At 40.0% G+C, this 246,505-nt stretch overlaps 13 protein-coding genes across 22 annotated transcripts in view; 9 read left to right on the plus strand and 4 right to left on the minus strand.

Moving 5' to 3' along the window:
- The window catches only part of LOC117815543 (inter-alpha-trypsin inhibitor heavy chain H3-like), an 11,692-nt gene extending 6,318 nt beyond the window's left edge, over positions 1–5,374 (plus strand). The window contains exons 15-20 of the mRNA XM_034687311.1: positions 377–430; positions 2,144–2,338; positions 2,665–2,833; positions 4,448–4,596; positions 4,789–4,873; positions 5,123–5,374. Coding sequence (XP_034543202.1) covers positions 377–430; positions 2,144–2,338; positions 2,665–2,833; positions 4,448–4,596; positions 4,789–4,873; positions 5,123–5,237 — 767 coding nt within the window. The 3' untranslated portion in view covers positions 5,238–5,374. The remainder of the gene's footprint in view (positions 1–376; positions 431–2,143; positions 2,339–2,664; positions 2,834–4,447; positions 4,597–4,788; positions 4,874–5,122) is intronic.
- A 2,207-nt stretch (positions 5,375–7,581) lies between these two features.
- Positions 7,582–16,221, plus strand: il17rc (interleukin 17 receptor C). The gene is made up of 15 exons (XM_034689119.1): positions 7,582–7,670; positions 7,803–8,109; positions 8,431–8,668; positions 10,971–11,074; positions 11,173–11,284; positions 11,395–11,436; positions 11,525–11,643; positions 13,066–13,122; positions 13,271–13,346; positions 13,434–13,651; positions 14,073–14,126; positions 14,230–14,281; positions 14,404–14,499; positions 14,826–14,864; positions 14,949–16,221. The coding sequence occupies exons 2-15, from the start codon at positions 8,002–8,004 to the stop codon at positions 15,500–15,502; spliced, it is 1,869 nt and encodes a 622-aa protein (XP_034545010.1). The 5' UTR covers positions 7,582–7,670; positions 7,803–8,001; the 3' UTR covers positions 15,503–16,221.
- A 949-nt stretch (positions 16,222–17,170) lies between these two features.
- LOC117816765 (protein disulfide isomerase Creld1) lies at positions 17,171–22,084 on the plus strand. 4 transcript variants are annotated; one of them, XM_034689109.1, is made up of 6 exons: positions 17,176–17,418; positions 19,630–19,843; positions 19,952–20,035; positions 20,210–20,305; positions 20,392–20,532; positions 20,981–22,084. In XM_034689109.1, the coding sequence occupies exons 2-6, from the start codon at positions 19,840–19,842 to the stop codon at positions 21,199–21,201; spliced, it is 546 nt and encodes a 181-aa protein (XP_034545000.1). In that variant the 5' UTR covers positions 17,176–17,418; positions 19,630–19,839; the 3' UTR covers positions 21,202–22,084. The 4 variants fall into 4 exon arrangements, with proteins under 4 accessions (XP_034544994.1, XP_034545000.1, XP_034544979.1 ...); XM_034689088.1 differs by having other exon boundaries at positions 17,177–17,418; positions 19,630–19,847; positions 20,981–22,083; XM_034689094.1 differs by lacking the exon at positions 17,176–17,418 and adding an exon at positions 18,812–18,918 and having other exon boundaries at positions 19,630–19,847; positions 20,981–22,083.
- A 276-nt stretch (positions 22,085–22,360) lies between these two features.
- erc2 (ELKS/RAB6-interacting/CAST family member 2) lies at positions 22,361–64,074 on the minus strand. Its single transcript, XM_034705039.1, has 17 exons — positions 63,400–64,074; positions 51,192–51,626; positions 50,840–50,914; positions 48,113–48,268; positions 46,980–47,147; positions 46,291–46,458; positions 45,105–45,242; positions 41,985–42,125; positions 41,686–41,826; positions 37,935–38,137; positions 32,809–32,932; positions 31,133–31,293; positions 30,042–30,189; positions 27,224–27,925; positions 26,579–26,646; positions 26,305–26,482; positions 22,361–26,199 (listed from the first exon to the last, which is right to left on the minus strand). Exons 1-15 carry the CDS (start codon positions 64,072–64,074, stop codon positions 26,620–26,622), a joined length of 3,462 nt encoding a protein of 1,153 aa, XP_034560930.1. The 3' UTR covers positions 22,361–26,199; positions 26,305–26,482; positions 26,579–26,619.
- A 16,430-nt stretch (positions 64,075–80,504) lies between these two features.
- bsnb (bassoon (presynaptic cytomatrix protein) b) lies at positions 80,505–159,771 on the minus strand. Its single transcript, XM_034699622.1, is given in 36 exon segments — positions 80,505–83,790; positions 84,827–84,960; positions 85,803–85,906; positions 86,088–86,142; positions 86,349–86,498; positions 86,598–86,712; positions 87,869–88,587; positions 88,590–88,700; positions 89,065–89,638; positions 89,640–89,933; positions 89,935–91,155; positions 92,636–95,431; positions 95,433–97,685; positions 97,687–97,836; positions 97,838–97,903; positions 97,905–97,942; positions 97,945–98,056; positions 98,058–98,132; positions 98,134–98,202; positions 98,205–98,281; positions 98,284–98,331; positions 98,334–98,604; positions 98,606–98,814; positions 98,817–98,886; positions 98,889–98,942; positions 100,349–100,384; positions 100,386–100,427; positions 100,429–100,508; positions 100,511–100,556; positions 100,558–100,655; positions 100,658–101,021; positions 101,023–101,064; positions 101,066–101,158; positions 130,281–131,177; positions 152,102–152,492; positions 159,453–159,771. Coding segments are annotated over 33 exon segments (11,781 nt in total). The 5' UTR covers positions 159,632–159,771; the 3' UTR covers positions 80,505–83,790; positions 84,827–84,960; positions 85,803–85,906; positions 86,088–86,101.
- A 2,770-nt stretch (positions 159,772–162,541) lies between these two features.
- bap1 (BRCA1 associated protein-1 (ubiquitin carboxy-terminal hydrolase)) lies at positions 162,542–172,611 on the minus strand. 3 transcript variants are annotated; one of them, XM_034693550.1, is made up of 17 exons: positions 172,367–172,611; positions 172,049–172,078; positions 171,897–171,951; positions 171,609–171,741; positions 170,659–170,778; positions 170,058–170,119; positions 169,760–169,902; positions 169,243–169,321; positions 169,022–169,145; positions 168,653–168,794; positions 168,354–168,532; positions 166,710–166,834; positions 166,136–166,599; positions 165,692–165,939; positions 165,410–165,502; positions 165,246–165,318; positions 162,542–163,530 (listed from the first exon to the last, which is right to left on the minus strand). In XM_034693550.1, exons 1-17 carry the CDS (start codon positions 172,401–172,403, stop codon positions 163,397–163,399), a joined length of 2,241 nt encoding a protein of 746 aa, XP_034549441.1. In that variant the 5' UTR covers positions 172,404–172,611; the 3' UTR covers positions 162,542–163,396. The 3 variants fall into 3 exon arrangements, with proteins under 3 accessions (XP_034549441.1, XP_034549432.1, XP_034549448.1); XM_034693541.1 differs by having other exon boundaries at positions 165,692–165,942; XM_034693557.1 differs by having other exon boundaries at positions 165,692–165,861; positions 172,367–172,608.
- A 2,576-nt stretch (positions 172,612–175,187) lies between these two features.
- On the plus strand, positions 175,188–187,508 carry rad54l2 (RAD54 like 2). Its single transcript, XM_034693569.1, has 22 exons — positions 175,188–175,345; positions 176,953–177,155; positions 177,398–177,695; positions 177,787–177,923; positions 178,004–178,144; positions 178,236–178,468; positions 178,561–178,743; positions 178,836–178,969; positions 179,055–179,251; positions 179,362–179,704; positions 179,787–179,964; positions 180,112–180,342; positions 180,512–180,630; positions 180,999–181,117; positions 181,544–181,643; positions 181,725–181,930; positions 182,089–182,258; positions 182,377–182,573; positions 182,848–183,032; positions 183,150–183,239; positions 183,328–183,420; positions 183,785–187,508. The coding sequence occupies exons 2-22, from the start codon at positions 177,005–177,007 to the stop codon at positions 184,804–184,806; spliced, it is 4,527 nt and encodes a 1,508-aa protein (XP_034549460.1). The 5' UTR covers positions 175,188–175,345; positions 176,953–177,004; the 3' UTR covers positions 184,807–187,508.
- LOC117819986 (cytochrome b561 domain-containing protein 2) lies at positions 187,503–190,059 on the minus strand. Its single transcript, XM_034693583.1, has 3 exons — positions 189,693–190,059; positions 189,561–189,598; positions 187,503–189,345 (listed from the first exon to the last, which is right to left on the minus strand). Exons 1-3 carry the CDS (start codon positions 189,823–189,825, stop codon positions 188,842–188,844), a joined length of 675 nt encoding a protein of 224 aa, XP_034549474.1. The 5' UTR covers positions 189,826–190,059; the 3' UTR covers positions 187,503–188,841.
- Positions 190,060–197,382: 7,323 nt separating this feature from the next.
- Positions 197,383–203,788, plus strand: rassf1 (Ras association domain family member 1). The gene is made up of 7 exons (XM_034688532.1): positions 197,383–197,581; positions 198,898–199,423; positions 200,499–200,623; positions 201,917–202,021; positions 202,165–202,453; positions 202,875–202,990; positions 203,081–203,788. The coding sequence occupies exons 2-7, from the start codon at positions 199,105–199,107 to the stop codon at positions 203,228–203,230; spliced, it is 1,104 nt and encodes a 367-aa protein (XP_034544423.1). The 5' UTR covers positions 197,383–197,581; positions 198,898–199,104; the 3' UTR covers positions 203,231–203,788.
- Positions 203,789–205,770: 1,982 nt separating this feature from the next.
- Positions 205,771–209,885, plus strand: tusc2b (tumor suppressor 2, mitochondrial calcium regulator b). 3 transcript variants are annotated; one of them, XM_034680624.1, is made up of 4 exons: positions 205,771–205,882; positions 206,868–207,115; positions 208,604–208,724; positions 208,811–209,885. In XM_034680624.1, exons 2-4 carry the CDS (start codon positions 206,967–206,969, stop codon positions 208,874–208,876), a joined length of 336 nt encoding a protein of 111 aa, XP_034536515.1. In that variant the 5' UTR covers positions 205,771–205,882; positions 206,868–206,966; the 3' UTR covers positions 208,877–209,885. The 3 variants fall into 3 exon arrangements, with proteins under 3 accessions (XP_034536515.1, XP_034536506.1, XP_034536498.1); XM_034680615.1 differs by having other exon boundaries at positions 205,838–206,028; XM_034680607.1 differs by having other exon boundaries at positions 205,838–206,013.
- A 4,378-nt stretch (positions 209,886–214,263) lies between these two features.
- Positions 214,264–222,051, plus strand: hyal2b (hyaluronidase 2b). Its single transcript, XM_034680634.1, has 5 exons — positions 214,264–214,352; positions 214,610–214,682; positions 216,086–217,062; positions 217,438–217,527; positions 217,624–222,051. The coding sequence occupies exons 3-5, from the start codon at positions 216,112–216,114 to the stop codon at positions 218,008–218,010; spliced, it is 1,428 nt and encodes a 475-aa protein (XP_034536525.1). The 5' UTR covers positions 214,264–214,352; positions 214,610–214,682; positions 216,086–216,111; the 3' UTR covers positions 218,011–222,051.
- A 414-nt stretch (positions 222,052–222,465) lies between these two features.
- Positions 222,466–226,325, plus strand: abhd14a (abhydrolase domain containing 14A). 2 transcript variants are annotated; one of them, XM_034689360.1, is made up of 6 exons: positions 222,701–222,836; positions 222,957–223,159; positions 223,294–223,575; positions 223,797–223,912; positions 224,291–224,526; positions 225,364–226,325. In XM_034689360.1, exons 3-6 carry the CDS (start codon positions 223,313–223,315, stop codon positions 225,544–225,546), a joined length of 798 nt encoding a protein of 265 aa, XP_034545251.1. In that variant the 5' UTR covers positions 222,701–222,836; positions 222,957–223,159; positions 223,294–223,312; the 3' UTR covers positions 225,547–226,325. The 2 variants fall into 2 exon arrangements, with proteins under 2 accessions (XP_034545261.1, XP_034545251.1); XM_034689370.1 differs by lacking the exon at positions 222,957–223,159 and having other exon boundaries at positions 222,466–222,836.
- On the plus strand, positions 222,731–237,622 carry LOC117816941 (aminoacylase-1A-like). Of its 2 annotated transcripts, XM_034689351.1 has the most exons (17): positions 222,731–222,836; positions 228,319–228,377; positions 228,468–228,552; positions 228,811–228,957; positions 229,549–229,613; positions 229,715–229,819; positions 229,914–230,008; positions 230,200–230,276; positions 232,170–232,259; positions 234,591–234,647; positions 234,758–234,831; positions 234,941–234,990; positions 235,883–236,027; positions 236,180–236,248; positions 236,339–236,418; positions 236,813–236,873; positions 237,013–237,622. In XM_034689351.1, the coding sequence occupies exons 4-17, from the start codon at positions 228,831–228,833 to the stop codon at positions 237,175–237,177; spliced, it is 1,260 nt and encodes a 419-aa protein (XP_034545242.1). In that variant the 5' UTR covers positions 222,731–222,836; positions 228,319–228,377; positions 228,468–228,552; positions 228,811–228,830; the 3' UTR covers positions 237,178–237,622. The 2 variants fall into 2 exon arrangements, with proteins under 2 accessions (XP_034545242.1, XP_034545233.1); XM_034689342.1 differs by lacking the exon at positions 228,468–228,552.
- The last annotated feature ends 8,883 nt before the right edge of the window (positions 237,623–246,505 follow it).

Here is a 246,505-nt window from a genome sequence, read left to right on the forward strand (position 1 = left end):
TGCAATGATACATAGAGAGGATATCACATAGCAAGGTAAATTTCTTCAGACCTGTGCCATGATACAGCTCTGCTTTGGTTTTAGTCCTCTTTGACCCCCTTTGAAGACAGGCTAACATTCTACTCATATTTTCTACATACTGTATATCCAACATTGTCTTGCTGTCATCATCCACTGCATCATCTTTTGAGATTATGCTCTTGTAACGACTTTCATCTTGCTCCACTTTATAAACTTGTCTTAAGGGGTGCTGTTGGCCAAGCAGTTTTTTATATATAATATATATATACAGTTTCAACTATGCTTGCTAATCATTTAGGCTACTCTACATAATACACAAAAAATGTAATTCTCAAATGTTCATTTCCTTTTCCAGATCTATTGTCATCAATGTCTTATGACCTAATGGAAGCTGAGCATCCTACCTACGGTAATTTTTGTTCTGTAGCAGTTTTTATCTGTTTTTCTACTTTTTTTATTATGTTAGCAAATGTACCTGATTAACTAAAAGGGACCCATGCATCACATAGCTCTACAAAGGCTAGAGATGTGTCTTCATCCGTTGTTTCAATGATAATGATGAATGCTAATGAAGATAAATGTTCTGCATCTTTTAACACAGAGTGAAAAGCAACAATAAAAGGTGCGTTAGTCAAATAACTCCATGGGGATGGTTTACTTTTTTTTTTGGCATGAAATAACATAAAAACAAAGTTTGTAAAGTTAAATAATTACCCTTTGATTTCCTGTTTCATGAGTAACTACCACTTCATTAAAAAATTTACCTGAATTTCCACAGAAAACTCTTGGTTTCCTCTGTGCTCCTCGCCCAAGACTTTAAACAAAATAAATTAGGTATTTACATTTGAAATTATTTTAACTCAGAGACAAACTTACAAGGCAAAAAGCTCTGTAGCAGTTTAGGACTTTGTAAATAACTACAAAGAAATTGTCGATCTTTATACTGATGGTCTTTTTTCTTTTTGTAAGTTATTAAGAGGCATTCAATTTCACCATTGTCTGTTCTATAACTAGCTTAAAAGTCCTCACAGGACCTTTAGCCACGATTTCGAGTTGAAATTTGGCTAATAAAGATAACAATACAGTGCCTTATTGGCTGAATGTAGTTACCCAGAAAGTTCTGAGATATTATCAAGAGAGAACATTTCCCCACAGAAGAAGAAAAAGAAGACTGCAAAGGCACTGACACTCAGGCCAGGCCACTGCCTGTTTATGAAGGCAGAACAACCCCTTGAAGCTGACATAGATTGATCTGTAATTGAACATTATTCTTAATAATTCTCTGTGGCTAATGGCGATGAGCGGTGAAATCATAGACTGTATACAAAGAGAAGGCACAACAACTCCTCAAAAGTGAATCTAAAACTTTTTGAGCTTTCCCTTATTACTGGCTGCAGTATAAGTTATAAAGCTCACTTCATGCCTGTTAACAAACGAAACAATGGTCAAACAAAATTCTAAAGTACACGAAAAATAAATTTAATTTAATCTGCTTTTTGCCAACTTAGTTCTTATCATGTGGATTTATGTACAAGTGATCATTTTTTAGGGAAACATTATCTTTAACTAGTTATTTCATGCTAAAAAAGGAGGGGATGTGGTATCATAATTTACAAAGACAGACTCCTGTGTTCCTTACTGGATTAGCAGAGTACAGGAGGAACTGTGGGAGAAAACGTTACATCACTATCACACGAGTCATTGAACTTCCCATAGCTACGGGCCAAACAATATTCTACTTTGGTTAACAAATAGGGAAAAAAAATATCAAAAATATGTCTATGTTCCAAAATACTGGAAGGGTAGTGTGTGCTGTTAGTGAGATATTTTTGCCTGAGTCAATAAAATAAAGTAAAACGTAAATAAATTGTAATATTCCTAGAACCTCTTTTACATTGGGACATATTAGTACATTTGCTTCATTCTTCACATCAATCTCACACAAGCAAAACATTTCTCAGTGCTTATGCCACAAAAGATGTTTGTGTTTTATGATCACAGTCAGATGAAGATCCATGTTTGTTTAGTTAGTATTAAGAATGCACGTTAAATGTGTTAAACATTTCTGTCAGCATAAGAGTTTCCTTCAGCTGTGTGACTCTGTTTCTCTCTGTATCTCTAGAAGATGGGGTTAGTTGGTTCAGACCTTCCGCTGTCCCTGCCTCTCCTCGACGTGTTGGCTCAACCCAACTCTTCATCCCCTCTCCGGTACTTCATATCCACACGTTTTTGCTTAAAACAGGAGACCAGTCTCTCCCACTGTGTTTTAATGTCTTCGGAGATGTCCGCCTTCAACTTCTTAACCATCCCAACCAAGGTCAGTAATGTGTGTCATCATTATTAACTCTTAAAAACTAGCAAAGTTGATTATTTCACCCTTTGTTTTAATTTAGCCTAATCAAATAAATGTGTTCCTCACCTTCTCCTCAGGTTCTTTGTGTTGGTTAATTGTAATAAAAACATTAGTGATAAAACATGTATTAGACACAATGCATCACTGTAAATAGAGCTAAAGAAGCAGCATTGTTCAATTCAGCCTGTTCCATTATCTCATCTCATCACAGCAGCATTCATTTAACCGTCAGTTTCACCACTACTTCTTTCAAGTTTAATGATGAGTTGCACTGTTCTTTTTTGTTCTAGGGCTGTCTGTGAATGGTGAGTTTGAACTAGCATCACATCAAGGCTTCAAAAAGATTGTCATCCACACAGCTCAACAGCACTTTGAGGTTGACACCCAGGGAATCACAGTACGAGATGGCCAGAACGTGTTGATCTACACTAGAGCGGACGAACACATTGTCGGTGCAAGGTGATTTTGAATATCTATGGAGAGAATTATGCAGTGGTGGACAAAGTACACAGCCTCATTACTTAAGTCAAAGTATTGATACTCCAGGTCAAATATTACTCCAATACCACCGAAAGTTGCTCTGTCAAATTATTACTTGAGTTAAAGTACTGAAGTACTTACTTTTAAAAATACTTCAGTATTCAAAGTACTTTTTGAAATATCTCAAAAAGTTGTATTTAAACAATACATAAATGCAGTCAAGAATACATAGGAGTACATTATGTTACATTGTGTTAATCTAGAAACCACTACTTGAAATCTCTAAAAACTATACCGTGGAATACAAACAACAACTGAGTTACTACAAGCACAGACAACTTAGTTTGAAATGTTCATCTGGAATTAAACAAATGTTACGTAGCTCAACACACTTTCTCAGGTTGGACAGTGAATTTTTGTATGTTTGAGCAGAGTGGGAAACAGGGAGAACATTTCACACGATACGTATCATTCTTCATTTCAAAAACCTCTAACACGGGCTGAAGATATGGACATGGGTGCTCAGGTGGAGAATTATAGCCATCATTACCACCTCTACATGAACTGCCTGATCTGAGTGAAATCTGCTCTGTGTTTGCTCCACTCTCAACTGTGGAGACGCACGATATACAGGTACGACTAAACCACTGAGACAAACAGAACTATACAGACACATTTTACTGTCTTAGGGATCAGATTTCAGAAAAGAGAAGGAAATTCATGAGCTGACTTCAAAGCAAAAGTAGTGAGTAACTAGAGCATTGATAGAAATGTAGTGGAGTATAAAGTACAATAATTGTCTTCTAAATGTAGTGGAGTAAAAGTAATAAGTATCCCCAAAAAATAATACTCAAGTACAGATACTCAAAATATGTACTTAAGTACAGTACTCAAGCACATTTACTCTGCTACTGTCCACCACTGGAATTACGCCTTGATGAATCAGATTCTCTGACATGTAGAGATGATTTGTGGTTGTTTTTTCTGTGTGTAGATCCAAGTTGTCATGCCTGACCTTATCACACCAAAGCGGATCTTAAAAGAATACATACACATTATTGGGAAACCTGCTTGATCGCTCTTACCCTGTGTGAGATTGGGGATCACTTCAATACCATGTTATTGTGCTCAATACAAACCCACCATCACTCCTGGTTAAATAGTTATTTATTGTTTAGACCATACACTGTATTAAAAATGGACATAATCACAGTGATGTCACCAATCGGTCCAATGACTGCAAAAATGAAGGATCAAGTCTGGCATGTGGCTAAATTCCCGCCTCAACTCCACCTTAATACCTGTGGTTAGGTCTACCGAAAGTTAGGTTTAGTCAGCTTTATCAACATGGCGTACTGGCAATAGGCCTCACACCCTCCCTCAGAAACCTACCGGTGACATTATTGAGGTTAGGTCCATGCACTACTGTACACAGTCTACAGGTTTACTGGGGATATGTTCTGGCTTTTGGTGGCAGCCTCAAGTGGACACTTAAAGAACGGTAGATTTTTGCACTTGTAAATGACCTTTCAGGTCTGGTGGGCCTTTGGATGAGTCCAAAAGAAATGTATGATGATATGTTTTCTTTTCTAGTGTGACGGTGATCAGGAGGAGCAAAGAAATCGACATTGTAGGAGTAGACACTCGCATTGTCATTCTGATACATGAAAAAGGCAACCGTCAGTTCCTCTGGCCTGTTTTAAGACAACAGCCGGCGAACACCAGCATCACAGGGATTTTAGGTGGGCAGATTTTTGGCAGGTCTTGTGATGATTCATGTAAAATTCTTAACTAAAAACAGAAATATATTAATAATAATAATAACTTGTTTTATCTAGCACTTTTCAAATAGAAGTAACCATTTGCTTATTGTCCCTTTAAGAACCTGCTTCTATTTTCTTATTGTTCTTTTTGTTCATCTATTTGATGATCAGCTCTGAAGCCAGCAGTTTATGAGGAGGTGCAGCAAACCCCAAAAACAAGAATCAGGTTCGAAAACAAGGAAATTGATGTCACAAGGTAGGTTGTCCTGCATTCTTTTTTTAAAAAGTTATATTCTTGGGCATCTTTGCCAGCATTTGATGCAGAAAATGGCTGAGTCAAACCTGCAACCACTGCAACAACCACTTTAGCCTATGTACCTTGGGTGTGCACCCAAACCACTTGGCCAACGAAAGAAGAAAGAGAGAAAGATAGAAAGATTTAAAAAGGCTTTGATAATTATTACTTTTTTACATAAATATAAGATCTTATATGCTTCATCTGCAGACACAGCGTTGTTGACTACAGTATCCCTTCTCAACCATCTTTGGATTGCTGGCTCGTGCCTGCGGAGTCCATCCTGCAGAGACCCATAGATGAGTTCATCGTTCCACAACTTTAACTGGGAAAGATGTTGAATCACTTCCTAGAATTCTATTTAACACAACATGTTGGAGTGTGATTCACTGTGGAAAAATGCTTTTCACATGAAGCTTATCCCAGATGTTTTGTTCTATCATTTGAACTTGAAAAATAAATATTTACCTAAAGGACTTGTCAGGTGTTGTCAAGTTAGTGTGTCTAGTGATTTTCAGTTAGGATTTATGTTGGTATTTGTTTTATACCGATTCACCTAACTAACAAAATGGCCTGAAGTCATTGGTTAAAGTAACTTAAGCATCCAATTTAATTGCCTTTCCTAAGGGAATTATTATTTTGCCATCACTTTTTCTGATACCGTGATTTATAGACTAAAAGTAAACTTTAGAAAGCCTGCTGGATGATCAGCAAGCAACACAGTTAGGCACCCGACACTTTATTGCAGATGAGTATTTGGAGCCTGCAAATATAGAGCTTTCTACAACACTTACTGCCACAGTTTACATTCATTATGTAGGGGCCATAATGTTGATTTTCTATGTTATTCGTTAACCATGATTATTTCCTTTTTTTATTGCTTACTTTATTTCCGGTTTGGGGTTCATGGGTGTGGTTTACCTTTTATCTACCTGTTCAGTTGGGGGTGGGGCACACACATAGAGGGTGAGTGGGGGTTGAGTATTTTTTGTTGACCGCCATCGCCACCGCCACCGCCACCGTCATCGTCATTTTCATTGTTTGTTTCGAACCTTTTTGATATTGATTTATTTTGAGTGTTTGATAATAAATAGTAAACATACTTTGAACTTTGATTTTGATTTAATGGCAAGACGCGTCGCAAGCACAACCCCATTTAGTCTCTGCGGCACCTTACAAACTGAGCCGCTTCACATTATCCTGAAGTATTTTATCAGCATAGACTCCAGTGTAAAGAGTGATTCAGGCCCAGAGATTAAAAAAAAAAAAGTTTTACCTTATGTGCTTCTGTCTAGCCATGTGCTGCAAAAAACTAAAATCCTTCTGAGTGCATTTGTCTCATTACCAGTCAAAATCTTTCATTACACCAAAAATCAGCCACACTGATCTTTCAAGTACACGCAAATCTTATTTCACAAATTAGAACTGAAGAAGCCTATTGGACCAAGGATGGACATCTTCAGGAACTTCAATCAAGTCTGGTTGATTGTTGGATCAAGATTCAGACCTGGATGACCAGGAACTTGATTGTAATAAGTAAAAATAGCTGCAAGTGCAGCTTCTTTTAATATATACATTTCTTGAAACTAGATGTAATAGTTTACTAGTTACTCAAATGAATTGCAACATAACATATACATTTAGTTTACAGACAATAAGTTAGAATTGCATTTGATAAAGTATATTGAAAAGTAAAAAAATCCTGACAATATAAATTCAGCACTTTAACTAAAATATCAAGAACCTATTTATTGCGAGCTTGATATTTTGTGTTTAAAGGAAGCAACAGACCCACCTAGCTTAGGGCAAATAATCAATTCTCCTGTGAACCTGTGAAAAAAGCTGAATCAGCAGCTTCAACATAATTACTTGGTATGCCAACTACCCCTGCCATTGGTTTCAGACATTAAAATACATATATAGAAATAGTCCATCTTCTTGTTAATCATCTTGTTTTCTTTTTTAGGTCATAAAAGGTCATCAATGTTTATTCAATTATGTTGTTAAATTCAGTCAGCGTGACTGTATAAATCATTAAATTGAGGACTTTGCTTAAGGAGAAATTGTTGTTTTCACCTGCAGCCCTGCAGCTCGGACACACTGATTAACAGAGCACACAACAGGTGGTTGTTTATTTTGCTTTACAGTAGATAGTGACAGGCACACAGGGCTTGTGTTTGGCTCTGCATTATGTGGTCAAACCAGTCCAGCTGCTGTGTGAGCCATGTGTTGCTGTGTTGCCAAAGATTATCCTTTTTCATGGCATTGCATCATAAATCATGTTCAAAGGTGCATGTGAATCTTTACTAGAAACCTGTTTGTCAGGGCACAGTTTCCCAAGACTTGAAAAAAGACGTATATCTTTTTCAAATCCACATAACAAGTCAAGAAGTGAACAAATTCCCTGATCTGCTGTAAATTGTTTAGTGTGTCTCTAAAGCTTTGCGTATAAAGCTACTTTGATTCAGGGTCTGGGTGGAGTCTTTTCTGATTTAAAGCACTTAGCTTTGGACTTTAACCAGACTTGGTCATAGTGGTTAGACTGTAATAAGGAATTTAGAACAGGAAGGGTTCACTTAGAGAGACGGAGAGAGACAGAGAGAGACGGGGGGAGGGAGAAAGAAAAGGGAGGGATCTATTCCTCCGATTTTCCAGTAAGACAAACAACGCTCACTTTGACAAGGTGTGCTGCTGAACAATCTGTGTCAAGAAAAGAAACACCACAGAGGGATTTACTTACACCAGAAAACTACACACAGTAAGTAGCCAACAAAATATTTCTGTGGTGTAATTTGGTACCATTTCTAATGTCATGTTAATAAGATATTTTATTTTATTTTGTTGCAGTGTCATTTACACTACTTCTTTCTTATCTCTTTTCCTCCTCCAGCCATAACTAAAGGAAAATGACACACAGAAAGACTCTGACTGTTTATCACCTCCTTCTGTGCTGATCCAGCCGGGATTTCATAAAGTCGATGTCTAACCAAAAGTCAAGATGGCGAAGAAAAGACACCCGGCTTATTTAACTTATTCCCCATAAGATATATTTGGAGAATATCAACTGTCTCTAAGTGTCCTCAGACGAAATGGTTCTTCATGGAGGATCCCTTTGGTGCCTTTTATTGACTCTACACATGTCAGCCTGTGATTTGAAAACTCCTGGATATGACAGCCAAGAAGTTGTTTGCTCTCAGGTACTGGAGGCTTCACTGCCAGCTCCAGTACAGTGCAGAAAGCTTACATTGTATATTACAGATTATACTTTAAATTTCCTCTTTGTGCCTGCTCCTCTGTTTTAATTTAACTTATCATAGATGAGGTGCTTTATTCTAAGACATTTTATTCAAAGCTAACAAAGCTTTATCAACAACTGCTAACTCTTCAGGATATAGAGTGGCTGCATCCCAGTGTTGGCAAATATTTGCCCTCCAGATGTACTGAGGGATAACATCTGAATGACTTACAAATTGAGTACATAATTCCCACTCATCTATCTCAAATGTTTTCTCTTTCAGGGTCTCTCTAACTGCACCATGGAGGATGAGTTGCTTCTTAGTTTAAAAGAAAATGACTCTGCACATGTCTTAAACCTGACACCATATTTCAAGCTCTGCTGCAAAGACAGAGCACCATGTAGGTTATGTCTGGTGATAGACGCAGAGATAACCATCCATGCGGGAAAGGACCTGGAGGATGAAGGCCACTTTGGAGCCGATGAGGAGGATTATCGGGGAGAGACAAGGAATCAAAAAGGTACAAGTTAAAGATGCATGTAGCCTTTTGACTGTATGTAAAGATAGACAACACTTATCACCATTTTTTGTGACTTTCACAAAAGTAAAGCCAAAGTCCCTCCACTGGCACTGATGTCCTTTACTGATGATATTTTTAGAGTCATAGTCTGCACGTTACAGATTAGCTGGTGGAGCTGGATAATGACGTACCATTTGCATGTTCAACTTAATGTGTAACTTAACACCACACCACTCTTTTTTTTTTACCTGAAAACATATTTATATAGGAATTTAGTAGTGCTGTTAATCAATGTGGATCTTGATACCAGCAGTTGAGCATAACGTATTAAAATTCATCAAATTGTGTTGAAAATGTGTGTGACGACTGCCATCTGCAGGTTGAAACCTAACAACTGCAATGGAGTTTTTCTAATGGCTGGCCGTAAGTGGTGACGTATTTGGTACGTGCGTTCGTCATCGGAGTCTATAAAAACACATCATCCGGCTCAGTAAACTAAGAGGAGTGAAGTGGACCAGGAGAGCCTCACAGCCTGATATTGATTCTGACTTTAGTACGTAGTACCCGTATTGTATCCAGTATGGTTCAGCTGTGTTATTTCTCCGGCTGCTATAGCACTTTATCTCTGTGCAAGTCTCTGGAAGCAGCTCTCTCCCTCTCTGGTTCTTAAAATAGTCTGTGTCGCTCCAAAAATAGCTTGGTGGACGTACGTAGCAGGAGAGCGAGCCGCGGTTATCATTAGCGGACAGGCTAACTGCGGCTAGCATTAACGCGCTAGTCACTTCACTCCCCCTCTGCTACAAGCACGTTCCCTAACCTGAAGCTAATGCTCCCGGTTCACTGGCTGCTGAAGACGCTGATCCACTCTGTGTATGCCGGCTGATGCGGTTTAGTCATGAAAAACTCAATGTTCCTTTTATTAGTCCACAAACACTTGCTATCTGACAAGTTCAATGTGGTAATACAATGATCACAACAACAACAACAGCCCTGAGACAGTTCAGACATAACAACAGATAGCGATATTTCCCCATTAATGAACTTTCTCTATTGATTTGTCTGTGGACTGAAGAGATTGACTCAGAGTTATATCAAACGTAAAAAAAAATGTATGGCTCTGGGAAACATTCTGGGCTTGAGCTCTTAACTCCACTCTGCGGATATCTGTGTGTCACTGTATGATGATGCTGCTGATAGTAAGACATGAGGGAGTGAGTGGGCGTTGCTTCAACCCCTCTCTGACGTTCTGAAGGCATTTTTTGGAATTCCCGGATAGATGCAATTCCGTGAAACTCCGGGGTTTAGTTACCCTTTAATGATAGCAGCAAAGATCCATCAGGCTGACACAGTCCACAGTCTACCAGCTTCTTGAGTCAGACTGAAGATAACACTCTGTTACAGAAAGCTAAATGATCAATTTCTATATACTTCCTATATAGACCTCTACCCCATGTTTAGCATCAACTAACTAATTAAAATGAATAATCTGAGAAAAAATATTATATTGACATAAATCAGTATGATGAAAGTTAAATATAACAACAGAGACAATGTTTGAGAACAATCTCTTTGGCATATATTTTGACTCTGGTATGTGACACATTATGTATCTGTTACTATGAAGGAGGTGGACTTAGTGATGTTTACTGCAGCCAGTCAAGAGGGGGAGATCTTATTACTGTATTTTGGCTTCACTTTTGGGGGAGCTGTCATGTTGTTCACCTTTATATACAGACTGTGATGAAGCCAACACATATTACCTAATCTTATTGATAGCCTTTACGTTGCTACAGACAAAAGTATAGCTAGTACACCAAGTACTAAAAGTATACCACTGGCATTTAAATATTGATTTAAAACCAACATGCAGAGTCAAAGTAAAGTTAAATGAAACGTAATCCGTACTTTTTGAAGCAACCAAGTGTTGACAGTCATCCACTGAGAGGCGCGTTTGAGGTGCTGCCAAATATTTTCTAAAGGAATGAATGATGAGTTGTGAAAGACCAATTTGTAACTTGCTAAACTTTGTCATTTTGTGTTTGAATCAAGATGAGTAAGTTAAAATAAGTTGTAGTAGCAACCTATGGTATGCTTTAAAAATAAAGTGGCATTGCAATACATGCCCATATTGTTGGCTCTCTTGGTGAATCATATCTCAGTTCAAGGCTAAAACATTAGAAGCACTACTGTGCCTTCTCATTTTTGATTTTGAAGATTTATTCAGACAGAGCAACTTTTCTGTTGCTGTTTGAATGAACTCTAAGCCTCACCTTTCTTTTCTCTGCTGTCTGTGTTGCAACAGCGTCAGTGACTGTGTGCTACAACACAGCACATACCATGCCCACCTGCAAGAGGGTGGAGTTTACGGTGAATCATGCAGCTCTTACGCAGCAAAACCAGGCAAAGGTAATGTCCTGACTCCATATTCTGCAATACTTAAAAGTGTGGGGTTACACTTTACTCACCTTGTCTGAACTCTGCGTGTTTGTGTGCTTGATGTTTAGGTTTCTATGGTGATCCCTGAGCCGGCTTGGGTGTCCTTCAGCAGTCAAGTGTTCATTTATTCTGTTAAACCATCACAAAGAAAAAATATTGTTGCTCCCTCATTAGATGAAGGTAAAGTATTGTCTTTCAAACTTAAAACAGTGACAATAAATCCTATTATTGGTACCAGGCTGCTGCATGTGTGGCAGCAGTGTTTGACAGAAACTGTGCTGTGTCTCCAGTTTGCTCCCAGAAGCTGCATGAACGTGTTGAGGAGTGTCAAGGTGAATAATCCCTCCTTACTTCTGGTATTTACCTCATGGTTTACCTTCTACCATTTCAGAGATACATTATTTCTGTCCCTTCTTTCAGTACCAACACTCCTCAGTGTAATTGACAAAGAGAAGAATCAAGTGGATCTGAAGTTTGTCGGCAGAAATAAGAGCCTGCCCTCTGTATGCATACAGTATGAGCAGAATGGGAGATGTCAGGTCAGTGCTTGTATCTGTGCCTATTTTGAAAGCAGTCATAGTTTGTTTTTCTGATATTGTTCTTTAGTTGTTGATTTTTTTTTGTACAAGAAAAAAAAAATTCATATGCCTTACTTAAGGAAAAGTATCAATACAGAAATATTGGAAGGCTATAGGCTAATGTTACTCACCATCTCCATCTAATTCAACATCAGCAGAAGAGTAAGTGCACTCAGCAACAAACTGGCTCAACAACTGGTTTAGTTCCAGGATTTATCTCCAGCTCGGTGCACCAGAGGAATTTGTCCTTCTTATCACTGGAACCTCCGCTTTTGCCAATCTAGTCTCTGACCTTTACACACTGCTGTCAGAGTTTATTGACCCTCGCATGACAATGCTTGGTAGAGTGATGAAAGGCGCTCTCGCTCTAACACTGACATAAGTCTCTTAACTTCTGTATTCTGTGGGTGATGTCCAACATTTGACAAACGCTTATCTGCCAAAGTGTCAGTAGGCATTTGACTTCCTCACTTCTCCAAGTCAATCTGCTACTCATTTTGTTGGTAGGCTAACTAGCTAACACGAGTTGGCTTTCCATAATGCAAGGTGCAGCCAGTACACATGACGTTTGTTTACCTATGCAGTGGGAAAAGGACAACCAAGTGATGGTGCATGCTTTGGCCCATTTAAAATATTGCAGTGTGAACACAAAAAAAACAAGAGAAAAATATAACAATGTATCATTTATCATGTGGAAAGGTAAAGCAATTGAGCTTAACACCCCAAATCATACAGATTAGCTGTTTAAAAAAAATATTGACATAAGAATGTGTAAACCAATTTATTGTGTCAGCCATTAAAGGTTGGCCTAATTTGAAACAGCATTAAAGCTAGGGGTTGGTAGTCACGGAAAACTAGCATGAATTTGAATGTAGCATTTCCTCAGGATTCTGTCTAAAGTACTGTAGAGCATGGTTTTTATATTTATTAATTTTACAGAGTAATGCACATTAATCAAACAATCTGCACAAACATAACGCTCTAGCAATGAGTATGAGGGGTCACTTACTCTGCACTAATGTTAATATGACATTGCTTTTTACTACCACATTGGTATCTTATTGGTATTTGCTGTGTCATTGGTATGCCACAGTAATGCCACATGTTTTATATATTTTGACAGTGTGCATGTTATTGTATATTGGTATGACAAATGAATGAATGTTTTGATTGTGAGCAGCACTGCACTTTGTCCATGACAAATTTTCCCCGGGGACAATAAAGTTTATATTATCTTAAAATATGACTTCACATATTCAATGTTAATTTGTCAGAATTAGCAAATGAACTTGTGTTTAGAACTTGCATAAATGTACTAAGTTATTTCCACCTCTAGTTCCTCCCTGTCATTAAAGCCATTTTGTGTTTAATGTTAATTTGCAGAGCTGGAACAGGCAGACCATCCCTCTGTATTCAGTAACCCCCTGCACGTGTTTCCAGGTACTGAAGCATCATTGCTTTACGTGTGACTCATGGCTAACATAATAACACTGATGTGTCTCACTTATCGGTCTGATTGTATATATGTGTGTGTGTGTGTGTGTGTGTGTGTGTGTGTGTGTGTGTGTGTGTGTGTGTGTTTTTTTAGGTATGGGATGAGGATACCCAAATGTCTCGTCGTTCTCTGAGTTGCCCTTTCAGTAACACAAGTAAAAAGTCTGGAGGTCTGTTTGATGACATTTTTTAAACTTCCTGTCTGGTCTCTGTTGGTCTGCCATCAGTAAGCTGATTTTCCTGTTTGTCCATTCCAGATTTATTCCACAGGAATATGTGGAACAATGTTTCAGTGTCTGTAGGTCAGGGTCAGATGAACAACCACCATCCAATGCTATCATGGAACGTGTCTGCCCCCTGCAGGCTGGAGGGGGAAGTGTGGCCATGTCACAGAGAGATCAACTGTAAGGAGGTAAAGGGCTTCAGACAACAGCTGGCAAATGGAGAATGGAGACAAAACAGCAAGGGACTGTGGGTAAGAAAACTGTTATATTGATGTTTTTAAACTTTTTAACCTTAAAGCTCAGCTTTCAGCCCGCTTTATTGATTTAAAATTGAAAATAAATCTCTATTTGCCACATTGTCTAATACTAAATACAGTATTACATGTTGGCTTGTTTTAGCTTTGAAACTTCAAAATGCTGAATTAATATCAGTATTTTTTGGATGTACAAATAAACCAAACAAAGTATTGTAGATTGCTCCTTCCAAACTGTATGTATATTTCCCCATATTCACACCAACACATTTAGTATTACTATAAAATATCTCATCTCCACTAATTCATATAAAACGTCTGTTCCTGGCTACACAACATGATGTTTTTTGATGGGCCAACAGGCCTATTGGTGAGGTTTATCACATTAATAAAGATTTATCATTTTGTCCTCTTTCAGAAGAAAATTGGGTTTTTTCAAGACATCAATCTTCAGCGCTCACCATGTGTGATGGTAATATTATAATCATGAATTAATTAGTATTATTGTCCTCTTTTCATATGCAAACATAGTTACTGAAGTAAAATAACTTACTTGTGCTTGTCTGTGTGTACAGGTGAAAGTGAGGGGAATGGGACATGACCTGGGTCCATTCTGTTTTAATAACAGTGAGTCAGCACAAATGGACAGTTGATGATTTGGGTCAAACTGATCTTGGTTGACAATTTTTATAAAAATGCATCCCCAACAGAGCTTGTCTTGAATTGTGTTTTTTTTTTTTTGCTTGCAGCTGACAGGTGGCGCTGGAGTCTTCTAGTTGTTGGGTTTATGCTGCTAGTTTGCTTGACCACCATGATATCCTATTTCCTTCGGAGCTTTGTAAAGAGTAAGTTTAACTTTTTTCCCTCTATGCATTAAGTATGTTTTATATGCAAGAGAAGCAAGAGAAGAAAATGGCAGTGTCATTTTGGTTATTCTGGAATTCGCATGCCATGAAGAAGTATGCTTTGTCCAATCTGAATCAAATGCCCTTAGGCACTTTCCACAAAGGCCCCTTTTATTCTCGTCAAAGTCCAAATCAGAACTAAAAAATGTTTGCACCCATCGTAATAATAATTCACCAACATGCTGAAAATAATTGACTATTTTCATCACTTGAAATGTCTGTAGACAATTTTTCTGACCCTATCTTTTTTATACTGACTGTTATAGAATGCGTCGGGAGCTTGCATCGTGCTGGATTTGTCAAAGGTGGGTGCTTTAATATTTGAAACAAACAAATCTGCTGAAAGTGGCCGACCAGTACTTCAGTCTTGTTGTTTATTCTCTCTACAGTTGGCAGACTGTGTCATGTGGTGTTGCTGAGCCCCCCAGATGCAGATGCTGGTGTGTCTGAATCAGTGTGTCAGCTAGGGTCCCTGCTCTCCAACTATGGCTTTAGTGTGTCGGTGGACCAGTGGAGCAGGAAGGAGCAGTGCACCCTGGGACCTCTGCCATGGCTGCACTCCCAGCTACTGGAACTGAAGAGCCAGGGCGGCCGAGTCGTGCTCGTCTTAACACGGAGAGCTTTGGAGAGAGCAGAGGAATGGACCCAGTGGTACAAAGGAGATATTAAGACAAAGGGGGAAGAAAATGGTCTTCCCAAGATATGGTCTCCTTACTCGGATGTGTTCACGGCTTCTCTCTGCCTCATCCAGGCAGACAAAGAGCAGGGCAGAGCAGGAGAGCGTTTTCTTCTGGTTAAATTTGACTCCCATCCAAGCAGTGACAGGAGTCTACCAGAGCTCTTTCAGGGTCTACCCTTGTTCCATCTTCCTTCAAAGACCAAGACTCTCCTGTCTGAGCTCACTGTTGGGGGCGCAAGGAAGGTATCATGTAGATGGACGTAGCCATGGTGGAGAGCAAAGACTAAAGAGGGACCACACCAGCATGAGATATCTCACTGTGAATATTTTGGAATTAGGAAAAACTTGAAAGAGGCAAAATAAATGTCATGCTGGACATATTATTGCTCTAATCACATGAAGGAGACTTTCATCGTATTTCTGGTTGACCACATATGACCACACCAATAAGACTGCATTGCATCAATCATTGGTGTTGTTATAGCTAAGAAATGGTGAAAAAAAACTAGAACCACAGGAACTTCAGCTCCAACATGATTATTGTTTGAAGAAGTTAAAAAAATGAGTTTAAAAAACCAAGGGATTCATTGAGAGAATAAGGTTTATTCATGCATTATCACCTGAATGGATGAACTTATGTGTTTTCATTACCTATAAAGGGCTCATTATTTTGACAGAAGAAGCAAGCCTTGGAGCCTGCCTTTTGCACAGTTTCTACAATAACCCAGGAGGAACACACCAAACACTGTTTACAGAGAAGGCTTTTCTTTGTAACATTTTCTGCTACTGTTGTTCTTCATACTTTGCACTTTTTGTAAAATTTCTGGGCAATGTAGTTTGTAGCTATCACAACCTCAAATAATAGCATGTACAGTAACAGTTGGGACTGTTTTGGAGCCATGAAGATGACATGTTAGTGCACCACGGGCAGCAGAATGTTGTTTGTAAGAATGACTCAAAATAAACTACAGTGAATTTACTTATTGCGCTGGGGGCAATGATGAGGGGTAAATTCGGCCTTTGGTACATCCACAATTATAAGTATGTTTTTGTATTTTATCAGATTTCTTGTCTTTAAAAATATTTTCCATTAACAACTGTCTCAAATGTTTAGCTAAAAAATCTCACTGACTCATTATATTCATGTAGAACAGGCATGTCCAAAGTAGGGCCCAGGGCCATTTATTTATGGCCCCAAGCTTCCATCTTAAAACAGGTTATTTATAGCAAAGAAATTAATCACATTCTGAATCATCAGCACTGGGAAGACTGCAAGACAGCAATAAAGAAGAAACACAAGAACTCTGTAAGTTGACAGGTTCTCAAATGAATGTTTTTATCATGATGTGAAAATGTTCTTGATGAACACTAAAAGTTCAGAAGACACAAAAGAGGACACAAGACAAGGTCAAAATTAAGAAATTGTGCAGAAAAGGCAAAATTTGGTGCATAAAATTTGTTCAAAACAAATGATTTTGTTCTAAAAATGTTGTCTGCTGGTCAGAAAAGTCTTAAAAACAACATGAATAAGAAGTGTGATGAAATCCAGATTGTGATCCTGTCATGGGCAAATAATGAGGCAATATTTTTCCCACATTGCCCGACCCTAATGAAAAACATTTTCCTCCAGAAGAATATAAAGTTTGCCAGTGTTTCTGTGGCTTGTGGAGAACCGATGACTACCTAGTAACTGGTTTATTATGGGGAAAAAAATGTTCTGAAATAGAGTTCATACATGACTTTTACGATTACTAAGTCTCAGTAGGAGCCACTGGCCCTGAGGTAATCTGACAGCATCAAATGTGGCCCTCTTTGAAAAAAGTTTGGACACCCCTGATGTAGAATATGACTCTCAGCTGCCGTGTCTATAAATACATTAGTTTATTTTTGGCCGTCTCGGATTGTGATTGGCTAGTTCCCGTGGCGCACGGTGCATCTTATTGGTGCAAAGTAGTGTCAGTTCAAAGATACAGAGAGGTGCTTGTAAGTTATCTCATCAGGTGCCGGAGGGGCGGCCGCTTGAATATCTGTCGTGTAACGCCCGCTGGGGATGTATGGTTAACCATGGGTGAAGAAGTAATGTGACAAGTGGTCCAAGAAGACCGTCTCGTTGATTTCCACTTCATTTAATCTTCACTAATGACGATACAGCTCAAACTGAGTCGACGCAGCGAAAGAAGGTATGCCAGCATAAACCGCTTAACTCATCATTTACAATTTCTCAGTGTGCAATGGGAACTAGAAAAATGTGTTCCAGATTTACGCATGGAGCCTAAACTATGACATTAATTACAAAATGATGCAAAAAAGTTGATACAAGATAAAATAACGTTCATACTGTGACTGTGACCATAAACAGCAGGCAACAATACAATGATTTGCTTTAATAATAAAGGGTAACTAAAACCAGTGGCGTACTCAGGTTGTTAGAAGAACAGGGGTGAAAAAAAGGGCACCTCCTTTCAAACAAGTGGTACTCACAATTTAGGGTGAACTTAAATGTATTGAGACCAGGGGTGCATCTCGCTCGGCTGGAAGTGAAGCTTCCACCAAAGCGTCTGCCCCCTGGTGGCTGGCTGCAGTATAGGTCAAAAACTCAGTCTCCCCCATTCATTTGAATGGGGCTGCAGTCAAACTTAAAAAATTTAGTACACGTGGTACGAATGTTTCTCCCCATCCGTATGCTGTGGTGATATGGAGTTATTATTTGACTGTTTTGTGTTCAAGGCCTCTTTTCTGAAAAGTTTATTTTTCGTTAGTTATTAGAGGTTAAAAAACAGGATTTTACACAGGGTTTGCTTGGATTGACAGCTGCCGTAGAGGGGAAACTCTATTGTACAGACTCTGGCTGCACAATGGCTGCACCGTTGAGCGGGGTTTTTTGGCTTCAGAACCGTATAACGGGAAGAGGCAGAGCAACGCTGTCCATTTTTATTTCCAGTCTATGATTGAGACAGCACTAAGAAGAGGTCCTCCCCCAGAACATTTTGAGCAGCTAACACTGAATTCCTACATTCTGGTGAATATTTTTACAACCATTTGTGCTGGAAATTGAATTATGAAAAAGGACAACACAAAAGCATTTATTTGTTATGTTATACAAGTATTTATATATTATTGATTATAGTACATCATTAACAAAACATAACGAAGTACATGGGTATCCATATGGCACTTTTTTTTTTAGAGTTTCATACATTTGAGGGGCTGCCAGGGCACTTTTTCAAATATTTTTTACATAGGTGGGGTATCCAGAGGGCACTTTTTCAATCGTTTTTTTTTACATAGGTGGGGTATCCAGAGGGCACTTTTTCAATCGTTTTTTTTTTTACATAGGTGGGGTATCCAGAGGGCACTTTTTCAATCGTTTTTTTTTTACATAGGTGGGGTATCCAGAGGGCACTTTTTCAATCGTTTTTTTTTTACATAGGTGGGGTATCCAGAGGGCACTTTTTCAATCGTTTTTTTTTTACATAGGTGGGGTATCCAGAGGGCACTTTTTCCAAATGTTTTTTTTTTACATAGGTGGGGTACCCAGAGGGCACTTTTTCATGCATTTTCCTCTGAAAGGGCACCAGAGAAGGCGGAATGTGGAATCCAAGAGGGCACTTAAGCATGCTTTCTTTCGGACATGATGGCACCAGGGAGGGCGATCACCCCCCCTCCGCGCGTTACTATCGGTATGATATGCATCATACAGTCGCACACAGATATCAGCAGAGCGGGGCTAAGAGCTCAAGCCTAGAATGTTTCCCAAAGCCCTAAATATTTTGGATTATCGATATAACTGAGGGTAAAGCCAACATTAAAACAACCGTAAAGTTTTTCTATCAGACCATTTTTGATTACAAATAAAAGTGCAACATAAATGGTTGAAAAAGTCCTGATCCTGTGGAACAGTCAGAGCAGCGATATTATTATGTCAAAACAACTTTGTGTTGGTTAAAAATCTTGTGTAAGATAAAGAAAAAAAATCTCCAAGGTAACAGTAAATAACAAAGTTTGTGTAGGCTGGAAGGTTAACAATATGCTATTTTCACACAGTAATGCAGAGTGAAGTAGCTAAAATAGAATACATATAATTTGTGTGGATATAACTACAATCTCAACGTGAAAAATTCACTTCTACAACTTTTTTGTAACGGTAGGAAGTTGAATATAATGCGCTGAGGCCTATCAAATAAACTATATAATAATAATAATAATAATAATAATAATAATAACAATGTGCCATTAACCTTCTGTTTGCATGGATTACTAATATAATAAGTGTTCACAGACATGATATTAAGGAATGATGAGCTATAATGTAGGTAGTAATTATGAGCTGTTTCAAAGTTGAAGCTATTTTTAACAGTCATCTACTTTATTTTTTTCCTCCAACTTTCAAGCACCGTCATGTGATACTTTGAAGAATACACACAGCTTTATCCTCTGGACTTGATGGGACTAAGGATGCTTCACATGCTGCAGGCTGCTTTGCTGTGTTGCTCGCTGGCTGTTGCAGTGCACAGCTGCCCACAACCCTGCAAGAAGTGTTCGGACACAGAAAACAACCAGTGTGAGGAATGCAGAGCAGGATGGACACTCCATCATAACACATGTGTAGGTACTGGAAACCACACAGAGCCTTTTTGTGGGAGTCAGAAGATGTATGAGACATAAAAACAACAGACTAATGACCAATCTTGAAACTTTTCTGATCTGTTTTAGATATAGATGAGTGTGACACAGTGCTGGGCATCTGTCCCGCAAACAGCTACTGCTTTAATACAGAGGGTTCCTTCAAGTGCAGAGGTCAGTGCTTTGGAGTTGGTGTGAAATGGCACTATTTAAATGTTTTGCAACAGCGATATTAAAGTAAGAGGTGCAACGTTCTTAACTTTGGGTAAACTAAAAGCAGGAAAAGATTGCTCTTATAGTCTTAAAAAGAATAAATTGTTAATGAAAGATCTTCACCCTTCCCCTCAGATTGTGACCTAGCCTGTGTGGGCTGTATGGGCAGCGGACCAGCACGCTGCAGGAAATGTGCCTCTGGGTACAAACTTACAGGACCTAAGTGTTTGGGTAAGAGGAGGGTATTTATAATGATTATTTTGATAGCATTCATTATGTGCCTGTTGTTCATACCGCATCCCTTTCCCCCCCCTCAGACATAGATGAATGTAGTGACAGAGTGCTGGCCTGTCAGGGTCTCGATGAGATCTGCGCCAACACTTTGGGGTCATTCCACTGCAACTGTGCTAAAGGATTCATCCGCAAGGATGGTGTATGTGTAAGGCAGCAGCAGCCCAGTGAGTCCAATACACTTCACTCAAACCCACATAGCAAAATTGGTCTGGCCCATTCTGGCCCACAATACACTTAGACTCGGCCAACATACCGCAAAGAATGACGGCCCTTAAGTGGCCCAGATATAGTTTGCCAGAGACGGCTCACACATGGGCCAGCTTAATCACAAGCTCAACCTTAAACGGCCCAGATGCGGCATGAACAGATCTGGGCCACATAAACCAAGCCACAATCGGGCCAGATGTGGCATGCCATCATATATACAATGCCATCATTGCCAGACCTGGCCCACATCCAGTTGACATACCACTTGCCATGCCAGAAGTCAGCCATCAGTGCTGGCTTGATGCCAGATCTGGCCCAGATCTATCTGCTATGTGGGAAGGTGTTTGCAACCATTTTCACTTGAGCACCTCCTTCAGTCTCTGACATGTCCGTCTCTCTGCATAGGTGTTCAGGAGAAAGGTCTGTTTGAGGACATCCAGGATGACGAGGTGGAGGTGCTGCAGCAGATGTTCTTTGGCGTGGTGCTTTGTGCTCTGGCCACTCTGGCGGCTAAAGGAGATATGGTCTACACGTCTGTATTCATGGGGGCCGTGGCCGCCATGGCAGGGTACTGGCTCTCTGACCGGGGAGACCGTTTGTTAGACAACTTTCTAAAAGGACGGTAAAGCACCAAACTCTTGAAAAAGACTCAAACATTTAAAATAAAAAGATGTGGAGCAAGAACTTTAACAAATACAGTTCCAAAATTATACAGTATGCTTACATGAGGAGCAGGTTATTAATATAAGGGGTATATTTTCTCTGATTTCCCCTGAAAGCAGACCTCTCCCTCTAGCTTTGTAAGAGTTTGGCCAGTCTTTGACTTCTCTTTCCCCATGTTTACAAACCACCACTGCTCGAAATGAAATGTTCTGATATTTTTAAAATATATATATATTTTTTAAATGTATACTTTTTAGGTCATACTTATCAATATTGAAATTAAAAAAAGGCTGCTTCATTGTAATGGGTCTTGAAAATATATTACATTTTTACTTTATTAAACAACTGATGTAAAATATGATTTCAAATAAAAAGATATTTTAATGTGTTGAGATTCACCTGTATTTTTACAGCCGTGTAATAAAAAAAAAGTACAGTTGTACATTGCAAGGACATTTCAAATGTTAAATCCCCTTTTCTGATCCCCTGTGTAGATTTATTTGTTTGTATGTATGATTTCCCTGAACACTCAACTAATTATGTCCTATGTAAAACTAATGGTTAGGGGATAGATGAACCACACTCCAAGTTAAATTTAGATGCAGATTAAAATGCAATTTGTTAAAAAGTTACCAAATGAACCCAAAATGTTATTTTATTATAACCCCAGTGCGAGTGGATTTTGTATGACTCCACCAAGAAGGTATTAACCCTCCCCCTCCTTAGAGAATAAAACATACAGTTGTGCTCATAAGTTTATATACCCTGGCAGAATTTGTGATTTTTTTTTGCCATTTTTCAGAGAATATGAATGACTATGTGGACATACTTATTCTTTATATGCATACGCATATAAAAGACTGGAAAAGGATGAATACAAATATTGAAGTGTTGTAATTTTTGTATTGTTACCCTTTCCAAATAAAAATACAATTTAAAAAAAAAAAACTTATTTCAACCAAATGTGTTTTGCAGTGCAAAGTAAAGGACCAAATTATCATTATATACATATGGATTGGCTGCAGTGATCAGCATTTACGTCGTTTAACATAACTATTTGTAAAAGTTAATACTGGATCTGAGTGATTACAATGATTTTAACTTACAATAGAAAATCACAGAGACAGAAAGAAAGTCACCTTTATTTGATGGATATAAACAAGCTGGCCAACACTCAATAGTAATATTCTGATACAGCACATACAATAGCAAACAGGGGCACTGAGGACAGCCTCCTAGGTTTAAAAAAAACAAGAAACATCACAGAGTATCCATGCTTCATTCAAAACTTTGACTCAGTCTCGCTTTTTTTTCGCTAGGGACTTCTTCTGATAAAGTTTTTTTAAATAGATTTTTCTCTTGTGCATTCATGACACACACACAGATACACACACATACTGACAAACACACCCATAAAGGCAGTTATGCACACGCACGCACACACTCGCAAACACTCGCACACCTCTTTTCTGGATACATTTACACGAGCAACCCCAAGAAACATGCTGCACTCTCACAAAACTGCACAGGCTGTCTACTAATGGGACACAGTAAGTGAGACACACATCACTCCCAAACACAACATCACACCGTCACGATGCACGATGCAGATGCAATTAATGAGTGAGGAATGATGCATCATGGGAGATTAGCTCACGTTCACACAGGTAGTCATTCAGCATGCTGGACACTCACGTTTAACTTGATCCTAGGTTTTCACTGTACAGCTCAAAACATTTACTTATACAAATAGTACAGTCTCAAACTGGCATTTTCAAGAAGCAGAAAACAATAGAAAAAATAAAGCTAACGTAAATAAAATAAATAATCTAAAAGTAAACAATATTTGTTCTTTCAAACAAAAAAGGTTCTGGCATTGGTCACAGTGATTTGTTTGATCCAAAGTTTTAAGCAACGTACAAAAAGAAAAATTAACCTGAATAACAACAATAAAGTGAAAATGTATGCTAGGCTTTTCATACTTTTTCTCAAAGGCTTTTGAACGACTGCTGACTCTACAGGCCTTTTATCTCAAGTTTTTCTTTACGGCTGCTTCCAGGCACAGATGCAGACTTAACTTCTTGACTCCACCTCACACTGAGCGCAATGTCAGTCATTCACAACCAGGATTAGTCTTAAGTCTAAGCCAAGGGAACCAGCCTCAGTCTCTATAAGCCTCTATGTTTCTTAAACCTTTTTGACACAACGGTTGAGAAATCGCTCTGCATAGAGAACAGGAGATTATCCTTACATCACCACTCTCAGTTGGCACATTCTGTTAAAAACAGCATGCATGGGCACAATTAAAATGTCTCATGTTTTCTACCATGTAAATTATATATGGTAATTCATGGTAGGAGAACCCCCTACTTCAAGTATTCGGTAGATAAGGACCTGAAAATGGAGGATTCGCACTCCGCCCCCCTGATGGTGAAGTGAGAGGATTTTTTTGCTCCTCTGTCTGTTTGCATTGTCTTCCCTTTTTTTTTTTTCCAAAGAAAAAAAAATCATATCAGGATCTTTCTCTTAACATTTGTAAACATGCACACGCACACACGCACACACACACGCATACCACACACACACGCATACCACACACACAATATGCCCATTCTAGGTAAGTGACAGGAGATGTAGAGGGTCATGATTGGAGCAGACATATGAAAAGTTGATGCGTGGATCATTCGGTTTGTGGAAGATGGGAGACAATTACATCTAACAATCAACACTTGGCCATATACTGGAGACACTCAGGCACCATAAGGGGAGGGAGAGGAAGTGGGGAGAGTAACAGTCTAATTCAATATTCCACTACACTGTAACAAAGTGTGTTGGTTTTTCTACTTAATCAGCTGTCACAGTCACATTTGTCACCACTTCGGTTCACAAGACGACGACGACAAACAGGTGAAAGAAATGCATCCCGACAGAGTCACTCAAACCTCCACTTGGATGTTAAAGTGATAGTCCTCACTCACAAGTGCAAGTTGTTCTGTCTGCTGAGTGCAGCAGACATAATCTCATTGCTACTTATGTGAGCTGCAAAAATTCAAGACAAGTCTTTTTTCGTGTAATTCGAAGTTGTCACCACAAGCAAATGGTCTTCAACTGAATGTTTTCACATTAAGAAAGGAATGTAATAATGTCAGCTTTTCTAGCCTTCTACATAGATTTGAATATACTTCTCTATTTCCCATAAACTGCTCTAAAGCTGTTTTTTTTTCTTCTGGGCTGTCCTGTGTTTTCAGACAGGGGAATGTTACTTGCTGCTGAGGGGCTTTCTCACAAAGTACAAATCAGAGGAAAATCACACCACTCAACGCGCTAAATAAGACATCTGTCTGACCTCCAGCCAGTTAGAAAAATAACCATGAAGAAAAACATAGATATATTATCTTTGTCAGTTTGAAACGATTTTCTGACCACATATAGACACACTCTATAGATTTCTCTCTATATGTATAATATATGCATATCTATCATATATGTGTACATTTTTTTTATGAGGCACAGGCCACCTTGTTGAGAAGGAGAAAACAAGTCACTATGTTCTGGGGGGTCACATGGACTACTGCTGGGAGAGGAGGTTTTCAGGGGAGAGGGGAGCAGGAGTGTACTACAGATCAGAGACTGGGCTGTTAGTGGTACAAATAGACCTGTAGGGAAAACATCTATTGTACATTTCCCCCACTTTAGAGTCTATGACGGCATTTATAGTAGCAGTAGTCCTCCAAGGTTGAATCTTATATACAAAGCTGTCTTTTACAGATTTCTACGAAGTCTTTTTTGGAATCAAGTCCCTCGACTGTAAAAGGACTAAAGATGCTCTTGACCAGGTCTTCTGACACCGTTTAGTTTGAGCACCAGCAGAAGCACCATTTGTAAAAATTCCTGCAAGAGGGAGGAGGTGCATAGGTGCATAGTCTCAGAACCTTAAAAGAATCTGATGGATATTTTCTGACCGCTCTCTTGGCCGCTCTGATTGGACGGATAATTACACTTTGACAAATTTCAGTCAGAATGGGGAAAATAAAAACGCATTCACTCTATGTTAACACCTGCATAGATTGATTATTTTTTGACTACTTCTGATTGAAATGAGGTAACATGAAGAAACACCATGGCAGCCACAGCCTTAAGGCCAAAACACGCCTATAAAGTGGAGGGCCCTGCTCATGCAGCCAAGGAAACCCCAATGCTGCAGGCATGGCCAAAGGCGGACTATTTGTAAACTCTAAGCTCTTTCTTTTTGCCAACAAGGTATGAAAACAAAAATCACTCAAATCTGGGGTGTGTGGAGCATGCTATACTCAAGTTTGGTGGAAACTAAGAGTACACTACATCACCTTTAAAGATGCTGAAAATGATCACCAGAAATGGAAGGCGTGGGTATAAAGGATATAAAAGATGTGACTGTGTGCCACACAGGGTAAAATATCTAAAAACATGAACAGGTGACTAAAATGAAATAAACAAGACAGGGAGGATAGAGCCAGGTAGAGGGGTCAGATGTCACCAGGTGGGTCAGCAGGGCAGTGAGGATTCAGGAATCGTGACAGAGTCAGCTGGGGGCAGCCAACCAGAGCGAGGTGGAGCGGACACCAAGAACACCATGATCTTGTATTAGTCAATGGAAGCAGGATGAAGAACAAAAATACTGAGCCAGATGACAGTCATGAGCTCTCTTGCTGGGAGGATGAAGAGGGCATCGTTGGCCTGAGGAGGTACAGCGACCAGCAGGTGACAGACAGCTGAGGGGACCTCTGTGAGACCTTTAGTGCTGGCCTGCCATGCCGATTACATGACTTGTCCACGCAGGAGTCTGACACAGAGCACATCTGTCTCTCCTTTGGCTACAACATCTGTCCCTTTACTTTGGACTCAGTCCTCCATCTGTGATCTGTGCAGAAGAAGTTGATGACATCTACTACCTTAAAAACAAAGAAGAGGTCCAGGGTCACCTTGAGCAGAAAATCAAGAAGAAGGAAGAGTAAAATGCAGGTGCGTGTTAAACAAGTTTATGCACTAATCTGTAATCTGCTATTATACTATGTGCAAGAGATTACCTGCTCAGCTGCCGGTCTCCCTGCATGACCTGCACACCTGAGTGCCCCCTCCTCTCCCAAATAAAATAAACAAAGGTCCTGCTGTTGAGTGTTGATTGGGTGGAGGTAATAAATGTTTGGTCTGGTGGTGCTTTAACATCATGGCTTGGCTGTGCTCCTCCAGTAGTGACTGAATCATCTAAGTGTGAGGGATATTGGAAAAGCATTCTCAAAATGAGTCAGACACTACAAGAAAAAAATAAACTAATTCATATCAATTTGAACATCTTCTTACCCCTCAAAACAACATTACAGCTTTGGTTGTCACAGCTAGGATTATGCCCAAATGCCCTCGTCGTCATCCTGATGTTGGCAAAGAAATGCATGGAGGGAGAAAAGAAGACAGAAACTGGTGTTTGTGCAGATTTTTACAAGCATAAGTAAAAGTAACGAAGAAATAATTAATGATAAAGAGTCACAGTGCAGATCTGGGCAAAGCTATACTTGAATTGTGTGGATTTTCAACATGACATGGAAAAGTTGGTTGCCTCAGCTTCCTATGGTGCCTTCAGGAGTGCCTAGAATTTGTTGTTTTTCACTGTTTAATTTAGAAGATTTTCCAACATTACAGATAAAGAGATGCCATCACATTAGCTTTCCAAATGCTCAACAGTCAGAAATAGAAATCCTACAGCAATGCAATAGCATCTGACATAATCTGAACCTTTGTGGACCAAAAGGACTCAATGCAAAAAAATCCTCACATGCAGAGAAATCTGCTGAGTGCAATGGTTCAAAATGTTTGGGAACAACTGTTTCTCAGCTTTTATGTAAGGGTGGTAAATTAAAGAGTTTTTCAGATACTAGTAGGTTTTAATAATGTTTGCGGGATGGGAATTTAATAAGAGTGATCAAACAGACAACATGGGAGACATCTCACCTGGTCCTGGTTGGGGCGATGACCAGCATGTGGGGGTCCTCTGGCCGGCCCTCCGCGATGATGGGGCGACGGATGACGTGGATGCTGGGTGTGGTGCGGGTGCTGAGGGTGTTGAGGATGCTGGGGGTGTGGATGTTGGGGATGGGGTCCTTGTTGTTGAGGACCATGTGGGTGTTGTTGGTGCTGTGGGTGCGGGTGCTGAGGTTGAGGATGTCCATGTGGGTGCTGTGGAGGATGCTGTGGGTGCTGTTGGTGAGCGTGTTGGGGCTGTGGGGGGCGTGGGTGCTGTTGATGCTGGGGAGGCTGTTGGGGATGTTGAGGATGCTGCTGGGTGTGCTGCGGGTGGCCTGGGTGTGGGTACTGGGGTTGTGGCTGCTGTGGGTGTGGATGCTGTTGTGGGGCCTGTTGGTGCTGCGGGTGTTGTTGGTGCATGGTGTGTGGGTATGAAGTCTGCTGGGGGTGGGGAGTGTGGGTTGCGTGGGGAGTGTGGGTTGCGTGGGGAGTGTGAGGAGCGTGGGGTGCGTGGGGAGCGTGTGGTGCATGTGGTGCGTGTTGTGCGTGGGGAGCGTGGGGAGTATGGGGGTACTGGGGTTGGGGCTGAGGCTGGGCGTGGGGGGGCTGAGGCTGGGGGTGGTGAGGACCGTGTGGGTGATACTGCTCGTCTTCATAGTTGTCAGCGATTAGCTTCATTCTGCTCTGTGTCTGTAAGAAGAGGAAATGGGATGATCTGCAGCTGTTAAAAGATCCTCATAGAGAAACCGCTGTTAGTCCTACAGACTTACATGTGTCACCACTTAATGATGCCAGGGAACATTTCTGCAGAAAACTGGACTATAAAAAGTTCCACATTTTGTTACAAAGTAACACTTCTTCAATGACCATCTGAGTTTAATAATACTAGTCAGAAAAATAGTCAATCTTAGCATGAACACCTGAACCACCGGGGCGTGTCCAGACTTTTTGACCGGCAGAGGAGCTGAGGCGCTGAGGCACTGTCTCATGCAAGACTGTCATAAGTATGATGCCTAACACAAATTAAAATAACTTACCTTCTCTGTCACAATAGTCATTTATACCCTTTGAAGGTATAATACAAATGACACAATCCTGTGTGTATTTTTTTTCATCTTAAAAAAGTTACATAACAGAGTTTCAACATTTAAGAGTGTCTTCTAAGCTAATTCATTCAGGACTCCCAAAGAGTTGTACACCCATTGTCTCAGCTTTAAGTTATAAGAATAGGGAATGTGCTATATTGAAATGCAAAGAAAGCTACTAGCATCCTGTTACCTCACAGCCCAAATACTTACTCAAGTCTCTCTACCTGTTGCCAATCATAGTTTAGGATTTTCATGTGAAACCAGGTTTGGCCTTCAGAATTCAAAGGGAGCTCATTCAAGCCCCGGCCACCCCACTGCACAAGTCCCTGCCAAGCAGGCTACAACATTTATGCTGGCTCGGCCCAAATCTTTTCACTTTTAATCACATCAATAACTCTCTAGATAATAAACATGATATATTTCTATAAAAACAAAATGGATGGTGTGTGGCCGAAGGGGGTAAAAGACTGGTGTTATAGCCAGATTTAAATGAGTCTTTAGATAGACATTTTGTGTGGGCAATATTTGGAGTGAAATATTATTATCTTTAGCTTTATGAGGTATATTTGTTAACTAGTTGCATACCCAGGGTTGACAATTTGAGTTAACCTGCTCTGCGTTTGTGTGTGTGTGTGTGTGTGTGTGTGTGTGTGTGTGTGTGTGTGTGTGTGTGTGCTCCTCCTCTAGCCTGTGACAGCAAGCATGCTGATAGGCAACCTTTAGAGGTGCTGTTTTTTGTTCTGTCCAGGGGGTTGGATGGCAGAGATGGTGCTGTTTGTAAACTGGAAAAGTGAACCAGTGTATGTCAGCATTAAATTATTTCAGTTACTGCAGCCGACTACTCTGTGTGTGATTTGTGGAAGATGGGTGTTGGTAACTCCTCTACCAACCTCAAGTGGCTAAAGAACAAAAGTTTGAATTAGCCTCATCAACTGGAAATGTTTCAGGCTGTTTACAGTGACTTTCTGTGGTATACATTGTTTGACCGGTGACTGCAATTATTTGTACCTTTGATTTAAGTTGAGACAAATATCTTTTCACTTTTTCTGTATGTTTATACTTAATACTTATGCCGTATTGTTCCTCTCTAAATGTACTGTTGTTTACTCATACCAGAATAATAGTGGTGAGAATTTGATTTTTGAATGAGATTCATGTAAAACAAATGAGGACTTGACTCAAAGGCTTTTTGACTTTACTTACTTAAGACTAGACTCCTTCAAGACCTGACATGACTTGAGGCTTGAAAGCAAACAGAGTTTGGACCCAGGTTTGGCTTGATAAGCAAACCTCTAATATTAAATTATAAAGCATTTGAATGGATTTCACTTCAGCTATGCAGATAAACACAGCACTACTAAGAAAGTATCTGAGCTGACGTGATAACTTGCAATGGCCTTGCAATTTGCTAAAAAACAAGTGTGTAACCCTGATTTGCTAATGAAAGCCTTTAGGTTGATTTAAAGCTGTGTTGAATGACTTGAGCCTCGACAAGCCTCAAAAGACATAAAGGCGGCTCTGACTCACACTCACAAAGTGCCAAAACTGGAGCAGCACTGAGGATCAGTGAGCATGCATGTGTACCACTCCCTGTAGATGAAATAGAAAAAATGGCTGGCTGCCTTCTGCAGCTATATCTTTCATTAAGATTAATGTTGCGTTGGCAACCAGCCACAGTACAGACTGTATATTCTTCGACATTGTGCTGCAGTACTAACGTGTTGTTTGAGCTGGTGCATCAGTTTGTCCCTCTCCCTCTTGAGGGCCAGCACTTCCTCCTGGGTCTTCTTTTTATTGGAGGCAGACAGTTCAAGCAGAGCAATATTAGCATCTTTCTCACTGATGGCTGCCAGCAGAGCTTGTTGCCTAAAAGAAAAAAAAGTGTCATCAGCACTTTAGATTTTAAAATAAATAACATTTAAAAAACAGTATGTGGGTAAGCACCTCCAAAGAGCACTTCAAGATGAAAAATAAACTGTAAATCAAACTGCACCAAATTCAGAAGCAGTTTGAGTGCAGGTCAAACTACTAATAGACAGGACTAAGCAATAGGAACAATGTGTTTGAAAAGAAAAGTCAAGTAACCTAAAATGAATTGCATAAAATGAGACAGATTACTTTCACATCAAAAGTATTCAGAACAAAGACTGTTCATGTACACTGTTTAAGTAGTGGGCGTAGCCTTTTAGTTCTACAAATTAAACTAGTGTGGTTTAAAGTTCAAAGTGCAGAATGTGCAATCTCTCTAATAGCAAGCAGGGAGTGACTGCAGTGGTTGCACAAAGAAATGTGTTGAATTGCTAGACAGGCAAAACCAGCTGGGTAAACTATGGTACTCCTTAGTTGATTTATCATTTCAATTAATGTTTCATTGATGGTATATATGGATTCAAATTACTTGTCAAAATCAAATTTAACAAACATGATTTCCATGATGTCAATTATGGTCCGCTTTGTGAAAAATGTAGGTATGTGTGGTGTGTTACCAGAGATTCAGTCATAACCACCAAAACCTGACAAACAGAATGAATAGATGGTAGTTCACCACCCTGCCAAAGAAAGCAGCTCACTTTTGGTTCAACAAAACCAACATAGCCACAGCATATGGTCCAACTCAAGGCCAAACAAGCCAATGGTTGGTATCTTGGTGGTTAAATCCACTTCTATACAGCCCACTGTAGTGTACCAGTTACAACGGATCAGTCAGGGAGAATCTGACAGCATTTTTAGACAAAAAAGGTACTATTGCACAAACTAAAACCCCAATTGGGGGCTCTCTTTAAGAAACTGAAATGAAACTGACGCATACTTCATCTCCAGGATTTCCTCCAGCTGTTTCCTCCGCTCTTGTCTCATGTTGGTGAGGTGGCCATCCCTCTCTTGTAGAGACTGCTGAGTGGAGGAGAGACGCTGCTTGGTGGAATCCAGCTCCTGCCTCGTCCTCTCCAGGGTGTTCATCAACTCCTCCAACTGATGAACCACAAGGATCATGAAGGAAAAGTAAATAAGATACACTGACATCTGGTTGTGTATTTTTTGCCTTTGATGATAGGACAGCTGAAGAGAGACAGGAAATGTGAGGAGCAGAGAGTAGGGGAAGACATGCAAATGGTCTATAGCCTCTGAACATGGGGCACGCACTTGAACCACAAGGCCCAGCAGCAACCTAACTTTTCTAGTTTAATGCAGTCTTGGTGTGGTTACCAAAATCATCCGCCTCCCCACACCCGACCTGTCTGACCTCAACAACAGAGCCATCATACACAGAGCACACACTATAACACTGGACCCCCAACACCCCATCTACTCAGTCTTCACACAACTCCCATATGGTCGCAGATACAGATCCCCATACTGTAGGCGAGCCCGGTTTGGCAGAAGCTTTGTCCTGTCAGCCATAGCACTGCTAAATAAAATGCCCATGTAATGTGTCTGGGGTGTTTATATGTGTTCGGTGTGCATTAATGTGTCCTGTGTGTTCATATGTGTCCGGTGTGTATATATGTGGGATGATGTGCACCATTGTTTTGAGGCTGGGTGGATGTTTATTGTTTATTTGTGTTTTATATATGTATTCTTGTACAGACGGTGACAACAAATCTCCTTATTAAGGACAAATAAAGATCTATCTATCCATGTGTTGTATATGGGGTGGAACAAATGGTGGAAACACCTGTAACTTATAAACCTGTAACTTTAAGAGCCTGTTTCAACCAACATTTCTTTTCCCTTGCAGCGTTTTCATCCTAAGTGAAGAATGGAGAAGAAATCAAACAAATTTCAGTCAGTCAACTCACATTGTAATGATTAAAACTATATCTCAGCAGCATAATATTAAATTTGGCATTGAGGCTCTGAACCTCATCATTCCTTGCAGATTAACCTCACATGCAGGAATTAACCCCCCCATGTCTGAGCCTTTAGGTGGATGCTGGGGTGGTGGGGGGGCTGAAAGTTTGAGTGCGGCACTGATGCAGGGGAGCAGTGGCATTGGTAAAGCACAGGCACACACCGGAAATCCTGCATCTTAAATAGACCACCTAATTGGGGGGATATTTTTTTCAGGTGATCGTAAGAATGCCGCATGGCAAATGTGAAAGTAGTGCAGCTCAACTTGCTCGAAGGCGCCACTCCATTCGTTTTTTAGAGGGTGCAGTTTCCAGGTCTAAAGCTTCTGCCAAGGCTACGCCACGATTTCTATCAGTTGTTTTTGTTTCCCGTTTCCCTTTTAAAATTTCATTGAATAAAAGCAAAATTTAACCTAGACTTCATGGTCTCTTCCAAAGGCAACAGATGTGCCAGGGAAAACTTTTTTAACCTGGTAACAGTAAGCGCTGGTGAAAAGCACCCTGAAATATAGGTGCTAAAATGTGGATGCTGCAAGAACAAATAATGCCATCAGTGTACACAAGTCCTAATACGTGGCTAATGGAAGCAACACCTAATTTGTTTCTAAATTCTTGTTTCTCAAGAGGACAGACACACCTTTACATGGTGGCCGCCATCCATGGTCCCGTCCTTACGAAGGTCTTGTCCTAAGCCTTTTTTGTCTCCTTGTGGTCCCAGTTTGATGTTTGGACCCTTCTTAGTCTGGTCTTTGCCTCCTTGTCTGTAAAACCACAAAACCTTGAGAATGTGTCTCTGCCAGTTGTTTCAAATCCCAATGTGAGTATGATTTTCTATTCAGAAATGTTAGACTTTTTACTTAAATACACAGTTAGTGAATATGGTTTTAGGATACAATATACGCCTATATATCACAACAAAATAACACATAGAACAAGAATGGACAATCATGGGCATTTTGAATGACTCCTGTTGCAAAATGGTACCACTCATGACATCACCTGGACAGCAACAGACATGAGCATCAGAGATGAATTGATTGCCTCATGTTCACACAACATTGCTGTGATGGCGCACAGGTTTAAGCGCCAGAGTAAGGATGGGATGGAAAGAGGTAGAGATGGACGCGCTATTGGGGGGGAGGGACATAACTTACCTGGGAGCTAGACTGCAGAGAGGGGGAGGTAAAGGTAGAAGGAAAGGGATGACGAAACAAGTGTAGGAGACATTGAAGGCAGCAGACGAGAGCACACAAAGGACAAAAGTAAAAAAAAGAGACATTAGAACCAGAACATAAAGAGACAACAACAACTGAAAAAACAACAACAAAAGAAAACAATACAGAGGACCCAGAGGAGATCACAGTTTTCATTGTCAAACAACCTGGGACACTACAAAGGAGCCTGTAACAGTAGCTGCTCTGCAGCCCGACACAGCTAATGCAGGATGCACCTTCTCCAAAAACATGATCCATGTGCATCGGCTGCTAAGCCTGGGAGTGGCAGACATGCAGTCAGACAGGCAGACAGCCGGGCAAAAGAAGAGGGGAGGAGTACAGGTCTTAGTGCCGAGCATAAGTAGGGGGAAGCCAACTGTGGTTTGACAAAGAGAAGGAGCAAGAGATTCAGTTATGAAAGCAGGGTTCTTTAGACAGAAAGAGACCCGAATGAACTGACACACTAAAGGACCAGGGGTGCAGTCCAGACCCTACCTACTACAGCACCTCACTTACTGAGCGCGTGTAGACCTGGAACACAGCAGCTCTATTCATGCAGGCCACTAGGCTGATCATTTCCCTTTGTGTCTGGTAGATCAAGCTAGGCAGGGGCGGGCGGGTTGGGTTTTGAAAGGAAAGAGCAGGAAGGTGGGCACCGGGAAAAATCAGTAGGAAAGAGAGGGACTGTCAGGTGGTGTTACTGGGACAATTTAAAGGTGCGAGAGTTACCGGGAGTTAGAGAGGCAGAGGGTGATTAGGGGGAAGAGGGCAGATGGGTGGATGGAATGAGCAGGGGAAGCGTGCTCATGGCAGGAAGAGGCCTCAGCTCTAAACACAGAAACTTCCTACACAAGCTACAACAAACAGCCAACACCACAAAAAGACACAAATAAGTGTGTGCATGTGTGTCTGAAAGAGTCATAGTGCGCGCATATAGATATTTTAACAAAGGGCACAGAGGGACAAAAAGTACAATATAGTTGACTAAAACTGCTGAAGAATTTAAAAGCATTTAGGAAAATCACACCAAGTTTAACATACTCCATAGACTCTACTCCATAGACAACTCTTAACACGAATAAGTCACCACAGATTGATTTACAGTATTTACAGTATTACTACAAGGGCAATTTTCATTTACAATAGCTTAAATGTTAAAATTTGATTGGTGGAGTTTGGTTGTTTTCTTGATGAAATCCTTGGTGTGATTATATTTATTGTGTTATGTTGCCATGCGGTGTACACAAACAGGCCAGAACAGGAACCCTGGTGTAAAGTAATGCTGATTAGACAGTAGACAACACTTTACACAGTGGTTCCCTATTTGTAGTAACGTCGACTGTTAAAGCTATCAAATAAATAGCACAGAATATATGACCATTGACATATATTTCAGTACACTGGTACTTTTGAACCTGGCGTGTTACATACCTTGAGTATCAAAGTTTTGAGCGTCATACTGACTTGTATTTTGGCTACATTTACGGTTAACACCACCTTAATTAGATTTTTTATGTGCTGATTTGTAATATGATAACAACATCTCTGTTTGTGCAGAGATAGATGGCAGCTAAAACATGCATCTAGAAAATGGAAACATGCAGATACACTCACATAAAAATTATCTACAGGGACTAATCAAAAAGATAATTATGGCACAAATGCAAACAGTTAGCCACTAAGCAAAAAACATGCTAAAAATAATAGCAAACATGTATCCAGTGATCTTTGTATCACGTGTACAGGAACAGCAATAACAGCACAGACACACTGATACAAAGATCTGTGAATGCGTCAGACAGCAGGCAGACCCAGGCACACATGTGAAACCAGACGCAGTTGCAGCAGTCGCAGTCGGAGACTTTAACCACGCAGCCGAGCTGAAGTGCCAGGGCAGAGCACTCACTTTCCCAGGAAATCCCACACCATGCCCCCTATCTGCTGGGGAGCAGCGGACACAGAAGGGAGCGGGTCAGGGGGAGCTCTGCCACCGGGACGAGGGATGGGGCGAGGGAGAGAGGGAGGGGGGCTGGTGTGTCAGGGAGGGGGGCACAACAGAGAAAGAGTTGCGTGGGACCGAGGTTGAGAGTGTTCAATGGCAGAGAGGGGGAAGAGAGGAACAAGTGGGCGAGACATAGAAGATAGAAAGAGGAACGGGACAGAAAAAAGTGGGTAAAGATGGCAAAAAGGACAAGAAGACTTAATTAATCAAACACCACTAGCAAAGATTGCATGACACTGACACAAGAAGGCCCTTATCTTAAGCTGGGAGGTAAAATGCAACCATTTTAACATGAACTGGTGGGAGTGGGAGAAGAAGAGCATTCTGCTGCTGTCATTGGTGGATATGTGCTCAAATGCAGTTCTCATGCGGTCAGACTGATCTTAGTCTCAGTGTCATCAGTATGAATTCTTCTCCAGGGAACTGAGTATGGTCTCGTCCTGCAGTGGAACCCAATCCAAAAGCTGCTGTCAGTGTTGAGACTTTGGGCCACGAAACACACTGAGAGATGAGTCAAGCGCTGATGAGGCCACCAGCTTTATTTATGTGCTCCATTAACTGAAATCAGTTTGACCTCTTCCATTAAGCGGGTGACTGAGTGGCACTCTGTGCTCTAATATCACATTTAACATTGTGTCACAAGTTTTTTCACAAAGCCTCTGCTGTATCTCAGCATTAAGCAGAAACTATGGTCCACTGACAGATGTATTTCTGAAGTATTTTACAAGCCAAAGACTGGATCCAGACCAGTTCACTGTGCTGACACACACTGATACACAACGACAGGAAATGGCAGATTATATACAGAGAGGCACATGGAAACTCACTTAAAACATAGAGAACATAGAACTGGACACCTTAAAGATTAAAGTGCAAGGGCTAATTCAACACCTCTGTACTTAAAAGTTCAGGATGATTACAGTCAAAGTTGTTTTCGACCAATATGGGAAACACAACAACAGCAAAAAACAAATTTCATCTGGAGGTGGGGATTTAATGTGCAATCTTCATATAAATAAAATACACATTTAATATTGATATTTTGTTTGTTGGTCCTGAGCTGTGTATGGTGGCTTGGGGATAATTATACAGAAATAATGATGACTAAAGTAATAATAAGAACTTTTCCTCCAAGCAATTTGATTGCACTTATAATTTAAGGTACTTAGAATAAGAAAGTTGCTCTTGTTATAGTTTGCTGAAATAGCATAAGTTGAACTCAATTTTCTGATGTAACTACAATGAGAAAAGACAATATATGTATTGTATTGTAATCAGTGGTGGGTAGTAAGGCGTTACAATTACTCTGTTACATGTACTTAAGTTGTTTTTTCCAAAAATTGTACTTCTGAGAGTAGTTGTTTAGCAGAGTACTTTTTACTCCTACTCAAGTAAATTTGTGTTAAAAAATATGTACTTTTACTTCGTTACATTGGGCTGTGCAGTCGCTACTTTTACCGTTCCTTTTTTTTTGGTCATTTTATTTGTTTTTACACTCAGCCAGCTCCTTCTGACCAAGAGCTATAAAAAGCCTCAACACTGAATGAACGGAGGAGTAGCTCCGCCCCCCCCTCCACCAACAGCTGAGGAGAAAGGCTGTGTTTTACCTGTATCGCCTTTGGAGGAACATGTTGACTCTGTGCCAACCATCCAGACTCAATTATAACTTCTAAATGACGAGGAGCAACAGTCACGCTGCCAACTATGTTCTGAAATCTTGAGCTTCAACATAGAACAATTAAATCTTAAAGAGCATGTTATAGTTAGTAATCAGTGAGGTAAGCTAAGAATCATACTGGTGTTAACATTAAACCTTAAGGAGCATGTTATAGTTAGTAATCAGTGAGGTAAGATAAGGATTGTACTGGTTAACATTAAACCTTAAGGAGCATGTTATAGTTAGTAATCAGTGAGGTAAGCTAAGGATTGTAGTGGTTAAGTAAGTTAAGTATGTAAGTAAGATGTACTGAAAATAAGTTAAAAGGTTAAAAGAAAGTTTGGAAGGCATACTTTTTTTTTTTTTGTAATGTTAGAGTATTATAGATGAATAGATCATTAAATGTCCCATGTTCTGATTACATCTCAGACACAGTTTGAAGTTTCAGCTTGTTTTAAAAAATGAAAGTGAGTACATTAGTTTGTGCACAGTGCAGCTCCTCTTTTTTAATGTTCCAAAGTAAACCATGCCTAACAGCATTCATTTTGGCATTTTCCTATTTATGTCACTTTATTAAAGGCAATGTGCACTTCACATTGTTATTAGCGTTTCCAAAACAATACAATTTTATATATGGTACTACTCAAAGTTACTCACTACTTGAGTAGTTTTTCCTGAGGTACTTATTTACTCTTACTCAAGTACTATTTCTACCATTACTCTTACTTCTACTTGAGTAACATCATTGTAAAATAACAGTACTTTTACTTGAATACTGTTTCGGTACACTCTACCCACCTCCGATTGTAATACTGTAATTGAGGTGTAGAATCCCTATGATTGAGGGTTCAGATACTTTAATCTATTCCTAAAACCTGTTAGTTAATTACCTTTCCAACTCAGCAATCTTCTTGTCTTTGTCATTCTTTTCTGTCTCCACTTCTCGCAGGATGTCTAGGAGTCGCTCCACCTCAGTCTGAGCCTTGTTGGCCTCGTCCTTGTAGTAGCCCACCTCCTTCTCCAGCAGCTTTACCCGGTCTACATAGTCCGGGTTTCCTCTGGGTCCGGACTGCTGCTCCACCTCATGGGCTTTCTACATTAGCATGTGAGGAAAAGAGCAAAACAGACAAACAAACATGCACACACCCGAAGACACACTCAGTTAACATTATAATATCCAAACATCCACGCAATCCTAGTTCAGTGTTTTACTGCCAACAAAGGAGAGATACACACATTGGGCTTCATTGTAGTCCATCAGTGTCTTATATTATCTACTCTCTCTCTCTTTCCTTCCTCTTTCTTTTTCTTAATGAATGAAGCAGAGTAAAATGTTGTGGGCAAGGGCATCATTAATGGTGCAGGCTCATTAGCTTTAACAGAGCAATTATTTAGCTCCATTTAATGGCCTTCTGAGACTCCCAGTCACTTTGCATGTTTTTATGTGTGTAGAATGGAAAGGTGTGTGTGTGTGTGTGTGTGTGTGTGTGTGTGTGTGTGTGTGTGTGTGTGTGTGTGTGTTTGTGTGTGTGTGTGTGTGTGTGTGTGTGTGTGTGTGTGTGTGTGTGTGTGTGTGTGTGTGTCTTCATGGTGCCAAAAATAGTAACATATAAGTGGTACCAAAATGATAAATCACGTCTGTCCCATTGGCTTTCTAACAAAGGCTAATCAGATGAGTACTGTGAGGCCAACATGGACTAAAGTCGCGTTTCCACCACTGAAACTTTTCCCAAGGAACAGAACCTTCTTCTGAAAACTTCTTCACACAACAAATACCAGGGTCTACATCTAATTCTGGGCACAAACCTCTAACATATCACAAAACTCTCCTTGCTTGGAGAATAGTACATTTTAATAGAACAGGAACTTAAAGGGGGGTCTGTAGCGCTAGAGATTTCTGATTTGTTGAGTATTTATTTTAGTTAAGCCACTTTAAAAAAAATCTTTTACTTGAAAAAAAATTTTTTGCTCAAAAAATCAACTGAACAAATGTTATGTTTTAATTAGCCCAGCTACAACAGCACCAGCATTGACTCACCCAACTCCGCTACAAAGTTGTGAACCACAAACAACAGAGTCAAAGCTCTTTTATGCTTTTTTTAGTGTCACACATTAAGTTCTTGCTATACACTGCAATACTGCAATATAATATTGTAACATTCATACAAAAATGGTGCAAAACTGTATGCTTTTTTTTTCTACGCAGCTCTCTAGACAGCAGAAAAAAAAGATGACCTAAAGGAACCTTTTAATACTCGAAAATTGGTTCCTGGGACTAAAAGTCCTGGGTACTTTTGGTGGAAACGTGGCTTAATACCTCCATTATTTAAGCAGTTTATAACTCCCAATTAAGTACATTTCAGCGTTACACATTACTCTTTAGACAATATGCAGCCACACATGTCAACACAAGTTGCTGAAGTGCAAGACTGATACAGAACAAGAGAGCATCCACCAAAACACTGCAGTGATCTTCAACCATGGACTGATACTTTAGGGCCGCACCACACTGACATGAAAGAAAAGCGTGGCAACACTGACAGTGACAACATGCAACAAGGTTGACAGTTTCATGCAGACCCAACAAAGCTGCACAGTCTCTGTGATTTTCAGTCAAAAGAATGGAGGAACAAAGGCATTAGGGACCAAGTCAATCTGTCTGCTAACAGTAACTTTCATATTTTAAGCATGAGGAGCAGTGTTAGAACTTAACTTGTAGAACATGTGTCTCAATGATTCAAGTTGTAAAATATACATGAAGTAATTTCAGATCCACTAATAAATATGTAAGTATATGAATTCTAATTTACAGGGAATTTTAGATTAAAAGTTTTAAGAGTCCAAAATTGACATTAGCATTATTCTTAAGATGGGAGTAATGATACGTATGAGGGAAGTAGGACCTTCACTTTCTGATGGTTTGAGTTATGTATGTATTAATTTATCCACTGTTACAGTGAAATATTGTTGCTGTTCAAGAAAGTAGAAAACGTACCTATCACAAGTTTTAGCCTTATCCCTAAATGTAGGATGTAAGTGTACTTTCTTTCTCATCAAAAAACACCATCATCAAAAAAAGTTACCACAGAAAACAACAAAAGAGCCATTATTAAAAGAGTAACAAATAAAATCAATCTACTTAATAAATTCTCTGATCAGATAGGGTGAACTGAAATTATTTTGTCTGTAGCACCAGTTTCCTCTCGTGTCACAAACACAAACAGTTGCATTATGCCTCTGAGTGCAGTTTGAAGCTCATTATATCAGAGCAGTGCGATGACCATCATGCATCTGGCTGGGTCAGTGCGTGAAGCAGAACCTGTGCTGGGGGGGGGGGGGGGGCTGGCAGGATCACCACCTAGCATGTTTCACAGAAGAAGTAACCAGTGTCCTCATGCTTTCAATATGTGCCTTAGAGCGCTCAAGAGAGGGACTTACAGGATTGTTCATGTGACTGAAAAGCTGCTCAGCTTGCTACATTGCAAACAGACGGGTTGAGGAGGGGAGTAGGATCGAGGAGGTCAGGATGGGGGGGAAACCCGGAAGAGTTAATTGTTAGGATTTAGTTTGAGCCAGAGGAGAGAACAGCAGGATCAGACATGTTACAATACATGTTTGACAGAGCAGTAACATTGTCTCAGGACAGCACATGTTGGTACAGGTTAAGGGCATCACATCACAGACAGATGCAGAGGGACAAACACGGGGAGAGTTTGTGGATTATGGAGGAGGATATTAATGAACTGGCTGCCTCCTGAAGCGGGCTAACATATCAGAGCAGAGAAGAACATGATGGTAGCCATTATCCTAATGAGCTGTGGTTTTATATAGGTGGAATAACGCTGCCGGATCAGTCCAGATAACAATAATACTTACAAAAATGAAGAAATCTAATGAAACGATGGAATAGACACAAACTCAGCTTTTAACTAAACTCTGTTACTTTCTGGAGCTAAAAACAATACACTTGTAGCAAATCTGTGACCACCTAATAGTCTCCATTCAAGTGTGAGGGAGCTAATTCCTTACTTAAGGGTGGGCACTCAGCTTTGGCTTTTTAGCCACAGTTCAGTGCAGTTAATGAAAGACACTGCTACACTCTTCATTCAGTGCAAAAAAAGCTCTCCATAGTTCAAACAAAACCAAAACATTTACCACTACTACAGTGTTTCTTAAAGAGAATTAGTCATTATTATTATTATCCATCTTTGTCTTTTTTTCCTGACAATATTAGTTTTTTCATGTAAAATCATACATTAAATACAGAAAGATCATTATTATCCTAGAAATGATGGATTGGAAAATAACAATCTTAACACAATAGTCATGTTGTAGCTGCTGGAGTGTTTAATCGTTTCACATCATCACAGATGCTCTAGAACAACTACAAGAACCAACAACTGATCATTTGGGCCAAGATGAACTTTTTTCCCATGATGCACTGTGGACTTGTCTGAACTATGATTGCTTTTAAACCTGCTTGCTCAACTGTGCTGACAGTGACAATTAAACAACTTAATTTAAGCATACATCTACTGTAGATTAGTAATAAAAAGTTTCCTGTTTCAAAAAATAAAAAACAGATGTGCACATTAGCCTGTATCTTTAAGACACACACTGCACTGTGTGACACACACTTACCTTCTGCAACTGCGTCTCCAACTTACTACACTCCTCCTTTTTCTGCTCGATGGCGATCTCCAGTGACTTTAGCTTTGAATCCTTCTTCAGGCCAGATGACGCCAGAGATGAAGCATGTTCTTTCAAATCGATGAGACTGGACTGCAGATGAATGAACAGCACAGGTTTAAACATGAGGCTTAAATGTTAAAGAAAGGCCACAGAGACACGTAAGGCACATCTGTTAAATAACATGAAGTCACGGGAACCCATCCTTATATGAAACAGACATTATTTTTCCTCCATGCAAACTTACTGACCTCTTTGTCTGTTAGTTCTATCTGAAGGCTGTTGACCTTCTCCTTCAGATCCTTGTTCTCCTTCTTATATAAATCCACTTCTTCCAGTCGTTCTCTGTCTTCTCTTTCTCTTTGGTCCTTTAAGCGCTCAATAATCCTCTCCTGACACACAAACGTACGAACACACAAAAACAGAATTAAAGGAACGCCTCTTCAGAAGTTTTTAAAGTCTAATAAGCGACACACATTTCAAGCAACCTGTGTGCTAATTGTTTCAAAAACAATGAACTGATTGATGTGTTGTGAAAAATGACAACTGAAAAACATACATACAATAAACAACAAAGAATAGTAAACCTAAACAATTATTGAAAATTATTATAAGCAACACGGAATAACATCAACAAACATTTTCAAAAATTCTTTGGAGTAGTGCTTTATCTTGAACATTTGAACAAGTTGCAAATGCTTTGGTACATCTATGCAAATGATTCTGTACAATTCTCTGCTGTTTCCAACATTATCAATTGCTTATGTCATGTTGATCAAAATGTATTATAATGGGTCTCTGTTGAAAAGCCTCACCCTCCACAACATTTAGGCATTAGTTCATCGCATAAGTTTAGATCATTAGATCATTAGATCAACCAATGATCAACCAGTTTTCTGAAATAGCTCAAAGGTGCATCTCATGAACCATCAACTGGCAAGTATACAGTATATATAGCCGAAGCACAACACAATGTTACAATGTCTGACAATGGAAGGAATTGGACTGGGTCAACAGCCAGAGAGAAGAAGAAGAGGAAGAGGAGTGAGGCTGCATGGTGGAGGAGTTGGGAGGCAAAACAGAGGAGGAGGCAGAGGACATATGTGCGTTCCTGTTGAGATAAGAGCCACAATACACTAAGGTGTAACATACAATAACTGTCATCAAAACTTTAGCCATAGTTTACATCAGAACATCCCTCCAGAGTACACTGTTATATTGACAACAGGACTAAACAATTTGACTGTCTTATCCGTACACAATGACACAAGAACTTGTCACTCTGATGGCACTGACATGTTCATTGACAGCTTGACACATATATTTACTTTTGAGAGATGAACTAAGGATTTTGAGCAAGATACTGTTTTTTGCATGTAATCCATGGTGTTTTGCTATTTGTATGAATTGTTTTGAGAAATACACTTACTGTTGCAAATGTCGAGGATGGTTCGACAAATGTACCAAAGCGACTGAGAAAAACTGTAATTTAGCACAGCTAAGCAGCTAGCTAGCATGTCTTTCTCTTTACCCTAGCTGTAAAAAGCCTGAGTGACAGCATTCAATACAGCTCCATAAATAAAACATTAAATATCATTTGCATGTAAAAACCACAACTCACCATTTACTGGGAGTTATGTGTTCGACTATTTCTTGTCTGGGAGCTGTAAACTCCCAGAGTCTCTGCTTCTTGCTTCGCAGATGGTATAGGCTTAATGTTTATTTTACAGTCCAAGCAAAATACAGAAATGCCAAAAACTGCACTTTTCCCCTGTTGTTACTTGAGGCTGTCTGCAATCAAGTAAATCCTGATGGAGGCCTGTGTTAAACTGCCCAATAAACAGTAGAACAAAAGTTTACAGCATGGTAAAAATGGTTTTGGTCTTTATAGGTCACTTCAAGACAAATTTATTTTTACCTCACTTTTAACTAAAATGATATTGCATCATTAAATCACAAGTCTTAAAGTGGTGCATAATTTGAGCTGTAGAAGTTTTAATATACAGGTAAGTGCTGCGAGCTGTCTGCTAGGTGCCACATCACAACTTGACATCTTGGATGTGTTTTTACTGTTGGTCCCTTTGCTGCTGACTTTTTCAAGAAAATAAGGATTGAAAAATGTTTTACAGTGTGGTTACTTGAACTCATCCTAGTGTAATAAATTAGCAGCAGTTAGCATGTATCAGTGTCTGTGTTTACCATACCAGGCTTATTAGCTTGTGCAGTGCTTCTCATAGATTGATATATTCTTGGCAGTCAGAATTTGTATTGGCCTTCTTTCTACAGGAAACATGGCTAGCCACAGTGATAGTGACAAGACTGTTTATTTAAAGTAACCAACTTTTTTTCATTCACCCACTGCCTGATCCTCTCAAAGAGATGTAGGTGAGCACCAATTTTGCAAAGTTCCACATACTCTCCTAGCTTCTTTAGCCTAACAAATAAACAACTCGAAAGGCATCCACTGTAAGAAAAAATCCTATTCTGTGGGAAATACTTTTTCTAACTCACAAATTAGCCAGGAAATGAATTATTTTCAAGCCTAGAGCATAAGAATTAACCCTCTTGTTATGTTGCGGGTCAAATTTACCCATTTTAAAGTTAAAAAATCTAAAAAATAATGTTAAAAGTATCATTTCCCTATGAAACTTCTTCTGCTTGGCTTAATTAGTGTGAACAACATATACAATGAAAATGGCTCATTTCACACATTTGCAATATGTACATTTGCACTACATAAAAAAAAAAGTATATATAATAAAATAAAATAAAGAAGAATCTATGTCATGTAAAACTATTGTATTTATATTTAGGGCTTTGAAATGTACATTAAAAAAGGTTTTAACATAAATTTTCATAAAAACAAGTGATATCCTCATTGAACCCTGATCTGTGAGAATTAAAAGAACTCCATTGCTCTAAATATTGATTTAAATGGTTAGTAATGGAGTTAATAATGAGATTTTAAAAAATGTGTATTAGGATTTTTTTGTGGTTCTGACACTTTTGGATCATTAAATATGCACCGAGTCAAGTTGTCCCAGGAACATTATTGCTGTCCCTAATAAACGAACATAACAGTAGGGTTAATATATTTGATCTCTGAACATTTACCAACTTCTCGCTCCTCTCAACATTTGACCTCTTGTCCAAACACGGACATGTCAGGCACCAAGAAATGAGGATGGACATGCCTAAAATACTGATGCTTTTGATGATGAGCAGATCCTCATCATGTTATCTGATTCATGTAAGTGGGACAGACACCTACTGAATGCTAATATTAAAGTAATCTCCGAAGTAAGAAAAAACTTGCAGCTGCTCACATCCAAAGTGAACACTGATCCTGATTCTTCAGTGCTGAAGCATACCTTCTCTGACAGTGCCTCCTCCAGGGTGGCCAGGGCAGTGTCTGTGTTACTGGAGTCGGTCTGCAGAGACTTGACCCTGTCCTTAAGATTCCCGAGCTGCTTGTCTTTATCCCGCAGCTGCTCCTGCAGGTTCTCAATCTAACAGGCAGGGAGGAGACACACGAAAACAGAAGTAAATAGCATGATCTCAAAACCAGAGCAGAATCTGAAGTTGGTGTAATAGCTGGACTTGGGAGATTACAAAAAGTCTTTGAAGTATAATTCCCTCTGCAGACACCCTCATGTAGAAAGTTTGAAAGCACTGAAGCTTTACAACAGAGCATTTATTTTCCAGGAGGAAACACATCATAACTGACAGAGTTTTCAAATGGCTTTGAGAAGCTGAATAGAATTAAGTAAAAATAAAGCTGCCAACTGTGAGAAGAGAGGAACTGAGCAGATGACTAACACCTGGAGACGGTAAAATATGTGTTCTGACTTAGTTGACGAAAGTCTATAAGTGACAACCAGATAAACCACATCAGAATAAAACACAGAAGTCGTCACAAGAGATGTCGACGAAAGAGATAAAAGTGGAGGGATGAAGAGCAAGAACAAGAGAGGAGGGAAAGAAGCAAAGAGAATGGGTGAGCAGGTCAGGGTGAGAGAGGGAGTAACACTGTGAGTATTTATAGCACACACACCATATGCAAGCACACACACGCACGCACGAGAGAGAGAGAGAGAGAGAGAGAGAGAGAGAGAGAGAGAGAGAGAGAGAGAGAGAGAGAGAGAGAGAGAGAGAGAGAGAGAGAGAGAGAGAGAGAGAGAGAGAGTCACTGAGGCAGAAATATCTTCTTGCTTGTCTTTCTATTGACACTTTCCCCCTGAGAGCAACAGCAACTCTTATTCTTAACAGAGAGGCACCACTCAGCTTTTTACTTTCACACTGTGACTGTTTTAGCCGAGGACACCTGCATTCTGACTGAACAACTCACTCCTATCCACATTGTCCTTTTCAAATTTCAAATGATATCAACAATACTATACAGAGCTACACATTACTGTTCACTGTAAAGTGATGATACAAAGGTAGGCAACACCTAGAAAATGCTTCAAGCATTTTTATGGCATTTCCCTAAGTTTGAATTCCCCTCCAACTTCAAATCTCCTTCAAAGATCGCAGAAACGGTTGCATGATCCTCACCTTCTTCTGCAGGACATTGATCTTCCTCTCTTTGACCTCCAGCATGTCCTTCATGTCCCTGATTTCTCCGGCGAGAGTGCCCTTCTCCTCCGTCAAGTCCTGCAGCTGTTTGGTTTTCTTGTTCAGGAAGGACTCCTTCTCTTCCAGGCGCAGGCGTAGCGCATCAACCTGAAGCATAAGACAGCCAAAACAACCTGAGAGGAAGTCTACACACTGAAGCAAGCTTGAAGAAAATAACATAAAGGTGGACCTGAATTTCAATTGTGTTAAAGAAACCTTTGTTTTTTTTATATTTTGGCAACGCCTTTCACAACAGTCGGTTCTAAATAATATGGGGGTTAGCTTAATATTAAGTCATTTGCTTTCTCATAAAGATCTTCAGTTAGTGCATTAAAATAACTGTTCAGCTCCCACAGTTTCTTATTTCCCAGGGCAGCTTTTTAGTGTTTTTGATATTTATTTCATGCACACTGACAGTACACTGTGTCATACTGCTTCTTTGGAGTCACAGCTCAGTTAGTTTTAAATCCCAAAATGAATAAAGAGTGTGTATGATTTACTTTTATAAGCCCCGGGCCCTGGGCAAGCCTGTGATTTGCTCAGCTTGGCTCATGAAAATCTCTGTGAGGCAGCGTATTGTTAGGTTGATTTACTGTATGTGTACAAACAAATGAAGGGTTTTTCATTACCTCTGTTTGCAGAATGGCAGCACGTTGCTCTTTGGCAGTGAGAGACTCTTTGAGCACCTCGATATGCTGTTTGCAGTCTGAGTTCTGGTTGTTGAGGGTCTCTAGTTTTGTCTGCAGGGCCAGCAGCTCAGACTCCTTTTTGGACAACTCCTGCTTCAGCTGGTCAATCTACACACACATGAAACACAACAAGAACCACCAGTTACATCAGCATTATGTTTTACCATCACAGCGTGGGCCTGTGTCCCCGCGTGAGTGTGTGTGTACATATGTTTGCCGACATAAAGAAAGAGTGAGGAGATTCTTTGTACCAAACGGAGAGCTAGTCAGCACAGCTTTTGTACTATTTTCATGAACACGCTTTTCTCTCATTAAATATGCATTTGGGACTGACTCCCCTGCATTTGTCATATATTATACATCATCTCTATACATGATTGATGAAAAGAGGTCTAAAAATAGAAAAAAACAAAACTGTAGCTGGTCTGTGCCGCGCTGACTAATGTAACGAGCAGTATGTAAACAGTGTCAAAGCTCTGGAGAGACATATGAGCCCCAGAGAGCGGCAGACACACACTTTGACATGATTACAGATTGAATGTAGGTGTTGTATGCTGTAACTACTGACATGCAGTAGCCAAAAAACAGAGAAGAGAAATCATGTAGACATGGAGTGTGGGCTGATCAAAACACTGACTGGTCTGAAAACTTAAGCAGGTGAAGTCTTCCACTCTGGGCAGATGAACATTCCACTCCTTGCAGATGTTGTGAATTACAATTGATTCTTTGCAGCAGGGTAAAAATATTCACTTTCATTAGTCATTATAAGGAGAAAACTTTGAGTATTTTATCATTCCATAGCATGCACTTGCTGATTCTGCCTTTTTTTTTTTTTGCTATTCACGGCACTAAGCACGTCTCAGAGGGAAGCACCTCAGATCGTTGCCAACAGGACACTTTGCTGATGACACTAAATGCTAATGCAGCTAATTTAAGCAACACTCTGCTTCATTTAGTGTTCTCCCGTCTGCACAGGTCTATCTGTACCCCGACCAACTTAATCCTTTGTGTTTTTCTGAAATATTTTCAAATAATCTTTCTGAAGGAGCATGCAAGGATCCGACGGTATCTACCTTTGTCTTCATAAACTTAGAGTGGTTCTTGTAGACCTCCATCTGTTTGATCTCCTCCTCTCTGTCCTCTGTGTTCAGTAAGCCGTTCGCCTTCAGCATTTGGATCTCATCCTCCAGATCCCGAATGTTGCGCTCCAGAGAGGCAATTTTGGTGTCCTGCACACAAACATCCAGAGGAGACACACCTCAAAACCCTGACTGGCATGTCCACAAGTTGCATGCTGCAAATAAATCCTCAAGTAGAGACAAGACTCCAGGACAGACAGAGAGACTGACAACAACAAGGCAAGACAAAAAGAGAAAGAGTGGAAGAGAGATATAGCAAGAAGAAGAGAGACTAGTAGAAGCTCTGTGTTATGGCTGAGAGCAACTGCAGTATCTGTCGGTGAAATCAGAAGCGTCTACCCAGCTCCTTGCGGCGGCTCAGAGGATTAATCACCATTGGGAAATATTGAGCACACATCCAGCACGGAGAGATCAGCCCGGACCAGAGAGGAACGTGCAGGGGGGGAAGGCAGAAAAGTAACTAGACGTAGCTTTTGGCGTAGTTGCTTGCAGATCAATGCAGAATCCAGTCTCTGGACTGCAACTGTGAGCGCAGCTTTAGCTTCACGGCTTTTTAAATAAATAATACAACGTCTTTAAGATTAGCCATGGTCCATCTCCCTCTCCAGCAGAGCATGGAGCAACCTTGTTCCTCCCTCTCTTTCTCTCTTTTTGTGTCTCTCCTCCTCTCTCCTTAGTGGCTCTGAACTTGTGAACTTGTGGCCGTTAGCAGGGTCAGTATTTGCCCAAATGAGGACTGACAGATTATCAAAGAAGGATGTACGGTGTTAACGTCAATGCATGGGCGCTGCACATGTACATGCACTTGCGGTTGCATCTCACCTCAGCCTGGGTGTTACAAGACGAACATCACTGAACTAATATCGCTGAAATAGATACAAGACATCGTACCTTCACTGGAGGGAGATTTTATTCCATCCACATGTAATCAGCGACCTGGTCAGTAAATCTTGCTCTTTATCTCGCTTTCCCTGCCTCTGTGTGTCTCTATTTCCATTTATCTTCCTGCATACTGGCCTCTCACTGTCATAAACAACCACACCTGTTTCCATGGCAGCAGCAGCAGGCAGGCTATATACTGTGCACTGTCTCTGGTGAGTGAGGAGGAGAGGGTGGGAGGGATGTAGGGGAGTGAGGGAGGGAGGATTATTCGTGCTTCCATCAGCACCAGCATCAACACAGCAGAGGGAGAGAGCAGCGGGGAGAGATGCAAAGTCTTCCAACATAGGACAGCAAAGGAAGAGAAAGGGAGAGGAGGAGGAGGAAGAGGAGGGAGAGGAGGGAGAGGAGGGAGAGGCGGGTGTCCCCTTGCCCTGTATGCAAATCAACAGGATCCCTGAGCACAGAAGTCACATGACTGTGCCGTGCAGCGGAGGCTGAGGCCTGCACAGCGCAGATCCAGCAGAGTGGGGCTGTGTCAGCTCAACGATGATGTCATGATTTATTTTGAGGAAGTGATGTCATGCCTCTGCAGTGGATGTTGGTGTGTGTAGTGGTACAACACATGTTGTACAGTTTGGCATAGCATGTGTTTATCTTAACACACATACAGTAAACAGGCATGTCTTCATGTGACAGCTGCAGGAGTTTGAAAGAATAGCTGGTGAGGGAGTGTTAGATTTAATTCACATGAGCAGACAGCCAAAATAGTGATGGGTGGGGTCTCTTTAAATGCAATCTCAGTGTATCTTTTACATCAATTTAATATATTTAGATTTTTTTATATCAAACTATAATAAATACATGTAGATTTCCCGTACATTTCCAGTGGAGTTCTAAAGATACATAAAACATTACTTACACACAATGTTCCTGTTTAATCACAGCTAATTAACCTTATCATTTAATGTAAGTTATTCAGAACAGGCATGAAAGATATACACAATTTTACAGTTTTATATTTTCTAATTGATGTTGCATATTTCATGTATAAACTAGTTTGGTATATATGAAGACTTTTGAAACTTAAAAATGAACATGCTTTAAATGCTCATCTGCACAAACCTAAGCTAAAATAATGAGAGTGCAGTCTGTGTTGTTTGCAAACACACTGTGATGTTGAAGAGTAGGTTTTTAAAACTGAATATGCCAGAGTTCCTGTTCTTGTCACGAAACAGGGCTGATGCCACTCGGCATGACCGGCTGTTGCGCCTTTTTGGCTTGCACATCAGCTGAAACATTGTACAGTAATATTGATTCTTGTTGATGTTTACACAACTGCTTTGTGACCAGACACACAGCGTGTGTGTGTTTGCCAGACGAGATAGAGAAACGTGTCAGTGTGTTTACTATTGACTCAGCTGCTCATGATCACAATGACAACAATGGATTCAGGGAAGCACACACACACACAAAGCGTGGGCCTCTGTTTAGACGTGCAGCAAGTGTTCAAGTGCCAGTGACTCAAATACACATGAATGTGAAATCAGCCTTTTAACATCTGCTTTAACCGGACTGGCCATGATCAGCTTATTTGTTGGCATAGTCACAGCCGGAGGAACCTTCATATCAAATATAACAAATTAAAATGACTACATCTGGATAAAACTGCCTTTATTTACTCTATGAAGAGCTGTTCTGAATAATAATTAGAGGATTATTTTACAAGATGACAGCTACAGGTGGATGAGTCAAGCAGCATGTTGTGATTGAGTTTCTTACTTTCATCTCTATGATGGTCTGCAGTGCCTTGGTTTTGCTTGGATCCTGATGCAGCTGGTTTCTTCTGTGCAGTTCCTTTCAGGAAAGATACAACAACATGTGTTACCACTACAGCAGAATCTGTTTCATTCTCTATTCTACAAAACTACCAAACAATGCATCTAATGTTTGTCATACATGTGAAATATTTCTGAAAAGAGATCCATTATTTACTAATATAATATAGACTTGACTTTACCAGCACTGCCATCTAGTGACAAAAGATTTAAGAAACATGGGCTTCTTATGACTTCTTTTCTTGTACTGTGAATCTAATATATCCATATCAACATGACCAAAGGTTATAAAGTACCTCTCTAAGATGGATGTTCTCCTTCTCCTTCTGATCCAGAATGACCTCCAGGTGTCCCAGCTGGGCCTCAGCCTCAGCAATGCGCCTGGCTCTCTCTTGCTCCTCCTCCTCTGACGCTCTGCCCGAACCTGAGGGCAGCCCTTTGCTCTGCAGCATCTCCAGCAGCTTCTTAATTGACTCATCCCTGGCGCCCAGTGTCTGTTTCTGGGTCTCGATCCTCAACTCCATCTCCTCCAGGGTCTTTCTGAGCAGGAACAGCTCCTTGGCCTGCCTGTCGTGTTCGGCTTGCAGTCGGCGGAAGTTCTCCTCTGTCAGCTCGATGGTGGTGAAGTGGTCGAGGGCGGAGCGGTTACCACCCTCCTGCTGCAGCAGGTGGTTTAAGTCCCGCTGTGTGCGTAGCTCGTCCTGTAGAGCCTGGATGGTCATCTGGAGATGCTGATACATGACACATGAATACACACACAGAGACTCAACAATTATTGAACTTGAATAAAAAGGTTAAGAGTGTTTCAAGATAACACTACACTTATAAAAAAAAAACGTTCTGATATTCTGTTCCCACGTTTCTGTGGAAAAATACAAGTCGATCATGTGGGGCGTGTCACTTACCCATCTTTTGAGGCAAACAGGCTGCTAACAACTTAAACTGACACACAGTTTCACGTTTTCTTTATTCTGGAACAAGAATCAAAATTTCTTGAATAGATATCAAGGAAATAACTCACTGCTTTCTCATAAATTGTATGTGTTGCAAATAAAATCTCTTCTTTTAAAATTGTGGGCACAGTTAATGAGTGTTGTTAATTGTGTTTTGAAGCAGGAGACCATCCTGATACTTCGCTGCAGTGAAACAGAGGTCTTTGGTCTCCGACACACTCAGCGTGAGAGGCCTGGATACAAACGCTGTCAATCAAATGTCAGATGGCGTATAAGTGAAAAGGGATCTCTAAGCTAACTGAGCACTGGGTGTAAAAAGATGGAATGCCTATGATTACCTGAGATAATATGGAGGGCAAAGTTTTGTAGAGGATTAGAGGATTAGTGTTGATTTTTTGTGTCCAGAATAAAACAAAAACAGATACTGCACTGTCCATAATATCTTATTGTCTGTAGGTGTTTTGGTTCTGGGTTGAGGGGAACAACTTCAGGGCCGAGTTTCTGTCAAAGATTGAAGAAGGCTTTGGGTTGCCAGTTGAAATTTTCTTCAAGTAGATATTTCCAGAGTGAAATCAATCTACATCCAGAAAATGGCCCGATCAGGACAAGGAGGAGGGGAGACAGATTCTTAAACTAAAATAAGATCCACATTACAGGCAGTCTAGGTTTTTAGGGTTTGTGGTACTACAGAGGGATGGAGCACCAGACACATTTGGATTCACACCACTGAACAAACCTATCACTTTGTATAGTTTCACAGCATTTGTAGGGGAAGATATGAGGTTTCACAAGTAAAGGAGGCAGGCTGTTCTGCAGGAGGTAATTGTCTCCTCTGAAAGGTTCAGGTTGTAATGGTGAAAAGGGATTGCCAGGTGTCTGAAAATACACGCCACACTGCAGGTGACTCTATGTTGTGCACACAATACGTGGTGCAAACATAGGGACAAACCTTAGTTCTCCTGGACTCCAGCAGCTGCAGAGCATGGGCAGAATGAACAGAAAAAAACAAATGTATGGTAAAAACAGAGCGTCAGAGCATGAGGCAACAGAGAAGGATGATCAACACAAACCAGCCAAAGTTTAAAACAAGAGCCACCTATCAGTCAGTCCAGCTGTGTGGTTATCTGCCCTCAGCCGTCAGTCAGAATATCATATTCATAATATGCAGACAACATTTGACTTGATGATAAACCTTTCTGGAATGAGATATGTGGGTCAAAAGGGCTGATGCTTCTTAATGTCCTACAAAAGCAAACAACCAGTAGCAACAACATTGATAAGTTCTATATTATGATTTTACATGCCTGTAACCACTGAGAGGGGTAGCTGTCAAACCAGTCGATTGATAGTACACTGAACAAACAGCCTCTCTTTACATGTTCAACAGCAAATACTCACAGTGAGTGAGACATCTGACAATACAAAATGTAAGGATGAGATTTTTTTTGTCCCAAAAACTTCCTTGGGATGTACAAGGGGGATGGACAAGGTTGTGACAAGAGGGCCAAAATCAACAAACACTGAAATCCCCACAGCAGCTTTAGATTAATTTAAGCATGTCTCATGCAGATCCTACAGCTTACAACAATATACACATATAATTTAAGAAAAAAGTATCACTTCTTTTTCTACAAGTAATGTTTTTCTTTTTGATTTCATTAGTCCATTTGGATATGGCTGAGTCTACCTCCAAGCAACAGGCCAATTATCAAGTAAAAGTTTTCATCAAAAAGAAATACATTTTTTTTTCTGTGCTTGAAAACAAAAAGATTATTCAAATGTTTTAATCTGGTTTCCAGAAGCATCTCAACGCAAAGATTTTCTTGCTCAAGGGTATTAACAACCTTTTAACGGCTGACCTGTTGGACAGACTGAAACAGCAGCTTGTGTCTAAGTGTGAACAACCATGCTCTTCATTTTCTTGTTAGGTTTTAGTACCATATCTATTATCTTTCTGCTGCCTACATTATTGTGATACATGGTGTCTTTTTTTTTTTCATTTTTATACTGATGATACCTCAATTTATCTGTATATTTTCAGCATCTGTTGTGCAAACATTTGTTCACAAATTGTGAAAAAAACTGCTGCATATCTATTATATAGATGCTAATCTTCCCTTACAATAAGTTCCCTCACAACTCTATTTTAGAAGAGAACCATTGCTGCATTCTAACCCCCCCAATGCCTGGTTATTGTGGATTCAGCCACAATTTATCTAGAGTTGAGACAGATTTTGCAATGTTAGACCAGGCTAGCACACCCAATGTATTGAGGTTATAGTCCTAAAACTTGCAGCCCTTTGCCCAATATGATTCTCAACTCTTTACAAGTGTTCTACTCTATCCACTATCCCATCCTCTCTGGAAGAAATATAAAGAAGTCCAAAAATAAAACTTTAAAAATTATGATAAATCATAGAACCAAGAATTGTGCTGGAAAGATTGTTCACTGTGGTCCAAGTGCCTTCTGGTAGTCTGGTGTGCAACTGCTCTAAAAAGGTACGTGAAGCAGTGCAGTCTGCGTGTTAATAAGCATGGCAGGGGGTGCTTCAAGAGAAGAGCAGGAAAAAATGAGGATTTTACTCCAGTTAGATGGTGCAGGTGTTTGTAGTTATTTGGATTATTTGAGTCATGTCCTGCACATTGCCTGCTCATGCTAATTATGATTAGCTGCTGTGTTGATAACCCACTGTTGTTTTGTATACCAACTAAAGGGACAGTATGCTATTACTTCTATTATTCACTGCATTTACTAATATAACTCTATTATGCAGAAGATATTTAAGTTAAAGAGATCTCCAGCATCTAGTGTGTTCCTAACGACACCCAAAGGTGAACATCACTACTAGTTAATCAACACCTCAACAGTCCTAGTGAATGCCTATTCAACAAACTGTGATCCATCATCACTCTTGTTTAAGCCTCTTCACACCGACTCCTTAGTATGTTTAAGAAGAAGCTCTAATACTGATTACTTTTAATGCTTTCATTTGCCCTGCTGTATCTTTGAACTCTCAGTACAACAAAAACTAGTAAATACTTTGTGGTCCAGTGATGGAGCTTCTCCTATCTGGTTTGAAGGCTGGCTGAAAACTAAAGGAACTTGAGGATTTTTGGGAAGAGCCCCGAGGCTTTGGACCAATCTGCCTGAAGAAATCGGGTCGGCTGAGTCAGTGAGACTCAGGTAATGTGACTGAGTCAGTGTCTTATATTTGAGAGCCTTCCCTGATTTTACTTCATACTGAAACTATAATTTATTTATCTTGAAAATATTTTGCTTTTTTCAATTATTTTCTTTACCTACACTGCAATTGTACCTGTCCTTACAACCTGTCCTTTCAACCATATGATTATAGTACCTGTCTAAAGTCATTCGTAATGTGGATTGGAAAATATCTATACATTTGTAATGATTGTTTTCATTATACAACTGTACGTATTCACAGCTCTGATTTAGTGAGGCTATGAACACAACAGGATAAAATACAGTCGTAATATTTGAACACGATTGATGAGAAATAAGTAAAAAGATTTTTTGTTAGAGATGGAGGAGCTGTTTGTTGCACATAGTATAATGGTTGCATGATAAGATTGTGCTCTCCCAGCCACAGGGGGGCACTGTTTGTACAAGCAAAAGCAGCCGATGAATTTTCTGCTGACTGCAGGACTGCTGCCATCACCCTCTATAGTTCTTGTCCTTTTACTCAGTGCTTTTTCATTATTACATTCACTTGTTCTTATTGTCATCACTTGACAATATAATTGGCAGTAAATCAAGGATCTGAACATCATCATAACCTGAACACTTATTTTTTATTGAAGTTTCCATTGAACTATCTCATATGTAACATAATCTTTCATGAAATAATAATTTGCTACCAGGTAAACACATCTGAATAACCATAAATAAATATAAAACGTAGACCTGATCACACCTAACCAATGAAAAGGCTGACTGATGCTTGGTTTTCATTTACCATGTTGAGAAAAGGTCTCTATAAATAATGGTTTTCTGTATCCTGTCTGGGTTAAATCAATATAACATGACACCGAGCAGTTTTTAAACCATTGAACAGAAACCTTTTCCCTCTATCTTTACATCTTATCATTTTCATCTCACCTGACTTTACTCCCTCTCTGTTCCTCATCAGTGCTCCCTCGCTCCGTCCTGATCAATAACCTGTCGTCTTGGAACTAAACTACAGGAGACAGTCCAATGATACCATTTGCATAATTGCACAGTGGGTTGAAATGACTAAATGGCTGTTCCTTCCTAATCCCCCCCAACCTTTAAATCAGAATAGTATCACTTCCTGTGAGTCAGTCATGACTCAGCAGACGTTGATCTTGTGGTCAATCTGCCTTCTTTTACTGTATATCCTAAAATTATCTTCCAGGACTTTTGCAAAGCCAAGGCCTGATGTCTAGCTACAGTGCTCCCCCCACCAAGTGACTGACACCTGGGGCGTTCAGGGGTAACTGCATGTCAAAAATCCTTTAGTGCAGAAACACAAAACCTTTCTGGAGATGCAGAGTCACATCCTGACTTTCCCAAAAAGACCCATCTCAAGTTGCAAAACTGTATACGGCTTACATGTAGGTCAAAAACATGTTTTTAAGTGGGGAGTTGAATTAGCTCAGAGGAAACAGGCATGCTGGAAGCATTGATTCCCTGTATTAAGACCAAAGACTGTATAAAAAGATGGACCTAATGACAGGTCCACAAAAAATGCTAAAATTGAAGCCAAAATAATTGGAGCTTCTTCTACTGGCTGCAGTATAGGTCATAATGCCTGCCTCCTCCATGCTTACAGATGAGGCATAGGTCAAACTTTAAAATCAGAAAACAATTCTAATGCATTTTCTTAATCATGGTTGCTATCATTATGGCCAGTTGTTAACATGCTAGCATGTGTCATAGCATTCACTTTTCTAATAAGTTTATGTGTCATTAGTTAGTTGATGCTATAAAAAGGTAGAACACCATGACTGACAGCTCTGTTTACAAATGTGTCTCCTTTAGCACTGTGTGCACCAGATGAGAAAATGTAACAAACACTATCACAAGAGTCAGTGAACTTTCCACAAATGCAAGTGTCTACCTGAAATGAACTGGAGAAGCTGTTACAGTGTAGTCTGCGCTGACATGAGGGCTCTTTCGTGTTTTATCTATGTATTAAATGTGGGTTTTGATCAGTGGAAGAGGCTGGATGTCAAAACCTTAGCTCAGTTAGCCAACTACTGTGCAGACTATGGCTCCAAATGTTAGAACCAAACGGCAACCTCGGTCTAAAAATATGAGTCCAACGCGGAAGTGCTAAAAACTGCAATTCATTGAGGATCCGCTTGAGGCTGACTCCGGAAGTACTGGAAACCACATACACACCAGTTCAAAAATGCCAATCTTTACAGCAGAAATAAATATGTTTAGAGCCTGGTGCAAAACACGAGTGTAGTCTGGATAGCTCATTTCTCGATCGGCACACACTGTACTGGGGCTGAATTTTTTTCGAATGCAGCAATTTCGAAGATATTGAGATTACGATTCTTCCAATGAGAGGCACAGCTGACTTGATTGACAGGCGGGAACACTGTAGCTGTTGGCTAGGAGGCTCAAAGCCCGCCTCTTTACGGCACACTGTCTCGACAGCAGCAATATGGCTATTTTATACAGTCTATGGTTAAAACCAGCACAAAGTATTGGTGCTCGTGGTGAGGGGTGTTTTGACATCATTTTTGCACAATTGGGGTTGATGGAGAAGCATTGCCATTAATCAAAATGTATCTGTGCTTTTTGCACCCTAACATGCTCTTAGTAGCACTGAACATAAGTGAAGCTATTTGTGACAGCAATGTCAATAGTTCCATACAACATTTGACCAAATGATGGGCTATGATGAATGTTTTGAGATAAACATATTTTTGTTGCCTGAGGATAACACATATCTTGACAACATTTTGTGGCAATTTATCCTTCAGGTGCAGTTATTTTAGTCTGAGCTAAAGTATATTTACACCTTCACACACTCTGCTGTGAAAGTGTTGGCTTCAGGGACATGTTTACAGCTAATACATTAACCTAATTTTTCTCTGTATGCAGATTGAAACTGGTCATATCCAGTTGGTTGTTTGCTTGTCGTTGTTTTTTTAAGCAGGCCATAAAGGCACCAGCAGCATTATGTGTGTTGTACAGTATATGTGTGTGCATTAAGATGACAGTGGGTGTTTTTATATGACAGATGGACAGCTCCACAGCACTGAGTCAGAGCAGCCTACAGCTTGCTACATCCCTAATCTCTGTGTTGTACGTCGTGATGACTGACAATATAGAATTACACCCACAGCCGTGGCAGAAAACCTGGTATTTATTCATGTATACGCTCATCTAAAAGTGAGGCAAAAGCTGCTTAAATGTTACAATTTAGGGAAAGCGCACACAAATTACTGTAAGTAACAATGAAACAGAACTCTGGTTTATAATTTCTTTAAAAGACATATAAGTGCCTTACTGTTTACAGTGTCTGAGGGTTAAACATACATACTAACATATATGTTTCAATATGACATAGAGAAACTCAACTAATTTGACAGTATGGCCTGTTTAGAGGTGTTGGGGAAACATATGTGAAATAAGTTGAGCTGTGGGTGATTCCAGAGAGAGCAGCATGAAAAGTCTGGGCTGAGGAGTTAAAAAATGTGTGACACATTTATAGCTTCTCCACATCTCTGCAAGACACTACATACCATATGATCAAAACATACTAGCATCTTTGAACCAAACTAAGATGTAAATTAGCTTTAAGCTAACTCTGGTACAAGGCATCAAATGGAAACATATGTTCAAAATTGTACATGGTCTCTTTATAAATAAAGAGCAGCTTCATAGATGTTTGAAAGACCAAGCTTTTGAGTAACTGAAAATCAGAACAAACCAGAAAAGGAAGCGCTCATTGCTGTGGCGCATTAATGTTATATCATTTCATAGAAGTGCACTGCTGATTTAGTGGAGTATTTTAATAAAATGAATGCTAATTAACAGCATACAGTCAAAAGGCTGCCTTCAGCATCCTCAAAGGAGACACAATGCAGGCTGTGTTTCAGGTTGTTAACCTTTTATATTAATATTTTCAGCATTTTTGCATTATTGGAAGGTTATTAACCTTCTGCATATATATCAACACTCTTAGGGGGAAATACAGCCTATACATGCATTACATATGTAAGGCTCTGGTTATTGGCTAATGTATGATGAATCACAGTCATTTCATTTATGCTGCGTATTAAATCTCTCACTTGAAACCACTCAATGATACCCAGCCTCTAGTTAATGATGAGGTGAAGTCATAATTTCACAGTGATTTTGCATGAAAACCAGACAGCCTGTCTACCAGTGTGGGCAATCAATAAACCCATTCACTGAGTTTAATTTACAGCAATGCCACCAAATAAATGCTTTCAAATTATACAAAACAATGAAACAGGAAAATGTTAATTTTTAAGACATTTTGAGACACAAACTATGACAACAGCTCTACATTTTCATTGAGCAGGTGCTTTTGTCCAAGGATACTGTCAGGAGGGAACAATGTAACAAATGCCAAAAAAACAGCCCCAAGTCAGATTGGGCACAGGTGCTGAGAGACAGTGCACAGGGTGTGTAGAAGCATCAACATCATCATCATGAATATCCTAATCCTAAAATAACTCTTTCACTTGAGCAGAGTGTGGTCCTATTTAAGGTCAGGACAGACAGTCAAAGTGGGTATCCTGTTGCTAGGAGAGTTGAGAGCCACTGAGAGCTTAGACCATGCAGAGCAGAGAAACAATGGTAGTAATTTTTTTGCAATCTATGTGACTTATATTGAGTTTAATGCTGCAGACTTTAGCCGAGATATACAGGTAAATAAAACCCAGATATTTTTGGTCATTCTTCTCCTTCTGCTTAGGTCACCTTCCTCTCTTTCACTTCTCACGTGACTTCATTATTCCCACAAACCTTGTTGTTTTTGTCATTATGTTTTTACCTCTAAATTATCAAAAACTTAGCTAATGTGGATGTGCTTTTCGCAGGCAACACTAAGTGATCAACCTCCTGAGCCCTGGTAGCAACTAAAAAGAAAGAATGAAACCACTGTTGTTGCTAAATCCTTTTTTCATGTTCAAAAAGAGAATACATCTTTATCATTAGGTTCTCACCTAACTTGCCAAGATGGACATTTTTTTTGCTCTGATCTAATCTTAAATTGTGCTTTACTGGAAAAAGAGACACGTCTTATCCCCTTGACTTTGTTCTCTCATCCTCCACTCCCACCTTAATCTTACAAGCCTTGCTCTCAGTAAATGCCTCTCTGCTTCTCTGCATTACACCTCATCCTGTTGAGATGAACTGAGGGAGAGAAACCTCCTTTCATCACCTTCCTGTCCTCTGTGTGAAGCAGCAGCCATCTTATGCACTCAGCTGAGGGAGTGTGATGTGCTGTTTGAATGTTCATATGATACTTCCTGTGTCCACATGAGTTTACAATGTCATGACATTAATACAAACATCAATACCCTTGCTCATCATGTATATATGACAGCTGCAGGCTTGTTTGCAAACCAATGAACATATTAGATCCATGCCCATGTGTAGTGTGTGCAGCTGCAGCAACACCAAATATGCTGAATTCCATTGACAAAAAAACATTGAGACTCTACCTCCCTCACATTAAATGCAGCCTGGTGTTTATGACTAAGCCTATACACACATTAGCAGCTGGCACAGCTACATAGGGAGGAAATCAAAATATGTAGAACCCCTGTTCACATACAGTACTAAACAGAACACCATAGAGCTTACATGGTACACACATACAAAAGTAATGTATGTGCACCTGAATCCACCTGCACATAAACAAACACTTTTTCACAGGTTCACACTTTAATTTCCCTGTGAAATACAACAATCTGCAGCTCACAGTAAGGAATGAAGACATGTGTTATATGTGAAGCTCTATGTCCATGCACAGACAGAGCTGTGTCATATGGAAAGCCAGGCCTCCATTTTGGGGATTGCATTGATGTGGGCTGACTGGCTGGCTGAGCAGCAGTGGTCATGACTCAGACAGATATGGTACGCTCTAGCTCACACACTTCCCTCCAGCGGCTCCCGTCCAGCTTCAGCACGACAAAATATTCTGCTGAATTCAAGTCGAATGGTTCAGCTTTGTAGCAGCATGTGCCAACTGCAAAGTTTATCAAAAAAGGTGCTACATGGAACAATCCTAGACTAATCATTTCCTCAAGTCATGACCTTTGACTGTCTTCATTAAAGCTCTTATGGTTATGTTTGGTTTTTCTTAGTTCATTCTGTGCTTTACAAAACAGATTAAAGATAAAGTGTAATGCCTGAATGGATTCCTCTTGTCCTTAGATGTGATAAAAAAAGAGGGGAAAATTCCCAGAACTTATTTTTCAGAAAATAAATAATGCATAACATTTGCTCAAGCTAATTGAAGCCTGAAGCAACTGATGCAATTGTAAACGACGCTACAAGACAGATGCAATGATTGGCCTGAAATCACTCCAATATTAATGAGGCAATTTGCTCCTCAGTCAGCCTCCAAAACCAAGCCACTGTAAGTTTACACTAACACATGGATGCCTCAAAGCCCAGAAATCAAGATAGAAAAGACCAATTATAGCAGCAAGGCACATCTACCTTTTATTAGCCCTCATACTTCATTAATGAACCCTACCAGAAGGGTTATAAATATATGCAGTGCAGAGAGAACACTGACAAGGTTGAGGATAAAAAAAAAAGTCTTCTGTTTGAGCAAAAAGGTATGAAAGCCCACACTGTACAGTTTTTACATTCTTCTGGACAAATTCAGTTCTTACAGTGTGTGGAGCCAAGCTAAAAATACACACAAGGATTCACGCTGAGTTTTTTAATCACACAGAACACAACGAATAAGTGAGATGATGAATGGCTTGGGCCTTGCCAGTTGCACACTCTCTGCCTAGACACTGTCCCTGCACATCTACATGAAACATTAAGATATAAAGGAATCAAACTGCCTCTGGATCTGCTCTAAGGATCACCAGAAGGTAAAAACCTTCCAGATGTGAGGCAGAGATTATCTCGTCCAGCCCTTTAGCAGCATGGGAGCTGGAAACCCTTTGACTCCAATCCAGAATCCAAACTCTATGAATTTCAGACGGGAATGCTAACCACATTCACAAATGCAGACAGGCAGGTCCTTTTTAAGGGTCATATTAATGGTATCCTTCTATGACCTTGTAAGGCGGAGTGACAGTGTCTGCCACTTTGAGTAATGGATGGCCTACTGGCTGCTCTGTGGTCAACAGCATCACTCAAGCGGACTGACACAAACGCAGACACAACTGAATAAAGAGCGCAATCAGCTGGCAAAATTCAACCTTTACATTTCTTGAGGTGGTGAGCAATTTCGCTGCATCATTCCAGTCTGCCTCGAGAAGGAAAAAAATGCTGTAAAGCTCAAAAAAGGAAGAAAAGAAAATATGCTGACTGCTTTCACATTCTGCTTGTGTGTTGTACACTTTTCCTTGCAACCTAAATATTAACTATGTGAAGTATCCACCATGCTTTATATCCAAACTTCTTTACTAAAGTCAGCTATGACTATTTGTGGTCAAATAAATCCCATAGACATAGCTTTCAATTTCAAAGGATGATGTAATCCTGTAACTGTGATTTAACATAAAAATCAATCAAAAGACCATACTGAACAGGACTTAAGTTTGGCGTTTCTAACTCAACATTATTTCTACACTTGTTTTTTCAATTGACATACAGTTTAAGTCAGAAAATAACTGACCTTATGTGCATACTTGAAGACAGAAAGGCCCAGATGAACAAAGGCAGATGGCGAAAGATGATCAAAGTCACAGCGAGTAAAGGAAAGACAGTGGGAAAGGGAAGTAGGAGAATGAAAGAGAGAGAGAGAAACAGAAAGTGTTTAAGCATCTTTGACATTTGTCTCTAGGCCTTGTGCCTACTGTTGTCAGTTACTGATTGAACTGGGCCATGACAACACCACAATGAGACAAACAGAAAAAAACTCCTGACACCTCACAATCTAGGGCCAAAATCAGAAAACCTTTAAAAGGTTGTGGCTGGACTGTATATAATAATAAAAACAATCACAGTGAGAGGTTTTCATTGACAAAATTGTGAGTACTGAGATAGTTACACACAAGGTACAAAGCTGATCATATAAACTCAGATTTCGAAAAGTAGATTATAGATAACCTGATCGCAATGTTTTGTGTTTCCTGTAGCTCAAGTGGACTCTCTAACATTGATTCTGCACTAGAGGAGAGTGGGTGTTAAATATTAATGTTTGCTAAGAACTCTTTCCAGAAAGGTTTCTACAAGTACTGAAACACATGAAGGCAATTCTTGGTCTGAGGATGACAGCGTTCTATAGCAGACAAGGAAATGGTGAAAGAAAAAAAGGCGACCACAGACAGGAGAAATTCACTGCAGTAATGTGTGGATTAAGACAAGAAGAAAGACTGGTCTCACCTGGTTCTCCTCATGAGTGACTCTCATCTGCTCCTTCAGGATGGATGTGCGAGCTGCCTCTTCCTTCCTCATGATCCTCTCCTTCTTCAACTCAGGACTCCAGAAGCTTTTGATGCTGTTGGTGGAGGATCCCAACTTACTGTCCTTCAGGTCAAGCTCTCTGCGCAGCAGCTCATTCTCTCTCTGCATGTCCCTGAGCTGGGCCTGCATCTCCAGCAGCTCCCCCCCACTGCCCCGTACCGCTTGCCTTAACAGGGCAGAAGGCACCCCCTGGTGGTGGTGGGGATGCAGCATGGAGAGGGAGCCCAGGTCACTGTAAGACAGCAGGTCAGCATGGTGAGGCAGCCCCACAGAAGCAATGTTGGGACTGCTGCCCATGGCTGTGACGCGGCCCCCGTACATGGCCCGGCTGGTGGCGCGACCCAGAGTCATAGTGCCTTTTGGGTAGGTGGCAGTGGAGCCCACGCCCTCGTGGTCGCTCAGGTACATGGGCCCCGAGGTGGCGTAGGCAGCGTTGAGGGACTGGATGTTCTCCATGGAGAGCGTCTTGCCCCCCGCACCACCCCCGCCCCCACTGTTGGCCCTCCGATGGCCCAATCTGGGGGACCTTGGCAGGCGCGGGGACCGTGCGGGGCTGCTCTCTATATGGCCTACGGCTCTGGCACTGCCGTACATGTCCTGTGATTCAGTGTTGTAGCCACCAGAGGGTCCTTAACGGGAGCGCGCTGAAATGAGGCTGCTCTGACTCTCTGAACCGCACATGGGTGACTTATTTCATGCCTTAATAAAGTGAGCACATCAAAGTCAGATCTAAGAGAAACAGGAAAGACACACCTGTTAGATGAAGAACCACTTTGTCAGATGAAAGGCACAAAAAGAAAAGCATACTGTCCAAAAATACAGAGTGGAAACCTTCAGAGACTGAGCAGTTTAATACAAACAGAGCTGGCCTGCAAGATGCTGCAAACAGAGGAATAAATAGTTCACTTAGCTTAAGGACTCTATTAGTTAACATCAGCAGCCAACTGTCACATTGTGCTCAGCTCCTATTTCAAATGGCCAGAAGGAATTTCCCAGCATCATCCTGGATGTCCCGCTGGCCAACATTTATCTATATCCCTTTACAGCTGCTTAAAGAGGCAGGAAAGTCAAGTACAGCTTTACAGCCTCACAGTGCACCAGCTAAATAATGGACTAATTAAAAGACAGGACTCAATATTCAACTTGAATTAACCCCCTGATTGGCCATCAATCGGATGGTCGCCAATCATTTTGTATTGAGTAGTTGAGGAAATAATGTTTGTAGTGAGTCCTGAACTGTACAGCCAAATTAACAGTTGAGTAAGATGCTAACCAGTTTGGCTCCTGAGTTAATCAGGTACTGTTACAAAGTCTGTACAAAGCCAAAGATGTTTCACAGTGAGATTATTACTTTCAAATATGTTAGAGACATGACTGAACCAAAGTTAAAAAAAATCATACGTTATCCTATTTATAATTTTAATTAAAATATGATAAAATGCTACAGATCTCGCAGGCTAACAAGGGGAAATAAATGGAATATTTAATTTTAAATGTTGAAGTAATGGTTCTGCCACAGCCACCTTGAATAAATCAGAAGATAAAGCACTCTCTGTGATATATTGAAGCTTGAAATGACACATACTGGAAGTGCCGTTATTGCATTGTGGTAAAAAGGTGAAATAGAAAGAACTTTTAAACAAACAGTTGACAACAAAGACTGAGACTGTGAATGTCACGGGCTGTCTGATGATGAATAATGTTTGACCATCTGTAAGGAAAAAAAATAGACTCCTCAATCAAAGTGAACTTTGAGACTTTCTCTCCTCTAGTGACACTTGCTGCTCGGACCCAGTTGCCATGGTGACAATATCCGGGCTAACAGAGATAGAGCACCTCAGTGGGCTGAAATAACACTAGCATGAGTTTCCAAAAGGTTAGGGGGAAAAATGTAAGGTGGTGTGTCTTGCAGCTGTGCCAAGGTGACTTAGAGGCTGAAATTCAGAGGATCCTAAGGTTTCAACTTCATGCATATTCTCATGTTTTCCCTTGTGGGACAGTTGAAATGAAGTCTCATGGCACAGGACGGTGTGTCAACAGGTCTCTTCGTTGTATGAAATCAAGTAAGATTTGGGTTGACAGGAACCCTCAGCTGCACTCAGTGATGCATCATATTAGTGGGAATTCTGCCACGGACCTTCACTGCAGCCTGGCAGAGGGGGTCAGACAGCACACAATCATTTCTGTTTTGAGTTATATAAAACAGATGTTGTCCAGAAATGGGAATTTGCAAAAATAACATGACAAAACAAGTCACCAGGAATTAGTTTAAAGGTCTGTAGAGAGAATGTGTTAAACACTGTGAAAAAACAGCCATTTTTTTCTCCAGCCCCTCTGAGAGGAAAATTTAAATTAAATTTAAACACACACATATGTAACAACAAAGACTCCAGCTCTTATCTTCTGTAGCCAGCTTGCTAGAGCAGGTCTGTGACGTATGGTTAGTGAGTGATTTAGGAGCAAAAAAAAAGAAAAAAATCAGCAATGCAGACACAGCAACAAAAACAACTTATGATGAATTATAATTGACCACCTGTACATTCAGTTTACTGAGGTTCATAATGTTTGTGTTTAGTTGAACTGAAAGTGTTCTGACTCTGTATGGGGGCTTTGCTGTGGTTTGTAGCTGGAATCCAAATAAGTTGGGAGCATCTCCAAGTCAGTGTTTGTTGGATCTTTTTGTAATGAGTAAGTATTTATATGTCAGTCAGATGTCAGCATTTTTTAAGATTTTCTGTTGAAACAGGGATTCAGGCTGACTCTGTGGCCTCTTGGTACCTCTCTACTTAAATAATCTTCCCCATAAAACAATGTATATAAATCATGTTGGTCACAACCACCTCATTAAAGCAGATGCATCTCAGTTCTCAGCATTAGCAGTGATTCACTTTAGTGGCTGGGTTTGTAATGTTGATTAATGATAAACTATGAGATGTGGGGAAAAGTTTCAAAAACTATGCCAACTGTGCTGGTGGGCCAGTGATCTGGGATGACTGCCATGTGATACTTCCCCGATTTGATCCCAGCTGGGGATCTTTGCTGTACCCCCCCCCCCCCCCCCCCCCCCAGCTTCTTATGTTTCCTGGCAATCCTCATTGTAAGCTATCTAATGAATCCAGAAATACTTACAAGACAAAATGGCAAACACAGAAACATGGCATTGCGATGAGGACGAATGTAACACAGACAGAGCTACAGAAATGCTTCAAATACAAACTTCCACTAATGAAATAATAACAGTGAACCTCTCAGTAGAAACCATGCATCTATTGTGCACCAGTGTCTTTCACTGTATAATTAAGAGTTCTGTTTCTGTCTAACCAATAGTGTTGGTTAGTGTTCTTTTGTCTCTAGCAATCCAAAAACCCAGAGATAATAAAATACAAATGAGGGAAACTAGCTAAAAAATTAAAAATGTCTGCTTCTGCTAAAATAAATAAGAATTTTCTGTTTAAGTCATTTCATAAAAGACTTAAACAATCATGCAAGTGTGTGTATATATATATATATATATATATATATATATATATATATATATATATACATTACTACTATATATATTACTACTATCTTACTACTATTATCTGGAAAATTACACCTGTGATCTAAGACAAAATATAACAACCTGTGAAAAATACCCGAGAAAGAGTGATTATCCCTGATGACTATTGCTCTGATTCTTTTATTCTTCCCCACCTATTGTTGCTAATTTCATTTTTACATGAACAGATTTCACCCCTACAGCTCCATCACAATTTAATAGAGGGAAATTACTAAAATACAATAAAAAGAGGATCATGTGATTGCGGGATAAGTGATATTATTGGAGCACCAGGAGGAATGCCAGCTGAGAAGGCCAATTGTAATCCTCCTCCCCTCCCCCACTCTACAGTTAACTTTACAAAGACACTCAAGAAATCACTTGAGTCTGATTTATTTAAGGCATTGTGTGCATATAATATTACATATTCATTACAGAATGATACCAAGAGATGCACAGTTTTGTAATATCTTCATTAGGAATTTCTGAATTCCTTTTTTGTTATTTGAAATTTGGGCTTTATTTTTTGCAGCTTTTTGCAACTCATGGCCTAGCTGTCACTTACATTTCTCTCTGACAAGTTGTTCTACTCTCACTGTTCAGGTATTAGTCAACCATTCCAGTAATCAGGACTAGCAAACCTGTCAGTAAATGCCAGACCATGGCTCTACAGAGATGATCACTGAGTGCAGTGGTGTGTTAACAACACAGAGGAATACATATGTTGTAAAGATTTCACCACAGGCGATGCCGGGTTTATCTGTGAAGACACTGAGGCTGTTATTCATGAGGCTAACATGACATTTTGAAAGCCAGTGTTCAGGCACAATGTCCCTCCTGGAACAAAGATGTATAAAACAAGACTTCCTGTCAAAAGAGAGGATCTTAGACAGTAAGGATGTGCTCTTGAGGTCAGAGGCACGTCTAGGGCTAGCATAGAGGGTCAGTTTTCTATAAATAGCCTTTACAGGGGGTTGATAATAGAGATTTTTTTTTTCTGTGAAAAGAAGTGCCAATCCATTCAGCACGCTACAGAGCTGCCTGTACAAGTGAAACACATGCAGCTTCCTCATCACGTATTCTACTACTGAGTCTTAACGCCCCCATGCTTCCCACTAAATTCAATGGTTGGCTGATTGCATGAGAAAATGTAAATGTTCAACTCCAAATGGCCTGATGTAGCGTCCACTCGAAGCAAATGCTCAACGATACACCTTCTCGGAAATGGGTTGATATCGAAAAACGTAAAAAAAACCAATGAAAATATCCTCCACATATCACAATTATACTCACATGACTCTGTTTTCAGTTAAAATATGTCAATTGACTTATTGGTGAACTGACTTGAATTTGATGCAGCATAGGAAACACGATCGTGCAATTGACAGCTCATTGGGCCTACATTTTCGATGGCTCCAGCGTGGTGTCCGTCGAGCGCCAATGAAATATTATTCTAACACGCCGCGGGGAAGCCGACTCAAACCTTTATTTTGAAATACGGCGCTGCTTTATCATTTCACATCTGCTTTGACATGCAAATCCACCGGTATCAAGTGATCATTGACTGGCTGTGTCCATGCGATCACCAACCACGGTACGAGATTTTTTTAGACGCTCACAGCCAGTGCCTTCTCCGCCAGGTCGCCCATGAATCGCTCAAAAACCGAAAGGACACTTAATGGATCCTAGGTGACATTACTACTACAATGAAACACGGATGGACTGGGACTCAATTGAACGACACAAATGTACCTGGATCGATGTTAATTCCTCTCCATCTTCGCCGATGTAGACGGCATCTTGTCGCCTCCATTCACCCCAGCAGCCTCTCTCAGCATCCTGCGCTGTCATTGGGCAGCGGACACGCTCTCTCTCCTCCTCTACACACCAGGGAGCAGCATCACCACTACAGCCCGGCTATACTGACAGCGGCAGCTGGCAGGAGGGGATGGGCGGAAGAGATGCGGCTGTATCTCACATCATCTTGGTGCTGAATGAGAATTATTTAAACCTAAAGTTAGTTTTTAATTTGTATTATTTGTCTTGAATTATCTGAATGGTCGAGGGTCCACTGGTTCTCGGAAACACTGTGATGTAGTTACAGTTCAGGATAGGTGGGTGGGTCCAACTCAAAACTGTATGTGTGACTTGGATCAGTAGTCAAACCTGTGTGTAAAGCCAGGAAGTGGGTTATTTTTTTGCCCTGAGTTAAAACTCTCAGGCAGCACTTCCTCCCACGCCTCGTGAAGTTTTTGCCATAGAATGCTGTTTGTTAAATATGGTTGGTTAAAGATTTAGGGGATGGGTCTTTAGTCCGCTAAACCCAGTGAGGGAGGAGGGATGTGTATGCCTGACAGGCTCAACTCTGGGCAATAGAACCCGCCCTCTTTCAATCTCCTGGCTCATTTTTTTGCTTCTTCATTATTCTGGTACATCTGATCTAATTAATTATTTTTATGAACAGCAGAAACACAAATAATCCAGTGTGCAGGAGAAGATACAATAAAAACGTATACAAAAGAGGAGAAGAAGAGCCCAGTTATATCGCACAATAATTATCACTCTTGTGTCTGAAAATTTGAAGCTAATGCCAGTTGTTTAGCTTCTAGACCTTGCAGATGGGGAAATAAGCTTCTCAGCTCAGTCCAAATGTAACAACAATCCACTAGCCAGCACTTGTTAATCATTAATTATCAACTTTCACCATCTTTTATTTGAATGTCCAATCAGTGCGGATGGCAATGTAGTCAATAAAGGAAATAAATTATCCAGTTCTTGTTAATAGACTAATAGTTGACTTTTCCAGCAACAAGAGCTTTGCTGACAGTACTCACAAGAACCACAATGCATTGCTTGCCGGCAAATCAGTCTTTGGGTGTGTCAGCAACCACATACTTATGTATAACCTACTACATACTCAAACAGTATGTGTTACATATTGTATATTAACTTGATGGTTAATATGCTGTCAGTAATCTAGTTCTTTTCCTCTCTGTGTCATATGACTACACCAGTCATATATCTCTGGACTGTACTCTGATCGCACAACTAGCATGCCTGTCGGGCTGTATAATGAACTCAACAACAATACTCAAATGTTCTGTACTTACACAGCTACGGAGTTATTTCAATGTACTTTTAACTACTTATAAAACATAGGGACATTTCTTGCGCATTTTCTCAAAATTGAATACAATTATTTTTACGTGGACTACATGCTCAATGTGATATGGTATGGTATGAATCGTATGATAGTATGCAGTTGCAGACAAAGTCTTGGCCTCTCACTACTGCTTTTCAAAAGCTGTATACTCTGGATCCAACAAGTACAGCTGGATATCCAGTTTGCCAAAACACAAAAATGTATTCTTGTCCAATAAATCCGATGAATTCATACCTTTGGGTGCTTTCTTGAGTGTTATTGGCCAATGCAAGTATAATCAGAGAAAATAAATCTAATCTAAGATAGCCTGCTGATCTTCTGGCGCATCAACTACATCAAATGACAGAGTAAACAATACATTTTGCAGCTGCCCAGAGTAGCAAACAAGAGAAACAAAGAACACAAACAACTGTACTATATGACTTATTTAGATAAAAATAATTCAAAGGTTAGACAAAGGTTAAAAAAAAAAAAGGCAAACTATCCCCTTTACTTGCTTCATCTTATTTGTTGAACTCATTAAAGAGCTACATTCTTTAAAGGTGCTTTTTTGTTATATGGGTACAAACCCAGTACATTTCTTTGCCATGCACAGTACCACCCTGGTTGCCTGGCAACCTCATAGTGATGACAAAATGTAAGGCCATGGCTTCATATTTACCAAACACAAATGGGTGTTGTACAAATCTTCTCATCTAACTCTCAGCACTGCAAGAAAGAATTTTAGCTAAATTCCCCAAAATGAAAAACACCACACAGAAGTGGAGCACAGACATCCCAGGTTTAAATCAGACATTGGGAAGAAGGAGACAATAAACAGTGAAGCAGTGACTGCTGGGATCACGAAACAGTGAACTGGTGCTCCTCCAGAAATCAGATGGCCATCAGTCAAATTTACCTGAGGGCAACTAAACAGGCCCAGGGAACAGCTATGACAGGAGAGCTTCTGTCGCAGCATGAATCAATCTAAACTCATGACATCACAAACTGTGACTTCACCATGAGGTGAGAATGTCCTTCAGAATTGCTCGTACGGACAGCCCTGCTAGCTGTTCACAAACAGAACAGTGTCCCCCTCTTATGCCTTCAGGCCCCTTTGTTTTAAGGGGGCTCTCTCCTGTTTAGCAATGTAAACACTGACGCTAAGTTAGCTTGACAGGGCCCAAAGGAGAGGCATCAGCACTTCTGTGTCCTCAACACAAACACACAGACTCCCACACAAATATGAACAGAGGGGGATTTGGTACAGGAGTTTGGTACAGGAGTAAGCTCTCAGTGCTCTAGCTTACTGAATTCTCCTCTCTGGTCCAGTTACATTTACAACATCTGAGTGAAGGAGGTCAGAATATGCTTTTTACCTTGCAGGACATCTGAGGAAAAGAAACTCCATTTCTTTCTATTTGGCTATTTATTCGCAAAATGTTCCTGTGTACCCAATATAAACACATTGTAGCCACAGTAATGTCACAAGCTAGTTTGCTTTTTGAAGCCTCAAATTTTGCATTCTGGTTGTCAACTACTTGTTAATCTGAAGCAAGAAGTGACTGTATTTGGATTATGGGGTAGTGCTGGAAAGGAGCTAGGTATTAGGAAACACTGACTACATCATCCAAGCTATACAGCCTGTGACAGAGGCTAATTTGTTAGCTGGCAAATTAGCATTATGTTTCCCACTAAATGAAATTCTATTTGTCATGATTTCTGAATAGAGTTTTTATATCTATAAGAGTAAAGCAACTAATATAGAGTTTGTGGATTTGTACTAACATTAGTACAGAATTTCACTCACTGGAAAAACTGGAGCATAGACTTCTTGGGTAGCATGTTGGTTAAATACATCAACTCTTGTCATACATCTGAATTTTGCTGTTCATACATAGACAAATTAGCTCTAAAGTCGATATGACAGCTGTACCAGGCTGTATGTAATTAAACACTATTGTTATATTGATACGTGGCTTAATGTGGGTTGACCATAGACTGTATAAAATATGGACGTAGTATCCGTGACGTCACCCATCTGTTTCTGAAGAGCTGTTTGAGGTCAATCGATGGCGGCAGCCATATTGGAAATGCGGAACTAAACAAGGCAGAGTGAGCCTCCGAGCCAACAGCTATGTTTTCCAGTCCAAGAGTCAAGTCCTTATTTGGGCAAAAACTTCTAATCTTAATACCTTCTGAACGGTCGTGTAAGAAAAAAATTCACCCCCTATACGTACAGTGTGTGTCGATAGAGAGATTAGCTACGTAGGACCAAGACGTTTTTTTATCCAGGCTGTAAACATGTTTATTAATGCTGCAAAGATTTTCTTTTTTTGAATTGGTGTCTATGTGGTTTCCGGTGTTTCTGCAGCCAGCCTCAAGTGGATTCTCGATGAATTGCAGTTTATAACACTTCCGCATGGGCTTCATAGTTTGAGACCGGAGGTTGCCGCTTGGGGTTGACGTATTTTTGGAGCTGGCCTCAAATGGCCACTTGAGAAACAGCAGCTCTTGTCATTATTTTTGCAAAGGCTTAATTTTTCACCATCTGAGATCCAGGTTTCTGCTTGGTGCCTGGACAGCGATGTGCTGCCTGGAATCTGCATTGTTGGTCTCATCTGATATTTGCAGATTTTTAAAAACATCATCCGACATATTTTAAGTGAATGAAAGGCCACACTCCTAGAGAAGGGACATATGCATGATCAGGTTACTTTCAGACTGAAGATTAGACCCTTGTCCTGTCACAAGTAATCACTGCCCCCTTCAGTTTTTACCTATCACTACAATGGAAGTATATTGACAACAACAATTGACTAGTTAAAGGATTTGGCTTTACACAATTCCTCTTGTGTACCTCAATCGTGTTACACTCATGCTCCTGTCCTCCCCCGCACAAATCTAATTCTGTTCTTACAACACCATGCCTGTGGGCTCTTAAAGGTTGACTTGCAAACTGAGTGCTGCCCAAAACTGATTAGAATATACTTCCACAGGAGTGCAGCCTACCTTCACCATATGAGCAGCACAAGACAGGATGCATCCTCTCCTCTCTGCAGGTGCAGCTAGTTTTGGGTATAGCTCACCTGTCAGAAGATACTGATTGAAAGCGCAAAGTAAATGTTTATCATATATTTGATCTTTAGAGTGTACAATGTTTACCTTTACCTTTGGATCCTCTGAGGTAAAGAATGATGAGGAGTGAAGCTGGCTGTAAAAAGCCCAAACATTATCAAGTGTGGGCATCATGTCATAAAAGCACAAAAGAAAAAAACTTTAAAGTTATAAAAAGTGATTCTCCATTTGAGAAACAATCAGCATGTGTATGCAAACAAAGGGGTTACTTTACACTGTCTTATTCTAACACAGCCTAGCAAGTTTGATCTGGCAGCTGTATTGAAGCTAGGTAACAGAGTTTATGGAAGAGCAAAGGGAGAATTTGATATGATATACAATATAAACTTAGGTCTTGAAGCCAATGTCAATTAAACTGATTAAGTTTTCATTGAGTTTAAAAATATGCCCTTTTTTCCAAACTGGAATATACGGTGGTCCTGAAGTGAAAATCACAATGGCAAATCAGAAAACACTAAAGAAATTCAGAAAACACAACGGCAAATCAGAAAACACATCGACAAATCAGAAAACACTACAGCAAGTCAGAAAACACATCGGCAAAATCAGAAAACACTACGGCAAATCAGAAAACACAACGCCAGTCAGAAAACCCAGCGACAAATTAGAAAACACAACTACAAGTCAGAAAACACAACGATAAATCAGAAAACACTACAGAAAGTCAGAAAACACAACAGCAAAATCAGAAAACACAACAGCAAAATCAGAAAACACTACGGCATCAATGGCTGTGGTCCGGGTCCTGCCCGGCTGCCTGACTGTCTGCTCCTGGTGCTGGGCCCCCTCGGCCCTGGTGGCTCCTTTGGCTCTGTCTTGGGGGGCTGTGGGGGCAGTGTTGTGGAGGTGTTCCTTGGGGGGGCTGCGGGGCCCTTCCCCCCTCGCCCCCCTTTCCTCCCGCTGGGTGACCTGGGGGTCGCCCTGGGTGCCCCGGCGGCACCTGTTTGCTTCCGGTCTGGGTCCTTGGCTTGTCCCCTGGCCTGACTGCTCTCACAGCCCGGGTGCCGGGGTGGACCGCTCGGCTGATCTGACCCAGGTGGTATCATCTGCACCAGTGGTGGTCTTGTTACACAAATAGAACACAGCACGGCGGCAACCCTCTGCGACCCAAGCTTCAGTAATGCTTGTGGACACTAAGGGTTGCTTAATCATTAGTATCACCGCACAGTGTTTTTGGCGTCATGGTGAGAGGGTCCCTCTCCATCTAAGTGTCTTAGGTCTCTCTCTCTCATTCTCTTTCCCTGTCCCTTTGTATATCTTTGTGTATTCCTTTTTTTACTTTATCTTATTTTTTTGGTCCACCTAGGTGTGCACGCCCTCTTTTACAGAACATGATATTAGCTGTCAATAAAAGTTAGGCCAGAGTTCTAAGAGGGTGGTGATGGTCGTATGCACACAGTCACAAGCACAGAAGAAAAATGTTTTCTTTCTTTCTTTTGCTGCAAGAATAAATTGCATTAATATTTGACAGTTTGTGACAAACATGACACAAACCAGAAATATATATGCAGACAAGAGAAAAGAGAAAAAAAGAAAAAAAAAAAAAAAAAAAAGAAAACAACGGCAAAAACACAACTGAAATTCAGAAAACACCACGACATTCCAAAAAAAAATCTAAATCACAAAATCGGCATTTGCCGTAGTGTTTTTTGATTTTGCCGTAGTGTTTTCTGAATTGTTGTAATTTGCACTACAGGGCCACTGTACAAATACGTCATGTAAGATGAGGTAGGAGCATTTTTTACAGTCTATGGGTAGGAGTGGGTTGTAAAATCCAATTTGCATTTCCTGGTTTCACACTCATTACATTTTCAATCGTACTAATAATAAATATATTACCTTGAATAATTTGAACAGTCCAGTCAAACTGTTGACTTTTTTCCTCTCGCGTACTCTCTACCGACGTCAGGAGATGTAATGTGAAAACCAGCTACAGGTGTTAAATCAAAACTCTGTCATGGTTAGCTATCGCAAGAATTCGACCGGAGCACGTAAACGGAGAAGAGGTTAGTATTTTTGCACTACGTTTAAATTGTTAAACTAGTAAGAAGCTCGTCTAAAGAGACACTGGACGCTACAAACAACAGGATTTATCCTCTGGTGACAGCGTCCCGAGTTGCTCCAAGCTCTAGTCGTTTAAAAATGCTAAAAGTACAGGTGTTGCTGGCAAAGTAACGTGTCCAAAGAGCTTGCGACTATCAAGCATAAAGTACAATATCAACACGCTAATACTGGGAGAACTACAAAGTACCCAAGAGCCAGACTTTTTTTGAGTTTCAATCAAACATTGCAAATATCTACTTCCTCATGCCTCCTTATTAATCTGCGGTGAGTACACTTTTATCATATCTGTGTGTTTCAGTATTTCTCAATTGCTAAAACACATTTCTTGACATCCACCATGCTTTTCTCAACACTTAAAAAACCCATTTTTCAAACTACTTTCACCAAACCTCTGACTCTTCCTGCAAAACCAAACAATGTTGTCAGATCAGACCCCAAGTCAATCCAAATTAAAGCAATACTGAGCAGTCATTACACACTACATCAAAACACTGAAAACACAATGCTCAGGACATGAAGCTGTAGAAATAATGTTTATTGTTCACAGTAGGCTAAATGAATGTAGCACCTGTATACAGTAAAAATAAAGTAAACACAAATATAAATGAGAAGCACATTACAGTGTAATCCACAAAATCAAACTGAAGTGCTTACAGTATCTACAATCATTCAGCCACAGCATCAAGTCTACGTGCTGGGTCAGGCCACATGGACTTCATGCACATCACAGGCCACATTCTCCCTGGCCAGGCAATGGGGAATAAAAAAAACCTGGCATGCTGGATCCAGGCTTATATTGGTTTCCTCACATCATTAGCCACAAGTGTGATCAGTTTTGAGTAGTTGTCTTTAAGCTGTGATTCCTGTGCTTCAAATGTGTTTAACTTTTGCTACCTGTGCAGGGTTCCCAGGAAAATAGTTGAACAGTTTTCCAGTACTGGAAAACACCTGGAAAATGGGAGAAAAAGTAAAATGTCCTGGAAAATCACAGATTGTACTTTAAGAAACTTAAAGTAGCAGTTGAGCTTCCCATCTGCAGCTCAGTGATCCCTGTTATTTGTCTTTTTCTGAGACAGTGATATAAGGGGATTGATCTCTTTTCCAGGCAACGGTCCACAAACAAACCCTGTAGAAAGCATAGAGGCCTTGAAAAGGATTGTGCTATCATCAAAGGATTGCACATTGATTATGCAGTCTGTAGGGTTTGCAACCAAGCAGATTAAGATTGTGAGTGACAGGTGAGGGAGGAAAACCTGAGCAGTCAGTTTTCCCCCAGCCCTATTCATTTGTCATTTAGCTCAGCACTTTGATGGATGTGGACTTGTGTTTGGTGCTTGTACAGTTGAGGATGTGCTCTCTGCTGACCTCGTGTGGTATTACTGCGAAACATCAAAGTCTTGTAAAGTAGCTTGTCAATCCTTTGATTCGATTGCTTTAGATTATTTTCTACATCAGAAAGGTTTCTTTTTTATGTGTCTTTGGAAAAGTAGAAATATATGTGATTATCTTGAAACCGAAGTATCTCACGAAAGTGTTGCACTTTCATCTTAAAAGAATCACATCCTGCGGTTACATCAGTGTGAATCAGCTTTCTTCTGAGAAATAGGCTCAAATATGGTAATGTGCACTTTGGCTGTGACATTGACAAATATTTAATGAACTGAATGAGCGGTAATTCGTCTGGTCATTCTCTGCTTCCTCACTTCCTCTACCTCTGTATGTCACACTTCCCACCACTGATGGATGAGTCACTAAACGTTCCTTTGAGGTCGTCGCTGACAGAAGAAACCGGTTTAGAGAGGTTCTGTGGCTTCAGAAAAGGGGGTGTTCTGTTCAGGAAAAAGAAGATCGCAAGCATCCCGATTATAATTTAATGACAGAATTCGTGTCTCTTAGGAGAGGATGGGCAGGTCAAGTGACCTATAACTGAGGCCAGTAGTGACACACCATCAATCAATCTGCTGCTGTACACAAGCATTCACTGGCTCTGAGAGACACCTCTTAGACCACTGCTGTAAAATCAAATGTCAGAAGAATCTATATGAAGAAATATGTAGAGAAATGACCCTAACCAGTAAAAGAGGAGGGTGAACGGCAGTATTATATATCATCATGATGTTAAATATGCTCCATTAGATTGACCTGGAGGGGGGAAAAAAAGGTTGGACATCAGTGTTGTAGAGTTGGCTGCTGCAGGGCCCGGCAATAAATCTGTGTTAGAGCAAAGATTGAGCACTTAAGGCTTCACAACCCTGTCATTGAAGGGTCATATCAGTTAATATAGGACTTTTAGTGGTAGTTTAACCTTTGGGGACCTATGTCGCAGTAATCCTTATGAAAAATACATCTTGTGTGAAGTCTACTACTTGCTTTCTTAGAAAAAAAATCTCAGAAAAAGTGACAGGATGGTACGGCATGCTCGATGGCTCTCTCATAGGCGATTATTTAAGCCATTGCATGCAAGCAAACGTTCTCCCCTCTAAGATTATGCTAATATTTGAGCTTTTTAAGCTTTCAGAAATCAAAGGATCTTCTCTTAATTGGTTCCCTCATTTCATTGTACAGAGACTGACCTCTTTAGCTTCAACACTGACCTTCTTGTAACCACAGGATCGGGTTAAAGTTTAGTTTAATCTTTTTAAATCATAGCCTTGCCTTTGTATATGTAGACCATGTATTTATATTTCACCACTTCTATTCCAACTCTGGATTAGCATCAATCAATAGTATCAAGTATGTGTTCAGTTTATGGCATATTCTCTTTACATTCACAAATGTAATCTCTTCACCTTGGTTGATAAGTAAGTTATTGTCTTGCTACAACATTTATAGTTCAACACAATGTAGACTGTAAACCACATAAATATGTTTATGTATAGTATGTCACAGCCTAGAAAAAGTCTATATCTTCTGCTTGTAAAAAATCCCTTCCTCTGCTCTCAGATTCTGCACATCCTCTGTGTAAAGCTTTCATGAATCAGTTAATTCTGACAGACAACATGCCGATATATTCAGTATAGTATTCACTATAAAAAGTATTTTATAGTTAGCCAGAGTCTTTATACCCACCACCCACAACTCACTTTCTGTTTCATGAATCCAAGAGTTTTCCACCCAGCTTTCCAACTTGCATCCGGATTTTTCCTTTTATATAAATTTAAATATTACCCTTATGTTTCTTACTCTGTCTTGCTTCCAGTTCTGTCTCTAACCAGATGAGGGCAGCCAAGGTCTGCAGATGTGATCATTGATGCCTTACCCAATGGGAAAGGGAAGCTTCAGAATGGATTGAGGTTTATAACCCGATGGTCGATTTGACTTTGTCACGATTGAGTAGCTCTCTGCTTACATTCAGGCGCCACACAGGAACACGGAAACCTGCAGGCACACTTTGCTGGTAGGTTCTCAACATGTCTGCACTGTGGTTGTGGCGTGCAGGAGCAGTAGGTCATTTAGTCCTGCAGTTGCAGTGATTGAGCAAAGAAACATATTACACAATATGACATTGACATGCTATGGACTGTAGAGATCTAAATATGATGTAACAAAGAACAACCTGACAGATATAAAAGTCTACACCAGGTTTAGAATCTTTAGAATAGATAAAAGATAGAAATACAAGTTTTTGGTGGAAAAAGAAGTGAAAGAAGCAATTTGTAGCACCCCTGAGAAAATATCAATTAACTATTTTGTTTTTTAACTATTACTACCTTTACACGCCTCAACTTACTACGTACATGTTGGCTGTGATGTAACCTCACTGCAACAAATGGGCATTGGCAACTTTTCTGTCTGATATTGCACATTGTCCCTTTACATATAGAATGAGTTAAATTAACATACCTAATAGGCCAATATCAACATTTGAATTCCAAAGAAACTCAAAGCCTTATTATATCTCAAAATAAAAGGGACATAACATTTTTCATCTGACTTCATGTAACATCAAATTCCTAATTTCACTGTACCTACATCTCTGATGGAAACTGTTCTGCTATCAACAGGAGTGAGCCATAATAAATTGTAGGAATTGGGACAGTCTAGTGACACACTCTTTCATACAGTCTCCAGAGAGACTTACAGCAGGTCTGAGTCTGTTGGATGTAAAGAGTAAGAGTCTGAAAAAGAAAAGATAAAGTACATGGCAAAAATTGAAATTGGGACGGCAACGATAGGAGGGGAAGCTTACCAAACCACGCTAAGCTAGCAGCTCAAGGCTTCATAAGCATAGAGCACAACACAGCAAAACCAGACTGAGTTGTATGTGGACACATTGCAGTGTGCATGATGTAGGTGGTTCAGACTAGGAGGAAAAATGGGTTGAATCGGATGTGACATTTTGTGAGACATAGACCCTGACCTGAATCTGTGTTGGGACTGAGGGGCTAAGATTCTGTTAAGGGAACAATTAAAGACTTTGTTGAGTTAGCACTAAATCATGATGACTTAAGACCTTCATTGATTTTACTTTAGGCATTCATTTCATACTGCATTAACAATAATGTGGCAGTAGACGTTATTTTGGACATTAGAGCTGAATTCATTGATCAGCATTGATAGAATATTATCTGAATTTAGTAGCAAGATCAGTGTCAGAATTTGCCCCGGTTTGTTGATCCTAAAAGACACAAAATAAAAAAGGGAAATTTGCCCTAGATGTAATATATTGGCAGTTATCCACAATTTTCTAACATATCGTATCAAATTAACACCAGATAAATAATCAAAAAACCACTCTACAATGACAGTATTTGTTAGATGTAAATATTCCTGATCCTATCAGAGTAATAAAGGACAAATGCACAAGTTTACAAAAGTTATTTCCGTTTCCCTGATGCACACATGCAGACTTAGTCACACATTCTCACACACTCACACCTCCATCTCCGCCATGCATTGCCAAACACTTCTCCCCTCTCGTCTCTTGCCTCTCGCCCACCCACTCTGGGATAAGTCATCACTGCTTCAGCGCGTAAAGCCTGGTCTTATCTGAACAGATGCGTCGTCCTCAAGGTCTTATTCTTGATCTCTCCACTGTCTGCTGCGGAGCTACAACAAAACTCACCAAGTGTCTCTATCGGTACTGCAAGAAAAATAGGTGACACACACAAATACATACACCCAAGACAATAGACACAATGTTTTCCTTTTCTTTTTATTCTTCTCTCTGTTTGGAAATTGCAGGGTCAATATTTTCATTACTCACATTACTTGACATGATGCACCAAATTTTACTCTATCTGTTTACAGGAATACACTGAATAGAACACAAGGTTTCACAATGGATACACGACTGACGTTTTGCCCATTGCACTTACAACAGTGAATGACATTTTCCAGATTTTTTGATTCATTTTTTCCGATGCCTTCCTTGACTCTCATCACCTTGCAGGTCATATCCATCAAATCAAAGGCCTCCTGATAGCCTGACAAAGATTTTCTACTCTGTAGTTGCCGTGGAGGTTTTTTCTCTCTCCTTGTTTTACAAACACAATATGTATAGAAACTATACACAGACTGGATATGTTTCTGAATACAAGTTTTGTTCCACTGTTGTAAACAGTCAATACAAGTCAGCCACATACACTATGTTTATGCAATAATTAGAATAATCATCATCATTAGTTTCTTCTTCTTCATCATCATCATCATTATTGTGGTAATAAATATTCTTTTTATACACAAAAGTTGGCAGCAAATACGGCATGGGGATGCACATGACAGCCGTACTCAAAACTCAAAAGCTGTACAGAAAATGAAGTTGTATTTACAGTAAGAATGTGTGTCTGTCTTTCTGTCAACCAGACGGCTGCACTGAAGGCTGTTTTGTCTCATGCACCTCACATTGACCCAATTGCATCTCCACCTAGTGTTTTGATACAGATCCTACGCTGTTTAGTTGGAGGCACTGTTACGCAACCTCCATGTTTCTGCGCTTCAACGAGCAGCTACCAGTCAGGCTTGTGCTTTCAAAATGACATGCCCTGATTTGTGAATGACTGACTGAACATTTAACTCATCAATATTCTCTACATTGGCCTGTGAAAGTCAAGGTTTGTTAGGTGAACCTTGGTGAAATCATGCCTTTCCCTTTTTTTTAATTCAGGTACAGCTTCAAAGAATATAAGATCTAATCATGCACCTTTTTCAATGGCTTGGCTGCTGAGTGAGTTAATCAACAATGAAATATCCCATAGAAGCATTCCATTCACCCCACAGGTTATAGTGACACCCAATATGTACATTGACAAGTATTAATGAGAAATGCTGACCATCTGCATCACAGGTTTATAGCAGCACAGACAGTCACTGCAAGCCAAACACTGAGGAGCCCAGGTCAGCCAAAACGCACAAAAACTGAATGAGGGCTTACAAACAGCCAGACAAAGCCAAGCAAACCCATGCTTCAAAGCAACATGATGGTGGACATTCAAAACCGACAGTCTACACAGTTTACCCTTTGGCAACAAGTCCCCCATGTGGGGAGTGAGGGGTCAAAACATGCCACGAAAATAAAATCAATTCTAGATCAATATTCAATATTCAAATCCATACAGACAAGTTTCTAAGTAAAAACATTTCATCACCTTTTTTTATATTTTACTTCATAATTTTGTTGTTTTCTTGTGAATAGAATGATGATAATAAACTGTTTTAGGCTGAATCATTTCCAGGTTCAAAATGAGTCATTGCATAGAACATTTGAATTGATAATTGCTTTCATCCTCTCCTGTTTGTGTGTGTGTGTGTGTTTGTCTGTGTGTGTTTGAGTGTGTGTGTGTGTCTTTGCACAAATAGAGGCAATGGGCCCAGCTTGTTAGTGAGATAATCTTGTTGGTGAATTGGTTACCTCATTTATGAGCAGGAGGCTAACAGGTCTATTCAGTGGAGAACACAACCTTGGCTCTGACGTGTAACTGGGATGCAAGTGCGAAATATGTAAAGTGTGTGTGCAGATGTGAATGCAAGAGAAAGAGAGAGAGTGTGTCCATGTGAGTGTTAGTACCTGTCTGCATGCTTTTATGCATCTGCACATAACATGCACGTCTGGACATGGTACTGTGGTTGTAAACCCGCTGACAAATTGTATTACGGCTAATTATTGACAGAAGTGTTTGATAATTCCCATCACTGATTTAAACAACATTTATACTATTGTGCTATATACCATTTTCTGCATGCTATTGCTTTTAAAAACCAACAAGCAAATTATTTGATGCAGGAAAACAGATTCAAACAAATAAAAAGTGAAAAATATAAAGTTACCAAAGAAAGACACAGACCAACATAAAAAGAAAGTCACTGGAGAGTGATTCCATGAATACACAAATGACAAATTTACATAAGTAGATCTCTGTTTGGTTATGTACATACAATAGTATACAGTAGTGTAAAAAGAAATGCATGATGACATGGACGTTTTCAATCATGTGAGGTATACAAGTAAAAACGTACTGAATAAGGCTCTTCCATTCAGTGAATATCAGGCAAAAAATGAAAAGAAACTAAAAGATGAGACAAAACATTAAAGGATAAAGCCCCTGAGGGGACTTTATACTTTTACAGTCAGCCTCAGAATGTTCCCATCAGCTCTGAGGCTGGCTATAAGGATGGCTTTGCAATGGCTAACAAAGAGCCGTGGCCACTCTTTCATTTGGTCCTCTCATCTGTGTGAATCTCACACTTGTGGGCACACTGGTAGTAATTTCCTTTCCTAAAAACCTACGGTTAATAACTAGTGGCATCTCATAGGTGGTAAAAGTACTGATATGGGCTTCTTTTTCTTTTCTTTTTTTTCAGTTTTTGAAGTATTTGTGCGTGCATTCATGTGTCCACATTTACACAATGCATTCTGTAGACATCAAAACAAAAAGAGGAGAAATGAAAACACATTCAGAGAAAGGGTTACATTCCCTATACTGGAATGTACTACAGAGATCAGAAAAAACAAGCATTCAAGGGTTGTGGTGGAGTCGTCAGATAAGTTGTCATTGCCGTGATACATCTTGTCTATTCCAGGTATGCTGTGTCATTTTGGGCGAAGATGGGTATCTTTGGTACAAGGAAAACCTATGAAAATCTTAGTTTTTTCTTTTTTTCACAGTTTGCATGGAAAAGCTGTGAAGACATCAATGTAGAATCAAATATCCTTGCCAGATGTGCACTCCTCAGACATAAGTGGTGTTCCATAAAATCCTTTTAGAAGACGCTGTGAGGCTTCCTTTATTGAGCTGTTAAAAAGAAGGGACATGCACGACCAACAAGATGAATTTCTCCCATGGTGTCCAGGTGCTCCAGTTAGCACGCCTTTTACTGTCACACAAATCCCAGGAGGCTTTCTGGAGAGGATAGTAAGCAGCACTGGAGACCCTTCCCCCTCTTTCTTCTGCTTCCTGCATCTTCGTTATCTATCGCTGTTGTCCTCCTGAAATAGAGACAGTGGGGATGTGTGTATGAGCAGAAAGTATTCTAATGTTAATTCACAATATATATTTTCTCATGACCAAGTGCATGCACAAAATACTGCAAGCTTAACTTCTTCAATAGGAGTAAAATACATTAAACATGACAATGTTTTAAGTGATCTGGACCTCAAATAATTCTATAAGCTTTGCAAAGGCCATTACACAACACACTTAGAGGGACCAAAAACCCCTGCTTCTTTTTGTTAGGTCCCTGCCAACCTCTTCTCTTTTCAGTCACTTGATACTCGTCAATCGCAGCTCTGCTGGTGTAGGTAGTAATCCACAGGACTGAGCAGGCTGACCTGCTGCTTAAAGAAGCACTCAGTTAGGTTCATCCCCACTTTCCCCCACTTAATCCTGAGACTGGCCACAGACATATAAATGAGTGACTACTGTTAATAATCGACTGTCAATGTAGATATAATAACATGCTAAACCTTTATTCAAATGAACCACAACTTCATCCTGACACACCATGTGTTTCAACAGATGCTAAGTAAAAATGCCTTAAAATCTACTTTATTGGTGCTTCTGTTTCTGCTACATTGAGCAGAATTAGTTGATTTGCTCATTCTTCCATGTAATGAATGACTCCTATGATGAGTCATGATCCTGTGTCCCTGCATGTGCTCGTGTCCCTATGTGTCTTCGCGTGTGTGACATTAAAGCAAAGCCACAGTTAGCCTTCTCAGGCTAATTATAGCAGCCTGTGGTTGGCACAGATTATAGGAGATGTGTGATGAAGTAAACTGTACTAGTGCTTTGCCCTGGCCTCTCACCTTTGCAGGTTCAAGGGGACTGTCACTCTCACTACTTAACCTGATGCAGCAGTAAACCAATTGAATGCAATTTTTTAAATACACAAAAGCAAAACCAAATGTTAAAGTTAGCCCCTAATCCAGCAGCATGACAAAAAATACATTATTCAACGTACATGTGAGCAATGACTGATGTGGGAAAAGGTGTTGGTTTACTATCATGCAAGCAATCACCTACTTTTTGATGTACTCAGTCCTCTTTTTAGGTCTCTCAACACTCTGCTGACAAAGCATTCATCCTTATTAATTCGCCTCAGTCGGTGGCCATGTCTGGGGAATTCAGTGCTGACAAGGCATCCTTTGATTCCAGCTCTGTCCAGTAATTTTGGATAAAGGAAACGTACAATGGATCACACTGATGATACAGTTACTGTATTTTATCAGTCATCATTTAACATAAGTCATATCAAAATGCAGAAAGGCAATGTTTTGTTAATTTATGAAGATAAAGCTGACATTGTGACTTCACAATATGTTTCCACAGCTTGTAGTTTGACCATAGACTGTATAAATAACGGACGCAGTCTTCGTGACGTCACCCATCTGTTTCTGAAGCGCTGTTTTGAGGCCAATCGTCGGCAGGAGCCATATTGCTGCTGTCGAGCGGTTGTGAAAGAAAGGGGCGGACTTTGAGCCTCCTACCCAACAGCTACAGTGTTCCCGCCTGTCAATCAAGTCAGCTGTGCCTCTACTTGGAAGACTGGTAACCTCAATATCTTTGAAATTGCCACGTTAGAAAAAAATTCACCCCCCGTACAGTGTGTGCTGATCGAGAAATTAACTTTCCAGACTACACTTGGGTTTGCACCAGGCTGTAAACATGTTTATTTCTGCTGTAAAGATCGTCTTTTTTGAATTGGTGTGTATGTGGTTTCCGGTACTTCCAGAGCCAGCCTCAAGCAGATCCTCAATGAACTGCAGTTTTTAGCACTTCCGCATTGGACTCATATTTTTAGACCAGAGGTTTTTGCTTGAGTCTGTCACAACACGAGTATCACAAAAGTGATTCACATTGTGAAGCCTTCTTCCTTTTTTGCAGAACAGCAAAGTTTGCATTTGCTTGGTTGAGCTAGTGACACAATTTATATGAAAAAAATGTGTCCACAAAAATATCTACTTCTTGAGGTATAGAGATGAGAAAATGAGATACTCACTGATGTGGTCAGGAGCACATCCTCTTTTTCTTCTGTGTTGTGAAATGTATTTAATGAATTTTCATAGGTTTTCCAAGTATGAAGCTACCGTTCCATCAATTCAACTGTGCATAACCAGAAAAAAAAGAAACATTTAATTTACAATACACAAGTTAAGCAATGAGCTGAAACATTTTCCTTCCCCAAACATCCATTATTCACTGTCCATCTGTTTTCACTCATTGTAAAACTGATCCATGCTCCTTTATTAAAAGTTATACATTTTAAGTCACAGATGTAACTTACCCTCCTTATTTAGTTTACCAAAATGATGTGAACTTCTTCCCAAGGCCGGACAGTGCTGTGGGGAAAAAAAAGAGAAACAGAAGAAATCAGATGATTGATAAGAATAATGAAAAAAAAACATTCAAGGTTCTCTAGTATCTCAACTTTAATTTAATTATTAAACTCTGAAAACAAAAGCTAAAAGTCATCAACTTTAACAGTTGCTAGATCCAAAGATAAGCTGTATTCCAGTTCTTTAAAAAGTTATTAATTTATGATTACCATCTCCCAGTTTTCCAGCTTGCTCGGCTGCCCCTCCTTGCAGAATTTTAGTGAGAACATTGTCCCCTTCAGCAGGTGGCTGTCCCCCTGGTGCAGCGCTGCCTATACCTACTGGTTTGCTCCCAATCCCAACAGGGGCTGCCTTGGAGCCTTCAAACAAAAAACAACAACATCATAACTATCATATACTAAATGTCTTCTTTTGCACATGGTCATTTAAATTTGTATATTGTTGCTGACAAAACCCACCAATGCCTGTCAGAGGTGGTGTAGCTGTTTTCGTTGGCTGAGGTGCTACTGGCACTGCTGTTGTTGTAGGTTTCACTCCTGTGGCTGTTGCTGCAGGTGGAGCCTCCATTTTGGCCTGTCATTAATTGAACAGAGATAAATATGGAGTTGGAGTAAAGTTGTATTATGCAACTATTAAAGTATTTGATCATATTAAAAAAAAATCAAAATTAAAATATAAAAAAGCTCATGAAAAAAAAAATTGCATTCCCGACTTTTCTCCTTGTGTAAATCTTACATTTTTACCCCACCTCTGTCTGTGTAAAATTATATCTAGTCTATTTATTACAAGGCTGTGTTGAATATTTAATTCTAACAGATAAATAATTTCTGAGGTATTCTAAGGTCTGGTATTCTTCAGAGAAGACAGTTCCCTTGAAAAACTAACTAACTAATGCTAGGATCTGATCACATAGACTCTAGAGGAACAACTGTTATCATATCAATATACAAACAGGAGTCTTACAAAAGCTTAAACAAATGAAAAAAAATCAGCGGTTAAAAAAGACAGAGGTTGACAAAACTAAGGACGAAACTTAAACACTAAATATGAAAGGAGAGGTCATCAGACATTGACAATGACAAAGCAGAAAATTTCAATGATGAGCCAGGTCATTTTTGCAGTCTCGTTCAGACTGTCATTTCAATAGAAGATGAAAATTTATGCTTACTAAATAAAATAAACAAGATTAGCTCATTTAAAGAAGGCTACAGTGTTTACAGTTGCTAAGAATGCAGATGTTTTGATCATTATAATCTAATGCTAATTTGGTTTGGCAAAGGAATTAATATATTTTAGTGTCATATCATTCACTTATTATCCAAGCAGCTGCGTATTAAGGGAGTTTTTGTTTAGTGAGGGTTTGGAATAGCTGAACAACTCCTTGCATACTGCTTTAACAGCCTGTTTATCATAGATTACAAAAGGTCACTATCCATTGCAAGTTTTTTGGATGAACCAGATTATTTTCACCCTCTATAAAGCATAGGCTTCAAGCTACCAAAACAAACTCCTTGTTTTAAAATGTTGTTTGGGTTTTAGGGTGACAGCAGAAGTTGTATTTGTGGCTAAAACTGTTTATCTCTATCCCAGCCTTCTTTGACGTTTAATTAAGTTCTAACACAAAAATAATCATACAATACAAGATTTTTGATCTTAATTTTTTGCCTCCTCAAAATCAAGTATGAACATTAAATCAAGAAAAAGCAGAACCAGGCTCAGATCTACTCACCGGCATGTTCGCCCCCTGCCCTGCAGCAGACCCAACTCCTGGCTGGCGTCCCTGTGGTTGGGCTTGGCTTGATTTGGGCTGTTGCTGTGCTGGTCCTGCTCCTGCAGTGATTGTTGGAGGCTGGGTGCTCTGAGGTGTCTGGCTGTGCTGCAGTGGTTGCTGCTGCTGCTGTTGTGCACTCTGTTGATGCTGCTGCTGGGCCTGCTGGTGACCATCAAGTTGCTCAGACCCTGCTGGAGGTCTCCCGGTCTGACCCTGGGCACCTGGCCGCTGCTGCCCAGTGTGGCCCTGAGGAGGCTGCTGCTGCTGGGGTTTTGTCGCTGCTGCAGATGGGTCCTGCCTTCTGGTGGTTGGGCGGTCCCCTTGTGACCTTTGGCTTCGTCCCCCAGTGCCGTGATGATGGCCGGAGGCTGGCTCTCGAGAGAAGTCGCCTGAGTTCCGGGGGCTTGCCTGGGCGGAACGGGAGTCTGGACCGCCTCTTCGTTGTGTAGACGAGGAGCCTCTGCCATCAGTGCGACCAGATGGATCTCTTGGGTGTGTCCTGGTAGAACGAGAGGACCTGGGATCATCTGGGGGGTGGCGTGAAGAGCTGTGTCTGCCAGAGCTGCTGCCATGGTGACGGTGGTCTCGAGCTGCTGAGGAGGAGTGGCGTTGTTGATTGTACTCATCCTGGGGACCGTATTCTTCTGGAGGTTCATCATAGTCATGGTAGGTGTGTTACTACGCCTACCTGAGGATGAGTGGCTTCCACTTCCATGATGTCTTGAGCGATCAGAACGAGCCTCCCGTGGCTTCTCAAACCAATCCGTCTCTTCTTGCCCCAAATGATAGGCTTTTTAAACCAAAACATACATGATCAGTCAATATATTTACGTAGAGAGATGAGTAGCATGCAGATTGAAGCCATGCAAAATATCCAGGAAAAACATGCCCCACAGCCAAGAGCCATGCAATTTTCAAGCAGTCCAACAGAAAAAAAAGACACGTCCTCACACTTAAAAATCATGCATGCAAAAATATATATAAAATAGGCATATTTGGCTTTATTTATAACAAGCAATATTCCAAAGAGAACACAAAACAAAGTTTTTGTGCTTTTCTTCAATTCCTATACTTGGCATGCAGTCTCTTTCCAGCACAAAATAAAGGTTCAGGGAACGAATGTCAGGCAGCACAAATTATTCAGCACCAGTTACCTTCACTGTCAGAAACAGCACAGTGCATGTCATCTACGAGGTAAGGGTCATCTGGTTTATAGACATGACTCCTAGGCAGGTCTTTCTTGTGATGGTCTTGCACATCTGGCAATGAATGGCTTGAGCCGTACTGGTTCCTGACATCATGAGCATCTGCTACGCCGGTGCCTCTTCCCATGCCCACCGGCTTCCCAACAGGACTAAGTGGGCTCTCCTCCTCTGAATTGCTCCGCATGGGAGGCCTTCCACTGCGGCTGCTTCTCTGAGATCGCTCCATGGCATCCCTCTCATAGGATTTACTTCTATGACCCGTGGCATCCCTGGAAGAAATCTTGTCCATACCATATCCAGTGGACCTGGATCTACCAGAGCTGTACATACGGTCTTCTTCCTCAAATCCCTCACGACTGGTGCCGTAATATTTCTGCTGGTCATAGGCATTTTTCTTCATCCCATAGGTGACATCATCCTGAAGCTTCTTTGACCTGGACACAACTGTACAGCTGCCTCCTGATGGTGTTGTCATTGTGTAAGAGGCAAGATCAGACTCTACATCTCTAGCTTCCTCAATAGGGGGAGAATTTAGAAATCTTCTGCTCCATCCCTTGTTTCCTATGTTTACTACGTTTGGATGAGACAGCAGGAGCAAGATTCTTCGGATTGAGTTTGTGGCTACTGGAGCTGCTCCTTGATGTGTGTTTATAGTCATCATAGTAATATGTAGAGCCTCCACTTACTGTGGTGCTGGTGCGATTATCCACTGTATTCTGGTAACCTGTTGTACCTGTAGGTCTGCCATAAGCATCGACAGGCTCATCTTCAGGCCTACCATAGGCACTTCCACGTGCAGGACCATTCTCACTGCGATAACCGTCCTCCCACAGGATGGCCTAGAGCGTCAGTAGGTTGGCCAGTGTTGTCTTTTGTTAACTCACTGATGTCATCAATCATGACGTAGTTCCTTGGGATATTCTGCTCTAGGTTGGAGGTGTACATTCCATCTGAAGCATAAGCCGAGGTGGGGCTCTCTGCGGAATGAGTTAGACCAGGCTCTGGGGGGCGATATTGTCCATATGCATTGCTGTACACCGTGCCAAAGTTGGTGTCTGGAGCCGATGTAGCTACTGACACTGCTGGATTACTAATGACCTCGTAATTGGTGGGGAGTTTTTGTTCAAGGTCAGCCAAGGATGTTTGTCGTGGTCTTTGATGGACAGTAAGGATCTCTGCCTGGGGCTGGTAGGAGAGACCAGGTTGGTAGGAGCTGTGGCTGGGGTAGGGGAGGCTCTGGCCTGGCATAGGCTGACCAGGTGTATGGAAGCCCTGGTGACCATGTTGCTGCATGCCAAGATCTGTCTGGTAGGAGGACTGGGCATACATGCGGGAGGAGTAGCTTCCCTGGTTCTGGTAGCCAGGGCCTGGTGGAGGGTGTGGCTGGAATGTTCCTGGCTGAGGTGCAGAAGATGAAGGGTACTGCGCAGGTTGAAAACCTATTTGTTGGTAAGCTGAGCCTGGCTGCTGCATTGATTGTTGACTTTGAGGGTATGGATAAGACATATAGGATGAGGTTGAGGGATACTGAGAGGTTGAATTGAGGTCATTAGTAAATTGGCTCATTGGGGCAGTGCTAGGCCTCGTCAGCAGACCATTACCATCAAAGGTTCCTGTTGCAGCTGCCATCCTAAGATTATTGAGCTCACTATCAGACATGTAGTCCCGGGCATCACCCATACTTCTCAGGTAGGCTATCTCTCTCCGCTCCCTTTCCTTTACCATGGTCTCCTTTCGTTGGGTGATGCCTAATTCCAAGTACCGAAGCTTGGCGTCAATCTCTTTCTCTTCTTCCTCCAGTTCAGCCTGCTGCTTGCGTAGCTTTGAGGACTCTTGTTCAACAGCTTTCAATTCACTTAGCAGGCCTGCCTTGGTGACACCCTGGGCAGGTCTGGGTAGAACCCTCTGTGGCATGCCAGGGGAACTGTACATTTGTGCTGGAGTTACAATGGGGAGTGGACTCTCCTCTGGAGGTGGACTAGGGAGGGTCCTCTTTACTTTTCTCATCAGAGCGTTCTGGTGCTGCAGGGAGGCCATCTGCTAGGAGAGGCAGAAATACATCAGCAAACACCGAGCTATAAACAGATTATGAAAATTGAAGTCATTGCTGTTCACTAGTAACTCACAAAGGGTCTGTACATTTCTTCATTCTTAGGCAGCAGTGACTAGCTATGCTGCCAGATACATTGCCAGACTTCTCATTGGTTATCAGCCTATGTACAACAAATGGGTTAGCTGTATCTGTAGTTAAATCAACAATTTTTTTTCTATTTTATTATTTTCATTTTATCCCCAATAAACAATTCTAACTACCCAGTTTTAGCAACACCAAACAACCCTGGTACATGTTGATATTGCAAGGTCGCTCAACTTAGGTGACACATTAATTCCAGCTACTTACTCAACTATTTCTCTGGTAATATGTATTTGCTATTTTAGTTCCTGTGTAATATTCTAAATGTATGATCTGTCAGTGCCAGAACATTTTTCATTAAATAAATCATAATAAACAAATACATTTGTTATACAAATAAACAGGATGAACAAATACATGATTGTTTGAGTTGCTTGGTTAATCCAAACAGAAGCATGTAACTGTGAAATTCATTTTTCCAACATAGTATAACAAATAAATTATGTTTTGACTCTTTTGATTTCATTAAATTAATATTTTAATTAATTTTACTGTTTCTCATTTAAGAAAATGTCTACAGTAAATGTCCTTTTTGTACATTTCCCTAAACATTGATATATTGCATGTAATTAGGGACACTGAAACAACTAATTAAAAACAAACACATATATGCAATCCTTGTACTAACAAAATAATCTATGTTCCATGTTGATGACAGATTACAGATATAATTAACCTGATGTAATTTATTAAATGTTCAAAATGTTATTTCCTGTCTCTAACTTGTGTACGAGATGCAGAGACATTTTTATCTATTTAACCAGCTACTGAAAATCAGGAAGATGGCCAAGTATCAGGATTTTATATAGGATGTCGTCTTTGAACCTCTTATGGATTTGTTAGATATGGAGGACATGATAGAAACGGAGTACGGGACAGAGAAAAAGAGAGAGTGAGAAAATCATACTAAAATAGTAAAATGAGGAAAGATAAGGGAGGTGATACAGCAGAACAGGATGATGGGAAATGCTTTTCTGGCATGGCCAGCTGATTTCATAAGAACATTCTGTCACCCTCTCTATGCCAGATACTGTGTGATCATCTATGTGCACACAAAGCGTTGTCTGCATACACACACAATTCTTTCAAATAATGTTTTTTTTCTCTCAGACAAAGAATGAAAAATACTTGGTATAAAATACCAATAGAAATATTTAACCTGCTAATTTTAAGTATGAAATGAGACAACTTGTCTCACAGGGTTTGGCACTGGTAGCATAAGTAACAACAGACTAGTTTTTGTGAAAAATATATAACGCAGACTAAGGTGTCATATTTATGAATAACAGATACATTATTTTTAAGAAAAAAGTGATGGTATCGTACCTGACTGTTGGACAAAGCTTGCTGATGATATGGGGAGAACCTGTTCTTTGCTGGATCCTCTGATGTTGGGCTGAGAGGCTTGGGATCTGACATGGAGCGTTGCACACTTTTTATTGGTCTTGGTAAGGTCTGGTGCCTTTGAGGTGATTCAGCAGTGTAAGCCTTCTGCTGGGGTGTGACATGGGCTTTGTTAAGCTTCTCCTGGGAGGCAAACGTTGTCTCTAGCATTCGATGAGGGGACAATGGAGACACAGGGGAGTATAGCACCTGGGGAGATTTAGGGGGCTGGCGGGATGATTCATTTTGTTGCTGCTGATAGCCAATCTCCAGGGGATCTGGTTTTCTCCTCTCAAATTTAGCCACTCCTTGGAGTCTAGGAGATGTTGGGTCAGATGTGTTTGCTCCGACTATATGCAGGCTTGTGGAGTACGGACTTATAGTTGTAGGGACACTGAGCTGAGGCGCTACTACACCTTGAGAATGGGACTCTGGTTCTGTTTGACAGGCAAGACTTTCTCCTTTGTGGGTTCTTTCAGGAGCTGCTATGTAATGTAACAGGTCAACCTTTGAGGTTTCTGCCATGGTAATGTGGATTGCAGGAGAAACCCTGCCTAGTTGGTCTGACTCTGTTTGGCATGATGAATCATTTGTGGTCTGAATAGCTATACTTGAAGAAGCCACTTTAGAGGACCCTTCTGATTTAGCCTCACCACTGGATTCAGAGTGCTTTGAAACACGAGATCGCCTGCGTCTTACTGGCTGCTGGTCCCATTCCCCTTGGTCCTCTTCATCAGTCTGCACACTGCAGTCTGCAATGCGCCTGGTTCTTCTTCGCCTGTTCATGAATTTATCCTCTCCATCTTCATCATCTGTTTGGACACAGCTGTCTGTAATCCTCTTCAGGGATTCCTCCTCTGAGCCATCCCTTAGCCGGGGCATGGAGTTTTGCTTTTTCATAATCTTTGAATCGGCCTGTTTGTCACTGCTTCTCAAAGACATTTCAGAGGCAGAACTTTGAAGAGGTCGGCCAGCCATTACAGCTTGGACCACTTGTCCATCCTGCCAAAACTGAACACTTTGTCCCTCCTGTTGAATAACTCTACCACTCTGGTCACAGATAATAAATCCTTGAGGTGGCCCTCCACCAACAACAACCCCTTGAATGGCGCCCTGGGCAGATGTTGCTGCTGCTGCTGCGGATACTGCAGCTGCCTCTGCTGCCGCAACAGCGGCTGCAGCCTCTACTGCTGCAGTCTTTTGCCTTTTCTGCTCCTCCAACTGCTGCTGAAGCTGGTGCTGTAGAGACTGAATTTGTTCAAGCTGCATTCTCTGCTGGGCCAGTTGCTCCCTTTGCATAATAAGCTGTGTTTCCCGGTCTGCTTGCTGTTGCTGAAGGACTTGATGTTTGATTGACTGCAGCTCATGAATCTCACGCTGAACAATGAGTTGTTCTTTTTCTCTGTGTCTCTGAAGCTCCATCCGATCTCTTTCAAGCTCTTCATGTAGGCGTAGCTGTCTTAATTTCTCCAGTTCAACACGCTCTCTCTCAAGCTGCAGCACGTGTTCTTGTTGCTGACTGAGTTTCTCATCTTCCTTACCTTTCTGAGCATCTATGGGAGGGGATACTTTGGAAGTTGGTGCTAGGGCAGTACCATGGGGTGATGCTTGTGGCTGGCCTTGTGGAAGAACTATTGGTTGAGGCTGACTGATGGATTGAACTTGAGATTGGGTTTGGGTCAAAGATAAAGGTTCAGTTTGGGTAGGTAACTGCTGTGGCTGCGTTTGGGGCTGCACTAACTGGTTAGTTGGAAGTTGGCCATGAGCTTGGGAGAGAGAAGTAGCACTCTGTTGGGAAGGTTGAGTTGACTGTTGATCTTGCATGGTTTGCATGCCAGCTACAGGTACATTTTGGGGTCCTAAGTGTGCTGCAGCATGGGTGGGTGCAATAGTGGCGGCCGTTTGTGGAGCAACCGTTGTTAAAGGTTTTCCAAGATAAACAGCAGCTTCCTGGTGTGAACTGCTTGCATCAGGCATACTTCCTGAGGGCGTGGCTGAAGGAGGGTATTGGTTTGGAGGAGGGAAGGAATATGGTCCCTGTGTGGAGAGTGGCATTCTGGGGGCCATTTGAGGTGACCTGGTAAGGCTAGCCAATGGTACAGCAGTTACACCTGTGGGGTATGTTCTGTAAATTCCTCTTGGCATAGGTCGCAGGACAGAGCCAGGCTGGGTGGTTATTGGCAAGGTTGAGGCAATGGGAGTGTTTATTGTGGAATATATCATGCCATCACCCCCTCTTATAGCGGCAGGGTACAAGGCGCGTATACTAGCTTGTCTTGCATTAATGAGATTTGTCAGGGATTGGCCGTTTGCTGTTGCTCTTCCATCTGAGCCATACAGAAGGTTAGCTCTTATTGATGCTAAGCTTTGTTGGAGATTTAGCCTAGCTAAAGATCCACCCCGTCCAGCCCCATATGGTATCAGTTCAGGGTTATTTCCATACCGATTCCCGTAGTGGTCTGCAGAGTTAAGAGCTGCACACATGCGGCTGATCTCTCTGGCAGTGGTTGCACTGTACTGGGCCAGATTGGAGTCCTGTGATCCTGATAGGTCCCGTGAACTGTAGTTATAGTCGGAATTTATATTTGACATAGAGCCATATCGGCGAAGGGGTAATGAAGGGCCAGCAAAATCTCCCTGATGACGCAAGTCTGTGTAGGAGCCATACTGGGCTCCCATGCCAAGGTATCCACCATCATAAGCCGGATTCATGCTGCTAAGATCCACTGCCAGACCCCCCCTGAACATTATTCTGATATGGATTTGCATCCGTCATCGAAGGCAAGTTAGTATCAGACATGGAGGGCTGAATTCTTCCTGAGGGAACTACAGGTGTTTGATAGGGTTTATGTTCCTCTGTCCCTCCTTGTGTAGATTGAGGCTGGTGTTGCTGATGGCTGACACTGTACTGTGGTAGATGGGGAGGGTGCACTACTTGAGAGGTTTCTGTGGTGGGGGTTTTATCTGAGGATACTGTTGTAGGCTTCTGAGTGAATGACCCTGAACAGGAACCAGCAAAGGGCAATTTGTAAACAACATCACAACAAGCCACCTGGTTTTCCGGTTTAATTTGTCCAGTAAGGTCCAGGACTTGAGGAGTGGGAGGTGGTTCTTCTCGCTTTACCAGTTGAGTCACTGTGCTCCCTTGTGACGTGTTACTCTCATCAAGTTGCACCATCATAACATGGGGCTTACCAGTGGATAAGTTCATTACTGTTGGCTTGTTTTTTAGCTCTAAGGCAACTCCACCATAGATTTCATGGGGGATATTAGAAGCAGGAGCCCCAGACCCTTGTGGTGGGGCCAGGGGGGATACTCTAGGAATGGCACTAGCAGTCACTACAGGCTGGGCACTGCTTGTCTGACTCACAACTAGATCTTTTTTCATCAGCATTGGCTGAACCTGATTAGCTAAATTGTAACGAGCAAAAGAGGATTGCTGTTGGTGCTGTTGGAGCTGCTGTTCAAGAAGCTGTTGTTGCTGCAGAAGCTTCTGCTGCTGTAACTGGAGTTGTTGCTGCTGTATGCCTAAGTTCTCCAAGCAGGCATCAATTTTGGGAATAGTTGGGTCACTAACTGGTGTTTTACTCTGGGATAGACACACAGCTGATCCAACACCCTGCCCCAAGTCTACACGGTTTTGCAAAGGATCTCCATACACAACCTGTTGTTTGGGCTGGGACATAAACATGGTACCTGCAACTGTGATGCTAACTGTGGTTGGTGTTGATAAAGTTATATGAGGTTGCTCCTGAGCATTCAGGTTCATAATAAGAGGTTGGACTGCTGTGTGTCGAGCAGATGGCTGCTCTGATCCAAAAGAGTATCTTCTTGAGTCAGAGGCAAGAGATGTAAGATCCATCCCCTGGTCTGTCATTATAATTGGAGTTGGCCTCATTGGGGCTCTAAGATCTACCACATTAGTGCTTTGATGTGTTTGACTGTGACCAACAATCTTTTGGGAGCCTGGAGTATTAGAGATTTTACAAAGACTTTGTGCAGTTGTGGTCACAGTGCTAATACCAACATTAACTTTTTCAACATGTTGAGTCCTCTGTGAATAATGCTTTGGAGACTGTTGTGATGGATGCATTTGAGGTGATGTTGGGGGACTTGTCCCAGGAGGCTTTGAGCTATACAAGGTTTTACAAATGGCCTGGGTAGGTGATGACAAAGGGGAAGTGGAGGAATTAACAGTAAGCGGTTTGGCAGGAGTAGCAGTATCAGAGCCTAGTGTTATCACCATTACAGGTGAATCTTGTGAGGACTGTTGACGTGCAAGACGAGGTGAATTTGACCTTTGATGTGCTTGAGCTCCCTGGGCTGCTGCTGCTGATGTAGGACCACCAGGCAAAGAGGGCAGCTGTCTACCACTAGTACCAGTGGGCCTTACAGATGGCATATGGGTCGGGCTTTGTGCTGGAGAGGTGGTGGGAGAGACTGGAGGGCTAGGACCTTTGAAAAGGGAAAAAACTTTGGAGGTAAGGGAGGAGGCTCCAGGGTCAGATGATGCCTGTGTTGGCCTCTGAGAGCTTGCCCTACTGCCAGCAGGTACTGTGCTACCTGCTTGTCTTGTGGTGGCAGTCTGACTGACTTGGGCTTTGGTTGCGGCAACTCCAACAACACCTTCAATTTTGGCACTCTGTGTCATCATCCTATTTTGTGTTTCTTTAGAAAGATGTTGAGCTGCATGAATTCCAGAAATTCTTGGATCACTACCGGTTGTGGAAAAGGACATAGGTGCTGTAATCTGTGTTGGACTTGAGCCAGGAGTTAGGGAAGTTCCTGCATCAAGATGATGTTTACTGTCAGGCTGATCAACTGTTTGTCCTTGCCTCTGCATGAGCTGTGCTTTCTTCATCATCTCCTCATAGACCTCCTCTGCACTTTTTAGTGTTTTATCAGATGGTGACGTTGCTGATGTTTTCTCTGTGGGGGAGTAAAGTGATGTGAAAGTTGGAAGATTATATTCATTTCCTGATTTGTAAAGTTTTTCCGCCAATCATCTCAAAGCCCTCCGCTTCCGAGTCCATAGACGGTGAGTACTCAGAACATGATGATCTGTGAAGCTCCTCCATCTCTGCAGCCTGTCTCAACTCTTCTGTCGGCGAAGCATCCTCAATAGGCGAGAGGTTACTCGGGGGGAGTTTTGGATCTTTCCCTGCGTCTCTGTGCTCGTAGCTCTTCTTTGTCCCTCTTTGTTTTTCGTGCCTGTGCTTCGGATCCTCTGTTGCTCTAGATCCCTCATCGCTCCTGTTCCCTCAGTAGTTCTTCTTCCTCTCTGAGCTCATCCTCCTCAGATGAATCCTCAATTGTAGGAAGCAGTGGTCCATGAGAGCGATGTCGAGCTTTCCTCTGCTGCTTTGGCCTCTTCCAATCTTGCCCTACGACTAGGGCTGCTGTCACTGTCATCCTCCATGGACGACACAGATGTCGGAGACTGTTCCAGAGGTGTAACTGGGAGTGGTGGCAGGCAAAGTGGATGAATACTCCCCCTTGGAACCGCTCTTCAGGAGGAACCAGTCAGACTTTCCATCTCTAGCTCTGGTTCTCTCCAAATCATGCTCAGTACTAACTCCATTTCTCGATGTAGCTGTTAGTGTTATTCAGCTCAATGGTCTTAAATCGCCGAAGGCCCCAGCCATTACAACATCTTCTTCCTCCTTTGACTTATAAGCACCTTCTGATGTCTTTGTTTCTTCCTCAAAACTATTGGAATGGTGAGAGAGTCGTCGTCTTTCCTTGCTCGTATCCCCACTGGTTTTATGTCCCCTTTACTCTTCTGGTTTCCAGGGTTCCTCCAACTCCTCTTCATCGGCACTCATCTCCATTATTTGTCTCCTCATGTATTCCTCATCCGTAAGATCTTTATGTGACTTCTTCTGTCTTACTGGCAACGGTGAGAGGCCGCCTTTCGCTGCTGTCTTCCACGTAATCATGGCGAAGCTTACAACTGAGGTCATCTTCTGATTCATCCCTTGCTGCATCATCATCTGGACTGTAGTCTCGTTCCTTTCCAACAGACAATGAATGCGGCCTGTGCTTCTGGTCTGAGGCTGTCTTTGACTCTAGCAAAGGCTTCATTGAGCTCTCTAGCTTGGGGATATCTGAGGGTATGGAAGCCCCCTTTCACTGAGCTTAATTCCATCTTCCTGAATCTGTCCTGTTATCTCCCCATGGAGAGCTGGAGATCCCAATCTGATGAGTAGCCAGTGTCACTCAAACTCTGTGTACTTGATTTGTTGTAATCCTAAGGACAGGGAGAAACAAGAAGAGAGGTGTAAGAAGCAAAGGAAAAAATAATATCTCTCTAAATAACGCAATGTCCAGGTCTGGAGCAATGCCTGTACATACATTTTCTCTACAGTATATCATTAACGCAACAGGAGCATCATTTTCATAAGCAGATACAAGGGATTCCAATAAACGCACAGGACCAAATGCAACACCAACATGTCAGAGTATACTTAAAAAATAATAATAAAATAATCTTGGAAAATACAAACCCTAAATCAAACAACCAGATGTAGTACAACCAACTGGCTAAAATCAACCGAAATGTTTATCTTTATTGCACATGGTTTTAGAAATTGAGCAAATTTTACCTTTTATAGAACACACATGAGTTTTTGTTGTTAATATTCTTACTTTATTAACACTGTGTGTTGTATATTGACATTTCTTAATTCTTAGAATGTGTTAAAAAATTACTTGAGGGAACCTGAATCCCATTGAGGGGTTATTTTGACTTGTTTTGCAATAAAAAGTTATTTCGTTGTTTATTGAGTTTGTAATGTTTGCTATTTGGGTTGAGTTTGCCGTTCAGAGTAATGTACTGTACATATAGATGGATTAATACACTGAAACATAGAGTGAGTATAACAGACAGTTAAACATACGAACATCAATAGACAAATGTCATTTCAGCACATGCTTGATTCCATCTTTGTTGCATTCTCCACAGCATTCTTCGAACTGTTGAAGAATAATGAACATGCTAAGAATGCTTCAGGTATTGTCACACAGGGGTCACATTAAACAAAAAGCTTGTGTTCGATACAAAAAAAGTGTAGGAAACTAGTTACATAAATGGGCTGAAGATGAAAAATGGCCACAGACAATGCGGTTGAAAGTATTTATGATAATGTTAGGGTCTTATGATGATGATGAAATTAACAAAAATTAAGATAGTAGTGAAAAGGGAGTTCTATAAAGAAAATGTACAAATGAGAAATTATTTTAATGAAGGTTTGGTATAATGTAACATCAAAATAACTATTACATTAGGGATAATCTACAAGTTCAAAATAACTAAATAAAGGAACTTTGATAATAAGACCAATAAATAAAAATTAAAGTAGAAAGAAGGAACATCTGATTGTGAAGAAGAAAGAAGAAAAATAAAAGAGGGTTTAGATAAACAGTTATGAGAATAGAGACACAAGGTATGATTAAAAAAAACTATAATTAGATAAGCAAAATAAAGAAAACAAACCGTATAATCATGATTACATTATGGATGTCCAATAATGGATTGACAATGATTATGATGACGATAATGATGATGCTAAAAACAGGTTGACAATTACTCAAATGGAGCAAAAGAAAAAAACAATGACAGTAACAGGTGAAGGCGAAGAAGTTGCAGTAGCTCACTTCATGGTGTCTTGACTTCTGTGCATCCTCAGTTATCCTTCGTGTCTTTAGGTGAAGTGACAGTCTCTGACAATGCTTTCCTTTGGTGAGGCCTTGACGTCTTCTTTTAGAGATTTGGAAGAGCCCTTTGTCTTCTCCTGGCTCTGTGGCTGTTTGCGGGTCGGGTGTTACCTGTGGGTTTAGACTGAGTGGGAGCTGTTTTCGAAGGGGGTAGGAGAGGCCTTAACTTGGTTGGGTGCAGCTTTACCAGGTGTGGTTGAAGCCTTAGCACCAGGGGGATGAGAAGGACCCTTAGTCTGGGCAGGGGCTGAGCAGAGCCTTTCGTCTGAGTCTGCCCTTTGGCCTGGGTTGGGCCCTTTGTTTGGTTAGCAGACTGAACAGTACCCTTACTTTGAGCATTAGATTGATTGGGACCTTTAACTTGAGGTCCTTTACTCTGACCTGAGGGTTGTGTTGGACCCTTAACTTGGGGAGATTGCTGAGTGGAACCTTTGGGTTGGGGAGGGGGTTGGGCAGAACCCTTGGTTTGAGCTTGACTGGGCCCCTTGGTATGAGGGGTAGGCCCAGCTTGTTTCACAGGAGACATAGGGCCACTTACTTGGGGACCCGGTGCTCTCTGTTGTTGTTGTTGAGGACCCGTTGGCCTAGGCCCTGAAAGTTGAGTGGGCCCTTTTTTGCTGAGGTTGTTGTTGATTGGCTGGAACAGGTTGCCGGGGGGGATCCGGGCTGTGAAACAGGACCTGGAATATCTCCCAGGCTTCCTGACAGAGCCCTCTGCGTCTGGCAGTTCAAGCACAGCCATTCTTTCTTCTGAAAAACAAGCACAAAGAAACATTCATCAGCAATGTTGAAACAAAATAACTGTCTTGATTTCTTTCAAATGTCATTATGTTTGGTAAAGAGTTTAAAACATCTCACAAGAGCTGTAATAAACAAAATACAAAGAAGATAATCCTAAAATTCAGATCTTGGTTATTGAGCCTCTACTCAATCCGGTGCTATCAATATGAAAACAAAATTAAAGAAACACAGTATGTGAGCAGCAATACGCAAAGTACTGCTCAACAATTGTTTTTACCGTGGCTCTATGAAACATAGAGGTTGTTCAATGCAGAGATATAAATGTCTGTTACTTAAAATTAAACAGAAAGTTGTTACTCTGTAAACAGTCACAGAGAGCCAAGAACTCAGTTAAGCATGTCTGAACAACTGAATATTTGAAAGCCTGAGCAACAAGGCCTTTCATTCTCTGTGAAGACTAATCATTGACAACATTAAGCACTCTCAAACAAGGTACACAGCAGACGATTGCCAGGTGAATACAAATTAACACATCTGATTTAAAATTGGTGAGGTGCAAGTGTTGTTAAACCTTTATTAAACCCACAGCAAACCTTCTGTCTGTTAAAGTATGTGTCCTTCACAGTCATCCTCACGAGCCCTGGGCTGTCAAGCTGTTTATAGATTCTGACACTGCTGAAACCTGAGGAACAAAACCCATCAAAGACAGGATATTAACATTAAAAGATTCAGTTTCAGATCAATGCACCAGATCGATGAAACTGCTTAATGGAATGAAATGGTTATATTACAGATTATAAAGCTGAAAAAGAGAGAAGGTGGCGCCATGTTTGCTACACAGCCCTCTGTTTCAGTGGTTATCATTTGTGCCTCAGGCTTGAAAAAGGAGAGTTCATGTGTCATGGACTCATATAACACAAACGAATAACCCCTCAAATGCTCCATTGCCAATAACCACAAGCCAAGCAAATAACTTCTATATTATTTTGGATTTCATATAAACAACTAAAGCACATAACTAAATCACAAACAATCGTAATTTAGCCGACAAGGAACATTTTAACATCAGCACAAAAGGCATCTTTATCTACAGACCCCATGAGATCAGTGATGGACAAGTCTCCACAGATGAGGTGTGGATCTAGGACATGATCTAATATGAAATTATCACAATACTTATGTCACTTAAAGATATTATTGCAGTTTTGAACCATATTTGCAATACCATATAGTGTGATATATCACATTTACTACATTTTTGAGCCGCACATTTTGTCCACAAAGTAAGTCTCGAACCAAATGTATTTGATCTAATAAGAAATAATTCAGAGTCTAATAATCTCCCTTCAGTCATTTTAGTTTCTACACAATGGAGGTCACACACACAGACTGACCAACACTGTGATATAACCCTGCAATAAAGGCTGCATACACCTGACAAACTAAACTGTTTGCATTGAAGTCTGGTACGACATAACAGAATGGAAAACATGTATGGACGACTACACTATGACACTGAAAAAGTTAGCCCAGGTGTGGCTTTCGTGTGCTACTCAAGCGGCAACCTCCGGTCTAAAAACATGAGTCCAATGCGAAGTGCTAAAAACTGCAGTTCATTGAGGATCTGCTGCTCTGGAAGTACCGGAAACCACACACACACAATTCATAAACGCCCAATCTTTACAGCAGAAATAAACATGTTTACAGCCTGGTACAGAAGATGAGTGTAGTCTGGATAGATCATTTCCCGAATTGGCTCACACTGTAGCGGCAATTTCAAAGATATTGAGATTATGAGTCTTCCAATGAGAAGTACAGCTGCCTGCGGGAACACTGTAGCTGTTGGCTAGGAGGCTCAAAGCCCGCCTCTTTATGTCACAATCACGTCGTCAGCAGCAATATGGCTCCCGACCTGCTCCCGACGACGACTGGCCTCAAAACAGCTCTTCAGAAACAGATGGGTGGCGTCACGGATCCTACGTCCATATTTTATACAGTCTATGGTGCTACTCTAGTCTAGAGAGTGTGAGATGTCGGCTGCCAGTAGTCTGTCACATAATGAGCTATTATAGTCACATATGATCCACAGCCTGCGATGTCCACACCTCACAAGTGAAAGCAAACCCTTTCTGCTGTACTGAAACTTAATCAACTTTGTGCTTCACTGTTGTGTAGAGCTTTAAAACTGCTGTGTCCGGGAAATACCATGGCGACGAGTCACATACCAGTGACCATAACATACGTACCAGAGTTATTAGCATTTAACAAAGCTATCTTTCTCCACAACATTGAATGGACGTAAGTCTTCACGTAAGACTTGAGTGATGGATTGAGTTATTTACTTGACTCACTCTGAATTGGGAGACAGCTCCAACAAACTCAGTATGTCTAGTGTTTGCCGATATTTCAGCAGAGCTGATTTAGCATTAGCTTAAATGAAGTATGGCGAGTGAGTATTCATGTAAGTGGAATCCCAGAGTATTTAATTTGTATAAAGCGGTCTTTGTTAATAAATCCAAACTCACTGGATCTGATTACTCATACCGTGCTCTTGTTGCCTCTATGTTTAGCTTATCAACTTCAACTTCTTTTTGACTGTCACCTCTGCTGACTTCAGCAGAAAAAAAATCAACTGTAACATTGAGTGGATTGAAAAAGCAACTGATGTTATTTCACCATTACCAAAGACTTAATTTCATCTTTCCAAATAATATATAATAACAAAAATATCCATACTTACAACCGTGTATCCATACAATATCACCACCCAGAGTATTGCGCTCTAACTATTTTTTTTAGAACTCTAACTATTTTAATCTCACTTTTATGCCGCTGTCACAGTCAGCTGGCAGCAGCAGACATGGGGTTGCAACGCTGTAATTGGAGCCACACACACAAATTGGTTACTGGACTCATCTGTATGGTTAAAATAATGTAAGAAAAAGTCTAGCACTCGCTCATAATCATTATGAAACACAAGTGTAAAACTTAATTTGTTTAAATTATTAATATTTTGTAGTTCAATACTGAGAATAAATGCTGAAGCAGTGCAGGCAATTAGAAAAAAAAGGGAGTCAACTTAAAGGACAGGCAAACATTTAAGCTTTTAAAGATAGCAAAAAGTGAAAAATAGTACTACTCTAAAATTTCTGTCCTGATCTTTTGGTCTATTGTATTTTTTTTTTGCAACATCCATGGGCAAAACAGTACCTCTTCCCTTTTAACTGATCTTCTCTTGTACATGCATGAGATGTGTTTTCACGATGACAAATCTCTTCCTGCTGTCAAATATATCACTCATCCATAATCTTTGCTGTGGAAAATGTGAACAAAAAAAATCTGTTTTGGCTACGTGCTGTTAATCACTCCATCTGCCACCTACCCGGTGCTAGCAGTAAGATGCATTAATATAAAAGAAAATTAGAAAAATAACGATAGAGAAATGATTACTCTGGTTGTTAATGGCCTTGTTTGCTTTGGAGGTCATAAAGAGGCATCATAATCAATCTAAGTCTGTTACACAACCAGCTAGAAACTCCTCACAAGAGTTTCAACTTCACCCACTTACTTTGATAAAGTGTCTTTCCATAAAACAATTACTGCCAAAACACAATGTAATATAACAAAATATGTAAAGACAAATATGGTAGCTACATTTGAATGCTACGTGTACAACATGCTATTTTTACTGATGCTATTTTCCTGTTTGAGATGAAACCTTTTTAACATGCCCAAATCCTACAGGAATCAGTTTTCTCATCTCAGATCACCAAGCGTGGTTGGTGCCATTGGCATGCGAAATAGACAGACTTGCTTTGTTTTCATCTCTCTCAAGTGCTTTACTGAGAAGCTATATATAAACAGGTGCAGTACTCTCAGAACTAGCCATCTGTGCCGGTTCTATCACAAGAAAAAGAATCATATAACAAAACGTTGTGTGGCAATGTCAGAGACAAGCATGTGTGTTTATGGCAAGATAGTGCACAGTGGTGCTGACAGGAGACTACTAAAGCTCTGCGTGAGCACATAACATATCATAAAGAAAACATGTAATAATCTATAAATAGAATCCACGCTTCTGAAGCCCTTTTTCACTTTTAACTGAAAGCTACATCAAACCTGCCTTTTGGGTATGTATTAAAAGCAGTATTTTATCAAATACCTAAATTAGATACCGATGAACATTTCGCTTCCCCTGAGAATCTTTATTCCTGCCATTTTGGCACTGCCAAACTTTCCTCTTTGCTCCTGAATCAGCATAACATCTCTGCGTGGGTGAGAGGGAGAGAGGAGCAAGGCCAAAACGGAGCTGGGAGTAGCAAATTATTCATGTAGAGTGCTTTAGCTTGTACAGCAGTAAGCAATGTGGGCTTTGCTTCCCACCTCTATGTACTGCCTCTGAGTGAAGAAAATCAGGTCCATATAAACGGCTGAGGCTCTGCTTCTCTTAGACAGGCCTTTAATGCAGCCTGAACACAGAGGATCCAATTCACTGTGGCAATCCCCTTCTACTGTTTAACTGCCCTCTGAAGAACGGCAGTTCAACAGTTCGATACTTGGAAATTACGCCACCGCAAGTCTACAAATGAGACAGATAATGAAATCCTTTTTTTTCAAGCAGAAAATAATTAGTTTTGAAAAAAAAAATTCTTGTTGTGTTTCAGCAGTTAGAAAACTGTACTGTGCTGTTGTTTTTTTTTAATCATTTTTCTGGATGTGTGTTTGGCACATTTGTTTGGCGGCAGCAGGCTCACTTTGTAGTGAGATCATCTTGTTAGAGAGCTGGTACCTCATTAAATGGCATGAGGTTTGCTTGTCTGCTCAGTGGAGATTGTTTTTATCCTTGGCTGTGAACGGTGACTCAGATACGGCTGACAAGACTAAACTCTGGCTGTAATCTATCAATTACATTTGAACCATTTGGAGCTCTTATCCACTGGACAAGTAATGAGTCAATACAAGGTGGATTTCAGCATCAAGACTAAAGACATTTATTTTTCAGAGTATAGTCCCCTCTCTGGGACTGAACTTTCAAACCTCCCTCATCTTTTGCTGTCACCAGTAGAGCTTGCACCAATGTGTTTATTACATCTCTGAAAATCCCCATTTTATCAGCTCTTATTTGACTGAAACCTTTCACGCTCTGTGATCCCTATGATAACGCCAGAGCCACAGTGTCCTTAATCATGTCTGTGTTTTATCTTCATAACAGTATAGTGTTTATTTATTCTGTGTCTGTAACAGCTCATATATTTACAGTGTGAACTGAGAGCTCAATGCATGGCACGACATATCACAAGAAAATTAAGAAAACATCTTAACTGATTCCAAAGCATATAGAGTGAAATAGACAACTTTATTCATCCTATTTGAGGGCCCACGATCAGTGTTTCAGGCCCAGTCGTCAGCTCCCTCTGAGGCCTTTTTCTTATAGATTTGGTCTCGTACCTTCCCTTGGTCTTCGAGGACACAGGATTTCTCAGGTCCTGGGATAGAGAGTCAGGATCTTGTGAAAGTGGTGCAAATCTGTTCTCTAAATGGATCTTTGTTTCTTCTACAGGTTTGCTCTTACTTGTAGTTTTTACTGCTGTCCATGGCTGTTTCCTCCTTGGTAGGGGGGTTGAGGCGGCACTTCCTTCTGGATGAGAGTGCAGGCCAGCCAGTCGCATCACAAATCTCAGGGCGCTGGGCTCTGCCTGTTATCCGTTCTGTCATGTCCGTGGGAAACGTTTTATCTTTAGGCCTAGCGCCAAGAGTCTTCCAGCTGGTCCCAACTGCACAGTCCTCCTGTTTTGGAGTGTCATTGTTTGGGCTAACTAGCCGTGTGTTAGCAGGTACATGTCTGCTGCTCTGACCCCATGGAAGAGTGGTGTCATTCCCGCATAGTCCATTCACTTCCACATTCACTTCTATCCGATGCATCTTGTTTCCAGCACAGCAATTTTCTGAAGGATCTTCTGAAAATCGTCCACAGTGAAAGGAGGCATTTTGGTTCCAGTTAGCTTAGCTGCTAACAGGCTTTTGCCGATCAGTAGGCCACGTTTGCAGTTTTGATAAAATGTCGAGATAAGGCAGTAGTTTACTTTGTCGACAATAAATTATAGTCCCAGTGATTTCTAAGTATTCTGGAGTGACTGCTTGTAGTCTCTCAGTGAAGAAAAAAGAGTTAAAAGGAAAAGAATGCAAGCATAAGCAAGAGCAAGCAAAAAAGCATCTGCACTCCTCAAGAGCAGGAAGGAATAATTAAACTAATTTTGTCTGTGTTCCAGTATTTATTTTTTACATTTAAAGCGTTTTCTGCGTTATTTTACCAGGTATAGTATTTGCTGTTAGCTTCTTTTTAGTTGAATTCTGCATCTTTCATTTGGACAAGTGTCTGCATTAGGAAAGATGTTTATGGAGGTGTTACTGGAGCAATAAACATTTGAAATCTAGGAATATATCCTCCATGAGGTGAAAATGTCTGCTGTAAATACTACACTCCATACCGAGCTCTAGCATACAGTCAGTGTTAGGTGTGTTGGATGCAATAGCACATCTTGTGTTCCCTCTCACCTAAGTTGACAAGGTTCCGTGAGCAGAGTTGAGTAGAGCAGTAAGTGAGTGAACCTAAATGTGCCACAGGAGACAAATGTGGAAGGTGTGAACACTGACAGTGAAGTGATTCTCCATCCAGTTAGCTCACAGCCGGAAAAGCTGCCCTTTCACTGTCAAAATAATGAGAGATTGAACACTGCAGGTTACCTCCAGGAAAAGGTCAGAGAGATTGATCCCTTTCTCATAGATTGATCCCACTCTCAGAGGAACTCGCTGAGACATTACAGCCCTGATCACTCACACAGTGAGTGTGTGTGTGTGTGTTTGTGTGTGTGTGTGTGTGTGTGTGTGTGTGTGTGTGTGTGTGTGTGGTGTGTGTGTGTGTGTGTGTGTGTGTGTGTGTGTGTGTGTGTGTGAACTACAGTTATAGCTTATGTGGATGAAAGAGTGCACAGATATGTATTTGCAAAAATATGTAATGCATTAATGAGGTATGGTAATTCAACAGCCCGCAAACCCCTTCATGACAACAAGGATAAAAAAGCAGGAAGGTAAATGACAAAATCAAAGTACTCAGAAAGGCTTAATTTGAATAAGGAATGCAGCTCTCTGAATTAAATCCCACCATGTTTACTGTCTCTCTCAATTTACAGTGATCCAAAATTGCCAAAATGTAGTGGAACAGGATGACCAAACACTCAAAGCAGCAGATGAACTCCAGGCAATAAAAGGTGTTTTTGAAGTTGTTAAAAACAGAGAACCGTGAAGTACAAGAAATAGCAATACTTCAGGCAGACTCACAAAGAAAAGACTAAATAACTGTAAACCCCTGTAGAAAGGCTTTCCAGAGCATAGCTTAGAGGATTTGGCAACTGTTGTTTATTTTCTGCAGGTCCTATTCAATAAAATCACTCAATTACACACATCTACAAGTATAGGACTCCTTACAATAAGTCACCAATACACAAACATGAAATAAAGTGAATTATTAAGGAAGCCTCAAACCTAAAACTACTGTAAGTGATTTTTAGGTTTCGTGTGCTGTGAAGACAAAAGATTATTTTTATTTATGTGGAGTTGTTTCTGGCTACATGGTGAATGTATGTCAGACATTGTTTACCTCTGATTTGCTGTAACACACTTCCAGAGGAAACACCTTTCTGTTTACAGTCAAATATTCCTAGCTAAGCTAAGCTAGCTGCTAACAAAGTCTGCCTACTGTCACATACTACCAGACCCTGTATGTACAGGCTTCTAGTCTTGGCTCTGCTTTCTATGTTCTCTCTCCAACATCTCTCATACTCCTTTCTCTGTCTTCTCTCCTCTCATCCCTCATTAGAGTGGGGGAGTAGTAGTGCTGCACGATTCATCTATTTGCAATCTATTTGTGAGAATGTGCAATTACATAACAGCACAAAAGGCTTCAATTAACAATTTAAATGATTGTGCGCGTGAGTGTCTGTAAACATTACAACCTCTCCTCTGACTGGTTATGCCCATCAGCTGCACTGACAGTGTGTCTGTATATGCAGCATGTTTGTATTGATCACATGGCTAGTATCCAGTGCACAGAGTGACCAACATGGATGCTGATGAGCAGGAGTATGACTCTGAAGTGGGGGTGAAAAATAATAGAACATCAGCCATAAGGAATATTTTAGATTCAGTTACAGAGACATTGAACCATAGACTGTATAAAATATGGACGTAGTATCCGTGATGTCACCCATCTGTTTCTGAAGACCTGTTTTGAGGCCAATCGTCGCCGGCAGCCATATTGCTTCTGTCGAGTGATTGTGACGTAAAGAGGCGGGCTTTGAGCCTCCTAGCCAACAGCTACAGTGTTCCCGCCTGTCAATCAAGTCAGCTGTGGCTCTCATTGGAACCTCGTAATCTTAATATCTTTGAAAGTACCACATTAGAAAAAAAATTCACTACTACACTCGTCTTTTGTACCAGGCTGTAAACATGTTTATTTCTGCTGTAAAGATCATCTTTTTCCCATTCATGTGTATGTGACTTCCGGTACTTCCGGAGCCAGCCTCAAGCGGAGCCTTGATGAACTGCAGTTTTTAGCAGTTTCGCATTGGACTCATAGACCAGAGGTTGCCACTTGCGTTGAACAGAAAAAAATTGCTGTGCAAAACTTAAGTTAGAGTTTCCCTGTACGTGGCAAAAAAAACAATTTGTACCAACTCCTAAGACAGAAAAGAGAAAAGTATGATGAATGCATGCAAGTGAAGGCCCTGGTAAGTGGATACAAAGACAAAGGGACAGCTAAAGGTCATCAAAGCCAAATAAAACCACAACGGAGCACAATTACAGATACCTTGTAAGTGTCACACCATACAACAAGATCTCAGAGATATAGAGAAATCACCAACTCCAAACTATACGTACTGTAAAAGCTTTATTTCTGTTTTTCAAAATTCAAAATGTACTTACTTAGTTTGTATATTTTAAATTGAGAGACACATTTTAAAACTATCAATAATCTCTGCGTGTTCTTTGATAACCAAGCAAGGAGACTCACAATACAATTTATTTAAGTGCAACTGCAAATTGCCACATTGTCCACTCTAATTGCAACAGCTCACTTTCACCAAATCATGTAGCACTTTGGAAGAAGGGAGAGGTAGAGCATACAACCTAACCCAATGCTGTGTGGGATGTGTTGTAATACAAATAGGTTCTGCTTGTAGGTATGATGGTTGTTAGTAGCCGGTATGGAAGGGGGATGGCTCTGGGATGCCAGAGCTAGCTGTTCAGCCTCCCTGAGGTGTCATGGGCCTAACTTAACAAAACACTAGTGAACAGAGGTGCCCATTTGAAAACCCCAGTGATGTACTGGCTCTCGCTGTCCATCTGTAGCTGAATATCTTTGGTTGTATGGGACACCAGGAGAAATGTTAGGCTAGTAGTTTATCAATAGAGAAATATAGTATGAAGGCATATGGGATGGGTTTCCTCACTGAGTGCCTATCCTTGTTATTAGAGCAAGTACCTTGTGTTTAATTAAAAATCAAATTGTTCCAGTAATGTGTTTCATTACCTTTTGGTAGAAACCAAGCTGCAACCTCTGGTCTAAAATATGAGTCCAATGTGGAAGTGCTAAAACTGCAGTTCATCAAGGATCCGCTTGAGGCTGGCTCCGGGTGTACCGGAAACCACATACACATGAACGGGAAAAAGACGATCTTTACAGCAGAAATGAACATGTTCACAGCCTGGTACTAAAAACAAGTGTAGTCTGGATGGCTCATTTCTTGATCGGCACACACTGTGAGGGGGGTGAATTATTTTCTAACACGGCAATTTCGAAGATATTGAGATTACGAGTCTTCCAATGAGAGGCACAGCTGACTGGGGGAACACTGTAGCTGTTGGCTAGGAGGCTCAAAGCCCACCTCTTTACGTCACAATCGCTCGACAGAAGCAATATGGCTGCCGCCGCCGATTGGTCTCAAACAGCGCTTCAGAAACAGATGAGTGATGTCACGGATCCTAGGTCCATATTTTATATAGTCTATGGTAGAAACACTGTGAAAAACAACAAGCTTGTGATTTGAACATTTTATTGTTTTTCTTCCGGTTATGTAATATTTGATCTGTTAAATATCATCTACCTCTGATACAGTGAGTCCACTTTCCTTGTCTAATGCTATGCTCAGCTTTGGTTTCTGTTTGGTGATTACAGAAAACATTTTTTAACAAGGAATGATCACTACTCAGAGTGGCACCTTTAAACCTCTCTCTCTTCTAGATTTAGTTTAAAAAGAAAAAGTTATATTGTGAAACAGTTAAGCTCAGAATCCTGGTCATCGATCACAGACCATCTCTGTTTTAATCCTATATTTGAATGGACTTTAGAAAGAGCTGACCTGCTGGTGAGGCAAGAATATAACAGAAAGCTTAAACACATCCTACCCATGGAGGGAGCCAGAGAGTGCAGAATTTCATAGATATGGAGCCCCGTGGGAGCAAACACACCCACACAACACATGAACGCGCAGAACAAAAACACAAACACTCACGGAGTCACATTCAAGCATCCTGCTAAATACTGCACTTTGAGTAGGCAGCATGTTCAACATCAGTCTTTTCTGTATAATCTCAGCTCTTTTTTCTCCACACAGTTGGTGGTGACAGTCTCAACCCACTGTCCCATTTAAAACTGACCCCCACACACATTAACACCAACAAATATGCAGATCAGCAAAGTGTACGAACACGTGCGTGAAAACATACTGTGCATCACCTACACAGCCTCAGTGTCCCTCTCTCTCTGTCAGTCAGCTCGCAGCACGAGTCTGTTCCCCTGCTTGCTTTTTTCTGCTAGGAACCAGACCACAAGCTGTGAGCAAGAAATGTCAGCTGTCAGTAAACGCCATCACATACCTCACAGTGATATAATACTTTAGATGCTCATTACCAGGAAGGAATGGAGGATTATTTCACACTAAGTAGTTGTTTTCATACAACAAGAGAGATCACAAACACAAGAAGGTACAAAAGGCAATAACAAGAGGGATACACATTTCTTGCAAGGAATAAAGTGCAGAAAAACATGACAGTGTTACACATTAATGTTAGATATCTGGAGCAACACTGTGACACTTTACAAATGTTATAGTTTTTCCAGCTTCCTTCATACTTGAGTTATCAGAAATGTTTTCAACAAAGTCTGCAACTCTAAGGCAGCAGTACAGCCTGAGTTATAACCTGAGTTTCCTTTTTCTTTGACAATGCATAACTAAAGCGATGGCCATGTCAGCCTTCAAAGTAAAAACAAAGGTCTGAAATAAATGGCATGACCATGTGAAACAACAAAGGCAGAGATCATGGTAAAAAATCCCTCACATTCCGTGTCCCTCAGAGATTAATGAGGCATACGCGACGGAGGAGGTCATAATTAATTCGTAACAACTGAAGGTCAGGGGAGCAGAGGGTCATTGTGAATTATTAACTACCACGTGCAAAGAGGCGCGCTGCCAGGCAGGTGTGAAGCGGGTGAGTTTGAGGTGAATAGGGAAATGTGTCACTAGTAGTTTAGTGCCCAGACATGTCGGCGCTGATGTCTTTAATGCCAGTACAGTACCATAAGAGTGTCTAAACACTCTTGCATGACAAGCAATCAAAAATGCAGCACAAGCTGACTACATTCACAAAAAGTCAAGTATGTTCCAAATGACCATACTCACCGTCTTCCATCCTGTTTCAATGCAGCAGTACTCACAATGAGAGTCAAATATCAGTGGTGCAGGTTACTCCATTAAATCCCCATCAGAGCCATTTAAACCGCTGTAGCCCTTTCTATTGTGCACACTCAGACTGAACAGTAGTTTAAGACTACCAAGTGCGCAATGCAAAGCATGAGCGAGCACATGTCACAGCAGTGTGTGCCAGGCTGTGCCACGCCACACCACGGCAGTGACAGGTCAGTAAGAGTCAGCAGGTATATAGGTCAATCCCCTGGGACTCCTTCAATGGGGACACGTGGTTCAGGCCTGTGGATTAGAGAGGAAATGAAGGATCATCCACCGACAGGCAGGACTCAACCAGAGTCAGTCACTCATACACAGGTCCACCCCTATGTGGTAAGAATAAATTAAGAAAAATTGTATATGATCATCAGAGTAAATGGGCACAATATAAAGTAACTCTACATTATATATTTTTTCTATATATACTGCTCTGTGGTTGCTATTTTGAAGTTGTTCCATGTTCAAAAAGCAGCAGGTACACAGGCCTAAGTCATCAACTTGATCTTTTCATAAGAATAACATGAAATCAGTCAAAGAAGGTCACACTAATAGCATGACGAATCCCATCCCAGAGAAAAGCTATTCAGATTTTTAAAATTATAGGATTCTATATAAATCTACAGCATTCCCTGAAGTGGAAAACCAGCCAGATGACTTGATAGAAGTGTAGGAAGCATTGCAAGCACCTCCCCTGCAGCTTCTATATGTAGAACTGTGAAGTAATGGCTAAATTTATTGAAAAGTAAAATATGTTTCACAGCAGCAGCACTGTGGAACAAGTCTCAGCAAACCAGCCCCTTCCTGTGCAGAGCTCTAATCCACCTGAATGCACATTTCTTTTACAAACAAGTCTGTAAAAGATTAGATTCCTTACTGGGTAACCTTACTCACACATCAGAATAACATAGACAGACAGCTAAGTTGCTCTATATTTCATCAGCTATACATAAGGCGGTGTAACACTGAGTAAGGGCACAAGCAGTACTCTGAGCTAATGCTAATATGATGCTAATAATAATAATAATAATAATAGTACCTGGTATTTATATAGCGGCTTTCAAGAAACCCAAGGTCGCTTCAAAGGGTCAGGTAGCGATCAAGGGAGTAGGTAGGGATAACATTATCTAACTGGGAGAGGCCTTGAGGAAAAGGTGCGTTTTGACTGCTTTTTTAAAAGTTTCCAGGGTTGGGGTGCTACAGATGTCGGGATGGAGAGAGTTCCACAGGGTAGGGGTTGCCTCACTGAAGGCTATGTCTCCAAAAGTCCGCAGCTTAGTCGGGGGGATGGAGAGGAGACCCAGGTCCAAAGACCGTAGGTTCCCGGATGGAGTGTGTTGGCAGAGGAGGTCAGCCAGGTATTGGGGGGTAAGGGCATGCAGGGATTTGTAGGTGAGGAGGAGGAGTTTATAGGTGATGCGGTACTTTACAGGGAGCCAGTGGAGGTGAATGAAAGTGGAGGTGATGTGCTGCCAGGGCTTGGTGTGTGTGAGAACCCTGGCAGCTGAGTTCTGCACGTATTGGAGCCTGTCCAGGACATTGCTGGGTACCCCAAACAGGATTCCAATGCAGTACTCCAGCAGGGAGGTAATGAAAGTATGGATGAGGGTCTGGGCAACTGAATCGGAGAGAGATGGATGCAGCCGGGAGATGTTCTTCAGGTGGTAGAAGGTAGACTTTGTGACTGATTTGATGTGTGACCGGAAGGAGAGGGTGGAGTCAAGAATGACACCCAGACTTCAGGAGATGGGGAGATAATGCCAACACACTTACTGACTGCAAGCGTATGCTCAAACTCTTTCAGGAAGTTAGCAAAATGACATTTTCTAATTATACAACATGTAAAGCTGAGGCTAATGAGAAGTATTTACTTCTGGTACAGCATTCAAACACCATATGCCGGTTCCTTCCGACCCTGACCCCTAAAACATCACAAGCTGGCAGGCCCCTATTATGTAGGGCCCTTGTGTCGGGAGTTGCCAGGCTGTCAGCCAGCATCAAAAGATACTTGCCAGGAGGCCAGACAACTTTTCTGAGGGAAACCTCTGTGTGTGTGTTTGTGTGTGTTTGTTTGTGTGTGTGTTCATTTCTATTTTGTGTATTGGTATATCAAAACCACTGATGCTCAGGTCTTAACAGTTTGCACTGTGGTCTACTCTGAGCACATTACCAGAGTGATTAAGATCTGTTTGTTTCCAAAACACAGTTGTAGTGTACATGTGAAAAACTGTTTTCTCTCAGGCAGAGTGTGTTGCTGTAGGACAACAGAGTGTCATTTGATATTAAGTGTGTGGGTGTCTCTGCTGTCCCTCTCAGGACTTGATAGAACAAGGTCAGGTCATGTTTTCTGCTATTTATTTACTTGTTTTGTCACTTTCTGTTTGTTTCAGCAGAGAGCAACAGGTGTCCCCTTTTAGTTCAACACACAGGGGCTAATCAGCTAGTTGAGACTGTCCTGTCTCATTAGGGGGACTATCAATACAGAAATATCACTGTGAGCGAGACCAAGACATTCCCATAATATCATAAGGTTTGTAATCCACGAAGTGTCTCTCTGAAGAGAGTCTGAAAAAACTAGGTAGACATAAGATGCCCTTGAAGAACTACTTTACGGTTCAAGGAAAGGATCAGCAACCGTCTCTATTGTTCAAATACTCTTTAATAATCTAATAGTGTGCGTGTATGACAGAGATACTTAAATGTTCTTGTAAGCCTTTATTTGAAACCTCATTCAGATTCAAACTACTTTATGAGGACACATCCCTCCCTCTGAAATCAGAAATGTCGAGCCAAGATAATTTCTAACTGTTAAATCAAAGATTTCACATAAGAAAAAATATATCGACCTCTTAAAACATACAGAGTGTAGTTAAGAGGTGCTAAACTATTAAACCACATTTAATGACCTTAATCCATCGCCTCCGCAATATCTAAATATACCCATTAACATTCAGAGGGTCCACCTCCTTCATCCCCCAAAATAAGTGAGATCTTTCCTGAAAGACAGCAATGCTTCAAGACTTGTGAGATATAAAGTACAAAAGGAGCTGCTCTTTTTTTTTTCTATTCAACGCTTTTCCTTAGTTAGATTGTTTTAGTCTTTTCACCCAGCTCTGCTAAATTGGCCTGAGAATATTCAGATGAATTGCAGTGTTTATCTCTCTGCAATCTTGCCTACAAAATCACCCTGAGCAGCAGCACCCAGCTCAGCCTGTTCTAGTAAAAGGCACCTCTATCTGTGGTCAAACTGTCTCAAACAGTTAGAATAAAGAGAAGCCTTTGATGTATCTTATTTTCACCTTCATAAACTATTTCCCTCTTTGACTGTGCAGCCAGTCTTTCCTGACATTATTCACTCTTCTCTGCCTTTTGGAGGTTTAATAAGCACACAGGCTTAATGTCAGCAAGATAATAGCACACAGTATTACAATGTGACTGGAATAACAGTACAGGTTATCAGCATGCATAGTGAAGACAATGCGTAATTTGCGTACGACCATGAACACATAGGAAGATTAACATTTCAGACGTACATGTCCTCCCAGGAAAAAAAGCTGAAATGGAAGCAGAAGTTAAAAGTCCAAACAAACATCTGTTTTCCAGAATCTTAATCAAGCTGCAGCCAGACAAATGTATTTTACACTGTGGTTGGCAGCCGAGCTGAAACAAGTCATGTGTCTTGTTGCATATGTCTGTCCCTAGGACAAGTTAATCAGGCTGTCTCTGCAGCCCTGTTTTATATTAGATGAGTTTCTAATTCTCTTGCCAGGCAAATCTAAAGCTTTCAGCCAAGCAAATACACTCTGTGTATCTCACATTTATCTTTGAGACAAGTTACACAAGCTGTAACCTGTCACCAGGGTTTAACTTTACAGTTGTGCTCATAAGTTTACATACCGTGCCAGAATGTGTGGTTTCTTGGGTAGTTTCTGTTGGCTTTATGATATAAAAAGAGTAAACACAGTTGTTTGATAAAAAATTTGCCTCACCCAACCACTAACCATGAGTGAAAACAAAGTTTTTCTCTTATCATTCATATTCTCTGAAAAATGGCCAAAAAATCACAAGTTCTGCCAGGGTATGTAAACTTATGAGCACAACTGTATCACCAGAATAAGTCCAGTCATACTTCATGTCTACTGGATCTACACCAGATTTGTTCATTGTAGTCGTAGATAAATGTTTTAGGTTAACAAGTCTGAAGGGGAGCATTGGTATGAGATCCTTTAAGTGAGCACAAAACTTGTACAAGAGAGGTAAGAACAATATGCATCTTACTAAACCTGGATTCATGTCTAGCAGTAACTGGACTCTAATCAGACACAAAAAGGAACTAACAATTAAAAATGTAATAGTTTGCAAATCATTTAAACTCTATATTTGATTGAAAATAGTGCAAAGCCAACATATACACTGTTGAAACTGAAAAATATGAGCTTATTTTTCATAAACTGCCAGCAACTAGTTTAAAAAAGTGGTACAGGAGCATATTCATCTTTGTGTTGCATTGCCTCTTCATTTAACAACACTATGAAACTTTGGGAGCTGAGGAGACCAGTTTCTGGGGTTTCACAGTTGAAATGTTGTCCCAGTATTGCCTGATAAAGGATTTCAGCCTCTCAACAGGGTCCCCTTTGTTGTATTTTTTGTTTCATGATGCGCCAAATGTCTTCAGTGGGCGTCAAGTCCGGAGTGCAGGAAGGCCAGACCATTACTGGGACTCTACTATAGAGCCATGCTGTTGTAATACATGCTGAATGTGGTTTGGTATTGTCTTGCTGAAATATGTGTGGTCTGTCCTGAAAAGGGTATTGTCTGGATGGCAGCATTTGTGCTCATAAAGCTGTATACTGTATATTGATCAGCTTTAATGGTACCTTCCAAGATGTGTAAGCTACATGCTATGGGCACTTATGCATCCCCATACCGGATGCTGGCCTTTAAACTGTGTGTTCATAACAAGGTTCCTCTCCTCTTCTGAGGGAAGGAAGCAACATCCTTGAATTCCAAAAAAGAATGTAAAATTTTGACTAATTTTGACTCCTTCTACTTCACCTCAGTCCATCCTAAATAGGCTTGGGCTAGAGAGGTTACTGGCGGTTCTTGATCATGTGATTGATTTAAGATTTTAACACTCAGTTTTAAAGCAATAAATGGACTGCCCCCTGAGTACCTAAGTGAATGCCTTAAAATGTATGTCCCAAACTGCTGCCTGAGATCCTCCGGCAGGTCCCTCTTGTAACTTCCAAAGGCGAAGTTAAAAACCAGAGGTGACCGGGCCTTTGCAGTCAGGGCCCCGTCACTCTGGAATGACCTGCCAGAGGAGATCAGGCAAGCCACATCCTTGTCCTCTTTTAAATCTCTTTAAAAACACACTTTTAAGATGTGCTTTTATTTCTTAACTCATCACTGACTTCTTAATTTCTGCATGGTTTTTATTATTGTTTTTACTTCACTCATTTTAGCTCTCCTTACCTTTGTTATGTACTTTATTGTTTTTGTTTTCACCCACTATGTCTTGCACTCTGTAAAGCACTTTGTAACATGTTTTTAAAAGGTGCTATATAAATAAGATGTATTATTATTATTATTATTATTATTATTATTATTATTATTATTATTATTATTATTATTATTATTATTATGTGTATTTAGGATTTCCTCTTTGCATGGCAAAGTTTTGACCTGCATTTGTGGATGGAGCAACAATATTTGTTGAGAAAATTTATTTTTGAGAGTGATTTTAGCTAATGCAGTGATCTCCACTGTTTTTAATGTAGTGCCACCTGAGGGATCAGAGATCTTGGCCATCCAGTATTGTTTTTCGGCTTTGTTTCTTTTATACTGAAATTTAAAAATAAAATGTTTTTTTTTATATTTTGTACTGTAGATGATGAAATTCTTTGCAATTTTACAATATTATTCAGAAAATGTTGAACTATTTGTTAAGGCATTCTCTCACAGACTGAGAGACTCTTCCCATCTTTGCTCCTGAGAGACTCACTGGAATGCACTCTTTCTACCCATGTTACTACCCTTTTGTAAGTTCACCTAAACATTGGGAGATGTACTTTCAGGGTTTTTTTTCCAGCATACAGAACCTTTTCTGTGTTTTGTTGTCCAATTCCTTTAAACGTGTTACTGGCATCAAATTTTGAATGAACATATATTTTCGTAAACAATGAAAATGTTCAGTGTAATCATTTAGCCTGTTGTCTTTACACTTGTCTAAATTGAATATAGGGTTTAATGTTTAAAATCTTTTTTTCTTTACATTTGACACTGTCTATTAAGTTCTTCGGAATTGAGGCTGTATTTGGTTTGAAAAAATATGCAATATCACCATTTTCTTACCAAGTCCTATGAAGTTTAACCCCCCCAAAATTTGAAAGAACAAAACCGAAGAAATCAATACTGTTAAAAAACAAAAACAAAGGATAAACATACTAAGAAAATCGTGGATTTAGCATCAAAAAGCAACTTCATTTAAAACCTCATTGAGGACGCAAATTCGAAAGAGTATATTCGGTTATCGTTTTTTGTCTTTAAAAAAAAAGTAAAACTTGTCACTCTCCTAGATAGAAAGTTCATCTCAGGATAAGTGAGGATAAGCTGGCTGACTGTACAGTTGAGTTAATAGATCAAACATCTCTTCTGCATCGTCCTGTAGCTGTAGGATTACCAATCTAGCTTTAAATACAAAGAAACCAGCAACACATTTAAGACAAAAATAACTGTATGTGTTGCTTTTTGAATTAAAGTTCTAATATGAATGCAGGGCATTGACAGTGAGCATGTGAACCCATTTAGCACTATTACCCCTCCTTGTATTGTTGTGTCCCGCCCCCAGCAGTAAACTGCACAGCAGTGGAGCCTCAATGTCTTCACTAATGGAGGCAGTGGGAGAAACGTCTCTCTGGTTAAATGTACAGCAACTCCTCATGCAGCTTGGGCTGCTCATGGCAGCAGCCGTCAGCCTCACCAACAGATCTGGTCATCTCGACTGCTGCCCGACAGCTGCAGCACTGAGAAGATTAGCAAGGGGTTAAATGTAATATCTGAGTGATCAGTGAGCTTTATCTCTTTCATTTTGTCTCTCAATCTCATGCTCCCTTTCATTATAGCTCTCTCTGTCTGTGTTTATTTTTTTTATTTGTTCCCCTGACATACAACTGCACGTCTCCGTTCTATAATCTCACATTTGTGTCGCCAGCCTTTTAGTATTTGCAGCCTGTGAGCACAGCACACACTCAGCAAACCCCTCCTCCTTCTCTCCTAATGCCAGCATTAGGGAGTAGTCGCATGCCTGAGGTGCTGCGAGGAGGAGAGAGCGGGAGCAGCAATGAGGCTGGTGAAGTGATGTGTTAAGACAGTAGGGCCCAGTGGCAGGGGTGGGAGGACTGCTCCGCCCCACCTCTGTGCCTCTGACAGCGCGGATAGACATAGCACCGCCAGTGGCCCCTGGAGCATTGCTAAAGCTCGTTAGCATAGCCACCAGGCCTTGAAGATGATGAGTTCTGAAGAGGTGATTAAGCCAATGCGGAGCAAATTCGCTCACAAGGTACAGGAGGAGGAGCGTTTGAAGATAGAAGCACAGAAAAGGGCTAGAGGAGTAGTTCAAGTTCAATATGGTCACCGTGCTCCTAGATAGTCATTCATCAAAAGAGCTGATAGTCCTGCAAGTGCACGCCAGGCTGGGAACAGGTCAAGGCTGACCTCAAAGACATCACATAAAAAATAAACACTTGTGGGGCGCAGAAGCTTAGCAGAATAATGTACATACAATGCTATCCCTTGGCTTGTCATTGTACTTTCTCTCAATCTTCTCTGTTTCCTGTCACTCAAAAATGAAACAGTGCTGGAAGCTACATTTCAAATATCTTAAAAAGCACACACACAAACACAGTGGATGTAAAGGCAGTTATGGGATCTTAGCCGTGGTTGCCTCAGCAGGTCAGAGATACACAGGAGTTCAGTCAAAGTGTTTGTAACGCAGTCTGAGCTCAGAGCCAAATACAAAGGGCCCAGAGATGAGAGTGAGTGGCATTTAAGCCTCCAACCCAGCGTGCCATCTGTGCTGGACGCCACATAATCTCAACAGGAAGCAGTCATTGCTGTACATCACATCATCTTCCTGTCGGCCTGTCTGCTGCACGCTGACTTTTATCAGTGAGTATACTGTGAGAATAAAGGGATTTGGGGCAAACGTGCCTCATGTAATTTCAGCTGAACATGCTCCGTCACATTCAAATATGAGATTTTAGAGTAAAACCTTATCCTTACAATCACTTCAACACTAACATATTTTTTAGGCTAACTCAAAAATGGTATTGTCTCAGTATAATAATCCAACAAGGCTTACTATTCTCAGATGGCTCTTATTTGTGTTAGTGGATCTTAACAGTGGTGTGTTGGGGTTAAGCAGGGTACTCATGGGAATCACTACACACCCTCAACACGGATTAGAAACACTCCTAACTATTAGCCCCTTCTACCAAACACACACACACAAACAGAAGCACAAACACACCCATCTCCCTGTCTCTTTTTGTTTGTGTCTGAATCACCTCTTACAAATACTCTGACTTTTTATGGCAGGGGTTTTAAAATGCTCGCCCCGCTGTTGCTGTTAAATCAACGGAGCGTACTCTGAATCAAGAGGGGCTGAGTATCTGTGTTGCAATGTCAACCGCGCGTCTCAACCAGGAGTAATTGCCAATTCAATCAATGTGTCAACAGAAAAGCAGTCTCTGACTAAGGCATGCAGACAGGAGGAAGAGGAGGAATGCAAACGGAGGGAGAGGAGTCACTGAATCATGCAGAGGGAAAGAGGGTGCATACGTGTACATCCAAACTGACCATAGGTGAAACAAGAAAGACAGATAGACAAAACAATGTATGTGTCATGTTGAAGAATGTCAGAGGAAATATGATTTCTTTCTGCCACATCTGTGAAGTGTAAGATAACTGAGACATACTTGAGAGAGAGATGTAATGAAATAAGCTTTGAGTAGATAATTAAATATTTCATGAGAATCTATTCCTGCTTTGTGAATACCTGCAGTTTTACAGCAAGGTGAGCCAGGATCACGCAGATCAGCCATTTAATATATCTGAACTAAGAGAACAGGAGGGCGCAGTACAGTGTTGTGCGTGGGTGTCCAAACTGTATGTAAGTGTGTACGTGGGTGTTTGCAGAGCTGCAAAATGTCTTTCTTTACACAGTGCCAGATGCTACCATTAGCATTTAAAATGGTTGTTGGTGGCACAATTTAATTACTCAACTGCAAAAAAAAAAAGTAGAGTCTGTTTTCATATAATGAAGCAGCACGATCACTTTTGAAAGGCGAACCAACAGATATTGCGTATTTTGTTCCTAGAATGTGTGACAGCATGTATCCTGGCATATGCAGCATTGTGCATGTGAGTCTAGTGTTTGACAGGCCTGCAGAATATTAGGAAAATCTGCATTCTGCATTAAAATTCGTCTGCTCTGTGATGACAATGTGATGTGATGGACAAAAAACTCTGAAATTAACATATTAGCAACAACTAACAATTTCCTGTCTCTTCCTGCTTTTTAACATGTTTTACACAGCACCAGTTTCTGAAACAAGTTGTCTTTCTTTAACCCTCCTGTTATGTTTGTTTCTGAGGGACAGCAATAATGTTCCTGGGTCAATTTGTCCCAGGGCATATTTAAAGATTCAAAAGTGTCAGAACCAAAAAAATCCCAATATATTTTTTAAAAAATCTCATTATTATCTCAATTACTAACCATTTAAATCAATATACAGTGCAATGGTGTTCTTTAATTCTCAAAGATCGTGGTTCAAAGAGGATAACTACGTTAAAACTGTATTTAATGTACATTGGAAAGACCTAAATATAAGTACAATACTTTTACATGACTTAGATTTTTGTTAATTTTATTTTGTATTTTATTTTATTTTTTTCTTTTATGAAGTGATAAATTGATAAATTATTCTATATGTTGATTGTGCTAATTAAGCCAAGCAGAAGAAGGTTCATACTGAAAAAATACTTTTAACATTTTTCTTTAGATTTTTGACCTTAAAATGGGTCAAACTGACCCACAACATTAAAGGAGGGTTAAATCAAAATATTAAAAAATAGCCTATATGCTTTATTCTTCCCTATATCAACTATATCATCAACCATATTTCCCTCACTCCTCTGTCCTTCCTCAGCTATCAAGCTAGCTAACCTCACAGATACACTCAAATTGAGACCAAATAATCTGACTGTAGCTGACTGCTAGCTGGTGCTACAATTTTGTAAAAGCATGGTCCATGTATTCAGGGCCCTACCATTATGGGTCAGATGTTTTCATGTAGTTTTATTGCATGATGTATGCACATGTTTTCTAATATGCAGCCATAAAAAACGGTCTATTGTGATGTGTTAATTGCCATGACAATGGAATTGTGATTTATTATGCAGTCCTATTTTTTGTACCAGCTGGCTCGTATAAAAACCTAGTTCATGCTGCACAAAGAAAAATAGAAGTATTAAAAGGCGGCGAGCAGCTGATTGAGGCTGGGTGGGCGTTTGAAGCCGTGATGGTGTACCATCATCACTTTGGGAGCAGCCAGGCTGAGCGCGGCAGGCTTGGATGCATGATGCCGGCAGCCATCTGGCTTTGGATGGGACTCCTGAGGGAGAAACCGGCTGGTGCCAACCTTCAGAAAACACTTCCAGGGTGTTTGAGAATGAGAATGACATGTTCATCTATACTGTGGCTCTGTGTGAGAGGGGCGACTCTGTTCCTGCAGAGCTGTGACGCATTCACAAATACTACATGTTCTACATATGTTTACTGTATGCCTGCTGAGTCTGAAAGGACACTGTGGTCTTGAGAAATGTGGACTCCTGATGAAGGGAATCAATAGGCTTCCCATCAAGAGTTTCATGAATATAAATATGGATTGAATCTGTGTGCAGCTCTCAGAAGCTGTTGAATATAATCATTTATTTGATAGAGTCTGTATGCTGCCAAATCAAACATAGTTTTTAAAGGGTAAATTTTACGCTACACAATGTCTTATGTGAGATTTCTCATTATCAACAGTTCATCAGTTTACTGCACTCTGTGTTCAAGGCACATTAAATTGAGCCAAGTAACTGCAGACAGTGTTTCAGACTTTTTAAAGGTCTCTCTTTTCTCAGTCTCTGACTGTAATTGCTTTGTCACAGCTGAGCATATTACAGACAGAGACTGTGAGGGGGTCTGTGTATGTGTGTGTGCTTATCTGTGTACCCTTTTGGTATCTTTGACTTTATTTCAATGTAAGGTAAATACTGATGTCTTTATAGAAAAGTAATAAGTATTAAATAAACAGAACGTAAAATAATTATATATTTTTCGGTAAATATGTCGGCATTAACATTTTTTTTTTAAAACCCTGGTCTTATTTCAGCTCAGTATTGTTTCTGGCAGGCTAAATCTTTGTGACCAGGGACGAGAGCCAGAGCAGAGCACAGCTGCTGACACTAGCAGCATATGCTAATATTAAACTAGGTTTGTCTGATCCAACATAAGTCTTATTTTGAAGTAAAAAGCACATGAGGGAAGTGCAAATGTAGGACCAAAACTTTGCTAGTCGAAAAAGATTTTTTTTAAAAGTGTTTGATGTGAGAGGCCAAATATATGCTCTGAAAGAACAAGTACAATTTATGTGTTTGATTTCAGAGTAAATCTGCTTGAAAGCTTCACTTGCTCCTGCTACCAAAAAACACCTGCAGTAAATCTAACATGCAGCATGCGTTCCTCGCACACATGCAAGCACATAGACACACACACACATCAACACACATCGACCTTATGTGACACGAGGAATCAAACACAGCTCTCTCACTGCTCCACACTCCATGAACTATTTATAATGTTCTCCCTCATTGAATTATTGATGAGCTATGTTTTCTTTTTCTCTACACTTTTCTACAGTTCTGTGAGAAATTCAGTCGTTTCGCTAATGATCCACTCAGGGCCTCGCCTCGTTACAAACAGGCCACGCTTCTGTATCATAATAATAGACAAACACACACTCTTACATTGCACCAGCCCAACCATGGCGATGAAATATTGGGCATATTGGGGAACTGGTAATGGGAGACTAATGTTATATTGAGACTGCAGGGAACAGAAATGTATTGCAATGTTTCAGACACACCTTCACCTGTATTTACAGTATAAAAAATCTAAGACATGGTTGCTTCAGTAACTGGAGAGACTGTGGCTGTTTCCGAAACCGCCTACTATACTAGCAGTACGTACTGATTTGTCCAAAATTCAGTATGTAGTAAGCAGTATGTGGACAAGAGCAAAATCTGCAGTAAGCCAAAACTCCCCGGATGTCTACTGATTTGGGAAAATATCTCAGCATGCATCGGACCAGTCTGCCTCGCATACTGTTTCCCATAATGCACAGCGCTTGTTCTGCTTTTTCTTTTCCCTTATTTTTTGGCGGGGGGGAATCCGTTTTTGGGTGCTGTGAAAGTTATCAAATTACATATAAACAACTTCCTAACTTTTTAAATCATAAATGGATGCTAAAGAAGCATTTTATTTATAGGCTTCGCCGTTGTTTATTTCCGCTTTCCGAAACCAGAAATCCAGCAACGTCTGGCTCAGCATGCTGCATGAGAGATCGAACAGAACAGTCATACTATATACTAAATTCAAACGCAGTATGTAGTAGGCAATACCTACTGCCTACTACATTAGTAAGTAGTATGTAGCAGGCCATTTCGGAAACAGCCAGAATCTCTCAGAAACTGTTGTTGATGGCAGTGTACTGTAAATCAGATTGAGTATCACAAACATTTACGTTTTTATTTACCACAGAACTCTCTGGAGACGACAATGACACAAGGTTGTTTTTTAATCTCCTTGAGAAGCGTAATGGGGGAGAAAACTGTTCCCTGAAACAAGGACAGCTTATTTACTCAGATCCACAGAAGACTTTCAGTACTAATTGACAGGAAATATTGTGCAACGTAACAAACAGTTGGCGTCCTCTCACTCATTATCTCTGATTCTCCCTCTCTCTTCCTCCTCCTCCTCCTCGATCTATCACCTCTCTTCTTTCTCTCCTCCTCCGTTCTTCCGCCCGTTCTCACTGGCACTCATGGTCTCATCACAGATTAAAGAGGGGCTGACTACTTTTTCTTTCTATGATACAGCTCAGCCTAATTTGTTCTAAATGAATTATGCATTGTGTCACTCATTGGGGGGCGAATAAATGCTTTAATGAATATTTTCTGCATCTTTAGGATTTCCTCAAGCTATGGATCAATTTTAAAAGTATCTTCAAGTTCTGCTGCAGGCAATTCCTTTAAATGACATCTTTTACAGGTTCTTTCGGGTATTTTGAAGTTAAAATAGTGAAGACTAAACCAAATAGAAGTTGCAGAGAATTGCTTTTACTCCCGATAATGTTTTCAGCTGTTCCACAGTGCAGTCTCCAATGTTGTCAGTGTAAGAAAAAAAACACACTTTGTCAACTGAGATTCATGCTGTCACAAAATTAAACTTCCAAACCTCATACATTAGCTGCCTGAGACTCGTGTCATCTCCCTTCGCTGCTCACTTGTCTAAATTTAGAGTCTTTTAATGAAACCAGCACTCTGCAAGGTTTGTTTACTTTATAGTATACCACGGTTCTTTAAATGTGTGATTATGACCTCATGAGGAGAAAAGCTGTTAAAAAGTGCCACTGTCAGCCTGGTCAGCTGTGCATTGTATCCAGCTAGCTTTGCACAGCTAAGTGACTGCCTACTTCTTCATCATCTTCTAGGTTAGAAATGTAACACAATAAAATCCCCCTTACGGGGGTGAATTTGTTTTCTAACGCAATGGTTCAGAAGATATTAATATTACGAGTTTTTGCCAAAATAAGAACTTGACTGACTTGACTCCCGGACGGGAACACATAGCTATTGGCTAGGAGGCTCAAACTCCACCTCTTTACGTTACACTATGCCAGGTTGAGTTCCGCATTTCCAATATGGCTGCCGCCGTTGATTGGCTTCAAAACAGTGCTCAGGAACAGATTGGTGAGGTCATGGATACGGAACGTGTATATTTTATACAGTCTATAGGTTAAACACGAACCCCATATACAGAAGCTATAGTCCTCGTCACAGTGGTCACAGGTTCGACTCCCAGCCTCTACCATTTACTGCATGTCTTCCCCCACCTCTACTCCCCACATTTCCTTTCTATCTCCATTTTTCCTATCCAATAAAGACAAAAAAGCTAAGAAAAATATCAAAGAGTGCATCTCACACACCAAATTTTGACAATACTTCATGCCACTCCTGCAAAAGTCAGAGCCCCATTATGGCCACCCCAGTCAAAAAAGTCTGCCCATACAACAGCATAATACATCAGCTCATTTACATTCCCTTCTTATTTGCTATGCCTCTTTTTATTAGTCGAAGCTTTACTAGCGCTGTTAGATTTTTCCTGCTTTAAGTTGTTTCTTCTTGCAGCTGGTAAAAGTGATTCTTTGGGTTATGGATGAGGACCAAAATCAAAGTGAAATCCAGTTGAAACCACTTTTTTTTTTAGAATAAAAATCAATACAAAAATTAACTGAACCTCAAAGAAAGTTTGTTTTCAACAATACCCACAGAATACAAAAAAATATTCTATCATCCTGCTAACAAGGCCTGCTTGTGTATGCAGGCCTGTGTTGCCTGAAATACCATAATCCTGTATCCACTGTCATTCAAATACACATATTAGCTATGTTGGTTGACATGTTCCAAAATAAAAATGGGCACAGTTTATTTTTAGTGGCCACCACACACAACCTGCTGTAAATATTCAATACAGCACCAACACTTCATTTGAATTTAGTCTCCAACTAAAATATTACCTATTTATTCTTGAGTATCATACATACATCATTATTTATCATTGTTAAAAAATCAAATCATATTTTTATGCACTATTCTAAAATAAACATCCTCATTAAGACCACATGGGTTTCCGACTGAGAGCCTTATGGCTCGTTTCAACCAAGCAGTCTGGTACGGATCACGACAGTTTGGTACGGGTCGGATCGGTGACACCTGATCCTGTTTGCGTTTCCACAGCCAACCGTGCCCTACTTGGTGGGCGGCGTGTAAGCCGGATGCTGGATGACGATAGCCGTGTCAGCTATGTAATAGCGTGGCGTCATGGCAGCGCGATACAGTGTACCCCGCTATTAAGTGCTACAAAGAAGAAAAACGCGAGGAGGAAGTCTGGACCTCCACAGTCGACCATGGAACGCTGTTTCTTGACGCCATTTTCCAAACAAAAAAAGTTATCTTCCCGAAGTCCACCCGAGATTTAAACATGGCGGGGTTATGTGTTGTTCTTTATTACCACTGTCGCACGGGAAGTGACGATTCTTTCGACCAATCAACGGACTGCAGTGTTTCTAGCTCCACCTTCTGGGGTCGGATCGGTATGTCTGGCACCCCAACAGAAGGGTACCAAAAAGTGGGAGGGTACGGCTCAGTAATTTGGGAACCTGTCCCAGTTTTAGTCAATGGAAACGCCACAAAATGCGTGCCGTACCGAGACGAACCGAACTGAACCACTTGGTGGAAACAGGGCTTTAGAAAGGGCAGGGAAAGTGAAAGCACTGAAATTAAATCTGTATGTTATTGATTTTTGGTCTTTTCAATAGATTTGTTGATTTTACCAAAACCCAATTGTCTCCTTGGCTTTTAGCAAATTTCTACAAATTGATCAAAAGTTATCATTATTGTCACTGGGCTGTAGAAAAACTGAGAGCAGATGAAAGAGTTCTAACCACACGTGATTAACTCAATCAGACCAGGCCACTGGTCTATGAAAAATTGATGCAGCTCCAGGCTTTGTCACCACACCCTCATTTTAACTTTGATTGCATTTACGCCTACAGCAGCCAGGAGAAGACTGTGACAAAGCATAAACAGAGAAACAGAAAAGTTTGGAGAGATTAGGAGAGGGTGAAGAGGAACAATGTGCCAAACAAGCTGTGGAAATCAAGCTGGGACACCTAAATTCAAAGTACAAAGCCTCACACCATGTCCAAATGATTCTCACCCACTTTGAAAACAACCAACCTGCCAGCAGCTCACATGGACTGACAACAAAAACTGTCCGCAGGTTTGGAAAGAAATGCCCCTGATGCTAGATTGAGGAGAAAAACGCAGGCGACAGAGCAGAAACAAAACACACCTAATGATGGAGTCTCTGTCATGAAAACGGCGCACTAGCAGTCTGAAAACTTTTTGTAGATCCTCAGCATCTCAGCAGCCGAGCATGAAAGGGACGCCTGACAAACAAATTATCTCGCTGTTTCCATAGCGATCTGTGAATGGCCTGTGCTAGTGCCTGTGACAACCAGATGCCTGGGAAGACAAGGCTTGCCCATAAAAAGGCAGAACTCTGCAGAAAGTCTGTTATTACTGCTATCATTCAATTGGACTTGATTTGCATAATTAAACTCTGTTATTGCCGGTCTCTAGAAGCCACTCTGAGTCTCTGCTCTTACCGATGGATGAAAAAGGACAGGGAGGGGCCCTTCAGGGAGGAATACCCTCGTTTGACCTCTGAATGAAACTAATCAATACTTAGATTATGCATTAATTGGACTTGATAAGGCTCCTTTCCTCAAGATTGTTCATATATTTCTGTGCCGCTTCAGGCAAGCACACTCATTGATGGGTTGAGTCACAGCCTGGACTTCGCTCTGCTAACTACATGAAAGGCCTAGACTGAGCACAACAGAGCTGGTCCACACTGAGAAACAGAGAGAGAGAAAAACAGGCTGGGGAAAAGAGTCAGAGCTTGCAGGCTTATATAAAGCATCGTGTGTACAAGCTGCACACAGAAACTGCAGCCTAGAAATCAAAATATCAACCATATGCTGGCTAAATGTTTTTCATGAAAATGACCTACAACAATATGCTGATTTCTCTTTCGCAAAGTATGAGAGAGGTCTAAGATGATCGTTCTTAAAAATATCAGAAACAATAGAACCAGTACAAAGACTGGATCTCGAATAACTTCAGAGACAAATGAGAGAGGAAATCATATTTCATTTAAAAAAAACTGAAGCTGAGAATTTGATTCATGCACACATGAATCATCTGTAAAACAACCAGGCAACCATAAATGGATAACAACAGAACCCATTCAGGTGCCCAATGACGCAGCATTTTTTCACAGAAGCATGTCAATAAATCATTTAATTCGGTGAATTCATGGTCTGGAAGCTGTTTCATGTCAGCTGGCTCTTTGTTTCACACAGTTAAAAGTGTCTTACCTCAACTAGGTGTGGCGTAGGATTAAATCCACACATGTTGCACACCTGCTGGTGGCACTGTGTGCAAGTGTTGTAGTTGGGTTGCTCTGCTGCATTGCCGATGTTGAGGTTGGTCTTGCAGAGAGGGCAACAGGCTTTGGGTTTAGAAGACTCCGGGGGTGCGTGCAGATTTTGCTGTTGGGTAAGAGTTCGAGGCCCTTGCTGTGCAGGCTGAGGTCCTGAGGGTTTAGCTGCCCCGGGCCCCGGACCAGGAGGTCCTCCTGGTTTGGGGGCAGGTTTTGGGGGCTGTTGTTGGGGTTGAGTAGTCTCAGATATAAGAGTGCTGGCCTGGTTAAGGAGAGAGGCACCAAAGCCAAACAGCTTCCCAAAAGTCTGCTCTGGAGGAGGGGGCTGTCGTGAGGGCGAGCTCCCCGCACTGCGAGTCTGGTCCTGGCGCGGGTGCTGGGGATGGTGGGCTGGGGAGTTGCGGGACAGATCAGGCTGGGACGGGGCCTTGGCCATGCCAGGGAGAGGAACCGACCCAGGAGGGAGCCTAACTTGTTGCTTTCCTTGGACAGCTGGACCAGCCTGTTTTGCTGGGCCTGGTGCTGGATGGGCCTGTACTGGAGGCTGTTTCTGGGGAGGGTGCTGAGTCTGAGGAGGGTGCTGAGTCTGAGGAGGGTGCTGAGTCTGAGGAGGGTGCTGAGTCTGAGGAGGGGGCTGAGTCTGAGGAGGGGGTTGAGTCTGAGGAGGGGGCTGTGTTTGTGGTGAAGGCTGAGTTGGAGCATCAGCTTTAAGTTCTGGTTTGGCTGTTTGAGAAGGAGAGTGTATCTGCTGCTGACTCTTGGAGCGAGGTGTGGTCATGTCCATCCCCAACGCTCGCTGCATCTGACAGTTCAGACAGAGCCACTCCTGAACCTGTGGAGGAAAATGACAAAAAGTAAAATATATAGTTTTTAGTCTTATTTTTCCTTGATATAAAGCATAATCTACTGTATATAATATACTTGGTTTGATGCCAAGTGTTGCTAACAAATGATCCAGCACATAGCAACCAATGAAACTTCAGCTAATATTTCATACACTTTGGTTTCTCTACTTATTGACAGAAAAACTCTTGTTAAGGGAGCTTTATTGATGTAATGTTTTTAGTTTTGCATAAAGCTAGGCAAGCTGTTTTCACGTGTTTATAATCTGTGTGCTAAGCTAAGCTAACTTGGCCCTCCCCTTGCATCCACTTTGGTTTTCCACTGGGTGCTGCACTTTCTTTCACTGCCCAAAAAAGATGCAACAACATGAACCAAAACTTTAAAGTGCCTTTGGGTGTGAATGTGAACATGAGCGTGTTGGTCTGTTACATGAGCGTGTTGGTCTGTTTATGTGACAGACTGGCTGCCTCCCCCCCAAAGTGCATGCTGGGATGGCCTCCAGCCTGCTCTAAATAGAGAAAAATCTTGGAAAATTACTGAATGAAGGATGAATGGTAAACAATGCAAAATATCTCAATGAGGAAGCGTCCTTGTGCCTCTGCGAGGGCATCTATTGGTAAACATCATTTACCCAGAAACAAATGTGTGGGAGAAAAATTTGGCAGACGTGGTGAAGTCTTCAATGAATAATGACTGCCCCTGATTTTTATATTCTCTAATTTGCTTTTCTGTGTCTATTTCTATTTTGCTTTCGCTTACATATCCTATCATTACACAACATGTTCCTTTCTCCGTAAAATCCTCAAACATTTCTCCTGTTATTTCTCCTGTTGTCATTTCCCTCATTTCTTTGCTCCTGTGTTCTTTGTGGCTCTCTTTCGGCTCTGTACGAGCCCATAAGACGATGAAAGTCATAAAGAAGCCCTCGTGGTGGCACAAGGCCATACGTGGTAATTGGCATCCTGGTGCTCTGACAGCTGCCTCACCATTGTGGCTATGGTGAATTCCTAGTCCTTACATAATGCCTTAATGCATTATAAATGCAGTCAGGAAAAGGTTGTGTGAGGGTTGGAGGTCTCAGGCACAAAGAGCGAGATAGGAAGCATGGACACTGGCAGTTTTCCTTTACAAGTTGAGGTTAAAAAATTCCCTTGAAGCCTGTAGAGGTGGTTTCACAAAGATGTTGGCTGGACTGAACTTAAAGTTTTCACAGTGCTCCGAGAGCTGCCAAAGACAGACTGAAAATACAGAGAGAGATCGCTCTGCGGTGGTGGAGGGAAATGTCTCTGCTACCCTGGGGCTATAGGTGATTGATTCACACACAAGCTCACAAATAGAAAAATTAAATGCAAACACACTCATACACATACATACACATGGTTTAAGAAGAACTACAAAGTATCTTACTGTTAACGTACAGAAAATAACTCTTTTTTGGGGGGGTTATTGTTTCAGGCATTTAACAACCCCAGTTCTGAAAAAGTTTGACAGTTGCAAATCATTTTAACCTCATATATAATTTGCACCATTACAAAGACCTCATACTAGGGATGTAAATTTTAAGTATTTTCCGTGATCGAATTTTGGAAATGTTAACGACCAATCATCGATTAATCAATAAAAAAAAACACATTATTATTCTTATGTGAAAAACAAGGCAAAATACGTTTTTTCCTCCTAAATTATATTTTCTACAGCAACAAAATGCATATAACTGACGGTATTGAATGCGGGTACATGTTTCACACTGATTATCAACGATCAGGCTCACAAAAATATTCTCTGCGGACATAGTCTTATAATGTCTAACAGACATAATAATCTCATAATACTAACAGAAAAGTACTTCAGAGTCAGACTCACTGAGTTCAGTTTTCTGCCTACTCATTCTTACGGAGAAAAATAAAAGTTTGTATTCGGTCAGGTGTCAGCCGGGAGCGCAACCGGTTCATAATCAGTCCAGCTGCAGAAAAGCTCAAACGGCTCTGATGTTGCTGCTCTGCAAACATAGCTTACTAGCAATTCCCTACAGCCTGTTGGCTTTGTATCTAAAGGTGGGGAAATGTCCTGTTTAAAGTTTTCAACCTTCGTGTCCGTGTCGTTGTTGGCAGCAGTTGTGTACTGATCCTCTTTAAAAAGCTCTCGTGGAGACTTGACGCACAGCTGCAGCCGCCAGCTGAGCGTCTCCGCTGTGCGCAACACCTTTAACAGCTGATTCACATCGAAACATGCTTTAAACTTAAAACACCTCTCTGATAGCTGAATGTAATATGAGACCACATGATGTACGGAAAATTGAAACAAAAATGCGTGTTTCGAGTCATTTCTAAACAATCAATTAATCAATAATCAATTAATTGTACATCCCTACCTCATACCGAATGTTGCAACTGAAAAACAGGTTAGAAACAAGACTGGGTATAAACAGGACACTCCAGAGAGGCTGAGTTTCTCATGAATTAAGATGTGAAGAGGTCTATCATTCTATGAGAGACTTGGTGAGGAAATAGTTCAACAACTCCAGAATGATGTCCCCCAGCGTAAAATTGTGAAGAATATGGGTACTTTATTATTTACGGTATATAATATCATTAAAATACTCAGAGAATCTGGAGAAAACTTTGTATAAATGGGACATGGCCCAAAACCAGTACTCGATGGCTGTGATCTTCGGGCCTTCAGGTGGCACTGCATCAAAAGTAGACATGACTCTGTAGTGGAAATCACTGCATGGGCTCAAGATTTTCCCCAAAAAGTATTATCTGTGAACACAGTTCATCACTGCCTCAATGCAGGTTTAAACTGTACCATAAAAAGAGAAAACAATTTCTAAATATGATCCAGAAACACTGCCGGCTTCTCCAGGCTCAAGCCCATTTAAGATGGACTGGGGTGAAAAGTAGTCTGACAAATCAAAATTTGACATTCTTTTTTGAAATCATGGGTGCCACTTCCTCTGCTCTAAAGAAGAAAGGCACTATTAATGCTGAACAATTTATACATGTTTTTAAAATGAGCATATATTAGCCTAAAACAATTCCCCTGAAATTAACTTTCCCAAAAGTTCAGTCAGGAAGACTGGCTGACGCTCATTCATTATTTATAGTCTCTCTCTTTCTCCCCCTCTCTCATTCTCATTTTCTCTCCCTCTCTCCTTAACTGTCTTTGGGCGTTTCACTCCTTCTGTTAAACCAATCACATGTCGTCACAAATTCTGTGAGCCAAACATCCCATCACTGCTAAAGTTTAAAATGGTCCCTCTCTGCTGCTGTCAGTTGTTGTTTCCGTCAAATCAATGCAACCCTCCTACACACAACATTCACCTAATCACAGTCAGCGCCCAAGGGTCCTTCCACCAAGCTTATTACAAGTCCTGCTACACAACACATCCATCCACATGTCCAAAATGTATCTTCATCCCTTCACCTCCGCTACCAGCAGTGTCTACTCTCCATCATTTTCTTTAACATCCGAAGGCAACACTTCCCTACTAAAGAAGTGATATTAGGATGTTGTCAAATCTTCAAAGACATGAAATAACTCTTTTTCCGTGTCACGGATAGCTCTTGGTCTCCTTTTCTTGATTAAGATAAGGTCATAGTACAAATCTATTTAAACAACTAACATGGGGTGCTGGTGGCCTAGCGGTCTAAGTGCCTCACATACTGAGGCTACAGTCCTCATCGCAGGGGTCGCCGGTTTTATTCCCTGCCGCGACCATTTCCTGCATGTCTTCCCTTGCTCTCCACTCCCCACGTTTCCTGTCTCTCTTCAGCTGTCCTATTGAATAAAGGCAAAAAGACTAAAAAACATAAGTTTAAAAACACAACCAACATTTCTTCTTTATTATATATCTAATTCTAACTTTACATGACCATGAACTGATAGTTTAATAGAGGAGAGAAATACTTTAAAGCAGGGGTGTCTAACATGCAGCCCGCGCTCCAAAACCGGCCGCCAGAGGTTCCAAACCGGCCCGCGGAACGACTTTGCAAAGTGAAAAAATTACAGAGAAGACATTAACTACAATTTTTCAATAAAAGTAACTACTATTTCAAATTTGTCCTCTGGTGGTCGCATAAAATCATAGTGTTGACGGAATGAACCAGAACCTGAACAGCGTTTTTTTCTGGGACTTTTTTTTTTCAAAGTGAGAAAATTGATGACTTGCTATTTGCATAATCTGGTTGAGATTCCTAAAGACTCTTTAGAGCACTATAAGATGATCCACTAACTACTAACACTAGCACTACACCCCTGCATACAACCCTGTCCAGCAAGCAAACTGTTCATGCTGGAGCTGAGGGGTCTAAAATAATAAACTTTACCTTCTTCATTGTTATAATCTATCTGTTATTTTGCAGTAAACATTACACTCTGTGTCAGGTGAATGGGTAACCTGTGTGTTTGGTGTTCGCAGCAGCTTTCAGTGCTTAAAGAGTAAAATATTCTGCCCACTATGAGACTCATCATGGCAAAAAATACAACAGCTGTTTTTGTAGAAAGATAGTTCATTAAATGTGAACATTTTCAGAATTTACTTGTACTTTTTCGCACTGAAACAAAGGGCAAAAATTAGAGTTGTCGTTATTTACAGGTTACTATGTTATGATTTTACTGGTCCGGCCCACTTCAGATCAATTTGGGCTGTATGTGGCCCCTGAAATGAAATGAGTTTGACGCCCCTGCTTTAAAGGATGTAGTGTTTGTTATTATAAGCTTATTTAACATCTATGTAACTTGTACATCTTTGTTAGGATTTTAAAAAAAGCATTGCTCCATACAAAACCTTCTAAATACAGCTGCACAAGCTATAGCAGGCGAGTTGTCACTTCACGGTTTAGCTCCAGTAGTATGAGTCACTGAACTTACAGTGTAGTATTGCTCCACATATTGCAAAGTGCTGAGTCACTGCCATGATCTGACTTAAAGATTTTCAAAAAGCTCCACTTAAACAGGTGCTTAACCCCAGCTGATAACATCTAATTTTGCTATAGCTTGACAATCAGACTGAAGTGCCACTTTGTTTCACTTCATTACTCATGAATTATTTCCATCATTTGAATTATGGAGAAAATGGAGAGTGGGGAATGATTGAAAGGTCTGGAACAGGCTCATGTTTTCAGTCTCAGTGATACAAGTCCTGACATAGAAATGTACTTGTCGTGTTTAGCATCTCCAAACAGCCACAGACAACACTGGTGTAGTCACAGTGAACTGCTTTCACATCCCTTCTGTTCCACTTTTCAAATAGGTCTGCTGTTTTGCTTTCTTATGACTGCTTTCAAGTTTCTTTTGGAAAAACCCGATGACCCCATGCAGCTCCCACTATTAATAGCATACAAATTACTTCTGATGTTGCTTTTCTGCACTACATTTTATTGAACTGAAAAAAATGTGATTCTAAAGAGTAGTTTGTGATGCTAAGATATGTCATTTCTCTTTTTTTGAATATGATTCTCTACACACAAACGTTTTCAGGTGTTGTTTAGTGTTTGTCATGTAACTATCATAGAACAAATAATGGACGTAGTATCCGTGACATCACCCATCTGTTCCTGAGTGTTGTTTTGAAGCCAATCGTCCGCGGCAGCCACATTGGACATGCGGAACTCAACCAGGCAGAGTGTGATGTAAAGGGGCAGAGTTTGAGCCACCTAGCCAACAGCTGTGTTCTCGACCAGGAGTCAAGTCAGTCATGTCCTTATTTGGGCAAAAACTCGTAATCTTAATATCTCCTGAACCGTCGCGTTAGAAAAATTTCACCCCTCCATACAGTGTGTGCCGATAGAGACATTAGCTACGTAGAGCCAAGCCGTTTTTTTAACCAGGCTGTAAACATGTTTACTTTCTGCAGCCAGCCTCAAGTGGGTTCTCGATGAATTGCAGTTTATAACACTTCCGCATGGGCTTCATACTTTGAGACCGGAGGTTGCCGCTTGGTAACTATGCAATAACAACTGAAGTTATTATGCCAAAATTCCCTGAAGCTGATTCTGAGCTTGTCTTTAACAGCTGAACAGCTGAAGTACATACATTGTAGAGTAACAGATTATTAATCATTAGTTCACAAGGAGAGTTTAATTTTCATGAAAAACATGAACTGCTTCTGGCAACTGCTACCACTGCTTACTCTTATATGTTATAAGTGAATGCAAAACAAAATATTTTTCTTTCCCCGACATAAATATGCTAACAGCTAACAGGCTGACATGAACATAAATGAAGGACTGAATGAATGGAGTGAGGAGTCAGAAGTGCAACAGACTTGAAACTTTTAGCCAGTTGAGTGAAGCAGTGCTTTTAAGGTTGGTATTGTTTCATGACAGCCACATCCTCTTTGAGCTGGACCACCTTTTATTGAAAAAACCTCACTTAAACTGATCTCAAGCAGGATCTCATAACATCACTGTATTTAGCAGGTCCATTGGATTACACTAATGACCACACCCACTACTCAGACAGACTCTACATGTTCCAACAAATATGGCAATCAAATATTAATTTTCACCCAAGTAATAAGTCAGATCTTTAAATCTGTAGTAGGCAATTTTCATTTAAGTTTTGGATGAAATGATATATTTTGATAATTGCATGCCACTAGAGTTATGATATTCTACATGAATTTTAAATATTCCATTTACATTTTCAGAGGCTTTAAACACAAATTGTGTTGATAGCTATTTGTCCTTTCTTCTCTAGCTCTCTTTTATTGCCATTTGATGCTAGGATCACAACAGCTGTATAGCATACACCAATTACTACCTTTAACATTTTTCAGATCATTATTGATCATCTGTCAGCGTTTCTGCTGTCTGAGTCTGGCATAACAAGCTGAGAGGAACACACAGGTTGTAGTGGAATGTCTATGTCACTTACTGCCACTTAAATGCCAAAGTAGCAACATTTTTAAGAGTGTAACTGAGTCATTCTCTGCTATTTTTGCAATGGCCAACATCTCTCATCCTGTCCTGTGTCCTAAATATTTTCATTCATAGTTTTGCAGTTGACTTCTTCAAAGTGTTTTAGGTATCACTCCACCTGCCATCTAGTAGTTCTCAGTGGGTTTCTAAGTCAGTCATTCAGTCGGTCAGTCATTCAGTAAGTCAGTATAGACGGAGTAAGTCACAGGCTCAGCACTATCTAAGCCTTGTGTTTGGCCCCCTGCCAGCCCTCAGCAGCAGCAGTGATGAGGCCATGGTTTTCTCTGTCAATCAGGGAAACCGAGAAGCCAGAGGGACAACCAGAGTAATATGGACGGAGGAATAAGCCAACACTGGAGTAACACAACACCATCCTGCACGGGACTCTTCATCTAATCTGTGCCAAACAAGCTGAAACACCTCTTTCCATCATTGTTATTGTCCTTGGATTTTATTTTACTCCAAATTACAGCTAGGATAATCATATTAAGCCCATTGGGGAAAAAAACAAAAACTGGAAAAACAAAGAAAGCAGCTGTGGGGAGGGCAAGCAGCTATTTATCAATTTCATCGTGTCTCTGCCTGCCTCCGCCTCATCTCTCCTTCTCATTCCTCTCTGCGTCCCCCTTGTTATGAGGCAATCATGTGGATCTTTATGAAATCTGATCTGTATCAGCAGAAAACAAGCGCACTGCTCACTCGTCTCCTGTCTTTCTCCTTCTTTTTTTCAGCTCTCTGATGCACAACCTCCATCTTGTTCTCCTTCGCTCGTCTTTATTTCTCCTTCTTATCCGCATCCCTCAGATCACATCTCTCCTCCTCCATCTCCATCTGATGCCTCCCATTCGGCCTTTATTTCATACATGGATCCAATTCCTGCCTCAGCTTGTTTGTTTGTGTGTGTGTGTATGTGTATGAGTGTGTGCGTGTATGTGTGTACAATGGTATGATACACGTCAAAAGGTCATAAGCCAGGACCGCAGCCCACAGCTCTGCGAGAGCTCAGTGTCTGCCAACAGGATGCTCGAGCAACGTGGCTTCATGAGGAACAAGGAGTTGGTGCCAGAAATAGAACCTTTTAGCAGCGAAGGCCCGCAGAGAGTTGGATATGGATCAAATAATGAGAGCAGAGCATCCTTGGCACCACAGACACACACATGTTTACATTCTGAATGTTATGCTGATTTGCTTAAGATCTAATACTGGTTATCAAATCCTATAACACTCAAACTAGAAACGTTTTAATAATTCATTATTTTTCCGAGATGAATTTGCTTGATCGAAGTCAGATTTATTTATTTTTTTAATACTTTATTTATACATTTTAAATGTATAAACAAGTAACACAAATCTGGAAAAAATAACAGATACCTGCATACCTGCATACATAATTAAATAAAATAAACATAGACTAAGGAAACCCTGCTCTAACAGGATACATCAACATCAATTTCTAATGAAGTATAGATACACCACATAAACTAACACATGTACAAATATAGCTATCTTAGGTCAGTCCCGATAGGTAGGACAGAAATGGTTGCCACATCATGTCAAAGACTGCAGAGTTGAGAGACACGTTGTGTCAGATTCTTTCCATATGTAACAGATTGGTCATTTCTGCTAGCCAGGTCTTAAAAGAAGGGACATCCTCAATCAAAGTCAGATTTTAATGGTAATCCATGTCATGTCAAAGGCCTTGTATAATGGCAACTACATCATGACCAAGCAAATATCTCTGTAATCTATTGAACTAGAAGTTGTATACAGTACATGTTAGGACTAGTTTACCAGCCTTGCAGCCCATTCCTACATGACATGATCTGTGAATGGTTGCAGAATCAAGAGGCATTTTGATCTGCTCTCTTTTATAAAAGAAAAAAAAAAGGCTACAAGACATTTAGGTCCTGAAATTGTCAGGACTTCCTCTTTCCCACTGGTCACATCCCTGTGGGAGATTTTCACATGCTAACTATGTTTGCTTTGTGGACATCTCTGTTATGGTGTCATTTAAAAAAAAAATGTAGAATCTGTAGGCATGGGACATGATTTTGGTAATAGAGGTGTTTTAGATTCCGCTCTGTAGGGGTGTCAACCAATGGCGTTACAGCAGGTGTTGGCTGTATATATGGAACTGTCTATGCGAAAAGCAAAAAGGGTGGAAGACAATCTGACATAATACAATTTCATCTCAAGAAAGATTTAGCTTTATTGAATGTCTATACATCCATGTTTGACTGAAGTGCAGTCAGTTACTCCCTGTGAGATGTTGGTGCTCAACACCAACTCCAATCTGTCTTCTCAAGTTGCTAGTTTGACAGTAATGAACAACTGTTAACAATAGAAGCACATGGAAACAGAAGTCTTGGCCTGAACTTCTTAATCAGTAGTTACTAGCTACACTGGAGCCCAGAAAAGTTAGTCATTGCTCTCAGAAGCATGTTCTTGTCAGACAATAGCTGAAGGGTTCTGTGATTGATGTTGAGAATTTGAGATTGACATGTAAAAGGAAGTTTCCTCAATATGAATACAATGTTAGAAAAGGTAATTCTGCCAACTGAAGGAAGCCAGTGTTAGAAAAAAAAAGCAGAGGTCAAAGATTTGAAGATTCTGCATCTCACATGTAACAAGGTGTAACAAGGTGATTTTTTTTTTTTTGCAGGAGTGCAGTGCATGTGTGAAAGAGCTGAATACACATTCACAAAACCAGGCTACATCAACAATGAACATCCCACTGACTGCAGAATGACCCTTTAAGATTAAATAGTGGAATAAAACAATGAAGGCTAATGGGAAAGGTAGAAAAGTGTTGTGCTTCTCATGAACTGAAACATGTTAGAGGATGTAACCCTTCATAAATCCCACAGCTGCACAAACTTTCCCCTTTCCCTATTTTTCTTCTCTAGTTCACATCCGTTCACAGGTGTGAGACATCATGCACTCCATCATTTCACCAACAGAGCTGGCTAAGGAACACGCAAGACAGAACCAAACTTCCACCAAACATGATTGTAGACAAAGAAAGCTGCTCTGTCTCAGAGATCACAATGTGGCATCACCATGCAGTGTGTACAGCAGCTGAGCTCTGCAGTTTGGGGATCAGGATGCTCAAGATGCAGCGGTTTATCAATTCCTTGCAAATTGGGCCACAAGACATTGAAATTCATCCCAATGCCCCTCTTTCTTTTTCCCACTCTCTCCCTCGGTGTCAATCTGTCTCCCTCTCTCTGCCTCTGCTCAGCGCACACAAGTCAGTCAGTCTAACAAACAGCTCCACAAGTATTATCACGATGAAATGTTACAGTTTTACTCCTAAAAATTCATTTAGAAAAGGAAAAATGATGTGTTTTTGTGGGGAAACCGTGGTTAAATGTATTTTCTTGCTGTTTGTTGAATATCTCTCACCAGGTGTGCTGCTGTACTTTCAGACACTGCAGGGAGTCCGAGTGTAACTAAGGATTCTGGAAAGTAGTGCAGATAAGAGGTACATAATTTATCTTGAGATACAGGAGATAAACACAAAGCAGTAAACATCTGCAGAGTGTAATACAAGTTTGCACTAAATATATATCTGCAAAGCATAAATGCTACTTCTGTGAAGCCCGTTTAGTTTTTGTTGAGATGTTTTTACAGTTATTGACTCTTCTCAAAGGATGATTCAAGCCTGTGCTTTATGTTGATGGTTTGCTACAGTGTATTGCTTTTAACTGTGGCAATGAATGGCTAATGAGAAGTAAACAAATAATGCACATTACCGCAATAATATACATTACCATTACCATTAGTCAAATCATAACTTTTAAAGGAGTGCTTAGTACATACAAAGACACTTTTCCAGTGTTATGTATTTGATTGCATGAAAGCATTATTGTTATTATGTTTCCCCCTCTTGTAGTAGGACATATTGTACCTTTGTAGTCTGAAAAGTCACATATTTAAAAAGCAAAGATTTAACAAACTTTGATTTTAAAAGAATCAGATACTGACTCTTAAACTTTGAATGTATCCCTGCTGCAAAATCTCATTAGTGGATCAAATAGTGCATATGAAATAACTGCTAAGTCAAAGTATTGTCCCTCTCTATAACATGACCGTGTACCTACTGTAAAACAGCAAAACAAACAAAATGGAATAACACATCAAGTTGCAGCATCTAGATTTAAACACACTGAAGAGATTTGATCATTCCTAAGATTCCATGCTGCAGATAGCCCTGCGGACTATAACGAGTTAGGACTTTAAATTAAGTGAGCTGTGGTGCAATAATTAAACCAGTGTCCCAGATATAGTCTCTGGTAGTCCTCACAGCAAAATATTTTTGAATATGCAAAATTCAGTATGTAGTGTGTCTCAGCTGAATTCTTGACCCACTTCAGGCTGTTTGTCCACTTGAAGCTCCAGTGTGTTAGCAGAACCTGGTGCATTGTACGAACAGAAACACTGATATTTTCTTTATTATACAAATTGAACATTGTCAAAAAACTTCAAATGACAGATTGACATGAAAGGATCTGCTGTCAAATTCACACAATTGCAAACAATTTCAACAATTCTTAATAATATGTTATTATGATGTTTCTTGATCCTTTTTGTTTCATTTCCAGATTATTTGGTAATCTTTGCTGTCATAATGTCCAAGCACTGTTAAAATAAGGGATGCATTTTGGTCTGATAAATTGTCAGCTGATAATGGGAATATTTTATTGTTATTTATTTTTCTGATGATCAAATGTTGTCAGATAAAAACAGCCAATAAAAGTTGCTTGCAACTAATTTACAAGCCTAGATACTACCATGTATTGATGAAATACAAAGCCGCAGTAGCCACAGATAGCATCAGCACCGCAAAAAGTGGGAGTGTCAATTTGACATGAGAACTAGACAGTTTACTAGAGACAACTCAGGAGCTTCAGCAATTAATGACAAAATCACTGAATTCACAGCACTTGATAACCCATCTTTTTCCAAGTGAGAAGACCAAGGATTTCATCAGCCAATGGCGATTTTTTAATAGTATACAGAGTTGCCGATACTGTGCAGACATATCCCTGCCTGCTCTGTGTGATGTGATCTTTACACACATTCTGATCAATAACATCTTCAGGGACATAAGTTTCACCCTGGACATATGAACTTCTAATGTAAGTCCTGTGGATATGCTTGGTTTGACGGCCCAGTGACTGGATGAAGACTTAAACTTGAAAAAGACATTGTGCTGCAGTTAGAGCTGTTCTTTGTTTTATTTGTGTTAACAATGCTGACTTCAGTTAGAAGTGGTTACATTTAGAATATTCATATTCATTTGCATTCCCTATATCTGAGCCTGTCCTACCTTTAGGTGTGCATAAACTCCACATTTCAAAATAATGTAAAAAACATCTTATCACTAATGACAATCAGGAACAGGTTGCTATCTGTTGTTGGTAACAACTACAAAGTATTAATATCCTGCGTCCCCTGCTTAAAGTGTGCTAGTGTTCAAACTTAAAATAATTAAACCATTACATTTAAATTCTAATATGTTTATATTAGAATATATCTTATCATAGGGTAGTGTTTATCAATGTCTTCCATGTGAAGCCTCTGCTGCTAAGTCAGCAAATGACCCACACAGCCAGGCTGACATTACTGTACTTTGTTTTTGGCAGAAGATCAGTAGTCAAACTCTGATTCTCTTGATTTGCTAAAATAATTAAATAGCCCAATTTACTGCAAAACCTTTGATGACTAGCAGTAAGTGTCCTGAATAAAATTATTAATTATTTTTGTCACTTCTTTTTTTTTCCACCATCCTCTGGCAACACAGAAGTCATGGACAGCTCAGAGAGATTCTGCATTCATTTTAGTAAAAGAGAAGAGAGGGAAAAAAGAGACAGCTTTTGCATTATCAGGGTCACACTTTCGGTAACATGATCCCAGACAAATTGTCATTTCTTCACAACCTTCCCCTCAAGGATGAGGTAAAGAATAGTATTTGCAAGTTTGAAAATTTAAAGAGATGGTGAAATCTTGAGAAATCACGATGATTCAACTCACCCAACTTCAGCCAAGGATGGCAAGCAAAGCACAAATGAAGCTCTAGCCAGTTTTAGCGAGAGTGAGAGATTCATATAATAAGCTTACTGTCTTCTACTTTGCTGGACCAGAATGCCATTGAATCTCTTGTGCCTTATAATGCAAAGTTAGAGAGGGATTAGAGATGTCTGATGCTAAATATTTGAATTAATTTTAGGGGATTAGGAACCAGGCTCAAGCTCCCTTGAGGTATATTGGATTTATCCTTCAATGATATGACCTCACTATTTTATTTGATATTTATTTTTAATCTGTGGACATGAAATCAAAATCTGGTCACTTATTCAAACTGTTTTATGCTATACAACAACCCAGCACCCTTCGTTTAAAGATAAGAATTCAGCAGTAATCAAAAGTTGAAGTTCAAACAGAGAACAATACTGTACTGGAGGCACTCTCAACCTATAAAGTAGCCTTAAAGCACACTTTGAGGGGAAAAAAAACACTGTTTACTGAAACTATGGACAGCTTGTTCCCTCAGGTTTGGGGTTACTGTAGCAGCTTGAGAAAATCAATTTGAAGCCTTGGGATGAGAACATGAGCAACATTAAAGTCCTGACAGCTGAAGAGCCTCTGTCTCTAACTGGGAAACTTCAAGGTACTAACGAAAAGACTGTATCCTACAGCTGTACATGTGCAGAGATTTCCCTGCAGGAGGAGGGAGATGAAACATCAGATTGACTGACCAGCACAGTGACTCACACAAGCTGCTAGTCACAGATAAAAACCCTCCTTGATAAAAACAAGGCTGGTGGAAAAAGTATTTATGGGTTTCACTTGAACTTCTAAATTTACCTGTAAGAAAGAACGTTAACACAGGAATAACTATTTTTGAACTCTTGAAGCTGCAGAACTAGCTGAAAAAATACATGGGCGTTATATTATAAGAAGAACGTGTTCGCAAACTGTTACCTGAACATTTCCAGCTGCCACGAGTGCTTTTTTTCATTTTGATCACACCACAGTGATGTAACACAGCCCCGCCATCCCTGTGCCTTTGTGCTTGACCATTAAGCCCCACACTGACATGTTAACTAATAGTGTGAGCCTCACATACACACACAATTATACCCTCACATATACAGCACTGCTCTATCCTCGCAGTTCCAACGATTACAGTGACGCTGTTCAGCCTCTGCTGTGCCTCTATTACTACTTTCAGTGCCGGATAAGCTGCAGAATGATTTCGCCCACTTATTATACCTTTCTGCTTTTTACATTTCAGGAGATGTAACAGAGGCATTACAGTTTTGTCACCAACAAGCAATGTTAGAAGGGCTACAGAGAAACATTATTATTAAATGGAGTCGTGAGCCCTTACACATAAGCCAAATTACATTCTGAACAATTGATTTCCTTTTTTTCCCCATTTCTATTAACTCCAGAGAGACTTATCAGGTATTTGGCTGCTAATGCTACACTGTTTACTAGTGACTTGCTAACAATGACTGTCTGTCTGTCTGTCTGTCTGTCTCTTTCTTTTCTATCATTCCATTGCAGGCATTACAGGTCACTACCATCAATGCTACTAAAATGAAGTTTAGATTGTATCAGAGTTCTGCAACCTGTTTCTGAAAAAACGGGACGCTGTGTAAAATGTAAAAATAAAACAGAAATAGATGGTTTGACTATTATTTGAACCCTCTATTTAATTGAAACTAGTGCAAAGTCAACATACCAAATGCTGAAACTATCAAACTTTATTGTATGAAATATATATCCTCTTTTTCAATTTAATGCTACCAACACTTCCCACAAAAAGTTGGGACAGGAACAACAAAACACTGAAAAAGCATAAACTGTATGAAATATGGATGTAGGATCCGTGACGCCACCCATCTGCTGTCGAGGGATTGTGATGTAAAGAGGCGGAGATTGAGCCTTATAGCCAATAGCTACAGTGTTCCCACAGTCAGCTGTGCCTCTCATTGGAAGACTCATCTCAATATTTTCAAAATTGCTGCGTTAGTAAAAAATTCACCCCCCCCCTACAGTGTGTGCCGGTCGAGAAATTCGCTGTCCAGACTACACTTGTCTTTTGTACCAGGCTGTAAACATGTTTATTTCTGCTGTATAGATCTTCTTTTTCCCATTCATGTGTATGTGACTTCCGGTACTTCTGGAGCCAGCCTCAAGCAGATCCTTGATGAACTGCAGTTTTTAACACTTCCGCATTGGACTCATATTTTTAGACCAGAGGTTGCCGCTTGTGAAAAAGTTGTATAATGCCAAAAAAACAACTGGATGATTATCTCCCGACTATTTAGGTGAATTTGCAACAGGTATATAACATGACTGGGATAAAAAGGGAATTCCAGAGAGACTGAGAGCAGTGACACTGCAACACACTTAAACACAGTCATGACTGTAGTAGAAATTCCTGCATAAGGTCAAAATCATTTACAAAAACCACTGTCTGTGACAACAGTTTGTTACCGTATCTACAAATGCTGGTTAAAACTGCACCGTGCAAAGGTGAAACCGTATATGAACATGATCTAGAAACGCTGTTGACTTCCCTGGGTCTGACGCCATTTAAGACGGACCGAGTTGAAAAGTAGCCAGTGGTCCAGCAAATCAAATTTTGACATTCTTTCTGGGAATCATGGAAATTGTGTCCTCTGTTCTGAAGGGGAGAGGAACCACCCAACGCACAGTTCAAAAGCCAGCATCTGTGTGACATTTGCTGCTGACCTCTTGGCCAGGTCAACCTTGTGAAAGAGATCCTGATCTCAATAGGTTTTACCTGGTTAAATAAAGGTTTAATAATAAAAAATAAAGGGATGCATGCCATGGTAGTTTACACGTCTGGGAAGCCAGCATTAATGCTGAAAAATATACAGATTTCACAGGTTTTGGAGCAATAAATGCTGCCATCCAGACAACGCCTTTTTCAGGGAATACCTTTCATATTTCTGCAACACAATGCCAAACCACATTCTGCGCGTTTGGTAACAGCTTGGCTTCATCATAGAAGGGTCCATGTGCCAAACTGGCCTACCAGCAGTCACAATGTGTCACACTGAAAACATTTTGTGCATCATGAAGACAATACAACAAAGGAGACATGGAAATGTTGGGCAGCTAAAATCTTGTATCATGCATGAACGGGACAACTTTGACTTTCAAACTCCAAAAACTGGTCTACTGCGATCCCAAATGATGATGCAACACAATGGGAAAGATGCCCCAACTATTTTGAAACTTGTTGCTGAAATCATATTTAAAATGTCAATAACATATTTTTCATAAAACAATACTCGGATGTACTATAGGATGTGAATGTAGTTTTGTGTCATACTTTCAAGTCATATTATTTCAACACAATTACATAGACACACAGGTTTGGTTGTAGTTAAACCAGAATATTGTATGCTTCCATTCAAAACAGTTATTAATAGTTGAGTCCATATTGACTTCTGTTGTGTCCCCGTTTTAACATTTGATATGTTGACTCTGGACTCTTAACAAAAAAACAAAGGATTTAAACAATTTGCAAACCAGCGTCCAAACTTTTGTTAAATGAAAAACATGGTAAAGTGTCCCAAAATATAAATACCAGAATTATTCATATTTGTGCAGCTCTTCTTCCAAGTTTCAATATTTAAAACAATGTATTTTTGAGTCACAATAGATGGCACTTTTTTGTACAAGAGCTAAATAATTCTAGTGCAACACTGTCAACTGTGGCCTCCCACCTGATGTATTTGATCAGAGAGGAGGAGATATATAGAGTGCCTCTGCAGAATCTCTGTGTGGGAGCATTTGTTAAAACTGTTACTCAGCTTGTGGGATTGTTGTTTAAAAGACAAAGAAGCTGTTCCAAGCCATTTCTCAAACAGAAGCATTAAAAAGTCATCATGTCATGACTGGTTCAAAGACTATTTCAAATCTCCAGAGTGTTTTTGCTGATACCTTCACCATGAAGTAGAGCATAAATGCAAAAAGAAAAGTTTCTTCATGATTATTTTTGATATATTGCTACATTTTGTTTTGCAGCACTTGGAGCTGTAGTGTTGCATAGCCTCAGTCTGAAGACTCTATTATGCTTAATTTACGATGATGCTTTTCTCCCCTGCTCTGTCTCCTCACGCTGCCCTCACTCCTCCCTCTCTTTTTCTTTCTGCTGTGGCTTCTCAGGACCAGGCCATCACTGCAGACAGAAGGAGGGTAGGACTATAAATAGAAATTGGACCAATTATAAAGCAGATGTTCCCCTGTATGATGGTGGGAGAACACTGTCGGATGGGGAGTGTCTGTTCCCTACCTCTCTTTGCTCTTTTTCTTTGTTGTTTTAGTCTTCCTCTCTGGGTTTGTCTTGACTGTCTGGTTCTCTCTGTCTGGCTTTCTTCTTACCCTATTTAATCAGAGAGTTTCTAATTAAACGCTTTCTCCATTACTGTTTTTGAAAAACCAAGCTATATATTTCCACTTAGCTGTTATCTTTGCCATAACAAGCTTGGGTGAATGAGTGCTTGCATTTTTTCCAGCAAATTTATCTAAATTAACCTCCCTGATTCCGGCTGAATGACAGCCCTGCAACAGGCTGTGGCAAAAAAAACAACCTAATTGTAGCCGTTTACAGCTCTCTAAATGGCATTCCAATCACCAGACGGGCAAAACTGCTCTAATTTATTCCGGCTTGAGTTAGCATTTTAGTCTTTGCTGAATAAGCATAATCTAACATTTCCAAATGCAGAACCACCCTGGGTTATCAAGATTTTAATCAGCACTGCAACTGCTTTGTAATTTGAGAGAAAATCCTCCTCAGCAACAGATTGTTCCCACATTATCCCCATAATCTGGGACAGTTCAATCAATACCTGTAATATAATTGTAAACAGTAATACAGCTCATACAAAGCAGAACATGAAAAGGACACAGCTTGCATTTAAAATCAAGAGGCAATGCTGTAACTGTAGGAAGTGGCATACTGATAATATAGAAAATGCCACAAGTGAGGTTTTTTTTAATGAAACACTGGTTGTTTAGACAAAAATTAGGCTTATAATCCTCTAGATGTCTCTGTTTAGCCACAAGTGCCAAGAAGGAACATATCTAGTCAACTTCTTCAGCAGGTCTTTCCTGGTCATCACTGTAATCGCACTTCCAGTCATCACCATCTTCAGCATTATCATCACCTTGCTTCCAATAACGCAGCCATCATCAATTTAACCAAAAGGGTGATAAGGTTCTGTTTGATCTGCTGCATTGAGGCAAAAGCTCAATCCATGCTAAGTAGGTTAGGGGGGTAAATCTTCAGGTCTCCAGAGGCTGAGTGCTTTCCCTCTGTGTCTCTCTCTCCCTCTCTCTCCTCCCTGTCAGCATCTGACAAGCTCACCAAGGCTGAGCTGAAAAATACCCATAACATCCACCTCCACAGTTCTCTTTACTGCCATGCTCTCCTTCACTCACTGCCACCATCTATTCTTCACTGTCTGTCTCCTCTTTGCTCCACGCACTCCTTTTCTAGTCTTTCCATCTCCCACCACTTCCGACTTCTGCAGAATCTCCCTTCTCAAACGCACAAATTTGCACTCATGCAATAATGCATTTACATGAGCGCAGCTGAAGACCAAAAAACAAACCATTTACTCCCCGAATCCTCGTATTTATTTGTCCTACAGTTGCTCTTATAGCCTGTAGGCCAGCTTAACTGACATTGCATCTTGGCTGCAGTTTTTGCAACATGACTCACTGGAGTTGATTTGAAACTTTATGACAGATGACACAGCCACACTTGACTCACAGTAACAGTGAAGCATAGCTTAATTCAAATTAGGCAAGTGATTTATTTTTGGATGAAGGCAATAGGCTTTCTCAGCTACCTGTTAACACTGATGACTGTTTAGATGCATATGAATGAATGTGAAAGAGGGGGATATGTGTAGTGCAGTGGTCAGTGGTGGTGTTATTCAAGGCTTTGTTTGGGAGAGGCTCTGGGCATGATTTGGATGCTCACTAGGGCCTGTCAGAGAGGATGGATGCAGCTTTGTTCAACTGCTATGTGCTTTTGGTTTGTAGCATTAGCTGCAAAAGAACACAGCACTGGCTCAAGATAAGGGCCTCAAGATCCATTACAGTTAACAGGAAGTGACCAATATGTTACAGGGAAGAATAATGTGATGACCTGGTCTTTAAGGATGAAATATCATGAGGTCAGCAGAACATTGAACCCTTAACAAATCAAGATGAACAATGACTACAACTAAGATGCTCACAGCTCTGAACCAGCATGAAACCATAGCATGAAACTGATTCATAACTTCACTTCAGTTGGTGCAATCCAGCCTGTGAGGCAGCCACAGCCATCTCCAACGCAATAGTCACCACTGACATTACTCACAAATGTCAACAAGAATTAATTACCATTACTTCAACTACCTGAGTCAGCCACTTGAACAAAATTTAAAATGTGCACTCACTGTAAGAGACTCCTCTTATTATTATACTTCACTGTGTATGGGTATGTAATCTAAAGTCTCTCTTTAACATACCATCTCCCTCATCATCACAAGTTACGGATGCTATGAATACTTATCAGAGCTGTTATTCACTTGTAGGAGCACTTAAAGCTAGGGTTGGTAGTCACGGAAAACTAGCATGAATTTGAATGTAGCATTTCCTCAGGACTCTGTCTAGCCCCCCCCCCCCCCCCCCCCCCCCCCCCCCCCCGCCCCTCAAAGCTCCTCCAAAAAGACCCCCCCGCTCACATGCACGAGCGCCACTGCTTTGCGACCATATGATCGTGACTGATTCAAAACCGGTCCTCAGCACATCGTTCGGGTTTTGCACAACTCATGTCTCACTCAGCGGTAAGAAAACACCAAAACATTATCAGAGTGAAAGTTACAAAACACAAACATACATGAAATGTACGCGCAGGAGGCGGCAGAACGGCAGGACGGGATCTCATTGGTTTCATATTTTGGCTCCCAAAGGCAGGGATTGGTTGGTTTTTTCCCAGGTTTACTCCGGCTGAAGTTAGCGGCTTTTTTTTCGCTCTTTTTTAAGAATACATTATGTATTGATTGCCATCAGGACGTAAAGATCATTTTAACCAGTATAACAAAAAGTGTATCTAAATCTGACCATCAACCCCAGCTTTGAGGGTATCTTGAAAATAAACTGTAGTTACACAAATACAACATATACACCATAATGAGGTAATAATGTTGCCCATGACTTCTAGCATATATATATATATATATATATATATATATATATATATATATATATACAAGCATTCAACCAATTATTAGCTAACATAACATTAGCAGCAAGTAAATTCCTACCTAATATTACATTAGCAAAGAAGAAGTATCAGTGAAACACTACCAAACAATGTCATTAGCTTTCAATCACTTCTTAGATGTTGATCATAAACTAGGATTTTGCTGTATGCGAGTGTTAGCAAGTGTCCAATGGTAGCTATTAATCGTATGGTTTTACTTTAAAATTATTTTTCTGTTGCTTGTTAAACATGAAGCAGTGAAATAAATACTACAGTCCTACAACATTGTAATTGCATTTGAGCATCCCACTCTGAGCATGATGTTAGAGATAATGGCCACTATGGGATGAATTCCTTCTCTTTAGCTCTTGGGGAGTCTATCATACAGTATACCTGAATTTATTCTGGTTCTTTTTGCTCTCAGCCTTTTTTCCTCTCTTCTATTCTTTCTTTTTTTTTGTTTCAGTAGTGTTTACTTTCCATGTGAATGCACCAGGGCAGATGATGACCTATTTGTAACTCAGCACAGAATGACAGTAACCATCTCTGGTATGTTTATATATTTGGTTGCATATTGAGTAAACTAGTAAGGAAAGGAATGGGGGGGAAATAGAAACGCATGCTTGTGATTTCTGACATTAAACACTTATATCATTGATCCAGCTGAGCAGCACTGCTTACCTCTGTGAGATGAGGGTTGGGGTTGAAGCCACACTGGTTGCACACCATGGAGCGACACTGTGTGCAGGTGTTGACGTTGGGCTTGTCATCCCCTGTGGCCATCAGGTCAGTGGTTTTGCAGACAGGGCACAGCTTGCTGCTGGGCATGGGCGCAATTTGTGGCACAGAATAAGGGGAGGTGGGGACACTGCCTCGGTCGGGGGACACAGAGGGGGACCTCCCAGTCCTGCTGCTCCCCAAATCCACCTGTAGACTCTTCCTGGCCACATGTCCCTGGCCCTGCTCTCCCTGTGGTGCAGCATGCTGAGGGGTGTCATGTGAGGCCAACCTGTCTCCTGTCCCATGACCGCTCTGGGCTCCTGCTTTAGGTCCGGGGTCTGATGGAGGTGCTCTGGTAGAGATCACAAAGACAACACAAAAATGGATATTAGACATTCATTTCTGAAGTAAGCATTAGCAAAAACAATATTCTAGACTGATATATAATACTAAAACACATTTGTTACAATTGATGTCACACATATCTTTATATAAGGTGTTAGCTATTAGAAAACCAAATTTCTGTGGCTTAGTAGAGAAGGTCATCTGCGATCCAATATGCAGTTATGCAACCATAACACTCTGAATGCATTTTAGGAACAACTTGCGTACAAGAACACTTACAAAATGTGTCCACTACAAGAATTACTTAATTACTCACTTAACAATGACCTAAAACATCAACAGCAAGAGGTAGCATCACAGCATGTATAATTAATGCAATAATGAAAGCTCTTGTCTGTACATATGGAGCATAGAGGTAGATATTATTATTCAATATCCACCTTACAGTTTTGTCAAAGTAATTAATAACACAGTTGTGCTCCAGGAGGCTATTTTTCAAAGTTTTTTCCTTATTATAAATGCACTTAATGCAATTCTTGTAATAAAAAACAATCATATACTCTACATATAAAAAAAAGCTGAAGTTCTCACACTTTCCATTCTCTTTTGCAACACCTGGGAAAGAATATTTTTGCCTGCTGGATCAATTCCATGGTCATTCAATTTCCCCCTATTCTCTATGATGTAACCTAACATCATCCTGTACATTTACAACCACAGTGCTTAGTTTGGATTCTGCCTCACTGGCTGCCTTTCCTCCCCTGGCACGAGGTTTTCAATAAGATCAACAAATAGTGAAAATGGACACATATATAGGATGTGAATGTAGTTTTGTGTCACACTTTCAAGTCATATTATTTCAACACAATCACATAAACACACAGGTTTGGTTGTAGTTAAAACAGAATATGGTATGCTTCCATTCAAAACAGTGATTAATAGTTGAATCCATATTGACTTCTGTTGTGTCCCTGTGTGAAAAGTTACCAAAGGGTGAACTGTTAAAAGGAAAACATGTTGGTAACTGAAAGAAGGGTAAAAAGCAACAACAACAACTCGATGCTCAGTGTTCATTAACTAGCACTATCTTTAGCCTTGTTCAATAGAGTCCCACTGTCCTTGCTCAGTGAATAAAGGTCTTCCACTTTAAATTGTGGTTTTTAAATGTGGTTAAAACCTCCAGAGAAGTGAGTAAATGGGCCTTGTGTTAAGATTTACCTCGACTCACGAAGCTTTAATTTGCTTTGTTCTGTTATTACATCTACCCAGTTTGTAGGCCTAGTAATATTTCATCCCTGTGCTGTAAATATGTTGCGTACACATTTCCATTTAACTATATATTTCAAATGAGCTGCATCTAATGATTTCACAAGTGGGGTTTCATTCCAGTGGGCTCTACTTAATTTCAGAAGGAGAAGCACTTCTTGAGTGCTATATTTCAGAAGCCCGAGATGCACTCAGTCCACATGCCATTAAAATATTTTATTGTTGTTCAAAGTATGATATCAGACTACTCAAAACGCTGGCCAACAGAGAGGCATATGTTGAATATTTTATATTGCCTCTATCAGTTTCTGTGAAGTGCTCCTTGTGGCTTGTTTTTACTCTTTGAAGCTCTTTCTGTTCAGGCCTGTGCGACAACATTTTTAGGATGAATTTAAGTTAGAGTATCAGACAACTGTATTATAAACTTTTGGTTCCCTTGCTTATGCCCTCCAGCATTCACGCCAATAGTTAAATAGAAATGGAGGATTTCCGCTGTCATAACAACTTAGGCCTTGTTTTGTCATGGCCGTCATCTTCAAAGACAGTCTCAGCAGCAGCTCTGCATCTGCAGCGAGAGAATGGTGGAAATAAAGGGCCCAATATAGGGATTCAAATAGAGCATTTTAGCAATTATGAGCCACAGCTGATGACTGAAGATTGTGCACAACTCAAACCTTGATCTGCTCTCAGCAGGGGGGCCTGTGTTCACTATAGTGAGCCCACTGTCAAACCATCACTTCACTGTTAGATTCACAATTCAGCCTTTATAGTACACTGACCATCTCTTTGACTCTGTTTGAGGCTTAACTAGAAATGCCCAAGGTCATGACCATTGATACACAGAGTGATGTTACCCAGGGTCATCACAAGAGAGAAGGTAGTCCCACTTAAAATGCTAAAAAAAAAAAAAGTATTACTTTATGATTTATGCAAAGCCGCAGTCATCTTAATGAGACCCCAAAAAAGGTTTTAAAACTGGAAGACACCTTTTCAAAGAGTTCTCAAGATATTCTCTTAGATCAGTAAATGGGAGTCCACTGAGAGCTACTTGTGGCTTTGTTTCTAAAGCACTACAAATTGCTTGTTTTATCACAGAGTGGCTAGTGAAAGGTTTAAGGGTTTGTAAGCTGCCAATCTTGTGTAATGGGAGCTCCCTGTGAAACTTTCTATCCAAAGGAGACAAAAAACTGTTTTCTGCACAGTCTCAATAATACATTTGACAAAGAACAATTCAACAACTTCAGGTGGTATAATTATTCTCTTTCTGTGGAGGGTTAGAAGAGAATATCACTGTCTCAGTAAATATGAAGCTACAGTTCGCAACTGGCTAGGTTTCTTTACCACAAAGAAATTACAAATCTGAGCTCCCCCACACTGACAAACTTTTAAATATAGTCATTGAAACAGTTGAAAAGCAGAAGGTACTCAATCTCAGCCCTCCTGAGTACCTACTGTACATGTGTATACACTATCTTCATAATGGAGACTGCTTTTTTATTCCCATTTACTCCTCTGTCCACTAGAAATGAAACCGAGTGCCTCAGGCTGCTGTCCATATCCTGCGCTGTCAATTTAGTTGTATCTAAAGGTCAAATCAGAAAGGTGGTGGATGCATCAGACTTGAACGCATGTCTAAGTGCATTATTTGTTTGTAAATGGATGTTAAAGGCATCAAGTGGGGAGTAAATCTACCATGAAATGTCTGCTCATCCACACAGGGACTACAAAAGATGTTTGTATAAAAGTTTAAGGAACATCGGTAACCACAGACTTTTTGGTAAAATAAAAAAGGCAATGATTTTGTTTTCTTAAGGGAAATTCTTCCAACTTGTCATTATCCAGCAGATTAGATTTCATATATTATGTGTCTACATGACTTCTTTAGTTATTGTTGATGTGCTTTTTATAAACCTTTTATAAAAGGGTTAAAGTGGAACAAAGGGGATCTGACCCACAATAATGGAAATGCAGCTTTTAAATTGAGAAAGTCTGTTGTTGGCATTCAGAAAGAAGAGCTGTATAACAATACTTTGTGCTAAATTCACATGAAATGATAAGGAGTCATGATCCATAGTGGTGTAACTATTTTTGAAATGTATCTGAGTTCTTGACAAGGGCTGCAAAAAATTGGCCCCAAGTGAAGACTCCATCAATACCCACAAAACTAAATATGGATTGTAGTTTTATAGGCCAGGGTGCTTCCGTTTTCCAATAGTTGCAGACATTTCATCATTTAGTATCAGACAGGTTTTGGCAAAAAATATATCATATTGATGAGGAAGAGCTTGCTGTAGCAAAAAAATTCTACATCATGTAAGTCAGATATAAAAGAAACATCTGTTGAGCTGAAACTTAGCCTTGCGTCTCAGAAGACAAGGCTTGCCACATGATAAAGGCTACATCAGAACCACAAGTGAATCTCAAACAGGGATAGAAGAGACAGGAAACATAGAGGGAGTGTTTGAGCTGTGTTTTGTTGTCATTCAGATAACAGGCAGATAAATGTCCCAGTTGCTCTACTGTATGTCAGAAAATCTGTTTTCAAAGTGAAGTCTTTTTTCTGACCATAACAAAGATGGCAGCTAGAATTTCCTTATCAGCTGTACATCATGAGGAAAGTCCTTTAGAACTATGATATGTTATATTGCTGATTTGCTTTTTACTGTTTTTTCATTCCAAGTTCAAAGTCATAATAAGCTTGTGGTTTTCAAAAAGATCAAGGACATGTGTAAGTTTTGTCCACCTGGACTGGAATAACTGCAGTATCATCAGAAATGGGTCAAAATAATAAATCCTGTAACTGACAACAAATCTTTTAAAACAGGTTGTTAAAAGAGTTTTCCGGGATTGTGAAACCGCATTCAAACAATGTTGAGCATGGGATTTTAAAATGTTGTCTCTTTTGACTCTTTTGTTAACACATGAGAGGAACAAACTGGGTTTTTGGGTCTGCTAAGAAACATTAACCTTGAGTTCAGCTTTAGCCAAAGTCGAGTCCCAGTATGTTTGAGATGTGCTGTTTGTGATCTGAGATAATGCAGCACACTGAGGAAGTACATAGTGCTGCATGTACAATGCCTTTATGAAACTTATAGAAAAAAAAATCATTGCCCCCAAAAGGCTCTCACATGCCTTTGTGTCTGACATTATCTAAGTATAGCATCTATCAGACATCATGTCAAGCCAGCCATACATTCACTGTGTACCATGGTTGTCATAGCATCATAAATATTAACTTGTACTTTTGCATTATTTGTTTGAGTTGTGAGCACCATTTGCTATGTTTAGGTTACATAGTGAGCAGTGCTTGCATTGCGGGAGGTAAATTAAATATGAGGGCATACTGTTTGTGTCTCAGAACATGACTGTATTCATTATTTTCATGGGCATTGCAGACTGTAGCTGCAGCAAGATTTATGATTGAATTTTCATGTAAACTAATTTACAAGACTAAACAGAGAAGACACTGAATCTACGATCTACTCCATGATGAAGCAGTCATGGCTCTTCACTGTTTCAGCTGACACACAGAAGAAGAAAAAACAGCACATTGATTCATTTGTTGAAAAAATATAATAAATATCTAGGGTTTGGCTCCAACATGAGGCAGAACTTCCTACATTACTGAGAGCTTGTCACTTCTGGTCATCAGGCCAGGATGGCAGAGCACTTAGTCAACGCTGTCGTGATCAGAGAACGAAATAGCCACATGATTCAGAAGAGTAGGATGACTCCTTTAGCTTTATGGACTCCTATATGAGCTCAGACATAGCTCTCTGACTGCGCTGAATAAATCATAATATAGCCTCAGACAGAGCAAAATGCCTGTATGGAACTCACTTCTGAACATGGTTATACTACACAGCATATTAAACCTCCATTCATAATAATAGGCAAGCTTAGAAAATACCGCAACCCTTTTTAATTAAGATGAAAGTCTCCTATCTACAGTCGCAACCATGCAGCACCGTTTCATTGTTTCTTACACTGTCACAAGTTCTTTGAGGAAGAGTGTTTAAAGGCAAAGATTCACTCTGAATGGAGGCGAATGATCTGAAGTAAACCATTTTAATCAGCCATATGATATACTCCCTCTCTGTGTCTCTCAGCACTTCCTGTGGCCTTATGAGACACCTCAGGGTGGATCCCAGAGAGAAATCAAGACATAAAAGAATCATGAGGTTACATGGAAGCTATGAGCTTTTAAACCCAGCCTGCAGGAGGAAAAGTGAGTGCTTCTTTCCAAAAAGAGAAATAGACCATTCTCAACACTATTATCAGTATTTGATTTTCTGATTCAAGTGACTGAACACGTCCACAGGTCACCTTTAAACCTTACTATCACTTATGAAGTGACAGACACCAAGTCAGACTTCAAACACACAATGAAAGATTTTTCAAAGAGTTGTTACTTTCAGTATGGCCCATAAGGCCTTAAACTAAGGCCTATTGTTGGGTGTAGAAAACTACTCATCTTTTTGCATGGCAGGCTAAAAGCTGAGTGCTGTTCGTGCAAATATAAGACCCAGCTGTGCCTCTACTCCTTCACATTCAGGTGTACAACTGTTGAACTCTGTAATTAAAGCAATATCAGATCTGGTTTGAAGGGTAATTCCTCCTACACGCCCACACGGAAAATACAGACCTACAGGCAACTACATGTTATTAAACACTAATGATCTGGGCTTGATTTTGGAGGAGGGCTAATATTTCATATGCTTATGTAATAAAAACAATTAGTTTTTTCATTTGTGGCTGCCACAGTAAAGGAAATATTGTCCTTTGAGGCTACCATAGCTCTGTTAATGTGTCTGGTTTCAGTGTCTGGATTTCTTATGGAGAAATGCAACATCACTTTTCAAGAAGAAATTACCTCCTTTTTCTGCATGATGGTTGTGAAAAGCAATTACCAGCCCACTGCCAGTATATTGATTTGAATTGAGGTCTGATAAGTGAGACAGCTATGGCTTCATATGCGTTATGGTTCTATGCTCACAATGACGCCGGTGATATCTGATGGTAGCTTTGTCATCACCGTGCATACGCTGTCATCAGGATACAGACGTCTCCTCACCGAGAGGAATGGCTTTGTATTTACTGGCATTCGTGTCGAAGCATGTTCAGGAAATCAACCTGCAATAGAAACGAGCGAGTTCCTCCAACATGAGACCCAATGCACTTTGCATCATTCACATCTCTAATTTATTTACCGGGTGTGTGGACAGTCATGTTTGTAAGGTGCATTCCTAAATATTAATATTTTCTTGGCACTGCCTAACTATGAGGAGAAAAATGTCGCTCATTCATTCATGATACTCTACCGCTGCTGCCTCAAGACAAACGCCGTGAAAACGGGCGTAGAAATGTCTATTGGAAGCTATATTTACGTTATTATTGATTCGTCATCGAAAGCGTTTCATATTAGATTTGACTTCGAACCATATTGACGTTGAGTAACAGGGTGGTGCTGCCAAAAAGCAGAAACGGCTCTCAAAAGAGGGGTGGTGAATTGTGTTGACAAGGATATTGAAATAAATAATTAAGCACCCATTCAAGTCTATCTCCACGCACTCGGTTGATCCTATATCTACGCTGCACCGTGAACAGATACACGGTAGATAGGTTCACGCCACGCTGCCGTGTAGCCTCCCTCATTTCTCAACTCACTTCGGCGGAGAAGCGCCCTAGCTATCGCGGCTACCTGTTAATCCCCGGCCCGGGTGCAGCCCCGCTTCCTCCGACAGGCGCTCCATTGCTCGGCTTGATGAGCTGTCCAGAGTCCGGTGGTGCTGAAATGGAAGCCGGAGCCCCTGCTGCAGGGACGGCGGGGCCGGCCTGTCCCACCTGTCCCTCCCCCTCCATGCTGGCCTCGTTCCCCATCGTGTCGGGATAGGTCTCGACGGAGAGAAACGATGTTGTAGGTGGTTCTACAGCTGTGGTTAGAACTCAGATGAAACTCAGTGCTGCTCCCCTTCCGCCATCATCACCTACAATTCAGCATCCCGCACGGAGCACGCGCACTGACGGCCAGGGTAAGGGAGCGCGCTGACGCAATGGGTGGGAACCGAGGCTAGTACGTGCGCGTTCACGGTGATCTGTTATCTCAAGTCACCACGCAAATAGCCACATCTGAGCCCACTGGGACCTCCCTAATTCACCCATCGTCTTCCCTGATCGACAGTTGGTTTCTCCAACCAGATCGATCGTTCTCACTCCATTGGCTGACTCTTTGAAATGCTAATATCCTTTTTTATATTGGTCAACATTTTTCCCATCGGCTTCCATAAAACCAAAAGAGCAGTGGTGGACAGTAACAAAGTAAATTTACTTGAGCATTGTACTTTAGTACATTTTTTGAGAGTCTCTACTTTACCTGAGTATTATTTTTTGATGTAACTTATTACTTTTACTCCACTACATTTAGAAGACAATTATTGTACTTTTTACTCCACTACATTCAGAAGACAATTATTGTACTTTTTACTCCACTACATTTCTATCAATGCTCTAGATACTCACTACTTTTGCTTTGACGTCAGCTCATGAATTTCCTTCTCTTTTCTAAAATCTGATCCCACAGTTGACGTGGAGCAAACACAGAGCAAATTTCACTCAGATCAGGCAGTTTATTTAGAGGTGGTAATGATAGCTATAACTCTCCACCTGAGCAGCCATGGTCATATCTTCAGCCCGTGTTAGAGGTTTATGAAATGAAGAATGATACGTATCGTTTGAAATGTTCTCCCTATTTCCCACTCTGCCCAAACATACATAAATTCACTGTCCAACCTGAGAGAGTGTGTTAAGCTACGCAACATTTGTTTCATTCCAGATGAACACTTCAAACTAATGTGTCTGTGCTTGGAGTTACTTAGTTGCTGTTTTTATTCCATGGTATAGTTTTTAGAGATTTCAAGTAATGTTTTCTAGATAAACATAATGTAACCGAATGTACTCCTACGTATTCTTGATTGCACTTATGTTTTGTGAAAGTACAATGTTTTAAGATTTTTTAAGAAGTACTTTGAATACTTAGGTATTTTTTAAAAGCAAGAACTTCAGGACTTTAACTCAAGTAATAATTTGACAAAGCAACTTTCACTTGTATTGGAGTATTACTTGACATGGAGTATCTATACTCTGACTTAAGTAATGAAGCTGCACACTTTGTCCACCACTGCAAAAGAGGCATACACTGTTGATCGATTTATTGAATGGTGAAATGATAGGCAAGAAGCAATTAATACAACAAAATAAAATGCAATTTGGAAATAATACGACTAAAATTAAAATAATTCCTGAATTCAGCTTCTGAAAAGTTTTTCCAAAACCATGGGCTATATCATATGATCAATAAAAAAGAGGTACAATTTAATATTTGATACTGAGTCATTCATTTGAGCTCATGATGACATAATTTATTTTTTTTCTAAATCAGACAAGTGACAGTGTCAACATTGTAAATTGAATGTCTTTTGGGGTTTTTATTATCTAAAGACCAGATGCTTTATATGATCATGAAAATGCTGGGGATATATTTATTTATTAAAATGAATCAAATAATTTCAATGTTTCAGACAACTATTAATATAAACTTGGAAATGTCATTCAGGTAATGTCATGTAAATTATTTCAGGTACATGCTATTGTACTGTACGATGATGCAGCTGCAGATCTTGGTCCTCAGCTCAAAAACCAAAATGAAGGCAAACAATGGTGACATAACATTACAGCATGGTTATATTTAACTCAAACAGCTGCTCTAACAGAATACTGTCATTACTATAATATCATCATACCAGTGCTCTAACATGTGCTGACCTCAGTGTCATGAAAAATGGAATTTCTAAATATAGGACAAGATACAGCACTATCTAAAAGCCATGCTTAGATTCATGTTTCTACTTTTTACTATCAAGACTGTTCTCTGGCTTCAATAATGTACACTATTGGATGAATGGGTTATTTCAGCAAAATAATAAATCGGAGGTTTAATTTAACAAGAATCAGTTGCATATGAAAAGTGAGACAGCATTTTGTAGTACCAGAACACAATCAAGGTCACGGTTTACTCATATCAGGTGTACATATCAGCCAGTGTGCCAGAACATAGGCCCTCTGCAGAAGTCCATTTTATTGTGAATGGCTCTCCTTACAGCATAGTAAAGTCGATAATGAGATGCTCCTACACTGACTCTGAATGATTGCTCTCCCTAGTGTACACCTACTGTCAGTGCAATGAAACACTAAGTTTAATTCAACATAGATAATACACAAAATCTGATACACCTAATAACAAGTGAATATTTTTTTGTAGGATAAGATGGTCAACATGTTGTTTAGTGGGATGAATTCCTATCAGAGCACACTTACAGTCACATATTCAACAGGGTTTTATGGTCATGAAAATCCTGGGAAAGTCATGGAAATTTAAAACAACAATTTCCAGAGCTTGGGAATTTTGGAAAACAAACAAACCCAGAGTTTTAGAGAAGTTATTAAAATTTGACTGATAAATATATGTGTAATAGAGTATATTCTGTGAACATCTTACTGGTTCATCATCACTGTGAAATAAATGTTTATTTTTTATTAAAACCATGCCTTGTCACACATTTTGGTTGTAACAAACTGCTGTAAATTTGGACATAGATTTGTATTCATATTTTCTCTGTTGACTGAGAATGTATAGCCATGAAAGTTTGCCTCTAAGACACCAAAAGGTCCTGGAAATTTAATTGCAAAAATATGTGTATGAATCTTGCTTTGAAGAAATGAGGATTATAGCAAAACTTTTTCATTGACTTTATTGGCAAGCAAAAAAAAAACTGAGCTCAATGTACAGGAAAGCCATTTAATGGATACATATGTACAAAAACACACAAGTGCACACATCCGACTCAATATTCACTCACAATGAGAGCCATTTTCAGGTAGAAAAATAACACAGGGGCTTGTTTTTCATTAGCAGAACCTTAAAGAACACACAAACATACACAGCTAGAGCGCCTTGGCTGAAAACATATTCCAGCAGAAAGAGAAAACTTAGCTGCATCGTGACTTTCTCTGAAGTTTAAAAACGTTCATGAAGAGAGTGATTAAAAGATACTTTTTGTGTGATGAAGTGAATTTCTAACACTGTAATAGTAGAACGGAGAAGCTATGGAGGAATTAAACACGTGGCTTTTCACTGTTCAAACATTCGATTCTTCATTGGCACCATAAAAACATGAGTAAGACTTACTGATTTCAATTGAATATTTTGTAACATATCAACTGTACTGACTGCAAGGCTGTAGAGAAGATTGTTCAGTACAAGTGAAGACTTTATGAGGTGAAGAAAGCCTTCAGGTACATTATGGGAACATGCCTTTTTCATATTTACAACCTGCCGATAGCAGTGGCATGAGAAAAGAGGAAATGTACATGTAGACAAAAATGGTAGGACATATATACATGAATGATAAAAGAACTAACTAACCAATCATATGGTTGATTTCATAAAGAAGACGAGCCTCTGGCTAAAATACACCAAAGTGCTTTCATGAGACAGTTTGAGGAGTGCATCAGTTTTTTTTTCTCCCTGTGGTGATTGCTCGCTGCTCACTGGAGGAAGTTACTCACAGAAACTTTGATTGTTTGTATTCATTGGCGCTTTGCTTTGTAAGGTCGGGAGCGTTTCCTGCGATCGGGCTTCCTTTGTTTGTGCAGGCGGCCGATACTCACTCCCTGACGACGACGCACAGAGATGTTCTGTTCCACAAGGCTGGCCAACATGCCTGCAGGAGATCATTAGGGTGAGTGAAAAAAACGAAACAAGAGAACAACTGAGAGTACAAGGTTGTAACGGTAAATATTGTTTCACCAATGTCTGGTTGTTTAACTTCAATCCTTTTTAGTCATACCATTCCTTGTTTTGTTTACTCTTTCTGTATAATTGTTATATTATATCTGTAAAGACAGTTAGAAGGAAAGATTTGACTGTATGTATTCAAATTGTAGAGATCCATTTAAATTGTTTTCCCTCTCTATGTAAAGGATTAAAAATGTGTATTGTCTGTTCTTCTCATGAGTCAATAGCAGCCCTGCTTAAAATGTTAGTCTTTTATGCCGTTATCTCAATATCAACACTTATTTCTTTAATAATCACAAGACAACAAGAAGGGCTGTCTTAAAATTTAATATTAATCTATCTCCATAATTGTCCTATTACCCAGAGGAAATAAGTTTTGTGATATCATCTTTAGCGTTGGAATCAAGCAGCAACCTCTTAAATTGAAAAATGAAGCCCATGCTGAAGTGCAAAAAATTGCAGTTCGCTAAGTGTCCACTTGAGGCTTTAACCCCCAATGAGATACCAGTCTCGTTGCAACAGCAACAATAAACCTGTTCACAGCCTGGTCCAAAATAACAGTTTTGGTCTGAAAAGCCCATTTCTTAATTCATACCACAAATTACATATCAAGATGGACGCCACAACAGTTCACAGGCTGAGACCAAAGCATTTAGAGCTCCCCCTACTGACTGGCTGCAGTAGAAGTCATAAACCCTCCGTTCTTCATGTTAACCGAATTTTTTTCATTTTTTTTAAATCACGGCCTCTGTCATTATAGCTATTTCTTATCAAGCTGATTTATGGTGAGTAAGTGTTCTTTTTCTGATTAGTTTAGCTTTATTTAGACATTTGATTTTAATAAGATGATTTATTGACAGCTCTGTTCACAAATGCTGGCTTTGCAGCATTCTATACCAGACTAGAAGAGTTGAGGAGGAACGGCAAGATAAAACGTGACCAACACTGACACAAGAGTCATTGAACTGTGAGTGTCTGAGTCCCGAGGCTGTTTTATGGCTTCACATCAAACAATGGGAGGAGTATAGAGGACAAAAAGGCGTGTTTTCCATGTAAATATATAGTCAATGATTTCGGCTGTGGCTGACTTTACTGACAAGCAAGCACACTGTAGCTCTTAGCCAGGACACTTAAGACCCACCTTGACTTCATCTCTTTGCCTCTTGATAGGTTGACTAGAAGTTAGGCGGGGTCAATATTTCCAACATGGCAACTGGCCTTTAAAACTCTGTTTATGTCCACATTTTATATAGCCTATGGTTAGAATCTGGTCTTTGTTTTCATATTTAGATATTATGAAAAAATATCTTGTAATTAAGAGATAATGTCTTTATAATCTTAGAAAAAATCTGTTCTGTCTTATCAGAACAACAAATACCGACATAATTTTGACATTTTCCAAGAGAGGCTAGGAGGAGTTATTTCTGAGTAGAGATGCACAGAGCTGTGGATGGCTGAAAAACATCCATGAGTATGACATGAACAGAGTGAAGAGAAATATTTGAACACAAAAATCCACCAAAGGGAAACTCAGGAGTCTAAAGAAAAAATATTCACAATAGATCCTCACTAATTTGTAAAAAGAGTGACAGAATAAACATTGAGGAAGACTTATGAAATAAACAGGATGCTCAAAATTACCTTCCTGGGCCAGCATGGAAATAAAGGTGCAGATGAACTCGTCATAATTATGAGTCCGTCTCTGATCATCAATCTGGTCAAATAAAAACAGAAGATTTTGATTCAACCGAACAAAAACAACCTCCGATCAAAGTACTGGATTGGTTTAAAGTAGGAAAACTTACTTTGTATTTCTTCCTCTTTTCTACTTCCTCTTTCAGGTACACCTCGTAATTGGCAATGTCAGCCTCAACACACTTGAGCAGTGCAAGCAGCTCCTGCAATAGACAGAAAAGATTAACCACTGTATGTGTGTGTGTTTATTATAATATATAGTCTACAGCTTGAGAAACAGCTCACTAATTGGCAAGACAAGCAGTAAATGTGAGAGTACTCTGTTTGCAGGCTGATAAGCAGAGTAGCAAGCTCTGCTCTACAGTTCACTGTAGGTAGTACTCAAGACTTACTTTGGGCGAGTATTTATCCCCAGCAGGCTTACTGTCTGCAGCAGCCTCCCCAGTGTTCAGCTTCTCCTTGCTGGGTTTCACCTCGATTCCATCTTTGCTCTCCTCTTCTTTCACTTCCACAGATGGTCCCTCCTCTCCTTCTTTCACTCCCTCCTTCTCTTCTGCTGCGCCTGCAACAGTGCCGGATTGTTCTTTGTCTTTTATCTTTTCAGGCATAGACATCTGCTTTGTGCCATCAGCAGCCAAATCTACTATACAGACGACAGATAAAGTAACGAATGGCTACACACAGACAAGCTAATATTATAAGTTGTGCATGTTGTTGCCATTAGTCAGCCACTTCTCCAGACTTGAATTATAAAGATGCTCTGACTGCTCTAAATATAAAGTGACAGACTGGAAAGCTTTTAAACCACCTTTGTAAATGGCATCACTGGTACTCACCAGATGGAGGCAGAGCAAAGATGACGCCGTCTTCCTGCAGGTGTAACAAGGCAAGGCTGACAGTGGGGCCCAGCTCTCTCACAGCGCGGTTATGTCTGGAGTCCAGCCGCAGCATCTCGTCTTCTCCAAACAGCACACGGGACAGATGGGATGCAACGGGGCTGGATGGGCGCGTGGCAGCCTGAGAGCGTGCCGGTGAGCGCAGCGGGGAGTTGAAGGCGCTGCCAATCTCAGAGGCGGTGTCGGTGCTCTCATTGCTGGGTGTTGGGGAAGGCTGGGAAGCAGATGTGATGCATATGCCCCCAGTGCGCCCTTCTGTGCGCACAGACAGGGGGGTGTTTAAGGCATCTTTTCTCTGGACCTCTTTCTTCAGTTTCTCAGCCAGTACAGTGAGGGCGATCTGGCTCTCCATTCCAGTCACTGCGCGCCCTGTTTGGGACCGCAGACTCGCCTTTCTTCTAACCCTTAAACACGGACAGATCCAAGTTAAGTTAAACAGCTGTAGCCTCCTGCACTCAGGCCATGACCAGAAACAAAACAGTAGAAATACATAGAGGCGCATTGCTATGCTCACCTATTTGATGTGCCTGCAGAAGCAGTTACCTCCTCCTCATCCTCATAGTCATCTTCATCATCAGAGTATGGGGTTTTTAGAGGTACCCTCGAGCGACCAACTCCTGCAGCCAAATCCTCTTCCTCCTGTGAATAAGAGAGTCTTCAACAAACCTACACAAACACCTATTCTGCAACAACCAAAGGTAATGCCAACTTAAAGCTAGGGTTGGTAGTTACGGAAAACTAGCATGAATTTGAATGGAGCATTTCCTCAGGACTCCGTCTAACCCCCCGGATGACAGTGACTGGTTAGTAAAGCTCAACGTGTTCACGAATCGGCTCGTCATCCTTACAGCGTCCGGACAGACGCTATCATATACATTTTCTGTAGGACTTACTAAACGTCATTGATTTTTTTTGCTTGTCAGAGTCCCCGTGGTGAGAGGTTTTTAGACTCTGAACCGGACTACAGTCCTGAGCAAAGCACCTCATCGGGTCAGAGGGGACAGGCCCGAGGTTGAGCGAGAGGGGCAATAAATAGAGTCAACAGAAGCAGAGGCAGGGCACGGGGACGGGGAGTGCACGACAGAGAAATGAACGCGCAAGAGGTGGTCAGAACGGCAGGATGGGATTTGATTGGTTTCATATTTTGGCTCCTGATGGCAGGGGTTGGTTGGTGTTTTCCCAGGTTTAATCCCGCTGTAGGTATCAGCTTTTTCGCTCTTTTTTAAGAACACAATATGTATTACTTGCCATCGGGACATAAAGATAATTTTAACCAGTATAACAAAAAGTGTATCTAAATCTGACTACCAACCCCAGCTTTAACAGAAACTGATGTAAAAATGTTCTCTGAATAGAAAACTTATAATTAAATACTCCACATTTCCATTCAGATATACCCAGGGATAAGGACTACAAGATAAAGAGCAACTTTCAATGAGAAAAAAGACACAGGCAGGACGAAGCGTCTAAAAGTGAGATCTGAGACATACCGCAGGCGACATGTGAGCTGACCTAAGAATAGAGGAGTCATTTTTTCATGTAACACCTGCTTCTCTGCAGGCATGTGGGATGAGGCATGTCTAAGGTGTCATACAGAAAAATGTCTTTTCTTTACACGACCAGATAGTCAAACGTTCTACCATGGAAACCAAAGTGAAGTTACAAGAAAATTAAGACCGTACCTAATTAATAATTAATTAACACCTCTTTAAGCTTAGCGATATACATCTACATAGCCTGGTGTGAAGGTTCAGTGTTTTTATACAAACAATTGTATGTAGCTAATAAACATTTTTTGAATAATGTATTTTGTAAGAGCTAATCAGGGAAATTTCAAGGTAATATTTCACAACACAAAGTCAGCCTAGAAAGAATCAAGGCTGAAACATATGGTCAAATAACAAATCAACATGAAATTAATTGACAACATTGATTACTATTAAAACGTTTTTGTGTATATGATGATAAATATATCCTTTTTAGTCAGGAAAAAGAAGCGTTTTAAAGAAGTTTACTTTGGCTCAGAGAACAATTTCTTTCTTTTTTTACAGCCCTGATGAAGCATCTAGTACTATGTAATTGTTGAACACACAGACATACATAAAATAACCCAAAGAGCCCTCTGAGCTGGTAGCTAGAAATGGGATTCCTCTCCTACCTGCATTGGGGACTTGGCGTAGTTGTGGTTGTCCAGGAAAGCAGGCAGGCGCTGAACGATTGGGTTTGGACTAGTAACCTGCTGAGCACTTCCTCTTGCGGGCACCGCTGGTTTCCCCATGACTTTAGTGTTTCCTGCAGTAATGGTGGCATCCTTAGTCTGACCACCTGAGTCATCCACTGCATCAAGAATGAAAGTCCAGTGAATTTCAGCTTACTGTATATCACAGACGCCTACAAATTTGATATAGAATATATTTGATCAAAAACTGTAGTAACATAATTAGTTATGACTCTCACCTGAAGAAGCCTGCTCAGTCCCCTGGGATGTAACCGGCTCCACATCTGCCTCTTTCTTAATCGCAGCAGTGCTGTCATCAGGAGAGGAAGATTCCTGCTGCTTCTTGTCATGGACAAGCTCAGGCTGAGTGAGCCGGATCATCTGATGATATGACAACATGCAAAACGTATTCCACTTAATATTCAACCATGATAGTAGACAAAGAAAATTAGATCTTCTGTGGCTGAGTTTGGGACACCATTGTGTCATTTCATTCAGAAAAGCTTCAAATAAAAGTCACCCCAAATAATAACCTGGCTGAGTAATCTCTCTCTACAGGAGCAGTGGGATTGTCTTTGCAATGTGAGTTATGATGTAATGAAACCGACCTTCTGCAGACCCTCTAGAACAGTCTGTCGATTCCTCTTCAGAATCTCCAGTTTGGACTCGTACTTCATCCTGCGGTCAGGCACCACTGCCATCAGGTTGAAGCGGATGTCGTGATATGGCTCACTGTAAAAAAAAAAAAGAGCAGAGCAGCAGCAGCATGAGAATGAAGCCCAGAGGGTGAGTGTAGAAGGTGAGCTTGAGCTCTAGTCTCATGACTCACCCAGCAGTGGCCAGACCAATCCTCTCCATGATTACCCGCCGAGCCTTATCAGTCCACTCCTCCTCCTCTCCCCAGGGGCCTGAGAAAGAGTGAAATATTATACTGTATTAGAGCAGCAATTTCAAAATGTGAGCGTTTAGCAGCTGCAGCTGCAGCAAGTCACAACCCACATTTAATGTGTTGGTGAAAACCTCAACAAATGAGAAAATGACTAGATTTAGTTGAAATGAAAGCCTTCAGTAGCTTTAGAAGGACAACAGTGAATTTGGGTGGTCATTTTATGAGGAGTATTTGCCTTAAGGCCACGAGCAGGATAAAAAGGCTCACCTTTAGATCCTCATAGCTAATTTATGGCTTAAAATAATAATGAAACATGACAAACCCTAAATAGGTCAAGTCTTTTACTTAATTCTCCAAAGGAAACAAATTGGAATAATGATTTTAATAAGCTTTCGGAGGACCAACGGCAGCTGAACTGCTGCAAATCCCTCTGTACTCAGTGACTCTGTATTCTTACCATGGTCAATGGGGTAAGCCTTGAGTCCATCAAGCTCGAACAGGCGGTCTTTGATGGGCACATAGCTCACAAAGTGGAAAGCCTCCATAGTTCGCACAGCGCTGATCCCATTCTGTTTCTCCGGCAGGTGTCTGGGCTCCGGTCTCCATAGAAACACGGAAAGAGAGCTTGTGAAACTGATGAAAGCACAACGCCTGACATATCTCAGAGTACAACAGACCGTGCACTGAGGATTTTCTTTTTTTACACAGAGTCAGACACCTGGAAATTTCAAAAGGAACCAGTGACTGTAACATACCTTGCATGGCTGTTATGTGCTCTGGCAAGCTCTGGGGCATTTCCTATTGCATAACCTTTGCTCTGAAAGTACATGAACAGCAAAAGTTTAACATGAGAGTGAAGGAGGGAGAAGAGGATGGAGTAAAATAGAAAGACGGAGATGGCAACGGTGAGTCGTTCATGAAGGTAAGTGTTTGTGTGAACAAATAATCTTGAAATTTGACATTCCTTAATTTTAAGTTTAACACACTGTATTTCCGTGATGCTGTTCCATTATCAATTCTTACACACTCACAATGCTCTAAAAAATATAACACTCTTATGACCTTCTCTATTTATAGCCAAGAAATGTAGAATTTGTTTTATCAACTCCATATGCTTTCCTGCAGGGGTGCCTAGTCCTAGAAAACGACCCCCCCCCCCCCCCCAGAACTGAATGGGCATCTTAAAAATGTTGGGACCACTGTGTTATTTATTCATAGGACCTAAAATCCCTGGTGGTGCCCCTATTTCCCTGCACTGTGAGAGCCCAAAACAACAATGATCCTGAAATAAAAAACTGTAAATAAAACACAAACTGAAGAATAGATATATTTGATTGGGTGTGAGAGATATCTTACCTCTGGACTGAAGCCTTTTGTGAAAGCCTTTATGCGACTGAGGGTGGTGCCGAGCTCCACCCCGCTGCAGTTTAGTAGCACACTCAACAAAGCATGTGTGGCACATGAATTTGGTATCAGCTAGAGAAAAACAACACAGCAGACAAACCATTTAGAACACTTTATTATTGACTGTTTGCAGTAATGTGGGATAGAAGTGCACAGAAAGGCTTTTATAGAGCTGGAAGTGTAAACATTTCTTATGAAGACTACATTGATGAGACTATTTGTGGTTGGATTCATCTCTGCAATTTTACCACTGTTTTAAATGCATTAGGAGGATCCTTAGCGTTCCACTGTTGTATTGTTTGTAATATATATGCACAAGCACAACTTAAACAGGGCGGTCACAGAACTTTCATGGTTTTGCTGAAATTTCAGTGAGGCATCAGAAAACAAATTAATTTTTTCAGAGTTGTTTCAGTCAACTCTATTTCAGGTATAATGGTTTCAGCTCTTGTCAACCTCTAGATTATAAAATTGTGTAGCTAATGGATGAATAGATACAAAAGTGTGTCAATGAATATATGCTTTAGGAAACATCAAAAAATATATTGAGAGCTAGTTATAATTACAAGAAAATACTGGTTTTCAAAATGTTATACGTTTTACTGTGCAGATAAAATATGTGTGTTATTTCTTTCATTTTATTTCCACTGGGTGGAATAACAATTATGACTTGAAAACAAAATCATTAGTTATCTGCTAGCTGTTTTGTCAAGATTTAAACTTAAAACTAAAAGATTTAAGTGACTTGTACTCTGGGGCATTGTGTTTTCCTTATTGGCTCAACTCCTATTAAGAGCATGACAGTTTATAAGTTACGACTATAGGTAGGTAATAACTCACTAAGCCAAATGCAGTCATGACCACAAGACTGCCATCATTTATGATCATAATTAAACACATACCTGATGTGCAAAGAACATATCATTCACAATTTCCTCATCAATGACGGATGTCTCATCCACCAGAGTGTTAACTTTCCTTCTGGACCGACGCTCCTCAATCCACTTGAACAGGAAGATGAAGCCATAGACAGGACTAGAAGATAAAATAATATCAAACATTATTGACATGTTGCAATATTCCAACAAGGCGCAAGTAAACCGGTAAATAGTGTCGTTTTCATGGGATAGTTGTCTCTTCACTTCTATTTAATGCTCAAAAACAGACCTCATTGGTTAAAGCTTACAAACCTTTGACACTTGCTTTGAAGATCATAGATTTCCTCTACTTGGACACCTTTGATACCTACAGAGAATGCACAGACAAAAACATTTTAACAGACTGTTTGGCCCAGGGTAATATGCAATTTGCAGCTCTGGGGTGGTGCAACCGCAATACTCACCAAAATCTTCCACCAGCAAAGTGAACAGTCCTGGGAAAATGAAACGGTATATTAAACTTAAAAGAGAAGCGTTTGATAAACCAGAAAACAAATACATGTAAGACCAGAGTACTGTGTTCGTTGTTAATGCTACTCCGTTATCTTTAAAACACAACAACGTTAGAATTATGTGTAAACGCGTTTTAATGAAAAATGACATTAAAGATGTTTCATATTCTTGTTAAGTCAAGCTGCTGGGGAAGCTACACTGTCCATCTGACTTCATGTGAAAGCTAACGTTAACGACAGTTAGCTGTGTTGTATGTCGACATTTCTCACCTGGATCACTCTCGAGCTCCAGCCAGCCTTTGTTCATTTTTGCATTTATGCACAGCTGTGTTATATTTAAGATTGTTTCCGGTCCATGGCCAAGCGACAGGTAATAATCTTTCACGAGAATACCGTATCCATTCACGAAACAACAGTGTAGAGCTCAAGATAAACACAAAAGAGAGCTTTAGCCGCCTACTAACTACGTCATCAAAGGGCGACGGGTGGTTGCCAAGAAAACAGTCCCACCGGCTTCTTCCTGTAGTTGGAGCTTGGAGCCGAGAGTAAACCTGGAGTAAACTAACTGCAGCTGGACTGATTCAGTCATTTTAAATCCAACATCGACCTTAAGGGTGTATTTTATAAACCAAATAAAAATATTTCTTAATATAAAGAGTAATAAAGAAGAATTGCATGAAGAAGGTTTGAAAAAAATAAAGAGAAATATTCACAAGGATAAACAGTCGAACATATGAAAATATTGAAACAAATTAAAATGTTATTTAAATAAATGGTTTGAATAGTTTTTGTCTATTCATGTTTTTTATCACAACTTTCTTCCCCCCCTACAGATTGATTCATTGGTAAATTGATGGATTGCTTGATTTATTTTTCTATTCACTAATTTCTATCATTATTCTCTCTTCACCATTAACGAAGATGATTACAATGATGATGATGATTGGAGGCATTAGTTTTAGTTGTAGAAAGTAGCAGTAATAGGGTTTTAGCAGTAGTAGTACTGGTAGCAGTATTCGTCTTCGTAGTTGTACACTCAGTACTAGGACATGTATCTATAGATAATTTGAATCAAAAGGCTTTGCATGGATTCAATGTTGTAGTGGTACTTGTCAGTGGTGGACAAAGTACGCAGCTTTATTACTTAAGTCAAAGTATTGATACTCCAGGTCAAATATTACTCCAATACTAGTGAAAGTTGCTCTGTCAAATTATTACTTGAGTTAAGTACTGAGGTACTTCCTTTTAAAAATACTGAAGTATTCAAAGTACTTCTTAAAAAATCTCAAAACATTGTATTTTTATATACATAAATGCAGTCAAGAATGCATAGGAGTACATTCTGTTACATTGTGTTTATCTAGAAAACATTACTTGAAATCTCTAAAACTACACCATGGAATAAAAACGGCAACTAAGTTATTCCAAGCACAGACAACTTAATTTGAAATGTTTATCTGGAATGAAACAAATGTTATGTAGCTTAACACGCTTTCTCAGGTTGGACAGTGAATTTATGTACTGTATGTTTGGTCAGAGTGGGAAACAGGTAGTTCATTTCAAAAACCTCTAACGCAGGCTGAAGATATGGCCATGGATGCTCAGGTGGAGAGTTATAGCCATCATTACCACCTCTAAATGAACTGCCTGATCTGAGTGAAATTTGCTCTGTGTTTGCTTCACAAATTCATGAGCTGACTTCTATTAGTGACCCACAAGGGAGTATATTGGGTCTTACACTGTTCAACATTTATGTTAATGACATTGCCCTTGCAGCAGGTGATTCTCATGTCCATCTATATGCAGATGACACAATTATTTATACGTCTAGTTCCTCCCTGACCACAGCACTGTCCACATTACAGGCCAGTTTCCATAGTGTCCAACACGCTTTCATGAGGCTCCATTTGGTTTTAAATTCCAATATAACTAAATGTATGGTTTTTAACAAAAACATACCATTGCCCAACAGCCCCCTCAAAATCTCCTCCCTGGATGGGTTGAAGATTGAGTTTGTTGACTGTTACAAATACCTAGGGATCTGGCTTGACTGCAAACTTTCTTTTGAAGCACACATCAACACACTACTCACTAAGGTCAAATCCCGTATTGGTTTTCTTTCTTAACAAATCCTCCTTCACGCACTCTGCTAAACAGCTTCTGTTTCAGATGACAGTCCTCCCAATTCTTGATTACGGGGACATAGCCTACAGGTCTGCTTCCAACACTCTCCTTCACAAACTGGATGTAATTTACCACGCTGCTATCTGTTTTGTCACTGGAGCCCCATTCACCACTCACCACTGTCACCTGTACTCTCAGCTGAACTGGCCCTCACTCCACTCTCGCAGACAAACACACTGGTTTCTATTAATTTACAAATCCCTCACTGGTAAAACCCCGTTATATCTACAGTCACTAATCAAACTTCACGGCACAAATCGTAGCCTGCGCTCAAGTAGCCTTATCAAACTCATCCCACCCAAAGCCCGGACCTCCTTTGGTCGCACCTCCTTCAAGTTTGCGCTGCAAATGACTGGAATCACCTGCAACAATCCCTAAAGTTGACCTCTCTCATTCCACTTGCCACTTTCAAAAACCTAATACACCCCATAATTCAACATCACTTCACTTGCTTTTAAATTGCTTTTAAGTTGTTCATTGCTGTCATATTTTGTATTGTATTGTTCTGTCTCTAAGTTTCTATGTATGTCCTCTCTGTTTTTTGTTTTGTCTTTTATTTATTGCCATGCCACCTGTGTTGCCTTCTCGCCCAGGTCGTTATTGCAAATGAGAATAGGTTCTCAATTAACTCACCTGGTTAAATAAAGGTTAAATAAAAAATAAAAAAGGAAAAGTAGTGAGTAACTAGAGCATTGATAGAAATGTAGTGGAGTCAAAAGTACAATAATTGTCTTCTTAATGTAGTGGAGTAACAGTAATAAATACCTCCAAAAAAGTAATAATCAAGGAATGTAAAGATACTCAAGTAAATTTACTTTGTTACTGTACACCACTGATTCTAGTAGTTGAAGAAGTAGAAGTAGGCGTAGTTGTTGGGCTTTTCACCCCCGGAACCATAGTTGGTGCACCGTCTACGGGGACGGTATTTAAGGTAGCACTGGAAAATTGGAAATTACCAACGTTTATCTGTTCAATTCATAATTACACAGTTACTGTACAATTTATTGATTCATCATTGTATGTACAGGGAGATCTCTGGAAGTCTACAGTGTACCCGCTGACGAGGTAAGCACCGAGCACCGGGTCAGAGTTTAATTGTAACGTCTTACCAAGACTGTTAGCCTTGTAATACAGGCTAGCATTAGCTGCGAGAACGTTACACCTACACAATGTAAGATTGTTATCTTTCCACGAAAGCCAATAAAACAGACAATTCGAAAGGGAAAGCAATTCTTCTTCCAACCGAAGTTAATATCAGCGATTGCACTTTCAACCACCAGTCGACGGCGAACAATTCAACACATTTTGTGGTTTTAGCGGTTGTATTTGCGTTTATGGTTGTGTAATTAGCGAGCATTTGGGTCTGCTAACTCCGTCTGAGAAGCAATGATACTGGCATGCTTTTGGTTAGGCAGCACCTGTTATACACTACAAAGAGATGCTGTGTGTTAATGTCACCTTACAATAACAATAACGTGACAGTAGATAAGCTGCAGGGGTAGCTTCCTGCTCCTTGCTAGCTGTCTCCATCCTCGGCTCGAAAGTTGATCGCCTTACCATGGGTACGTCATGTACAAAGCACACTTCCAGTTAAAAACTCATGATTATGATCTGTTAAATGGTGCAACATTTGAAAACTATATTTACAGGTGCTTAGTATTCCGTGCGTTATGTGTAGTAACGTAAACATACTGCATTATAGAAATAATCTTATCTGGTTACACCAGAAAAATAATTTGTTCAACCAACCAGACAAAGTTAAACCCATCAGAGTTAATAATCAAGCTGACATTTATTCATTACTGAGGTAGCCTCTATGCTTCTAAGCGTGCAGTTTGTTGTTTCATCACTGGCAATTTTTACAATCAATTATCAACGCAAGCACTCAAGTAAAAGCAACAATGACTAGCTGACTGTAAAATAACACCAGAAAACAGTGTATGCCAATTAGGGCTGCACGATATCGGATTTTTTTGCCGATATGCCGATATTTTACAAATCATTTAGCCGATTACCGATACCGATATTTTCCCCCGCACACCTAATTGCAGAGATTATCAATTCTCTTCTGTATTGGAATTAACGCACAGTATTATGTTGATACTCTTATTACATTTGTTATGTAATATTAATTTCTTGTGCAAAATAAGAAAAATACATAATATTTAAAACTGCATATTTATTTATGACAATTGCTTTCAAACAAAATTCATACAAACAGATACATCCTACTTAAAATTTGGATGATGCTCTCCCTGAGAGAATCATAACAATACCCACAACCAGGGCACATTTGGCCAATTTCAGATTTGACATAGGAAGTAAACCTAACCTCTGTTCACAGGGAACATGTGAAAAGTGTAACTGTACAGCAATTAAACCCAAATTAAATAAAATGGTTTACTCTTTGACAGTAAATGTGCCAAAATTAGTCAGCTACTTGTACCTTACAGACTGCTGCTTAAATTCAAATTTAACTTCAAACATGAGCCCAACATGTGTGCAGCAGCCCATTATCTTATTGGTTAATTATATTGGCGGGTATCGGCGTGTTGGCCGTTATCCGATAGTTCATTTTAAAGCCAATATCGGCCGATACTGATAATGTGCAGATAATATTGTGCATCCCTAATGCCAATGTAATATGACGTGATGTGTTTTCATCATGACAGGGCTCCTGATGAAGCTGTGTAGGTAATACTGTTAAAGCCTTTTTAAGACGCCATGTCTGAAGAGGCATTGTCAGAGAGTGACCTGGACCCCAGCCTCAACAGTGAAGATGAGGATTTGGAAAATGATGAAGAGGAGGAGGACAATGAGGACATGGAGGAAGATGAAGATGAAAATGATGGAGACGACGAAGATGAAAGCGTTGGTGAGTGACGTATTGACTTCTCTTTTGTACTTTTAATGCAGTCTATTGTGTTTCTAAATGAGGGTTCAGTGGCAAACAGCTGAAAATGGGAAGAAGATTGCTTCAAGTTGCATTCAAGTTGAAGATAAACGTAGTTGAAACTCAAGGCTTGCTCCTGTAATGTGTAGTGTGTAATGATAGTTGACTTGAGATGCAGTAGTACATGTTCACCAGAAATAAACTCTCTCTCTGCTCTTCTTAAGAACGACCTGGAAGTGCCCAGAGCAAAGCAGAAACAACCCAGGATGGCCCGGACTCCCCCTCAGCTACCTCTAGAGAGCCATCCTCGGATCCTCCATCCTGCCCGTCCTCCAGGCCTTCCTCCAGACCTGCTTCTCGCTCTCAACTTCCTAGCAGTCCGGAAAAGTCAAGTCAAAGCAAGAAGCCCTCAAGCAAAACAAAGAAGCAAAAAGCCTCTAAATCAACCAAATCCTCGAAGTCTTCAAAAGGCTCCAAACCTTCCAAGCCTTCTAAACCTATACACATGAGAAAAAATATCAGGTATATTCATCTGTTTGATACTTTCTAACAGGTGATGATATAATTTGCTTTAATTGTTTGTATTACATCAAACTTTTCTTTATGCTCACAGAAAGCTGCTAAAAGAAGATCAGCTGGAGGCCGGGACCAAAGCAGCTCAACAGGAGGAGATGGAGAGGCGGAAACGTCTGGAACAGCAGAGGAAAGACTTCCCTACACCTGCCCCAAGTGTCCCTGACCCTCAGCTAGGTGACTTATCTGTGAAGCCCTTTACATATTTAAGTTTTGCCTTTTTTGTGTAATAACCTTTATTAATCTGTCTCCCACAGTGGACACGGCGTCACTTTTAGGAGAAGTGTCTCATTTGGTCCCGGCTCTCCTGGGCAAGCAGGATGTGATCTGTCTGGACAGCAGCGGTGACGAAGATGAAGAACAGAAACCAATCCTGCCTGGATTTGACATTGGAGATGGTTAGTTGTATTCTAAGTCTGCTAAACTGTGTGTCTGAAAAGTGAGAATGCTTTCTCACACACAGTCTTTTCTTCCCCTGTGATAATGCAGATGTAATTGAGCTCAGCTCTGGGGATGAAGACGCCCTGCAGATAAGCAGTGAGTCTGCTGACGAGGATGCTGATGGTACCGCCGCCTCAGAGGAGAGCAGTGGGGCGCACATCAACGACACCCTGAATCTGCCTGACGCCCAGGGTCGTGTGCTGGTTAATATCAACCACCCTGCAGAGGAGACAGACATTTACCTCGCACCACAGTTAGCCAAGGCTGTCAAACCTCACCAGGTTTGCAAATCACAGCATTCTCTCTCAAATTCTCAAAGTATATAATAACAGTGTACGCGTTTTGCTCACAAAGATTTGTCTTCGTTTCTAAGATTGGAGGAATCCGGTTTCTCTATGATAACCTCATTGAGTCTCTGGACCGGTATAAGACCAGCAGTGGCTTTGGCTGCATCCTGGCTCACAGCATGGGGTTAGGAAAGACTCTACAAGTGATTTCCTTCATTGACATCCTACTGAGGAATACGGAGGCTCACACTGTGCTGGCTATTGTTCCTGTAAGTAATCCAAGTGTATACCAAACAAACATTAATGCTTTTTTTAGCTGGTATTTACTCTGATTGAGTACATTTTGTTTTCTTCATTAAAGGTGAACACACTTCAGAACTGGCTAACAGAGTTTAACCTCTGGCTTCCACCACAAGAAGCAATTCCCCCAGAAACTGACCCCACACTTCTCTCAGGCCGTTCATTTAAAGTTCACATCCTGAACGATGAGCACAAGTATGTAACCTGCTATGTTGTTTTTAGGGTGAAGTGTTTTTTTGCCAGACATTGAAGCCAATCACGGTCTCTGTATGACACACAGAACGACCATAGCCAGAGCCAAGGTGGTGGAGGAATGGTCCAGGGACGGAGGGGTGCTGCTGATGGGTTATGAGATGTACCGCCTGCTCTCCATGAAGAAGAGCTTTGTGATGGGAAAGAAGAGGAAATCAAAGAAGCCAGCAGGACCAATCATCATTGACCTGGATGAAGAAGATAGACAACAGGAACTCATGAAAGGTGAGCTTACCTCTTTATTTGAAAAAATTATAAATTAGCTTATTGGATTAAAAAAAGTATAACTAAACATTTTAATTTCTCAATCTTCTCTCTTTATTTTGTCTTCTCAGGTATCGAAAAGTCCATAGCCCGGCCTGGCCCAGACGTGGTCATCTGTGACGAGGGTCATCGAATCAAGAACTACCATGCCAGCACGTCACAGGCCTTGAAGAACATTCGTTCCAGGCGCAGAGTGGTCCTCACGGGGTACCCCCTGCAGAACAATCTCATTGAATACTGGTGCATGGTAGACTTTGTCAGACCTGACTTTTTAGGTACGCGGCAGGAGTTCAGCAACATGTTCGAGCGGCCTATTCTAAATGGACAATGCGTGGACAGTACACCTCAAGATGTGCGCTTGATGCGCTACAGAAGCCACGTGCTACACAGCCTGCTGGAGGGGTTTGTCCAGAGGTAAGCTCCTCTGTCAGTGTAGTGTTCGGAAATTGGACTTCTAAATTGGTGCTCACCTGTCTTTGTCTTTTTTTGTTTACAGGCGAGGTCATGATGTGCTGCGAGACCAGCTTCCATCAAAGCAGGAACATGTGATATTGGTGCGGCTTTCTCCCATTCAGAGGGCTCTCTATTCGGAGTTTATGAGGCGCTTTCGAGAAGCAGGGAACACTGGCTGGCTCGGTCTCAACCCACTCAAAGCCTTCTGTGTATGCTGCAAGGTGAGATTGCTTTCCCTGGGTAAAAAAAACCCTGACACCAAATGACCTGTCCGAACACTCTCCTTTTTCTACAAAGGAGTATTAAAATACCTGTGTGGCTTTTTTTTTTTAATCATTAAAGCCTCCTTTTCCCTCTGATTACTCCAGATCTGGAATCACCCAGACGTCCTTTATGAGGCCCTGGAGAAGGAGAACCAGGCAAACGAACAGGACCTTGACCTGGATGACATCACTTCAGCTAGTAACCCTCGCTGCACAGTGCCAGGTGCCGGCCTGAAAGCTAAAGTAGCTGACTCCAACAACAGCAAAGTCAACAATGCTTTGCCACCGCTCAATCACTCTCAGGAACGAGCCAATCAAGTCATCACGTATGAATGGGTACGTCATGATTCCAGTCCACCGAGAGCCATTTTCTCTTGATGTTCAAAATCCCAAATGAAATTTCACTACTTTTTTCAGCAGAGATAGATTTGATTCATTGTTATTTTGTTACTTCTTCAACTGCATTTCCATTCAACTCTCTTATTCTTCCATTGCTACGCCTCAGGCAAAGGACATCATGTCAAACTACCATACTGGAGTTTTGGAAAATTCGGCCAAAATGGTTCTGCTCTTCCATATGATTGACGAGAGCGTAAGAAGAAGAGACAAGATTTTGGTCTTTAGGTAAGTCCTCTGCTCCAGTGTACATTGCATTACACACAAATCCAGCACTAAGCAGCTTAGAGAAGAGGTAGAAGGACTTTGCATTTCACCTAATTAATCTGATTTATTTGAAGCCTTCTGAGCTTTTAATAAACTGTTGGAAATTAATATTTGAATCCTGCTACATTTTCACCACGTTTTTCTTTTCTTTTCCGGGTTCAGTTTGTAAGCTTGAGTTTTGAAATGAAAACCTTGTAGGGAAAAACATTCGACTGTTGTTTGAAGTCCTATAAAACAAAGTATTTTTAAATTCATATGAGCCTTATTTCCTTCTACTGCAGCACACTCACTTCCCTTCTTTCTTATTATTTATCTTGTTTATTTCTCAGTCAAAGCTTGTCCACGCTGTCAGTCATTGAAGACTTCTTATCAAAGAGACCCATGCCGCCAGGCATCGCCTCTCCTGAAGCCCAGCACCAAAACTGGGTTCGCAACCTCAATTACTACAGTGAGTCATCCAATCTGTGCTCTCCTCCTACTAGCCCAGCACCTCTGCAGAAAGAGTGGTCATCACACTGAAAACTCAGAGCTGTGATGGGATTTATTGATTTTTTTTCAAAAGTATAATTTCTGAAACTTTCCCATTTGATTTTTTTTTCTGGGCAAGTCCCAGATGTGCTCTGGAAACGAGTTTTAGAGGAATCTATTTGCAATTTGTTAAATTTGTTTTTATACATAGTGTAAGTACTGCATCTGGCCAAGGGATGTTATAGATTCCCACAGTCATTTAACTGAGCTTCATAGATGCTTCCTCTTTAATAACTTTCTCCATGATTACAAATGTCCAACTTTCATCTGTGTTATTGATTGAAAAAAGTTATTATAATCCCCATGTTGTGCTTCAAGAGTTTCTTCTTTGTCCATCTGTTTAAAGGACTGGATGGGAGCACATCTGCCTCTGAAAGAGAGCGACTTATCAATCAGTTTAACGACCCAGAAAACAGTGCTACATGGGTTTTCCTGCTGTCTACAAGGTATGCAGCTCTGCTTCACGATAAACACACATGAAGACTGACAGAAATTGTGTTGTTTAATTTGCTGTTTTTTTTTTTCAGAGCTGGCTGTCTGGGGGTGAACCTGATCGGGGCTAACCGTGTTGTTGTGTTCGATGCCTCTTGGAACCCGTGTCATGATGCACAAGCAGTGTGCAGAGTGTACCGCTATGGTCAGAAGAAATCCTGCTACATTTACCGTCTCGTTTGTGATTTCACCCTGGAGAAAAAGATCTATGACAGACAGGTGTCCAAACAGGGAATGTCTGGTAAGACTTTCTTACATGGACGAGTTAATTCATTTTTTTTAAACCTTTTTTTTTATTGTCATTGCTATAAAAATCAACCAGATCGTATGTAGGCAGTCATTTACATCTACCTAAATGATATCCAGTCCAAAGATGTGTGTGTTTTGGTGTGTTTTCAGACCGTGTGGTTGATGACCTGAACCCAGTGCTGAACTTCACTCGTAAAGAAGTGGAGTCTCTGCTGCATTTTGTGGAAGAAGAACCCGACAAAATGTATTTGACCCCCCACGAAGACTTTGAAGCTGTGATACTTGATGCCTGTCAGCTTTACCCAAACCTCATCACCAAGGTACAGCGGCAGGATAGATATAACTTATGAGCCTTATGAGTTCAAAAATGAGCTTTGTTGACTAATTCAAAACTAATATTTGTCACCTCTGGTAATTTAATCTCTTTTTTCTCATTAGCAACCTTTCCATCATGAGTCTTTGTTGGTGGACCGTAAGGAGTCTAAACTGACCAAGGCGGAGAAGAGAGCGGCCAAGAAGAGCTATGAGGATGAGAAACGAGCGTCTGTGCCCTACTCTCGCCCGTCGTATGCGCCCTATTACCCGACCAGTGACCAGACACTCACAAACATACCAGCATTCAACCAGCGTGGCTGGTGAGTTTTACCAGCAACAGCTTCCTAGCATACTGTCCTGCAGGGCAATATCGTGCACATTTTTATCCGTCAAAGTGCATACAATCATGTGCAGTATGATCCATCCAAAAAAGGATATCTCCAAAATTAAAATAGTTACAGGATAAATGTATGGTTTGTTTGGATTGTAGTTCCACAGTTTCTTCTCTGTTTCTAATCCATTTCCAAAGACTAGACGTGTCTGTCAGGGGTATGCAAGTGAGCATTTCTTGAGTTCCGCTTGCATCTTTTTCAGGCGTCCCATGGTGCGGCCCGATGACAAGCCTGTGGCAAGTGTCAGGCCCATCCAGTCAACCCCGATCCCCATGATGCCTCGCCAGGTTGGCATGGGCATAGCTGGCTCCAGCTCTGCAGGCAGCCTGCCCGTCAACTTCCTGCAGAAAGCTGGAGTTTATGTGCAGAGAATTGTCACCACCACCGGTAATGTAGAATTTCAAAGGCTTGAATTATTGAAAGTTCCCTCCCACCCGTGAAATGCTGCATGTATTGATTGATGTGATCATTTGAATTGAAGAATGAATTTGTCTGCATCCACAGATATTGTGATCCCAGGCGCCAACAGCGCAACAGATGTCCAAGCTCGAATCAGTGCAGGAGAGAGCATCCACGTGATCAGAGGATCTAAAGGTATTAACAACAACACAATAATTGCTCCCTACTTTGAAAAAGCATTTTGACTGACTCCAGCCATCTTTCAATGTTTTCTTTTACTCAGGTACTTACATAAGGACTAATGATGGAAGAATATTTGCTATTAGATCTGGAAAGTTCAGCAGAGCACCGGTCGGAATCCCTGCAACATCAAGAGGTAAAAGTTCACATTTCTTATTTTTAGATCCTGCTTAATACTTAAGCATTTCAGCCTTTTACAAGAGTTTTGAGGATTATGATGTTTAGGAGATGGATTACTTAAGAAAGTATTTACCATCAAGTTGTATGATGGTAAATTTAGTTTTTTAGCCTTGACACATCAAGTATGGAGAATCCTCTTAACTGTTTCAAAAGATATCCAGGATGAAGCACAATAAAGCAAGTATTCGTTTATTTATGTCCAACAGCACATGTCCATAAAGTACATAATTAAGTACCGCATTTCAAGTTAGTCATAACATTTAAAGAGTAAATGCAGAGCCAATGGACTGACATTTAATGACTTTTTTTCTCCTCCACAGACACGCAAGGCTCCCTGTTGCATTCTGTCAGCAATGGCTGTTCCTCCCCTTTGGATCAACAGCAGCTTTCACCCAATGGGGAGCAGCAGCCCACCTCTCCCCTGAGTTCAGAGATTCTCAGAGAGCTCAGCCGCTACACTTCATCCACAGGTGACACCGCTGCCGGCATCAGGAATGAGTTGTCGCCACCTTCAGACATGTCATCCGCACCAGCTGGGGACAGAGGCAGCTCCCAAAACAGTCAGACTGGTGATGTCAGCAGGCAACTCGCTGACGACTTCCTGAGCTCGGCTTTAGAGATGCGCGGGAGCAAACGCAGGAGTACGGACAGCCAGGGAAACACACAAACAGGAGGAAAACGTGCTTCTGCTGCAGCACGTTTCCCCGGCATGTCCATGGGCTCCGGTGGGCTCAGTTTCCCTCCAGTGGGTTTGAACTCTTCCTCATTACTGGGGAACATAGGGCACATGGGTCATCCTCTCCTGATGGGTGGCAGTAGTGGATCCTCCTCATTCCTTCAGACACCAGGACAAACACTGGCAGACTTACAGACCATGTTCCCCTCTGCAGGCTCAGACCTGCTCAGACAGTCCACCACAGGAAACGGACACCTCCCCAACTCCTCCTCTTCTTCCCTGCCCACTGTTTTCTCCTCTGCCTCCACCACTTTACCCATGTCGTCATCCCCTTCAGCAGCAACTTCTTCCTCCCTTGTGTCTGGTTCTCTGCCTCCGTACTTAATGAACCCCAACATGGCGGGCCTGCTTACATCAGGCTTCCCTCTTAACTACAGTCAGTCTCTGCTCCCTGAGCCCAGGATGTTCCCCGCCCCTCTCCTGTCAGGATCAGGGGGATTCCAGGGTCCCAACTCGAGCTCTAACACATCAAGTTTCCTCTCCCATTTCAACAATCCAACCTCCAGCCTGTTGGGGGCAGCTCTGACTCAGTCAGACAGACATCAGAGCATGGAGAACGGCGGCAGTAGCTCTGATGATGACGTCATTGAAGTGACAGGACAGTAGAGACTAAACGAGTCCTGTAAAGCCAGTATCACACACAGTTTTATCAAAGACTGCTATCAAGGTACATTAGGGATGGGAATGGTTAAATGTTTACATGATTAAATAAATTCTGTTACAGAATCTGACATTAACTATGAACTGACCATTGATGGTCATGTTTTGGGCTTATAAGCACATTAGACTACAAAGAGGTTGAAAGAAAATATGAAATTCAGCAACTATGATGTGACTTGGAATCTTAACGTTAAAAAAAGAAAAAGAACAAACCTACTCAGGAACAACAAATCTGTTTTAACCCTGAACATGTAAATTCAAGTTGGGAAATATTTGTGTTTGGTCTTTCTGTTAAATGAGATATTTGATTGGTTTCAATCAATCTCCTAATTTTAAGTGAAACAAACTGCATTCCCATTCCTAATGATCTCTTTAAACTCAAACACATTCACACACACAAACACACACAGACATCAGCGTGTACCTTAAAATGATCACAAAGTCAGAGTAACAAAAAATCCTTATGCTGAATATCCCTGACTTTGCTCAGTGGGAGCATCAGCACTTTGGGAACAGACCTTTGACATACAGGGGACCAGGATTATGGGCATCTATGAGCACAGCCTCTCCTACTCGATTAAACTAACTGTGCTGTTAAGTTGATTTCCTCTGAATTCAGATGGAAAAATGTAAATTATGAAGTGCTTTGTGATGGATTGTCAAACGACAAATTTATGTGAAACAGTTCAAACCAAAATTTCAGTTGCTGTTGCATCCTCTGAAGATGAACTAACTCTTTCTTTCCTTCAGCACAGTTCCCTTTTTTGGTACACAAAACTGGAAAGTTACAAACCATAATGAAAAGTAACAGCAGCTACATAAAGCGGTGTTAATAAATGTAAAATATTAATTCTTCAAAGCGTACCTTTAACAGAAATTTAGGCTTTCGGGGCATATTTTAGTCGTTAGAAATTTGATAGACATTGTAGCATCCCCTGTTGAGATAATACTATGTGTCATTCTATAAACCGAACATGTTGATACTTTGTAAATAGCTGTCATTATCATTGTTTATATTGCAAGTCAATACTGTGTAGTGTGTAGACTTTGGTTGTAGGGAAATGGTTTATTATAACAGTGACTATCATGATGATACATATGCCCTTGCATTAACGCCAAGGGAGTTTATGTTCAGCTTTTTATTTTTGTTTTTATTTTCTGTTTCAAACTAAAATGAATGTACTCTCATGTTAGCCTTGGACAACACAGAGGCTGGGGACATGGATTTGGGCTGTGTTCTTTAATTTTTAGCCTTAAATATATAACACACAAAGGGGTCTTGAGTCTTAGCATTTATCCGTAGTACATCCTTTTTATTGATGGAAGAGCTGTGAGCATTTAGACATTCAGTCAAACTCAAAACACAAGTGTGGGGGAGAATCAGCATTGTGGCTAAAAGCAAAAGGAGCTCAACACTGTTTTCTGTTGCTAGCTCATTTACTAAAGCTTTTCATGTATGTTCTGTTTTTATTTTCTCCACCACCTGTTGATAAATCATCACTCAGTCAACATACATGTAGTTTCCTCTGGGTTATTTTTGTTACATTGCTATGAACTCACACTATCTAAACTGTAGAAAACATTACATTCACGCAGCCTGAGTGTATACAACCTTAAGTTGATGTAGCCACAAACCATCAAACCATACAAAACTTAACCACAACAACCTGTAACTGCATCAGAGCCAGGTCAAGGAGTATGGTTGCCTTACTGAGCTGACAGTATCATTGTGTGGTAGCTTTTCACACAGGTAGTCCGTAAAAAGCAGTGCACATGTTAGTATCTCCTGTCAGTAGTCTCAGTCAGTGTAGGTCGGCGGTGCTTTAGGGAGTTTAGGTCTTTGCTGTTCTCTGTAACCTTGTGGTTCTGTGTTGTGATGACACCTCAAGGTAAGTAGATCTTAGGAAAGTCCCTTTCCCTCTGTAGGTGAAATAGGCTAGAAACAGTGCTTCTTAGCCTTTAGAAAACACTGGAGAACCTGAGAAAACAGGTCAATCCCTATAAAGTTACATTTTTTGTAGAAAAGTTTTTTCTTGTGGGGACCTTTTTTTTTCCCCACCATGCTGTTCATGTTTTATTTGTTTTATTGCTTCTGGCTCCTGCCCTGTTATGCTTCATTTCTACCATCAAGGAAACTCAGCATGTCTTGGAAAATTGTGACTAGTTTTAGACTTGAAGTTGGATCTGTCACTGAAAAAGAATCATATCTGCCTGTGAACTGTGTAGTACATCATGATGATGCCATGTCTCTATTCTAGGTCTTCTGAATACATTGGAAAACACTTTGCATTGAAATCTTGGGAATCATCGGCCCGTAAAGCAAAACCTGTCTGCCATTTCTCGTCAGTTAACTGCATTTTTATGTTTCATTCAAAATTTTCCTTTTTTTTCATGTGTTTTATAACTTCTTATTGATGTTAACCCACCCTGCAGTCGTTTCCCTTATTGCAATGTAGTGTCTGAAATTTATTTATTTATGAAGGAAAATATATTGCTTTTTGTAATTACATTTTTTAACCTTTTGTTCACTTTGACCCATTGATGGCTGATCCAGTAAGACTTTTGACATGCAGCCTAAATCGGAGCAGAATATGACTGTGTTATCAATGTTATTTTAACAATAAAACACTCTACTCTTGCAGTGTGAATCATTTATAAATGCTTTTAATTGAACACGTCTCCAGTACAACTTGCATTTTATTTATTCAAACATGCAAATAAATAAGTTATCAAAAGCAGCATCAGTAAACAAAGGCAGGATGATTGGCAACTCATAGTATGGCGATTAAAGCTGCTGTTGGTAGCCGTGATATAAACATCAGTTAGGAGAGAGATTTCGAATGTCCTCACTACTCCTCCCCTCTCTGCTCCCGTAACCCCGCCCACAAAATATTGCTTTGCGCGTTATATGAGGAAGTAGTGGCTTCCCAACTAATCAGCATGACATAGTGGGGCGGAGGACGGAGGATTGTAGATTAGCTATGATTGGTCTGTCATAACGGGAACAAGGGGAATAGTAACATTGCTTTATATATATAGGCATTGGAAAACAGATTTCACGATAATCTCAAATAACTTCACTTACTGATGAGTACTGATGGGTGTTATCACCTCTTCTCCTAACCCAGCAGAAAAAAAGTAACATTTTTGACACCATTCCTACCAACAGCAGCTTTAAACATGTTCAGGAATGTAGGACAGATTAAAAAATATTGAGGTTACATTTAAGTTGCATCAGGCACATAGAAAAATTGGCTCTTCGGATGTAGCTCCCTGTCTAGAGTTTATTGCTTTGGTCCTGAGTTAGAGGTTACAAGTTAATGATTGGTTGTTTGATTCAGCTCAATTTTTTTTAAACAAAGCACAAATGGGCAGGTGCTAACACACAATAAATACTACTACCAACAGCAGCTTTAAATACCTGAATTTCTTTTACAGTTTGATATTAATTTTTATTGTATTAATTTATCTACTGCTTAAAACATGAATTTATCTTCATACAGGTCAACCAAACCCACAGCTATGCTAGGTTTAGCTCTCAGTGATGTTGCACTCAGTGCTAGCAAAGGCTAGCATACCTGAAATGTTGTTGAAAAGTTTTTAATGACTGAAGCTTTAAGCATACCAAAGTCTACTAAGCACTGAGCACTAAGCACAAACGATAGCTGACTAAGGCTGACATTCATTTTGCAGGTTTTTGGTCAGATTTATGTGTAATTGTCACATAAGCCTGACCATATTCCTAATAAAATAAAAATAGACATGCCCACAGTGACCTAAGTGGTACCTACTGCATGTAAATTGTGAAAAATGACAAGGATAAGAGTGTTTAAGTATCTTGATTCAGTTCATGAAATGTGAAGATTTTCAGAGTGGCACACAGCCTCAGAAATATGTTTCATGTCCACTTTGTGCAAATCTAACCTGCTGGAAAACCTCATTCAGTGCTTGTTTCATTAAAAGGGTGGATACGGTCTTCTATCAGGACTGTAATCGCTTCTTAGCCATGTAGGCACTAGTGACTTGGTTCATCATAACAAAGGCAGTGAATGTAGGGCACAGTGCTGCCAGATACCAGTTGTACCCCAACACAGACATAGTGAACCAGGCAGAGCAAAGACCCAGGACTACACTGGCACTGCCCAGCAGGTACGTGACAAGTCCAGACGCTGCGTGGTAGCGTTTGAGTTTGGCCAGTGACCAGCCTTTGGCCAGAGAGTGGTAGATCAGAGGCACAGCTGCCAAAGACTGAAGCCCCAACACACACACTGTGAACAGGCCCAGACAACCATGCCATGAGGTGAAGTGGGGTTTGTCATTCAGGTGTTTGTTGTAAAAGATGGCTGCCAGACCAAGGACCGCACAAGAAACACAGAGGCACTGCAGAATCCAGTGGACACGGCCTTTGGTCTTGTGTTGAAACCTTTTTATGGGGGAGCCATGAGGCGAGAAGAGGAGTATGGCTTCTGTCATGAATAAGGAGAACTAATGGAAAAGGATAGAAAATAAACATCTGTCTGTCATTGTACATGGCAGTTAAACGCACATTTTAATTTTATATAGTCTATGATTTTAATACATTTTGCAGGTTAGTTTTCTGTTGCTCTGTCAAATTATTAACATTGTTTTATCTCAAAACCTAACATGTAAATCTGTAGAGTTTCATTGAACTTATTTCATGACTAAAGGTTTGTACTTACTGCCAGTGTCATTAAGAAGGGATGCCAGGAAAACAAACCTAAAAAAAAATCACAACCATGAGGTAATGTTAACAAATTGTTAAACAAACAAGAGCAGTGGCATGAAGCACTTTGAACTGTGGTAGCACTCACTTGATCCTGGTCGGGACAGAACTGTGATCAACACAGTGAAGACGATGCAGACCAGGTGTGTGAGAGCTGCTGCTGCTGTGCGGGTAAAACCGTAGATCCCAGGCTCGGAGTCTTTCTCTTTACTGTGAACCATGTTTAATATAATCTATGTAGATCCAGGTAGCCAACATGCAAAAAACCCCACGCCAGCCTGTCACCTGGAGTGAACTCGCAGTTTCATTCACATAACACCGGAAATGTTGAACGTGAGCTCTAACTCTGTCAGCAAGACTACGAGACTTTGTCAGCAGCAGGCTTTACCAAATGTGTCTCACAACATTGTGCCAGTTTTCTAGGGATCTATTTTGCCCCTCTGAAGCGAAAGTCATGTGCCACTTTGTTAGGAAATAAATTACTTCCGGTTTTATTTTTCAAAATAAAACACTGTCATACAAAACCACATTACAACTTTTTGTAGTATTTCAGGGTTAACATTGCACCTTTTGCATGATTATATATATGACAACATTAACAAAAATTGTTAAAATCAGGGTTTTAATCAAGTGGCAACCTCCGGTCTCAAACTATGAAGCCCATGCGGATGTGTTATAAACTGCAGTTTATCGAGGATCCGCTTGAGGCTGGCTCCGGAAGTACCAGAAACCACATACACACCAATTAAAAAAAGACGATCTTTGCAGCAGAAATAAACATGTTTACAGCCTGGTTCAAAAAACGGCTTGGCTCTACGTAACTAATTTCTCTATTGGCACACACTGTACGGGGGTTGAATTTTTTTCTAACGCGAAGGTTCAGAAGATATTAAGATTACGAGTTTTAACCCATATAAGGACATGACTGACTTGACTCCTGGATGGGAACACATAGCTGTTGGCTAGGAGGCTCAAAGCATGCCCTTTATGTCACACTCTGCCTGGTTGAGTTGCACATTTCCAATATGGCTCCCGATGCCGATTGGCTTCAAAACAGTGCTCAGAAAGAGATGGGTGACGTCAGGGATACTACGTCCATATTTTATACAGTCAATGGTTTTAATACACATCAGTTAGATGGCACTGTTATCCAACATGATCCAACATGTGTGAAACTTTCACTGTAAATTCTCAAGATAGGTGCATTTTGCATCTCACTCTTGAAGAGCCCAACAACATCGTCTTCTTTTTTTGTTTTTGCTCAAAGATATAGAAGTGTTGAAACTGTGCGTAACAATTCATTGAACACCAATAAATAGGCTACTTTGAATAATCTAGTTTAATTTTCTAGCTTTTCCTCTGAAACTGTGTCAACCGGATATAGTATTTCCTTATTTTCGTCAACTTAACACTCATACTAGATGACGTGGACAATTCAAACATTTCCCACTAACCTTTAGCAAGGGGAGAGGGAGGAAGAAATAATCTCTTTTCTGGTGGATTAAGTCTGGAGCTTCAGGCACAGCTTTATTTTCATAGTTGTAGGCAAAAGCAACTATGAGATTTCACTATTTACAATTTAAAAAATTGTCAAAGTAGCTCAGTCAACCCAGGGTTCCCACGCGTCCTGGAAAACCTGGAAAACAGTTGACCAGTTTTCCAGTACTGGAAAACACATGGAAAATGGGAGAAAAAGTAAAATGTCCTGGAAAATCACATATAGTCCTGGAAAATTATTCCAACATGGCTGTGTGCGACCTGACCCTATTAACAAAACACATCCCCTTTCATTGAAGTTGGGTGCACGCTGTGCTGGAAAAGACAGCGACACTGTGCAACTTTCTTCGCATCTTTTCTCCTTCACTTCATAATCAAGGATTCACAGGAAACAGGGGTATATTGTCTAGTTTTATGGTACATTAACCCTGAGTGCTCTTTTGATTCAAAGAGGCTTATATTTAAGTTATAGTGTGACCAGTGGAGTCGGGCAGAGAGCTTGGGGGTCTGTGCCTCACAACTTTCTCTGCAGGCTGAGAGCTCAATGACCGTACTCTAGCTCAGTTGTTCTCAAAGTGAGGTCCTGGGACCCCTGGGGGTCCGCGAACCATAGCATGGGGTTCGTGAAATAATTTGAATAAATTTCTAGTAAATTATAAAATTGTGCTGTGTCATTACAAAACAGCATATACACCATTGTTATGATACCATTTGGTGGCTCGAAAGGATATGTGAGTCTTGCTACTGTTAATTTTCTGAAAGCGTTTAAGATCAATTACTTGAAACGTATAAATGCTCTCATGTTGAGTCCACAAGGAATGAAATGACCCTCTGTTTTAAAGTATACAAGTGGTATTTACTTGATTCAAATTGAAGTGTTATCTGTTTATCACTATGGTACAGGTCTGAAGTATTAACATTGATATGTTTAGGATTAGGATTAGGATTAGGATTAGGGTTAGGATTAGGGTTATGATTAAGGTTAGGGTTATGGTTAGGGTTGTGGTTAGGGTTAGGGTTATGATTAGGGTATGGGTTAGGGTTAGGGTTAGGATTAGGATTAGGATTAGGGTTATGATTAGGGTTAGGGTTAGGGTTAGGGTTAGAACCAGAACTAAACTTAAACAAACAGAACCAGAACCAAACTCATGCAAATAGAACCAAACTCAAGCAAACAGAACCAGAACCAAACCCAACCAAACCCAACCAGACCCGAGAACAAAACCATACCAGAACTGAACCAGAACCGAACCAGAATCATACCAGAACCGTACCAGAACAGAACCAGAACCGATCCGGAACCGAGCCAGAACCGAACCAGAACCGAACTCAAGCAAACAGAACCAAACTCAAGCAAACAGAACCAGAACAGAACCCAAGAAAACCCAACCAGACCCGGACCAGACACGAACCAGAACCGAACCAGACCCGTACCAGAACTGAACCAGAACCGAACCAGAACCATATCAGAACCGTACCAGAACAGAACCCGAACCGATCCGGAACCGAGCCAGAACCGAACCAGAACCGAACTCAAGCAAACAGAACCAGAACCAAACTCAAGAAAACAGAACCAGAACCAAACTCAAGTAAACAGAAACAGAACCAAACTCGAGCAAACATTATTAATGTCCTCAGGTTGGCATTGAGAAAAATCCGATGCGTCAGCTTGGACGGCCTGATTCGATTTCTCCTCTCAGTGAGAATTTGCCATGGCCTTCAAGAAGACTCTATCTGAAGGAACACATGTAGCCACGATACACAGCCTCCCCTCCATCACCTGTACCCTATATCCTCACGTGATTGGCCGCATGGCCGCCATGCTGACCAATCAAAACAAAGTTCAGCAGAGCTGGGGCTGAGCACTGTGAGAGCTAAGCAGCGAAAGGAAAAAACTGGGAGCCGGCTCTTCTGATTCATTATAAGGCTCTCAGAACCGCAGCTTTTGATCATGACGCATCACTAATGCTTAATCTGTGTTACAATTATGAGGGGGTCCTTGGACATTTTTCTCACCTGTAAGGGAACTTTGAGAACTTTGAGAACCTCTGCTGTAGCTAGTAGGAGTACGAACTCCCGATAGTGAAAACAAACGGAACAAAAAGAGCGACGCAGCAGAAACTCCACGTTGTAGACATCGCTGATCATAATAGACATCGCCACTCAGGAAGACAGTTTACAATTTTTTAAACCTCTGAGAGATCTTCAAATACAGAGTGCGTCTTTACACCAGTGTGATTTTTTCAGAGCTTACGGTTAACTCAAATAAAGAAACGTGACATTTGCGTTGTTTTATATCGACCACTTAGCAGGATGACTATCATGATTAAGCAGGTATATTTTGAGTTTGAGTTGAGTTGAGAAACATTTGTGGCCATTTTTGTCATTCAGTTCTATTTAGGTCATTAAAGCACTGATCCTCTGATCATTATATTATTTAATTATTTCAGGAAGGCAGCTTCCTGATTCCTTTGCTGGCTCTTTTGTTTTTTCTTAGCTCATTTTATATTTTTTGAGAAAAGAGAAAGCTGAGATGTTGCCCATCATTGTTACTTGGTTGCACTAATAAAGTGAAGTGCTGTACATCTGTGGTTGCATTATTCTATTATCAATTTGCCATAATTTTTAAGTATGTAAGAGATGATTTCATTGATAGCCATATACTTTCAATGTAGACTTCCACTGAGAGGAACATATTCGAATATTTAGGAACTAAATTAGGAACTAAATTAGGAACTAAATTAGGAACTAAATTAGGAACTCAATTTAGACGGTCATACCAGCTTGATCATCAATGAAAATGTCCTGGAAATGTCCTGGAAAATGATCTCTGGAAAAGAGTGGGAACCCTGCAACCTGTTACTGCATAGGTTGCAGAGGCTGCAGGTGACGCATGTGATGTGTCAGACCAATATCACCCACCTCATATCCAAAAACTTTGTGGACACTCACCAGTCAGCTGATCACTGGTTACCAGCTTGTGACTGTGCAGGCCTCCACACACCGAGCACACAGACAGCATACACAAATAGAGGAAACAACATGTTCATTCAGGAAATCTATCTCTCCCTCTATCAGTATGTCTATCTCTCTCTGTCTGACAAGCACAGCCACTCTTTATTAAGATTGCGTCTTTGTTTATTTTCTCTCTCAGAGGAGTCAGACTTACAGGGTTCTTTCCATCCAGAGTCTGGCACAAAAATATAACTCTGAAATCAGGCATATTTAAGATATCCGCAAACTGGTTACTTTTACGCCTACATTTTTTTTATGTCTATAAAATATAAAAGGACTTCTTACAAAATGATACACTGCATTGTGATTTTTCAGCTTAGAGATTACCAAGCTTAACTCAGTTAGGCCTTTAAAGTCAAGTCTATTTTATGCACAGCCTATGATCCCTAATCACAGTTTGCAACAAATACAACATCAGGGCTTTGTTACTCTGAAGTCAGTAATGCATCCCCTATTATAACAAGTTATAGGTCTATATGTATCAGACAATACAATATTGGCGCTGGGTTTTCTCTTGGCTGTTGATATTGGTAGTGGAAGGAAATCTGCACTCCCTTTAACTCTGAGATGTTGCTGGAAATTTGTCTACAAAGTCTCAAAGACTGAACGAACCCTATGAAGTAAAAGGAAGTGGTTTGAATCCACACGACATTGCTACATGCATGTCTAACAGAGTAAGAGGAGTCCTTCATCTAACCCTTGCACTAAAGCCTGGGGGCCTTTTCTCGAATGAGTGATTTCCAAATGGCCTTTATTTAAACATTAAACAGGCTGTTCATTCAAGCTGACACATCAGCCATCAAAAAAAAAGAAGTCCCTCTGTGTCAGATTTATCAATAGTATCATTCATTATGGTATTTAAAAATACTTATACTCTTTTGAAAAAAACTGAAATTTGACAAAATATCTGATTTTTACCTTGGTTGTTGAATGTTGGCTGGATAATTCAATTCAGTTTGAAGCCAGATACAAAAAAGGTCAACTTAATGTACATTTTGATGACAACAGTCACATGGAAGCCATATATCATATACATGTTAGGGTGGGGAAACTTGAGTTTTATTCTAATAGAACTACATTAAATACGTTTTTCTTTTCCTTATGGATCTTCCTTAATATCTGGCTACATTTCAAATGAGTGGAAAAGGTTACCCATTAGCTACATTCTTCTTCTTCTTTTTTAATGCACAGTGAAAATATTCATTTACAGAAAATAACATAATATTGGGTCAACAATTGTTCATGTCCGGAGAAAAATTTAGGGTTAGAAAGGTGAGAGGGGATGTGAAAGGGAGGAAAACAGAAAGGAAACCAGGGAAAACATGTATCCTAAATCATGCATTTTCACGTTCACATGAATACATCATAAAATGCTACTTAACAAATATCTGCTAATATACACATTGTCAAACTGAACACTAAAGAATCACTTTAAAAATTAGTACCAATAGGCTAGATTAGTAAGGCAAGGCAAGGCAAGGCAAGGCAGCTTTATTTGTATAGCGAATTTCATACACAAGGGCAACTCAATGTGCTTTACATTAAAACATTAAAAGCATTGGAAACATTCAGACAGGCATAAAAGAACATAATTAAAATGACAAAGATAATAAAACAGAAACGAAAAAGAAAATTAGAAATATATTAAAAATTACATAAAAAATTTAATTTAAAGTGAGTTAAAATGAGCTAAGATAGGAAGGGAGTGACAAATGAAAAAGTCTAATCTTTGATTTAATAGAGGTGAGAGTTGGAGCGGACCTACAGCTTTCATGGAGTGTGTTCCAGATATGTGGTGCATAATGACTAAACGCTGCTTCACCATGTTTCGTTCTGACTCTCGGGACTGAAAGCAGACCAGTACCTGATGACCTCAGACTATTAAGTATAACAAAATAAAAAAATCCTGAACAGAAAAAAGGTTGTTTTATCTGATTCCAGGTTTCATAAGAGGTAGTGTTAATGGAGTGCAACATTTGCTCTAAACTGTTGTTTCAGAAGTTTTTAACCATGCTTTGCCTTTTATGTTATTCATAACCGTCTAATGTGTGACAATACATCATTTTGCAATAATACGACAAATTGACACAAACTTTTTCTTGAATCAAGTCCACTTTTATCATCCATATAATTCAGAATACATAACTTGGGATATAAGGGGACATTCTATGGAACAATTTTGGATATATAGTTGATGTAATTAGCACAAAAAATACTTGTAATTTAGGGCATTTCCATATCATAATATGAAAAAACTAACGTTTATCTTTATTACATTGCCAACACATATTGTCCAAATGCATAAATTTATGTTTTTGAGGGATATAATACGTTCTGCTAATGAACTCAAATTGTATTGTTTACTTTTGTCTATTAGCTACACCTAACGTTAGCATCAAGCCTTGTTAGCTAACATTACCAGTATAAAATAAGTGGCTTAATGCAAAGCATTCTGTTTAGTAGTGTTCCATATACAATAGAAAAGGTCCCTGCTCTTTTTATGATAAATAATAAACTGTCTAGTGAACGAAATGTTAGCTAAAAGGTTTGAAAGTTGACATTGGCTGGTTATCTGTAGCTAATGGGTTATCAATTATGTAGTGGTATTCTTAAATTTGAACCCAAAGTTCCTTCTAGTTATTCTATAGGCTATAGTCTTTACAGATTATTTTTTTAAATTGGGAAGCTTAAAAATTCATAACCATAGCTATTCCATATTCCTTACCCTGCATTACAGCCAACTAAAATGGAGCATAAACATAGACTTGAACAGCTCATAAAGAAATTACTGGACACCAACTGAAGTAGCTTTCTTGTATTGCCAAAGTATTTAAGAGTTCCCAGGTTGAAAAACAAATTTTTTTTATTTTTTTTTACACTTCCTGTTTGGTAATACACCATTAAATAGGATGTTTGTATGTCATCAAATCTCTGATATATGTTACAATTTACAAATTTACAATCAACATGTTTTTTCCATCTATTTTTTTTTCAACAGCACATTAATGGGAGGATTATGTTTTTTCTTTCTTTTTTTGTTGTGAAACCCAGCATCCCGAAATTATTAAACCAATGTAATTAAAGCATTATCTATCTATCTATCTATCTATCTATCTATCTATCTATCTATCTATCTATCTATCTATCTATCTATCTATCTATCTATCTATCATTATCTAATTCAATAGTTGCATATAATCTATTCTAGATGACTGTAACATTGTTTGTAGATTCAAGAATCACTTTCTTCAGAGGTACATTTAGTGGAAGAGGGGATTCCTCCTGTGGTGCCTCCCCCCGGGATGCTCGAAAACACACAGGATTAAACGGTAATCCCTCCATGTGCATGCGCAACCCAAAGTGCGTGAGTGCTGCGAGGAACGTTTCTCTGTTAATGCAAACTAGGATCTGTCTTTCATTCTCAAAAACCTTCTCTTCAATAAGTGGCAGTGAGGATTTAACGAGGTAAGATTTCATTTTTTTGTGAACGGTTTGTGGGTCAGCGAAGATATTTTCGGGTGTCACGTTTAACTGAGCTTGTCGTCCCGCTTGAGATAGGATTAATCTGGGCTGTCCCGTTTCAGACTGAGCTGCTTTTGCAACAAATGTCAAATGAAACAACCATGTAAACTTATTTCCATTTGACCAGTTTGGATTTATGGGAAAATAAATGACAATAAAGCCTGCTAGATATGCATGGATGGTCCCAGTCACAATGTGTTCTTGTTGTTGCCCTGTGTGGATAATTGCGCCGTGTGGTGACCCAGTTGGCAGATAGAGCCCCGGGTTGTTCACATTCAAGCCACAATGCAGCTCCATGGGAAAACTAATGCAACCAAGTTTCTGATGCACCCGGGAACATGTCTACAGCTTAAATTGGGTGTTGTTGTCATTAAGTGTTGGTGGTTTTGTCAGTCACTGCCTCAGATATCTGTCACCAGTGGTAGAAGTATTTGGACCCTTTAATTAAGTGAAAGTATGCAAAACACTATTTGAGAACACTACATTTACAAGTCCAAAAAACTTTACCCAGGGTGAAGTTCATACTTGTTGCTGTAAAAATTCTCGAATTGAATGTTGGCATGTTTTAGCAGTATGACTGTTGTAGGCATTATTATGCATTGCAAGGAATCTATTCCAAATAATTATTTACATGTAGGCAGTATCTATATATCTTAATATGATGTTGTAAAGCACATTATACCTTCATTACTTTTCTGCATAGTCCAGTCTTTCATAATGCATTATATTTAATACAATGATTAACAATGTTAACCTTTAACCCTGATTTGCAAAAATGTAATTAGCTTGAAAGAAAGTACAAAATAGAACACAAATGCTGAAGTACAGTAAAAAAAAACTGCCCCATATCAGCACCTGAAACAGTTATGCATGCATACATCTCATCATTCAAATCTAAAAGCTTGAAGTGAGAGAGAATTTTACTCCCATCTTGTGGACAGTAATTTGTGTATAGATGCATTTGAGTTTGTGAATGAATCTGTACTAGCCCACTTTTGTGTTGCTCTTACGGGCAGGTTATAAAATATGCAGTATGCAGTGTGTCACACAGAAAAACAGTGGAAGTTGTCACAGGATTAAAGGAAACATTTTGACCCACATTTTATTATAATCCTATGATTCATGCCATCAGATATCAAAGGTTAATCTTTTGTTTCCCTGTTTCTGAAGCCCATTTGTCAAAGCAGCATGAATTTATTGCGCATTGATTATTTTGAGTGAAACTGTGCTTGTTAATGATTTTTAATTGTCTTTTTCAGATACTCATGAGCCACCTCTTCCTCCTCTCATCACACTCACCTGGAGGGAGACTGAATCAAAACCCTGCCTGGCTGCTTTTTGACTCAGACTGTTTACATTTAATCAGAGCTTGATCTCCTCATTAAGGATGTATAGGTGAACATGATATATCCTCTCCTGACTGGATACACATCAGTACTAACTCATGGACAAAGGCAAAGGCTCGGATGAGGTGTCAGCTTGTGTATCACATGATGTCTAAATGTGAGCTGATCGAGCTGAAGGATCTCAGTGTAAATGATTCCATCGAGCTGGCTGCTCCTGCAGCCTGCAAAGCCCCATTGCCTGTAAACCAGGCTCAGATGAGTCACTTCCACGTTGTCCGTCTGGTGGGAGACAGTGTCAGCATTGAGGTCCCTTGTTGTTCCAAAGGAAAGGCAGGAGTGGGTCATGACTTCCAGCCTGACAGTTACACCCATCTCACCTGGTGCGATCTGTGTGGAGAATTCATCTGGGGGCTTTATAGGCAAAGTGTGCGCTGCACCTGTGAGTACCCACGACATGTGAACTTCTATTAAGTTGTTAAGAGGATAAGTTTGATAAGATTCTTAGGCCTATTTTTGGTATGGACTTACATGATCAAGCTAAAAACTGCAATGCGGAAAAGTAGTACCCCCCATGTGTATCAGCTCCCAGCTATGAATAGTTCTCAAAGGACACCCTGGAACCCTGTTGAGAAACAGTTTAAAAACTATTCCCTGGCAGCTTTGTGAATTATCCATCTTTAAAAATAAAAATAAATGCTTAATAAGTTTTACAATATGAAGCTCCTCTGTTGCAGTTATTTGGCTTGATGTTGATAGACTTAGAGGGGCAGGGTAGTCCAGGGGGGTTTCCAGACACTGACACTGGCACTGACACAGACAGAGATGGCAGGGGTATGTGTGGTATCCAGAAAGATCCACAGATGCCTTCAAATCTACAAAAGGCTGTGTGCTCTTGCTCAAGCTGTCTGCAATCCATCTTACCCTATTGTAGGTTTGTAAGATATGAATATAAAACCTCAAATATTTCATAAAACCTTAAACTAAAGCCAAAATCAGTTCTGTAACCCCCACCCACCCTTTTTTTGTATATGTCCAGCCAGGCCTCAGAGAGCTATTGAATACGCTTCACCCACTGTTCTCACTTGGATGCAGACTGCTTGTGTTATTTTTCCATTCTTGAGAATCATTATCACAAAGTTAGTCCTAATCTATAGGAAGCACTGGCAAGCTTCATATTGGGACAGGGAGTTCCTGGGAATGTGTTTGACTGTCTCTATCATTTGACTTCAGGAATTTATTTCCTACATCAACAAACTGCTGTTTCACTTCAAAACAAAACAGATTATTAACCGGTTGATATCAATTTTGATTTAAAAAAAATAATAATGATAATAATAATAAAACTCATTGTGTTAACAGAGATGGTATAGATAAAGGCTAGTGGTTTGGGGGGTAAAAGGATGACTTCATGAACAAAATTTCCACACCAAAAGCCTTTCAACAACAAGCATTGCCTGCTAGCCATGATGCAAAGATTTTAACTTCCAATGGTGATTTCTCTGTGTTTCTCTCAGATTGCAGTTATACTTGTCACTACCGCTGCCGGCCATTCATCCAGCTGGACTGCAGCGCTAATGCAAGTTTGTTAGCTGACCAGGAAGATTTCTCTGTGGACTCCATTGAGACTGACACGAATGTGGTGAGGACCAGATACAAACACACATTTTATCAATAGCACATTTGTACTGAAAGTTGCCTTCAATTAATTGTTTTAGTATAAAAATAGACACTTTACAGATAATTTACTGTAAAAACAGGGGCGTCTAAATTGTTATTTAACCTAAAAAATAAGCGATAAATCTTGTTAAAGGAGATATAGTGTGCTGAATACACACTGTACCCTCTGTCTATATTGTGTTAGAGGGCACGTCCAAGCAGATGGAGGCTACCAGATTGTCCACCAGGGTCTACTGAGTATCAGTGAGCCATATGTCCTCAGAGATACAGCTTTTACTACCTCCTCATTGTCAAGGCATCTATAAGAAAAGTAATTTAGGAGAGAGCTGAGGGGAGGGGACAACCTAACAACTTCACAATAAAACAGCTGTCTTTATTTGAGAACCACAAAACTTGTAACAACCCAGGCCTGTGTGTACCACTACAAATGAACATATATGTGGATTTCCTCCCTATTTCAGCCCAGATTATAATAACATTATGAAATCTATCATTAGGTCTCATTGGAAATTTCTTTCAAACAGACAAGAAAGATTTTCATTCATTTCAGATCAGTCATGTAACAACTTTATTGATTGTTTAAGATAGTCCCTTTTGTGCTGTATCTTGTAATTTGGAGATTCAGATATTTTGATTATACAATTCCTCCAAAAAAAATAAAATATACAGCCAACAGTGGAGCGTCTTTGTGGTCAATTATGTGTAACTGCATTTAAAAAATCATTTTAATTTATACCAAAACATTAGCATAAAGTTTTGCTAGTAAGATAATTTGATTTGTTCCCCAGTGAGGGGGCGGGTCTTTTGACATCTTTGTGGGGGTTTATGGTCAGGGAGGAGCAAATGGAAATGCTGAGGTCAAAAGAACTCTCAGTATTATAAGATCTACCCAGAGAGAGGAGGGATAGAAGACATTTGGAAATTTCATGGAAAATAACTAAAGAAGTTATTATTGGGCCTTTACTATTACAAAAAGATAGCCAAAGATTGTTACTCTTGCTGACTTGGAGCCTGGAGATGACGAGGGGAAGCACTGCTCGGAGCACATTCTGGGATCAGGAGGACAGCAGCTCAGAGCAGGAACTATATTTTACTGCCTATACATCTTTTTTTAAGAAGGGAAGGAAATATGTGGTAAGGCTACAGCTGATTTTGTCAGCTACATTAAATCATTTATTTATTCTTCAACTGCAATTTTCATCCTTTTTCTCATCGTTGCAGATCTGCTGCTCTGTTTTTTCTCTTTTCGTTTCAGGATGAACAGATCGATTGGGCTAAACAGGAGTTGTCTGTTAGTGAGATTCAACACAAAGTTAAGGAATACAATGCACAGATCAACAGCAACCTCTATATGGTGGTTGTAAGTGTTTAGTTAACTATGTTTTCTGAATTATTTTAATGTAAATATGCACACCTTATCTGTCTTGTAACTATAAGATCAACTATGCGTTTGTTGCTGTTGTTTGAGACCATTCTAATAATTCAGGTCTGTCGTCCTTTCAGAATAAAGATGGGTCTTTCACTGGTTTCATCAAGGTCCACTTTCAGTTAGTCCGACCCATTTCCCTTCCTCCACCTCAGAGCCCAGGCTCAGCACAGGAGCAAGATCATAGTAACGGACGGTTGAAAAGGCGGACTTCTTTCTACCTCCCCAAAGACACTGCCAAGCACCTGCATATAAGCTCCCGGACATGTGTGCGAGAAGTCATTGAGGCATTGCTCAACAAGTTCACCGTAGTGGACAACCCTGCTAAGTTTGCCCTTTTTGAACGCACCGAGAGACAAAGTCAAGGTAGACTCCTGAATATTGTGCAGTTGTTCAACAGCAAAGTATTATGTAAATCTAAAGGTCTTTTCTTCCTGCAGTGGTCAGACTCTATAATCAATTATATATATATATATATATATATGTATATATATATATATATATATATATATATATATATATATATATATATATGTGTGTGTGTGTGTGTGTGTGTGTGTGTGTGTGTGTGTGTGTGTGTGATTTTAAGATATGCTTATCTTTTACCTCTTTAATTTTTATTTTAATTCTAATTGCTAATACATTTTTAATAATTGTTCATTTATAGGCTCGTTTGCTTTATATATTTCTTTTGCACTTAGTCTACTCTGTTACTGTAACACTTGAATTTCCCCGTGTGGGACGAGTAAAGGAATCTCTTATCTTATCTTAATTTGACTTCTTTCAGTGTACATGCGCAAACTGTCTGATGAAGAGTGCCCCCTCAACCTGCGCCTGTGTGCTGGCCCCAGTGAAAAAGTTTTGAGTCTGGTTTTGAAAGAGAATGAGACAGGAGAAGTAAATGTAAGTTTTACATACTACAAGCTTGTCTCTTTAACAAAAATCCTACATCATTAAACCCTGATTTAATTGTGAAATTGCTCTCCTCCACAGTGGGATGCATTTAGTTTTCCAGAGCTGTGTAACTTTCTGCGGATCCTGAAGCGTGAAGAAGAGGATTATGTGCGGCAGATTGTGAAGCGCTACGCTCTAGCTAGAGAAATGATGAAGAGGACCATGACAAAGATTAGTACTCCTGTTTAACTTTTAGCCATTTAACTGGTTTTCATGTACAAGCATGAGGAAGTGCATTCATATATTATCATTGATCAGGGGTGCAAAAGGGAAGGAACAAGCTCTGACAGTGAAATGTTTTTTATGAGGCAGGGATACTGCTGTTACAAGTATTCTAAACTACCTATAAGCTTAGGTTTTACTAATTGTATACAAGCAGAGCCACCTGTATGAACTGAATGGGACAGAAAAGAAGGATTATTTGGGAAACAATTTGATGCATTTACTGTATATGTTCAGAAACATGCTGCTTATTTAGAATATTTAAAGAGGAATTATTATGCTTTTTCATATTTTACAAACAAATATTAAGTTAAAGTGTTGGTTGTTAATACTATATGTAACTATAAGTTCCAAATTGTGTGGTAAATGTGTACTGCATAATCCCAGGATGAGACCATGGACTGCTCTTTACGGCCTGTTCAAAAAGTCACACAAGAATTACACGAGTACACAAGATATGCTCAATTTGTAATCACTGATTGCTGAATATCCTTAAAAGAGTATAAAAAGGTAAAACTTACCAAACACAGATATCTTGGTCCATTTTTTTGTTGCTCTGGATTTTATTTTAGTTCCTTTCCAAATTTTCTGAGTCAGACTTGGGGTCCAAAATATATTGCCGTATTTAATTATTTGTAGTTTTAGATAGAGAAACATTGTTTAACTCATGTCGACTTTGTAGCATGACAGCATAGCAACAGTGGAGGAGGCTTCCGGATTGATGAGCACTGGAGTGCTGGGGATGGGGGTAAACAGACATTAGCTGAAATGAAGTGTATACGACAAAGACTGAAATTAGGGTTTTGTAAGACACCAATCCGAGATGAGTAAAAACATTTTGAGCTTGCAATCATGTAAAGCTACTACAGAGGTGAACATGAGCATAATACCCCCTCTTCACACCTTTTTAGTATTTCTGGTAATTTATCAGGGAATATTTAGCTTCATTTATATTCTGACTTTTAAAATGTTGGCACTTTAATTAACCTGTGAAATGGATTTGGCGAAATTAAATATAAAATGACTTATTTTTATTATAATTATCTAATAAACTGATGAAAATAATTCAGTGTTGCATTTGATGTTATTGTTATTGAGATTTTAGATTTGACATATAGACCGTGACTCACACTCTAGTCCTGTAAGCCAAGACAATGTTTTGACACCTTTACATTCCACTCCTTTGTCCAAAATATCACAGGAAGTTGCTGTGTCAAGATTTGGCATACCTTATTTTGGTACCAAGTAGCTCAGCCCAAACCATGATAGACAGTGGTAGGTTAAGATATGAGCTGTGCATTTAATTTTTACTGTTAAGCGTAACGAACTGATATATCCTTCTCCATCAATGTCTAGATAATAGGTCTGGCAGTTAATTCTACTCATGGTTAGTCCATTCTAGCTGGTGTTTGCATGGGGCGCCGTTTGTAAAGTTGTGCACACCAAAAATAACAGCAAGATTTCTCCACATTTAGCTCCAAAATGTCACAAAAATGTAGAGTGAATTTTCAAAAGTCACTTTTTTAAACACATTTAGAGGAATATTTGTGATCTTCTTCACATTTAATTTTCTTGTGAAAAGTATAGTTAAAATCATTGTTAAAACTAAATGTTAAATATAAATATAAATGTTAAATATAAATATATAAATATAAATGTAAATGTAAAATATAAATGTTAAAAATAAATGTTAAATGTTTCTCTGCGAAACCCCTTTGTGGCCACCCTAAATGTTTTAAAGGCAGTTTTGGATGCCAGGAAGAGATTTCACAACACTCAGAGACAGTGCTGACCAAGTTGGTATTGCTAAGTCTGTATCACTTTATAAAGCTTGTATTTTGATATTTTCGCTAGGTGGCAGCGTTCATTTGCATATCAGTTAAATATTTAGGATTGCAGAGCAATAATAAACATTTATATTTATATTTAATATTTAGTTTTATATTTAACATTTAGATTCATATTTAGCATGTAGATTTATATTGAACATTTATATTTATATTTATATTTATATTAAGCATTTGGATTTATTTTTAACATTTATATTTATATTTAACATTTATATTTAGATTTAATATTTAGATTTGATATTTATGTTTAACATTTATATTTATATTTATATTAAGCATTTGGATTTATTTTTAACATTTAGATTTATATTTAGCATTTATATGTTTATTTAGCGTTCGGATTTATATTTAACATTTATATTTATATTAATGATTTATATTTAGATTTTCCCATTTATATTTATATTTCACATTTATATTCATATTTATATTTATATTTATATTTAACATATGGATTCATATTTTAGCATTTTGATATAACAGATTTTTCACAACAAAATTAAATGTGATGAAGATCACAAATATCCCTCTAAATGTGATAAATAAGTGACGTTTAAAAATTCAATCTACTTTTTTATGACGTTTTGGAGCTAAATCCGGAGAAATGTTGCTGTTATTTCCGGTGTGTTAGGTCATAGGTTTGTGTCAGGTTTGTGTGCACCTTTTTATAGCTTTCCACTTCTGTCCATGTGATGGCGCTCGCTCACCCAAACCTCTGTTCAGCCCTTTATAGGCAAGACGAAGAAGAACAAACGCCTGTTAGCATCAGGTTAGCATAAACAGCCAACGTAGCTGTGCGTTTTTGAGGTCTCTGCTTGTTGTTACAAGATTTAGCAACCTGCCATTACACATTTCCCAGAGAACATTTCAAAGCTGCGAACACACCAAATCCAAATTTAGGTATGTTTCGGACAAGTAAGTTTAAAGTGATAAAGGACAGTTATCAAGCTAGCTAATGTTAACGTTGTACAGGGTCGGCTAACGAAGGAACATGATGACCTGGCTAATGCTAGCAAGAGGGTGTTAACTGTCTGTAGCTCATGATAATGTTAGCATCAGGACATGAAGTGACCGAACCGCTGCTTTATCTAACGCGAGGAAAAACAACTTCTTAGTTGTCTTGTCGGTCAAAGCTAGCTAGCGAAATTAGCCATTCCGCCAGATAACCCACTGCTACCGAAACTGCTCGAATCAAGTCAAGATGACTGACATTATTCAGCATTTCTCAAACTGAACTACCAATTAAACCTGTTTTTTTTATAAAGATTACACGCAAGAGCTGTTAGATTCACGACCTTGGCAGACTGAGCTAATATAGCGTTCAACTGTCTGGTCACAGTGGCCTGCTATATTCTGACCCATTGTAATGATCTATCAAGCCGAATTATGACCGAACTGCACCCAAGTTCGAACTTTGCCTTCCTTTATATGTCGTCTATGTTAGGTATGATATCAAGATACAGGTTTAGAAAGATTAGTAGCATGATGTCAACTGCATTTTGTTTTGCAATGTCTACAAGAGTAAATATATAGGTGTATATTTTTAGTTTTTGTTTACATAAGTGGTGCCACTTTTTTTCCCACACTAAATTGTTGTTTTAAGGATCAGCAGTGAACGTGCATCTTCCCCTATCCCTTTTTTCTATATGTAAAACAGGATATTTGTGTATCATTTATAAATGTATTTGTCTCAAGTGATTACATGTTGTCATGACTGACCAAACTCCTCCCTTTTAATGTGTGATTTCTCAAAGGTTTCATTGTCTGGACCTCATATTTCAATCTGGCACAGTATTGCTGTAGGAACCACTGGCAGTCCTAGGACATGAGAAAATAATGCGCTGCAGCTGAAGATGGGTGGCAGCGGCTCCAAATCCAAAGGATATTGGCCTTTTTCTGGCTCAGGTAGTACAGACGACCCAACCAAAGATGGAAATGAGCAAACACTTTCAAGAGTTCGAAGTTTCGTGGGGGCAACACCTTTTGTGTTTACTAGACAAAGGTAAATATGTCCTCTGCAACATTTAACCTTCAACTTACTTTTGTCAGGTGTGATGGCAGATAAAGAGTCATACGGATCTGCCATATAGAGATGGGATTTATGGCTCTTTGAAGGGAACCAGATCTTGAGGAGCTGTTCAAAAGACTGGCTCTTTGGCTCATTGTTATATTTATTTATTTTTTAGAAGTCAATCTGGGGTAACTCGTTTTTATCAAGGAAACAATCACTGGTAGCAGTTATAAGATAATATTTGGAATAGGATAATTCAAACTTACATATCCCACCAATATATACTCTATTGGTGGAAATTATTCTGAAATATTGATTATAATTTCATTTGGCATTGTAAACATTCCATAAGATGATGCCATATCCCCATGCTTCGATAGTGAGATCACTATTTTGATTTTTCCCTCACCTAAAAAACATTGTGGTACTATAAAATACTATGCAGGCTACAGATAACTTCCATGCAAAACAACTTTACTGTAAAATTTTCCACACAAGAACATTTTAATACAGAAAAAAATATAAAAAATAATAAAGAACAATAAATATCTATGTATATAAAAAACCATAAATACAACTAGAATTAAAATTAGGACATTTATAAGAATGTGAATACAAAATTGTACTACGCCGCCTGGTGTTTCTACACCTGAACTACTTAACAAACAGGAGCTCAGCTTCTTGACTCGAAACCACATCAAAACAATGTAAACAATAACAAAGTGTAGACAATAAGTGTGAACAAAAGACTAATGGGGCACGCAGGTGACAACTGCACTTAAGAGCCGTTCAAAAGACCGACTCATTCGTGAACGTTACATCTCTACTGCAATATAAATCACATAGATGGCAAACATGATTTTTTTTTTACTGTGTACTGCATGGAGTTAAACTTAAGAAAAGTTTCACATTCTCCTTTGTCACATCAGAAAAAGAGGATGAGCCAATACTATACATACATGAGTTAACCTTTTGCCTAATGTTGTACAAAACAGTGCATTATATGCTGGTTTAAAAAAGAAAAAGGCCTGTGTTTGCACAGAACACTCCCACACATTTGTTGGCCCTGAGCAAGATGGGCCCATTCATTCACACTGTTTGTACAATAGTTGTGACCAATACTCAGTAAATCTCCACGATAATGTTTACTCTTTGTGTGTTTCCAAATAGTTAACCTTATATGACAGCTGACTAAATGTTTCCGTTTCTTACACTGTTAAAGGTCAACTAAAGTCGGAATGTAAAAAACTCACTTTGGATTCAGAAAACTAAAGAACAAACTTTACTTTTAGTATCTACCCAAGGATACACAGGAATATAACTGTATAAGCACAGATAAATAATGTTACAATGTTACAATGTAATTTAGCAGACGCTTTTATCCAAAGCGACGTACATACGAGAACAAGAAGAACACAAGCAAAGATCTAGACAAGAGGAAACAAGATCAAGATCCTAATCTATCTATTTCTGCTTCAGCTCTATGTATTTCGATGAAGACGGTGACTTGGCCCATGAATTCTACGAAGAGACAATTGTGACAAAAAATGGACGTAAAAGAGCCAAGCTGAAGAAGATTCAAAAAAACCTCACGCCTCAGGTGAGAAAACTCAATAGGGCTTTAGGAGGCATCAGTTAACTCTCTGTATTGTCAGTCCAAATTGTAATCTCCTTTTTGTCTTCCAGGGAATTATAAAGCTGGACCACCCCTGCATCCATGTAGATTTCCCAGTTGTCCTCTGTGAAGCCTGATGATACCTGAGGAGCGTCTTGGACTTGTCACCGTGTCAACTCCGTCCAGTGGTTCCCCCCACAGCTGGAAGCCTGAACCACCTTTTAAAATAACATGATCTCTTGATGTATTTGATGCCCTTATGTGGACAGGTGGATGCAATGTGTGCTGAGCCTCTGCATGTGATCTGTTTTTGGCTTGTGTGCAGTTAGACACAGAATAGGTCACCAGTGGAGATCTAGAAGGGCGCAAAGTTGGCAAAAACCTACCCAGTTTACAGACATTGGTTTGTATGCATGTAAGTGTGAGCGCGTGTGCAGACATGGGATAAGAGGTGACAGAGTCCTCTGATTTTTTTGCTGCAGAATGTTTTATAGGGAGATTAATTGAACTCAAGAAGTATAAGAATAATGCAACCAGTTCTTCCTCTGTCACATTCATACATAGAGCTGGAAAGTTTAAGTACACACTTTAGTTTTTCAACACCGTGACTTGCTTAGTTATGCATGGGACAGGATCTTCTTATTGGTTATAGCCTAGGGAATTGACAATCAGTGACTCACAAATTCTGATGTGGATTCATGTTGTGTTATCAGTGTGATGGACTGACTTCAGTGACCTCAGAGCCACACGTGTACACCGCAGTAGTGAGTCCAGTAAGAGATCCTGTTGTTTCCTTTGCTGCTTCAGCATACTCTGTTTCACTTTTAATTTATTATGACTGTTTTTTAATTACAGTTTTGAAATGCTGAACTGTGTCATGTTGCGGTTTTGTGTTGATATTACATAAAAGTTGGTTAACATATTTAAGTGCATATACCTCACACACTGTCACAATGGAGGGGGGAAGAATATCCATTGACATCCTTTGCAGAACACCTTTTATTTTGCAGGTGAGGGTGCTGAGCCTGACAACACAGAAGGCCTGAATTCCAATTCAAAAACGTGAAATTATTTTAACTAAAGGTCCACTTTGAGTGTTCTTCAATGGTCGCATTGTTTCCTTTAACATTTTTATGGCTGTATATGTGTATACTATAAAAACATGAGCAATGAACAGTTATTAGGTCCAGGACATTGTATCTGTATGGTGGGAAATATATACAGAAACTATATTAGTGGCTTTAAAGGGATTAAGTTATTCTGAACCCTGGCTTAGACCACATTTTTGATGATTAGGTTTGATATAAAATAATGGTTTGGAAAATCTTATCGAATCATATAAGGTTGTGGTTGAAATCACTGAAATGTCTTAATTTGAATGTTAACAGGACACTTTCAAAATTAGAAGACAGCCAGTTTGGGCAATGATTCTTTATCTTAAAGCCTATGTAAGTTTTGCGTATGGGCTAATACAACATACTTTTTTTGCAGCCAAAACTAATATGAAGAAGTTTAATGGAGGAAATCTCTATTCCTCTGTGTCAAATGTGGCTTGTCAGGTTTTTGTAAACAATTATTCGGTAAGCTCATAACAGCCATTCATGAAATACTTCAACTAGGACAGAGGATTTAGCTCTTATTTTTTTAGAAGGATGTAAACACTAAGATGAACTAATGGGATCTGTTTACACATGTAATGGAAATAATATGTCTGACCTCCACCTGTAATGAAATGAACCACCTGCATAGGAAATTGCAAAGGCTGACCAATATTGGGAAGTGATGCATGTGTACGTGTACCTGCTAATGAGGGATAGATGAAGTTAAGAAAGGAGTGAATGCCATCAGTGCATTCTCCATGGGAAAGGCTTTTGTGCAAAGCTATCTGATATTGTTCTCCTTGAAGGATAAAGAGGGCTGTGCCAAAATCCACTCAACTTTATTGCTTCCATGAAATGATATTGCTCGACAGGTTTTTTTGCTCCTTCGCCTCTGGGCAAGTACCCTTTTTCAGCTGACTCTGTGGGAGACGTGGCACTAAAGTTACTTTTTATTGTTTACTCTTACAAAGCTGTAATAATATTCAAGACCATAGTGTGTTTTGCACTTTTGGGGTGAAACAAAAAAAAAACACGACTCAGCAACCCATCAACCAGCCCTTGCACTTTGCTGTCTGATGTCTGGGAATATTCTGAGACATAAAATCACAAAGTGAGGTATTATTCACTGGAAACATTACCATGTTTAACCGTGTCATTAAAAATAATTTGTGAATTCTTCTCCATTACCCAAAGCTACATGTAGTGTCTGGCTTTTGATGTGGAAAAGCGTATCAAGGAAATCAAGAATAACTTAGGATAAGTCAGCTGAATTATCCATGTACTTTTTATGAGGCCTTTTAATGGGTTTTACTCCCTTTAAGTGCAAACAGTGATCTTACCATAGGTTTTTGTAAGAACTCTCATACTAATGACTCTGTTTAGTTTAATTTAAAAAGCTACCAGCCAGCTATGACTCCAGTTCAACTTCTCAGCTCTTGAGAAACTGTATAATTGTGATGCATTTTTTCCTTCAAGATACATTTACGAGTGACCTTCTCGTGCAAACAGAAGCATTCCAATATTGCCACTGCAGTAGGTCCCTATATGCTGAAGCCACATTGTGGTGTCTTTGTAGAGATTAGTTGATAAAGATGTTTCTTATCACAGCAGAAAAAGAACATCACTCATCTTCTCAACACACCATAAACATCTGATGACTCTAGCTTGTTATAGTTGTGTTTACTCCCTTCATTGAGTGAAAACCTGGCACCATCATGTACTTATCTTATAACATAAAGCAGCAGCTGATATGTCTGTAACTGTGATAGTAAAACAGTTACAGTGACATTACTCTTCGTGATCACAGCTATCCTATCATGCTTGTCATGAGGGGTAAATATCTCAAGCTGCATTTTTTGTGCAAACCTAAGTATGGAATCAATGGAGAACATTTTTTCTGCACCTACTGCATTATTGAATTAACAGACTGACCATAAACTTTAAAACTTAGTTACCCTTACATTTTAAAAGCCTTGGTGAATCCTATGAAACCCAAGCTGTTCTCATGCAAACACTTCATATGATCATTTTAATTGTACTTTAACCCGTATATTACTTGTTAAATCACTGTTGTAACTCAGTGCTGTTGCTTTTTCTTTGCCAGGATTTGACCTGACAAACATGTTAATTAAAGTCTGTAAAGCTACATATTTAAAAACAAAAGCGCAAAAGATTGGAAGTTATATGATGACCACAATTTGACCTTTTCTAAACAAACATTTACTTAATAGGCCATGCAGAAATTAGTTTTGGAGTGCCAAATCTTCATAATGGATTCCAAAGCCTTGGCAGCACATCTTAAGCTCTGTGTGTTTTGTCCAAGTAATCTTTGTACCACAACGGAGGATCATGAGGAAGGCATGTGTATCTGAAATCTTGTTTCAGCTGTAAGTTGGTTTTAATGTATCAGCTTTGCTTTGGTGTTTTCATAAAGCAAGAATGGATGTGCACCAGACAACTGTTTGAAATGGTGAAACGGCAAAATCCTGTGGTCAGTTCAGGTGTGTGTGTGTGTGTGTGAGAGAGAGAGAGAGGGAGACAGCGCTCAGACAGAGGTGGAGCTTACTGGATATTTAAATAGACGTTATTGGTGGACCACAAACTAGAATGGTCTGCTGCTTTTTCCTTCAAATATGACATTGGAGCAGATTAACAAGCATGGCATGTTTGAATGAGCATCTGCTTGACTGAACTACTTTCATCTGGAGATTAAAGACGAAAAGGTTTCTGGTGAGTTACATGATTTGAACACACCATGTAATGACAGATATGAAACATGTTATGTTTCTAAGAATATAACCATCTTTCATTCAGCTGTCTTATATTTAAATGCTGATTATTCAGAGATAAAAGTGGCCTGGGTATGTTGTAAATGGCCCAGAATTTATTTTCAGTCAATGAACTATGTAATACATCAGCCACTGAAGACTTCCTCTCATTCAACTGCAAAATGAAAGGGGAAATAATATAGTCGATACGTTTTTGTGATGCACAAGTTGTTATTTTGTTTTCTTTTTTGTACAAGTAGGTTAACATATTTGTTTCTGCTGTAAAATTACACTTTTCAACATGTCCTGTAGGACTTAATTATTTTGGTTCCAGTCTTGATTGACCATTATTGAATCTGCAGTCTTGGTAGTTTGTTTTATTTGCTCTCAAGGTTACTGCTTGCTTGAAAAATTCAGGAGCATGCCAAGAGTGCTGGCAAAGCCCCCCTTACTACCTCAAAATACTAAACTTTGATTTGTCATGTCTGACGCAGGACTTATGTTGAAATCAACTACTTTGGACTGTGTTGTAATTTTTTTTGTTGTTGTTGAAAAGTAACATATTCTTGTGCTGGTGCTTTGAATAGCACAGAAATACCTTAACAATACTGTATTGTCTTTACTCATTCTACTGCCCCCTGATTTTGGAGTAATTGTTCAATGTGTAATTATTATAACCAGTGGTGGACAAAGTACACAGCCTCATTACTTAAGTCAAAGTATAGATCCTCCAGGTCAAATATTACTCAAATACAAGTGAAAGTTGCTCTGTCAAATTATTACTTGAGTTTAAGTACTGAAGTACTTGCTTTTAAGAATACTTAAGTATTCAAAGTACTTCTTAAACAATCTCAAAACATTGTATTTTCACAATACATAAATGCAGTCAAGAATACATAGAAGAACATTCTGTTACATTATGTTTAGCTAGAAAACATTACTTGAAATCTCTAAAAACTATACCATGGAATAAAAACAGAAACTAAGTTACTCCAAGCACAGACAACTTAGTTTGAAATGTTCATCTGGAATTAAACAAATCTTAAGTAGCTCAACGCGCTTTCTCCGGTTGGATAGTTAATTTGTGTATGTTTGGGCAGAGTGGGAAACAAGGAGAATATTTCAAACGATGCGTATAATTCCTCATTTCAAAAACCTCTAACACGGGCTGAAGATATGGCCATGGGTGCTCAAGTGGAGAATTATAGCCATCATTACCACCTCTAAATGAACTGCCTGATCTGAGTAAAATTTGCTCTGTTTGCTCCACATTCAACCATAGAGACACACTATATACAGGTATGACTAAACCACTGAGACAAACAGAACCACACAAATACATTTTACTGTCTTAGGGATCAGATTTCAGAAAAGAGAAGGAAATTCATGAGTTGACTTCAAAGCAAAAGTAGTGAGTAACTAGAGCACTGATAGAAATGTAGTGGAGTAAAAAGTACAATAATTGTCTTCTGAATGTAGAGGAGTACAAGTAATAAGTTCCCCCCAAAAATAATACTCAAGTAAAGTACAGATACTCAAAAAATGTACTTAAGTACTGTACTCAAGTAAATTTACTCTGTTACTGTCCACCACTGTTTAACATCCATGCTCCCTTTTGCTTGGTGTCAACCCGGAAGTGAATGTTGTTGTTTGGTCGACGTCACAGCTTGAAGACCAGACCACTCTGGGGTGCAGTGTTGGATTTAACAGCATTGGAATTCAACATTGTTCTCTAGCTACAGATGGTTGGGTTGGAACTATGGTTAACTGTTAAACGACTACTAGCTTTGAATTCAAACTATTTTCTATGATACAGAAAAAGGCTGTACAATTCAAATGTTTAGTTCCGTAAATTTCAATCCCCCCTCCCCAAAGAGCTGTTGTTGCCCAACGCTTTGGTCACCACTTCTCATGTCGTGGTTTCTGCTAGCTCTAGCTGATAAATTCTGTTAATGATTAACATGGACTGAACGGACTATGACTGTTACTTCTCACATGGCAGGGCGGTGGAAAAGTTATTTGATTGATGGTTGCACGAGTGGAACAAGACCCTGCAGTCAGCTTCATCGGAACAGGTCAGTCGAATAAAGAAACAGAAGAAAAGCTAATTTAAAACGTCCTGTGGTTTCAATGAAACTTTTAAAAAGTTTAGAGGATTTTCTTTAACTTAGTTCGTATACGAAACAAAGCAGAAGCAGTCCCAAAAGAAAGCTGTTCCATGTAAAAATATGATGTTTTTAGTTGTTTTATTTGTTCTATTCTACATATTTGTACATTTCCTATTAAACGATGTTAGATATAGTTCCCAGAGCTGATTTTGGAAGGTAAAATAGACCGCCATAACTACATTTAATTAAGTTAGTAGGCTTATTTATATGTGGGGCAACAGCAACAATCTCCACATCTAGCTCCCAAACGTCTTAAAAATGTAGTGTGAATTTATAAAGTCACTTTTTTAAATCACATTTAGAGGAATATTTGTGATCTTCTACACATTTTCATGTGAAAAATATATTAAGTTAAAATTTTGTTAAATCTAAATGTTAAATCTAAATATTGAATCTAAATGTTAAAGATAAATCTAAATGTTAAATATAAATATAAATATTAAATATAAATGTTAAATGCTCTGCGATCCTAAATATTTAGATGATATGCAAATTCATACTGCCACATATCAGCTAAATATTTAGGATCATGGAGCAACATTTAACATTTATATTTAACATTTATATTTATATTTAATATTTATATTTATCGTTGAACATTTAGATTAATTGTTGAACATTTAGATTTATATTTAGCATTTGGATTTAACAATGATTTTAACTTAATATATTTTTCAAAAGAAAATTAAATGTGAAGAAGATCACAAATATTCCTCTAAATGTGATAAAAAAGTGACTTTTAAAAATTCACATTACATTTTTATGAAGTTTTGGAGCTAAATGTGGAGAAATGTTGCTGTTATTTTCATTGTGCACAACTTTACAAACGGTGCCCAATAAATATGAAGCTGATTCACTCAGTGTGTTATATACTTAAGTATACAGAACACATGTCATGTTGATACTTTGCGCTGATGCAGCTCATTATTTTTAAGATGCTCACTGTGACTCACATAACCCAGGAAGTCACAAGATCAGTGAAGATAAGATACTTTATTTTTATTGTCTTGGTAATAAAACCGAATGAAATCGTCAAGGTGACACAGAAAATGTTCCAGTACGAAAACAGGTACTCTTAATACTGTTACTTTTAGACATGGATACATGACATGAAGCCTTTATCTCTGCCACATTTATTAACATGTATTACCCGAAGTCAATCTGAAGATGCAGTATTGATTTCAGGATTAATATTTGTTGCAGTAGAAAAGTATTATCTTCCCCTTTTCAACCATGGAAACTCTGGGAAATGTTTTGCATGAACATATTTTTTGCATGATTTTTACAAAATAACTTTTTTTCTGTTACAGTGAAAAGGGAGAGGTGAGCAGTGACCATGAAGGCTATATGTCACTCTGTTTCCACCATGGCTGGCAAGATGCCTTGGTTGCTCCTTACTCTGTTGGTATCATGGACAGTCTTGTGTTCAGCAGACATAAAGCAGACAAGATGGCCATTATATTCCCAGAAGCCAGTTCTTCTTGTTTGGAATGCTCCAACACAGGATTGTGTCCCACGGCACGGAGTAACTTTGTCTCTGGAGCAGTTTGACATTGTGGCATCCCCCAATGAGGGCTTTGTCCGGCAGAACCTAACAATCTTCTATAAGGAGCGCCTTGGGTTGTATCCCTATTATGAACGGGGTGGCACAGCAGTGAACGGAGGTCTTCCTCAGCTTGCCAGCCTTGCTCAGCACTATGAAAAGATGCCTGAAGGTGTGCAAAAATATATCCGTGAGCCAGAAGCAAAAGGTTTGGCTGTTATTGACTGGGAGGAATGGAGACCATTGTGGATCCGAAATTGGGATACTAAAGATATCTATCGAAGTAAATCTCGAGAACTGGTGGCCCAAAAGAACCCAACGTGGACCCCGGAACAAGTGGGAAAAGTAGCCCAGCAGGAGTTTGAGCTATCAGCACGCAAATTCATGCTGGAGACACTAAAACATGCCAAGAATCTGAGGCCAAATCAACTGTGGGGCTTCTACCTATTTCCAGATTGTTATAACCATGACTACAGGGGTGGCCTGAAGAACTACACAGGACGCTGTCCTGCTGTGGAGATTGCCCGCAATGATCAACTAAACTGGTTGTGGATGGAATGTACGGCATTCTTTCCTTCTATATACATGGGATCTGTGCTCGGCTCTACACACTACGGGCGTCTCTTTGTCCGAAACAGAGTGAAGGAGGCAATGCGTCTGGCATCCGTTGGTGATGGGTTGGCTCGCCCTGTTTTTGTTTACACCCGCCCTACTTACATCAATCAGATGGCCTTTCTAACTGAGGTAAGATGGCTTGAGCATCATTTGATAAAGTACAGATATTGTGTTGAGTTCAGTTACATATCCATGGAATAGGAGGATGAAGTTACCAGGAGACAGCACATACCTGAAGAATAGAAAATAATATCCATAACGTCTCTGCGCTGTGTTTATTAAGGGGTGCCAGTTAGTGAAATCAGAAACATGAAATAATGTTTCAGCTTGGCCTATACTTTATAAGTAATAGCACCAGTATTACTGCCGTGAGGAAGTTAAATAACAGATTTAGAATAAAATTAGTTATAAGTCTTTTAGCGAATAAACCAAAATGTTATTTTTATACATAATGTTTTCCTCAGTAAAAGTAGAAAACTAAGAAGTTTGTGAAAATGTTTGCAGGTGGATCTGGTCTCCACCATTGGTGAGAGTGTTGCACTCGGAGCTGCAGGTGTAGTCTTCTGGGGGGACACCTCCTATGGAAGCAGCAATGTAAGTGTCCTAACTTCTCATTTTATTAATTGCCAAATTGCCTTGTTTTTGTAGTCTGGCATTAACACCCCCCCCCCCCCCTCTCCCCTCCCTCAGGCCAACTGCAAAAGCATTGATGGATATCTTAAGGGACCGCTGGGTCGGTACCTTCTCAATGTATCTACAGCCGCAGAACAGTGCAGTCAGGTGCGGTGTAAATCCCATGGCCGCTGTCTACGCAAAATACCAGACAATGATGTGTACCTGCATCTCAGCCCCTCAACGCACAGCATCACCAGTCAGGGCGGCCAGCTGAGGGTTTCGGGGGGTCCTGGCCGAGCTGAACTGGATGTTTTTCGCACACACTTCCAGTGCCAGTGCTACAGTGGGTACAGAGGTGAGAGCTGTGCGGAGAAAGAAAAGGGAAATAGAGGGTCCTCTGTCTTAGGGACCTGGCCTCTGTGCCTTTTACTCCCACTCGGACTTTTCACTCTGCTACACTGAGGAAACAGAGAAGTGAAACTATTCAGTGCTTCTGCCAACCCTGAGTAGGGCAGTCCAGATTTTTCAACATGAAGGTGGTAAGTTTCTTTGCACTAGTGATCATCAAGAACAACAGACACTCGGTTCATTTCCCAGTAAGTCAGGAGATTTTTATTCCAGCCCAATGACAAGCTGCACTGGCAGAGCTCCAACCTCAGGACCTTCTATTTTGACTAACATTAATCTTTTTAAAGTGCAACTGTTTTTTTTACTGAGATCAGATCATGCCAAAAATCATAATTTCATGTATTAGGCCTCTTACAGGTCACATGCTGACCCTGACCTCCGGATCAGGAAGTCTTTTAGCTGTCCGCTTTTGATTTACCAGTATTTCTGTTGGACCATTCAATATAAAAAAAAACGAGATGTTAGTAGAAATTCATAAAAGAGAGGTACTTTTGACAGTTTGACAGCTTGTGACGAGCACAATTGACACAAAACAACGACAGGTATTCTGCACTTGTTTGTTAGCATATTAATGGGCCTTTCTCAAACCTGACCATCCCCAACTACATCTGAAGACTAACTCATGGTTAGCAGTTCCAAGACTGAAAAAGTGGCAAATGGCATGTCACACTGTATGGTAGTGGCATGCCATGGCATATGCCTGTAGTTCAGTGACATGTGGCCTGGCCAACTCTGTGCTTCTACAGGGAGCTGGTCCCATCAGTGTTATGCCACAAAACATTTTTATCTTTATTTACAACGTAAGTGCTGTATATTGATATAAATACAGGAGTGTATGTGTCTCTTATCGGTTTGTCATGTGTTCTGAAAGGTGGTTGGTACCTCTGTCATGATGCCAGCCAGATTTAATCTATAGCACCAAAAACAAGATCCCACATCAGAGAAACCCTTGCCTTGAGGAAAAAGATTGAATAGCTAACCTATTGCTATCAACCTGGAGTTGGCCGCCTTTTACTTGTGTATTTATGATTGACTTAGTACATTTGGTTGCATGTAATGTAATGTGGGATTGTGTTTCATCTGCCATTGACTACTCTTCCTATCCTGCTGGCCCCCTGACATACTGCTGAACTACCTGCCACTGATCTACTGGCATAAACTGTAACATGCCATTGGCTACTTTTTGATCTGGCTCACTCCTTACAGCTGAATGAAGCACACCTCTTCAAGGTGTAGAACTCAGATACAGCGGCAAGCTTCTCACATGAACTCCCCTCTCTCATTGGAACTTTATTTAACCATGGATTCATGTCACACAAATGATGTGTAGTCTACATGAAAAACCATGACACAGGCTCTTAAAAATCACTCCACACCATGCCAAAACACTCTCTAAGTTTTAAGCAGCATTTTTTTGTAAAATTGTTATTGTTATTCAATCTGATGTTTATGAGCTGCTTATTTTTTGCTAGTGCCTGTAAGTAGAAAATGCATCAAATTAACACCTGTAGCATTTTGTAGACAAGCATAATGAATTAGATTCTGAATATAATGTATCTATGACTTTTATATTGTACTTTATTTTTATGTTTTTTAAAGATATATTTTTGGCCTTTTTGCCTGTATTTGATAGAACAGCTGAAGAGAGACAGGAAATGTGGGGAGTAGAGAGTGGGGGAAGGCATGAAGAAAATGGTCATCCGGCGACCCCTGTGACAAGGACTGTAGCCTCTGTATGTGGGGCGCTTAGACCGCTAGGCCACCAGCGCCCCTTTATTATACTTTATTGAAAGCCATTTTAAAACTTTTGGTTTTGCAGGATTTTCTATAGCTGAAAATAAACTGTGTTACACCTGTTTGGTCAGTCTGCAGATTGACAGACTTGCTAATGAGGGGATTAATAACCTACGCCCACACCACATTCAGAGGTTTGGCAAACCTGGCACTGTGTGTGGCGCCGCATCCTCCTTAAGTGTGAGCAAACAGAGTGGGTATGTGTAGTGGTAGGTTCAAGAAAGGCCCAAGGTGTTACGCGCTCTTGCAGACATCCTCTTGAAACACATACATTGTTTATTACACCAGAAGGTGGAGACATAGATTCTCCAACAGCTCTCCTTATCTTTTGCTTATCGAAAACAACATGGTGGGACCTGCCTGCTTCAGCTAATAGTTGTGCCTTAACTGGACTACAAAGTGCTTTTTGTATAAGGTACTATTGTTTACAGCTTGTGATTATTGAGGGTTTCATCTCAGCCCCCTCCTGGGCACAGTGCTTTTTACTGATAGTAACTCTAAATGCCTACCAGTTTGACTGAATGGTCTGTTAAAGTGTATATCAGAAAATGTAGGTAGAGCTGTAGTGTTATTTGTTAATGCTGTCTACAAATTTGCTTAGACATAACTGTGAAAAAAAGATATGATTTAAAAAAAGGAAAATTCATCAAACAGGTAATGGTACTTCAAACTTTAGCCAAATATGTCAACTGTCATCAAGTCAGACTAGTGGGTTAATTGGTACTTGCACTTTAACTGTATAAACACAATATATGACTGATCAAGGCCAACTTTATTATGTTCTAGATATACTTGTATTTTTGCGTGTTCATTTGCAAATGATTGTCAAAAATGTATTTACAGAAACGCCAAAACTCATTTCTTATGTCTGCAACAATTGTAAATGTTAAGGGATCATTTGAGAATATTATGATGTACAAAAAAATCTAATCCCTGGCAGATATACCGTTATCACTTAAACAAAATCTCACATATTATCAGCAGTATTAGTTTGTATGATCAAGTTAAATAGTTCTATATTTTGACTTGCTTGTACAGCAGTGTGTTTCAGTGTTCTTTCAAAGTTATTGTGTTCACACTAAGTAGCTGCAACTTTGTGTTAGTTCATTTACAATTCAATCTATTTCCTAGACTGGTGCTAGCTGAGCATTTTCATATTTATAAAGTAGGTTTTATTTATTCTATATGGTCTTGCTCACAGAAGTATTTTGCTACCTGAAATCTGTCAAGGTACGAGTATGCAAATGTTCATTTATGCTGTTATTTACAAACTTAACAGTGGGAATTCACAAAGATACTTCTGCAGTAGAACATTTTCATCCATGTTGTAAACTTTATTTACTTTTGGCACTTTATCTACTTTTTTGTTGCGGTGAATCCAGCTTAAGTTCATGTTGAAACTTTCCAGAAGTGAAATATCTGTGATCTGTGGCTGGTACAGAAACCTTTATGGTGTATTGTCAGAGCATATCAGTACGATGCAGTGTTTTGATTTACATTTCATTTAATTTTTCATGTCAGAGACATTCCACTGTGAATCTAGTCTAGAGGAAATGTATGCCTCTTCCATAGTTTCCAACTTAGTTGAATTTTTAGATAAGTTTGTATTTTTCATTATCTCTAAATATGACATTATGTTTGAGCAAAGTCTGATGAACAACATATTAATCAGACATAGAAACACCTTAACACTTGAATGACAGAATGTCACTCATGAGACATATGACGCATATTTTACTGTTTCAACATATGCATACAATGTTCAAAGTAAATTCAAAATGGTTTACATATTTCAATGTAATTGTTTAAACTGTTAAGCAGTGATTTATTTGTATTAGTTATACAATAGTGTAAATATCAATGTAAGACTGTAAAATTAATCTTACTATTTAAAGGCAGGTTGGTTCAGAATCAATTCTGATACCTGCTGTTATGGACCTCCTTATACAGCATCAACCTGGGAGGTACAATTTTCTGAGTCCTAAAACTATAAATCTGTTATTTTTATCTTGCAAAATCTCATAAACATGCTTTTGTATCACTCCATCTTTTTTTCAGAGCAGCCTTAGTGTTTAAAGTGTTTAAATGCCTTATTCTGCCTTAATGTACTGTTATTGTTTTAAACCAAAATTGAAAAAGGGTTTTGTATTTCACAACATTTTATAATCGCCTTACACAGAGGGTATTTCATTTTTTGAATTTGAATCTTTTTTTTTCTCTTTTTTTTACTGGGGGACAGAGATTCCACCCATGAAGGGAAAGTTTCACTCTGTGCAAAAAATAAAATTTATTCAAAATAAATTGATGTGTGAAGTCTGTTATCTGTATAAAATATACTGACAACTTGCCCTTGCCCTAGTAGGTTTTTACAACGTTACAAAGAAAACAGTGATTTGCCTTTTGCCATTATGAATATAAATTTGACCATGATGCTTGGTGACATTTTCAAAATCAGTCATATCATAATATTGAATTTTACACAGGTTAATTTAATGTGTACGTAAGAGCTGAAGAGACTGCATTTCATCACAGAAAGTACATTTACTTAACATGTAAATATATTTGGGAAAACATAAGCCTTTTCTATATATACACTCCGTAAAAATTACAGGTTAGTCAATGTAAAGGACAAGCACGTCTTTATTTTCTTACTGCTTCGGCCGGAAATGACGATTTGTTTCTTAATGTTGTTTTGTGCAGCTTGCAATGTGGTCCGACTGAAACAAAAGATGTGGACCGCGGATGATGTTGTGTGCAGGAGAAACATTCGTAAAAAATCTTGATACTTCACGGCTTTATCTGCGGATAATATTTAGGTAGTTTTATTTATTATTGTAAAATAAAATGGAAAAAGGGACAATGAATTTGGAATGTTTCTTGTCCGTGAAATATGCACAACTTAACGAGCGTCAGGTTTACCGTTAATATCTGTCACTTAAAAAAGGTAGCTACCACGAACGTCTGGACGAAGCCTTCCAGCAACACTTCTCATCACAAACAGCCATAAAAGAGGGAGAATGGCGATAAAACAGCGAGCCTCGTCCTTCTGCCTGTGAACGTGTCCAACAATTGTCTCCTCTGTGTCGGTATGTCTCCCTCTGCATCCTTTCTGCATCTTGTCTCCTACACTGTCCCATTGTACTGAGAGTCAACGCTAGCTAAGAGAGGAGCGTTACATCTAGCTAATGTTAGCCTTTTTTTTGCAGATTTTCGGCTGAACCACATTAATAAATGGACTGCTTTGACACCGCTATACTGCACATGGTTCTTCCTTCAACCGGGAGGATTAACTTTACTTTAACGGATTACATTGTGGGGCTGTTTCTCTCGTCACCTCTCGTCCTAACAGCGAGATCACATTGATTTGATTAATATCACAACACAATAATAATACTTTGTTCCATTTACTGTAAGTATTTATCATTACAAATTAAACTTAGAGAGGGTTTTTTAAATAATGCACTTTGTTTGCGGGGTTACACGAAACACTGTTTAAGAACCCACATGATTCTGTCTCATACAAAGCACTGTCTACACTTCTAGATTTTTTCATCAAGAAGAAATGAATTTTTTGCGAAATCGTCTTGTTGTCCTGGGCCTGGTGCTGTTGGCCACAATACTATTGTACCTGCTGCTGCCGTCCATCCGCCAGGGCAGCATGGAGCCGTCTCTTGACGCTCAAAGAATGGGGCTGATGTCCACTTCACCTCCACCCATTTCCACCGTCAACGTATCTATTCGCACTGGACAGCTACCTGGAGACCCCCCACTGTTCTTCAGAGAAGCCTTACCAATTGATGGAGCCGGACGACAGATATTGCCGAGGTGAGCTGGCACAAGTCAACATATACTTAAAATATATTTGGAGGTAAAGTGCTTTGATTGTGTAGTTTTCAAGTACAAATCAGTTATTCAAGGGAATCAAAATGCCTCACACTGAAATAGTCAATTACCTGTAATGTTTCTAACCTACACTTTTGAAAATTCTCATAGAGGAAACCTGCAGTTATGAAGACATGATAAATCTAACATTTTTGTTTTGGCAGACTGCAAGTGGTCCTTCTTCATGGCCAGGCCTTCACATCCAAAACCTGGGAAGAACTTGGCACGATGGCCCTACTGGCAACTAATGGATATCAGGCATTAGCAATGGATCTGCCAGGTAGGCATATAAAACTGTTATTCATAGCTCGGGCTCAGAGCTTGAAATTAACAGCACTTGAAATGATTCCAAGGTAATGCCTGAACAGGGCACATTGGGTGTACGCTTTTTTGGTAGAGAAGGGAATAACAAACACTTTACAAATTCCTAGATCAGGAGTATTGAAAGAAAACTGGCATGTGATATGATCCAGTAGGATGTAATAACCGTGTCTACGTGTTTCATTTGCTTTGTCACAAACATGACTTTTTCCGCTGGCAATTCATATACTTGTGTTGACTCAAGCAGCAAAATAATAACATGGAGGTTGATGATCTCAAGAAGTTCCCTGCACAAGTCCTATCCAAATGATTCAACATTTTTTTCTTCTCCCTGGAGGGTATGGAAAATCACCAGATTCAGAGGCTTTGAAGACTGACCAGAATCGTGTAGACCTCCTTTCAAGGTTTATGGAGTCCTTGGGCGTCAGAGCAGCTGTGCTTCTGAGCCCCTCCATGAGTGGACACTACTCCATTCCCTTCCTTGTTAAGAACAATGCTCAGCTGCATGGCTTCGTTCCTATAGCACCAGTTGGTACCCGAAGTTACACTGCACAGCAGTACCAAAATATTGAGGTAAGCATCCTGGGGTTTAAATGGAGTAATATTCCCAGTTGAACTGCTGTCTCTCTTATGTTGGAGCCTGGTGTATGTAAAACTTTCTATAAATTCCAAGAACAGGTTTTAATGTTTAGTTTTATTCACAAATGCACAAAACTCCTGAAAACCATTTGAAATTTGAGCTGCATGTGAACACAACCAACTAGCACCCTACTAAAACTTTCACAAGGAGTTGAGGTGAGCTGATGTAAGAACCAAGCAGAAAATATTCACTGTTTATCTTTTGGGCAGGGTGATGATTATATCTTGTGACCAGTGTAAACCTAAAAGAGTTACACATAAGAGAAAGAATTTTAAAAAAATCCAGGTTTGAAGAAGCAGAATCATTTTCAAGGCGAGAATATGGAAGATGTCTGCACATCCATTTGTTTACATTGATATAATGCAAAAATTGTCATCATAATTTCAGACTCTGTTCCTTTTTTCGCCATAATGTTGTTAAGATTATATTTGAACAGAATTACTCATTAAAGAAAAAGAAATATCTGAAAAAGTCACATGTTCAGAAGTTGTATTTGAAAATTAGCCCACATGATGTTTGTTGAGCAATCCTATCTGTTTGTCTGGAACTTTTCCATATTTCCATCTCATCACTACACTAACAGTATTGATTGTTTTTTATAAGACATGCAAACAAGAGTCACCAACCATTAAACAATATACAGTAGATTTGTTTATCCATAGACTTTGTGTTTCTTCACTTAGCTGTTTACTGGTGTTAAATTACTCATGTGTGAAAATTCCTTACACTGTCCTGCCTCACAGTCGTCTCCCTCTTGTGTTCTTTTCAAGACCCCCACTCTGATTGTCTTTGGAGCCCTGGACACAAACCTAGGTGCACAGTCCCACAAGAACCTCATTCAACTTCCAAATCACTTTGTCCTAAAGTTAGAAGGAGCCCGCCACGCCTGCTACATGGACAAACCCAGAGAATTTCACCAAGGATTGATTGAATTCCTTAGCAAACTGAAGTGAGATCAATCTCAACGACATTGGAAATGAGGGAAACCTCAATGTCTTTTTGAGAATAAATAAAGGTTTTGAATTTAATTGAGATGTATAGCTGAGAAGAGAAGGTTACAAAATAAAGAAGCAAAAAAAAAGTTGGTTTAACACATGTACCAAGTGTGGATCTATCTACAGCACTAAATTTCAGTGTTATTGTTATCACTTGAAGCAAAGAACATCAGCATCGGGGCAGGTTTGTAATACATGGAAAATGGCATGTCAATTCTTGTTGTGACAGTTAATAATACCGTTTTCTGATGTTTTATTATTAAAGTGTTTTATTTAAGTTACCCATACTGTCTCCAAAAATAATGACACTAGTCCAGCTTAGCTTGTTTGAAAAGTAGCTTAAAACGTGTGTAGTGTGGAGTTTTGTTTCATGTGTTTCATGTCTGTCTTTGCATGTAAAAACATGGAATGTGTCTGCTTCACTGTTGCTATTTTTGTAGGTGACATGTAGGTCACTGTAAATATGCAAATGTAACATGTGTCTGTGTTTGAATAGCTTCTGTTTGTTTCCCATCGGAAAAAAAATAATTTTATATTAAGATCTATTTAACATTCTAGATCGAAAGAAAATTAATGCTTTACTAAACAAGAGCAAGCAGAACTGAAAAGTGTACATCAACCATGTCAAATGATTTGAAAAAAAACTCATGTATGTATATAATGGAGGCAAAGTGATGTAATATATTTGCAATAAGTTTGGACAATCATGCAAAGAACAAACTTAAAATAAGATATATGCATAGCTTAAAATAAAGAGAAATTGTTTATTTTGTTGGTGTTTCAGTTGATAAATATGGACCTGTCTATGTCCTGCAGGAGTTTTTTTTAAGTAATCCATTTGTTTCACTCCCACTCTTTCTCTAGATGTGGCCTGCTTGACCAAAAAGCAAAAGTATGTGAATACTTTGTTGACATTATTATATTTTATTGTGTCAACTGTTTAGAACAGGGGTGTCAAACATGCGGCCCGCGGGCCAAAACCAGCCCGCCAGAGGATCTAATCCGGCTCGCGGAACGACTTTGCAAAGTGAAAAAATTACAGAGAAGTCATTAACTGAAATTTTTTAATAAAAGTAACTGCTATTTCAAATTTGTCCTCTGGGGGTCGCATGAAATCATAGTGCTGACGGAGCGCACCTGAACGGTGCTCCAGGACTTTTTTCTGAAAGTGAGAAAATAGATTACTTGCTGTTTGCATAATCCGGTTGAAATTCATAAAGAGTTTTTAAAGCACTAAAAGATGATCCAATTAGCACTAAAGTGAAGTGGTGACTCTGGGATGCTGGCCTTCTAGGCAGAGTGGCAAAGAAAAGGCCATATCTGAGACTGGCCAATAAAAGGAAAAGATTAATATGGGCAAAAGAACAGAGACATTGGACAGAGGAAGATTGGAAAAAAGTGTTATGGACAGACAAATCGAAGTTTGAGGTGTTTGGATCACAGAAGAAGAGGAGTGAGATGCAAACAAGTGAAAAGATGCTGGAAGAGTGCCTGACGCCATCTGTTAAGCATGGTGGATGTAATGTGATGGTCTGGGGCTGCTTTGGTGCAGGTAAAGTGGGAGATTTGTACAAGATAAAAGGGATTTTGAATAATGAAGGCTATCACTCAACTTTGCAACGCCATGCCATACCCTGTAGACAGCGCTTGATTGGAGCCAATTTCCTCCTACAACAGGACAATGACCCAAAGCACACTTCCAGATTATGCAAGAACTATTTAGGGAAGAAGCAGGCAGCTGGTATTCTGTCTGTAATGGAGTGGACAGCGCAGTCACCAGATCTCAACCCCATTGAGCTGTTGTGGGAGCAGCTTGACCGTATGGTACGCAAGAAGTGTCCATCAAGCCAATCGATCTTGTGGGAGGTGCTTCAGGAAGCGTGGGGTGAAATTTCCTCAGATTCCCTCAACAAATTAACAGCTAGAATGCCAAAGGTCTGCAATGCTGTAATTGCTGCAAAGGGAGCATTCTTTGATGAAAGCAAAGTTTGAAGGACAAAATTATTATTTCAACTAAAAATCATCATTTCTAACATTCTCAATGTCTTGACTATATTTTCTATTCATTTTGTAACTCATTTGATAAATAAAAGTGTGAGTTTTCATGAAAAACACAAAATTGTCTGGGTGACCCCAAACTTTTGAACGGTAGTGTATATGTAAACTTGTCATGGTAGGAACGGTGGATCCACAATCTTCGAAAGCAGCCACATATTGTGCGCATGCTTACCATACATGTGCATGCGTCACAGGTGCACTTCGTCACTACTAGCACTAACACTACATCCCGGCATACAACACTGAGCAAGCAAACTTCATGCTGGAGCTGAGGGGTCCATAATAGTCAACTTTACCTTGTTCATTATTATAATCTCCGTTCTTTTGCAGTAAACATTACACACTGTGTGTCAGGTGATTAGGAAACCTGTGTGTCTGGTTTGTTCACAGCAGGTTTCAGGGCTTAAAGAGGAAAATATTTGGCCCCACTATGGGACTCATCATGGTGAAAAATACAACAGCTGTTTTTGTAGAGACGGTTCATTAAATGTGAACATTTTCAGAATGTACTTGTACTTTTTTGCACTAAAAATAGGGAAACATTAGAGATGTTATTATTTTACTGGTCCGGCCCACTTTAGATCAACTCTGGCTGTATATGTGGCCCCTGAACTGAAGTGAGTTTGACGCCCCTGGTTTAGAATGTGATACTTCTGACTTTTATTTTGAAAGGAAATCAGCTGTTCAGCGGAAAGAAGCCTCTTACCTGACAAGCAAGTTGACTGCACAACGTGAGTACAGTTAGTTATAGCGGACTATAAATAATCATTGAGTAAATACAAGCTGTCTGCAGTCATTTAAGTTTCATTTAACACCTTCAGTTTTAGCCACTTAGCCCGTAGTTCAGAGGGAGCTTTAGCTGCGGCTAGCGAGAGAAGCATATGCTGACCTACAAGCTAGCTAGCGGTGAGTTGTTTTTCTTTACGACAGCTACGGTAATTAGACAGGCCTGGCATCTGACAGCTTCAGATAAAAACAGCTCATAGTGTAACAGGATGTAGAGTTAAAACAACACATTTCAATATTTTGGTTAAGATAAAACAGTTGTGTCAAAGAGACGGCTGTGATTGAGATATTATCAGCTGATCCTGGTGTGTTTTGGTTAAAATGATCGATTCTGATGTGATGCTGTGGTTTTTAAAGAAACGTTTTTGTAATTTCCAGACGTGTGAATAAAACCCACCATGCTGCCTGACAAAGACGGTGTTGATGTGGGAGGCGGACAGAGGTCTCCTGAGGGAGAGGACCCTTCTGTGAGTCTGTTCAGAGAGTACCTCCGCCTCAAAACTGTGCACCCAGAGCCCGACTATGGTGAGAAATCTTCATCACAAGATTTGGAAATCCCATCATGCTCTTTAGAAATTGCAAGGTCTGATTATGGTGTTTAACTGTAGTTTTTAGGGGAGCAGAATCAATGTGCAGCATTTTTTTCTATGTTACTTTGCTGGATGTTCAGATCATATCCCCTTACAAAGTCATAAGGTAAGTTTTGTAGATAGATTTGCTTTTATAGATAAACCATCTGCAAGTCCATTGTGGTTTGTCAAAGTCCACTTCTTATCTCCCCCTGCTAGACATTAAAAACTTAATGTTACATAAGTCCTGGAATAAAGAAAGCTGAGCTGCTGTTAGTAGCTCATGCTTGTAATAGAAAAAAAGAGAAAGAGAAATAAATACTTTGAACTGAAAAAGACTTTCCTGACCAAAACAATAAAACTGCATTTTGTGGCAGCTGACATTGTTTTTGTCTCTGGGATGAATGGCCTCCCTCTTAGTGTTTAGTGAGAACTAACAACACTTCTGTCACCTAGGTGGCTGAAAATTGATTTACTAATAAAGATATTCAATATGTTTGTAATGTGTACAAACAGACTCTTATACTTTTTGTTTTTTAATTTACAGGTGCTGCTCTTAAGTTCCTTGACAGGATTGCAGAGGAACTTGGACTACCCATAAAAAAGATTGAGGTGTGTGTCCATGATTGTAATGTAGTCCATGTACACTGAAAGTTAGTCATCCTTCCCCTGATATGGAGGTCTTCCTTAAGTGTGGCTGCCTCTGCTTTTAGGTTTTTCCAGGCAGAGTCGTGTCCATCATGACATGGGAAGGGACAGACCCCAGCCTGAAATCTATCTTACTGAATTCCCACACAGATGTCGTGCCTGTTTTCCAGGTATGACTTTCTCCTCTGTTTATGGTGTTAGAATCCTGTTTTTATCCTAATTAGACATGAAAAAAAATGGATTTGATATGAATCTCTTCTCCAGGAACATTGGAAATACGATGCTTTCAGTGCTTTCAAAGATGCAGAGGGCAACATTTATGCCCGGGGATCACAGGACATGAAATGTGTAACTATACAGTGGGTATAAACTGCATTGATGACTTGTTATTAAACAGGATTTGTGCTCTAGTGATGTTGTGACCTTCAGTTTCTATTCTGTTTTATGCTAAACCCCTGTTTTAACTACCTCCTCTTAGCCTTCACACTGTCAGATCAGTCTACATTTCTTATATCTGTCATAACTCTGTTGTGTCTTCTTTTCTTTCCAGGTACATCCAAGCAGTCAGAAGACTGAAAGCGGAGGGACGGAAGCTGCTGCGCACTGTGCACTTAATGTTTGTTCCTGGTGAGATGTTTCATTTATTCCCTCCTGATCTGCACTCTGATTTCTTGTTTTAACTTCTTTCTAATCTGACCTGTTAGACATCTTCTTAGGTAAAGGCGTGTTTTATGATACCTACCCACCTATCCCTCTCTTTGCTGCCTGAAGGCTACATCGCCAAATGCATAAATGTGATCAGACCTCTGTAACAGAAACATGAAATTGTAACTTTATTGATTAGATTGGATTAACTTCTGTTTTCAGTGCATGTAATCAGAAGTGTAAATAAGCTTTGAGGTGCTGAGAAATTTGCAAAGGTAGTGAAGAGTGTTACAAAGAAGTAACAGGTAAAGAGACTATCGGTTGTCATAGTAGATTTGATGTGTTACCTTTGAGGGTACTAAAACTCTAGAGTTTTGGTAGTGGGTGTGTTTGTTTTGAGTTGTGGCACAGCTGGAAAAAACTGCTTCAAATGAGGTGCAAACAACATGTGAGGCAGCAGATATCACACTTAAATATCTTACAGTGTTCTTTTAGACAGCAGCATGTGTTATGAATACAATGAGTGGGATTTGACACTGCAGACAGCTGTACAACAGACAGCTGGACAGTTTCTATTTAAATGTATTAAAGGTGACATATCATGCAAAATTGACTTTTTAATGGTTCTCTACCTGAAATATGTTTCCCTGGCATGTCTACAAACCCCCCGAGAATGAAAAAAATCCATTCTGCCCCTGTTCCGATTTCTCCACCTTTCTGTAAATGTGTGTGAAACGAGCCGTTTCAGACTTCCGTGATTTTGTTACGTAACAACAATATCCGGTCTGTAACGGAGTCAGAGCTCGGAGCTTGTTCAGCCCATAGACTGTATAAAATAATACTGAATCCCCCCTCCGTTTTTCATTACCTGCACAAATGTGTGCTAACAAGGAGCTTAGGAGGGAGGCATTCTAGTTGTAGGCTGTCTTAATAAACACAAAGGTCGGTTTTACTCCCCACGTCTGCAGATTTGAAGATCTAGTGGATGATTTTTATTTACCATGGATAAGTGCTAGCGCTAGTTAGCATAGTTACATAGCTACATGTCGTAGTTGTAGCTGTGTACCAAGACACACGTCTACATACTGACAAATAAAACAACAAGAAACACAGAATCTGTGACCAATCCTTCAGAAAGGTCCTGCTGCCTTTCTGGTAGAGGTCGGTTTTACTCCCCAGGCCTGCAGATTTGAAGATCTAGTGGATGATTTTTGTTTATCATGGTTAAGTGCTAGCGCTAGTTAGCATAGCCACATAGCTACATGTTCGTAGCTGTGTACCAAGGCACACGTCGACATACTGATAAATAAAACAACAAGAAACACTAAATCTGTGACCAATCCTTCAGAAAGGTCCTGCTACAGGCGCCTCTCCGTCAGGATCAGATTCTGGATCAGATTCAGAGGGTTGAAGTAACGTGATCTCTGGGCAGCCATTTATATTCAGCCAACATGTAAACATTAGATAACGTGCTGGAGAGCCGAGGCACATCCACTTCCTGAGGGGGCGTGGTCAGAGAGAAAACAGAGTGTTCTGAGGAGGACTGAAGAAGAGGGATTTTCAGGCATGCCAAAATCTGATTTCAAAGTGTTTTTTTGAGCATAAACTTTAAAGACATGTTTTGGGGACCTCTTAGACCAATATATATTGATGAAAAAAGCGTGATATGTCACCTTTAATTCATTTGTTGAAACTTTTGTATTGTTTTGCTAAAATCAAGCAGAAGACTTCCAGATTAATTGGTTGTGGAGAGGCTTTAATCACTTGTGATTTGTATGCACATGAGTAGCGGATGTTAAACTATTTGTCACTTCTGAACATTTGGCAGAAGAAAAGACATGATATTCATCTTTTTTTTTCTCCTTTTCTTTTAAGATGAAGAAGTTGGGGGTCACAAGGGAATGGAAACATTTGTGAATCATCCTGAGTTCCAAAAATTAAACATTGGCTTTGCACTGGATGAAGGTAAATAAATCACTTCTCATATAAGTTAATGGATGTGAGACCAGACACTGAATGTCACTCAGTAACTTAAACATGAAGCCTTGATTAGCTATTGTTTGTCTGCTGTGTAATCTGTGTAGTTGGCAGTTGTCTTTAAATTGTATAGCCAACATGCCTTCCTGCTGCATAATTCTCACTCTGGATCATTGTGCCAAACACATTATATTACACTGCATGTAACTATAGCAACAACATTTCGCTTCATGGAACATAAATGGTTAGGTGAACTGAAGTAGCTGGAGAAGGAAGCATCACTTCACTTCCTGATCTGCCTTCATCTTATTCTCATATCAAGACATATTATCAGACAGTACCTCTTTCTTTTGGGCCATTTTGATACATTAAGCTTCTTACAATTCAGACTTGTTTAATCACAGTATGTCGTCTTTATTTGGTTATAATAACTGAATAAAAACACACATTGGAGGCATTTTAAGGCAATACAAATGTACTGACTTGAACTCGGCAGCATCACATATATATATGTGTATATGTATAAAATGTAGCGACTACAAAGAGCCAAAAGCCGCTGAGAGGCTGACGCTGGGCCTGGTTATTGCCAGACGCGCTAAAGCAAAAATCACTAATGCACAAAAAGTAAGTTTAACCTTTTATTACCAAAAAAAGGATGATAAACTCATGATAAAGTGCACAAACAGAAAATAGGAAAAATAAGTGATAAATAGCTTTCATAAGCGAAAAGTAAGCGAAAAGCAAGCGGTCAACAAAAAGTACGGAGACCCAGCTCACCCCCTCTCTCTACCTGCCAAACAAAGGAACACAGGTGGCCTAAATTAACTCGGTATCCCCGCCTCTAACACATGACCCGTAAATAACCTAATTAACTAATCCCACAATAAACTATATTGTAAACAAACAACATAATAACACCACAAAAAGTATACAAACAATATCCTACCCTAAACCTCAAAATAACATAATATAAACACTTGAACTCCCTTCATGGCTCCAACATATATATATATATATATAAATATATATATATATATATATATTTCCAGCTGTGATGTTTATCCTTGTCAAATACAGTCTTAAACACATTACTGTGGATTGTGATTTCACAACACTTCACTGTTTTCATCCTTGACAGCACACTAAAATTTCAATCCCACATCAATAATGTCACTCGGCCTGCATATTTCCATCTTCGCAACATCAATCGCCTCCGCCCGTCCCTCACACCCAACAGCACTGCCATACTCGTTCACACCCTGGTAACTTCACGCATTGATTACTGCGATTCCCTCCTCTTTGGTCTCCCTCTCAAATCCATCCATAAACTCCAACTGGTCCAGAACTCTGCTGCTCGTATTATCACCAGAACTCCGCCCATCAATCACATCACTCCCGTCCTTCAGCAGCTTCACTGGTTACCAGTCAAAACTCGCATCAATTTCAAGATCCTGCTCCTCACCTTTAAGGCCCTCCATAACCTCGCTCCTCCATACCTCTCTGAACTTCTCCACATCAACACACCCAGCTGCACTCTCGGGTCTTCTTCTTCCATTCCCCTCACTTAACCACCTGCCCACTTAACCACCATGGGGTCCAGAGCCTTCAGCCGGTCTGCCCCCCGCCTCTGGAACTCCCTCCCACCAGACATCCGTAACATCAACTCTCTTTCCATTTTCAAATCACATCTCAAAACACATCTTTTTAAACTGTCATATTCACTCTGATTACACCTCTTCACTGCGCTGTATCTGATCCTGTTTATTGTATTTGTATTTATTAATTACACTGTACCATGCCTTGTTGATTTTATCTGCCTATTTTTTACATTGTTCTTTTAAACTCTGCCCTGTACGGTGACCTTGAGTGCTGAGACAGGTGCCTTTAAATAAAAGGCATTATTATTATTATTATTATTATTATTATTATTTAATAGTCAAACTTTTGAATGAATGCCATTAAGGTAGCTTGTTGAAATGGATGCATTTAACTCATGTAGCTCATTTCAAACAGTATAAAGTGTCTAATTTCTGTGTCCTAACGATCCTGCCCACATAGTGGTGTTTGATACAGAGCCAGTATTTAATTTATTCTGATGTAATTTCAAATGTACATGTTCTTATATTACTGTATTTACTGAAACTGTACTGAATGACCTTCTATTGATTCTACACATATAAACAAATGTGTATTGTGGTTTTGATCCCAGAAAGGGGGGTTCATGTGGTTTAATTGCTGATCTGTGCATCATCAATGTCTGTCCTTTTGCCTCACAGTTTGTACTTTTTTGAATTTCATTCTTCTAAATTTGTTTGGTAGGTCTGGCCAACCCTGGTGAGGCCTTCACTGTTTTCTACGGTGAAAGAAACCCCTGGTGTAAGTTCAAAACACACACAGCAAACAACTTCCACTTTCCTATCAGATTACATGAATTTTAAGGGTGATGACAGTCATCTTTGATCAATCAGATTAACTTCCTCTCTCAGGGATCACAGTCCGCTGCCCGGGTAGTCCAGGTCATGGCTCCAGATTTGTGGAGAACACAGCTGCTGAGAAGTTGGTCAGTGTCAAAGTCTTGTGACAAATTAATACAGCTGATAAAATATTTAAAAATGTCAAAAGGGACAAGCCAGAAAATGTCACTGAACATATGGTCTATTCTCGCTCAGCGCCATGTCATCAACTCCTTCCTGGACTTCAGAGAGAAGGAAAAGCATAGGTGAGATTATCATGCAGTTGAAATCAAATTTTCCACATGGTGATGGGAAGATAGAGACAGAGTTCCTCACTTATATTGGTTTGTTTTTAGTGAATTTTAATCACTGTATATTAATAACACAACATGTTAGCACTAGTGCTTGAATCCCATCAAGCACCTCAAGTGTTTAACTTTACCTCTATCCTGCTACTTGGGTTTTTTCAATAGACAAATAATATGCTTAATATAAAAAATATTAAAACTTACATTTTAATTCCCCCATTCATGCAGGAGTTTGTCTGAATCACATGTGAGGGTGCAAAAGGCTGCTTAGTGTTGCATATAAAGTCAAAATTCAGAAGAGCTGTAGAATGTGGGAAGCCTTAGATTATGGACTTCAGCTGTAATTGTCACCTGTGCTGAAGCTTATTAGACAGAATAAAGAATTCTAAACGAACAACAGCCATCTGGAAAAAGTCTAGTTTTACAGCCTGAACTAATAAGATGTGGAATTTGTAGTTTTTCTTCTTTTCCAGGTTGTACTGTGTTCTGTTACTCTTAATGATGCATGTAAATGCTTCTTTTGGGAGTCTTGAAGGCTTTAAAGTCTATTATATAGTATTAATTCAACACAGCCAACTGAAATTGAAACAACATATAAATAATTAGTACCTATATACACAATTCTCAACAGTAAACTTTCAAGAGAATTACTAATAGATCCATGAATATGGCTATATATTGTGTGTATTGTGTTCGTGTCCCAGAGACCTAAATAAATGTAAGAGGAAACAGTGAGTCCTTAATTAGTTCTTTAGTACCAAGAGATCTGATTTGATGTAGATTTTAGCTCTGTGTAATTGTATTAAATTGTGAATGCAGTTATTTTACTGCCACCATGTTTGCATTTCAGGCTAAATACCAGTGAGTGCTTCACACTCGGAGATGTCACCACAGTGAATATGACCATGGTCAAAGGAGGCGTGGCCTACAACGTCATCCCTGCTGAAATGGATGTCAGCTTTGACCTGAGAATACCACCTACAGTAAATCTAAAGGTGTGTGTGCGGGCATGTCTGTATGAATGAAGAAGTGTGTCTGCAGAATATTTTTTTATGTGTGTGACCTGTAGGGATCCACACTACTTGGGTGTTAATGATCTCTGGCTCAATGTGAGCTCTTCAACCTCCTTTATTATAATTCATTGCAGGAGTTTGAAGGACAGATCAAAGAGTGGTGCAGAGAAGCTGGAGAAGATGTCACGTACAAATTTGCTCAGGTAGGTTGATTTACATTCTGTACTCATGTTAAAGTCCTATTGGTTTCTTGCTGTCGTCATAGAGATTAAAACAGCTGCCATTCATTTCAGAAACACATGAACCAGGCCGTGACCTCGACAGAGGAAAACGATCCATGGTGGAGCGCCTTCAGCACCACCTGCAAGTCAATGTGAGTTCAATATACTCAGTAATTTGTCATCCCCACTCCCTCTTCTTCACATTGAAGTGCAGACACAAAGGTAAAATGACAATGTTAGATTGCATGTATGAAATTTCGACTACTTTTCCATATGAAAAATCAAAACTTTGTTTATCGATGACAAAACAACCAAATACTCAGTCTGCTGTTTTAGTGAATCATATTTTATTCTCTTACTCTATTGCATTCACTCATCAGTTTTCACACCTTGGCTGCATATATACACACGGCTCCCTCAATCTTTTTTTCCCTAGACTTAAAGCATTGCCTGTCTTGCCTTGATACTTCCCATGTCTGAATCTGAGAGAAAGTTTATTTCTTATGTTATGAACACTGAGTCTCTGTGTCATTTTCTCCACTGTAGGAATTTGACTCTGGAAAAGGAGATATTTCCAGCTGCAACTGACAGTCGTTTTATCCGAGCTGTGAGTATGAGAACAGGATGCGACAGCAGAAAAAAAAAATCCTTTATATATTGCTGTCTGACATTGTTTGGTGAAAGCCATCCCATTCCTTAAGCTCTGTTTGAGGAAAAGGTTGCTTTTTATTTCTTTTTAAATCTAGGTTGGTATCCCAGCTATCGGCTTCTCTCCGATGAACCGGACGCCAATCCTGCTGCACGATCACAACGAGTTTCTGAATGAGCAAGTCTTCCTGAAAGGCATCAGCGTGTTCGAGAGGCTCATCGCAGCTCTTGCCAGCGTTCCTGCCTGTCCCAATGAGGCTTAGACAAGTCCTCGTTTTTAATCCCTGTACAACATATTGTTCTGATAATGTGATTATTTAACTTGAAATATTTGCAGAGATTACCAAAGAATAATGTAATGTATATCTTAAGCCAACACTGAGCACTTAGCCTTTGATAGTTCAGATTTTTTTTCATGATTCTCAGGATACCGTTTGATTTCAATACTCAGTAAACAGTTTGTTTTTAACATTACACTTGCAGTATGTCAGTAATGTTGGGGCATGTATGCAGTCTTACAAAAATATCATCTATTGTGAGCACAGTATTTTTTATTATTACTGAAAAATCAAACACTAAAATGTAAAGATGACTTTGATTGATAACTAGTCAATCAACTTTAACTTGATTTTTTTAGATTAACCTTGATTTTTAGCGACAATTTCACATATGAAGTTCTATTTAATAAACTTGAATTGAATAAAAGTATGCGATTACCACATCATTACTTTCATGATTATACTTAAACACAAATAAGAGATCAGAGTCAGAAGCTATGTAGATTAAACCCAGTTGAATGAGCAGCAGCTTTAGAGCGGTTATGGAAGATTCCTCAATGCCTCCGGAAAACAGTTTAACCTACAAACAACCATCTGCTCCAAGGACGTGCTATAAAATTTACCCCACTGCATCAATAAAATTGTGAAAACATCAGTTAATCCCTGGAATATGTTGGTGCAGCCTATAAATGGGCTCAAAGAGCATCCTAAAACCTATATTAGGTACAGTGTAACAATGAAGAGTCCAACCTACTCAAAGGTGGATTATGTACAATTAGCCCTAAAGAAAGCAAAGAGGCTGTATACAGCAATATAAAATACATTCTATAGATGGCAATGTGGGCCAATTGGTGGGACCAGTACTCTGGCCTATTTTGAAAACTACAAGGTAGATCGGTGCAAACTCTTTGTAATTTTTTCTTTTCCGCCAGCAGTTTGATATTCTATACAAAAAGAAGTACTACAGTCTATCTACCACTTATAGCTGTCAAAAATACATCCATTGGCGACATTTAGGTATCCAAACATTGACTGTTTTCTTTCCATAGACAACATGCAGTAATTTTCTTGTAACTTTGGTGGATGCATTTCTTTCCTATACACCAGTGTTTTGAAATAGAATTGAAGTAATTTTCTAAAAGCACCGACACCACCTCTGACAAGGCAATTCGTAGTTTAAGATTTTGAGGTGGCACCGAGTTTGGCCCTGATCGGAATGCACAGTCACTATCACTGCTTGCCACACCTGCTAAAAATGAGTTTCACCAAAACAACAGGTTATTTACATGAATTCAACTGAACTTTAACAGGACAACAGAGATAAAACTGGGAGTTGATGTAAACAACAGTGTTGTGTAACAGAGGTCCATTAAGGGATAAAAGAAATCCAAAAATATTTTGCCTCATAATGCTGTTTACAGGAAGTAAAGGTCAGTCTAATCTACAGTTCAGCTCCCTTTGGAGATGTAGTCCAATTAACAGTGCAAGGCTCTCCGAGGGGGACTGGCAGGAAGACTGTGCAGTCAGTAATTAGTCTTCTCTCTCCCTAGGACATGACAGCAGTATTAGCACATGGAGCCGTCAGGGAGACGGCTAAAAAGCTGATCCTACACACTTCCTCCCAGAATGGTGTTGAATAGGTGCAGTCATTCTGTCGGGTGAGCTTTCGAGGATACGAATGCCTGGCTGTGAAAACACACAAGTGTTTAACCAGTTGAGGAAAGAACATAGGAAACAGGAACATTCACTGTTTTTGCAGCATTTCCTCTGAACAAGTGCAAGTGGGCCCTTCTGTCTCAAGGCAAAAGTAATTTAAAAGCATTCAATTTGCTCCATTACACTCTTACTCTTTTAAGCATGGTCAGGATCAGACTCAATAACAGACTCTGAGGAGAGGTGAGGTGAGGATTCAAGTCTTGGTCAAGGACACCTAAGCAGGGGGCTTACCCTTGCAGAGATTTAAGCTGACTCCTGCGGTCTCTCCATACATCCTGCTGTGGTGTTAGCATCGATATTATGACATACAAACAGCTTATGAAACATTGCAATTAGAAAGCTGACGGTCTATAATGACAGTGACCTGTAACAGGTTGAGTGGAAATCATGAGAGGTTGAGAACACTACTGTGAAATAAACCAGATCATCACAGCTTCTGTGTAGAAAACAAATCAAGAAAATATTCAAATCCACAAAATCAATCTCTGGTTCAGCTTTATTTTTGATATCTTCAGCATCCCAGTATTGGGTCTCAGCTTTCTAGTTTTCTTGCGTCTGGGGAGACCTGTTAATATTCAGAGATGCTGCAGTGTATGAAGGAGCCTGTGTTCAGTAAATCTTGCAGCTGAACTGCATCTCTCTCTACATTTCTATCCTGCTGTGCAGCTACAACTGTCCTCTGGATTTAATTATAGCTAACCCTGCTGTGATACCCATGAATTCCCCCCTTAAATGGGAATTAATTGTAGTCTGTCAGAGATTGCAGTTTCACAACCACTATACTGTGGTCAGGCTATTTCATTATCCTGTTATCTTTGCTGTTTACCACAAGTTTAGGATGTTAAGTTATGCAAATAACTTGAAAATATCAGGTTATAAAGTACTAACTTTGGATGAATATTAAAGGGGTGAGTTGCAGTGATAAATGTGATATAAAAATGAAATTAAAAAAAACAGTGAAAGGCACGGGGAGAGAAAAAAAATCATATGACAAAAAAAGAACAGAAATTGTATTTTCATAGATAGATATTCTTAATGTTTAAATCCCATTAACTATTTATATAATTTTATAATTTATTTATATATAGGGGCAAAAGATATCTGGGTGCACATCCTATCTTTTCAGGGTTCCCACTCTTTTCCAGAGATCATTTTCCAGGACATTTCCAGGACATTTTCATTGATGATCAAGCTGGTATGACTGTCTAAATTTAGTTCCTAATTTAGTTCCTAAATAGTCTAATATGTTCCTCTCAGTGGAAGTCTACATTGAAAGACATGTAGTCTATGGCTATCAATGAAATCATCTCTTACATACTTAAAAAATATGGCAAATTGATAATAGAATAGCCAGGGACCCCTTACAGGTGAGAAAATTGTCCATGGCCCCCTCATAATTGTAACACAGATTAAGCACATTAGTGATGTGTCATGATCAAAAGCTGCGGCTCTGAGAGTCGATGCTTTATAGTGAATCAGAAGAGCCGGCTCGCATCAAGAGAGAGCCGGCTCCCAGTTTTTTCCTTTCCCTCCTTAGCTCTCTCAGTGCTCAGCCCCAGCTCTGCTCACAGCAGAACTTTGTTTTGATTGGTCAGCATGGCGGCCATGTGGCCAATCATATGTGAGGATATAGGATACAGGTGATGGAGGGGAGGCTGTGTATCCTGGCTTCATCTGTTCCTTCTGAGAGAGTCTTCTTAAAGACCGGGCAAATACTCACTGAGAGGAGAAATCGGATCAGCCCATCCAAGCTGAGGCATCGGATTTTTCTCAATACCAACCTGAGGACATTAATAATGTTTGCTTGAGTTTGGTTCTGGTTCTGTTTGCTTGAGTTTGGTTCTGGTTCGGTTTACCTGAGTTGGTTCTGGTTCTGTTTGCTTGAGTTTGGTTCTGATTCGGTTTACCTTGAGTTTGGTTCTGGTTCAGTTCTGGTTCTGTTCTGGTAAGGTTCTGGTTCGGTTCTGTTCTGGTTCTGTTTGCTTGAGTTTGGTTCTGGTTTGGTTTACCTGAGTTGGTTCTGGTTCTGTTTGCTTGAGTTTGGTTCTGGTTCGGTTCTGGTTCGGTTCTGTTCTGGTTCGATTCTGGTTCACGTCTTGTTCGGTTCTGGTACGGTTCTGATTCGGTTCTGGTTCGGTTCGGTTCTGCTTCAGTTCCGATTCGGTTCCGATTCGGTTCCGGTTCGGTTCTGGTTCGGTTCTGGTTCATGTCTGGTTCTGGTTCATGTCTGGTTCTGTTCTGGTATGGTTCTGGTTCTGGTACGGTTCTAGTTCGGTTCTGATTTGGTTCTGGTTGGGTTCGGTTCCGGTTTGGTTCTGGTTCGGTTCTGGTTTGGTTCTGGTTCGGTTCTGGTTTGGTTCTGGTTCAGTTCTGGTTCGGGTCTGGTTCGGTTCTGGTTCAACTCTGGTTCGGTTCTGGTATGGTTCTGTTCGGTTCTGGTTCTGTTCTGTTCTGGTTCAGTTCTGGTTCAGTTCTGGTTCGGTTCTGGTTCGGTTCTGGTTCGGGTCTGGTTCGGTTTGGTTCTGGTTGAGTTTGATTCTGGTTTGGTTCTGGTTGAGTTTGATTCTGGTTCTGTTTGCATGAGTTTGGTTCTAGTTCTGTATGCTTAAGTTAAGATCTGGTTCTAAACCAATCATAACCCTAACCTTAACCCTAATCAAAACCCTAACCCTAATCACAATCCTAACCCTAACCCTAACCCTAACCCTAATCACAATCCTAACCCTAACCCTAACCCTAATCAAAACCCTAACCCTAATCACAATCCTAACCCTAACCCTAACCCTAACCCTAATCACAATCCTAACCCTAACCCTAATCCTAACCCTAACCCTAACCCTAATCAAAACCCTAACCCTAACCCTAATCACAATCCTAACCCTAACCCTAATCATAACCCTAACCCTAACCCTAATCAAAACCCTAACCCTAACCCTAATCACAATCCTAACCCTAATCATAACCCTAACCCTAATCATAACCCTAACCCTAACCCTAATCAAAACCCTAACCCTAACCCTAACCCTAACCCTAACCCTAATCACAATCCTAATCCTAACCCTAACCCTAATCCTAACCCTAACCCTAATCCTAACCCTAACCCTAACCCTAATCCTAACCCTAACCCTAATCCTAACCCTAACCCTAACCCTATCCCTAACCCTAACCCTAATCCTAACCCTAACCCGAACTCTAAGCCTAACCCTAATCCTAACCCTAACCCTAACCCTAATCCTAACCCTAATCCTAACCATAATCCTAACCCTAACCCTAACCCTAATCCTAACCCTAACCCTAATCCTAACCCTAACCCTAACCCTAACCCTAATCCTAACCCTAACCCTAACCCTAATCCTAACCCTAACCCTAATCCTAACCCTAACCCTAACCCTAATCCTAACCCTAACCCTAATCCTAACCCTAACCCTAATCCTAACCCTAACCCTAATCATAGCCCTAAGATCAGGGTGAGAATGATTTTGTAACAAAAGAAATGCACACAATTGGGCATTATAAGGCTTCTCATAAAACACCGTACGTTAAGGGTTTTCAACACAAACTATTATTTTTTGCAAAATTAAGGTAAAAAATATACAGCTACAAAAGATCCTAAATTAAGAGCCGTTTGAGAGTCGAAAGAGCCGGCTCTCTGAAAAGAGCCCAACTTCCCATCACTAAAGCACATGCTTACTACCATTTGCACTCTTAGTTGCCCTTGGAACTATTTGTATTGTAAAACGTATCAATGTAAATACTTCAGACCTGTACCATAGTGATAAACAGATAACACTTCAATTTGAATCAAGTAAATACCACTTGTATACTTTAAAACAGAGGGTCATTTCATTCCTTGTGGACTCAACATGACAGCATTTATACTTTTCAAGTAATTGATCTTAAACACTTTCAGAAAATTAACAGTAACAAGACTCACATATCCCTTTGAGCTACCAAATGGTATCATAACAATGGTGTATATGCTGTTTTATAATGACACAGCACAATTTTATAATTTATTAGAAATGTATTCAAATTATTTCACGGACCCCCACGCTATGGTTCGCAGACCCCCAAGGGTCCCAGGACCCCACTTTGAGAACAACTGAGCTACAGTACGGTAATTGAGCCAAATGTACCATAAAACATAAACAATATACCCCCGTTTTCTGTGAATGCATGATTATGAAGTGAAGGAGAAAAGATGTGAAAAAAGTTGCGCAGTGTTGCTGTCTTTTCCAGCACAGCGTGCACTCAACTTTCAATGAATGGGGATATGTTTTGTTAATAGGGTCAGGTCAAACGCAGCCATGTTGGAATCATTTTCCAGGACTTTATGTGATTTTCCAGGACATTTTACTTTTTCTCCCATTTTCCAGGTGTTTTCCAGCACTGGAAAACTGGTCAACTGATTTCCAGGTTTTCCAGGTTTTCCAGGACGCGTGGGAACCCTGTCTTTTGTCTTTTCCAGATAATGCCCATGCACTGAAATTTTCATGGTTTATTTGAGATGTCTATCATTTAACATGGCTTTACAGGCTCATCTCAGGGGAGCACATGGTGGGAATTACCCATTAGAGAGTATTGTGGATTTTCCAGATGTTAATTAACTATTAATTAAATAACACGAAGACAGGATCAACTTGCAGCCTTTGCAGGTTTATTGAAGATACAGCATACAGCTCACATCTCTGATCATCCTCGACAGACAGACTGACGGACCCAAACCCAAGAAGCACCCCAAAAGAATCCTTTCCTCTGCTTTTATGGCCTCCCCGTGACGCCACTGTTTTACGTTCACCCTAATAGTTACCATTGTGAGAACCTCCGGCATGGAGGTCTTGCTTCATACTTGGCTCCCTTGAACTAATGAACCCCTTTAAGGACAACTTGAGGAAACATCTGGTTTTTGGGAAATCAACTTCTCTTGCACATTTCTGGGAATTTAGATCAGTGAATTTGTCACGACAAGAGCTGCAGGGGGATAGAAATGACTATTTGACTGCTTTTGACGCCTCACTGACTGTTACTTAGAGATTTCAATTTAGTATAATTCCAGCGGACTACTGACATGTCATAGTAGAAGAGAAACAAGTGCTATCTTCATGTTTTAAATGACCAGTATTGATGTGTCATGGCCCCATGCTGTTCTAACTGGCACCTCACTGTTAGAGTTATATGTAATTTAGGACCAATAAGAGTCCAGGGGTGGTCCTCTGCACCCATGTAGGAAAATTAAGCTTATACCATGTCCCAAACGTACACTAAACACAACTTCTGTATCACTTATCATAATGTTTAACCTTGTAAAACCTTTTATTTTTACTTTTTCGTGCAGGAAATGGTTGCTCAGTGAAGCTCCAAAGAGAACTTTTAGATTTTAAAAGTCACAGCCATTTAAAATGAGCAAAGAAATCTTAAAAGACCTTTCCTGTTAAATGAATGGATTCTATTTGGTTTTTCTAAAACCCTGCTACTACTACCATACTGCTGTGAGTACATTTCCCTTTCCATGCAAGAATACTTGTTCCATCAATACTAAAGTATTGATAGGACACTGGTGGATTCACTGTATCTTATCAATTCAGTGTGTGTTGTGTTTACCTCATGTTTCACAGCTCCAGTATAACCCTTTAACATACTTAAAACTGCTCAGAATATCTGTATGTATGATTAGTTATGACAATTGTACTCATTTAATGCTAATTAAATTGAATCTTATGACATGGGAGAATTTTTTGTTTTTCTTTGAAGCAGTTTCCCCACATTCTTTATTTAACTATCGAGCCATGCAGAAAGAGCCTTGACTTTGATGTCATCAATCAGTTTGAAGGCTTAATACACTTGTTTGGAACTAGGGACTTTTTGGATCCCAGGGCAATACTCGGTATCTTGCATAGTTTATAGCCTTGCTGCTTTGCTGTTATTCTGCTGGAGTCCTTCTTACTTCACCTACTGTGAAGATGAGGATGAGTGTCTGGCTCCAAATCGTCCTACTACAGCAAATGTGCAATGGAATTCCTTTGTGCAGATGAGCAAAATACAACTGCATAAAATAGAAATAACATGCTTGTGATCTGAAACTGTTTTAAATTCCTTTATTAGTCTTATGTTTTTGTTTTAGTTGCTGCAGAATTGACAAGAAAGTGAAGATAAGAAAATGTAAAAAACGAAGTATTGGATTTGATTGGCAGATACTCAAAGTCAAAGAGTCCCTGAGCTCCGTGACTTTCAAACAGGAGATGTCAAAGCAGCCACTTCAAACAGAGACTTTGGCCCACATAAGGCCTTTCATGCCAGACTACTGACACATGGCAAGGGTCCCTAACCACACAAAGCCCTTTTCTGTTCAGGGTTAAAGGGTGTTGGTGGCGCTGGATCAGAATGAAATCCTGGACAGGGGTGTCGCCAGGAATTCTGGGCCCCCTGAAAAGATATCTCAGTGGGCCCCATCACCACAGCCAACCCTACAAAATATAACATTTCTGCTATAATGCTGGTTTATTTGCATAATAATAAAAAAAATGCTTAAAACTACCCTGGTTAACTGACTCAAATCTAAGCTACATGTAAATATTATTTTTTTTTTACAATTTCTCCAAATGTAATGTTATGAATAGGGTTAGGGTTAGGGTTAGGGTTAGGTTTTAGGGTTATGATTAGGGTTAGGTTTAGGGTTATGGTTATGAATAGGGTTAGGTTTAGGGTTAGGGTTATGATTAGGTTTAGCGTTAGGGTTAGGATTAGGGTTATGATTAGGGTTAGATTTAGAGTTATGATTAGGGTTAGGGTTAGGGTTATGATTAGGGTTAGGGTTAGGGTTATGATTAGGGTTAGGGTTAGGGTTATGGTTATGAATAGGGTTAGGGTTAGGATTAAGGTTATGATTAGGGTTATGATTAGGGTTAGGGTTAGGGTTAGGTTTAGAGTTATGATTAGGGTTAGGGTTAGGGTTATGGTTATGAATAGGGTTAGGGTTAGGATTAAGGTTATGATTAGGGTTATGATTAGGGTTATGATTAGGGTTAGGGATAGGGTTAGGTTTAGAGTTATGATTAGGGTTAGGGTTTTGATTAGGTTTAGCGTTAGGGTTAGGATTAGGTATATGATTAAGGTAAGTATTAAGGTTATGATTAGGGTTATGATTAGGGTTAGGGTTAGGGTTATGATAAGGGTTAGGTTTAGGGTTAGGGTTATGAATAGGGTTAGGGCTATTATTAGGGTTACGGTTATGAATAGGGTTGTGTGCTGAGGAAGACAGTACTGGACAATTTTCGCTTACTGTCGCTGTCCATCTGCATCGGTGCTGAATCATTCATAAATCAATGCAGTAGAGTTGCTATCGTCGGTGCAGCTAGCAAGCAACCTGTTGTCAAATGACAATCTGTGTTTTATATTGATATGTAGGGGAGAAAATATTTCAGCTGTTTTACAGTTATGAAAAACAGAAGGCCTGGCCCCTGCACTTGATGCGCATCTCACAGAGCCGGAAAGAAATTCCTGAATTCCTCATAATATTTTTGGTATCTTATTGCAGTTATAACAAAAGAAAAGAAAAGTGTAGTAGAAAACACATTTTATTTCAGACCAATTAGGGCCC

Source organism: Notolabrus celidotus, chromosome 1, assembly GCF_009762535.1.
Source record: "Notolabrus celidotus isolate fNotCel1 chromosome 1, fNotCel1.pri, whole genome shotgun sequence".
In the NCBI taxonomy this organism is placed as follows: Eukaryota; Metazoa; Chordata; class Actinopteri; order Labriformes; family Labridae; genus Notolabrus; species Notolabrus celidotus.

What these genes read in the sequence shown, in the direction of transcription:
- il17rc (XM_034689119.1), top strand. Translation starts at nt 8,002, where the DNA reads ATGGTTCTTCATGGAGGATCCCTTTGGTGCCTTTTATTGACTCTACAC. An exon ending in AGCAGAATGGGAGATGTCAG is followed by an intron (nt 11,644 to 13,065) that starts GTCAGTGCTTGT and finishes GTTAATTTGCAG; the next exon opens with AGCTGGAACAGGCAGACCAT. An exon ending in AAAACAGCAAGGGACTGTGG is followed by an intron (nt 13,652 to 14,072) that starts GTAAGAAAACTG and finishes GTCCTCTTTCAG; the next exon opens with AAGAAAATTGGGTTTTTTCA.
- LOC117816765 (XM_034689088.1), top strand. Translation starts at nt 19,682, where the DNA reads ATGGGACTAAGGATGCTTCACATGCTGCAGGCTGCTTTGCTGTGTTGC. An exon ending in CCATCATAACACATGTGTAG is followed by an intron (nt 19,848 to 19,951) that starts GTACTGGAAACC and finishes GATCTGTTTTAG; the next exon opens with ATATAGATGAGTGTGACACA. An exon ending in GGGTTCCTTCAAGTGCAGAG is followed by an intron (nt 20,036 to 20,209) that starts GTCAGTGCTTTG and finishes CCTTCCCCTCAG; the next exon opens with ATTGTGACCTAGCCTGTGTG.
- erc2 (XM_034705039.1), bottom strand. Translation starts at nt 64,074, where the DNA reads ATGTACGGCAGTGCCAGAGCCGTAGGCCATATAGAGAGCAGCCCCGCA. An exon ending in ATGGCGGCCACCATGTAAAG is followed by an intron (nt 31,294 to 32,808) that starts GTGTGTCTGTCC and finishes GTGGTTCATCAG; the next exon opens with TTGGAGGAGTTGATGAACAC. An exon ending in GAGGAAATCCTGGAGATGAA is followed by an intron (nt 30,190 to 31,132) that starts GTATGCGTCAGT and finishes TTTTTCTTTTAG; the next exon opens with GCAACAAGCTCTGCTGGCAG.
- bap1 (XM_034693541.1), bottom strand. Translation starts at nt 172,403, where the DNA reads ATGAACAAAGGCTGGCTGGAGCTCGAGAGTGATCCAG. An exon ending in GGAGCTCGAGAGTGATCCAG is followed by an intron (nt 172,079 to 172,366) that starts GTGAGAAATGTC and finishes TCATTTTCCCAG; the next exon opens with GACTGTTCACTTTGCTGGTG. An exon ending in GCACATAACAGCCATGCAAG is followed by an intron (nt 169,903 to 170,057) that starts GTATGTTACAGT and finishes GTTTCTATGGAG; the next exon opens with ACCGGAGCCCAGACACCTGC.
- rad54l2 (XM_034693569.1), top strand. Translation starts at nt 177,005, where the DNA reads ATGTCTGAAGAGGCATTGTCAGAGAGTGACCTGGACCCCAGCCTCAAC. An exon ending in ATCCTGAACGATGAGCACAA is followed by an intron (nt 178,970 to 179,054) that starts GTATGTAACCTG and finishes TATGACACACAG; the next exon opens with AACGACCATAGCCAGAGCCA. An exon ending in TCGCAACCTCAATTACTACA is followed by an intron (nt 181,118 to 181,543) that starts GTGAGTCATCCA and finishes ATCTGTTTAAAG; the next exon opens with GACTGGATGGGAGCACATCT.
- LOC117819986 (XM_034693583.1), bottom strand. Translation starts at nt 189,825, where the DNA reads ATGGTTCACAGTAAAGAGAAAGACTCCGAGCCTGGGATCTACGGTTTT. An exon ending in TCTGTCCCGACCAGGATCAA is followed by an intron (nt 189,599 to 189,692) that starts GTGAGTGCTACC and finishes ATTTTTTTTTAG; the next exon opens with GTTTGTTTTCCTGGCATCCC. An exon ending in CCTTCTTAATGACACTGGCA is followed by an intron (nt 189,346 to 189,560) that starts GTAAGTACAAAC and finishes CTTTTCCATTAG; the next exon opens with TTCTCCTTATTCATGACAGA.
- rassf1 (XM_034688532.1), top strand. Translation starts at nt 199,105, where the DNA reads ATGAGGTGTCAGCTTGTGTATCACATGATGTCTAAATGTGAGCTGATC. An exon ending in TTGAGACTGACACGAATGTG is followed by an intron (nt 200,624 to 201,916) that starts GTGAGGACCAGA and finishes TTTTCGTTTCAG; the next exon opens with GATGAACAGATCGATTGGGC. An exon ending in CACCGAGAGACAAAGTCAAG is followed by an intron (nt 202,454 to 202,874) that starts GTAGACTCCTGA and finishes GACTTCTTTCAG; the next exon opens with TGTACATGCGCAAACTGTCT.
- tusc2b (XM_034680624.1), top strand. Translation starts at nt 206,967, where the DNA reads ATGGGTGGCAGCGGCTCCAAATCCAAAGGATATTGGCCTTTTTCTGGC. An exon ending in TTTGTGTTTACTAGACAAAG is followed by an intron (nt 207,116 to 208,603) that starts GTAAATATGTCC and finishes TTTCTGCTTCAG; the next exon opens with CTCTATGTATTTCGATGAAG. An exon ending in AAAAAAACCTCACGCCTCAG is followed by an intron (nt 208,725 to 208,810) that starts GTGAGAAAACTC and finishes TTTGTCTTCCAG; the next exon opens with GGAATTATAAAGCTGGACCA.
- hyal2b (XM_034680634.1), top strand. Translation starts at nt 216,112, where the DNA reads ATGAAGGCTATATGTCACTCTGTTTCCACCATGGCTGGCAAGATGCCT. An exon ending in AGATGGCCTTTCTAACTGAG is followed by an intron (nt 217,063 to 217,437) that starts GTAAGATGGCTT and finishes AAATGTTTGCAG; the next exon opens with GTGGATCTGGTCTCCACCAT. An exon ending in CCTCCTATGGAAGCAGCAAT is followed by an intron (nt 217,528 to 217,623) that starts GTAAGTGTCCTA and finishes CCCCTCCCTCAG; the next exon opens with GCCAACTGCAAAAGCATTGA.
- abhd14a (XM_034689370.1), top strand. Translation starts at nt 223,313, where the DNA reads ATGAATTTTTTGCGAAATCGTCTTGTTGTCCTGGGCCTGGTGCTGTTG. An exon ending in GGACGACAGATATTGCCGAG is followed by an intron (nt 223,576 to 223,796) that starts GTGAGCTGGCAC and finishes TTGTTTTGGCAG; the next exon opens with ACTGCAAGTGGTCCTTCTTC. An exon ending in ATTAGCAATGGATCTGCCAG is followed by an intron (nt 223,913 to 224,290) that starts GTAGGCATATAA and finishes TTCTCCCTGGAG; the next exon opens with GGTATGGAAAATCACCAGAT.
- LOC117816941 (XM_034689351.1), top strand. Translation starts at nt 228,831, where the DNA reads ATGCTGCCTGACAAAGACGGTGTTGATGTGGGAGGCGGACAGAGGTCT. An exon ending in TACCCATAAAAAAGATTGAG is followed by an intron (nt 229,614 to 229,714) that starts GTGTGTGTCCAT and finishes CTCTGCTTTTAG; the next exon opens with GTTTTTCCAGGCAGAGTCGT. An exon ending in TCACGTACAAATTTGCTCAG is followed by an intron (nt 236,249 to 236,338) that starts GTAGGTTGATTT and finishes CATTCATTTCAG; the next exon opens with AAACACATGAACCAGGCCGT.